This window comes from Zootoca vivipara, chromosome Z1, assembly GCF_965207765.1.
Source record: "Zootoca vivipara chromosome Z1, rZooViv2.hap1.1, whole genome shotgun sequence".
NCBI classification, from domain to species: domain Eukaryota; kingdom Metazoa; phylum Chordata; class Lepidosauria; order Squamata; family Lacertidae; genus Zootoca; species Zootoca vivipara.
The window spans coordinates 10,522,430-10,810,787 of record NC_142583.1 but is presented as its reverse complement, the minus strand read 5'-3'; the positions used below and the strand labels follow the sequence as shown (position 1 = coordinate 10,810,787).

General features: G+C 42.6%; 4 protein-coding genes and 2 pseudogenes across 10 annotated transcripts; 3 read left to right on the top strand and 3 right to left on the bottom strand.

Moving 5' to 3' along the window:
* Window positions 1-16,385: 16,385 nt before the first annotated feature.
* On the bottom strand, window positions 16,386-90,347 carry STIM2 (stromal interaction molecule 2). Of its 2 annotated transcripts, none has more exons than XM_088658593.1 (12): window positions 90,033-90,347; window positions 54,900-55,030; window positions 43,329-43,443; window positions 30,939-31,050; window positions 30,384-30,499; window positions 27,497-27,674; window positions 26,466-26,643; window positions 25,110-25,277; window positions 23,833-23,933; window positions 22,653-22,891; window positions 19,670-19,904; window positions 16,386-17,803 (listed from the first exon to the last, which is right to left on the bottom strand). In XM_088658593.1, exons 1-12 carry the CDS (start codon window positions 90,205-90,207, stop codon window positions 17,323-17,325), a joined length of 2,229 nt encoding a protein of 742 aa, XP_088514719.1. In that variant the 5' UTR covers window positions 90,208-90,347; the 3' UTR covers window positions 16,386-17,322. The 2 variants fall into 2 exon arrangements, with proteins under 2 accessions (XP_088514719.1, XP_034968011.2); XM_035112120.3 differs by lacking the exon at window positions 90,033-90,347 and adding an exon at window positions 88,779-89,329.
* LOC148687280 (uncharacterized) lies at window positions 38,599-39,281 on the top strand (annotated as a pseudogene).
* Window positions 90,348-97,260: 6,913 nt separating the features above from the next.
* Window positions 97,261-97,441, top strand: LOC118084582 (U2 spliceosomal RNA; annotated as a pseudogene).
* Window positions 97,442-104,021: 6,580 nt separating this feature from the next.
* Window positions 104,022-167,341, bottom strand: TBC1D19 (TBC1 domain family member 19). Of its 4 annotated transcripts, none has more exons than XM_035112914.3 (21): window positions 167,113-167,341; window positions 161,406-161,478; window positions 159,963-160,008; window positions 158,719-158,794; window positions 156,976-157,050; window positions 156,737-156,800; window positions 155,539-155,585; window positions 152,826-152,936; window positions 150,482-150,554; window positions 149,006-149,044; window positions 144,415-144,527; window positions 132,974-133,048; window positions 131,892-131,954; window positions 124,580-124,664; window positions 121,431-121,475; window positions 119,988-120,020; window positions 118,337-118,446; window positions 116,861-116,952; window positions 114,394-114,509; window positions 112,219-112,289; window positions 104,022-105,921 (listed from the first exon to the last, which is right to left on the bottom strand). In XM_035112914.3, the coding sequence occupies exons 1-21, from the start codon at window positions 167,209-167,211 to the stop codon at window positions 105,847-105,849; spliced, it is 1,581 nt and encodes a 526-aa protein (XP_034968805.2). In that variant the 5' UTR covers window positions 167,212-167,341; the 3' UTR covers window positions 104,022-105,846. The 4 variants fall into 4 exon arrangements, with proteins under 4 accessions (XP_034968805.2, XP_088514707.1, XP_088514705.1 ...); XM_088658581.1 differs by having other exon boundaries at window positions 161,406-161,473; window positions 167,113-167,276; XM_088658579.1 differs by lacking the exon at window positions 167,113-167,341 and adding an exon at window positions 166,883-167,013.
* A 26,325-nt stretch (window positions 167,342-193,666) lies between these two features.
* Window positions 193,667-220,968, top strand: CCKAR (cholecystokinin A receptor). The gene is made up of 5 exons (XM_035114040.3): window positions 193,667-194,056; window positions 196,414-196,662; window positions 208,237-208,498; window positions 212,819-212,946; window positions 220,165-220,968. The coding sequence occupies exons 1-5, from the start codon at window positions 193,948-193,950 to the stop codon at window positions 220,689-220,691; spliced, it is 1,275 nt and encodes a 424-aa protein (XP_034969931.2). The 5' UTR covers window positions 193,667-193,947; the 3' UTR covers window positions 220,692-220,968.
* Window positions 220,969-239,770: 18,802 nt separating this feature from the next.
* On the bottom strand, window positions 239,771-277,103 carry RBPJ (recombination signal binding protein for immunoglobulin kappa J region). Of its 3 annotated transcripts, XM_088658567.1 has the most exons (12): window positions 276,992-277,029; window positions 272,939-272,981; window positions 258,319-258,357; window positions 257,104-257,199; window positions 254,217-254,382; window positions 252,946-253,120; window positions 250,521-250,658; window positions 250,302-250,414; window positions 249,487-249,627; window positions 248,154-248,309; window positions 247,661-247,764; window positions 239,771-245,553 (listed from the first exon to the last, which is right to left on the bottom strand). In XM_088658567.1, the coding sequence occupies exons 4-12, from the start codon at window positions 257,190-257,192 to the stop codon at window positions 245,238-245,240; spliced, it is 1,398 nt and encodes a 465-aa protein (XP_088514693.1). In that variant the 5' UTR covers window positions 257,193-257,199; window positions 258,319-258,357; window positions 272,939-272,981; window positions 276,992-277,029; the 3' UTR covers window positions 239,771-245,237. The 3 variants fall into 3 exon arrangements, with proteins under 3 accessions (XP_088514693.1, XP_034968019.1, XP_088514695.1); XM_035112128.3 differs by lacking the exon at window positions 272,939-272,981 and having other exon boundaries at window positions 276,992-277,103; XM_088658569.1 differs by lacking the exons at window positions 272,939-272,981; window positions 276,992-277,029 and adding an exon at window positions 276,688-276,983.
* Window positions 277,104-288,358: the final 11,255 nt, after the last annotated feature.

Genomic DNA, 288,358 nt, shown 5'->3' with positions numbered 1-288,358 from the left:
GGATTAAAGTTTCAAGAATGCTAGGAAACAAACTTTGCTGTGAGGGATAGTGGACTGCTCCATACCATCCTATGAACCCACAGCACTGTCCCTGATATAAAAATGGCATCAGTAGACATGGAGCCATTACCTGGTCCTGAGAAGTGAAAACGAAACGAAGAGAGTGAAGCTTCATTTATTTGCTTGCCAAGCAGGAAGAAGAGGAAAAAGTACAGAAGGTTTGGTGCTTCTTGCCTCTCCTGCGAGACCTATGCCAGGCAACTTGGCATCTGGTGTGTACATGTGGAAGTCTTGCTTTGTGGGTGGGAGTTTGTCTGGAAACTGAAGGTGTTCAGAAAGCAGGAAGCAGCTTAGCTGCTGCTTCTTCTTCTTCTTCTTCTTTTTGAAAAACAAACAGATATCAGGCTAAGTGCTGGAATCTTTTGGAGTATTAGCAATTCATATATAGGTTGTCAAACTTAAATCAGAGCTCTAAATAATGTCCCCAGCAAGCAGTGTCTGCTTGTGTAATTCACTGTAGAGCTCCTTGCTTCCCACGGTCGTGGCATGCAGTGCTGAGCTTAAAGGAGCTGTGCAATTTGCCATCTTCTTTTCTAAGCTAATTCCCCAGATTCTAGTACACCAAAGGCCCAGGGTGATCCTGAGATGGAGAATAAAATCAAGCAGGTATCCCAAAAAGGAAATGATGTAGCAATGAGTAAATGTAGATTGGGTAATTGTGTGTTCCATACTCGTGTGTTCCAGATACCCTAAATCAGGCATGGCCAATCTTGGCCCTCCAGATGTTTTTGGGACTACAATTCCCATCATCCCTGACCATTGGTCCTGTTAGCTATGGATGATGGGAGTTGTAGTCCCAAAACATCTGGAGGGCCAAGTTTGGCCATGCCTGCCCTAAGTGATTGTGTCCCCCAGAGCAGTTGGTCATAGAGTGGACCAGAGGAGAAGCAAATCTCAACTTGATCTTAAGTGATGCCCAGGACTGGAACAAGACGCTAGTGAACAGATTGGCAACTCTGACCACAACACTATCAAGTTTAGACTAGATATACCCATCCTTCTAAAAGCCCAATTAGTAGTATTCTAAGTGTTGCAGAAGTGCAAATAAAGATTATGTAAACTGAGAAAAATCCTATGTTTGCTTCCAATACCTATTCATTTATTTCTTTGGCAATCACTTGTAGCTGAGTAAGATTGCCTTCCATGAATATGGTCTTAACGGTTTGTCTATAAGCAGCTCTTTTCTTTCTGGGGGGGACATAGACCCCTAAACATTTTGTGAATCTAAGTTTGGCCTCATTGGGGGGCAGTATCTCAATGTGAGTAGGATAATGAGAGTACCCCTAAACATTTTCTTTTTAGAAAAAAAGCACTGAGGTAAAGGTCCCCTAGAAGGTTAAGTCTAGTCAAAGGCGACTATGGGATTGTAGCGCTCATCTCGCTTTCAGGCCAAGAGAGCCGGCGTTTGTCCACAGACAGCTTACTGGGTCCTGTGGCCAGCATGACTGAACTGCTTCCAGCACAACAGAACACCGTGATGGAAATCAGAGCACACTGAAATGCCATATACCTTCCTGCCACTTGCACTGGTGTGCTTTCAAACTGCTAGGTTGGCAGGAGCTGGGACCGAGCAACGGGAGTTCACCCCGTCACGGGGATCCGAACCGCCGACCTTCTGGCAAGCCCAAGAGGCTCAGTGGTTTAGACCACAGCGCCACCCACGCCCCTCTTGCACCTGTATCAACATGGGTAGTGGTACAGTAAGAACTCTAAACGCCCACAACACAAAATATCTCTTTGAACAGGGCCCTGTTTATTTCTCCACATGGAGACAACACGTGGAAACTAGAAATTCACTTACTGTGGCCTTTTTCTACCAAGCGCAACACATTATTATACTTTGCAACTTGTAGCAAATCAAGCCATCATTTTTTTTCCACTTTATTTTACACAAGTTGTAATTTTCAGCCTTCTGCATTGTAGTACAAACACATTTCTGTGCCAAAGAGCAATTTGCAAGCAAAGCACAGGGTTTCAGCACATCACTATTCTATTACTTTTTTAAAAGGAAAAAAAAAAGAATTGGCAACTTTTCCAAAACTCACCCCAACTGCTAGATGTCACAGTGGCAAGAATTCTCCAGCACTTCACTTCTGCGAAGATGATTTCACAAAAGAAATCTTCCAAGGGAACATAAGGCTTCAGCAATTCTGTTTCATCGTTTATAATTAGCGCAATTAAAAAGTGACAAGGCGCGTGGTACAGGAAGAGCAAAATGATCTTTTGCAGACAGCACAAAAAGAAGAGACAAAAATGATAGCGGCGAGGAAAGGATTTTGGAATGGTCATTGCTTGCTGCTTATTCTCAAAGCCATCCTATGAGGGAAGCTGTATTGATTGAGAACTAATGAGCAACTTCTGTGGTTTGATTTTTATGACCCATCTACAGAGGCGTACCTGGGGGTTGTGGAAACCGGCGCACATTGGGTGGCACTACTGAGCCTCTTGGGCTTGCTGATCAGAAGGCCGACGGTTCAAATCCCCTTGATGGGGTGAGCTCCCATTGCTCTGTCCCATCTCCTGCCAACCTAGCAGTTCGAAAGCACACCAAATAGGCACCGCTGTGGCAGGAAGGTAAACAACATTTCTGTGTGCTCTGATTTCCGTCACGGTGCCCCGGAAGTATGGCACTCAAAACAGAAGTGTGCCACTCAAAACAGAAGTGTGCCACTCAAATCGGAAGTGTAACACTCAAAACGGAAGTGTGGCACTCAAAACAGAAGTGTTCCACTCAAAACAGAAGCGTAACACTCAAAACGGAGCACGTTTGGCTTCCGGGAAAAGTTCACAAACCAGAACATTTAGTTCCGGGTTTGCAATGTTTGGGTTCCATGTTGTTTGAGTGCCAAGGTGTTTGAGAACCAAGGTACAACTGTATTGTAGGAAATTAAAATGGGAGCTGCCCTCATGACCACTAAGGAAGCCTGTGGAGGCTTTCCGAGAGAGAAGGACTCCACTAGAGAGCACTCAGTGTCCTTTGAAGCAGCAGACACAGCCATGAAGCTTCAGCAAGCCCTTCTTATTGTACTCTTGAGAATCTGCTGGCTGCGGATCAGATAGTGACTAAGTCCTGCTACTGGAGGGAATTATAAGGACAGAACTATCGAAACTGTATAGAAATTTATTCATGTATGTTACCACAGCGGCAAGAATGTTACTCGCCCAAAAATGGAATGAAGAAGTACCAGCAAAGGAAGAATGGATACAAAATCTTATGGAATATGCAGAAATGGCGAAACTTACCGGAAGAACATGAAATCAAGATAACAAACTTTTTAATATAAAAGAATGGGAACAATTTATGGAATATTTACAGATAAATTGTAAACAGATAAGAATATTGGCAGGATGACTGTAATAACCTGCAGTTTTATAAGAGTATATATTTAAAGTAGATGAATAAATGAGTAAATTAAGTTAATTTGGATATGCAGAAGATCTGAAAAATAAATTTAAGGAACAGCAGAAAGAAGGGGAAGGAAGTCAAGTTTTGAAATGTTAAAATGATTGTAAAATTGTTGAAATGTATAAAACTGAAAATCGAGAGAGAGAGAGAGAGAGAGAGAGAGAGGCATTAAAAGTTTTTCTTTTAACGTGCATAAGTGCAAGTCAAAAATGTCAAATCAGCTTAACCACCTCGCAGAGCTGCAGTTATTTATTATTATCATTTATTGAATTTATATACCGCCCTATGCCTGGAGGTCTCAGGGCTGCTCACAAGGCTTCCCTGGGACTCTGTTAAATCCATTGACGTCTATAGCATAGATGTGCCTAAAGCTACAAATAGTGCCACTACTTTAAAAAAAGAAAAAATGCCAAGGAGTCTCTGCCTTCCATAGCTGCAGGAGAAGCAGAAAATCCACAAGGGCAGGTTTTTCATGGACTTCGTATCCTACTTTTCTTCCCTCGGGAAATTCAAGCTGCAGGCATTGTGGCTACTTCAGCCTGAGCTGTTCAAACAAAGCGAGGGCACCATGCATTAAGCATGCACAACCGTTCGCATAATTCAAAGGAAAGTTTAAAGTGAGGTATGCAAAACTTGTTGGAAGGTCAGACAAGTTTCCCTTTGAACCCTGATTGCTCTTTTCAGCTAATTGTTCTGTCAGCTTCTTTCAGACGGAGGACTACAAAGGGCTTTCTTCCCTCGCACGCCCTGTAGAAGCTGACAAACAGGCTACTGATGTTTTCATCTATGTAAATCTATAATTCAGAAAGTGATGTGGAAATGGGTAGATAATTAAGGCAACACGGTGCATTAAATTAATCTGACAGTGTCTGAACCGCTCGGAACGAGAGGAGCGAGCCAGCCTGTCAAAACAAACCGTAATCATCGGAGGTAAACCGGCGCCAATATCTCAGAGCAGATTCATGACTCAGCAGTTGCTTCGCTGCAAGGCTGGCAGGGAAGTTGAGCCGTTGCTTTCTGATCCTTTGGAAGTTTAAAAACTCAGCGGATATCTTCCCTTGGCACGTGGATACTGGAAGCATGGTGGGAAGGCAACGTCTGTCGAGGCAATTTTGTTTTTGTTACATGCACACAGCCTTTTTATTCCATTGTGGAACTCAAGGCAGGGTCAAAGTACAGGGGAACATGTCGTGCTACGGAGCGGGTTGCTGGGGGGCGGTGCTCCAGCAAGGATCCGGGCGCTGGAGCACCGCCCCCCGGCAACCCGCTCCGTAGCGCGACATGTGCTTCTTCCTACTCAGGCGAAATGACGCCATAATCAGGGGTTGGTTTTGCTCTCTGCATTTTTCTTGAAGCTGTCAAGCAGTGAAAATCATGTCCACTGTCCCCCTAGAAGGCCGAAAACCATTTTGGGATTCAGGAAGGGTCACCTCAGGTATTGTTACCAGACGGTTTGCTAAGATCCTTGCAAGAATTTTGCTGGCCGCAGCTAATAGAGAGATGCCTCGATACTTTCCACAATCAGTTCTGTCACCTTTATGAAAGAGATTGATATTTGCATTTTTGTTGTTGTTGTTTAGTCGTTTAGTCGTGTCCGACTCTTTGTGACCCCATGGACCATAGCACGCCAGGCACTCCTGTCTTGCACTGCCTCCCGCAGTTCGGTCAAACTCATGTTCGTAGCTTCGAGAACACTGTCCAACCATCTTGTCCTCTGTCGTCCCCTTCTCCTAGTGCCCTCAATCTTTCCCAACATCAGGGTCTTTTCCAAGGATTCTTCTCTTCTCATGAGGTGGCCAAAGTATTGGAGCCTCAGCTTCACGACCTGTCCTTCCAGTGAGCACTCAGGGCTGATTTCCTTCAGAATGGATAGGTTTGATCTTCTTGCAGCCCATGGGACTCTCAAGAGTCTCCTCCAGCACCATAATTCACCATAATTTGCATTTATAAACAGCAATTTAAAACAAAGCGACGACACTTTAAGCAACAGAACATAGTTATGATAACAAAAACATGTTGTGGTTTTTACCTGAGATTTCTTTGATGCAATGCGCTTCCATCTTACGGGTTTTAAGATTTTAAAAGCTTCTAATATCGCTGTTCACCCACAGAATAATCCAATGTACTTCAATGAAAATATTGCAATTATATGTTCCAGGGAGGAATTGTTCTCAAAGCACTGTCTAATTAACATGCCTCCGGCAATATTCATTGTCAGCTCAATATTTACAAGTTTTATATAATGATGCAGATAGAGAAGCCTTACATTTGCTTGGGCTTTCATTGTTTCTAATAATCCCCAAACCTGTTCGCTTGACACAGCAACTCTCATTTACACCTCTCATTTAAACAGCCTCCATTATGGGCTAGGCATTTTATTTTAAAAAATTGCAGACTGGGAGAATGTACTCTAAGCTGCTGTGAGGGTCCAAAAGATTTTGATACAAATAAAAGAAGTCAGAATACCAGAGAATCCTTGCTCTGAAGTTTCCTTTATAATAAAATAAAAAAATTCCTTCAGTAGCACCTTAAAGACCAACTAAGTTTTTATTTTGGTATGAGCTTTCGTGTGCATGCACACTTCTTCAGATACAGTGAAATGGAAGTTTCCAGGCACTTATGTAGGGAAGGGGTGGGGAGGGGTGGGGATGGGGAGGGGGGATCACTCAGAAGGGTGGTGGAAATGGGTGATTGACTGGCTGATAGCTGTTGATGACCGCAAACGACTGCAAATGGTTTTGCATGAAAAAGCAAGGGTTGAGATGGCTGAAGATCGCTTATCATGTATAATGAGATAAGAACCCGATATCTCTGTTCAAACCAGGTCCCTCCATGGTTTTGAGCTTGGTGATAAGTTGCAATTCAGCAACTTCTCTTTCCAGTCTATTTCTGAAATTCTTTTGTAGTAAGACAGCTACTTTGAGATCTTGTATAGAATGTCCTGGGAGATTGAAGTGTTCTCCTACTGGTTTTTCTGTCTTCTGGTTCCTGATGTCAGATTTATGTCCATTTATCCTTTGGCGTAGGGTTTGGCCTGTTTGTCCAATATAGAGAGCTGAAGGGCACTGTTGGCATTTGATGGCATACACAATGTTAGAGGATGAGCAATTAAATAGTCCTGAGATGGTATGTTGGATGTTGTTGGGGCCAGTAATGGTGTTGTCTGGGTGTATGTGGCAGCAAAGTTGGCATCTGGGTTTATTGCAGGCTCTGGTACCAGTGTCCATGTTAAGTCTGGTGGTTGTATTATTGTGGGTGAGGAGTTGTTTAAGATTGGGTGGCTGTCTGTAGGCAATGAAAGGTCTTCCTCCCAGAGCTTGAGAAAGGGAGCGGTCATTGTCCAGGAGAGGCTGTAGATCTCTGATGATGCGTTGTACTGTTTTAGCTTGGGAGCTGTATGTGATGACTAGTGGTGTTCTGTTATTTTCTTTTTGGGGTCTGTCTTGCAGCAGGTTCTCTCTAGGTATCTGTCTGACTCTGTTGATCTGTTGTTTAACTTCATCAGGTGGATATTTTAGTTCTAAAAAGGTTTGCTGTAGATCTCTTAGGTGAGATTCTCTGTCTGTAGAGTTGGAACAGATGCGGTTGTAACGTAAGGCCTGGCTGTATACGATGGATTGTTTGGTATGTTTGGGATGGTAGCTAGAAGCATGTAGATATGTTTGTCGGTCAGTTGGTTTTCTGTATAAGGTGGTGTCTATACGTCCATCCTGTATTTTTATAGTAGTGTCCAAAAATTGTATTTCTTGCATAGATTGGTTCATTGTTAGGTTGATGGTGGGGTGAAAGTCATTGAATGTCTGGTGGAAGGTTTCCAGGGTCTGTTGTCCATGTGTCCAGATAATAAAAATATCGTCAATGTATCGCAGGTACAGGAGAGGTTTGAGTGGGTAGGAGTTAAGGAAACGTTGTTCTAAATCTGCCATGAAGATGTTGGCATACTGTGGGGCCATGCGGGTGCCCATGGCTGTGCCGCTGATCTGGAGGAACAGGTCATCACCAAATTTGAAGTGGTTGTGGGTAAGGACAAAGTGGCAGAGTTTGGTAGCAAAGTCCGCTGTGGTTTTATCTGAAATGGTGTTCCTTATGGCTTGTAAACCATCATTGTGTGGGATGTTGGTATATAGAGATAATAATAAGTTTATAATAAGTTTTGTGTTCTTTATAATAATAAGTTTTAATAATAATAATATAATAATATATATTATTATTATTATTATTATTATTATATAATAATATAATAATATAATAATAATAATAATAATATAATAATATAATATAATAATAATATAATAATATAATAATATAATAAGTTTTGTGTTCTTTATAATAAGTTTTGTGTTCTTTCCCCTTCCCTAGTAATGGGTGTGGTGATTCAGCAGATGTTATCAGCTTATGTAGAAAATTAGGTCGTGTAAGCTTATAAGGCAAGTTTCCTTGCAATTTGCAACCTGATAACTCAGTTAAGAGCATGAGACTCTTGAATTCGGGGGGGGGGGGGTTGCCGGTTCAAGCCCCACGTTAGGCAATAGATTCCTGCGCTGCAAGATTCCTGCATTGATGAAGGTTGGCCTAGAGCTTCTTCCAAATCCACAATTCTATGATTCTAGTTGATGTGGGATGTAACATAAGCAGTCAAGTACAACACTTCCTGTTGGCCCAGAGTGGACACGCAGGGAGGGGGGTGTTGCTCCAAAGCCAGGAGGACTTCCTGTCACACCTGGTCTGGAGCATCCTCCCCCTTGTGTGTGACTAGGTAAGTGGGCATGACCCTGGGAGACCCTATAAAAGGGGCTGGTCATGCCACCACTTTTTTTCTCCTTGATGGATGTATTTTGCTGTCTGCTGGCTCTCAGCCACCAGGATATGGGCTCATTCCCATATGGCAGGCATGTCCAACTTGAAGCTGACTGTGACATACCTGCCAAGTTCCTGCCGGAAAAATAAGGGATGGGCAGACCGGAAGTAGCGCTGCCGCCATTTTGGAACTGGGTAGAGCAGCACCGGAAGTCGCTTCTGAGCATGCTCCGCCCAGTTCCAAAATGGCCGCCACGCCAGAAATCGCTTCTGCGCATGTCCAGAGACTCCAGACATGCGCAGAAGGAGCCTCCCCCGGCCGGTAAGTGAACCGGGGGGAAACAAAAAAAAATCCGTTTTTCCGGCTATCCGTATTTTCCGGCTAATCCGTATTTCCGCTTTATCCTATCCACAACATTTAAAGGGCATTTTACACTACAATGCCTTCTACACATTCCCTGGTCCCTTGGAAGTGAATGCAAGGGCATTTATTTGGACTTCAAATTCACAGTTGTGCTCCGAACATGCACACCAATAATTACTCAATTATTTCACTCTTCAATGCAGATACACACACACACACACACACACACACACACACACACAGTATTTTCCTCTCCCTGCATTTCAAAAGCAGGTGTCGAGGTCAAGCAGGCATTTGAACCTGAAGCACAGCAGCCTATTTTGTTCCAATACCCCAAGTTTCAAGGGATAGAGTGGTGCCTCGCCTTACGAATTTAATCCGTTCCAAAGGCACCTTCGTAGGTCGAAAAGAGCCATTGGAAACACGATTTCCCTTAGGAATGCATTGGAAACGGAAAAATTCGTAAGTTGAAGCAACCCCATCTAAAAATTCGCAAGTCGAAAAAACCCTATCTAAAACCGCCACGGTTTCCGTTAGGATGTCGAGTAATTCATAAGCACGCAGCCATTTGCCCCATTCGTAAATCAAAAAATTCGGTTGTCGAGTCGTTCCTAAGTCAAGGTACCACTGCATGTTTTGTTGCAAGCAAATTGAAGGCTGAACAGGCAAGTTCAATCATAGCTGATCAATTAAATAGTTGACAATTTGATTCATTTAATAATTCACATTGTGTCATGGTAGCGCCAACCCTGCTTAAATTTTTTGTTGTTATTTGCTTCTGTAGCTGCTGAAGTGCAAAAGAGAGAGAGAATTAAGTGCAGGGGCCCCAAACTAAGGCCCGGGGGCCGGATGCGGCCCAATCGCCTTCTCAATCCGGCCCGCAGACGGTCTGGGAATCAGCATGTTTTTACATGAGTAGAATGTGTCCTTTTATTTAAAATGCAACTCTGGGTTATTTGTGCGGCATAGGAATTTGTTCAATTTTTTTTTCTTCAAAATATAGTCCGGCCCCATACCAGGTCTGAGGGGCAGTGGACCTGCCCCCTGCTGAAAAAGTTTGCTGACCCCTGATTAAGAGCATGCATACCCATGAAGAGAAGACAAGCAGCTTGTCTTCTTACAAAGCCCATATTTTGTTCTGTCATCTGCAGGAGCTAACCAAGTCAAGCAATTCCAACAAGAATGAGAATTACCTCTTTTTAGTCCCTATCTTGCTTTTCCAACCTCTTGCTAATAAATCTGACACAGTCGCAGGAGGGAAATGTAAGCCAGGAATAGTCATATTAGCGGTTGGCTGGGGAAATATTTGGAATTTTGCAAGGCCTGGAGTCTTATAGACAGTGCGACTCTGCCACCCAGAGGACAAATGCATGAGGTAGCCTAAACTTTCCTAACCAGACACTTCCTTTTCCGCAGCTCAAATAAAATGAAGGTCTCTCTTGATAAAATGACAGTCTTGAATGTCAGGCAATTATAGCAGATCATATTACGCCTGTATTAATATTTCAGTCGCACTGCATAATTATTGAAAGAGTGTCTTCTATGTCAAGCAATTCCGATTTAGAATTGTCAGGACTTTTTGAATACAGGAAACAGTTGAAATTCCCAGCATAGAAATAATGTGTTCCCCATTTATTGAAATGAGAATTGTGATTTTGCAGCATTCTTTGTAGGTTTTCACAAGCAGAGCATGAGGGGGGTGCCAGTTCTCCTGGGAATATATTGATTTGAGAGCTAGTGCTTCTGACCATGAAGTTCAGTTTAGTTCCTACAGCTAATTGCCATTGACCCACCTCTGCTCCCATTCATTTATCTATTTTAATCCTACTTTAAATCTGTCTGTACTAGAAGAAGCAAGCAGCACGTGATACTAAACCTCATAACGTTCCTGTAGAGCAGAGATTCTCCAGCTGTGATTTGCGAACTCCATTCTGATGGCCAATGGTGCTGACCATTAAACCCTTTGGCACCATTGAGCCTCTTGAACTTGCCAATCAGGTTGGTGGTTCGAATCCCCGCGATGGACTGAGCTCCCAGCTCCTGCCAATCTAGCAGTTTGAAAGGACGCCAGGGCAAGTAGATAAATAGGTACCACTGCGGCGGGAAGGTAAACAGCATTTCCGTGCGCTCTGGTTTCTGCCACTGTGATCTGTTGTGCCAGTAGCGGTTTAGTCATGCTAGACACATGACGCAGAAAACTGTCTGTGGACAAACGCCGGTTCCCTCGGCCTGAAAGCGAGATGAGCGCTGCAACCCCATAGTCGCCTTTGACTGGACTTAACCATCCAGGGGTCCTTTACTTTACCCTTTACCTTCTACCTGAAGGAGCATCTCCACCCCCATCGTTCAGCCTGGACACTGAGGTCCAGCTCTGAGGGCCTTCTGACCATTCCCTCATTGCAAGAAGTGAGGTTGCAGGGAACCAGGCAGAGGGCCTTCTCGGAAGTGGCACCTGCCCTGTTGAATGCCCTCCCATCAGATATCAAGGAAATAAACAATTACAGTGGACGCTCAGGTTGCGAACGTGATCCGTGCGGGAGACATGTTCGCAACCCGCAGTGCCGCGTCTACGCACGTGTGTGTGATTTGGTGCTTCTGCGTATGCGCAAAGTACGATCTAGCATTTCTGTGCATGCGCGAGTGCCGAAACACGGAAGTAACCCGTTTGGGTACTTCCGGGTTTGGCGTGGGACGCAACCTGAAAAGACGCAACCCAAGGTATGACTCTATCTGGCTTTTAGAAGACATCTGAAGGCAGCCCTGTTTAGGGAAGCTTTTCATGTTTGATGTTTGATGTGTTTTTATTATGTTGGAAGCCACCCAGAGTGGCAGCGGAAACCAAGTGAGATGGGTGGAGTATTAATAAAATTATTAATATCACTGAAATATTTGAATTGTATACAGTGGTTATAGGCTCCCAGTAGACCTCCTCCCTTGCAAAGCTACTGTGGGCTCTGAACCATTGCAAATTTACACCTAACTAAATGGAAAAGAGTTGTGCTGTGGTTCAGAATAGGTCCCAGCTCTCAACACAGCGCTTGCACCAAATGTTGCAGGGGGCAATTTGCAGGTGTTTGGCGCCATTTTCGAGTGAATCGGACGACACTGGAATTTTGGCGAGAACCGTGCCCTGCTGGTCAGGGCGCTGAGGGCTCAATTTGGCCTACCTGGAAACACGGTGCTTGCACCATCAAACGTTGCAAGGGGCAATTTGGGGGCGGCGGGGGGTTTGGCTGCTTCATCTCCATATTCAGCAGCAGATGTAAAGCTAAAACTGGGCTCTCGGCATTGCAGCGGCACATTTAGATCTCCACTCCCAGCTCCCAAACAACCCACTAGATCCTCAGTCAGTCACTATCTGCCCCTTATAGTAGATCACCTGAGGCCTTCTTGTAGCCCCAAGCCTTTTTAGTTAAAAAAAAAAGGTAAAGGGTAAAGGGACCCCTGACAGTTAAGTCCAGTCGCGGATGACTCTGGGGTTGCGGTGCTCATCTCGCTTTACAGGCCGAGTGAGCCACCGTTTGTCCACTCTGCAGACAGTTTTTCCAGGTCATGTGGCCAGCCAGAGCAGCACACGGAAACGCCGTTTATGGGACCGAGCAACAGGAGCTCACCCCACCGCGGGGATTCGAACCACCGACCTTTTGATTGGCAAGCCCAAGGCTCAGTGGTTTAGACCACAGCACCACCCGCGTCCCTCTAAGCCATTTTAGAGCTTTACGTAAAAGGATGCGTTCTTGGAAGTCACATTTTATTTTCACATAGCTTAATAAAGGTAAAAAAGGTAAAGGACCCCTGGACAGTTAAGTCCAGTCAAAGGCGACTATGGGGTTGCAGTGCTCATCTCACTTTCAGGCCGAGGGAGCCGGCGTTTGTCCACAGACAGCCTTCTGGGTCATGTGGCCAGCAGGACTATACTGTTTCTGGCGCAACGGGACACTGTGATGGAAACCAGAGCGCAGTGGTACCTATTTATCAACTTGCACTTTTTGGCGTGCTTTCGAACTGCTAGGTTGGCAGGAGCTGGGACAAGGCAACGGGAGCTCACTCCGTCGTGGGGATTCGAACCGCCAACCTTCTGTGGTTTAGACCACAGCACTACCCATTTCCCAACTACAGCCTGCAGACACATACATGCATGTACACAGCCCTGTCACCAGCTTCCTTCCTCCCTTCTTCCTACTGCGACAGCATAAAGGTTTGCACAACGGTTGAAATGTTGGTGGTGGGTAAGATTGCAGGACTGGGAAAATAAAAAGGTTCAACTGCGTTGACTCCTGATCCCACAATAGATTTAAAGCTAAGGGGAGAAATCTCCACGTTGCAACACGTATCGTCTACTTATAGGGTAGCAATGGCAGGGACAAGACAACTAAAAGGGCTGGGGGAAGATTCGATTAGAAAGGCCTCTATCTTCCAGATTTTCCCACCTCCCTGAAAAGTTCTGTATAATGGCATTATAGCAGGAAAATAAATGCATATACTAAGCAAAGGCAAGCCCTTCATGAAAGGTTACCTACCAGCAAGATTGTTGAGCTGGAACGGATTCTGCTATGCAGTCATGCAAATGAATGCCAGTCAGCACTTCGACTCCTAATCTCTGGTGACCATTGAGACCATGTCCCATTGCCTCTGTGAAGAAATATGTGGATATTTCTTACAAATGTCTTTTGTACTTGCTAAGCAAAGAGGAATTGGGTAGAGTTCGCTTCCACAAAATTCTCAATCAGCTCTACACTCTTCAAGACTAAGAGACGCCGTTATTTGACCGATATAAAAATAGTGATGGCTTCGTACAACCTGCCACTATTTCACTATGAAAGCTTCCTTTGTTGCTGAACTGTAACTTCAAACAAAAAGATAAAAGCTTGCTGAACATAAAGATTGGCTGCTTTTATCTGAAAGCTTGCCTTCTAAATCTCACCTCAGTTTTAGATTCGAAGATCTTCGGCTGGTGGCCCAGCTGTGCCCCTATCTGGACAGGGATGGCCTAATTACTGTTGTCTATGCTCTGGTAACCTCAAGGTTAGATTACTGCAATGCGTTATACCTAGGGCTGCCTCTGAAGACAGTTCAGAAACTTCAGCTGGTGCAGAATTCAGCGGCCAGGTTGCTCACCGGAGCAAGATGGTTTGAGCATATTACACCCATCCTGGTCCGACTGCAGTGGCTACCAATTAGTTTCTGGGCCCAATTCAAAGTGCTGGTTTTGACCTTTAAAGCCTTAAATGGCTCAGGATTGCAATAACTCAAGGACCGCCTCTTTCCTTATGAACCTACCCAGACCCTGAGATCATCTTCTGAAGCCTCCTCCTCGAGAGGTCCGGAGGGTGGCAATAATAATAATAATAATAATAATAATAATAATAATAATAATAATAATAATAATTTATTATTTATACCCCGCCCATCTGGCCGGGTCCCCCCAGCCACTCTGGGCAGCTTCCAACAAACATTAAAATACAGAAATCCATCAAACACAAGAACACAAAAACAGGGCCTTCTCTGCAGCGGCTCCCCATCTGTGGAATGCTCTCCCCAGGGAGGTTCGCCTGACGCCTTCATTATACACCTTTAGGCACCTTTAGGCACCAGGCAAAAACGTTCCTTTTTAACCAGGCCTTTGGTTGATCTGATTTGCATACTTTGCCCTTTTAAAATGTGTTTTTTTCTGGGGGGGGGTACTTGGTTGTTTTTATTTTTATTAGGTATTTGATTTTATTCTGTGAACTGCCCTGAGACCCCCTGGGTATAGAGCAGTATATAAATAATATAATATAACATAATATAATATGACATCACACTGCAATATTGTTATTTTTAGTTAACACACAAAATTACATCTGGCCCTTAAAAATTACATTAAGCCAGCAGCATAAGATCATACAAATCTGACACATGCATAGAGAGGTGGATTACACGTGTATGTTCATCACTTCGCAGCAAAATCACCCATCACATCTGAAAGGGTTATTGTAATTATAACACCACATGTAGAACTTTCAAATGACTTGCAAACACAATGCTTTTTTTAATAATAGTCCATTCACACATCCAAGCTGCTAAGTCATTCACACATAGTTACTGATCACCAACTATTACACATACATGCAGATGTGGGTGGCGCTGTGGTCTAAACCACTGAGCCTCTTGCGCTTGCCGATTGGAAGGTTGGTGGTTCGAATCCCCGTGATGAGTGGGCTCCTGTTGCTCTGCCCCAGCTCCTGCCCACCTAGCAGCTCAAAAGCACGCCAGTGCAAGTAGATAAATAGGTACTGCTGCGGTGGGAAGGTAAACGGCATTTCCGTGTGCTCTGGTTTCCATCACGGTGTTCTGTTGTGCCAGAAGCGGCTTAGTCATGCTGGCCACATGACCAGGAAAGCTGCCTGCAGACAAACGCCAGTTCCCTCAGCCTGAAAGGGAGACGAGCGCCGCAAACCCATAGTCGCCTTTGACTGGACTTAACTGTCCAGGGGTCCTTTACCATTACACATACATGTGTGATCCCAACCTAGTTAAAGCAAATACGTAATATTTTATGCTAGAACCAAGGGGTGTAACAGGATAGGACTGCAGTTCTATACAGTCGCTTGGAAGGAAAACCCAGTGAACCTGGATGGCTGATTCCTACTTAATAGCAAACAACGATTTGGTGCTATGTGAATGACCTCAATGTTCATGTGTTCCCTCCAAATTGGGATTGTGAATCAGCTTCAAACTAACTTGGTCTCGAAAAGTGGAAGGTGCAAATGTTCTGCTGTAGCATTTGGTTTATGCTAAAAGAATAACAAATGAAATGAATCAATGGCAAACAAGAAGAGGGTAAACAAGAAGCCTACACAAGGGGGGGGGGGGGCTTGCTGTAAAAGTAAGCGTGCTCGACTGACAATTTGCTTCAAAACTGACTATGCCCAATAATAGGATTAAGTATTACGGTATTAATACTTATGCTCACTCCAATCTATATATATATATATATATATATATATATATATATATATATATATATATAAATTCTATATATATAAAAATGTAAACTGGCCATGTCCGTTAGTATCCATGTTTCACCAAAACCGCTTGACCGTTTGCGTTCAAATTTTGACACAATGCTGCATATATGAGAGCAAGCCCATACCGTTTTCAAAGACAGATGTCACACCTGTGGCACGTAAAAACCCCAAAACCTCATGTTTCAAAACACACCACTCAGGCGAAAATGCATTCTGGGAAAAGAACCAGGTTGCAAACCAGCGCCCTCTAGCGGCGGCTACACTGGTACTGCACCTATAAAACCTTCCCTCTCAACAGCACCTTGGCTCCCGTTTACATACTAGACCGAATGGAGGTACTGACTCGCTTGGGTGGGGGTTGGGGGGAGGAGGGGGTGGGATAGGTCAGGACCCGGTGGGGCCAGTCACAGGGATGAGCCAGGGGTGGGGGGAAGAGGGGACGTGATACGTCATGGGACAGGACAGGTTGGGGGGAATCACAGGGAAAACCCGGGGGTGGGCGGAGGGTGCAGGATACGTCATGGATCGACACAGGGCGGGGGCAGTCACAGGGATTAGCCACAGCAACGCGTGGCAGGGCCAGCTAGTAAAATATATAAAATGAAATACAGGCATCCACAATATAACGGCAAGTACCAGTCAGAGCACACCATTTCCTCTAACAAGCAATAATTGGGGGGTGGGGAGTGGGGCTGGGCTGGGCTGGGCAGGGCTAGCTTGGCCTGGATGAAATCAAAACAAGTCAATGCACAATAATATTTTCAATTTATTATCTTTGCCACAGTACAAATATTCACAAATCAAACATCCGTCGTCTGTCAAAGTATGTAAACAAGTGCCCACAGTTGTCCCTATCCCAGTTTTAAGGTTGTGAATGTCTTAAAAAGTCCTTCAAAATCAAGTTTTGAATTTTGTCATTTGAGAATGGAATCAGGAGCCTCTTCTTTTTATAATAAGTCTTTTTTAAAAAACCATTCAGCCTGTGCAATGCAGTAAAATCACAGTGAAAGCCCTGGATAAACATGATTTTTTTTACAACAGGACCCAACCCATTAGGTTAATAAATGCATTTAAAGAAGCAGTATGTTGACAAAACGAGGTTCCAGTTCCAGAAATCAATTGTTAGAAATGCTAGTCTCTACATTAAAAACAATTTTAAAAAATAACAATGAACCAACCCATCTCTTCCATCATTTTACAAGTCTAAACAGTTTCACTTGCAAAGATACTTTCCAGTCAGGAAAACAGTAGTGCAATTTAAGTAGTTTTACTTCATTAAAAGTTACTGATGTCCAGTAATGCAAATGCCATAGCTTCTGTGGAAAGATAAGAAGATGCTTCAGTAAACAAGAAAAAACTTTGGCAAGCCCAGACAGGCTTACTAGTCCGTTAAAGCTTGTGTTAAAGTGTTGTGGGTTTTTTTAATGGTTTTTTTATATATAAACTAAAAAAAAGCAGAAATAAATAGACAAAATGACTGTAAACTGTCTTGAAATTAAAAATTTTCATTGACAGCTGGCACAACTTTACCATAAAGTCATTTAGAACAGAAGAGGAATTGACCTAAGAGGTTTTCCTGCTGCGGCAACCAAGCCCAGAAGACAAAGAAAACTACATTCTGAATTTTAAAAAAAGAAAACAACAAGTCTAGCGATGCCACAATTGCGCTTTCCCCTCCAGCAGCCTCACTTTGACTTCTTCTTAAAGAGGCTTTTTATTTTGGAGGCCTTTTTGTTCCGCTCTCCGTTCTGGCAGAGGTCCTGTGGGGTGCTGCTTATCCGAGGGGCAGCCGAGGAGGTTTCATGACCCGTTTTGCTTTCGCTGCTGGTGGAGGAACAAGAGGTGTGGCGGGGCTTGGGGACGGGAGCACTGCTGGAGAGCTGGTTCATGCTGCACGACTTCTCCAGAATGCCATTGTACACCTTGTTTGCGGGACTGAAGATCATACTTTTAGTTTCCGTCATGCCAACACAGTCAGGGGAACCCCTGGAAATGTCGGCCGTCAGGGAAGAAGAGTCTCCAGTAGATGACTCTTCCAGTGAGAGTTCCTCCCGTGATATTTTTTGAGGTGACAAAGGTTGATATATTTCAAGGCTCGAAGGAGGAGATTGTTTCCTTCCAGAAGAATTTAAGGAGTCACATTCAGAAACTGTATCTTGTACTTCCCTGCAGCAAAGAGGAGAGAATTGTAAGGTGTCAGACTGTTCCATTTAAGGATCTGTCTGTCTGTCTATCTCTATCCCTCTGTCAATAATTAAATTACCTACTTCATTAAATCTTCCAAATCCTGAGTTTACACACACACACACACACACACACACACACACACACACACACACAACTTTTACTTGTCAGCAGTGGAAACAAAAACTGCAAATGGCAAGGCCAGGCATCCCCAAACTGCAGCCCTCCAGATGTTTTGGCCTACAACTCCCATGATCCCTAGCTAACAGGACCAGTGGTCAGGGATGATGGGATGATTTGTAGTCCAAAACATCTGGAGGGCTGAAGTTTGGGGATGCCTGGGCAAGGCCCATCATGAAGTCGGTTATTTCCCTTTGTCTCACACATAGGAGGGAATGCTTCTTTTAAAATGTTGCCCATGGGCCAGATCCAGGGGAAAGGGCACAAAAGAAGGCTGGTAGGAGCCAAATTCGCCGGAATCTCTCTCCCCGCCCATGTCAGCCCCACAGCCTCTTGCAAAGCCCCTCATGTGAATCAGTTGAATGGGTTGGGATGTGAGAAGCGGCACTGAATGGGAAATGGGTATTGCCAACATCAGGCAAAGGCACCTTCTGTACCTCCCAAAACTGGGTGGAGGTACAGAATGTGGCTCTGCTTGGCGCTAGGATATACCACTTCCCCTTCAGTGCCCCATTCCACAGCCCAAAGCCATTCAACCAGGTCCGTGACCCTCATAAGATGCTTTTGGCGGGGAAGGAGGAATGCTAGGAGGAAGAAGGGAAGTCAGGCTCTGCCATCAGTTTCTCATGCACTTTGCTGTCAATTCAACTCAACTATGCATCTTTCTTTAGAGTCATTTTTGTTCCACTTGCAAAAATTAAATGGAATAGATTCAACTTCTTCATTGGCAACTTGTACAATTCAATCAACTGAGATTTACAGTGACAGCCTTACTTTGAATAAATATGAATTCATTGCTCACACCCACCCACCCACCCCCTTTGCAATAAAAATGTAACACTTATACAGTGGTACCTCAGAAGTCGAACTGAATCCGTTCCGGAAGTCTGTTCAACTACCAAAATGTACAGAAACCAAGGCGTGGCTTCCAATTGGTTGTAGGAAACTCCTGCAGCCAATCGGAAGCCGCATCGGACGTTTTGGGTCCAAAGAGTGTTCGCAAACTGGAACACTCACTTCCAGGTTTGCAGAGTTTGGGAGCCAAAACATTTGACTCGCAAGGCATTCAGCTTCCAAGGTACAACTGTATGTGGAAACAATTCAATCTATTCCTTCTGCACTAAAATGATTTTTTAAAAGAGCCAACTCAATTCTTGTTTATCTGACCCTCCCCTGAATTCATAAAATTCTAAAATTGTGCACCTCCCATCTCTCTTCAAAACAAGGCATCAAGCAGTTCACTGCACAGAGACTCTGCTAGCCGAAGATGGCCCTGGCACCACAAGAAACACAGTGCTCAGAACAGTGTTTCTCCACTGGCTTCATTGTCAGCCATGACTTCATCACCTCAAGGTCAGATCTCTGTTAGCAGCTTTTATGTCGGGAATGCCCTTGTAGACCGTGCCAAGTGCAGCCGCCTGCCTGCTGTAACAGCCGAGTCTCTAAGGGCACATTAAATCTGCATTTCAAGCCCTGAATACCTTGCATCTTGCATACCATAGAGGGCACAGGGGAGTTAATAGTCTTATCGCAATCTTCCAGATCTAAACGGAAAAGATCCTTTGCAAATCCTTCTGGTGTGTCCAAGTCTGGACAGCAAGGGCACATAGACACTTCATGGAACTAGCTCTAACCGAAACCATCACGGTAGCGTCCCAATGCCCATACCATTGCTTGTCAGCAGTGAAGTAAATTGCCTCTTCCTCCTCTTCTGTACGGTAAGCAGCGGGGCAGCTGGACACGGAAAGGATGTCAGGATCTGCAGAGTGCAAAGTAGCTTGGGCATGTGGAGGATGCGGTGTTTGTGCTGTGTGTTGCGACTGCGGAGACGACGGCATGACGCTTCGCCGGGAGCGACACATGCTACTGCTCCTTGCTAAGGTGCTCGTTTTCACGACAGACCCTGAGAACGACAAAACAATGTTATTCAAAAATCAACCAGCTGCTCTAAGTTATCAACCGAGCCATTGCTCTGTTTCAGGCAGGGAGGATTTGCAACTAGTCCTATCTGCCCAAGCCCACAGACTAAGGATTTTGAGTAGAAGCAGCAGCAACAATAGACTTCATTTTAATCTTGAATAATATATCCTTCCTTCCTTCTTCCCTTCCTATTAATCCATACTTAAATATATCAGCAAAAGAGACAGGCAAGGGCAAGGCAGGTGTAAAACTGACCTCCACTTGACGGAATTTCACAGAAGGCTCGGTTATCATTTTGAAGTCTTACTGGAGAAGGTCACAAGGGAAGTCACAAACTTATGATGCTGACAGCAACACCTGACTCAAATATTTAACAGGAATCTGTAACATCTCACTGAATGTATTATGATCAATGGAGTGGATGGAGAGGAATTCTATGAACATCATCTATTAATTTTAAAGGTTTATTTATTAAAAGCTTTAGCAAGAGTGCCCACCAAGAAAAACTGTATCTGTGAAATGAGCCTTAGGTTACCTATGATATCTGAAACAGAGCCGTGGAAAATAGTAAAATGTGAACCAAAAAACAGCTTCCAAAATTGAATGACTGTCCAGTTGAAGAACATTCCTGATTAGATCTTGTTCAGACCCAGATCAACCTGATCACAGTTGTGCTATGCTCTGTGAGTGCAGCTTTCTCCCAATTGAAGTGCAGAGTGTTTGAGGACAGGGACAATCGCAGGTAAACCAAAATGCTTGCTTACAAAGCTACTGTACTACCAACTTTCCTGTACACTTGTGAAACATAGATCACATATAAACACAATCTCAAACTCCTTGAAAGATTCTATCAATGGTGTCTCCGAAAAATTTTACATATCACTTGGGAAGACAGGCGAACTAATGTCACTGTACTGGAAGAAGCAAAGATCACCAGTGTCTAAGCAATGGTTCTTCAACATCAACTTTGTTGGACTGGTCATGTTGTGGTGGATTCCCGATTATCGTTTTACAAAGCAACTACTCTATTCCCAACTTAAGAATGCTAAGTGTAATGTCTGTGGACAGCAAGAGAGGTTTAAAGACTCTCTCAAGGCAAATCTTTAAAAAATGTAGTATAAACACCGACAACTGGGAATCACTGGCCTGCGAGCACTCCAGTTGGAGAACAGCCTTTACCAAAGGTGTCATGGACTCTGAAGAAGCGCAAACTCAGGACAAAAGGGAGAAACGTGCTAAGAAGAAGGCACATTTGGCAAACCCTCACCGTGATCAACTCCTGCCTGGAAAACCTATGTCCCCACTTTGGAAGGACGTGTGGATCCAGAATTGGCCTCCACAGCCACTTATGGACAGATTGTTAAGACCACATTCATGGAAGACAATCTTACTTGGGTACAAGTGACTGCCAAAGAAGACGAAGATGTCACCCTCTGCAAATATCGGCACTTACATCAGATGTAAACCAAACCAAAATAATTTTCAACTACTACAGATCGGAAGCAGAGTGGGGTTTTATTTTATAAAGGCTTCATCAGTAAAATCACACAGCCCTCAGAATCTCAAAAGGTTAGAAGGGCAGTAGAGGGAAACAATTGTTTTGCCAGCCATAGAAGTGAAAAGTTTGGTGGGGGGAATGTCTTACAGGTTTTCAAGAAAAGATTTCTAGAATCAGCTGTGAAAATGAAGAACAGCATTAAAACTGCCCTCCTCTGCACAGCAGAACCCTAATAAGACTCTTAATCTCTGAGACACTCTCTCCTTTCAGGCTTCCCAGAAACAAGAGCACCCAACAAGCAGCTTTCTGTTGCAACTTCCAAATGAGAGCCCTTTCTTTTATTTCCTACAAAAGCAGGAAGGAGAAAGCTCCATCCACAAAGCCAGCATTTCAAGGCTGCCTACAAGAGAGAAAGCAGCTCTTTAAGCACCACACTCTGCACAAAGAAGCACAGTGCTAAAATTTGAAACCCTGAGTGTGTGGCTGTTCTTTTCTCCTTTTTCGGAAACAAGTGGCTGGGAGGGGAAAGCTTCCGGCACTTTCCAGGAAGCAAGCCTCCAGAGTCTCATTTCCCCTCCGCCTTTTAAATGGGAAGAGCTGGACTCAACTAAAAGAGCACACCTTCTGCTTCCTTCCTGGAAGAACATGTTTTGTTTTGTTTTCAAAAGATTCCCTCCCAGCTTATTTTTTATTCCCATAAATATAATGTGCCCTCAATTTCAAAGCTCTTATACTGTTCCATTATGTGGGATGTGACTGAATGTAAGTAAAACTTATCATTACTTTCTAAAAGAAGACTGTTATGTCATTATTGTTTTTAAAAGGGAACTAAAGGGGATTTACCAGGAACAGTCCAATCTGGACAAGCCAGACTGGATTGTTTAACTCAAACGGTTCTAACGAATCCATCAACTAGCTTCCTGCTATGTACAAGGGAATGTGCTCTCCTACAAGTTCACTAGCGTGAGTGAAGAAGGATAAAATTTAAACAATATATCCTCTTCTACTATCCTCAACATTCCCACACATTAAATAGCTGGGGTTCCATACGCCGACTGTTTCTGCTTTTCCATATTTCCCAGCATCTTTGCTCTGCTGACTCTTGCTAACCCCTCTGACCCTTTGCTTCATTTGGCATTTCAGTATGCCAATTCTTCTAATGGTTGTAGCTATTTGCCAAACTCCTGTGTATCTGCTGGCATTCAATGTCTTCTTAGATATACTACCACATACCATGAAACTGAGAAACGATGGGAGGAGTGTCTTCGTCAAGGTCATCTACACCCCCGGCAATTGGATACGGCGGGATGGAAACTCGCGGCATTACCACCCAACTATGATCAGAGTAAAGTGATGAAGTCAGACTCGGTAATCCTGAGTTATGTGCTATCTGGAAGCCACAGATCTTCTCAATCTGCTGCCATCGGTAGAGTCGCTCTCTCAAACAAGTGGTTAATTCAGAAAGTGCTTTCCTAAGAAACAACAGAAGTTTGGGTTTGTTTGTTTCTTTGTTTGTTTTCAAATTATGCATTTGGGGGTATTTATGACCAGCCATCATGGGTGGCACTGTGGTCTAAACCACAGAGCCTAGGGCTTGCCGATCAGAAGGTCGGCGGTTCGAATCCCCGTGACAGGGTGAGCTCCCGTTGCTCGGTCCCCTGCTCCTGCCAACCTAGCAGTTCGAAAGCACTTCAAAGTGCAAGTAGATAAATAGGAACTGCTCCAGCGGGAAGGTGGCCAGTAAAGTGAGATGAGCACCACAACCCCAAAGTCGTCTGCAACTGGACCTAATGGTCAGGGGTCCCTTTACCTTTACAATAATCCATATTAATGTATACAGTACTATCGTTCTTCAGGAGCTACAAACAGTTACATTATAGAATCTGATTTTCAATTTAAAATGCAACTCACATTAAAAGGTAAAAAAAAAAGGTAAAGGACCCCTGGACAGTTGAATCCAGTCAAAGGCAACTATAGGGTTGTGGCGCTCAGTTTGCTTTCAGGCCGAGGGAGCCGGCATTTGTCCATAGACAGCTTTCCAGATCATGTGGCCAGCATGACTAAACCGCTTCTGGCACAACGGGACACCGTGACGGAAACTAGAGCAGCGCACGGATATGCTGTTTACCTTCCTGCCGCAACAGTACCTATTTATCTACTTGCACTGGTGTGCTTTTGAACTGTTAGGTTGACAGGAGCTAGGACAGAGCAACGGGAGCTCACCCTGTCGTGGGGATTTGAACTGCCGACCTTCTGATCAGCAAGCCCAAGAGGCTCTGTAGTTTAGACCACAGCGCCACCCGCATCCCAATAAAAATAAATAAATCTTAACATTAAAATATTGAGCACTATAGTATCAACCAAGTTTATGCATTAAGCACAAGGGGCATCACCCACTAGGCAGGTCTCTTACTTTGCTTCCAGAATCTTGTGGTCCACTTCATCAAGAGAAGAGCTGTGTGCAACATGTAATGTCCCAAAGACGGTACTTCTCTTTTTCTTAATCTTTTCTGCCTATTATTAAAGGACAAATATGAAGCCAAATTTACATATACAATGCAATGGGTAAAGAGGAATATATACCTTTTTTATCTAGCCAATAGGATTTGGGAGATGTTACAAGGTTAAACTATAGTGACGCTCTCAAGGCAAATCTTTAAAAATGTAGTATAAACACCGGCAACTGGGAAACACTGGCCTGAGAGCGCTCCAGTTGGAGAACAGCCTTTACCAAAGCTTTGAAGATGCTCAAACTCAGAACGAAAGGGCGAAACACGCTAAGAGGAAGGCACACTTGGCAAACCCTCACCATGATGAACTCCCGCCTGGAAACCTATGTCCCCACTGTGGAAGGACACATGGATCCAGAATTGGCCTCCATAGTTTTTTAACAGTAAGTGTGTTTATGGAAGACAATCTTACTTGGCTACAAGTGATCACCAAAGAAGAGGAAGAGGAAGAAGAGGAGGAAGAAAAAGAAGAAGAAAACTATAGTGACCTGGGAATAGCATATCCAAAGAGACATGTTGTCCTATCACAATCTCTAAAATAGAACAAAAACTCCCTTAAGGTTTCCCATCTTTACATAAGCAAGAACAACTAGGGGCATAGTCAAAGGTATTCTCAACAGGTAACTCCACAACTATGCAACTCCCTGAAACCAGAGACACACCAAAAGTGTATTTTTAAAGGTGAGATTAGCATTCATTTATTTCTTTTATTAAAATGCCTTATGAACTGCTTTTAAATACAATTTGCGGGTATTGCGTTAAACTGAGTAACTTATGTTTCCTGCCTCAAAGGGTATCTCTCCTGGACTTTAAGCCAAAGCACAAAGTTATAAAATGTAAAACATTTAAAGCTGGGCTGAATTCAGAAGGCTGTGGGCAGGCTAGACTAGAGTAGCAGGAGCAGCAGCCTGGGGCACAGCTCTTAGGAGGGTAGTGATACAGTAGCAGGAACAAAATGAGACAAAAATGTGATGCCCCAGAATTGTAACTGCCCATTTTGCTCAAAACGTAAACTTGCAGGAAGCAAGGGTACACACACACACACACACACACACACACACACACACACACACACACACACTTCTAGCTGCAATCCCACAACCTGAATTGCATTAATTCGGTGACGAAATCAGAGACTACACACTGCTTTTGATTGCGAGGACTCAAAAGTGCACAATACCTCATCCTTGGCAATTGCCAATTGCATTTCTGCATTTTGTCTCTTAATGTTGTAGTACTGCACTTCCACTTCGTGCGTGAGCTGGAGCCATTTCTGCAACGCGTCAGGAACAGACCAATTGCTTCTCAGTTCAAACTCCTTCTCGGCCTTTTTTAAGGCCATGCGGACCTAGAAGCCAGAAGAGATATGCAAAGATGTTGAGACACCTAAGCCTGAAGGGAAATTGTGTTTATTTGGAAACGTGGGGAGCATTAAGATAAATTCAACAGTGTAAATAAGTTTTGATAGATTCAATAATGGAATACCGAATTGTTCAGTTTAAATAAAATATGCAGGGATTTATGTGATGCAAAATGAACCATGGAAAGAGAAGAGGGGAAGTCACTGATATTTTAAGGTTGTTTAAATGAATATTCTAAAATGTAAAACAGAAAATTCAATAAACTTATGAATATAAGCCCTATCAGTGTCCTTGAACAAATGCGCTGTTTCAATTTTCTTTCCCTACTATTTCTTTAGGCTGCATGTGGATGATCCGCAGCCTGCATGCAGCCCTTGGGCACCCACGGGTGTAGCCCCCAAGCCTCCAGCAGCCACACCCACTTTCCACACTGCTCAGTCATCAGCTGCACCGTGGGGAAGAGATTCCTGTTCCTGCCATGCTGAACAGCAAAGTGACAATTTCAGCTGCATCAGGATTGCAAGGTTAAGCCTTGGGACACCCTGGTGATGCTAATGCAACTGGGGGGGGGAGATTAAAGTCTGTCTCTCTCCCTCTCTCCCTCTCTCTCTCTGTGTGTGTGTGAAAGAGAGAGAGAAACAGAGAGAGAGAGAGTGGGGGAGCTGCGTGTGGAGCCAAGCTGTTACTCCAAAGTGTATAGTTAAAAAGAGGGCTACCAGAGGAACTTTTAAGTGTATAGATGCAAAGCTGCAAACTCAACTCCCCTTGGAATATGATATGGGGAACAATATTCCTGATGGTGTGGAAGAAAAAAGGGGGAAAGAGGGGGAGGGGGGCACGGTGAGTTGAGTGGGGTCGGGTGGCAATGCTTCTAATTCTTCTACTTAGTGTATGTGTGGGGTTTTGTGTCAGCGTCACCTGATGAAGCTAGGCAGCTACAATGTGCAGCTCAAAGGCTCCAGTTCTGGCTCTTTCCTTCTACTGATTGTTACACCCATTTCTCTACCAGTTTCAGCTTTGTATGTCTAAACTACCTTTCTGGAATTGATTTCAGTTTGCTTCTCTGGTTTACGATTCCATCATGCCCCTTGCTCCAATGCTACAGTGCCATTAAGTGGCTGGGAAAGGTACAACTCTGCGTGGGCTATGGTATACTGTATTTTATTTGCAAATACCTGCACCAGCTCCTCTTCTGCATATTTAAGCCTGCTGAGTTCACATTCAGCTCCTTCCCTCAACTCTCTCAGCCGACACGCTTCCCGTTTTGCGTCGCTGATTTCATCCATCATCTTGCGCTCCAGGTTTTGCTTTTCCACAGCGACAGTCCGATTTTCCTCCTGTGCTTTTTCAAGCCTTCAAAGTAGACATTTTTTTCCACAGGTTAATAGTGTTTGTTCAGTTCTGTTCATGCCTCAATTGATTGGACAAATAATTTAAGCTACTCTGTGGCATCGCCAAGCGACATGTCACTAAACCTCTCAATATGTGTGAAAAGAACACCAAAGGGTTACCCGTCTCTCTCAACAAACTTAGCTATGTTTACTGTCAAGTTACGGTGCTAAGGCTCAGGACCACAATACCTCAAGGGCTGCCTCTTTCCATATGAACCTTCCCAGACCCTGAGATCATCTTCTGAGGCACTCCTTTGTGTGCCTCCTCCTAGAGAGCTCCGGAGGGTGGCAACACGAGGACGGGCCTTTTCTGCAGTGGCTCCCCATCTGTGGAATGCTCTCCCCAAGGAAGTTTGCCTGGTGCCTTCATTATGCACCTTTAGGAAGCAGGCAAAAACGTTCCTTTTTATCCAGGCCTTTGGTTGATCCAATTTACATCCTATGCACTTTTTTAAATGTGGCCCTTTTTGGAGGGGGGTTGTTATTGGGTTGTTGTTTTCATTCTGATTATATATGTCGTGATCTTTTCTGTGAACTGCCCTGAGACCTCCGGGTATAGGGCAGTATATAAACTCAATAAATAACTGAGGACATTCAAATTTGTGAAGAACATCAAAACTCATACAATAACAGGAATGCTGGTGTAGCTTAGTGGCTAAATGTAAGTTGAGGAGTCTCCTCTTCATACATCACCTTAACCATGAATTCACTATGTGGAATAGACAAAGTCCTGCAATATTTTCACACTGAATGGCCTTTCAAGGCTGTCATAAGGACTTTGAACACCCTAAAGTATTGGTCTATTTTTCACGTACCTCTCTTGCAAATCGCACAGACTCTGTTCTGCTGTTTGAAGGCTTTCTAAATCTTTCATCATTTTTGTCATATGCTCTTTTGAAGTCTTGTTCTGAGTATATGCAAACCAGCAGCCCCCGACGCCGATCACTATAGAAATGGTGAGGATGAAATCTTTCATCCAGTTGTGAGGCGGTCCTGAAAAATGCAGTTGTACATGAGTTAAAGAGATAGATCATCTAACAAGATTAGGCTGATTTAGATACCATGCTAAACCAGGGTTTAGTGCGACACAAGCTGCAACAAGCCATGAGCCCTTACGCTCCCCACCAGCATGGCTCTGTGAGTTCAGAAACTTCCACTTCCATTTTAGGTCGACCAGTTTGTCAAAGTTTTTTTAAAAAAAATATTACAAACTGCAGTTAATCTTAAGTATGGTTAGTGCTCAGCACAATCCCCCCCTTTCTCCTGGCAACATGTCTGCACATGTGTCTTAAAGAAGAATCACTGTAATCCTGAAAGGGTCAAGCCAAGTTAAATTAAGCTGGCTTATTTTCAATAATCATGCCTAAGATTAACTGCAGCAGTAATAGAAAATAGCTGCACGTGGCGCCGAGAAAAATATGCGGTGTTATTTGGTGCAGCCAGTGATTTTTTTCTGACAAAACATTCCAGAAAGGAGTACCAGCATCTTCACTTGGGCTGCCACTGCTGCCAGCTAGCCTTTGCTTCCCCTGGGGCTTACTTAAAAAAAAAAAGTTCAAAGGGGGAGGGAGGAGCAATGAAGTTATCCTCATAAGCTTTGGCAGTGGCTGCCACTGCCTTCTTAAAGTAGCAAGTGCTTCATTCAACCCGTGCTAGCTGGAGATATGGTGGAAGTGGCTGGGTAAGAGCAGTGGGGATGTTCCTGCAAAGTCAGGCTGCCGCTGCCACTGCCTGCCAGCCAGCCAGCCACAAGTACCTCTTTCATTCTATGCTGGGTTTTGTTTTTGTTTTTTAAAGGTTAGGGGGGAGCAGTGGCGTCCTCACACACTCAGGCTGCTGTTGTCTACCATCGATGTGGAACTGGTGGCAGGTGCTTCCCCTGCCCGAGGGAAGGCCTTTGTCTGAAGGAGGGGCTTTGTGCAAGAGAGGAACATTTTGTGGCATTTGGTGGGAGGGAGAGATCTATACGTTGTCTGTGCACGAGAGAGAAAAGGAGGCATGCATGTGAGGTCTCCTAGGGAGAGAGGTAGGCCTGGACAGAGAGGAAGAGAGAAGGGGGAGCTATGTGTGCATATGTGGTGTGTGAGACGAAGAGAAGGAGTTATATCTGTGAAGTGCATGTTTGTGAGTCGCATAGGGAGATGTGCATTTGTCTGTGCTCTGAATACATGCATGTGCTCTGTGTGAAAAAAGAGAGGTAAAGGTAAAGGACCCCTAGACGGTAATGTCCAGTCAACGGTCATTATGGGGTTGTGGCGCTCATCTCGCTTTCGGGCCAAGGGAGTGGGCATTTGTCCACAGACAGCTTTCCAGGTCATGTGGCCAACATGACTAAACTGCTTCTGGCGCAACGGGACACCGTGACGGAAACCAGAGCGCACGAAAACACCATTTATCTTCCTGCTGCAGCGGTACCTATTTATCTACTTGCACAGGCGTGCTTTCGAACTGCTAGGTTGGCAGGAGATGGGACAGAGCAACGGGAGCTCACTCTGTTGTGGGGATTCAAACCGCTGACCTTCTGATTAGCAAGCCCAAGAAGCTCAGTTTTTTAGACCACAGCGCTACCCACTCACTGTGTGCTCTGTGTGCGCATAAGAGGTAAGAGGGAATGTGGCTGGCCACCTGGGGTCCCCGCCCCTCCCCCAGTAGTGAGGAATGTTGCCTGTTGTTATTAGATGACATCTCTCTCTCTCTCTCTCTCTCTCTCTCTCTCTCTCTCTCTCTCTCTCTCTCTCTCTCAGGGTTTGGGTTGGGTGTGGCGTGGTTGGTGTGTAAAATCAACATTGTGTGATTGCCACAAACAGGACCAGCAGAAGACTGCACTAACTTCCCATGGCAAGCATGAGATGGAGGAAAAGTCAAAGAGCAATTCTTCCAATGGCCTTGGCACCAATCGTGAAGTACTAAGTGTCATCCATAAAATGTCAAATTTCAATTAATGTTGATAATTAAATACAAAATAAAAATGTGTATCACAAATTCAATAGAGAGGGGAGATGGGCATAGAAAGAAGGGCTGGGTGGGATCTAGAAATTTTTCAGTTTATCAAGATATGAGTACCATTGTGTTGTTTTTATTTTTTATTAGGTATTTTGTGGTTTTATATCTTGATTTTATTCTGTGAACTGCCCTGAGACCCCCGGGTATATGGCGGTATATAAATTCATTAAATAATAATACTTTTTACACACACACACACACCCCAAAAAAGGCTAATTCAGAATATGACTGCCCAATTGCCATTTCCTTTCACTTAAAAACAAGCAAGTGAAATGATGGTTTGCTTTTACAGTTTGTCTGAAACAAGGCAGCTTCAAACCATGCAATGAAGCTGGTTTGTTTCAGCAAGCTATAATTAGATGACTCGTAGTTTAGGATTTAGATATACAGTAATGCTAAATTGTGGTTCATCTAAAGCAGAAGTGAAAGCTTCCTAACTCCTTATGACTGCACCAGATGATAAAATAGCACACAAATCCAAGACTTGCCTAGGCTTATTCCTGTCCTGATCAACCATGGTTTATTTTTACACTCAAAACACACCATCTGAAGGATACCCACAATAGTATCATTGGATATATCCCTCAGAGGAATTAGCTGCCCTAAATATTAACGTAAATCACAGTTCAACCGAACAATTCTTTCTGCTAGCAGTTTAAAGGTGATGGGGAGGAGGCAGAGAGAGGAAATAATACTAACGTGTGAGAGGTCCAAATAAGACAACATCCAAGGCCTTCAGTTGTAGTTTCTGCCGGTGGCTCCGATCAATTATTTTCAACTGAGAGATCATAAATGCGGCTTCATTAACTGCTATCCTGTACAGAATAAAGCAGGGATTTTATGTTCCTTGTCCTGAAAGCAACTGTCAGAGACACAACTAAAAATGCAGATTCTATTGTGTGCAGTAACTCAAAGTCAATGAGAAATGGATACTATGTTGTGCGGTTTATCACATTTCATGTACAACACTAAACCAGAGGTGGTAGATTTTAATGTACCAAACTAACATCAAGTTTGCCATTAACAGAATGTTCTTGTTTAAACTGATATAGCATGAAACTATACAGAACTGCATGACTATGTCAGTATAAGTGCAATAATGTACCATCAAAAAAGCAGATTTCTTAGGCTAACAATGTTTTAGATGTAAGAAATGTTTAATCTTAATGTTTAATATATTTCACTGAGCATGCTCTGCACAGAGAGCCCAAGACTGCAGGAATAGCCAAAACTTATCAGAGCTGAAAAATTCACCTCGGCAATGTTGTTCCTTTGACGTTATTTTCTCTGAAAGTCTTCTCATATTGAGGAAGTTCAACGAATTCTACCAGCCACTGAAGAGTCTCCTCCTGTGTCCAGTTGTGAACTATAACACAAACACAAATACTATTTTACACTGGCTGGATTATCAAGAATTAAAGCAACTGTACAAATAAAAAAGCAACAGCAAGTTATTGGCAGGTTTGCCGTCTTCATCATGTGCTCATCCAAGTCAAGATTACACAAAGATTATAAAGTAGTAATTCTTAAAAATATTTCATTATTAAAAATTCCATGGCCTGGTTGAAAAAGAAAAGGTCTTGTGACCAGTGGAGTGTACACATAGTTCTTGATCCTGTTATTCCTCAACTCATACTGTGGAATGAAGCGGATGAAAACAGGTTGTGTACCCACATAAGGGAAGATCTCTGGTCGAGTATGGTAGAACATCATGTGGGTCCATGATATTTTGGTGACAGAGAGAGCATGCTATTTGGGTTGGGTAATGAGAAAATGAAAGAATACAACATACAAACCCTAAAATACTACTGATATTTAAAACTTTAAAATACAGCACCATATAGACTGGTATCAATCTCAATTTCAACCATGTTGGTCCTTAAATAAGAATTTATTTTTTATACCCCAGTCACTCTGGATGGCTGCCAACAGAATATTAAAAACACTATAAAACATCAAACATAAAAAAAATTCCTAAACAGGGCGTCTTCAGGTGTCTTCTAAAAGACAGATTTTTGTTTCCTTGACATCTGATGGGAGGGTGGCACAGGGTGGGTGCCACCACCGAGAAGGCCCTCTGCCTGGTTCCCTGTAACCTCGCTTCTTGCAGTGACGGAACAGCCAGAAGGGCCTTGGCACTGGACCTCAGTGTATCCAAAACGAACAAAGAGGAGCAACCAGCAGGCTCAGAAGAACTCCAGAGTCTCAGAAGACGATACTTTGGAGTCCCATTCACCTGTCCAGCCAAACCCAACACTGACTGAGCATGCTCAGTGGGTAAGGGTAGAGAGAAAAGGGAAATGGCACAGGGTGGCTGCACAGACGAAGCCTCCACAGAAGCACTCCACACTGCAACCTTTTGCATCCGCTAATCACCTACATAACAAAACAATTAAAATACTCAAGTGTTCACCCAGCTAAAGGGTTTATCTTCATCTTCACATGCAATGGTTATTAACGTGAAAGCTAGTGGCTTGGCTAGGATAAGGCTCTCTATATTCAAGACCTTGCAGACAAGAAAGCACAATCGCTTAAATATAGAAGGAACCGTAACCTTGGCCTCAGCTGACAGCTTTGCATGATGCCATCACAACAAGCTAGTAACATTCTCACTGGAATACTAAGAGTGCTTTTAGCATGCCAAAGTGCTTGCTCCCACCCAGCGCAATCTATTCTTTTCTTTCTTTCAAAAAGCAGGGCATTCTTGTTTCATGATTCACGAACCCCCAGATGATAACCATCCGCATGGCAGAGGATACCAGAGTCAGCCTTAAAAATACCTAGGCTCAGAGCCATAGCTAGGTGATCTTGCACCCCTGGCAGAAACGTCCAGATTGCGCCCCCTAGCCATGGACAAATTAACTCTTCTTTCCACCTCTTCTCCAACCCCCCCCCACCCATTCAATTCTCCCTCTATTTAAAACCATTTATTATGAGGCAATAATCAATATTTATGTTTATGGATATATTTTTAGTAGATTTTGCACACACACCCCATTGGCTGCGCCCCTGGTGGGGGCCCACCTCACCACCCCCTAGCTACGGCCCTGCCTAGGCTAATAAACGAGATCAGTTTACACTGTCTGGCGAAGACAAAGGATGAGAGATCAGCTGAACTTCCTGCAGGGGAGAATTCCAGAACTGGGCTGCAGCCACTGAAAATACTCTCACATGTCCTGCCCAACTTAGCATCAATGCAGAGAAGGGGCATTCCTTCAGGTATCCCAGTCTGAAGCAATTTAGGGCATTATAAGCAATAATTAGCACTTTGATTTGTGCTGAGAAACAGATTGGAAACCAATGCAACTGTTCTAAAATGGGTAGAGCATGCTCCCACAAGCCATATTCTAGTAAGCATCTGGACCAGCTAAGGCTTCTAGAAACACTTCAGAGACAGTCTCATGTTGTTGTTGTTGTTGTTGTTGTTGTTGTTGTTGTTGTTGTGATACATACATACATGCATGCATGCATGCATGCATGCATACCCAGCCCATATGGCTGGGTTTCCCCAGCCACTCTGGGGGGCTCACAAAATAATAATAATAATAATAATTAATAATAATAATAATAATAATAATAATAATAATAATAATAATGTGATAAAAAACCAAACATTAAAAAACTTCCCGGTACAGGGCTGCCTTCAGATGTCTTCTAAAAGTCAGATAGTTGTTTATTTTCTTGACAACTGGTGAGAGGGCGTTCCACAGGGCAGGTGCCACTACCGAGAAGGCCCTCTGCCTGGTTCCCTGTACCCTCACTTCTCACAGTGAGAGAGCCACCAGAAGACCCTCAGAGCTGGACCTCAGTGTCCGGGCTGAATGATGGGGGTGGAGACGCTCCTTCAGGTATACTGGGCCAAGGCTGTTTAGGGCTTTAAAGGTCAGCACCAACACTTTGTATTGTGCTCGAAAACATACTGGGAGCTAATGTAGGTCTTTTAGGACAGGTGTTATATGGTCCTGGCGGCCACGCCCAGTCACCAGTCTAGCTGCCGCATTCTGGATTAGTTGCAGTTTCCGGGTCATTTTCAAAGGTAGCCCCACATACAGCACATTGCAGTAGTCCAAGTGGGAGATAACCAGAGCATGGACACATAATTGACCTGCACCTTCATGGACAGCTGTGAGTCCAAAATGACTCCCAGGCTCCGCACCTGGTCCTTCAGGGGCACAGTTACCCCATTCAGGACCAGGGAGTCCTCTGCATCGGCCTGTCCCCTGTCCCCCATGTCACAGCAGCCCTAATCTACTTGCTGATCCTGACCTTCTTAATCCAGTGCATTACTATGTGCCACATGAAATTAAAAGCTTATACCCTACCCTTGTCATCCTTTGAAATCCACTTCACCTCTCACTGTACTCCTCAAACATAATCTCTGGTCTACAGGCCTTTGGTACTTCTGAATCCTCCTAAATGCAGTCTTTGCTCCCCTAGACAAATGCCTGCTTGCCTACAAACTGTTCCTTCCAGACACTTTACTTAGCCTGTGTGACTGGGTTTTGTTTTAGACTTCAGTTTAGCAATACATAGTTCATGAACTGAATTTAAATTTGACTTGTTTGTTGTTGTTGTTGTTTAGCTCCTGTAGGCTGGCAACTTCTGATTTAGACAAACTCCAAGTCTTGTTGCTTTCACTATTAGAATTCTGGGGAAAGCAAGGGTGCATGGAGTTCAAAGAAAATCCGCGACGAATTAAAAGCATAAGTAGAGGCAGGCAACTTGGAGAAAGTCACAAAATGTCACAAAACAGGAGCTCATTATTTAGCTTAACAGTGAGGTTCTATTCACCGCAAAATTAATTTCCTGTGGAATCTGGTAGGAGATTTTGCAAGGATTAACATGTTGGTGTTGTTGAGATGCTAATCCCACTACGGCTCATTTCCAGAACTTGCTTTACCAAAGTCAGAGAGTTATCATTGGGAACACACACACACACACACACACACACACACACACACACACCTTCCTACAGAAAGCCCCAAGCTACATGCTTCCAGAGAAGATTTGGAACATGTAGCCTACCCAAATGACACCAGAGACAATGCCTTGTCATAACACGTAACACATATCAGATAAAAATATATATAAATGACCTAAAGCTTCAAAGCAAAACACAACTTGCCATAGGCACAAAGTGTGCCAAAGCAATGAAGCACACTATCATATCTTGATTATTTTGGACTATTCTTCCCTGCAATCTAGCATTGCACCAAACATACTACTAATCAGCAACAAAGTAGATTAACATTTTTTCCAAGTTGCCCCTCCTTCCTGGGAATATGATTTCTGCCAGTTGGGGATCATGCACCAAATGTGACTTTTGCGATGCTTGCCAAAAGAAGCAGAAATGTAACCTCTTATGTAAAGTATCCTATTTGTGTATGTAAGGCATATTGTTTGAGAGTTACACTCCCGACCAGGGAGATTCAGATAACCAAAGTTTTATTATTCAAAACATTATCATCAACACAGCAGAGGTCTTAACCTCCTACTACAATCACTCAAAGCTCTAATACACAGTGGTTTGATGTTGTTTTAAGAAAAAAAACGGTGCTGGCAATCACCATGAAGTTGTGACAGTAAGTATCACACTTCTAACATTTGGAAAAAAGGTGCTTGTACGGCATACTCTTGAGTACCCCAGGAAAAAAGCACTGCTAATATAGTATAACTTCCCCAGTTCCTCACTCTCCCCATCCTTTTCCAGAGTGCCACTTGGTTTCTTTTAAAGAGGCTCTAACACATATTAATAAGCAGCAACAAGAACATTTATGTTAGGCTAATTACATTTCACACGAAGCAGGCTTTTATTTAATTTTTTTTAATAAAAAAAACCTTGTACGTATCATTGTCTTCCTTTAGTATCACTTCTCTCCACTTTTCTAAGTTTGCAGTTTATACCTGAAACTTCACATCTAAAGCAATTCCAAGAACCCCAGATTTACTGTGAAACTCAAAATAGGAAAGAAACTCAAAATTGGAACAGCAAGCTTTAGACCTCTCCCCCCAATTTAATAGCTGTGTGCAGAAAAGCAATCACGGTTACGAGCTATACTGAATAAATAGCAGCTATTTACAGTTAGCAGTAATTTAAGAGAAACTTAAATTTGCCTTGGGCAGTTCTCCTTTCAGCATTAGTAAAGGGGCCAAGTTGTCCATCTCTGCTCAAACTGATGCCAAGATGTTACATAATGAAACAACAGTGACGTTTACTCTAAACTCACATTCAACCAACAATTTAACATTACAAGCATGCGCTTCCAAGAAAGGGGATCTGGAACTCCTGCACTGGCTTATTTGAAAAGGAATTTGAGGTTACATATTGCATCCCCAGTAGTGCTTGGCTTGCATTCATTTTCACTGTCTAGCTATTCAAAACCTGTGGCTGCCAATAATGAAGAATGTGCAATGCAACCATAACATTTCTAGATGGTATGCAACTTGTTCCCAGTTGCTGGAATAACATCTGCTGTGCACAGTGCCTTAGAAACATTATTTGAAGATTGTCACATGCTACCCACGCCCCATTTGTGTTGGCCTGTTTCTCCACTATTAGAGCTGTTCTTTGCACAAATGCAATTTCAACTGAATGAATTACGATACTGTGCCAGAAGGCTAACTCCCAAGTCATGCAGATTAACCAGTCAATAGCAGAGCATCTTCTCGCTACCTGAGGCACTCTGACAACTTCTAAAAAGGTAAAGGTAAAGGACCCCTGGACGGTTAAGTCCAGTCAAAGGTGACTCTGGGGTTGCGGCGTTCATCTTACTTTCAGGCCGAGGGAGCCAACGTTTGTCCACAGACAGCTTTCCAGATCGTGTGGCCTGCATGACTAAACCACTTCAGGCACAACGGAACACCGTGACGGAAAAAAGAGTGCACAGAAATGCCATTTACCTTCCCGTCACAGTGGTACTTATTTATCTACTTGCACTGGCAAGCTTTCGAACTGCTAGGTTGGCAGGAGCTGGGACAGACCAATGGGAGGTCGGTCCATTGCAGGGATTCGAACCGCCGACCTTCCGAACAGCAAGCCCAAGAGGCTCAGTGGTTAGTCCTCAATCCCTTCTGGATGAAACACTAGAATTTGTTCTGCTTCGGATTTGAGCAATTTGCTCCTATCCTGCTTTTTGTGTTGTAACAGACAAAGGAGCATTATGCCTTTGATCAAGGACAAGAAAGCAAGAGTATTCACTCTGAATGCCACCCTCCCCATGCTCTCACACAGCAACAGAAGTTATCTACGGGCTTTATATGTTTACATCAAGATATATGACCGCAGTGGGGAACCTTTCTGAGCGAAAAGGGCCACAATCCCTACTGAGCGGCTTTCTAAGGGTCACATGCCAGTGGTGAGTGGAGCCAGAGACAAAAGTGGGCAGATGTGACTCATGTTTGTACACTAGGCTACATTCCAGCCATGAAAAATACCAGACATTTCTACACATCTCTTCCTCTTCCACCCAAGCAAGCAAGAAGCATTATCACAGCCTGGAAAAAGCACCTGGGGAGAATTCTGAGAGCCAAATATAGAGGGTTGGAGGGTTGCCTTTGGCCCCTTGGCCCAAGGTTCCCCACCTCTGACATCCAAACACCAACAGTAATAGTTTCAAGCAAAAAGCATTTTGAACCATTTATCATTTGGGGTATAAAGAGGGGAGGGGATTTATGCATATGCACCTGTATAAATGAAACCTAGTAGCACACGTAAAAAAATTACCTGTTTTAAAGAAAGGAGAAGGACATTAATTCATAGCTGCCAAGTTTTCCCTTTTCTCGCGAGGAAGCCTATTCAGCATAAGGGAAAATTCCTTTAAAAAAGGGATAACTTGGCAGCTATGCATTAATTTATGAACACACATTTTGCAAGATGTGGCAATCAAAGCTATGAGTGGAACTTAATTCAGTGCTAAGGAAATTGCTCTGTCAGCTCAAGCATTTTTGCTTATCCAACTGATCTCCCCTCCTCTGTCCACTTTATGTTCTCCTGACCCACCAGAGGACTTGGCGGGGGGGGGGGTGGAGGAAGCACCACTGCCCTAGTGAGAGACCTTGCACTGGCTTCCACTAACAGAACAGGTTAGTTGAATCTTGCTGTGTATTTCTTTTGTTCCCTTTTGTAGTTTTATTTTATTTTTATTAAAGAATAAAGCAGAACATACAAATGAGAAAAATAACAGATATTAACAATAAAAAACAGATTTCTTCATTACAAGGAGCTTTTGATGATAAAGTCAAAAATCAGGAGCTATAGTTTTATAAATGGATTGTAAAAACACAGCAGAATGGGTTAGTTAAATATGGCCCTATATTTCTAGTTCATTTGATGGTGTGTAGGCAGCTTTGTTTCATTGTAAAGCCTGCAGAAAACATTTCAACCTCAAATTACCATTCTGCTACAAAGCTCAGCAGATATTGGACAAGTCTCCTTCAGCCTAACTCAGAGTTGTTGCACTGCTAATATGCTGGGAAGAAAATCAGGAAGGTGCCAGCAACAGGGGAAAGGAAGGAGGGGTACATCCAGGTGCACAATATTTTTTCATTTTTAACTGAGCCCAACACATTCTGAACAAAGTTCTTCCTCAGGGACACTTTTGAACAATAGATTTCAGCTTCGCACCTGTATACTGTGGCAGCTTATTTTTTCCTTGGGCACCTGGAGATCATCCTTTCTTTATGTTTCTTGTACAAAAGACAGGACACAAATATAGCACATAAAATACAGCTGTAATTATAGAAGAATGACCAGAACAGCTAAATACTTTAACAATCTCATCTTCTCACAAATAAACAGCTTTCGATGTGATGGGCGTAAAGCCTAATAAACATCTTTGCTTTGCTTTCGATACCATCGACCATGGTATCCTTGGAGTGGGTGGCACTGTTTTGTGGTGGCTCCAGTCCTACTTGGATGGTTGTTCCCAGAGGGCGTTGTTTGGGGAGTGCTTTTCAGCCCCGTGAAGCTTTCAATGTGGGGGCTGCAGGGCTCGATACGATCCCCTATGTTGGTCAACAAATACATGAAACTGCTGGGTGGTTTGGAGTACGTTGTCAGCAGCCTGCTGATGATACCCAGCTCTATTTCTCCTTTACATCTGCAGGTGAGGCAGTGGAAGTGCTGGACCAGTGTCTTGCCTCAATAATGGACTGGATGAGAGCCAACAAACTGAAACTCAAACCAGATAAGACCGAGGGACTTTTAGTGGGTGGTTCCCTAGACCGGATGGGTGGGAGATCGCCTGCTCTTGATAGGGTTACACCTCTTCTGAAGGAGCAGGTTCGTAGCTTGGGGGTACTCCTGGATCCTTTGGTGTCACTCGAGGCTCAGGTGGCCTCAGTGGCCCAGTGCACCTTCCATCAGCTTCAGCTGGTGGCCCAGCTACACCCCTATCTGGACAGGATAAGCCTAACTACTGTTGTCTATGCTCTGATAACCTCAAGGTTAGATTACTGCAATGCGTTATATGCAGGGCTGCCTCTGAAATGGTTTGGAAACTTCAGCTAGTGCAGAATTTAGAGCCCAGGTTGCTCACTCGAGCAAGACGGTCTGAGCACATTACACCAATCCTGGTCCGACTGCACTGGCTACTTTAACCAGGTCTTTGGTTGATTGACATCCTAGGTCCTTTTAAAAAAATTAAATGGGTTAATGGGTTGTTTTTGTTTTGATTATGTGTTTTGTGGTTTTATATTCTGATTTTATATTGTGAACCATCCTGAGACCTACGGGTATAGGGCAGTATATAAATTTAATAAATATTAATAATAATAAACTTATGAACAATCTGCAATGAAATGGTCTCACAATTTCATTATTTTTTTAAAAAAAGAATCTTAAATTGATGCTATGATACAACCTAATCCAGGCTTCCTCAACCTCGGCCCTCCAGATGTTTTGGCCTACAACTCCCATGATCCCTAGCTTGCAGGACCAGTGGTCAGGGATGATGGAAATTGTAGTCTCAAAACATCTGGAGGGCCAAGGTTGAGGAAGCCTGACCTAATCAAAGAACAGACACCTCATGATGCAGTATTTCTGGGTAGGGCTTACTTTGGTGCTTAATCGGCCATGATCAGTACTATTTATGGCCTGTGACTCTGACATACAAATACCTTTCAAGCAAGCTCAAGGAAGTTGATCGTTATTGACACCATCCTTTACACGGGCATCTTAAATCCATTTAATTCCATGCCAATAACTTACTTAACCTGCAGCAGTTAACCAAATGGTTGGGAAAGCAAAGCAAGCCACAATTTTAATTACAGCAAAATACCAAATTAAAGTTGCCATTAAGGACAAACATACATTACAGGGCAAGAGAGTTAAAAATTATGTTCTCTTTTCCACCATCCTATTTTTGCATGGCCTAAAGCAAAATGCAGACCTGTTTTGAAAACTAGAATATTGAATTTATGCAAATACAGCTGTCCAATTAGATTCATAATAGAAGGCTGACATGCTTTTAGCACCCCAGGGGAACTTGTTTACAGCTCCAGTTTGCAGATTAATACCTGAAATTTAAACCAGAGGTTAATTAAGTCCATCTGGTTGCAAATGACTTTGGAATGTTCATGGAACAAGAAGATCTCATTTAGAAAACCAAAATAAAATAAAATAAAATAATAAGCAATAAAACTGTTTGTTTACAATGTGGTAGAGATGTACTACGCATCATATTCATGGTACACCAATTACAATAATTTCTACAATTTACCATGTATTATGTAGTGGGGGACTTGTGTGAGACAAAACCTAATGATTAGTCTCAGGAAAAAAATATTCAAACAAGCAAGAAAAGTTTTATTAAACAAAAAAGTTTATGAAACAAAGTCAGTCAGGAAATGCGTTCTTTCAGGTAGAAGACTTGAGGAAATAGAACAACACCAACTTCACCCTCTCAGACAAAATGGTTATGACCAAAATGCTCACCCTCCCAAAATTAACCTATCTATTCAAAACTCTTCCAATCTGGATTCCCCCAACCCAACTCCACAAATGGCAGAAAAAAATTACACTCATTTATCACACAAAAATCCAAGAATAAACCCCAAATACCTACACCTCCCCTCCTCAGTAGGAGGGTGGGAAATCCCCAACACAGAACTATACTACATTGTCAACCAAATGCGCCACATAATCCCATACATTTTAGAAGACTAGACAAAACATTGGGCACACCTGGAGAGAGACATCATCAAAAATACTAGGGGACACCCCAATGCCCTGGCTAACACACCATCAATTACATGCCTTCTTAAACAATCCAGTAGTAAAATCAGCAGCAACTAGGCCCTTGACAACCTTCGAAAACCTCCTCATAACACGGCAAGGGGATAGTATCCACAATATTCAAAATAGTGCTCCAAAATCCCACAAACTCCCTCAATGTAATCAAAAAAAAAACAATGGAAGGACGACATAGGCTATGAGATTAACCCCACCCAATGGACTAGAATGTGGTCTAAACTTCCCTTTAAATCCATCTCAGATAAAAGAAAAGAACTGCAAACCTGCAAACCTGAGCTGAGCTGCTTTGGAGAGGGAAGCTTTGGTAGCTGCAGTACCAGTGGAGTCGTCGCTAGAGGGCAATGATTTGCAACCTCTCCTGTTCCTGTTTTTCCAAAAAAGCATGTTTTTACCTGTCTCTGGTGTGACATCTGTATAATATAAGTACCGTATATGCAAACACTCCCATATTCGCATGGACCGTTGTGTCAAAATTTCAATGCAATCGGTCAAACGGTTTTGGAGGTAGCTGGATGCGTAGAAATGGGGACCTTTTACATATATATATATATATACATGTGTGTGTGTGTGTGTGTGTGTGTGTGTGTGTGTGTAACATGTCCATGTTTGTGGCTGATGACTTTTCTCTGAAACCACTTGACCAATTGCATTCAAATTTGGACACAACGTTCCAGTCCAATATGCATAAACTTAGATTACACAGATGTGACACCTGTCACAGGTAAAAACATGATTTTGTGAAAATAATAATAGCGCCCTCCAGTGGAAGTCAAAGGAACAGATGCCATTTCTGTAGTATCACCCCATCCCTCCCACCCCCTCCTCCTACCTCAGCAGGCTGGACCTCGAAAACCAGGCCAGGCCCCCAAGTCACCTCTGCCAACTCCAGCGATGACAGGAGAGCCAGGCCGGGCCCCACCGCCGCTACCCCACCACCACCACAGTCTCCAGAGTCAGGCCGGCCCCGAACCCACCTCCGCCTCCTCCGATGCCACCTCAAAATCCAGGCCGGACCCTGAGAGCCAGGCCAGCCCCCAACCCACCTTCGCTGCCGTCCCTGCCACCTCAAGAGCCAGGCCAGACCTCGAGAGCCAGGCCAGGCCCCGAAGCCACCTCCAGCAACGGCACAAGAGGCAGGCCGGACCCCTCCGCCGCCATCCATGCTGCCTCAAGAGCCACGCCGAGCCTTGAGAGCCAGGCTCTTGCCCACCAGAATCCGCTGGGGGAACTTGACAGAACCTCCCTAGATGGTATGCGAAGAGGAGAGAGAGGGGGCTTGGGGTGGGGGGTGACGTCACATGAGGGGAATATGATGTCACTCGCCGGGGGAACAGGGGGAGGGCTGTCGTTACATCCTATGTCTGTCCGGATAAACAGGGACCCTGACAAAGCCACAGCAACGCGTGGCCAGGTACAGCTAGCAAAAATATAAAATAAACAAACAAACAGCAATACAAGGAATGACCAACTGACGCAAAATCGCACGCACACACACGGTGCCGAACCTGTAAATGACCCTAAAACGTCACTAAAAGGGCAAAACAGGGGAGGGGCAGAACGCTTTACACAGGGTCTGGATCGTATCCCCAGAGCAAAACGAGGATTCCCTGTAAGAAAAACTTCCTTAACTAAGGGAACAGGTAAAAGCATTAGAGGGGTCTGATGTTCAAAGACTCAAACTCCTACTTAAATAAAATAGTGCAAAACCCAAAGCAACAAAAACCCAAAAGCACAAAAACACAAAAAACCCAAAGCAACAAAAACAATACATAGCAAAATGTACTACACAATTTGCTAAATCTTTACACGAATTTCTGCAAGTAGGCACACAACAAACCGCAACTCTTAACATCACCAGCTTTCAGGCAGTAGAGCAGAGAGTTGCTGATGAGAGCTGATATAGCATAATGACTAAGAATGAACTGCGAACCAAGTGTTCCAAGACTGAAATCTAGCATCATTTGTGATCTAATTATGTACGAAGATTTCGCTTAGCCTTTCATCTGCAATATGGGAACAGCAACACTGTTATACCTTGCACAGTTGTTGTAAAGATTCCCAAAGAGCTTTACACATTATAACCTGCTATATAAATGCTACCTGTTGTTGTTTTTTATTGCTCCACAGACCACATTGACTCAGCTGCTTGTTAGCTCTGGCTTGCCTCTCTAAAACCAGACCTTTCTGCAACCTCCTGCTGACTCCAAATTGCCTAGAATACCCTGCTATGACAAGCTGCCAACAACTGAGCTCATGACCTTTGCCTGCAGGTCCCTTCTCCCCACGGCTTCCAGTCCTAGGTCAAGGCAGTAATTAAATATGGTCTGTTGTGTTCACTAATGAAAGCAGTAAAGATTGCAGAAAAGGGACCAGTACAGCTTTCAGTATCTTACCTTCAGATGTTTTCCAGCGTTTCCACAGATCTTCAACGGTGATGTGTTTGTCTTCCCGGTGTAGATGGTTATGCTTATTAGAAGCGTCTTTATATTTCATATCTTCTCTAATAAACTGGAAAAGAAAGAAAGTTAGGTCAGAGAGTTCTTGCAGCTAAGACACTAACAGTGGTGTGTTAAAGGTAAAGGTAAAGGTAAAGGGACCCCTGACCATTAGGTCCAGTCGTGACCGACTCTTGGGTTGCGGCGCTCATCTCGCTCTATTGGCCAAGGGAGCCGGCATACAGCTTCCGGGTCATGTGGTCAGCATGACAAACCACTTCTGGCGAACCAGAGCAGCGCACGGAAACGCTGCTTACCTTCCCACCGGAGCGGTACCTATTTATCTACTTGCACTTTGACGTGCTTTCGAACTGCTAGGTTGGCAGGAGCTCGGACCGAGCAACAGGAGCTCACCCCGTCGCGGGGATTCGAACCACCAACCTTCTGATCGGCAAGCCCTAGGCTCTGTGGTTTAACCCACAGCGCCACCCGCGTCCCCCAGTGGTGGGTTACAAACCCCCAAATTGGTGGAACTTAAAAGGAGCCACACGGTGCTTCATCACCAATTTCCCCTTACTTCCATTCACAATTCTCAATCCTTCATTTGTCATTAGATGCTCACTGTAATTCAGAGAACGCAATGTTTTAAGTACAGTTCAGTACAGTTCAGGCAGAATATTCACATCTGTGCTCCTGAAAAATGTAGAGTGACTTGCATTGCACAAGCACTGTATAATTAAGTGCTTTTGAAATGTTGTTTTAAAAACAGTAAAAGCATCAAACCCTTTCCTCATTGCTTTATGGCCATACCTTTATGTTCTCACACAGGTTCAACTTTTGATCAGAACTGTTGCTTCAACCAAATTATTATAGTCATGCCTCGTGTTGCGTCCGCTGCAGGTTGTGGTTTTTCGTGTTGCAAACGCGGCAGAACCGGAAGTGCTTACTTCCAGGTTTTGCCACACACGCATGCGCAGAAGTGTTCTGTGCGCTTCGAAGCGCATAAGTGTTCTATCACACTTTCGCGCATGCGCAAAAGCGCCACTCGGGTTACAGACCTTTTGGGGTGCAAATGGCACCCCGTAACGGATCGGGTCCACAACCCAGGGTACCACTGTACTGCTTATCCTAGTATTTTTGTCGCTTGGTATTTCAAGTTACTTTTAAATGCTGGTTTGCATTACACAACTGATGCAGGCTAGAGTTTCAAACTGAACATGAAAAGGGCCTCCCGTATGAATGCTTCTTATTCTGAGAACCGCCCTGAGACCTCTGGGTATAGGGTGGTATATAAATTCAATAAATAATAATTATAATAATAATACAGCAATGGACTAGATCAGGCATCCCCAAACTTGGCCCTCCAGCTGTTTTGGGACTACAACTCCCATCATCCCTAGCTAACAGGACCGGTGGTCAGGGATGATGGGAATTGTAGTCCCAAAACAGCTAGAGGGCCTAGTTTGGGGATGCCTGGACTAGATTCTGTTTATGTAATCCTTTAAATTGGGCTTTTTTTGCTTTGGTACTGGACTCAATTCATCATCATGTGTGTACAAGCACAGCACAGCAAGTTATTGACAGCACAAATCTGAAACCAGAGAGGGACCTAGAAGGATGTGGGCTGACCCTGAGGGAGGGAGGCTCCATTAACAACATTGATCCCCCAACCCCTTGTGGAAGCTGTGCTGCTCTCCTTTGCCTCTGAAAGGAGGATGCAACTCTCCCAGACACAGGGGAGAAGGAGCTGTTATTTCTCCCTAGGACTCCTTCATGGTGGATCTGGGATCTAGTGGGCTGCCTTTAAAAGTATGGGAAGCTGCTGGGGTGCAGCACTGTCAGAGGAATACATTTAGCTTGCTACTTTGGCAGGCCGCTTTGGCAAACAGGGAGGCTGCAAGGAAAGGCTGCTGCAGCAGCAGCATTTGAGACACTGAAGGAAAGGTCCTTGGCTGCATGAAAGAAGAGAGTTTGAAACCTGTTTAAGTAAACACATAAAACCTGTCAGGGATGTGGAGACTGCCTAAAACAATGGATTACAGTTCTGTTGAAACGGAAGCATTAAGTAAAGCTTACCAACTGAGATTGTGATGTAGATATGGACATTTAACTCTTTACGTAGCCTTGACCTTGATAGAAATAAGATTACTATTTGACAGCTTATTCGGGAAACATATTTGACATTACTCCTTGCAAGCATTACTCCTGCGCAACGTAACCTCTGTTTCTTCCAGGCCAAAACTGTACAGCGTACACCGATAAAATTGTCACTAAACACAGGAACTGTCACATTGAATCAATTAAACTAAACATATATAAATCAACTTGAGAGACTTTATAAACATTTTGGGCATGCACTGGCTGTGACTGTACAAGCTAGAGTTAGAAATTTCATCACCTTGGATTACATAGTTCTAGTCACAGGTAGGTAGCCATGTTGGTCTGACGTAGTTGAAACAAAATAAAAAAATTCCTTCCAGCAGCACCTTAAAGACCAACTAAGTTTTTTTATTTTGGTATGAACTTTCGTGTGCATGCACACTTCTTCTGAAGAAGTGCTCATACCAAAATAAAAAAATTGTTGGTCTTTAAGGTGCTGCTGGAAGGATTTTTTTATTTTTTTATTGGATTACATAGAGTAAGTTTTGATCTTACTTAAAACACATTGAACTGACTTAAATTGAAAGAAACATTAGTGACCAGATTTGGCAAAGAAACAGACCTTCTTGATTTCCTAGATTTTAAAGAACTGGATGAATATCCTCTATGAGTTATTTGATTTAAATATATTGATAGTATTCGTTACAGGTAGGTAGCCGTGTTGGTCTGGATCGAAGTAAAATAAAAAAAATTCCTTCAGTAGCACCTTAAAGACCAACTAAGTTTTTATTTTGGTATGAGCTTTCGTGTGCATGCACACTTTTGATAGTATTCATTATACTCTGCCAAATGAACTGAATTTAAAAAGACATATATGATTTCAGCTAAGAATGAATGAATATAACCTTATATAGAAGTGTAAGGTAAAGATAAAGGGTAAAGGACCCCTGGACGGTTAAGTCCAAAGCAGACTGTGGGGTTGTGACGCTCATCTCGCTTTCAGCTGAGGGAGCCAACGTTTGTCCACAGACAGCTTTCCAAGTCATGTGGCCAGCATGACTAAACCATTTCTGGCGCAATGGGACACCGTGACGGAAACCAGAGTGCACCGAAACGCCATTTACCTTCCCGCCCCAGCAGTACCTATTTATCTACTTGCACTGGCGTGCTTTCAAACTGCTAGGTTGGCAGGAGCTGGGATTGAGCAACGGGAGCTTACTCTGTTGCAGGGATTTGAACCACCAACCTTCTGATTGGCAAGCTCAAGAGGCTCAGTGGTTTAGACCATAGCGCCACCTGTGTCCTTATAGAAGTGTATTGGGTGTTAGGGAAGAGGGTAGTACCTCTGGTGGGGAACACATCATGCTCCTTCTGGGGCAGTCTGTCCACCTTTGGTCCCCACCCTGCACTAAACTGTGGCTCCTAGAAACTCTCAGTATGTCACAGCAGCCACACCCTGGGAAACTGCTTTGACTGCAGCCGCAGCAGGCCCCATTGAGCCCATCAGAAGGCGTGCAGGGTCCCATCAGGCCTCCTCCCACCATGTGACATCACAAATGCTGCACACGTGATGTCACGCACACAATGCACATGTGATGTCACATGCACGCACATCTCCCCCCAAAAAAACCGTTGAATGGAAACAGACACACCTTGGCATGGGAAACATTATATTCTTCCTGGTTCTAGTATTTTTTATTGGAACCTCTGAAGAAATAAATATTTATAATGAGGCTTGCATTCTTCTAAAATCTAAAGTTGCCAGTAAGTCTCACGAGAACAAGAATAGACTTGCAAAGTATGTATCAATTTTAGCAGTGCAGCTAATGTGCTCCAAATAATTTAGTTTTTTTCATCTCCAGCTTCTGAACAAGCAACATACATGCTGCCATTATAATTGTATAATCATTTCCTGACTGAATTTTTTAAGGCAGGAATACAAAGCAAGTTTTTAAATCCCAAGTTACACCAGAAAATCCTGGAGATCCTAATTACATCATTTTCAAACCTGGTTTGGTACTTTAGCAAGATTCAACTCTTTGGAATTGCAAAACTAGTAATAGGCACAGATTGAAACCTCCCTTTGATTTAAAAACAACAACTATCTGCAGACGGCTTTTTAAAAAAATGGGAATGTTTAAAAGGCTAATTCTCCCACCCACAATCTAAAATGGTAGAGTCCTCCTACCACCTCACTCTGCTCACAGGTAGAGCCAGCCAAAAATTCAGTTTTTTTTCCAATGAACCTCTAGGACATAAGTTTAGAAACTTATGTATATTAGAGTAGCAAGGAAAAATACGGGTAGCTTCCCTTTTTCTGCATGCCCAGACTGGTAGCAAAGATCAGGCACTCTCTAGTTTTAAAGATGTAATGGGGAAAGAACCTGATCTTTGCTACCAATTTGGACGGTGCTAGACAACAGCCTCCATAACTGAGCCAGTGGAAATAGTCTCCGATGTGATGTTGAGCAGCCTTTCACAGTAAGTGTGGGGGAAATATCCAAATGCTTTTGCTCTGTATTAGAAAACACCATGAATGCAGCCAAACATTCACAATACTCACAGTCATTCAACCACAGAAAAAGGATTGGGGAAGTTGGGTCTCCTGAAAACAAGGCTCATCACTTCTAGCATAAACAACCATCAAGGACACTTCCTTTTACGTAAAATGTTCTTACTTTCATTTGGCAAGCCTGGTCTTGTTCTAGCAAATAGTCTTTGTGAAAAGAAAAGAAATGGTATCCTCAAAAGCCCCCAAATTTAAAATGCAAACCAAAGTGTTCAATGCTGCTTGGAAATATTTGGGATCACACTCCTAAACTGGAATGTTGTCATATTGATACCAACATCTACATTCTTACTCTAGTCAATTTAGTTGCTGCAAAAGAAAAACACCTTTTGGGATCGTAGTCCCGAGGCATAAAAAAACAGCCTACCTGGCAAGTCAGCAATAACAGCAACCATTTATGAAAATGGGCTTTCCAAGAGACAAAGAGATCATTTAAATCGTCAGTTAAAACACATCAAGCTGAATGTAGAATGCCTCACAATTGTAACCAGCCTGCAAATGAAGCTTTGCCTCACTTTTTAAATTTTAAAATCCTCAATATTTGTGATGTAATTTCTCACTAGCACATTAAGTTGCTTTGGATTTAAGTCCAGGAACATTTCTAATGGTCCTAGAATGCAATACCAAAGGCAGCTCTTCTTCCACTCAGACTACTTTTCTTAGGCGGCTCGAAGAATGGCAAAATGCAGAGGGGATTAAATTTTTCAAAAAAAAGATTCATACTCCACCATACAATCAGCAGTCTCCAAGAAGCTTTTACATAAGACTAACACAAGTACAGCACAAGTACAAAATAAATCAAGCTCCAAACAGCATCAACCTAAATAGTAGCTTATACAATTCATTAACAACATAGTTATTTTATGTCACTCTAAGCCTAGAATAACAGAACAGTTTTCATCTACTGCCTGAAGGATAACAGAGTGGGTGGCAGGCAAGTTCACACAGATGGTTTCCTAACATCTCTGATGCAATTTCCTGTTGATATGGCAGGTGGTCCAGGTCAATCTGTATAATGCTTAAGTGATTCAGTCTGCAGAAACAATCACATCTAAAGTCACCTTTCCACTGGACAGAGTTCATTCCGCTTGTTGGCATCCCTAGCATCCATGAAACAATTGGAATGATGGCTTTACTGCAAATGGAAAACTCAGAACTGCCTGAGCACAAGCTAGAGTTCATTTCATAGCTGTCAAGTTCTCCCTTTTTTAAAGGAAAATTCCCTTATGCCGAATAGGCTTCCTTGCGAGAAAAGGGAAAACTTGACAGCTATGGTTCATTCTAGAGCCTAATCTGTGGAGGTGAATGCACAAGGACTTCCAGGGGACTAGTTTTGAAAACAGGTGCCCTACAGACTCGAGTGGATCAAGTAGAACCCTCAACACACCACCACAAATTCTTTCCAAAACCTCTTTCTACAGGTAACACTGCTTGCCTCAGATGCATTTTATTTTAGATGTTTGATGCAGTCCAAATACAGGGTGCTACAGGAGTAAATCAGGTTGCATTTGTTTGGAGGCTATAGCCAAGGTGTTCAAAGAGCTGTAGACTACAACCCCTGAAGTTTGGATTTAGACAACCGCAACAACTGCTGTGTTGCAATTCTCTCCTTCTGGGCCACAGTACTCAGCTGCATGTGGCCCAGGCATTTGTAGATGATGCTGATTACGTGGAACCCATTTCAATATGGCTTCCAGCTCAGATGTGGCACAGAAACTGCCGTGGTCATTCTGTGGGTGGCATGCAAAAGGATAAGGACAGGGGTGTGAATCTGCAGCTGCTTCTCAGTATGAAAGGTTTCTTTCGAGACCACCTCTCTGGGATGAGTATGTTTACTCTTTTCTGGTGGGTGTATTCAAGAAAGTGGTGCTGAGGAAAAGTAGTTCACTGCTATGTGTTCCCCATGCTTCTAGTCCAGTCCCTATCCTACTGAAAATGTTGGTGGAGTTGCTGGGTGAGATTTTTCTGAGATTTGGAGTAAGGGACCATTAGTATGCTATTTCTCCTTTTCATCTGAACAAGGAAAGGCAGTGGAAATGATGAACAGGTGCCAAGAATCAACAATGCCCTGGTCTAAGAAACTGAGGCTTAATCTAGATCAGGATGCTGTGGACATGACATCTGAGCTGTTCTGGATGGAGTTGCACTCACCCTTAAAGAGCAGGCAGCCTCAATGCATCTCCAGGATCCTATACGATCTAGCACTTTCACTAGATGCTCAAATCCAGTGAGGCGAGCACATTTACCAGCCAGGCGCTTCCTAGACAGATATATGTTTTATACATTTATTCAAACTAGATTACTAGTGTGGTAGAGGAGGTTGCCTTTGGAGACTGTCCGAAAACCTCTAGCTCTTCAGAACATAGCAACTAGATTATGAACTAGAATGTGCTAGCCTAAATATCCCATCCGTCTTCCAATCTCATCCAGGGCCGGCTCTAGGGGTAGTCTGGGTGGCACAGGGCGGCAGAGCCGCGCGGAAACCATGCTGCGTACTGCACCCCGCCCACCAGCCGCGGCAAGAAACAGAGCGGGGCGGGAGCGCCGGAGCGATCCCCGCACCACAGCGCCAGGGCGCCCGACATGCTTGAGACGGCCCTGATCTCATCAATGGCTTCCAATGTTACTCCAGGCACAATTAAAGAAGCTTTAATGCTCTAAACAGCTTGGTACAGAGGTAGTTGTGCCTACCCAGTTTTCTCCCTCCCTCATGGATTCTCCCTCCAGGTGGGCCAGGCTTTAGTGGTTAGAAGGGTGGCCATCAAAAACACAATCTTTACGGTGTTGGACCTTGTCTGTGGAATAACTTCCCAAGCAGATCTGTGAGGCACAAATATTGTCTTTTTAAGATGACAGGTTAAGGGATATTTCCAACTAAGTGCTACTCAGAGTAGACAAAAAAAACCTTAAGTTAGTCATGCCCGTTAATATTAATATTAATTAATATAATAGAAGCATCAAGTTGTAGAGTTGGAACAGGAGGGTCATCTAGTCCAACCCCCTGCAATGCAGGAATCTTTGCCCCCAATGAGGGGCTTGTCAATATGTCTACTCTGAGTAGGACTAGCATTGACTATAACCCTAAAACTTTTCATTTTAAATAATTATTTACAATTTTCTGCTTTCATTATTAATAATTAATAATAAACACAATTACGGTAAGTGGCATACACAGATTAAAATCAAGACATTCTCCATCTGCAGAGATGGAGAGGGAAAAGGAAAAAACAAACTTAGGCACCAGTTCTTAAACTTCTAATGAAATGTAAATAGTTCACAGAGAGAAGCCAACTAGAGCAGCCTTTCAGCTAAATCAATGGAATGGGCTCTACCCATCTCTTTGGCAGGGTTAGCCAGGTTGAATGAGTAATATATTTTTAATGCTGTATGGGGTTCTGCTTTGTCAATTTAATTTGTGCTTTTTAGTTGTTTTAGTTGGATGGCCGATAGAAAGCTGCTTAGGATTATTATTTTTATCTGCAACCCAAGTTCCATGAAAGTAGGAGAAATCTAGCAACATTAAGACATGCTATGAAAGCTGAAAACAATTTTTTAGTATGATTGGAGGACAAAATTCCAACACTCCTATGTAGGTTTTGCTAAATGTTTCCAACGGATTCTCTTCATTTGATATGTAATTCATAGAGCAGGGGTCGGCAGCCTAAGGCCCATGGGCCACAAGTGGCCCATGGGGGTCGTTTAACCGGCCCATGGACCCCCGCCCCCCGCTTGGTCAGCTCCAGTGCGCCATGCTAAACTGGCGCGGAGCAGAGCAGGGACCGCCTTCTGCGATGCTTGCCAGTTTCCAATTGGCTGTGCTTCCCATTGGCTGCAGGAAGCTCCTGCAGCCAATGGGAAGCTACACACACCTCCTCTGCACCAGAAATAGTGTTTGCACATGCCCACTGCAACATCTGCAGGACCGTGAACCGGCCCAAGCCACAAAAACTTTGCCGACCCCTGACATAGAGTTAGGTTTTCAAAAAATCTTAAATAAAAGGTTTAATACACAATTGTATTGAATTGGAGTAGTATTGTCACATGAGCACTATTGCCAGAAAAATCAATTGCAATGTGGCCATTTCCAAGCTCAATTTGGATCAATAAATGTTCATTGTAATAAGCATTAACTGTTTTTCCTTAATAGTCACACATTGAATGCAGCATTGAAATCTGTATATGAACCCATTTTATAGAGTCAGACTGTTGATTCTTCTTGGGAGACAGCTTTCCAGAGCCTCAGACATATGTTTCCCCAAATACCTTCTACCAACTACATACATAAGGGACATCCATTTGTGACTTGTTTTTATTATCCAATAAAAGCTGCTCAAATGCTCAGTAAACCCAGTTAGAAGAGCCTGCTGGAACAGATCAATGCCCCATCTAGTCTGTGTGGTCACAGTGGCCAACCAGATGCCTAGCAGTTGCAAGCAGGACCTGAACATAAGAGCAGTCTGCCTTCCTGCAGTTTCCAGGAATTGGTAGTGCTACCTCGGTTTACAAACTCAATCCGTTCCAGAAGTCTGTTCTTAAACCAAAGCCATTCTTAAACCGAGGCGCGCTTTCCCTAGTGAGGCCTCCCGCAGCTGGTGCCCTTCCACCATTCAGCTTCCCTTCGTAGACCGAGGTCAAGTTCAGTAACCGGAACACTACTTCCAGTTTTGCAGAGTTCTTATACCGAGTAGTTCATCAACAGGACTGTTCTTAAACTGAGGTACCACTGTGTCTTAAAATAGTCATTTATACTCTGTGGCACGAGTTGAAAACATACAGCATTTAAGTTCACCCCACTTTTTCTAGTCTGCTTTTGCATAAAGTCTGTCCATAGCATGGGAGAGAGGGAAGGACTCGAAATGCCTCTTCCTTACACCTCCAACCTTGTTATACAAGCTGCCCTAAATCAAGAGGAGCAGAAGCAGCTGAGCAATTCACACCTTCTACTGCCTTTCATAGTGACTGCTACACTGGAGGCCAGGACATGCTCAAGACCGAGGAGTAAGGGTCAAGTTCGTACCATCGGCAGCTTTCCTGTACCCTGCCCTACATTCTGTATTCCTAAATGTGCAACTTTGTTTCTGACAGCATTAAAATGAATGTGACCATTTCCCACTTCCCCATCTGGCACAGTGCTATTTTCCCCCACCAGAGTTATAGTAGCAACTGTGCTTGAAAATGCATGATATTCTCCCTGAATGTTTGTTAACATTCACAATCCTATCCTATAAAAAGTCCGTGTTTAGACTTCTGTGTTGTTTTCTCTGCACTACAGGTTACAACTGAACTTTCCACTTCCCCACCGGGCACAGTGCTATTCTTTTCCAGAGTTATAGTAACAATTGCACTTGAAAATGTGTAAGATTCTCCCCAAATGTTTACTAACATTCACAATCCCTATGCTATAAAAAGTCCATGTGTTATTTTCTCTGCAGGACTGGTTACCACTGAACTGCCAAACTTTTCACAGCCCTGTTTTTAATGCCAAATAGTTATCATCCAAAGTATGGCTAAATTTTGAAAATTTAACATGACTAAATTGTAGACATTAATTTGGTGTTTTTAAAGAAAGCATGTTCTTGGCCTGCTAACAAAACTTTTAAATAGACTAGAGATCCTTAAAGAGGCTCATGGATATAGAGTTTCCTATTAAGTGATATGATGCAAAATTATATATGAAAAAAGCAAACGGCTGTAGCAGGGTAAGAAAAGCAGTGACAGTAATACACTATGGACAGCTGTATAAGCTAAAGACTTGGCACTCCTACTCAAAACTTTTTAAAAGCTGTGCTTTGTTGAAGTAAGCACAGAAAATCCAGTAAGATTCTCTTCCATTTCCCTTGTCCTCTACTTCACTAATAATCTCCATACAGTTTACTAACAATAGAATTCGGTAACATTTTCTTATTGCAAAGTAAATCAAAATACTTAGTCTGCTAAAATATAGATTACTATTTAGTCTTAAAACTTGGCACTTATTTTGGCATAATACTTTACATCACTATGGTTGTGTAAAGATTGTTTACTCTCTCATAGTTTCTGCTTCTTTGGAGAAGCAACTATCATTATATTGGCAAGGCTCCCTCTGTGCAGTATGGTAGCTTTCAACTAAGAATCGTCAAAAGGACTGATATGTTTCATAGACAGCTGAATTGGTCTATTTCAATATATTTGACTATAAATGGTAAGCAAAATTTTCTTCTTTGCAAGTGCATTAGTAACAATGAACGGACGACAATTGTAAATACGAGGTTAGATGAGTATGGAAGTTTCAAAGTATCTAGTTTTGCTTACTAAAGGTAAAGGGACCCCTGACCATTAGGTCCAGTCATTACCGACTCTGGGGTTGCGCCGCTCATCTCGCATTATTGGCCGAGGGAGACGGCATACAGCTTCCAGGTCATGTGGCCAGCATGACAAAGCTGCTTCTGGCGAACCAGAGCAGCACACGGAAACGCCGTTTACCTTCCCGCTTGGAGCGGTACCTATTTATCTACTTGCACTTTGACGTGCTTTCGAACTGCTAGGTTAGCAAGAGCTGGGACCAAGCAACGGGAGCTCACCCCGTCGCAGGAATTCTAACCGCCGACCTTCTGACCAGCAAGCCCTAGGATCTGTGGTTTAACTCACAGTGTCACCCGCGTTGATTACTAAATACAGGTAAATTAGATCATTTGTAGAGTCTCAGCAAAATTTCTGGTTCAAACTTTTCCAGAAAAGCCACACCACTAATGTAAAGCATAAACTCCATAGCTGCAAGGGGTACAACAAAACAGTGGTAAGTCAATTGTTTATGTGCTCCCTTTCATACAAAATTCCATTTTTAAGGAAGATATTCGGAGTAATATATTTTCTTCACGTACCTCGTCACTTTCATCTACTTCAATGCCCCCATCTTTGTCATCATCCATTTGTTTATGAATTGTGCGAAGAGCTTCCAGGCTGTATTTATCTTCCTCAGTGAAACATGGTGGACTCAGTAAATGGCAAGGATCTAAAGAACAAAAATCAGAAACAATTCTTAAAAATTTGGGCTTTAAGAGGGAAATGGAGAAAATGAAAAGTTACTTACAAGTTTTTAGGACTTATAAATCTCAATTCATAATAGTAGGGCCTAAGTTCCATGCTACTAAACTATCATAGGCCCAGGTCCGCTTACCCTTTCGGTGTGGTGGCACTGCAGGACGGCAGAGGTCCACTGGGACCGCAACAAGGGAATCATGACATCAGTGCCCCTTCCTGAAAGGTTGCGGAGCCATAAGCGCCCACCGCCTATCAGAAGCTGGATCCTGGCTTGCATCCCGGTTTGGCAAATGGGGATGCAGGCTTGGACATGGGCTGGGTCAGGATGTGGAGCTGACGAAGCGGGAAGACTTCCCTCGGGTCTGCTCCCCAGCCATTTAAACATCCCTCACCTGGAGTCCTACCGGCTTTTCCTTCATATCGTTATTCCCCACCCTTGGTTCAAGCTCATAGTCAAGGACTTTGCTGTGGCTACGGTGGTTGCCATTTTATGGGGCCGGGTACGAATTTGTCGACCAGGCAAATTGGCTCTAGCCCGGTGGTTTTGCCTACCTCATAGCAATCATCACAACTGGGTTGGGCATTGGGGCAATCCTTTGTTTTGGATGGAGGGGAGGTTGTAGTCTCCACCTGCCCTTCCAAATGCTGGGGTATCCCATTAAAGGGATCCGGGGGGGGAGTGGACATGTCCGCATGCCCACCAGGGCCAGGGCTGAAGGCACTACCCAGATGGTGGTCCCTGTGGGGGTCACACTATTTGATGTAAGTCTTAGGACCCCCACCCCGCTTGGATTGACCTACGCGTCACTTCCGGTGGGCAGGCCGGAAGTATTTTGATTGCCCCATGCCCAAGCCAAACCTCTTGCATTTGTATTCAATAAAGTTGTGGCCTTTTTCGATCCAAACCAGTCTTAGTGGTCTTTTATTTATGTGGGGTGGGGATTGGTGAGCAAGATGCCAGGACCTGCAATTCACACTCTCCTGTATAGCATGGGAAATGCTTCACAACAATGCCACTACAGAGCGTACAAGAACATTGGACCACACAGGCTGAATAAGTTAACATAGGTTTTGCTCAACAAATCCCTGGCCTCTTCTTCAGCCACATGTTAATCAGGTAAGAATGACCCTCATGAGTGGCAATTCTTGTGTGTACACACACACACACGAGTGTGTGAATACTACTACTACTAATAATAAAGATAGAAAGCTTTAAACCAAACAGAGTCAAGCAGTTCTATCCTGTTTCCACTTGCTGTTTTTATTTAATCCACTCCATTTGGTTTATTTAAATCAAAGACTTGTACACTGACCACTAATAATAAATCATATGTTGTAGATATTATTGCAAATTTATTACGCTATTTTTGCGATGTACAAATAACTTCTTGGTCTTTTTATTTATACAGTTTATTATTCCTATGATCCTTGTTTATAAAATACAATAAAAGTTACTTCAAAAAGAAAAGGAAAAAATAATAATAAAGAGGGGTAACAAACTAAAAGGCAGCAAGTACAAAATAACTTATTACTGGGAAGCGGCTGTTAATAGCTTCTCTAACATGTGTGTTTTTCATACAAACATACAATAGTGTGTGGGGTGGGTGGGAAAGTCCACACAGAATGTGGAGTGCAAGGGTGTAGAACAAATTTGCTGGAAGCACCCATTACAATAGACTAGAAGCGGTCCAAGATTCTTCATCCTATAATACTATGTTTTGGGTGGGCAGAACAATTTAAGTGGAATCTCCCTGCAGAGAGCTGGGGACAAGAGGAGGTAGAAATGCCAGAAATGCAAATAAAGGAAGTAGAAGCTGCTGTGCAGTTAAAGAGGAAGTTGGGCAGCGGTGAGGTGGTACCAATGGGTCGCCAGCAGCTACCCGACTGTACTACTAGGTGCCACCAGTCCTTCTTAATTCTCCTCCACAAACAGAAATTGTGGGCTTCCCATAGGCATCTCTATAAGAACAGAATTTTGGATCCGAAAGGCCCTTGGTCTGATCCAGCAGAGGTCTTTGTATGTTCTTATGACAGCCTGTGCTGTTATGACCTGTCTGAATTTCCTTGCACAGCACAAAGCATTCTCCCCCACAAAAGATTCTGCAGAAAACCGGGGAAAGTAGAAGTATTTAAGCATTCTGAGTAAATTAGTTCTTGGAATCCGACAAGGCCATCAAACCTAAACATGCTTTCAATTTATTTTCCTGCAGGAAACATATTGTATACCACAGAGGAAAATCTAAGTTATTGCTATTAAATGACAGCTTATCCAGAACGGAAGCCCTATAATTAACTTTTAATTAACAGCTTTGGTCGCCCTGTATGATGACCTCTGTCAGGAGAGAGACAGGGGAAATGTCTTCATTTTCCTTGACCTCTCAGCATCTTGAAATCATGATAGCCTTCTGGAGCAGCTGTCCAAGTTATGGGTGGGTGGCACAGCTTTGTGGTGGTTTTGGTCCTACTTGGATGATCGTTTCCAGAGGGTGACGCTTGGGGTGTGCTCTTCAGCCCTGTGGTGCTCTCAATGTGGGTTCCTAAGGATTCAATTTTATCCCCCATGCTGTTTAACGTCAACATGAAACCACTGAGGGGGCTATCCAGAGTTTTGGAGGAAGTTTTCAGCAATACGCTGATGGCACATGGCCTTACTTCTGCTGGACCATTACTGTCTTTGGCAATGGACTGGATGAGAGCCAACAGACTGAAGCGCAATCCAAATAAGACTGAGGCACTGTTAGTAGGTGGTTCCCTAGACCAGTGGTCCTCAACCTTGGGCCTCCAGATGTTTTTGGCCTACAACTCCCATGATCCCTAGCTAGTAGGACCAGTGGTCAGGGATGATGGGAATTGTAGTCTCAAAACATCTGGAGGCCCAAGGTTGAGGACCACTGCCCTAGACCACATGGATGGAAGACTGCTTCCTCTTGATGGGGTTACACACCCTCTGAAAGAGCGGGTACACAGACTGAGGGTACTTCTGCATCCTTTGCTGTCGCTTGAGACTCAGTGGCCTCAAAAAGTTATTTCCACAGCGGGTTCTCTAGCTCTCCATTTGATTTTTCCTGCCGGTCACAGTAAAACCTGCTATGGAGGGAGTTTTTAAAGCCCTCCGCCTCACTTACTGGACTCTGGGAAGGTCATGTGAGGGCCCTGGAGCCTTGCCCATCCTTTGCAGTTCAGTAAGCAAGGTGTGGGGGGCAATGCCTGTTCCAGACAGGTAGGGATGGTCTTGCAGAGGGAAGGTTCTGGGTGTTCCTGGTTTTACATGATTTTGTGTTTACACAAAGACCCTCAGAAGCAAAGCCTCACGTAAGCTGCAAGTTACCAGTACTAAATTTCATATCTCTTCACAAACATACATTGAATTGTCCCATAAGTTGAATAATATTTCATCACAACAGAGGCTAAATCTTTGTGATGATGCAAAAATGGCAAAATGCTGCTTTTAATCAGTTTCACTGGGCACATCAGCTGCATCTCTTCTCTGGCTACAGATATCAATGTTCTGTTAGCATCCAGTGTTGACAACTACAACGTGTTGTAGATGAGGTTGTCTTTGAGAAGTATCCTCATTACTTGTTAAGCACCAAGCAGTTCTGTCTCAGGTACCTTTAATGGTTCTTAATGGTATTGGAGCCACAGCTATTTATCTTTTATCTGTTGTTCTTATTTTGGTCATAACTTCTGGCTTTATTGGTTTATGTTTACAGGTTTCTTTGTTGCTTTTATGGTTATTTGTGTCATTGCTTATTTTCTTATGTTTTTACTGTAAACTCCTTAAGACCACTTTGTGAAAGGTAGAGTAAATACACCCATAAATTAAACATGCAGGAGTACCACATTACAAATAAAATCTAGATTCTGTATGTCAAACCCTATTCTATTACACACACACACACACACACACACACACACACACACACACACAAATAATAATCAGGGGATCTGTATTGTAGCAGTGGGAGGAGGTGGTTCTCACTTGTACTCCAAACCAAAGTAAGTACCAACTATGGTCACATACATGAGCCATCTACTAAAGAGGGCTCATCACTTTGTAATTAAACGTTTATTCCTAATACACTGGACTTACTTTTTACACAACTTGGTCCTCATAACCCTCTTAATTTTATAATGGACAAATAAGTGCTTTTCTTCTCAAGAAAAACGTTATGTGCTTCTTCTTCTTTCTTTTTTTTAAAAAAAGGAAAACCTTGTCGGTTCCCTTGAGCATTGGTCAAAAGAACACTTGATACCCTTCACAGATCAAGTTCCTGAAGGCATTCAAGAGTGAAGAACATGAAGGGAAAACAGTGAACAGTTTGAAATTAAGAAACACGTCATTTTATGAAAAAAAAGCCAGTTTAATCATAGCTGGGGTGGGGATTGATCGAAGTTAAAAAATGTAATTCTTAACAACATACCTATGTTCTATTTTACTTAAGACTAAAATAATGCCTTTAGATTACCAATATTATTGTTGCTATTAAAAATTTTTACTCTGTTCTTCTGCCCATAGAACACCCAGCAGTTAAGATGAAGAAAAGTACAATATATTTATAAGCAAATAAAATAAACAGTTACAAAAAGGGAATGAAGAAAAAGCCATTTACAACAACGTAATCTGAAAAAGCAGCAATCATGTTAAAAATAATTTTTGAAAAGCAATTGAATTATACATTACTGCCAAGTAAAAGTGTTTTCTATTTGTGTCCTGAATGGACCAAAAGAGGGTGCCAGAGAGATCGCCACTGAAGATGAGCCATAGCACTGGCACCATCACTAAAACAGCAGCATCTCTTATGTTCACTCATTTAACAGCCCAAAATGGTGGTAAGGACTCCAAGGAAGTTATTAAAGCCTAGGCAGGTCTGCATGGCAGATCAATACCATTTAAAGACTTTCCAAAAAACAAGCTGAAACAAGATTGGAGTTAAACATGCCGATGATTAGCCAACACTCAAGAGTTCAGTTGCCACATTTTGGACTAACAGACATTTTAAAGACATTTTCAATATATCAGAATTTCAAAAGATAACCCCCATATACAGAACAGTGTAGTCATCTGATCTGGAAATAGCTGAAGTATGTATGCCAGGTTCATTTTCTCTAAGAGAACCAATTCTGAGACAAGCTTCACAGAATTTTGTTTATGGGCATCTTTGATATCATGATGACAGATGCAATGTGTCACTAACACAATCACACAAGTCAAGCAGCAGCAAGAGGAACAAGACAATGCTGAAAAGCAAGAAAACACCAAAAATATATGTGTCAAATATTGGTTTAAATAAAAGATGCTTTTCAAGAAATGTGAAAAAATGGTGCAAGGATCATAAATTTTTGTGAAAAGCGTAGTATGGTAAATAGAAGAGTAGAAATTTAAAGATTGAAAGACAAAGGGCAATCTAGGCCACAGCACACAGAGACATACAAATTGCAATACAATCACTGATGGTCAGTAATAAATGAGAAGAAAGCCCAATATTGGGGATGGGGGAGAGGGAGAAAGCACCTCCAGGTACACAGAAAAACCTTTGAGCCCAATGCAGAAGCCAATGCACTTCTGAAAACCTAAATCCACAGCAAAGCGATGTTTGTCTCTTAGCCTTCCTGATTAAGAGAACTCTTAAGAATCATGCAGAACATGCCTATAAAACAATCACATACTCCCATGCTAAGTACAGTGGTACCTTGGGTTAAGAACTTAATTCGTTCTGCAGGTCCGTTCTTAACCTGAGGTACCACTTTAGCTAATGGGGCCTCCCGCTGCTGCCGCCGCGCAAGTTCTGTTCTCATCCTGAAGGAAAGTTCTTAACCCGAGGTACTACTTCTGGGTTAGCGGAGTCTGTAACCTGAAGTGTCTGTAACCCAAGGTACCACTGTACTCCATGCACCATAAAGAAACAGAGGCCAATGAAACACATCTGGGGGAAGTTAAAGTTGTCTGGATGCATGGCAAGGGAACTGAATCTTTAGCTCCATGATTCCAAATGAGCAGCACACTAACACTGCCACCTCTGTGAAAACACCAGCAGGAAAAAGAGATCACAAAACAGCAAGAGAGTAAAAAGAGGGAATGTGGCAAGACCAGTACAATTAGGTCAGTTTCCACAAAGTCAATCTCTTCTTTGAACAGTCAACTCCAAAAGCCCCCTTTAAAAGAAGCTTCCCATCAAGTCACTGGTTCCATTGTTTTAAAATTAACACAGCTGTTCAAGGAGGTCATGCTAACATAGGAGAGTTTGTCCTTACATGTAACCAGAGCCAGTTCCATTAAGGGCTTTCAAGACGGAGACTGATACCCTGGATTTGCCCTGGTATTCGACAGGGAAGCTAGTAAATCAGTGCAATAACATGTTCTCTACAGCCGCAGCTTAGTAGCTGTTTTCTGAATCAATTTCATCTGTAAAGACACTTACTATAATTTATGCATCACAACTGAAGGATTTTTTATCTGACTTTTGGAATGTAGGCTGAAGAACAAAACAGTTTCTAAGGCTGCAGTCCTATACCCACTTACATGGAAATAAACCCCACTGACCACAATGAGACTTGTATCCGAGCAGACATGTACAGAATTGCACTCTAAGAGCTGTAAGGGGCTGGACAGACACAGCTGCCCTTAGCACAGAACTAGAGAAGATCCAGGTTCAAATCCCAACTCACCCATAAACCGATTTGGGTGCCTTTGGGCCAGTTTCTTTCTCAGCTTAAGTTGGAGTTGTAGGGAAAATTGGACATAAATGGAATAGAAATGTGTACATATATTTCTTTTGTCCTACTGTTATCTATAGGGACCCAGGTGGCGCTGTGGGTTAAACCACTGAGCCTAGGGCTTGCTGATCAGAAGGTCAGCGGTTCAAATCCCTGTGACGGGGTGAGCTCCCGTTGCTCGGTCCCAGCTCCTGCCAACCTAGCAGTTCGAAAGCACGTCAAAAATGCAAGTAGATAAATAGGAATCGCTACAGCGTGAAGGTAAACAGTGTTTCCGTGTGCTGCTCTGGTTCGCCAGAAGTGGCTTTGTCATGCTGGCCACATGACCTGGAAGCTATACGCCGGCTCCCTTGGCTAATAATGCGAGATGAGCACGCAACCCCAGAGTCGGTCACGACTGGACCTAATGGCCAAGGGTCCCTTTACCTTTCTGTTATCTATGAGCATACAATTTGTAAAAACACAACCAAAACCTAGCATGCTATTTGCTGTAGGCAATGAATAGTCAAGTATATACAGTATGGGCAATACTGTCATGACAACAAAATCATCTTCACAACTCTAAAAAAGTACCTTACTGTGACAAAATATATACTGTACAAGAGAGAGGACAAAGTCTGTCTCAGCTGTTTCTGTTTAAGTGCAGATTTCTAAATCTTATGTATAGCTGCGCTATGGGTCAGTTCACATATTAAAATCTTCTCTGCCATACCAATTTTTGTACATTGGTACATCAATGTGTAAAGGGAAGTATAAACCCTGGTACATAAAGGTAGCAGCTGCTATCTCCGGGATAGCAGAGGCTGGGGGGGGGGGGGATTCAGAGTTATGAGCCAACATGATGCAGGTGGTAAGTCCACCCTCTGATATGACAAGTGGCTAGCAGAGGGTTTCCTTTGAAGTGTAGTGATGAAAAGTCATAAACACCACACTTGTAAGACAAGTGAGTGGTAAATGAGGATCCCCATTACACACACTGTCCTCACCATCTGGTAATCATTTACCACCTAATATCTAGGCAACACAATTCAACAGAAATATGTTACCTCCTACTAAAGAGTTGAATGCACTAAATTTAAAATTAAACCTGTTCTACAGATGTACCCACCAATTTAGTTATGTAATTCTTCACTGTCAGTTTTCCAAGCACCAAATTATTAGTGGTGATGCTAATATTTGCATAATGCATTTTACAGAGAGAAGGTTGTATCAGTGACTTCATTAAAACCTCAAAGCCATCTGCTATGCAGGCACATAGGAATGGTGCAATTCGACTGTGACCAGTGTTCGAAACTCCCATTGTTCTAGCCGCATTTTGCAACAGGGAATTTCATTAGCGCGAGCAGCTTCTGAGCTCTGGGTGCAGTACTGTGCCTAAGATTTCAGATTAAAATGGCAGAGTGGAAGGAAAGGTGGACCTTTTCCTGCCTCCCCACTTCCAGCTACTCTCTGGAAGAGGAGAGGCTGGAAGGCTGGAGAGGAGATCATCTTAAGATTATTAGGGGGTGGGGCAGGGGAAGGGCAAGACCATGTGAAAAATGAACATAATGTTTTAGCTGCATTCATTCATTTTCAGCTTTGTAGTCTTGTTATATTAAAAAACGCAGCTAGACTTTCCGTTGCTGTGCCCATAACCTAGGCTTAAGGTGCCATTTAGCTCCTAGCTTTCATATCTCAGTTTCTAACACTGACCGTGACTCATATCATACCACCTTCCAATAGCAAAATGTGTGGCCGAAGACCAACTAGTACAGCAACGTGAAGGGGTCACCCAGAGAGAAGCAAGAAAATGAAAACAGATTGCTGTACAGGTAGGTGCCTACAACTTGTGGCTTTACAGTCTAGGAACTCATGGCAAGAAACTGATGAGAGAAGCACCATTAACTGCAGAAGCATTTCTCCTTCCGCCTTGCCTTGGAAGATCTTGAAGTGCTAGAAAGTTTTTCCCCTTGCAGCTTGAAGGGTCCTTTCAGGTTGTTTAATTCAGATCACACTGAAAAGCACTTCCAGCAATCTTAATTACACCCCCTTCAAGCTAATAAGTCTATTTAACAAGAGGGAAGCAATAGTTCCACTCCATTCTGCCTTGGTCACACCCCACGGCAAGTACTGTGTCCAGTTCTGGGCACCACAGTTTCAAGAAGATACTGACAAGTGAGAACGTCTGCAGAGGAGGCTGACCAAAATGATAAATGGATCTGGGAACCAAGGCTTATTAGGAACAGTTGGGGGAGTTATTTAAGTTTGCTATACAGGAGAGACGACTCAGAGGTGATATGATAGCCATCTTCAAATATTTGAAGGGCTGCCACATGGAAGATGGAGCAAGCTTTGTTTTTTGCTGGTCCAGAGGGTAGGACCCGAACCAACGGATTCAAATTACAAGAAAGGCAATTCCACCTAAACATTAGAAAGAACTTTCTGATGTAAGAGCTGTTCAACAATAGAATGGACTACCTTGTGCTCTCCTTCACTGGAAGTTTTTAAACAAAAGTTGGATGGTCATCAGTCAGGCATTAATTAGGTGTGATTCCTGCATTGCAGGGATGACCCATGAGGTCCCTTCCAACCCTACAATTCTGTGATTTCTAAGTTTGACATTTTGTAATACACATGCTCAAGTCAAGAATACTTCGGCTGCATTGTTCTGAAGTTTCTATCAGTATTCAACATATTCCCGGGTAAGAAAGAAATTGAAGTGGCTGAGCGAACTTCCTCTGTAAATGGTTCATCATAGCAACTGGAAATGGCTGCAGTGCCAAGCAAAGGAAACACAAACAGGGAGGCAATCTGTTCTTAGCTTCACAGTGTTTCCTCTATGCTGGTGAAAGGGAGATGGTAGCATCTTGACTGATATACAAAGGTTTTTTTGTTTTTGTTTTTAGTGGATGACTAGAAGTATTTGTCAAGGCAACGTGAACAGAGTTAGCAAGGGAGGAAAATGGCTGCAGCAAGGTCAAGGGCAAACTGCAAGCTTTAAAAACTACATGCATACAGCAAGAGGAATACCACAAAACCTCAAAGGTTTATCCTTTTGTTCCATCTGATTGTAACTATACAATTCCTACCATCCCAAATAAGTTCCACCTACAGCCCAGGTACACATCACCCTCTTCTCTTGCCAGAAAGTTTACCTGCTACCTTCAAAGTTAACACACCCATACAGCTTTCAAACAAAATACTGTGGTTTAGACTACATTTTTGCTGTCTTGTTTCACCACTACTATTGCATATAAAAGGATATGCAGTCTGATGACATTAAATAGAACTACAACTACTGGTATTATCAAAATTTCATACCGGTACATGGTTCTCCCTCTGTAATGAATAGGACACTTTGGTTCAGGGATCGCCAACCTGTAGTTCCTAAACTTCATACAGCTCTTTTGACACTTCCAGCTGCAGCTCTCGAGACCACATAAGGTGCCCATGCGTTTTATAATTTCCTGTATCCTTCCTAAGACACTGATGGAACAGCAATCCCTGTTCTATGCAACCACTTTGGTAGCAGATGCCATTCAGGACAAAGGAGTATCTGCCATGCGTAAGAGAGAAATAATTGGAGGCATGGTCAGCAAATCAGAAGACAAAAGGGGGCAGAGAAGCATGGGAGAGGAGAAGACAATAAGAAGCTATGTCAGATGATGGAAAAGAGAAGGCAGAGTTGCTGGCTATTGAAGAGGTGTGTAGAGTATGAAGAAGAGAGACAAGCAACGGACACACATAAGCCTGGGCTAGAGAGAAAAGAAAGGAGGTTTACTAGGCCTGAAGAATGGTATGAAATCAACCAGTGTTGCCCCTGGCCTCTTTGCAGAAGTAAGGTTCAGGCTATTGTTAATAATACCGGTAATAATAATAATAATAATAATAATAATAATAATAATAATAATAATATACCATCCTATACCCGGGGGCCTCACAGAATAAAATCAAGATATAAAACCACAAAATTAATACTACTACTACTAATAATAATAATAATAATACAAGCCAACAGCCCTCCCCCCCCCAACAAAAACACATTTTAAAAGGGCATAGGATGTAAATCTGACCAAAGGCCTGGTTAAAAAGGAATGTTTTTGCCTGCCTCCTAAAGGTGCATAATGAAGGCGCCAGGTGAACTTCCCTGGGGAGAGCATTCCACAGATGGGGAGCCACTGCAGAGAAGGCCTAGTCTCATGGTGCCACCCTCTAGACCTCTCGAGGAAGAGGCACATGAAGGAGGGCCTCAGAAGGTGATCTCAGGGTCCGGGTAGGTTCATATAGAAAGAGGCAGTCCTCTTTCCCCACTTCCACTTTCCCTTCCAGTCACTTTCTACAGGCTTTGCCTAGAAGGGTCAATCAATCTGCCTATGATCTGACTTTTAGTAGACATCTGAAGGCAGTCCTGTAGAGGGAAGTTTTTAATGTTTGATGTTTTACTGTAGTTTTATAATCTGTTGGAAACCACCCAGAGTGGCTGGGGCAACCGAGTCAGATGGGCAGCTTATAAATAACATTATTATTATTATTATTATTATTATTATTATTATTATTATTATTACTATTATTACTGCTGCAATTCAGAAACTGTCCAGCAGTGCACGTATGCAGTGTTCAAAAAGGATATTGTGCAATACATTTGTTCAGGCAATGATAGACATCTCACCATCTTGCAATAAACCCTTCCTAATCAGATGCTGGAGTTTGCTGTGGCATCTGATTTATATTCTGTGCATGCATGAAAGCATAACATAATCAAGTCATAAGAAATGCAAATATGGAGAAAATTGAAATTTTAAGTCAAAATGGGAGGAAGATTTTACATGCACCGTTAAATGAGACAATCCTCTTGGCTTTAACTGCAATGCATCAGTCACTCTAAACTTTAAAGTAAGCAACTTGAAATGCCACTCCTAAACAAATCAAGAGACATTTCATTTGAATACACACACAGCCCGCATTAGAATTAAGGAAAACATATTGCTTTCAGCATTCGCTAAAGCAGTCTTTCCCAAACTGGTGCCCTTCACAAGTTTTGGACTACAAAACTCGTCAGACCCAGGCAGCATGGCCAACTGTCAGCGATGATGTGAGCTGTAGTCCAAAACATCTAGTGGGCACCAGGTTGGGAAAGGCTAAATTAGAATTACACACAACTAACTACTAAAGACAGGACGTGGGTGGCACTGTGGTCTAAACCACAGAGCCTAGGGCTTGCCGATCAAAAGGTTGGCGGTTCGAATTCCCGCAACAGGGTGAACTCCCGTTACTCAGTCCCAGCTCCTGCCAACCTAGCAGTTCGAAAGCACACCAGTGCAAGTAGATAAATAGGTGCCGCTCCTGCGGTAAGGTAAACAGCATTTCCGTGCACTGCTCTGGTTCGCCAGAAGTGGCTTAGTCATGCTGGCCACATGACCCAGAAGCTGTCTGTGGCCAACGCTGGCTCCCTTGGCCAGTAAAGCAAGATGAGTGCCGCAACTCCAGAGTCGCCCACGACTGGACTTAACGGTCAGGGGTCCCTCTACCTTTACCCAACTACTAAAGACAGGATTCAATGTTACATGCACCCTCAAAATCTGCTCCAGAGTATCCCCCAACTCTCCAGAGCAGATTTTGAGGGTGCACAGGGGGTTGCAGGGGTGCGGAAAGGAAGATGAAGTCCCACTGCGTGATCTTAAGTCTGTTTCACTTCCACAGACAGCACTGGACACAACTCTAAGACTGGATAGCTAGAGAAGCTTGAGAAAACTGGAAAATGAAAACTTCTATGTAAACCCTACCATAATTCACACACTAAGTCTTCAGTTGCTTATGCTTGCACACACTGCTCACCGTGACTAAAACAGACCTCATGTAAATGGGTGCTATTCACAGGTAAACCGGGGGTTCCTATTCAGGAACGCATTAGAGTAAGGAGGGAACCTGTGGCCCTCAAAATGTTGCTCAATTTCATCTCTCATCAGCCATTAACATTGGCCAGGCAGAACTGGGCTGATGCGAGTTCGAATCCAACATAATCTGGAGAGTTCTATACAGATTTCTATACAGGTATCTGCTTTAAAAGTTTGTTAGGTCATCTGCAACAGTCATTAAAAGAAACTTACAAACTCAGAGCTTTCTCCTGCGTTTTGGAGTCCTGTTGGAGCTTAATGACGTAAGTTTCGATTAGCACTTTACCAAGTACAGAAATTGATACTTTATACATGTCTTTGCGGGATAACAAAAACTGCTGTGCATGCTAAAAACTGCCACCCTTTGGGTACCTTCCACATAGCAAATATACCACTACAGATACGTCCCTCCCTTTTGATATGTATCCTCTTCCTTTTACACCTTCTCAATTCTATTTTTATCACAGCAGATTAAAAATGCAGCTATCAGTTTTTCAGTAGAGTCTCCCACACACACACACACAAATGGATAGATCATAGCAAGCATGTGACAAATACTCCTGACAAAACTAGCAAGCATGTGGTAAACCAAGTTTCCGGCAATTTTGAAACAAGGAGGTAGAATAGGTGGCCCCTAAGATGTTGCTGCACAACCACTGTCATCATTCCTAATCAATGGCCCATAGCAGCAGGAGGTGATAGGAGCTGGAGTCCAACAGAATTTATTAACATTTAGGGAACTCTCCGACTGTAATCCTGTCCTCACTGACCTAGGAGGAAGTCACTTTGAACTCAATGAAACGAGAGGTAGAGCAGTGTTGTGAACTGCCCTGAAATCTACAGGTGTAGGGAAGTATAGAAATTTACTAAATAATAAATAAATGCGGTTTGCCTTTTCAAATAAACACACAAACCAGAACAAAACTCTCCTCTATGTGTCCTAAATTTTGAGATGTAGTTCTGCATAGCATGCAGAGAATTGCACTGCCAAGGACATATCGAAGTATGAGTTCATCTGCTTTGTCTTAGTCACTTTACTTTCTTATAGCATTTAATGGTCTAGTCTACATGCTCATCATTAAAGCACCTTTAACATAAACAGCGATACAAGCATCCTGTCGGTCATCTAATTATCAGCATCTGATCAGAGATTCTGCAATTAAAAACCAATTACAGTAAATTACAGATTCTTATTTTTAAGAACTAATTTATCACTTTGTGCTTTTGTCAATTGGATATTGTGTTTTATACATTTGGTACATATTCACAAGGGGAGAAACAATATAACAGGGCAGCATATTGAACACAGGAGGGAAGAAAGATGAGAAAATCAGAAGATAGAGTCAAGCCTTCATAACTGGTCGATGGCATAAAATATCAGTAAGAAAAAATATTGAGAAGGAACATGAGCTGATCAGTACTATCTGTAAACAGATTTTTTTTTGCAAGGCTTTCCCATAAAGCAACAACTACTCTATGAACTTTTAAAAATGGAAAACCTAGAAATATTACCTCAAAGTAACTCCCACTGAACACAGTAGAGCTTGCTTCTGAATAAACATTTCTAGTATTTGTACTCCAAGTACTAATAATTTAAACCCCAGAATTTCAGTAAAAGCTCGAAAATCCTCAATTTATACTTACCAAGAACTCCTAAGGCAAAAATGCCATCTAAATTATTCTGAACAAGGCATTACTAATTGACGGCAAGCTCAGACATTTAAGTAGTGTTTTGTTTAGTGATTTCATAATTTACTGTGCAGTAACATTTACTACAAATATGCAAAACAAACACAAGCCTTGAAAAACTCGTGAACTCAAAATCACAGGACTTAATCAGCTACCACACAATGTTACAGAAATGAAGATTTACCAACTACAGTACAAAAAGACTTTGTTGTTGTTTTTTTAATGCTCTAACTGCTCTCTTCCTGAAGAAAGATTTAAGAAAATGAAACGTAAGACATTGGCATCTAAATTCCTTTTTATAATCCAGAACACATGCCTTGATCTTTTGACTCTCTCCCAAAAGTATTCATTAGTAAGTTGCAGTCTGACCAGAAATTGTTTTCCCTTCCTAGACTAGTTCTTAAGTTCCTACCAAAGGAGAGAAATAAAAAATAAGTAAAATGATTTTTAAAATTTGAATCAGTTTTCATTCACATTTGAGTATATAGCTTTTCAAGTCTCACTGAATTTTTATCCTGATAGAATAGAAAGGTAGCAACATTTCAAGAATATAAAGAGCAAGCTTGCTATTTACTCATGGGCTTTATACAAAGCTTGAAAACATCTGCATTGCTGGAATAAGTTATCTGCAAAGCTAAGTTACACTTAGAAATAGACAGGCTTTCCTTAGCAAATATTATACATCTTCCAATTTGCTTATTTTGAAAGATCTCAGATCTTTTTTCCAAGCAAGTACAAGAATCCTTAAAATTACTCAAAACTCTCAGCCTTGAAATTACAAACTAGAATTCAAGTGCTACTAAAGCTCATCTGCCCTTTATGGGGATCTTTAATGAGCTCCTGGTGTTTTCACTACATCTTTAGTTACATCACATTTAACCAAACATTCAGTATATGCAAGGGAAGTGTTTGAAATATTTGATCTTTTTTGAGATTATTAACTAATGAATGATTCTTAAATTGAGGTTCATGGTTTACTTTCTAGGAAGCCCTCAATACTACAATAGAAATACCTTACCTCTCTCTCTGACCTTGTACCTTCCTTTACTCTTTGGGAGAAAAAAACTGAAACAGATTGAAATGGGTCCCGATAATCCAGTTCCTCCAAGCACGCCTGAAGTTGCCAAGCCATCAAGTACTTGAAGGAGTGCCTCTTCCATTATCTGCCAGACCATCCCTTAAGATCTGCTGGGAAGGCCTTCCATGTACAGTAGTACCTTGGAAGTCGAACGGAATCCGTTCCGGAAGTCCGTTCAACTTCCAAAACGTTCGGAAACCAAATAGCGGCTTCCGATTGTCTGTAGGAAGCTCTTCCTGCAGACTTCCGGGTTTGCGGTGTTCGGGAGCCAAAATGTCTGAGTTCCAGGATGTTCCGGATCCAAGGTACAACTGCACTCTCAATGCTAAGCATAGTACATAGTGTGGTGCCGTCTCAGTTGTGGCATCCTGTTTGTGAAACTACCTCCCCCTGGCCTAGAGGTACAGTTGGCTCCCTCCTTATTTTTGGTAGGGATAAATATATATATATATTATTTTTTAAAATGTGGTTTTAAAGTTTGTATTGATGTTGTTTTGCTACAGCTTATCATGATTTTGATTGCCAGACACTTTGAAAGGGCCTTGGTCCTGGAAAGCAGCATAAAAATCCTGTAAATAAATGGCAGGTTGGGCTGGTCTTTAAGAAAAACAAAAATACTTGAAGAACTATGTAGCAGTTCTAACCAAGTTCATACTCACAGCAGAATCACTGAAATAGTTATGCATGTCCAACATTTTCGATCAGTCTATGCTGCGTAACACTGAATATCACCCATAACCAAACATCTCAGGATATTTCAACCAGGCCTCAATACCTGCTTCCTACTAATGGTCCCTTTCCATTTTCCTTGCATGTTTATTCTTCTAAATACAACTGTTCTAGTGAGCAGAAGGTACTAAGTTTTCATTTGGAAACCTTTCAAGTCCCCTATTGTGTGATGGCCATAAAGTAAGAGGGTGTGGTGTCTCAGAAGGAACTGGCAAACCACCAGACTATGTTCCTCAGTACAACAGTGCTGAAAGAATTCTGGTCCACAGGGTTCAAAACATGATGAATTTTCAGGTACACCATCCCACTTTCTTGGTCCTTAGCCTTACTTAACCTTAGTCTACACACCTCTTTCCAGACGAATCAGTGTTAGCAACTGACATATGAAAGCAAGGAGCTAAATTGCGCCTAGGTTATGGGCACAACAACGGAATGTCTAGGTGCGCTTTTTTAAACAACAAGAATACAAAGCTGAAAATGAATGAACTGCAGCTAAAATATTACGTTCATTTTTCGCATGGTCTAGTCCTTCACCTGCCCCAACGCCCTAATATTCTTAAGAGGGTCTCTTCTCCAGTCTTCAGAGAGTAGCTAGAAATGGGGAGACAGGAAAAGGTCCTCCTTTCCTTCCACTCTACCATTTTAATCTGAAATCTTAGGCATAGTACTGCGCCCAGAGATCAGAAACTGCTCGCACTGATGAAATTCCCTGTCGCAAAATGCGCCTAGAACAATGGGAGTTTCAAACAATGAAAGGAATGTCAAGAAACAAAGATATTTATAATACACATGGCTAAAAAAAAGTGACAGTGCTCATAGCTCACCCCACTAAGTGCCTTAACTATGGCAGAGGATTCAAAGATTCCAGATCTGTCTATCTCTAGAACTGGGACTTCTGAGTGAACACAGGTGGTCAAGCTGAAGCAGAAATATAACCTCTTTTGAATGTCAATCACTATCCCACTGCAGCCTTTCTCTCAGGTATTTTAGGTACAGAGAATTTGTGTCCAATAAACAGTGAAGGGGGGGAGAGGCTACCTATTATTAACCCCTCAAAGAAAGTATAAAAGCAATCAGAAGTTTGAAGGTGTATCTATTTACAATAGAACTATCATTACAGAGTGTCAGCCTTTGGCTTCTTTTTACCCAGGTGGGCAGTCTGGCTAGCACTCTGTGAATGCTGCTAAACACCTTGGCTTCTTTAGCATTGCTCTACAGCAGGCACGTCCAACAGGTAGACTGTGATCTACCGGTAGATCACTGGATGTCTGTGGTAGATCACTGGTAATCTACTGGCTCCCCCCTAAGATGCTCAACAACTCTGGCTCCCCTAAAAAAGCTAAATGATTAAGAACAGTTTCAGGTTAAGAACGGACCTCCGGAACAAATTACATTCTTAACCAGAGGTACCACTGTACCAGCAAGTGCCTCCATTATGCCATCCTGGCATGAAAAAAGTGGCTTCCCCAACAAGAACTGCCTCCATTGGTAACATAAACAGCAATTGTTTGTATCTCAGAAAGTATCTTCCATCTCTATTTTGCACAGGAAAATCCATTGACAGCTCACTATTTTGCCCTCAAGGCCAAGAACAGTTTAGACTTCAGATACCAGACTTCAGCCCAGGCCCCAGAGTGGTCCATCGTTTTCACTTTAGGATACCCATCTTGGTCTAGAATTCCCATCTCAACCTAATTTATGGTACAGAACTCTACGGTGGTCTACAGTGGTCTAAACCACTGAGCCTCTTGAGCATGCTGATCAGAAGGTCGGCGGTTCGAATCTGCATGACAGGGTGAGCTCCCATTGCTCTGTCCCAGCTCCTGCCAACCTAGCAGTTCGAAAGTATGCCAGTGCAAGTAGATAAATAGATACCGCTGTGGCGGGAAGGTAAACGGCATTTCCGTCATGGTGTCCCGTTGTGCCAGAAGCAGTTTAGTCATGCTGGTCACATGACCCAGAAGCTGTTTTGGGACAAACACCGGTTCCCTCGGCATGAAAGCAAGATGAGCGCCGCACCCAATAGACACCTTTGACACCTTAACTGTCCAGGGGTCCTTTACCTTACCTTACCTTTTAGATCCCACATCATTGCCACTCTGTTGAAGAAACATTTCAGTGAATGCTTACTAAGTGGAATTCAGAAGGTGCATGTAGCCACAATGCATACCTTCGTTTTCAGTCCAATCCCTCAGTTCAAGAGCCTGTGAAACTCAGGAAAGCCACTCCTACTCTCTTTGGAACAGGTAACTATTGGTACCTCAACTATTTTATTTCCCTCTACTCCATTTCTCAGATCTCAATGCATTTTCTACCTTTGTGTGGTCCAAACACTAGCCATTTGCATCTGAGCTTCTCCTGGTACATCAGGGCCTTCAGTCTGATAGATCCATAGTGCCACATCCTGCTCCTTGCACAGCCACAGTAATATATTATATTATATTATATTATATTATATTATATTATATTATATTATATTATATTATATTATACTAGTGGATTTTAGCCCGTTTAAAAACGGGCGCTAGAGGAAGCGGCCTGCCGGGACTGGCTTGGCGGTGGCGGGTCTTCCCGCCACCGCCAAGCCAGTCCGCAGCGGGGGCTTTTCGCCGTTTGCCTTCCCCTGAGGGGGAGGCAAACGGCGAAAAACCCCGCCGCGCCGCAATTCGGCTCTGGGACTGGCTTGGCGGTGGCGGCTCTTCCCGCCACCGCCAAGCCAGTCCGCAGCGGGGGCTTTTCGCTGTTTGCCTCGGAGGCAAACGGCGAAAAACCTCGCCGCGCCGCAATTCGGCTCCGGGACTGGCTTGGCGGTGGCGGGATGTTCCCGCCACCGCCAAGCCAGTCCGCAGCGGGGGCTTTTCGCCGTTTGCCTTCCCCTGGGGGAGGCAAACGGCGAAAAACCCCGCCGCGCCGCAATTCGGCTTCGGGACTGGCTTGGCGGTGGCGGGTCTTCCCGCCACCGCCAAGCTAGTCCGCAGCGGGGGTTTTTCGCCGTTTGCCTTCCCCTGGGGGAGGCAAACAGCGAAAAACCCCGCCGCGCCGCAATTTGGCTCCGGGACTGGCTTGGCGGTGGCGGGATGTTCCCGCCACCGCCAAGCCAGTCCGCAGCGGGGGCTTTTCGCCGTTTGCCTTCCCCCGAGGGGGAGGCAAACGGCGAAAACCCCCGCCGCGCCGCAATTCGGCTCCGGGACTGGCTTGGCGGCGGCGGGAAAAAGGGGAGGAATTCCTCCCCTTCTTCCCGCCTCCGCCAAGCCAAAGCGGGCTTCCCTCCGCGCCCGCTGCCGCTTCGGCTTCCTCGGGTTCCCCGAGGAAGCGCCGTCCCATGCCGGAGGTGTGCGGCAAGGCTGCGGGGGGGGGAAGCGCTTCTCTCCCCCGCCGCCTCACCGCGCACCTCCAGCATGAGACTGGGCTTCGGAGCGGCGGTTGGCGGAGCGGCAGTTGGCTGTTCCCTGTGTCCCGAGAGCGCGGGTCCAATCCCTGTGTCCCTGGTTGTCCCTCCGTCCAATCCCTGTGTCTCTGGGGGACATGCGCAGTGACCCAGGGACACACGGGACAGCTTGGACGCAGGGACAACTTGCATATTATTATATAGGATTATATTACCTTCCTCTGTCTCCATCCCTATCCCAGAAACAGGCAAAGTGTCTGTTGTTGGTCCAGGCAGAATGGAGTTAGTGAAGCCCGATCATAATTTCTACGCCAACAAATTCACTCTCTGTATTTACTGAAGAAAGAAACATTACTTTCTTTCATGCCCTTAAACATGACTGCTAGATATTTCACAGTTATTACATATCATAAGCTTGTAAAGCATGAAGTTTTCTTTATGCATTTGTTTATATTAAAGACAAGAGAATATTTAAGAGCTTGAAACAAAGCTTTGAAAAGATAAATTTAAAAATGGATTCAAAGCAGCTCAGAGGAGGAATTCTTCTTCATGAGACACAGCAAAGAAGCAGCTTTTGAAATAAGCATGACAAATTAGCAAGATGCAAGTAGGTTTCCCATCCCAAACAATCACACCACTGTTAGACTTCCTACTCTCCTCTTTTCTAGGAAAACACAACGAAATATTAAAACATCCCACACAAACCAACATTAGCAATCCATTTATTGAATTACACTATTTAAAAATCCATAGTACATTTTAATAATAATAATAATAATAATAATAATAATAATTTATTATTTTTACCCCGCCCATCTGGCTGGGTTTCCCCAGCCACTCTGGGCGGCTTCCAACAGAAGAATAAAATAATCGATTTTCATATTATATGATGTTTTTATAATGTTCCAATACAAAATAAGCCAAAATACCTTTTGCATTACCAACCTATGAACCAATTGTAGAAGAGCAACAACCAAAGGGGAAAAAAACAATCTAAATGATCCTGAAGTATTCTGCACCCAAAAGCAGTTATTGCTCATGAAATCTCCTTACATAGCTCTTCCCAAGAAGCTTTGGATTATAAAAACCCAGGGTGCTCCTGGTCTTCTTGTGGAGTAACTAATCCCTTGCAGCAGAAGATTTCATTATATTTAAAGCCATGATTTCTTTAGAGAGTGAATATAAAGTCTCTCTTAGTATTTACAACTTAAGAGACTATTCAAAAGGAGTCCTGGTTAAAGTCTTCAATAAAAGATTTAGGTTCCAACCAGGAGGGAAAATCAAAGTATTTCTATAGGAGAAATAATAAACTATTTGCCCATAAATAAATTCAATATATGAAAAGAAATTATTATTCTAGTAGCAGTACATGCAAGTTCCTGTATTCCCATACTTAATATCATAAACTATTGTGAATACTAAGAAAGGAACTGTTCCACACTAAGCAGAGTATTATATTCTTTAAAAAAAGTCAAAATCAAGTTATCCAAAATCTATACAAAGCATACCCTCCTATATAGTGCAATCTAGTGTAACTAACAATGGTTATAATGGTCAGATTTACATCATTTTTATTGCCACAAAAACCCCAGTGTATGGCAGACTTTGAGTTTAGCAGAACAAATACCATGAGGCCAAGAACACAGGACAAGTGTTTTCTATGTAGTCTATCCGACTAGCAATTATTACTACCATTATTGTTAAGCATTTATGAGACACTTTCCTGCCACTTGGTAGCTCCCAAAGTGACTTAGTAAATAGAAACACACACGGAGTAAATAAAAACACATAACATTCTTCCACACTGCATTGCAATCAAATACATAAAAATAAAAAACTGAGTAACTAAACAATGATGTTTCCTACCCAAGTATTAAAGCAGAGCTTTCCAAACTGTGTGTTGTGACACATTGGTGTGTCGGCAGCAGTGAGGCTCTTACAAGGGATTAGCTTGACCTCCAGTTTGCTGGTAAAACTAAATTACTGTGTCACGAAATGAGGCATGTCTAAAAAGTGTGTCACCAACATGAAAAGTTTGGAAAACTCTGCATTGAAGCCTCCAGCCACAACAATAAAATAATTGAACAGCTCAGTTGGTTAGAGGCAATTGTGCTGATAATTTGTTGGAAGCCGCCCAGAGTGGCTGGGGAAACCCAGCCAGATGGGCAGGGAATAAATTATTATTATTATTATTACTAATGCCAAGGTTGCAGGGTCAATCCCCATATGGGACAGCTGCATATCCCTGCATTGCAGGGGTTGGGCTAAGTCATGGGTAGGCAAATTAAGGCGCGGGGGCCAGATCCGGCCCGTGCACAGTCGGGGAATCAGCATGTTTCTACATGAGTAGAATGTGTCCTTTTATTTAAAATGCATCCCTGGGTTGTTTGTGGGGAATAAGAATTCATTCATTTCCCCCCCCCCAAAAAAAAATAGTGCAGCCCCCCACAAGGTCTGAGGGACAGTGGGCCGGCCCCCTGCTGAAAAAGTCTGCTGACCCCTGCGCTAAATGATCCTTAGGATCCTTTCCAACTCTACAATTCTACGATTCTATGATTCTAACTGGAAAACCTATGAGTTGTTATTATCTGCCCCCCCCCCCCAATAATCAAATGTAAAGGTAAAAGGTAAAGGACCCCTGGACGGTTAAGTCCAGCCAAAGCCAACTATGGGGTTGCGGCGCTCATCTCGCTATCAGGCCGAGATAGCCGGCATTTGTCCACAGACAGCTTTCCGAGTCGTGTGGCCAGCATGACTAAACCGCTTCTGGCACAATGGGACACCGTGATGGAAACCAGAGCACACGGAAGCGCCGTTTACCTTCCCACCGCAGCAATACCAATTTATCTACTTGCACTGGCATGTTTGCAAACTGCTAGGTTGGCAGGAGGTGGGACAGAGCAACAGGAGCTCACCTCGTTGTGGGGATTCGAACCGCCGACCTTCTGATCAGCAAGCCCAAGAGGCTCAGTGGTTAGACCACAGTGCCATCCGCATCCTTATAATCAAGTGTAACACCAACCAAACAAGACTCCTGGTAGTACTTAAGTGCGTTGCTGTGTGGTACAGAGAGGGTCATTATCCCACATACAATAATGTCTCTAGCCAAATGCAAAGGAAGGGAGCTCAACTGAATCTGCAACTGGCTAACTTTGAAGTCAATCCAAATAACCACTCCACCCGATCCAATAGTCCACTCCTATTCTGTTATCTACCCGCTGTGAGAGACCATATTCTATATCCAGAATATTAATTCTATATTAATCAGATATATGAATAACACCCCCAAAGACAATGTTGGCATTTAATATATTCAGTAAGTCACCCTCCTACACATGTATGTTCCAGAGAGCAGTAAAATATAACCAAGATGATTGGCAGTAGACTGGAGGTGCTTATTTTTTAAAAAAACAAAAACAAAACCCCATATTGTAACATGCTGGTTTGCCCTCTTTTAATAGGTTTAGAAGCCCAGGCAAAACTTTGTTACTCAGCAAAGGCTTAACACATGGCACAAATGGAATGGAATCTTGGATTATAAATCATTGCATTATCTATTTGCATGAGGCTTTCCCACAAAATTGTGCCCAATGCAACTCATATCATATGAATAATAACAATTGTAAAAGATTAGAAACAATTAAAAGCAATCATAGGATCAATAAGTAAAAGCCAAACCAAAAAAATCAATCCATACAGCACTTTATTGAAATTATAAATATAAGCTAACTCAACTAACTCAACAGTTTAAACTGAACAACATTGTATAAAACAATAAAAATTAACTAACCTAATTCAATGGCTTGCATTTGATGAATACTTTTTGAAAGTAAGCAACACCCACATCTTTAGGCATTGAGAGAGGCTCTTCAGTATAAATGCTACTCAAGAAGGGTTGCAGCTTTTCCATGATGGTATGGGGAGGGTACATATATTGAGAATTTTTTCTGCCTCTCATGTAATTCTAGCTTCTCCAAGGTCACCCAATGAATCTGAGTGGCGGACTGTAGATTCAGGGTGGACAACAGTACACTTCTTCACAAAATATACAATTAATTTATGGACTCGAAAGCCACAAGATGTGCTGACGGGAGACTGGCTTAGCTAGCTTTAAAAGAGGATTAGGCTAATTGGGGACAGAGAAGGGAGATAGAGTTCTATTAGCCATGACAGCTAAATGGAACCTCCATGTGCAGAGGCAGCATCCCATTGAAAACCATTTGCTGGAGGGAAAACTATCCAGGAAGGAGTATTTCCTTCATGCCCAGCCATGGGTTTCCCAGGGTCATCTGGCTGACCATTATAGGAAAGTATAATAGATAAAACCTTGGACCAATTCAACAGTAATCCTCTTGCATTTTTAAAACTTTTGGCTTGAATGAATATGGTTCTTCTTCTATATATATTCTTTTAAATATGGCATATTTTGAAGTGTCAGTTCCACATTTGTTTGCATACAAACAAATATAGGAATGTGTTTTTGAAATACCAAAGAAAAATGTTCCTTCTAGAATAGTATGTACAGCATAGTAGGATGGAGTTTCCTTCTCTTCAGAAGAGATACTGCATTATCTTCTGACATGTAGCTGGGCCAGGAGGAACAGGGTGGCACCTAAGAGACGGAATGTCTATTGACAACACTGAACAGGAATGTTTCTGTTGTTGCAAGGATGCTTCTGTTATTGGGACCAGGTCACAATAACAATAACTACTGAACAAAAATATAAAACTATTGTTAAACAGAGCAAGAATTTCATTAGATAAATAAAACCAACCCTTTAGATGTAACTTTGGAAGAACAGTTTGCAGTGAGATAAATAAATTAGGAAAAGAGATCTTGCTAGCCAACGTTTTTGTTTGTACCACCTTACTGGAGCATTTCAGCTTACTACTAAGAGGAGACAGATAATCAAACATACTTGGAATTGCAACGATCAGACCACAAAGTAAAAAAATATTATATACATTCATTGTTAATTACAAAACACCATAATCTCAAATATGCCTGTAAGCACGATCATTTGCTTTAAAATGTTTATTTTAAGCCCTTTTTTGACAAAACTAATACAAGTGTGGATAAGTGGATAAGAAATAATAATGCTGACCTAGCAATTTAATACGTGTTTCACCCATAAATTGATACAGAAGACAATTTCAATCCATGAAGAGATGTGTAGGCAGCATGCCTTGTTTCTCTGAATTAAGCTGCACGGAAATCGACGGGATTTATGTTCACGCTCAAGTTTTTTTTAAAAAAAAACCAGGAGTGCTACTTAGAACAAGAGCTACTGAAAAATGAAGGTCCCTTGTGAATCCACAATTTCTGTCAAATAAAATACCAGAGAACAAAATGGAACTTGAAATATGTAGCGATTATGTCTCCATGTGTGAACCCCTTCCAGCATACAGATAAGTCTGCATACTGGGAGGAATTTCACCCAAGCAAGCCAAAGGCCTCTGCTAAAACCGACCCTGCATGCTTTGCTGGGTGAGGGATCTTAACTTTATAGAACTGACACATCATGCAACTCATAGCACTGAATGAAGAGGTCCAAGCTTTAGTTGTCCTAAGCTGGTTGAATAGCTAAGTAAAAAAATTCAAGAAAATTATTTTCCAACATTATCACCCGTGCAACAGGTTCGTGAAATCAATACATATTTTTGCTGATCTATAAGCCTGCAGTAATCAGAATTTCTAACCCTGCTCAACAATTCATGTTAAGAACGAACAGCGGTTGATCCCTTCAGAAAGTGTGATGACAAAAGAACACCAAATATAAGCAGGAACAACATGACCAACAGCCAGAGCACTAGAGTCAAATTGTGTCACAGAAAACAAATTAACTCTCTACCCCGCACTAAAAAGTACTAAAAAGCAAAGGAGGAAATTAAACCCATCCTCTCCAGGGAGAAAAGACAATGAAAACTTAAAGTCTGCCACTATACACCAATATTTTCAACAATGATCAGAGCCACTTCACACAATACAGCAATTACTTACTTACTTTTGTGTAACTGAACACATGCAAAAAGTAAGTTTTTAGGATTCTCAGCCATTCATGTGACTTCCAGGTGCACGATTCCAATGGTTTTTCAGAAACATGTTGCATAAGAATGAATGAATTTACTTTATTACGGTCACAGACCAGCATAAGCAAAACATCTAAATAAATAGCATAACAATATCTCTAAGCAGATAATTATTAAATTAATTGGGAACAAGAACCAAACATAGATTAAAACATATACTAGAATACTTGATTAAGCATAGGTAATGGATGAATAAAAACTGATAAGGAAAGTTTAAAGATCAGTTTTAAAAGAACAGCTGTATGGGGTGGGGCTTCAGAAGTACGGATCTAACAATATGGGCCTTCTATTTAGGACTGATTTGTAGCATAGACCATCCTTCGACAAATATCTATCATGGCAGCGCAAAATCTGGTGACCAAGTATGTGACTTCTGGGCTATTGTCCTGTAGTAATAGGGAGATGTAGTGTTGTTCTGAATGCCCAGGGAACTTATATAGGATGGGCTGGATAAACCTAGCTCCAATGTCTATGTAATACTGGCAATGAAGAAGGGCATGCTCAGTTGTTTCCTGCTGCCCAGAGCCACATGGGCATTTCCTCTCCTTATATGGTATCTTTCTATAACGGCCTTCCTGAACTGCTGAAGGGAAGGCCTGACAACGGGTCAAGGTGAAAGCCCTTCATTGTTTTGGTATTTCAAGATTAGCTACGTATGGCATTTGGGAAGTCATGTATCTTCTAGTTTCATTAATTAAAGATTTTGGGGACCTGGCTAGGTCTGCCTGTCGTTCTATGTCTACCACGCGCTGTTTAATGATGTTTTTTGCTTGCTCATTCCCCATGTTAAGTAAGAACTGTGGATTGAATCCTAGAGTTCTTATTATATTATCCACTGCTCATTTCCATATCGATTGGAAATCGTCTTTTAATAGTCAAGGAAGCAAGACTGCTGGGAAGAGAGGCTAGTCTCGGCCAATAATTGCCTAAGAGACATTACCAAAGATGGGTGTGTGGGAAGTAGCCCTCATTTAGCATTGTTTATCTAAAATCAACTCTTTGCATATAAAAAATGTGGTAACTTTTTGCAAACCTAACCAATACAAATGCATACAGGAAGCTGAAAGTTAAATTTCTACTGTGCACTGCATCCTTTCTGAAGTTCCATTTACGATGGAAATGATGTCCGCAATAAAAGTAGCCAATAATATTCCTAATTAAAAACTATCTGTTATTAACACTATAGTCTGAAACACATATTTGTGTGTGATATACAATATTTTTAATTTTTTGGCATATCAGTACTACATATATATAGCATTCACTGCTTGTGATTAGTACAAATGCAAGATTACTGTAATTAGTGCAATATAAAAGTATATAACTATTACACTATATAATGAATTTGCTTTAACTACTGTGGGTATCACATAGCTTGGTTTCCACAGCAACCAACACTGCAGAATGATAACTGTATCTAAAAAGAATGAAAGACAGGTCATTATATAACTTTCACCAGCAGTGCAAGATACTTCATAGATAGTTAATCACCAACTTTCAGTTTGGGAAACATAAGAGTTCCCAGGCAACAGACTTTTTTTTACTTCATCCACAGTTTTATGAAAAAAATAATACACACAAAAATGACCACTTCAAATTCAATTTTGGTTTTCTTAATTAATCATTTAAAAAAACCCAGCTATACTGCACATTCATTCTACTTTGCTATACTGCACAGTCATTCTACTATTTTTGAAATCTTGTATCATCACATTGTGAAAAACTATTTAATAAGCAAAATCCAGCTTGGACCAAAAATATACTCAGTAGACTAATGTTGCAGACCAGATCCAAGTGCTCTTGAAGAAAACTGATTTTCTAGATCCATTCAAATAAATAAATAAATAAATATTATTTATACCCCACTCATCTGGCTGGGTTTCCCCAGCCACTCTGGGTGACTTTCAACAGAGTATTAAAATACAATAATCTATTAAACATTAAAAGCTTCCCTAAACAGGGCTGCCTTCAGATGTCTTCTAAAAGTCTGGTACAGTAGTTCTTTTTCTCTTTGACATCTGGTGGGAGGGCATTCCACAGGGCGGGTGCCACTACCGAGAAGGCCCTCAGAGCTGGACCTCAGTGTCCAGGCTGAACAATGGGGGTGGAGACGCTCCTTCAGGTATACTGGGCCAAGGCCCTTTAGGGCTTTAAAGGTCAGCACCAACATTTTGAATTGCACTTGGAAACTTACTGGGAATCAATGTTGGGGTTTATATGTCCTTTGTTAACTTTGCAGTGGTTCCAGTCCTACTTGAATGAACATTTCCAGAGGGTGCTACTTGGGAGAGTGCTCTTCAGCCCCATGGAGCCTTCTATGTGTGGTTCCTTAGAGTTCGATTTTACCCCCTATGCTATTTAACATCTGTATGAAACAGCTGAGTGGAGTCATCCAGACTTTGGTAGTTACGCTGTCAGTAAAACATAAATGATACACAGCTCTACCTCTCCTTTACATCTGGCAAGCTTGGCAATGAATGTGCTGGTATGTTGTCTTGTTTTGGTAACTGGATGAGAGCCAATAAACTGAAGCCCAATCCAGGTAAAACTGAGGCACTGTCAGTGGGAAGTGGTCTACTCTACTGGAAAGTAGAAGAGAAGCTAGGATTTCAACCATTGGAATTTCATGGAGCCCACTTTAGCTATTTGCTTATATTTTGATTTAGGCTAGTAAATGTTGTGAGCTCTTGGAATCGAAAACTATAAAAATTCAGAGAGACAGAAATAGCTTCCCTTCCCACCCAAACCCCCCCAAAACAATCCAGAGTAAGGTATTGCAGAATAATTTGCTAAACAAATGATTGTTGTTGACAATGTTTGCTGAATAAGATGTTTTGCATGCAATGACATCTTCAGCCATAGTAATATGAAGAAGAATTTGATTCCAATTTCCATTCCCAGCCTCAAAGCTGAAAGGCTCCTCACATGAACCCACGTGAAGTCCTACATCTATATTAGGCACTCCATATCGAACCATGGCAATTTACCACAACCTATCCCAAACTTAGATTATATGCAACATATCATCATTTGTCAAGTAGGATTGTTCTCATTTATCAGTGTAAACATGCAGCTGTACTTCAGAATCACTATTTAGAAAGTTGAGATAAAAGCAGCATAGAGCAATAGATACAGTATCAATCTACAGGAAGGCTTCAGAAAAAGAAAGATTAACTAGAAGAAACTGATAAGGGAAAAACATACCCACAGTAGACAGGAAATATGCTGAGAACTTGGAATACAGGTAAGAATCCCTCAAATCCCGAGATGTTGATACACTGTAAGTCAAAGTGAATTGTATGTTGTATATTGTTTATGTGAGATGCCTAGAGAACTTTGCTGATCAGTGGTTTATAAATGTAATTATTATTAACTTATAAACCACTGATCAGCAAAGTTCTCTGGGCAGCTTACATAAACAATATACAAAATACAATTCCCAACACAAAAAAACACAAAAAAGTAAAACTCTGCAAAACGTGACTAAAATCAGCATAAACCCCAGCAGCAACAATACTTGAAACCAGCAAAAACAAAAAACAAAAAAACATCAACAGGAAACTTGGTGCAAGAACTAAAACAATACACAAGATTGTAAATAAAAGGTCTGGGAGAACAGGAACTGGTCTTCACTTGGCACCTAAAAGATCACAGTATACATACCAGGGGAGTGCCCATTTGCCAAAACTTCTTTTAGACCAAAGAAGAAAAATAGAGCTGAGAAACTGTTTTTATACAAAAGAGAGGGAGAAAGCAAGGGTAAAGGATTCACTGCACACTATGTCTCTGATACTAAAAAACAGAACAGAGAAACCTCATTTAAAGTCATGCTATTCTGGAAATACCACAGACCCTTAAGCTATTTATCCAGAAAAAATTTAGTGTGCTTTTCAGCACACTTTTCAGATTTATTACAGTATAAATTATGGTTTAGGTCCTAAATTGCCACCACTCCCCTCAATATCCCATAGGCCAACCAATTCACAGGAGCAAGGTTTCAGGGGGCTGCAGAGGAAAAGGGGGCAGGAAAGCCCTGTTCCATGAACATGGATCCAAGCCAAAGTATTTAAAATAGAAAACAGGGCCACTCCCATGCTAACAGGATAAAATAGAATCACACACTCAATTCAGTTATCTGAAAACACTAGTCAAATCCCCAACATTATTCCATCATTTACTACTGCAGAATGCTCCACAATCCCCCATTCATGCCCACTGCCGCCGCCCCCCCCCCAAGCAGCAGCCATACTTGGTACCTAGCCATACTTGGTACCTCCCAGCATCACCACTCTGGCTGGGAGAAATTGCTAAAACTACCCTGAGTCAGGAACCCACAAATACAGGACACATTTTCACTGGCTCTTCAGCTGTTCCTGATTCCTGGCTGTGTATATTACTTCTCCCAGTTAAAGTAGCAAAGCCAAGCAAGTTTTGGACCTTAAGAATATCCACGAGGACAAGAGAGTTCCCTGCAGCATTCTACAATGTGCTGAAGCAGCCATTAGAACAGGACTTGAGTTCAAATACATATTTATTAAAAAAAAAAGCCCTCACTGACAGCCCACAGGCAAGTCACCAGCTCTCAGCCTAACTCAGCGTTTCTCAACCGTGTGCCGCGAGACGCTGGCTGGTGTGCCGCGACGTGCGGGCGACGAGAAGGGCGATTTGCATTGTCACGTGCCTGGCGGCCGCCAATAAGTAACACTGACCCGCCGGAAAGGAAGCCAGCCGGGTCACGACGCGGGGCGAGCGCAGCTCTCAACAGCCACCACCACAGGAGGGTGGTTTTAGACAAACTTAAAGAAGCTGGCTGGATGAGCTCAACCTGAAACTTGCTGAGCAAAGGATTGTGCTAGCAGAGAAATCAGCGGCTTGTGAAGCCTTATTACAGGAGATTGCAACCAACACAGCAATTGGCAAGTGTTTCTTACAGTCATAATTATATAGTCAATATAGGGCGGCACAGAGTTAATTTTTTTAACTTTTTTAATGGTGGTGTGCCTTGTGATTTTTTTCATGGAACAAGTGTGCCTTGGCCCAAAAAAGGTTGAGAAACACTGGCCTAACTAACATACCTCGCAACATTGTTTGGAAAACTTGATACTACCATCCACATACCATTCTGGGCACGCTAACAGAAAGATAGGGCACAAATGTAACAAATAAAGAAAATTCCGCAAAGTCTGTAATAACCCACACTTCAAATGACCTGATATATGCTCCCCCCCCCCCCCACGGATGCTTCTTTCCCACAGAAGCACACTTGTCTTTTTTGCCATCATTCACAGAAGCTGCATCCCTCTGAAAACACTTTCATGTTTTGTTGTTTTTAAATTTGCTTTTAAATAGTGTCTGCAATATGGTCAATTCATTTCCAAAATGGTTACTTTTCCCCCCAGGAAAGTGATTCACTGCTAAGGTGCTCACTGAACACACTTTTGAAGATGTCAAAGTACAGGGTCACAGGACAATGTCAAAGTTTCAGTTCCATCTATCACATCCATGAAACTTCCTCCAGAACAATCTACATTCCATCTTCTCATTTTCAACAGTATGATGGCGAGTTTATTTCCTGGGAATTAATTCAGCCGCCTCTGAGCAAGTCTTCCTGCTGATAATATATTATCAACACTTCATAGGACTGTTTATTTCACTCCCAACTTCCTTCACTCTGCTTCAGATTCCACTATCGTGCAAACAGCGTGTTTTGCCCTCTGCACAGCGCAAGACCCAGACGCAAGAAAAATGGTTAGAACAGTTGCTATATTCCGGTTACACACAACTATAAAACATGCAGACAATAGGATGACAAATATTAAACAGCACCCTCCTACGAAGATTTTTTTTAAAGCCTCTGGAGCACTTTTATAGTAACTTCCTTGTGGGTTAATGTCGAGTTAGAAGTCTGGGATTGCCGGGAAAGCTTCATGCACTTGCCTCAGTTCCGCATTGCTGCTTCTGCTCCTTTTGACTAGTAATTCAAACACAGAGAGAAAAAGAGAGAGGACCACAGTTGCCTGCCGACACATCTGGTTCTTCTGCAGGAATAACTGGATGAGCAATGACAAAGCCAAGAGAACTGCATTGACAGCCTTTACAAGCCATTTAAGACATGTAAAAAAAAAACCACATTGTAAATGGGTAAGATAAATGAGGAGTTGGCCCAAGGAGGGCTTTGAAACTGAAACTGAAATCCTAAGCTGCTCTTCATTAATGCTCCACTCAAAGACATTAATTGAAAGGGTATAACACCGGCTACATTTCAGTGTAGATACAGCAAGGGTGTTCAGAAGGCTTCATAAACAGTGTGGTTTAACAGTTAGAGCATTGAACTATGACTTGGGAGACCAGAGTTCGAATCCCCACTCAACCATGAAGAGCACTGGATGATCTTGGGCCAGTAGCCATCCCTACCTCACAGGGTTGTTATGAGGATGAACTGGGGGGGAGGAGAACCATGCACACAGCCTCAAGCTCCTTAGGAGAAAAAAATGGTGTATAAATATAATTAACAATAATAATAATAATAACCAAACCTGCAAAGAACTGAAGAATGGAGGACAGTAATTAATTATCCCAGCACACCGGGACTGAAACAACAATGTATATGAAGGACTACACATGTGAAATGGATTTTATATTTATATAAGATGTAACACAGGCACTATTTGTAAGGAGGAAAAAATGTCTCTGATCTTATGAAAATGTATTAAATTGAAGTAATTTGGTTGATTTTGTAATAATTTGGAAAATTAGTAAAATAATTGGGGGGGGAACTACCAATGACCAAACTCTGTCAAGTGTTCCCTATTATGCAGCACTTAGGGTAAAACGCCACTACTTCTCCCACCTACACATCCATAGGTACGTCATATCCTAAGTTCAGTGATAAGGTAAAGGTACCCCTGACCGTTAGGTGCAGTCGCTGACGACTCTGGGGTTCTGGTGCTCATCTCGCTCTATAGGCCAAGGGAGCCGGCGTTTGTCATGTGGCCAGCATGACTAAGCATGGCAAACCAGAGCAGCGCACAGAAACGCGTTAACCTTCCTGCCGGAGTGGTACCTATTTATCTACTTGCACTTTGATGTGCTTTCAAACTGCTAGGTGAGCAGGAGCTGGGACCGAGCAACAGGAATTCACCCCTCACACCATCGTGGGGATTCGGCAAGCCCAAGAGGCTCTGTGGTTTAGAGCACAGCAACACCCGCGTCCCAAGTCCAGCGATAACTAGCACTAAAAGCCTTTCCAGTTTTCATCCTGCACACACCTCACCACAAGCCAGAACCCCGAGTGTTACCTGAGGCCATCTAGACTAAACTTGGGTCCTCGGATGTTGTGGGACTACAACTCCTATCCTGGCAGCTGGGGGGGGTGTTGTTGGATTATTGTTTTTGTTTTGATTTTATATACAGTATTGTGATCTTTTCTGTAAACATCCCTGAGATCCCCGGGTATAGGGTGGTATATAAATTCAATGAATCAACAATAAACAAAGAACATCTGAGGACCCAAGTTTGAGAAAGGCTGGTTTTAGGCAACTTTCTTCCCTTTCCCTGATCCCCACCACCCTCAAGATTCCCCCCCCCCAAAAAAAAGCTCCATCCTTGGAGATACCAGCAGCTCCCCCTACCTTGGCTTCTCCCTCCCCAACTGAGGACCACTTACATGCCTCACACCCCAACAAGAGCTCGCTGTCGCGAAACACGCGTCCCCCGCTCCACACGTGACCCCGACACCCCCCCCCTTTCCGGAGCAAGAGGCGAGACCCGAGGGATCCGTTTCGTGCCCTGCATTTAATGGTCATATACTCCTTTTGGCTCCCTCACGAGCAGAAGAAGCCGGTGCCGAAGATCCGCATCCCCGCCCCCGCGCCGCCAACTCAGGGCCAACTCAGCGAGATCGCGCGGGCGAAATGAGCGAGACACGCGTCTGCCGTTCTACACGTGACGTCAACGCGTACCCGGCGGGAGTCGTTCCTGTGAGCCTTTGAGCAACCGCAACGAAGATTCCCGTTCCTTTTCCCTCCCTCAGCGCTGAGGGAGCCTCCGCCTCCGCCTCCGCCCGCGGCTCCCCCGTTTCCTCCTCCGGCAGCGGCGGCGGCGGCGGCGGCGGAGATGCTCCAACTTCCCTCGCCCATAAACTGCTGCTTCTCACCTGTCCCCAGGGCCGGGCTGTCGGAGGCAGCCGCAGAAGCCGCTCCACCCGCTCCGCCACCGCTTCCCCTTCTGCTGCCGCCGCCGCCGGCCACGTCCGCCGCCGCCTCCGCCTCGCAGCGCCCTGGGGCCGGCGAGGAGGCGGCGGGCGAAGGCGAAGCAGCAGCGCGGGCGGCGGCGGCGGCATCCGCCTTCGGCAACAGCGGCAGCAGCAGGAGCAGGAGCAGGATCCCTCCCGGCCGCGCGGCTCTCCTCACGGCGGCGGGGCAGCAGCGGCGTCGGCTCATCGGCGCGGCGGCTCGGCTAGGCTCAGGCGACGGGCTCCTTCGTCGTCGCCTCAGCTCGCGAGGAGGATGCCTCCCGCGCCGCTGCCGAAGCCCCGCCCCCCACGGGGGGGCCTCACGCTCCGCTGACGAAAGCAGCCGATGCGGCGGTTGCTCCCCGCTCGCGCCGCCGAGGCCGCTACTCCGCATGCGCGCCGCCACGCAGGCGGTGGGACGTGCGCAGTAGCGGCGTGCGAAGCCGCGCCTGCCCTTACGGCTTGCCCGCCCGCGCCTTGATGGGTCTCTCTCTCTCTCTCTCGCAAGGGAAAGGAGCGGGGTGCAGGGGAGCTGGGAAAGAGATGGCGTTGTTGTTTTGACGGGGGGGGGGTGAGCACGCTCAGGGGCATCCCTTTGAATGGGAATATGCCACGTGGGGGTGCGCATGCTCAGTAGCAGCGCTGTCTTATTGACTCCTGCCACGTGGGCCGAGCATACTTAGGGCCATCCCTTCTTATTTATTTATTTTGAAATAATTTTTATTTCGTTTAACAAATATAAAATCATAACAATATGAACATATATATCCATATTTAAAGATTCCTCCGAATCTCTGGACTTCCCACCTTCCCCTCCATGAGTCTATTACTCAATTTAATAGTATTATTATTATTTGCACACATACACACATACTGAGTAATATGCAGTTTAAAATGCAATATATATGCAGTCATACCTCGGGTTACGAACGTGATCCATGCCGTAGGGACGTTCACAACCTGCAACGTTGGTAACCCACAGCACTGCGTCTGCGCACGTGCATGACGCGATTCTGTGCTTCTGTGCATGCGCATGACATCATTCCGGTACTTCCAGGTTCGCGCAACCCAAGCATACAAAACATACCGTATACATTTTAAAGAAAGATGCCTTCTGCTGAGTACACAACACATTGATCTTTTAAATCAATCTTGCAATCAGACTTAAAATCTCACCTGTAGTGGTCACGAGGTGGCCAAAGTATTGGAGCCTCAGCTTCAGGATCTGTCCTTCCAGTGAGCACTCAGGGCTGATTTCCTTCAGAATGGATAGGTTTGATCTTCTCGCAGTCCATGGGACTCTCAAGAGTCTCCTCCAGCACCATACAGTCAAACCTCGTTTTAAGTACATTTCGGTTTGAGTACTTTCAGTTTAAGTACTTCGCGCATGTGCAGAAGGGATCTGCACGCTTCGCGCGCTTGCGCTATCGCCGCTCAGATTAAGTACTTTTTAGGGTGCGAATGGCACCCCGGAACCAATTACCGTAAGTAATTAACCCGAGGTACCACTGTAATAATTTTATTTTTAATCATCTATAATACTGTCCTATTTATTTTATAGTACAGTACATTGATTACTGCCTTCATTTTATGGATCAATTGTCTCATTAGACAGTAAAATTCGTGTTAAATTGCTGTTTTAGGGGGTGTTTTTCATCGTCTGGAACGGATCAATCCACTTTCCATTACTTTCAATGGGAAAGTTTGCTTCGGTTTAAGTACACTTCCGTTTAAGTACGGACTTCCTGAACCAATTAAGTACTTAACCCGAGGTACCACTGTAATTCAAAAGCATCAATTCTTCGGCGATCAGCCGTCTTTATGGTCCAGCTCTCACTTCCATACATCACTACTGGGAAAACCATAGCTTTAACTATACGGACCTTTGTTGGCAAGGTGATGTCTTTGCTTTTTAAGATGCTGTCTAGGTTTGTCATCGCTTTTCTCCCAAGAAGCATGCGTCTTTTAATTTCGTGACTGCTGTCACCATCTGCAGTGATCATGGAACCCAAGAAAGTAAAATCTCTCACTGCCTCCATTTCTTACCCTTCTATTTGCCAGGAGGTAATGGGCCCAGTGGCCATGATCTTAGTTTTTTTTAATGTTGAGCTTCAGACCATGTTTTGTGCTCTGCTCTATCACCCTCATTAAGAGGTTCTTTAATTCCTCCTCACTTCCTGCCATCAAAGTTGTGTCATCTGCATATCTTGAGATTGTTGATATTTCTTCCGGCAATCTTAATTTCACTGGTTCATCCAGTCCAGCCTTTCGCATGATGAATTCTGCATATAATGATCTAAATGCGGCAAAAAGGTGTATAAATCAAAGGCTGGATGATGCAGAGCTATACAAAAATTTCTTAGCTGGTGGTGGAGTCTACTCGACGCTAAATTTCGGCAAAACCCCTATTTACCGTGCTCCGTCCTATTTAACATCGCTTGCGGCCACGTCTCACCGATATGCCTTCATTAAAGCTAGGTTCAATGTTTTTCCAACAAACGTGCTGAGACATAGATTTACTAAGGGCCAAGTCTCTTCAATGTGTGCTTGTGAAATTAAAACATCTGAATCTCTACATCATGTTGTGTTTATCTCCCCTATGTACAGTTCGGCTCGTGCTAGTATACTAAACTCCATAATCCAGCCTATGGCTGACAAACCAGTTGACCTTCAGCTTGCCTGGGTTCTTCAAGATGTGGATCCTTATATTACTCTACAGGTTGCTAAATTCCTAACAGCCGTCCTCTCGTACAAGAGACGGAATGGAATGTTAGCTGATTATTTATAGTTAAAAGAATTTTCTATAATGACATCAGATATTGATTTTAGCGTAGTGCCTAAATTTTTAATCATAATCTTAAACTTTTCTTTTTGAATTGTTAATATTTGTCCTTGTGAACTGTGAATTGTGTTATATTATTTATGGCTTGTACGAGTCCGCTATTTTATTTGATTTATTTTGTTGTGTTGTGTTTCATGATGGGCGTAAAGCCGAATAAACATCCTTGTTGTTGTTGTTGTTGTTGTTGCTGCTGTTGTTGTTGTTGTTGCATATAAGTTAAATAAGCAGGGAGACAATATACATCCTTGTCATACCCCTTTCCCAATTTTGAACCAATCAGTTGTTCCATATCCAGTTCTAACTGTAGCTTCTTGTCCCACATAGATGATAGAAAACACTTTTAAATGATATTTCCCACAGCCTGATAGATATCTGATCACCCTGATTAAACTTCCATCCTGTGAGCAAAGTGAAATCAACTGTCCAAATCACATCGGAATTTTTATCCCTTGACCAATTCTATATCATTCAACAAACTGTATAGGGAATGGGATTCGTCGGAACAATCTGCAACTCCATGATAGTTAAAGTAAACACTGCTAATCCCCAAACATCTGCCTGGGGCTTCCTGCTTCAGTTTTCCTGTAATCCATTTACATTGTGAGCTCCTATGGGAAATTTTATTATTTGATTTAGGCCAGGCAACCTATAAAGGAGGCCTAGAATTTTTTGCAAGCAGGGAAGAATTCCCACTTCAAAACATATAAAACCCACATCAGGGGAAGATGGGAAGCTGTTATTTTCAAATATGATATCTAAATCAACATGTTCTCTAGAAATAGGAAGAGGGTGCATGTATCTTAAAGAAGAAAATATTTGGAAATGTATAGAGATACCTAAAATGTATAGAAACTTATTCATGTACAGCAGGAAGAATGTGACTTGCCCCACAATGGAAAGAAGCAGAAGTCCCAGCAAAGGAAGAATGGATACAAAAACTTATGGGATATACAGAAATGGCGAAACTTACCGGAAGTATAAGAAACCAAACTTTTTTATAAAAGAATGGAAATGGTTTATTGAATATTTGCAGATAAACAGATAAAAACATTGGGAGGATTATCGTAATAACCCGCCCTTTTATAAGAGCATATATTTAAAGAAGATGACTCAATGAACAAATTAAGTTAATTTGCATATGCAGAAGATATTAAAAACAAATTTAAGGAACTGCAGAAAGTGGGGGAAGGGAGTCAAGTTTTGAAATGTCTAGCTGAATGTAAAATCAGTGAAATGCATACATTTGAAACTATATATATATATATATATATATATATATATATATATATATGAGAACTGCTTTCTGTTAGAATGTCATGGCTTGACCAACATCTCAGATGCAGTTGAGGGATAGGGTCAAACCAGACAAATCTGTAGAAAAACGATGTGGAGAATTGATACCCAGCAAAACAGTAAGCAATTTCTAGCAGTTTTCAGTGTCCAAATGCTTTAAAACCGGGGCCAGTCCACTGTCCCTCAGACCTTGTGGGGGGGCTGGACTATATGGGGGGGGAATGAACAAATTCCTGTGCCCCACAAATAACCCAGAGGCGCATTTTAAATAAAAGGGCACATTCTACTCATATAAAAACACGCTGATTCCTGGACTGTCTGCGGGCCAGATTTAGAAATAGAAACGTGTTTGAAATAGTACAGGATAGCAATCCTGAAGCAATTTTGACTCTTCCAAACCATTTTGACTCTCCCAAATTGACCTCAAATGTTTCTCTGTGAGGGGGAAGGAAATGAGAAAGCCTCTCCATTGTCTTTTGCTTACCTGTCTTAAGGGCGTATTTGTGTATGAATAGGGTGAGCCTGTGGCCTGGATTCAGGAACTAAAGTATTTACCATCACAAAAGAATAGCCAGGCTGCCCAGGTAAAGCAATCAGTGCCTATTATCAGGTATTCTGGCAAACAGGATTTCTGCTGCAGACCGCCTCCTGTGATGCACTTCTGCTGTGGACATACATCATACTTCTGTGATGTATGTATGATGTTTTGGGGTGATGTGGTCTTGAGCTACAGGGTGGGTAATTTCAAAAGTCTATATAAGGGCTTGCACACCATTGTTCTGGGTTCCTCCTCCCTCCTGCATGTGGTGAATGAGGACCCTGTTGAAACAGTCTAGTAAAGATCAGACTTACAAGCTGCTTTGCTTCTCAGTATTCTCTGGTTGGCCTCTGTTATTTTCTCCTACCAATAGTGAAACCACTTAAGAACTCTATATGGGCTCTTGGGTACCCTATAAGGGAAAAGGAGCAGGTTTTTTTCTATAGCAATGATGAGCTAAAAAACCAGAGAAGTTTGGGTGCTAGAAAGGGAGCCTTTCTCAGTGGCCAAAGTCAATGCTGTTTGGGCACAAACATAACCGGTATATAGTTACAGGTAGGTAGCCGTGTTGGTCTGATGTAGTCAAAACAAAACAAAACAAAAAAATTCCTTCCAGTAGCACCTTAGAGACCAACTAAGTTTGTCATAGGTATGAGCTTTCGTGTGCATGCACACAGTCGTCAACAGGTTTGCCACTCCTATCAGCCAATCACCCATTCCCACCACGCTTCTGAGTAATACCCCTCCCCACCTTCTGACTATACATAAGGGTCTGGTGACTTCTGTTTCAGTGTATCTGAAGAAGTGTGCATGGTTTCTGTGTGCTGCTGTGGTTCGCCAGAAGCGGCTTTGTCATGCTGGCCACATGACCTGGAAGCTGTACGTCGGCTCCCTCGGCCAATAACACGAGATGAGCACCGCAGCCCCAGAGTCGGTCACAACTGGACCTAATGGTCAGGGGTCCCTTTACCTTTACCTTTACATTGTTTATTGATTTCGTTTTATGCATCATTGGTCTTGTTAGATAGTAAAATTCATGTTAAACTGCTGTTTTAGGGGTTGTTTTTAAAACGTCTGGAACGGATTAATCCGTTTTGCATTACTTTCAATGAGAAAGCGTGCCTTGGTGTTGGAACACTTTGGTTTTGGAACGGACTTCCAGAACGGGTTAAGAACCAAGGTACCACTGTATTGGCATGTGTGCTTCTCCTCTCCATCGGTTCCTCAAAAGAAGATTGCATAACCTTCTGCAACACAATGGAATGGTCGATCCCATTTAACGCCCAAATACCCACTGTCTTGTATCACAGGGAACTTGGGGGTATTCCCCGTTGACATTATTGCGGCATGAATTCTCAGAGAATTCTATGGAGGCAAAAGAACTGCTGTTGTCTTGTTTCACATTCTTTCTTGTTTTTAGTTTTGTAGGACAGGCACCCCGAAACTGTAGCCCTCGAAATGTTTTGGCCTACAACTCCCATGATCCCTAGCTAAGAGGACCAGTGGGCAGGGATGATGGAAATTGTAGTCCAAAACATCTGGAGGGTCAAAGTTTGGGGATGCCTGATGTAGGAGTTAGGAAGTGCCTGGCACTAATAAACTTATCACCCTCTTACATTAGGTACCTGTGAAATTATTCTGATTTTTACGTTGTTGTTGTTGTTGTTGTTTAGTCGTGTCTGACTCTTCATGACCCCATGGACCATAGCACGCCAGGCACTCCTGTCTTGCACTGCCTCCCGCAGTTTGGTCAAACTCATGTTCGTAGCTTCGAGAACACTTTCCAACTATCTCATCCTCTGTCGTCCCCTTCTCCTTGTGCCCTCTTTCTTTCCCAACATCAGGGTCTTTTCCAGGGAGTCTTCTCTTCTCATGAGGTGGCAAAAGTATTGGAGCCTCAGCTTCAGGATCTGTCCTTCCAGTGAGCACTCAGGGCTGATTTCCTTCAGAATGGATAGGTTTGATCTTCTAGCAGTCCATGGGACTCTCAAGAGTCTCCTCCAGCACCATAATTCAAAAGCATCAATTCTTCAGCGATCAGCCTTCTTTATGGTCCAGCTCTCACTTCCATACATCACTACTGGGAAAACCATAGCTATACGAACCTTTGTCGGCAAGGTGATGTCTCTGGTTTTTAAGATGCTGTCTAGGTTTGTCATTGCTTTTCTCCCAAGAAGCAGGCGGCTTTTAATTTCATGACTGCTGTCACCATCTGCAGTGATCAAGGAGCCCAAGAAAGTAAAATCTCTCACTGCCTCCATTTCTTCCCCTTCTATTTGCCAGGAGGTGATGGGACCAGTGGCCATGATCTTGGTTTTTTTGATGTTGAGCTTCAGACCATATTTTGCGCTCTCCTCTTTCACCCTCATTAAAAGGTTCTTTAATTCCTCCTCACTTTCTGCCATCAAGGTTGTGTCATCTGCATATCTGAGGTTGTTGATATTTCTTCCGGCAATCTTAATTCCGTCTTGGGATTCATCTAGTCCAGCCTTTCGCATGATGAATTCTGCATATAAGTTAAATAAGCAGGGAGACAATTACTTTGTTATAAGCATGTCTATTGCTTTTCTTATTTTATCCAGTACCGGGATGAACAATAAAAACCAGAATAGAGAACAAACGGAATAATGCAACATCTTATGCATGTGCCTTCTTAGAGTTCTTAATTTTTTTAGCCCTCCACAATTTCACAAAGACTATAACTTATAGCTGGACAGCAAACACCATTAAAACTGCCAGAAGTATTGCCAAATGTGCCACGCCTGAAGTGCAGGATGTTTCAGATATGCAAGTCATGACATACCATAAGGTCAAAAAAGATTGCCAAATCATATAAAAAGAGTCTGCTGTGTCTTGACATTGACAAAGCTTCAGCTGATGAGTGAGCTTTTCTATGAAAGTTATATTTCATTTAAATTAATATGAACACTGCAGTGAAAGGTCCTTAGGAGTTTTCCATAACTAATGAATCTACCAGCGCCATACATCATTGTTCTCGTCTTCAGACATATTTAGCTACGACAGTTGTGGACAAAATATGTGTTGTTCCATATAAACCATTTCTCGGAACTTTTCCACTTTTCGTAAATATTGGTGGCCCAGAAGAAAACACTTTGGATAGCTAAACTGGAGTCTGATACCATTTGTGAATCAACTTCAGTGAATTTCCTCTCATGTTGTCAGAGACCTGAATTTTCAGTTTGCATATCTGCTTCCCATGTTTTTTGTGTATTTTTTTTTAAGAATAGTGGTGGAACTCATTCACATCCAGCAAGATAGAGAGCAATTTTTATTTTATTTTTTTAAAAAATTATTTCTACTTTTCAAATTACATTGCATCAATTTTTACGGTATAATCATTTTAACATTTCAAGGTTAGACTTGTTTCCCCCTCTTTCTGTGGTTCCTTAAATTTATCTTTTAATATCCTCTGCATATCCAAATTCATATAATCTGCCTATTTAATTATCTACTTTAAATATATACTCTTATGAAACTGCAGGTTATTGCAGTAATCCTGCTGGTGTTTTAATCTGTTTGCAATTTATCTGTAAATATTTGACAAAACATTTCCACTCTTTTATAAAAAGTTTGTTATTTTGATTTCTTATTCCTCCGGTAAGTTTCACCATTTCTGCATATTTCTGCATATTCCATATTCCATAAGTTTTTTGATCCATTCTTCCTTTGCTGGGACTTCTGCTTCTTTCCATTTTGGAACGAGCAACATTCTCGCTTCTCGGCCTTTTGGCTAAGATCAAGTGCCATATCTCTTCTTATCAGATAGAGGGCAATTTTTAGACTAAGCCTCTCTCTCTCCTTTTTGCATAATGATTAGTAAATGTCCAAAGGTAACAATGGCCACAAGTCTTGCATTTTAGTACAATTGTCGGTAATGAAACTGTAAATAATTCTGATTTTTCTCTCTGCAAATATTCTGCTGGTTGGATCTGAAGGGGCACAACAGCAGTTTGAGTCAGAACCAACTAATACTGATTTTGTCCCTTCCTTCTCTCTACTGAGTTCAGCTAAGAGGATCTTGAGAGGGAGTATGTTGTAAGAAGGCAGATGGATGAGAGGCTGTCTGAGAGCAGAAGGAGGTTGGTGGTGTGGGAATGTTCAGGGTAGCAGGAGAGGATATATTGTTTATTACTGTCCTTCCTAACTTGTGCTAGCAAGTTCCTTTACTTAGCAGGGTTTACATTCCCCTTTTTACATGCACAGCAGATAGCTGGTTGCAGGCTTGTATAAGCCTCTCACTGTTGTACAATTCAGTCTGTCTGAGATTGACTTGTACATTCCTGGCAAGTTCCCTTGAATTCCTCTTAAAAGAATAAAGACGCCACAATCTTATTCAAAGTCAATAAATGAAGTTTACTTACATCAGTTCACAGTTGGATCCCTGAAGGCAGATTTAGTTACAAATTTGTACATGTAGATCTACCTCATATTTGGGGGAGGGGAAATCCCAGTGCTTCTGCTAGCTGAAAGGTAGCAGAGCAGTCCTAGCTAAAAGCAGGTCAAACGAAGAAGAAAGTGAGACAGTGCTGCGTGACTCATCCTTTTGTTACCTGGAGAGGTTAGGTCACACCCACCTTTAGTCACATGCAAAAGGAAGGATGCTCCAGCCAGGAGGAACAGGAAGTTTCAACTGGCTGGACCAAACATTCCTTCGCATGTCTTCTCTAGCATTACAAGGAATGTTGTATTTGACTGCCTCTCATGGATCACATCCCACAGGTGGAGCATTGAACCTGCTCCTTCAGAGGAAGTGTAACCCCTTTCGCTTGGTGGGAGATTACGGAAGAAAGGTAATTGTCTGCCGCATGGGATGAGAACCAGCAATAATGCTGGGCATTAGACTCCTCTGGGTGAGAGCTGGTAGCAATGTCTGTGTTCTAGGTGAGAAATGAAGCCTGGTTCTTGGATGTTGAGAGATTTGAGTCTCTGATCTATACGACTGAATGATCTGGAAACATGTTGTTTTGTATACTACTGCGCTTTTATTGTGTTTGTTTGTTGGTATTACTTTCTCTTCTGTTTCATTTAAGCTACGAAACTAAGTTAGTTTATATGTACCCTTTTGAACAATGTTGTATGGATTGATTTTTTTTTTTGGTAGTCACTTACTGATATTATTTCTATTTGTTTTGAATAAGTTATTTTCATTGCTGTTGTTGGTTGGATATATTGCGAACCACATCAGTCACAATTTTGTGCAAAAGTGATCTAAAAATAAGCAAGGTGGAAAGCATATCTTTCTCCCAATGTCTTTTGGCTATAAACATTCTGATGAGCAAGGGATCCAATGTCATTTAGGAATGGTGAAACTTACCGGAAGAATAAGAAATTAAGATAACAAACTTTTTTTAAATAAAAGAATGGAAATGGTTTATTGAATATTTACAGATAAATTGTAAACGGGCAAGAACATTGGCAGGATTATTGTAATAACCTGCAGTTTCATAAGAGTACCGTATATATTTAAAGAAGATGAATAAATGAGCAAATTAAGTTAATTTAGAAATGCAGAAGATATTAAAAATAAATTTAGGGAACTGCAGAAAGAGGGGGAAGGAAGTCAAGTTTTGAAATGTTAAAATGATTGCAAAATTAGTGTATAAACCTGAAAAGCATAATATTATTTTTTAATGTCATTTAGGAATGACAGCAGGATCAGCCAGGCCCCGGCCCATTATCCTAGATTATATGCAGTTATGTCTCACAAGGAAGTGTATCTCTGGTATCTTGCCAGATGGAATGGCAATTATTTCATATTAACTGGGCCTCTGCTTCCATAAAAGAGGGTGTTCTGTTTGCCCCGTGTCAACATTGTTATAGTTCTTATGGAGTAAAATACCTGTTGTTGTTGTTGTTTAGTCGTTTAGTCATGTCCGACTCTTCGTGACCCCATGGACCACAGCACGCCAGGCACTCCTGTCTTCCACTGCCTCCCGCAGTTTGGTCAAACTCATGTTGGTAGCTTCGAGAACACTGTCCAACCATCTTGTCCTCTGTCGTCCCCTTCTCCTAGTGCCCTCAATCTTTCCCAACATCAGGGTCTTTTCCAAGGATTCTTCTCTTCTCATGAGGTGGCCAAAGTATTGGAGCCTCAGCTTCACGATCTGTCCTTCCAGGGAGCACTCAGGGCTGATTTCCTTAAGAATGGATAGGTTTGATCTTCTTGCAGTCCATGGGACTCTCAAGAGTCTCCTCCAGCACCACAATTCAAAAGCATCAATTCTTCGGCGATCAGCCTTCTTTATGGTCCAGCTCTCACTTCCATACATCACTACTGGGAAAACCATAGCTTTAACTATACGGACCTTTGTCGGCAAGGTGATGTCTCTGCTTTTTAAGATGCTGTCTAGGTTTGTCATTGCTTTTCTCCCAAGAAGCAGGCTTCTTTTAATTTCGTGACTGCTGTCACCATCTGCAGTGATCAAGGAGCCCAAGAAGGTGAAATCTCTCACTGCCTCCATTTCTTCCCCTTCTATTTGCCAGGAGGTGATGGGACCAGTAAAATACCTACAACTTCTTTTAAAATACCTTCCTTCCCCCCTTTTTGCAGTTTAATCTTTAAGGTGCCCAGCTGGGCCCTGCTGCTAATTTGTACCTCAAAATAGTATGCAACTGTACACACACACACACAAAAACACACACACACATGTGGTCTCTACCTGAAATTTGGAATGAAAATAAGGAGTTCCATTTCATCATGCAATCTTTAGGCACTTAACAGCTACAGGAATTCCATTGCCGCTTGAGATGGGAGGGGGCGGTTATTGGGTTGTTTTTATTTTGATGATGTAGTTTGTGGTTTTATATTTTGATTTTATATTTTGATTTTATATTTTGATTTTATTCTGAGACCTCTGGGTATAAGGTGGTATATAAATTGAAATAATAATAATAATAATAAGAAGAAGAAGAAGAAGAAGAAGAAGAAGATTGATGATGATGATGATGATTCTGTACTTGATTTAGCCTGGCAGAGGGAAAGAGACTCTGTAGTTAGTACATACATGAACACACACATAATTTTATTAGTATGCCACTTTTTCAAACCATGCTCAAGGCGGTTTACAACATGAAAAAAAATACTTAACTGCAACGTGACAAAATCAGTCATAAACAATAAATTTTAAAATACACAACCAAATGGAACAATTTCCACATACTTCACAAGATCTAGCATAAAAATCCAAAAAACAACAACAGCCACAACCCCCTCCCAAACAAAACAAAACAACCCTCAAACACTCCAACCCAATTGTAGCATCTAGGAATTTGCATCTATGCTTACAGAAGCTTTATTCATACCTATATATGTACCATCTGTGAATGTTAGCCTTGCTGCACTTAAAAAATAACTTTCTAAACCGACTGAATGGTATCATTATATTCAAATTGCATGGTGGGACACCAGCAAAAACACAGGAAGCCGAACAAAGGTTTTCTTAATGGAAATCACTTCCTTAAACCTTTCCCAATCGACCATAACACCTCATGGACAAATTATGGGATGGCCACCAGCCGCCATCCCGAGGATGTCCATTTTAGCTTTGCTCAAAGTCCGTGGGATTCTTAATTATTTTCCTCTGAGCAGAAACCATCCCTTCTCTACGCCACATACACACCCATTGCCTGAAGCCCCTTTTGGGGCATGCCAGAAGGAAATATCTGAATTTTGCCCTTGACTCATGATGCAAATAAAACAGGAACGAAAAGCATCCTTAACTGCTTCTTTCAGAGAAAACTAGTCTGAAGCTTTCTGACGGTAAAATGACTGAATTTGTGCCATCAGTGGTTGCGCAGAAGGAATTTAGCAAGGGCAGCTTTTCTCTTCCACACCTCCATTCAAAGTACAGGAGAAATGCTCCCCTTAGACTGTGTTATAAGAAAAACCGATCCCTTTCCCTTAAAGGATATTCCGATGCCCGTATAGAGTCCTTAAGTGGGTTCCCTATCGGTAGGAGAAATAACAGAGGCCAACAAAAGTAAATTGAGAAGCAAAGCGGCTAGAGCCTGATCTTTATTCAAGGAAAACTGTTGTAACAGGGTCCCCACTCAACATAGGCAGGAGGGAGAACCCTGAACAATGGTGTGAAAGCCCATACTGTATATGGACTCTTGAAATTACCCACCCTGTAGCCCTCCCATCAGGGACGCGGGTGGCGCTGTGGGTTAAACCACAGAGCCTAGGGCTTGCCGATCCAAAGGTCGGCGGTTCGAATCCCCACGACGGGGTGAGCTCCCGTTGTTCAGTCCCAGCTCCTGGCAACTTAGCAGTTCGAAAGCGCGTCAAAGTGCAATTAGATAAATACGGCAGGTAGCGCTTCGGCAGGTTGGTAAACGGTGTTTCCTTGTGCTGCTCTGGTTTGCCAGAAGTGGCTTAGTCATGCTGGCCACATGACCTGGAAGCTATACGCCGGCTCCCTTGGCCAATAACGCGAGATGAGTGCTGCAACCCCAGAGTTGGTCACAACTGGACCTAATGGTCAGGGATCCCTTTACCTTTACCTAGCCCTCCCATCAGATGTCAAGGAATAAACAATTATCTGACTTTTACAAGACACCTGAAGGCAGTCATGTATAGGGAAATTTTTAACATCTAAATTTTTTACAATTTTTAAATGTGCTGTAAGCCGAGCAGAGTGGCTGGGGAAATAATAATAATAATAATAAGCCACTTAGATTTTTTTATTAAGCAGTATACAATTCATGATAGCTTGCTTGTGTGAATGAGTCTTCACGGGTCAAACATTTATAACATCTCACAAAGCTTTTGCAGCTCACACATTTATCTTTGAGACATCAAATGATGAGAAACCAAGTGATGTTATCTGAATGCGTGGCTGTATCTCTAGCCCCCAACTTCCAAACGAAGATAGTATGTGTGGCTGACAAAACAGAGACAGGGCTCAAAATGGTTTGGAAATTTCTGCTTGCACCTGTGTCAGTAGCACCATTAGGTTTCAAACCAGAGACCTGGATCCAAGATGCTTGATCCAAGAAGGTGGGGTGGGGTGGATAGAATGCTTGGGAACTTGACTAGTGTAGAGGACTTTTTCTAGGGCAGGAGTTATGACGTCAGCTGCCAGGGGGACTGACAGACCATCCATGTTTTGGCAAGTGAATGAGGCGATTACAAGGTTTTCGAGTTTGCTCATGGAAGATTAGCGCAAATAAAGAGAAAACAAACTAATTAGGAGAAGGCTGGGTACTTCTTTCCTTTTCTTTGTCGGAGTTCCTACTTCAAGCTGGCGGTTTAAACGGTAACACCTCTTTTCAAGATATTTTGCATTCATCATTAAAACCAAACATTTGTGTTTGGGGTGGCTGAAGTTCTTTCATAAACAAGGTGTTAACTTTTTAAAGGGTGGTTTATTTATGACACTCTGGCCTTAGGACCTCAAGCCAACAACAAAGAAGAACGTAAAAGCTTGCTGTCACCAGTCTAGCTGCTGCATACTGGATTAATTGTAGTTTCTTGGTCCCCTTCAAAGGTAGCCCCACGTAGAGCGCATTGCAGTAATCCAAGAATTGCAGTCATGGTGCTCCTCATCTCTGGACTCTCCTTTGGGGTCTGGAGGCTGTTGTGATGAGCTCTTGGACTTCAAACTTTGCCACTGCACCATTGGTGACACTGGCTAAAAAAAAGTACTATGTGGGATATACACTTTTGGGACTGACTGCATTCTAACAGGATTTAAAGCAATGGTGTGGAACTTGTGCTTGTGTGGATTCCAACTCCCATCAGCCTTTGCTAGCCTGGCCAATGGTTAGGGATGATGGAAGAAGAAGAAGAAGAAGAAGAAGAAGAAGAAGAAGAAGAAGAAGAAGAAGAAGAAGAAGAAGAAGAAGAAGAAGAAGAAGAAGAAGAAGAAGAAGAAGAAGAAGAGGAGGAGGAGGAGGAGGAGGAGGAGGAGGAGGAGGAGTTTGGATTTGATATCCCGCTTTATCACTACCCGAAGGAGTCTCAAAGCGGCTAACAATCTCCTTTCCCCTCCTCCCCCACAACAGACACCCTGTGAGGTGAGTGGGGCTGAGAGACTTCAGAGAAGTGTGACTAGCTCAAGGTCACCCAGCAGCTGCATGTGGAGGAGCGGAGACGCGAACCCGGTTCCCCAGATTACAAGTCTACTGCTCTTAACCACTATACCACACTGGCTCTCCAAACTTCGCCCCTCCAGATGTTTTGGACTACAATTCCCATCACCCCTGACCACTGGTCCTGCTAGCTAGGGATCATGGGAGTTGTAGGCCAAAACATCTGGAGAGCCGCAGTTTGGGGATGCCTGCTGTAGTACAACAACATCCCAATTTAAAACCTGGTTGTATGCAGAATTGTTTAGTTGTAGAGAGAGGAGAGAGATGTATTTCCACCTCACAAACGAGGTTTTATCTATGCTAGGTGTAAAATTGGGGAATGCTTCACAGTGGTCTATAAGTATCCCAAAACCAAACAACAGATTCTGCAGCCAGCATATATATTACGAAAGAAAACACCATTTTTATTATTTCAGTTAACAAAAGGAGGAAATAAGCTCCAAGGTCAATGCAATGGAAGCTTCACAACAACAGAAAAGGCTGTGCACAGTACAATAAATAAAATACTTTTAAATTATTCAAATCAACCTTTAAAATACACTTTTGGAAAATGGGCAAATATCAGTGTAGGTTGCCACCATCTTACATTTTTCCAGCTCAAAATCTGGATGATGAGAGTGCCACGTGTATCAGGTGGACAAGTGACTCTCAAATCCCTGGTGCAAGTTTCTCTGCAGTAAGGTCTATGCTGGGGGGGGGGGGCACATTTTGTGGATCTGCTCAAAAGGCATGCCGTTCTCTTTTCTACACAGATTTTAATACTGCAAATGACAGACAACAACATGGAGCCGAGGAACATTCATAAAACTTCCTTTAGATGGGGGGGGGAGTATTACAAGTTATGTCTTTACGCCTCTGGGAACTGCAAGGGCGAAGTGGACCTCGCAAAACAAATTGGCCAAAAGTAACACAGCATATCAATGATACAGCTTTACTGTGAACGAGGTCTCGACATCCAATCTTGGCCAACAGCTGTATGTGGTTAAATTAGAACAACCTGGTAATCAATTAGGATTTTAGGGAGGCTTACTGGAATCCCTGGAGAAAAGGGAGGTGGGTGGGCAACGAATCATAATCAGTAAAAGATTGTCTGTCCCGACGGCAGCACGACTCAAGTCACGCAGCAATACGAGCTTAGACTCAGCGAGTTGATACACAAGTTCCTGGACCAGCAGGGGCTAGGGAAATGGCAGATGCAGCACATTCAGCTCCTAAAGAGGAGGTGGGAGCTAGGGGGGGAGAAAACTATTGACGTCATTCACAAGCAACTGCTTTGGCTCACGTTCAGAAAGGCTTTGATAGGTTCTGAAGAAAGCTGTGCTGAGGCATTTTTATCTGCAAATATAAAGCTTTGCAAAGCAGAATCACCCCGGACCAAAGATAAAGGGTTGAGAATAAGTTGGTAAGGGCTGGAGGAGAAAGATTAGTTTCTTTCACGGCATGGAAGGTTCTATGATAAGGGCAACTGTTGCCGATCGGTCCTGCTGTCAGCTCCAAAACGAACAGATTTTGGGGAGTGTTTCAAAATCTGACAAAACCTGTTGGTCCAAAGGGAACAGCAGGGAAAAGGGAGTACGTCACAGAAAAAGGATGCCTCCATCATACCACCTTCAACTCTAAAATCGTCCTCGGCCTCCAGCCAAGAACAATAAAACAAGATGCTTCTTCCATCAGGAATGATATAGAAAGGTTGCAAAGAGAGGTATTGCTGTGATTCCTCAAAGGAAGTGTTATTATTACACTTTTAAAGTTAAATACTTTAAAGAAATACTTTTTTCAAGTATTGCAGGACTTTTAAGGTGACGGATGGTGTGACTGGATAATAGATTATAACTGAAGACATCCTTTCTCCACCTTACAGCGTCAGAAAGGCAGAACTGAACTCTAGAATGATTATACGTTATTTCCTACCTGGTGCATTTAATTGTACATGCATTTGGGGGTTATCACGTAGGTGGATTGGCTGTTATGTGAATTGCATTACATCCAGGTACTGCAGTTTGGCTAAAATTCAGCAGCATGCAGCAACGCTAAGTTGATATGCAAAAAGCTTTGGGGGGGTGTTTCCAGGTGAGAAGTGCAGTTTTAACTCTTGCAGAATTCCACCCATTAACATTTGAGCTTGATTTTAATGAAAGTGTTGCATAGTTTATTATTAGCGTCTGATGAAATCTAGCAATGTAGCATAGCAGCTCTGACGAACATCAAGTACCGGTGGCGAACAGAAAAATCTGAAGAAGAGGCATAACTTTCAGAGTCGAAAGATCAGCAAGTACAGCCTGGAATAAAAGGGGGAAATGTCACATTATGTTTATAATTAAGAAATAATTGTCACTTTTTAAAAAAATTGCAACATTAACTAATGACATCTCCTTGATTTACCTGCTTCTGCTTTTATCTACAGAAATTCTTTTTATTCTGAACCATACTATGAGAGTCCTATACACAGTGGGATCAAGTACACTGAATCCTTATTTTAGGATTTAGGCCTCATTCAAATATATGTGGTATCATGGGTGCAGAAGACGGTCTAACATTTCACCTTGTATCTAAAAATAATTGTACATTAGGAACCCTTATCCTGCTTGTCTGGAGTAGTACTTGCGAAATAAGTCTTGATTTGTAAGAATGCTTCACAGTGAGCCTTCTCAGTGAGAGCGACGTTTATTTCTTAAAATCTTATTTTAAAGTAAGAGTGCTTAGCATAATCATGTACAGATGGCCCACTTTCATAAAGGCAGCAAAATGCAAAGACCACTCTCCCCAGTCCAAATATTTTGAGGGACATTTTGTCCAGACAGAAATGATGCCTGGACAGAAAAGGTTATACCATGCAATCTACAAAATATCATGAAACTGTTAAGAAGTGCATGGGTGTGGTGGTGGGGATAAGGGATAAATGGAAGGATCATTTATGGAAACATAATAAATCATGCAGTTCATCTTCTCATGGCAACAAAGGTGTCAATCTTTAAAGCTTTAGAGCCCAAGTCTTGGATATTTAAGTAACCGTATCCTCTGACATTTGTCTCCACATTTTTTTAGTTTTGGAATATGGCCTTTCGGCAGGTGGTATCACCATCTGAAATAGAGATGATCACTACTGATATTAGGGACTTTTTCTGTGGTGGCTCCATGGTAATGATATTTCCTTCCATTAGAAATATATGAGATCTGTACAGTGGTAGCTCGGGTTAAGAACTTAATCCGTTCCGGAGGTCCGTTCTTAACCTGAAACTGTTCTTAACCTGAGGTACCACTTTAGCTAATAGGGCCTCCCGCTGCCGACACAGGATTTCTGTTCTCATCCTGAAGCAAAGTTCTTAACCCGAGGTACTGTTTCTGGGTTAGCGGAGTCTGTAACCTGAAGGAGTCTGTAACCAGAGGTACCAGTGGATAGCCAAAGGTTGTAGGGTCACCGTGTATCCCCCACAGCAGAACTTTAGATTTTCTGCCTTAGATAAGGATTTTCTGTTTCTGTATTGATACCATGCCTATTTTTTTAGGACAACAGTTTTTTCTAATCATAAAGTAAATAAAAAAACCATGCTGTTTTTTTAAAAAATGTTCTAATAAATCTAATCAAATGTGGGCCACTTGGGGACTAAAAAGGCATAAAAATGTATTAGTAACAACAACAACAAAAAGCAATAGTACAAAACTAGCAAGGGGAGTGGGGAGGAAGAACCAAATACCATGAGCATCTGTGGTTTCTGAAAATATATGACGGTGCAAATACTAGAAAGTGTACTCATCAGCTCAAAGTTTTAAATTGCATAAGGGCACGACTTATGTCCTGCAGAATGACTATGGATGAACCTTTTAAATATAGCTCCCTTAATTGAGTTAGGCAAATAGCGGATGTGTGGATAACTCTTGAAGTGTTGAACACAGAAAGAAGGTGATTGGTAATGAACTGGTTTTGCATTTTCTTTAATATTACCTTGCTCTCTCTCTCTCTCTCTCTCTCTCTCTCTCTCTCTCTCTCTCTCTCACACACACACACACACACACACACACACACACAGAGAGAGAGAGAGAGAGAGAGAGAGAGAGAGAGAGAGAGAGAGAGAGAGAGAGAGAAGTTTTCTGGCTTATCATTGTTAACTGAGAACAAGAGCGTTCTAGTGTACAGCCTGATCACTCCCATTTCATTCCCCCTCACCTCTGAATATGAGTGGGATAAACCAGGGGATCTTTCCAAAGCACATATTGTGGGTTTTTTTGTTTTTTGTTTGTTTTTGCTCCTTAATAAGTCATGAACAGCAAGCCAACAAAAAACCACGCCTGTAGCTTGGCAAGAAATTGTTGCCTGTTACGAGAGCCAAGCGTGATCCCTGGCTCAGAGATATCAGAAAGCCAAGGTTTGTCTTGTTCTTACCAGGGGAGGAGCGAAGTGAGAGCTACCTGGCAGCCCATGTAAACACAGAACTGGTTCTTGAAAAACCACAGTAAGTTAGAAATCTGCCTTGTTATGTGTGAATGGGGCCGTACCTTGGAAATCGTACCTTGGAAGTCGAATGGAATCCATTCCAGAAGTCCATTCAACTTCCAAAATGTTCAGAAACCAAAGTGCGGCTTCTGATTGGCAGCAGGAAGCTCCTGCAGCCAATCGGAAGCTGCAGAATCCCCGTCGGACGTTTGGCTTCCAAAAATAGTTCACAAACCGGATCACTTCCAGGTTTGCAGCATTTGGGAACCAAAACGTCCAAGTACCAACGTGTTTGGGATCCAAGGTACGACTGTATATGAAAATTTTCTAACTGTGATTGCTCATCAGTTCATACCTCAAGTTATATTTATTTGTTTGTAATATCACAGCCCAAAGGCAAAATGTCAAGAAGGCGGCAAAGAGTCGGGCAAGATAAGCAGCTGTGCACATATAAATTAAGCACAACCTACATTAAAGTTAAACCAGGGTTAGAACAGATTTAAGAACAAAGCCCCAAGAAGATAATCCTGCAGCAATTTACCATTTTTTACCTCTACTCTAGCAATTAAGACAGATTAACCACAGATAAGCCTTGGAAAGAGTAAAGCTAGCATATTTGAAGTGAAAAGCTCCAAGTACAGATTTAGTTTAGCAGTAGAATATAGTTTAGCTGAATTCCTGGGAGATTTTTAAAAAACTGAAAACTAAACTGTAAGTTTAAAGGTAAAGGGACCCCTGGCCATTAGGTCCAGCCGTGACTGGGGTTGTGGCGCTCATCTCACGTTATTGGCCAAGGGAGCCGGCGTACAGCTTCCAGGTCATGTGGCCAGCATGACCAAGTAGCTTTTGGCGAACCAGAGCAGTGCACAGAAACGCTGTTTTCCTTCCCACTTGGAGCAGCACCTATTTATCTACTTGCACTTTGACGTGCTTTCAAACTGCTAGGTGCGCAGGACCTGGGGCCGAGCAACGGGAGCTCACCCCGTCACAGGGATTCAAACCGCCGACCTTCTGATCGGCAAGCCCTAGGCTCAGTGGTTTAACCCACAGCGCCACCCGTGTCCCAAACTGTAAGTTTAGCAGAGGTGAAAGAGAGCCATGCTTCTGGGCTCCAACATGGGTGCAGTATAAGCCTATGTATGTCTACTCTTAAGTCATAATCAGTCATTTGATTGCATGTAGCCAAAGGCATTCACAATAAATCTGACCTACTCTTCCATGGGACTGAATGTGTTTAGATATGACCTTAACCATCTTTAGCTGTAATCTTTAGCTGAGATTCATGTTCCATAGCAACCAAGACACCTGAATTGCTTTGGAGCTGCAAACTAGCCAAACACACCCTTTTTTTGAAGGCCAGCCATTTTACATAACTGGGGGAAAGCTAGCCATATTGAGTAAAAATCTGGAGAGAGCTCTGCAGATGAGCTGGAGCCCTAGACATGAAGCACTGAATTAAGGAGTTGGGAAAGTTAGGAACTTTTGCGAGTTTGCCAACACAATGGGGCCAGGAAACTAACAATCATTCCCTTCCCCAACTAGAGGAAGCTTTTCAAAAAACCTCACCAAACCTCACAGCACTGGATTTAGCTTAAAAAAAAATCCCCAAAAGGAAAATCCCAAATGAGAATGTCATCCAGAATGCCACCTGTACACCTATCTGCCTGCTGGGTACAACTTGTGTCGACATGATGCAATAACTGAAAAACTAGCTCTTCAGGACAAAGTTCATTCCTTTGAAAGCAAGGTGACTAATACAGTGGTACCTCAGGTTACAGACGCTTCAGGTTACAGGCGCTTCAGGTTACAGACTCCGCAAACCCAGAAATAGTACCTCAGGTTCAGAACTTTGCTTCAGGATGAGAACAGAAATCGTGCAGCGGCGGCGCAGTGGCAGTGGTATCTCAGGTTAATGACGGTTTCAGGCTAAGAACGGACCTCCGGAACGAATTAAGTTCTTAACCTGAGGTACCACTGTACAGGTAAAATGAGAGAAACGAAAAGGGAGACCTTTAATGATACAGAAAGGAAATACCAGTTTCCTGTTGGTAGTTCTGCTGCTCTTAGGTTTGGACAAATGGGAAATAAAATGGGCAAATATGATTCAGTGCAAGTATGTATAAAGTACATTGGGGCAAAATATCCTAACTTCATTATAAACCTTAAGGCGCTGCCTTTTTAACCAGGCCTTTGTTTGATTTGATTGATATCCTATGCCCTTTTAAAATGTGGGGTTGGGGGGGATGTTATTGGGTTGCTGCTTTTAATTCTGATTATATATTTTGTGGTTTTATATTTGGATTTTGTTCTGAGAACCACCCAGAGACCTCCAGGTATAGGGTGGTATATAAATTCAATAAATAATAATACAGTGGTACCTCGACATCCAAATGACACGACTTCCGAAGGTTTCGACTTATGAAGTCAGCAAACCCGGAAGTCTTTTAGACGCGTGCACGTTCTGCGCCTGCGCAGAAGTGGTGCGCGCGGTCAACGCATGCGCAGAAGCGCAAAATAGCGCTTCGTGCATGCGCAAAATGGACACTTTGACAACTGAAGGATTCCACATACGAAGAGCACAGTGGAACTGATCGCCTTTGTAAGTCGAGGTACCACTGTAATATACCATGAGATCTTGGGGTCATGGCTAATAGTTAGGTGAAAAAGGCCACACAGTATTGCAGCAGCTATGAAGAATGTAGAATCTATACTATGGATCATTAGGGAAGCAGAAGAAAACAATGGTGTGATTAAACTCATAGTAACTATCATCGGGATACTGGAGACATGGAAACTGGCAACTGAAATGCTAAGGAAGCTGGAAAACTCCCCTATGAGAAGAGGTTACAACATTTGCAGCCATTTTGTTTAGGAAAACAAATGTGAGTAAAGCAAAGGCACAATAGTGATGTGTAAAATTATGCACAGCCAATTCTGTCTCCAGGGCAGCCATCTACCAGCTCCAACTGGTACACAGGCTGAGACCCTACCTGCCCACAAACTGTCTTGCCAGAGTGGTGCATGTTCTGGTTATCTCCCGCTTGGATACTGCAATTTGTTCTACGTGGGGCTACCTTTGAAGGGGACCCGGAAACTGCAACTAATGCACAATGCGGCAGCTAGACTGGTGACTGGGAGTGGCCACCAGGACCATATAACACCGGTCCTGAGTACGTTTCCGAGCACAATTCAAAGTGTTGGTGCTGACCTTTGAAGCCCTAAACGGCCTCGGCCCAGTATACCTGAAGGAGCATATCTACCCCCATCATTCAGCCCAGACACTAAGGTCCAGCTCCAAGGGCCTTCTGGCGGTTCCCTCACTACGAGAAGTGAGGTTACTTCTGAGTAGATGTTTAGAACTGCACTGTGAGAGTGTAACGGTATATTGTCTTTTGAAAACCTACACATAGTGGAAGTGATTCATAGAAAACATATTTTCCCCCAAAAAAGTTAAAAAGTAGCCATGTTGGTCCGGGAAAAGGGTTCCAAAATCCATTATTAGGGCAGTATCATTTATTAAGGCAACTAACATGTCCCAAAATAGCCTTTATCAGGCTACATGGCAAAACAAAGCAACGAGGGAGAAAGCCTCATTTGAATACTTGCTACTTCCTCCAATATTCTGGAAGACTCTTAGCAGATGAAGATTCAAAGCTTCACCAGCAGCCAATTTCTATCCCCTCCATTTGCCTTGTTTGGCCTCTACCCTGACTGAAGTTCAGCAGGACTCAAAGATTTGCACGCTTTGGTTGGCCTAATAAAAGTATTGCCCTAAAGTATATTTAGGAATTTCTCTCTCTTTATCTAGATATTCTATCATTCTTCTCAGAACAGTGGTGCACACTTTAAAGAACGTACACTCAAAGTACATATATGAAAGGTCCTAAGTGGAATTGAAAAAATAATAATTCAATTATTTCATAGTGTTTATAACCCAGTTTAAACGTTCTTCTTTGTATGTGTCATAAGAGTATCATGAGCTTCATCCATATATTTTCATAACTTCCTTTGAATATTTAGCCGAGATAAGAATTTCAGCAGAGAGCCTCACATTGCATGCTATGTGCACACGGAGCTTAAATTACTGTGGTTGGCAAAATGTCACAAACTATTTCCATTTTCTCCCACTGAAACTTATCCTTACTTCAGCTGCGGCCAGTGATGTCACCTCCATTAGATTCACAGCTCGGAAAGCAAACACAGCAGCTGCCAGGACTGAAAAAGAATGCACAATATTTAGACTGGCGGCCTATTAATTAGTTGCTACAGATATTTTGGTCTAGCTATTCTTTACGTTCAATTCAGTAATCACTTAGTTTGGGAAATATTATATAGCCAGCTTAAATGCGCCATTCTAGTGACAGTTTCATTTTAAAGAAAAGCCGTACGAGAAAATCAAGTGCACAACAGAATAAATATATTAAGAATTTCTTATGTTAAATGTGACTTTTGCCTTACTTGTAGTTCTATAAATCATCTGTCACCATGAATAGAAGTTATTAATATTGCAGCTGTTGTATAAGGGATTATTATTTTGACCAGAATATAATTGAAATTAATAAGCTTCTGGAACGCAGAAATAAAGAAAATCATCAAACCATCAAATCTAGCACACGGGGGACACCTAAATTATATAATTTGGTATTTGAATTATTGGTATTAGTATTTGTATTATAATTTTGTATTGTTATAATGAGGCTATTATTGGACTGTAATTGAAAATAAATAACAATTATTATCAAAAAAAAGAGAAAAAAGTTAAATGTGATTTTTCTCTGGTTCACTCACAAACCAACACTTTTCTCAGGCAGAATACAGTATCTGCGCACAGACCCCATTCGCAAGATATGTCCTCTCCTTTCGGAGGAAAGCTGCTTGCATGGAGGGGGCAAAGGTCTATATGGGCATATCGTGATGGGCTCTGAGCCAGCCCAGTATCCACACCTGTGGCTGTAACACTGGCACACACTTTCTGTGTGTAAGTGCAATAGTACCACCAGCTCAACTTTGAGGATAACAAGCATGCAGATTGTGTCTACAAGTACCGGATATAATATTGGAACGCTAGGTAGATCAGGAACGGGGTGTGGCAGTGTTGGCAGCTGTGATCCAATAAGGTTATGCACCAGGAGTTTTGTATGAACCAACTCCTTTCATACACACACACACAATTTTTATAAAGTTTTTCTATTTTACATTTTGGAGTATTCATTTAAACAACCTTAAATCAATGACTTCCCTTCTTCTCTTTCCATGGTTCAATTTAACATACGATAAATCCCTGTATACTTTACATAAACTAAACCATTCAATATTCCATTATTACATCCATCAAAACTTATCTACACTGTTGAATTTAGCTTAATGCTGCCAGCGTTTTTAAATGTATACAGTTTTCACCCATATATTCAATAAACATTTTCCAAACTTCTTTAAAAGTATGTTCTTCTTGTTCTCTTATTCCATATGTTAAATCTCCAAGCTACGCATATTCCATCAGTTTAAGTTGCCATTCTTTGGTTGGGATCTCGCTCGTTTTTCCATTTTTTAGGCTGATGAAACACAGGCCGCAGTAGTAGCATAGCATAAATAGTCTTTTTTGACACCTGGGAATTTCCATCTGATTTATCCCCAACAAAAAAGATTCTGTTTTTTTGGGAAAGGTACTTTTAAACATTTTTTTTCAGTTCATTATAAATTATTTCCCAATACTCTTTTACCCTTTGACAACTCCACCACATATGGTAAAACATGCCCTCAGCCTCATTGTATCTCCAGCACTTATCCGATTCACACTTACGGTATACATTTTAGCAACTCTATTCAGAGTTAGATACCCTCTGTAAATCATTTTCAGATAGTTCTCCTTCAAAGAATAACATGCTGAACCATTTCCTTTCCTAATTTGGGTGCAACCCATCCATGTCGACGCACTATCCTTAGTATCCCTGGGAGCGATAAACTTCTAATTAAATCAATGGGAACTCAAAGGATTATAACTGAAGAGATTGTTCCTCGTATACCAGCAAGAAATTAATGCCAATAGTTTATGCATAAATTTGGGTGAATATCTTTCTTGACTCTTTAATCTTAGCTAAGCCAGTTCTCGGAACAGCAGAAGTGAGTGACCAGGACAAAGTCCCAGCCACTCTCAGTTTCCAAAATTCTAAGTTTTAAGACACTGAGTTGGAGGTCACACCATGAATAGCTACTGAAACCATGCAATTGCACACGAGGAAACTGAAGCCTCTTGTGTTGATATCATTCTTCTTTAAAAAGGGAGAATGTCAATACCATCAACAAAATATGTTTTCATTACCAGCAAGAATTTCCAGAGAGTTGTATCCCAGGACTCTGTCCCACAAAAGCAGAAGCTGATCCGTAGCTAAGTAGCCGGAGAATGCTCGCACCATCCATTTAAATGATATCCTTAGACTACGAGTAGGAAAAAAAAAACTATTATATTTCCCCATACAATCACAGTGGATTTGCCTTTTGACTTAGATGTGCTTATCTGCTTTCTGAGCCTTAAACGGAAAAGAGCGCAGCTAAAGCCAAAGCCAGCTAAAGAAAGTAATTCTTCTTAATGCTAAATCTGGCATGATACACTCAGTTCACTAATTCAGAATCTATTTGCTATCTGGTTCTTGATCGTAACAGTATTTCAATACTCAAAATCAAAAAAGAAAGTACTGTTTAGCATCAATTGTAAATGCATTCTCCTTAGGGTAACAGCAAATGTTATGTGTCTCCACGCAGGTAAGCAAAGATGTCAACCTTGACTTTTGATTGTACCTTGAAGCAGGAGTCTTTAACTTTTTCAGACCTGAAAAAACATTTCTAACCTAAAAAACATGTTTCGGAACCCGCTTCTTAATTTTTTAGCTTTTTTTGAATTGTGATATTTCTGGTGTTCCTACCCTCATTATACTCTGATCCATTAGTGGATCCCAACAAGTTAGACACCGCTGGGAGGAATGATATACTGTACTTTTCCGTGTATACAATTAGGTTTTGTTTACTAAAAAATAATGTTAAAAAGAGGGGGTAGTCTTATACATGTGGGCAATCTTCCCCCAATTTCTTAATTTTGAGTCCCCCAAAATAGGGGGTGTCTTATACACAGGGGTGTGTTATACACGGAAAAATATGGTAAATCGTTTTTATTTGATTTTACAAGTGTAAAGTAAAGTTACAACAATACCAAATACATATCCATATAAAGAGATTTCTCTGAATCTCGAGACTTCCCACCATCCCCTCCCTGGCTCCTATTGTCAACGTTTTCAACTGCGTATTATTTCACAATATATATATTTTGTATCTGTTCATAGTGTTTGTTACATTTCAAGTGTTATTAGAATCCTGCTAATGTTTTCACCTGCTTACAGTGGTCTCCTAAATAAGGGAGGAATGATCATTTTTAGGATATTCCGAATACAGTCAAACCTCGGTTGTCGAACGTAATCTGTTTGGCTTCTGAAATGTTTGACAACCGAGGCATGGCTTCCGATTGGTTGCAGGAGCTTCCTGCACTCAAGCAAAAGCGTCGGATGTTGGGCTTCTGAAAAACGTTCAAAAACCGGAGCATTTACTTCTGGGTTTTTGGCATTCGGGATCTGAGGTTTGATCTCAGCTAAATTGCTACAGGAGTATAAAGTCACTAAATGAGAGTTTTCCCATGTTGGTGTCAGAATATAAAGTATTTACTTTTATGGACGTTTAAAATTTCAATATGTCTCACGACCATCCATGAGTCCTGGGAGAGCATGCAAGCCTTTTCCCACCTGGCCTGAACAGACTCTTGGGCTGGGATATTGTTTAGGCAGTTTTCTTGGGGACTTTTCTTGCTACTATTTTTTCATCTTTATAACTTTTTATGATTGACGTGGAAATTGTTCAGTTTGGTTTTGTACTTTTTATGTGTTTTATTTATTGTTTATGACTACTTATGTGATACAGTGGTACCTCGGTTTTCGAACAGCTTAGTCAGTGTTCCGGTTTGCAAACTTTGCTTCGAAAGTCGAATGTGCCCCGTTTTGAGTCCTAAGCTTCTGTTTCTACTCTTGCACTGCTAATTTGTGTCCTCCATTGGAATTGAAACCTTCCGTTTCCGTTTTTAACTGTTGCACTGTAATTTGTGTCCCCCCATTTTAATTGAAGCCTTCTGTTTCCGATTGCAGTGTTGTGAGGTGATATTTGGAGCTTATATTTAGTGCTTTTGTTTTTGCTATTTATTTTGCGTTTTTTGTTTCTGAGGCTTTCGGTTAATTTGTTTTGGTGACTGTGTGGAACCCAGTTCAGCTACTGATTGATTGATAGTGTGACTGCGGAAATGGATAAAAGTCCCCCATCCAAACAATAACTATCATCAGTGCAGGTAAGAAAATAATAATAATTTTAATTTTTATCATCTATAATACTGTCTTATTTATTTTATAGTACAGCACATTGATTATTGCTTTCATTTTATGGATCAATGGTCTCATTAGTAAAATTCATGTTAAACTGATGTTTTAGGGGTTGTTTTTAAAAGTCTGGAACGGATTAATCCATTTTGCATTATTTTCTATGGGAAAGTGCACCTTGGTTTTGGAACGTTTTGGTTTTGGAACGGACTTCTGGAACGGATTAAGTTTGAGAACCAAGGTACCACTGTTTTCATAATTTAGTAAACCTTTTCATGTTGTACTCTGCCTTGAGCATGGTTTTAGCTACAGAAATGTGGCATGCAAATACAATGATGACGATGGTGTCAGTTTTTACATATAAAGGAAAATACTTACGGTTGTGCTCCAATTTCTCGGAGGTGATAAAACAGCTGTGGTAGATGGGTTTGGAGAAGGGTTTCAAACAGCAAACATAATGATACAATGCCCTTTAAAAAAGAAAGAGTACAATAATTCCCTTTTTTTAAAAAGCACAACTATACAACAAGTGTACCTCTTACTACTAGTGAGTTTTAAATGTAAATAGTGAAAAAATATCCAATGTAGTTCATGCATAGATTGAAAACATATACAGTAGTATATGTAGTATAGTAAAGTAGTATAGTAAGATTTGATAAAGTGAGGTTGTGGACTTTTTCACATTAAAACATTGTTGGTTGCAGACATAGACAACAGTTTCTTTCCTGGATACATGTAATGAAGGGCAACAAACTGGAATTTAAGGCCGACAACAACAATAATAATAATAATAATAATAATAATAATAATAAGTGAGGAGGCCAGGGGAGAGTGAGCTGTGGGGTCCCAGAGTGGATAATCTTCATAAAAAGGGGAGGGGGGAAGTGAAGGGGTTATAAAAGATCAGGCTAAATTTAAATTGAAGGCCAGGAGGAATAGCTCTGTCTTACAGGCCCTGCGGAAGGAGGTTAAATCCTGTAGGGCCCTGGTCTCAGGGGATAGAGCATTCCACCAGGTCGGAGCCATCACTGAAAAGGCCCTGGGCCTGGAGGAGGATAGTCTGACTTCCTTAGGGTCCGGGACCTCTAAACTATGGTTATTCATGGACCCGAGGTACCACTGTATTTTAATATTCTGCTGGAAGCCGCCCAGAGTGGCTGGGGAAACCCAGCCAGATGGGCGGGGTATAAATAATAAATTGTTGTTGTTGTTGTTGTTTATGATGATGATTATTATTATTATTAAAACGTTCCACGTACAAACTCCAGATCTCTAGTTAAAGAATCTCAGCAGGATTGAAAAAGACATCCAGCTGAGGCTTTAGATCAGGCATCCCCAAACTTCGGCCCTCCAGATGTTTTGGACTACAATTCCCACCTTCCCCGACCACTGGTCCTATTAGCTAGGGATCATGAGAGTTGTATGCCAAAACATCTGGAGGGCCGCAGTTTGGGGATGCCTTCTTTAAATTGTTGCTTCTGTAGCTCAGTTGGATAGAGCGTGGTTTTCACCAAGGTTGCAGGTTCGATCCCTAAAAGGGACACCTGCAGGTTCCTTCATTGCAGGGAGCTGGACTAGATGATTCTCAGGGCCCCTTCCAATTCTATGATCCCTATGAAACAGGCCAATAATCTGACAGTATAAAGCTGTCTAGTATGTTCTTGTATATGAAATACGCAAGATAGTTTATCAACGCAGAGGTCTACATTTTAAAATATTTTTGTACAAGTCAAACAAATCGAAGGTTTGCATAGACAGCAGTCCTGAGTTTTTGGAACAGGCACGGTAAAAAGAGACAGGCATATTTTAGTTTGTTGCATTTTGCATGTTCAGATTTGTTCAAAGCAAACTTACGGACGGGTGAGAAGAGATGGAATGAAGTCGGAAGAAATAGCGCACGTATATTTCGCGAAACATCTGGTACAGCTTGGAAGGTTCGTTATACAGGAAACAAAGCGGAGCAACTGAAAGGATAAAAGACATTTGTTATCTCACCACCACTACTTGTTAAAATAACAAGATGCATGTCAAACAAAATCTGCATATTATGAATGAACACCAGTTCTTGGTGGAGGTAGAAATTAGAACAATACGTATGTTAATGCAGCCGTAGCTATGGAATAATTGTGTCGTTTTCTCTCTCTCTTCCTTAACAGTCATTCAAATATTGCTTTTTTATTGACAAGTGGAGTAACAACGAGCCACTTTAAACATGTGATTACTTTGGGAATGCCAGTCTGACAGCTGAGACAGATTTGCTTGAAGGACCAACGCATGGGTTGCACATTCAAAGTTTGTATTTTAATTTTTGTAAACTGCTAGCCTGTGAAGAAACTGCAGTAGCCACATAAATACCGGTACTATCCATGGATGGGGACTTCCATGCAACCCCAGGCTGGTTGCAAAATATGAACCACCCCAGGCCCTGTGATCATCACCTGAGGCCCTTCTTTGTGTGCTCCCTTCCATGAAAGATCCTGAGGGTGGCAACACAAGAATGGCCTTTTCTGCGGTGGCTCCGTTTGTGGACTGTTCTCTCCAGGGAGGCTCGCCTGGCACCGTCATAAGATCTCTGTACGCACCAGACACAAACTTTCCTCTACAACTAGGACTTTGGCCTCTAACTTGTTGTTGTTTAGTCGTTTAGTCGTGTCCGACTCTTCATGACCCCATGGACCAGAGCATGCCAGGCACTCCTGTCTTCCACTGCCTCCCGCAGTTTGGTCAAACTCATGTTCGTAGCTTCGAGAACACTGTCCAACCATCTCGTCCTCTGCCATCCCCTTCTCCTTGTGCCCTCCATCTTTCCCAACATCAGGGTCTTTTCCAGGGAGTCTTCTCTTCTCATGAGGTGGCCAAAGTCTTGGAGCCTCAGCTTCAGGATCTGTCCTTCCAGTGAGCACTCAGGGCTGATTTCCTTCAGAATGGATAGGTTTGATCTTCTTGCTGTCCATGGGACTCTCAAGAGTCTCCTCCAGCACCATAATTCAAAAGCATCAATTCTTTGGCGATCAGCCTTCTTTATGGTCCAGCTCTCACTTCCATACATCACTACTGGGAAAACCATAGCTTTAACTATACGAACCTTTGCCAGCAAGGTGATGTCTCTGCTTTTTAAGATGCTGTCTAGGTTTGTCATATCTGTGGCCTTTTAGAAGTGGGTGGGGTGTTTTTAGTGTATTTTTTTAACCTTAGTTTAAATGTATCTATGTGGGGGGGGGTGTTTGGTTGGTTACTTGGTTGGTTGTAGGTTGCTTTGAGTTATCCTGGGCAAAATAAAGTGATTAACATTTAATTAATAATAACAAGAACAGCAGCAATAGAAAAAATAATTAAAAATCATAATTAGCCTCCAGGGCAGGGGCAGAATGTGGAAGAAGACTCTTTTTCCTGTGTGTGATAAGCACAGACAGATATTATATTGCAACAATATAAACTGACTTACTTATTCAATTAAACAAACTTCCATTTGTAGCTCCAGTGCTAGTATTGAAGAATCACTTACCGTACATCGAAAAGCCATGGAAAGGGATTACACCTGCAAAACAGAGATGTTCCAGTTTACTGTGAGGATTGTTCATCGTTCCACAGTTCTTTATGCTTTGTAGGGGGGAAATCCCCAGACAAAAGTACCGGTATACCCAGGGAGAATTCCACAAAATATTTCAGAACTTGATTCTTTTCATATGCATAAGCACATCTTTAACTCTAGAGACTGAACTAATAACTGCTCTGCTGGAAACTGGAGATCAGGATCACCCAGCAAGCAGAATGCAGTCCACCTCTGATTTATGATTGCTAACCAGTGGGTCAATAAAATCCCCTTCTTCAAATGCCAAAAACAGAAGGTGTAACAAGCCCAACTGATGGTAGGTGAGCTACGTTCAGTGTAAGGGTCAGAAATTCTGCAGGCTTCATTTAGTTCAGAGTTGATGGCTCTTTTTTTTTTTGAGCCCACGGCCAAATGCAAAGTTAGCCACCCCTCTAAGACCTGCATGCCAACAATGTGCACACATTCATTGTACATATATGTTCACCGCACACACTTGCTGCACATGCAGACACACAGTGTTCTCTCTTTGTCTTGCACTTCCCACTGTGATTGGGAGGAATAATAATAACAATAATACTGTAATAATAATTTTATTGTTTATACTCCGCCCATCTGTCTGGGTTTCCCCAGCCACTCTGGGCGGCTTCCAGCAAAATATAAAAAATAATAAAATGTCAGACATTAGAAACTTCTCTGAACAGGGTTGCCTTCAGATGTATTCTAGAAGTGGTGTAATTCTTTATCTGCCTCACATCTTATGGGAGGGCATTCCACAGGGAGGGCGCTACTGCCGAGAAAGCCCTCTGCCTGGTTCCCTACCAAAACCTCAGAAGTGGAGCCACTCATGACAGTTCAACTGTGAAGGAGTTCTAAGGAAGTGTTGGTGCTATTTGTCTTGGATTGCATTATACTGTCTTGCAAAGACACCTCTTCTCCCTCTGGTGCAGCACCATCGCTAGAAGGTCTTAGCGCAGAGCTGCCATATTCCAGTCCCTCAAATACGGGTGGCCCTGTTTGCAAACTGTGCAACTGACCTGCTACTAATGCAAATTGCATGGGGAGTTGGGAAATGGTTAAGCAAGCCCACTTCCACAGACTTCCAACTCCAGACCATGAGCCAGTGGCAGAAAGGCCAGCTCGTGCTGTAAAAATTGTACTACAGCATATGCAAAATATGCTCAGCCAAAGACAACGGTGGGATTAAGCATGCCCAAACAGTGGCCAAGAACATGATAAAACATTGTCAACTCTCTAAGAAAAGAGGGAAACCCCTTCCTGTCAAACCCTGTTGCGTCTGTTGTTGTCTGTTACATAATTCAGGAGAATTCGTGGTCTTAGAAATTACTGCAGTTTCTCCTTTCCCCACTAGAGGAGGCAACAGTATAACTGCTTTACCGTTTGGTGGATAAAAGACAGCATATTCTTCCATGCCAAGTTTCCCTGTGAAAAGAACAGTCAATGGAAAAGAGTAAGTAACAGACATACAGGAAGAGAACACAGACTTTTCCAAACTGAAAATGTAGATCTGATACAGTTAAGAAAGTGAAACGGCAGTGGGAGGTTAGGAATGATTATGGTATAATGCTACAGAGCTGTAAAACAGACCAATCTACAAAACAATCTTCTAAAAGAACAATGAATGAGATCTATGCAAATATGTGAAACATGTCTTACTCAAATTTGTAATAGCCACCTATTGGATTTCTTAATATGAATTTTGGGGGAACAATCCTGCTCTCCATTTCTGACTTCACACGCAGACAAGCAAGTTGGACAGGATTGATTGATTGATTGATTGATTTTATATACCGCCCTATACCTGGAGGTCTCAGGGCAGCTCACAGAACAAGTGAGTGAATGGGTTTCTCACGTCACTTGCCATTTAGCAACAACAGTTCAAATACTGAGCACCAAAGCAGATGTGATCGATGGTTCGGTTCTCTCATAGGTAGGTAAAAGGTAAAGGGACCCCTGACCATTAGGTCCAGTTGTGACCGACTCTGGGGTTGCGGTACTCATCTCGCGTTATTGGCCAAGGGAGCCGGCATGCAGCTTCCAGGTCATGTGGCCAGCATGACAAAGCCGCTTCTGGCGAACCAGAGCAGCACACGGAAACGCCGTTTACCTTCCCGCCAGAGCGGTAACTATTTATCTACTTGCACTTTGACATGGTTTCGAACTGCTAGATTGGCAGGAGCTGGGACTGAGCAACAGGAGCTCAACCCATTGCAGGGATTCGAACCGCCAACCTTCTGATCGGCAAGCCCTAGGCTCAGTGGTTTAACCCACAGCGCCACCTGTGTCCCACAATAGGTAGGTAGATTTAATTTAAAACAGTCGTGTGAGACTGGTAGTTTGACTGGCAAACTATCACTGGGTGCTTAACCCTTTCTTTCTATGTCATTTCCCTGCTGTAATTATCCTACTTCATATCTATTTCGGAGATGGGAAAGGAGTTAAACCTCCCTCCCACTATCTCAGTTAAATTAGCAGCTGATGCAACAACTTTGGAGTAAAAATGTCTCTGGGAAATCCTAATCACGGATCTTTCCCATCACATTTCCTTTGCAGCTCAGGATTTGAACCTGCCGTTGCTCATCGTCAAGTGAAGGGACAATCTGACTCCTTCTGGCATGCTCTCTCCTGGGCGGCGCGGAGATACGGGACCCAAACCTGCCTCCATTCCCCTCTTCGCCCAAATGAGCTTCTGAAGGAAAAGGCCATATATCAGGGCTAAGAAGAAAAGAACTAAGCCCTCTCTGCAACGCCACTTCCCTGGTCAAATTAAAGTTCCATGCAGCTGTTATGACAGGGAAAGGAAGTGTGAGGTCCTGATCATTTATGCCCTGGGTCACATCAGGCAGAGGAAAGGAAGGGAGTAAAAAGTGGTGAAAACTCTGCTGCCCATTCAGTTAAAGGGCCACCACTTTTCCTCTCAGGGCATCAAGGGGAACAGAGCACACCATGCTTAAGGGGGGGGGGGAGGATAAGCTGAGACCTTCTACTGGAAGGAGAAGAGGATCTTAGGCTGTTCTACCCAACACAATACAAAACTGCCTTCCTGCCTTCACTTTCTGTGAAGACAGACAGATTTCCATGACAAAGTAAAGCGTCATTCCCTCCCCCCCCACCCCCCTTCTGCCTGGTATCAGTAAGGCTTAAAAGAAATTAGCAGGACTTAAAAAGTGCTTTGCTTTGAGAGGATCAAACCCATTATTTAAACCTAGAGAGCAGAAATATTATTTGAGTGAAACTGCTGTTTTAGCATATGACTACATGAATTGCACGTCAAAGTGCAAGTAGATAAATAGGTACCGCTACAGCGAGAAGGTAAACGGTGTTTCCCGTGTGCTGCTCTGGTTTGCCAGAAGCGGCTTAGTCATGCTGGCCACATGACTTGGAAGCTGTATGCTGGCTCCCTCGGCCAATAACGCGAGATGAGCGCTGCAACCCCAGAGTCGGTCATGACTGGACCTAATGGTCCTTTTACCTTTACATGAATTTTAAAATAGGGTCATTTTCTTTATCTGAAGTTAAGCAGGGACACATGATGTGATCTAGAGAGAATGTAAAGGACAACAGTCATGGTTGGTTTTAGAGCCTTAGGTTTTATGGTAGACGAAAATGCTCTCTAGTTCTGCTTTTGATCTCTTTTCATCTTTTCTGTGAACTGCCCCAAGACATCCGGGTATAGGGCAGTATATAAATTCAATCAATCAATCTTTCATAAATACTGTTCATGTGCAGAATGTTTAGCAGTGAAAATCCAATACGCAACATTGAATCCTGTAGGAATTTTTTTTAAGCTGCATTATAAAACATAATTAGCATTTTTAAAATGCAGGAACAGTTGGGCACAAAGTCACAAGCCTTCTGTTGGCCAGGAAATATACATTTGTAGACTTCCTACTTTGATGGCGGGGAGAGAAATCCTATTACAGTATACAGTACAGCTGTTTAAAGTATTGAACTGCCTCACATATAGGCAACTGAAAAGAAAGCACAAACACACAGCCAGCTGCCTTTACAATCACCCTCAAAAAAAGTATGAGTACATGTTATTTTTTCCTCCGCAGGGATAACAGTATCAGTGGGTGAGATCGTCAGGAGAAAAGCACTGCAAGAGGGAAAGATTAGAATGACCCTCTTCCCCTGGTCTTCAGCTTCAAATTGCAGCCTCAGTATATAGAAGGAGGGAAAACCCGAAAAAAGAAACACAGAACTACACATAACGTCTAGTTCTGCTCTTTGTCAGACTCTCCACCCCGAATGTAGCCCACCGGCTACATTTTGTACACTGCCAAGTGCTCAACCCCCGCAACAAAAAAGCCAATTAAAAAAAATCCACCTGTTTTTGCAGGAAGCACAAAAGTAGGTTATTTGTTGTGAACCACAAATACAGTTTGCATTGTAGTCTTAAGACCTGGACCAGAGAAATCGGGTTTTGAATCCTGCTCAGCTGTGACGATCACCAGCGGAAATCAAAGGCTGGTCACCAACAATAATCTTTTACAATTACCATCAATAAATATTTGTTTCTTTACCTCGAACGTATGACTTGGGTGGAGTAGCGCTATTGTACGCAAAGTGTTCCAACACTGAAGTGTCTCGTGAAAAACAAAGTAATACCTGTAAAAGCAACAAAAGGAATATCAGAAACTGTTCAATGAATAAAATCACCTTGAAGTTTGACATTAAACTGCCATTTCCTGCAAAATAAAAATAGAGGCAAATAAATTCACTAGCTTAGCCTCTTCATCCTCTCAGGTTGAGAAAGGTGAGTTAAATCCTTGAGTTTCTCTATAACATGCAAATTGTCTCGTCAATTCAGAACAATTCAGACAATAGATTTGTCTTTACTTTTACAGCAAAATTAAATGTAATGCAAGCGATCCATGATCAGATCGCCCAGTTTCCTGGTTTTCTTAAAAGCAGCTAACAGGGAACCTCAGATTGCAGAAGAAGGATTAATATTTTCCATCCACACCATCTCTCTCTCTCTCTCTCTCTCTCTCTCTCTCTCTCTCACACACACACACACACACACACACACACCTGCTATTAGTCCAGCTGGGGAAAACACAGGGGAAAACAGAATTACATTTCCAGGACTGCTTCCATCTCTTCAAAATCTAAACAAAAGAACTGGTCTTTTAGACAACTAATGCAAGTTTGAGGAGGAAACAGTTTATCTTGCCTTCATTCTGAACAACAGCCAGAACTTCACTTTTCCCTTTGTATTCACCCCAGTTGTTATGAATTAGCTTTTAATTTTTCCTATTTATTAGTACTTTGTTGGGTGTACTATGTTTTGACAGTTTAGATAGGATCAAAAGCTGGTAATGAATAGTGTTGGTTGTGAACTAGTGTGTGTTTAAGATAAAGGCCCTTTGTCATCTGAAAAAATGTTAATCTGCAAAATAGCAAGCTGCTCAAGGAGGTAAAAGCCAGAAAATTATTATGTCCTCTGTCAGAAGTGCAGACATTTTCGCAAGACATTTTTGCTTTTGACAAATATAATTATCAAAAGGCTGTGTTTACAAAAATATTAAACAAAAAGGAGTGGATGATGTACAGTGAAATATTGCCATGGCATTCTAGGTAGAATGAAGGCAAGATAAACTGTGTTTCCTCCTCAAAATTGCATTAGTTGTCTAAAAGACCAGTTCTTTTGTTTAGATTTTGAAGAGATGGAAGCACTCATGGAAATGTAATTCTGTTTCACCTGTGTTTTCCCCAGCTGGACAAATAACAGATTTGGGGGGGAGGGAGAGGGAGAGACAGACAGACAGACAGAGACATGGATGGAAAATATTTTAAAAAAACCTTCTGCAATTTGAGGTTCCTTGTTAGCTGCTTTTAAGAAAACCAGGAAACTGGGAAATCTGATCATGGATCTCTTGCATTACATTTAATTTTGCAAAAGTGTATGGATCTGGATTCTACCTAGAATGCTTTCAATGCCATGGCAATCTCTCACTGTGCATCATCCACTCAGACAGCTCCTTTCTGTTCAATATTTTTGTAAATGCAGCCTTTCGAAAATTACATTTGTCAAAGGTAAAAATGTCTTAGGAAAATGTCTGCACTTCTGACAGAGGACATAATAATTTTCTGGTTTTTACCTCCTTGAGCTGCTTACTATTTTGCAGATTAACATTTTTCCAGATGACAAAGGGCCTTTATCTTAAACACACACTTCACAACCAACACTATTCATTACCAGCTTTTGATCCTATCTAAACTGTCAAAACATAGTACACTCAACAAAGTACTAATAAATGGAAAAAATTAAAAGATAATTTATAACAACTGGGGTGAATACAAAGAGAAAAGTGAAGTTCTGGCTGTTGTTCAGAATGCAGATCCACACACTTTTGCTTCCTGTCCTGTTTCCTGCCATTTACATTCTCAGCCTTCCCTAAGAACAGCGAAAGCCTTATATTTCTAGCAATAAGCAAAGCTGAGATGACCCATCCCTGGGCAGAAAAGGCCTGGGCAAGCAACAAAGACCTGCCAATTCAATAACAGCTCTTTAGCAAGAACACTGTAACTCTTTAAACAAGAATATTCAGGCTTTACGTCACTTTATTTATGTTTTGTGTAAATTTCATTTTATGTTAGCACTTGTTCAGATAGGGACCCATCAGAGAATACTGCAGTTCACCAAGGAAATTCAAAATGTGAAGTTTGTGTTTAATTTGGGTTTGTGTCCATTGCTATTGGCTGTTAGGTTTTACATTGATATATAACTCCCTTGCTTTGTGATAGCCTGATGGCCCCTATAAATAAATAAATGAATGAATCTGAACAACAGTCAGCAGTGCAAGGCTACCCCCCTCCTGGCTAAGCAATGACTTAGTTTTAAAGAAGCTGGGGAGGATATGACTTGATCAGTCCAGACGTCACATGCAATCCATTCTCCCCATTCTCATCACTGCATTTGCTTGTATGAGACACAGAGAAACATCTGTAATGAGACATTAAGAAAACTGGGGGTGCTTCCTTTGCGGCTAAAACACGCACACACTTCATTATATTTGTATAGTTATCAAGGTGTTCGTGCTGAATCAAACCTAATGCCATAGTACCACAAATGTCTGTATTTAGCCAAAATGAGATGGGGAAAACAAGTCTCTTCATTCTCCCCAAAGGTGTTGCTCCCAACAGAACTTATACATTAAACACGTGTCCTCTGAGGGTTAAGGTGAATGTGGGAAACAGATTTGCAAAGGAGAATCATGTAGGTAGGAGGAAGGTACATTCGTACCTTGGTTCTTGAGCGGAATCCGTCCCGGAAGTCCGTTTGACTTCGGAAAACGTTCGAAAACCAAATCACGGGTTCTGATTGGCTGCAGGAGCTTCCTGCACTCAATCGGAAGCCGCGTAGGACTTTCAGGTTCCAAAGAACGTTCACAAACTGAACACTCACTACCGGGTTTGCGGTGTTCGGGAGCCAAAACGTTCGAGTCACAAGGCGTTCGAGAACCAAGGTACGACTGTACTTGCTGTGCCAGCCATTAGTTCCCTGAAAATTCCACTAGGACGTTACAAAAAAGAGTAAAAAACAACATGTCTCCAAGGATAGAGTAACATTTCCAGGGGAATTTGGGTGGGGGAGAAGCATTCAGCAACCTCTCCCACCAAATGACTCTCTATCCTAAGTGCCCACAAGGCATATGCAGTTAGAGCCCCAGTTTTCTAATATGAGTTTTTACTCTTAGACAGCTGCCTGCTATAAGGTATAGGAATGACACCTACAAGAAAGTTTAATTCTGTTCATTTCCTGTCCATTCATTTGTTCTCTGCACTGGTCAGTGTTTTCGTTGATTAATTAGATGAACAGGGACACACACCATTTTTGTAAAATGATAACTTAGTACTGCCCGACAGAGAGCAATTTACGGGTAAGTGACTTATCTATATTTATCCCCAGGACTTTGAATGACATCAGATTTACTCTGACAGAGATGAGTTCACACTGTCGTTAGCATTTCAGAGCTAACTGATTCAGAAAGTGGCGTTTGAGACTCCCATCCGTCAAAACTGTCAAGTGACCACTGACTGGAAAATATTTTTCATTATACCTGCTGCCAGTCCGGAAGCTCCTTTTGATTATGAAACAGATTTTTGGATTAATTTTGTCTGCCCAGGACTGGGCCGCACTTCCCCTGAAATAGCAGGTCCAGAGTATGGGGGTACTTCTGGGTCCACCTTTGTCACTGGGGGCATAGCCAGCCTCACTGGCTTGAAGTGCCTTTTACCAGCTGCACTGGGTACAACCGCTACAAACCAGGATAACTTGACCACAGCAGTTTAGGCATTGCTGACTTCAAGATTGGATTACTGCCATGCACTCTGTGCTGGGCTTCCCTTCCACTTGACCCGGAAACTGCATTTTTTTTTGCAGAATACAGGTGCTGACGGCTGTTGGATTCTGTCACCATGTATCACCTCTGTTCATAGATATTCACTGGTTGCCAGTTTGCTACCAAGCCAAGTTCCAGTTAAAAAAAAGGTAAAGGACTCCTGGACGGTGAAGTCCAGTCAAAGGAGACTGCGGTTGCAGCGCTCATCTCGCTTTCAGGCCGAGGGAGCCAGCATTTGTCCACAGACAGCTTTCCGGGACATGTGCCAGCATGACTAAGCTGTTTCTGGCGCAACAGAACCAGAACACCTTGACGGAAACCAGAGTGCACGGAAATGCCATTTACCTTCCTGCTGCAGTGGTACCTATTTATCTACTTGCACTGGCGTGCTTTCGAACTGCTAGGTTGGCAGGAGCTGGGACAGAGCAACGGGAGCTCACCCCGTCGTGGGGATTCGAACCGCTGACCTTCCTATCGGCAAGCCCAAGAGGCTCAGTGGTTTGGACCACAGCACCACCCACATACCAACAGTAACGTTACTGTAGGTATATAAAACTGGTAACAGCTTGGGACCTGTTGAAATCAGTCTTTTAGTGTTGTGGTACCTGCACTTTGATACTCCCTGTTAATAGACATTTAGAGAAGTGCTTTTGCTGTATTTTTTTGGCACATGATCAAAACATCTATATGGGGACATACTGGGCTATTTTTGAGATTCTTCCCCACATTAAGGTTGTTTTTAACTAACTTTTTTTGTACTTCTGCAAACTGCAGGCTTCCCCTGAACCTGCTAATACTTGATATAGGTGCTGCTGCTTTGACTAGATAAGGACTCGTGCTCAAATCGTGAGCTTTCAATTAGTACATTAGTATTACTAGGAAAGATGGATAGGGAGGTATAAATTCTGCTGTACATTTTTAATACTGTATTTAAAAAAACAGCACCGTACATATCACACAAAAAAACAGGAGCCCTAATTTTTGTTAATTTCTTGCATTCAGAGGACTAAACAAATCAGTCTGTCCTCTAAGGAGGGATATATTCAGCCACCAGTAGATTTCAGATTGTTTTATGTAGCTATAATCGACAAAATGACAAGCCCACCCTAACAGCTGTGACTAATTGAGTTGAAAGTGCCACGAAAATGTGAAGCTTCCCCCATGACATTTATGTAGACACTGCAATCAAATACACATTAGGAAATTTGCAAATGTAATAAGCTTCCATTTAAGTAGACTGAAAAGAAGCAATATATGCAATTCCATACAAGTTAGTTGGCTCTCCTTTACTAGAAGCAAAGGTAATAAATTACAGGTGCTTGTTTACTTCAGACTAGCACTTCCTCATCCTAAGCGTTCAAGGTCGGAAACAGTATTGTATAAATATAAGAATACAACATTTCCTGTGCAGAGCTTTAGGACAAGAAACTGCTTAATACTATTACCGGTATATTTAAGTGGTATTTACCTGTTAAACTAGCATTTCTTTCTGGGAGCTGCTCCCAAAACTCTTATCTCACACTTTCCTCAAAACTCACCTTTTCTTTGCCTTTTAATCTTCATCTCCAGTTGAAACATGGCTTTAGCACATCTAACTGGATTTGATCACTTTTTTTTTTTTACCCTCCCATTTCCGCTCCCTCTTTCTGTTTATTCTGCCATCAGTGAAAAATCTAGGCTGCAAGGTCCTTGGGGGAGTGTACTCCCCCTTTTTTCTCATGTCATTCTGTGAAGCACCACATATATCTGTAGATCTCTATATAAATCATGATCAACAATACTACTTCTCCTGCAAGTCCCATAGGACTCCAATGAGTACATGCTTCCAGCATGCAGAATGTAGCCCCAATATCTTTCAATATCTCTCCGCAGTTGCTCTTAATAGGCTAGCTAGCTGTTCTTTTTATTATATGTCATGGTTTTCTAGTAAGGTTAAGGCTTACTGGGAAATTATATATAATGAAATGAAAAGGATGTTTAAAATAACCTTTGTTAAAAAAAACCAGAAGCTTTTCTTTTGGGAATTATAGGAACAGAACTACCTAAACTGCATAGAAACTTGTTCATGTATGTGACTACAGTGGCAAGAATGTCACTTGCCCCAAAATGGAAAGAAGCAGAAGTCCCAGCAAAGGAAGAGTGGATACAAAAAGTTATGGAATATGCAGAAATGGCGAAACTTACAGGAGGAATAAGAAATCAAGATAACAAACTTTTTATAAAAGAATGGAAATGGTTTATTGAATGTTTACAGATAAATTGTAAACACATAAGAACATTGGCAGGATTGTTGTAATAACCTGCAGTTTCATAAGAGTATATATTTAAAGAAGATGAATAAATGAGCAAATTAAGTTAATTTGGATATGCAGAAGATATTAAAAATAAATTTAAGGAAGAGCAGAAAGAGGGGGAAAGAAGTCAATTTTTGAAATGTCAAAATGATTGTAAAACCAGTGAAATGTATAAACCTGAAATGTATGTATCATCCATACTGTTGTTTAACATGGATAGCAAGTTTCCCGTACCACCATTGATTCTCAGTTGTACACGTCTTATTCTCTTACAGATTACTGCCTTTCCACTTTTCCCTCCCTCAATCTGGCTTTCCTTACCAGGGATACTCCAAAAAGGAGAAGGTATGAGAAAATTTACATTAAGGGAGGAGAAAGCATGTCATGACAGTGTTTTGGAAGAGTATGCTGTATGACCAACGGAAAATCAACAGAGGTCCAGAATTACTGCTATAAGTATTCGCCAGTAAACACCAATGGAAAGTACAGTAGTACCTCCGGTTACGAACTTAACATGAGGCACCTCCTGCTGCTGTGATGCTGGAGCGCGACTTCTGCTCGCATCCCGGGGCAAAGGTCGCAACAAGGGGCATCTACTTCCGGGTTAGTGGTGCGTGTAACCTGCAGCATTCATAAGGGGGGGCGGTACGTAACATGAGGTACCACTGTACAGAAAAATCTAGCATCTCAAAGTGTAACCCTTTCCAGGGGATTCAATTTTCAGACAGTCCTAGATCCTCAATTTTCAGACAGTCCTAGATCCTTATAAGCTTAGTGAAACTTAGTGAAACCGAGCATCGAAACATTGTGGCTACACAAAACGACAATTTGATTAGGAGTCTGATTTAGCCTGCTCGTTATCTTTAACTTTGCTGGCTGAAGGTTGTTTATGGTCAAAGTTAGCCATGCACAGGCATAGCTGAGTGATTCTGGACAGTGACTGATAGATCCATTTAACTGTGGCACTAAGTCATCCAGGCTGCAATCGTATACATACTTGAACGAAACCCCCACGAAACATAGTAGAACTTCTGAGTAGGCATGCATAGGATTACACTGCTGGTCAGCTTAGTGCAACTGTAATTCATTACCAGTTTCACTGGGCTTAAAAGATACCTGGAACAAAATTGTACCTACTTTGCATGTCACTTTTTTTCCACTGACAGGCTGCTGCAACAACAGTAATTACTTACCTGATATAAATAATCCTCAAACACGAAGTAGTAGTCATCATTGCTGGCTGTCAGCTTCACATCCTGCAAATGAAAAACCGTAACAATTTGAAGCTGAGAAGTATATTTTACAGCTGGGAAGCTCCTGTGGTGCATAAGCATAACAAGATATTATTGTTAACAAAGTTAATAACAATTCACTCCACCTGTTGTCAACTTCACATTTCCCGCACAAAGAAAAATTATATTAGTATCATTATAACACTAGGCACTGATATCCACATGCTGTATTTGATCATGTCACTTCTAATTAGTTTTCTTCAATGGGAGTTTCCCCACTCTTTCAATGGGAGAGGGAATGCAAATTATCTCACAATTAACATTTTAACTGCATTCCATAGTCATCAAAGCACTGAAAAACTAATCATGCACCCCTTAAGAGAGTTCTAGGTTTGTATTTCTCAGACAATAAGCTTTCCTTTGCCATGGCACGTGGCAATCTCTCTGAGAACTGAGGAATGGTTTTGAAGAAGTTTGTGACAATGCATGGAATCATAGAATTTTAGAGTTGGAAGGGACCCGAGGGTCATCCAGTCCAGCCCCCTGCAATGCCATACCAAAAATGCTTGTGGATCCCAGCTGAAAAACAGCAGTAATAATATGCATTTCTAAAACAACTTTCTTCTTTACTCCAGCCTTATTATTATTATTATTATTAAGATTATTATTATTATTCCCCGCTCATCTGGCTGGGTTTCCCCAGCCACTCTGGGCGGCTTCCAACAAAAGATTAAAAATACATTAAAACATCAGTCATTAAAAACTTCCCTAAACAGGGCTGCTTTCAGATGTCTTCTAAACGTCAAATAGTTGTTAATTTCTTTGACATCTGATGGGAGGGCGTTCCACAGGGCGGGCGCCACTACCAAGAACGCCTTCTGCCTGATTCCCTGTAACTTCGCTTCTTACAGTGAGGGAACCACCAGAAGGCCCTTGGCGCTGAACGATGGGGTGGAGACTCTCCTTCAGCTATACTGGGCTGAGGCGAAAAACACCAACAACCCTGCCTGAATATATAAATGATATAAATTAGAAATACTCACTTTATAAATCAAACTGTCCACCAAAAGGTCATGCTGAATCACATTAGACTTCAGTTGTTCATAGTACAAAACATCCTAGAATGAAATAATGCTAAATATTAATCGTTGTGTGAGACAAAACAAATGACACACTTTTGCTTATTTTAATACCATATGATGTTAATGGAGTAAACAGCTTAAAAAGAAGGATATCAGGTCACAATCTGAAAGATACTGTTGAGTATACCCATTAAAATAAATGGGATATACTTTGCGCATAAGTTGATCAAAAACCAAAATCTTTTTCAAACGTCCGAATATGATACTTCCTCAAGTAGTTTTCTTCCACAAAACCAGGCAATGAAAACTATTAAGTCTTCATGAAGTGTGGTAAGTCTAGTAACTACCGGTAATTCCTCCTATCGCCCTTATGAATTCAGCAGTTAAGACTGAATTAACTGAGATAACTGAATTTGGATCCAACTGTTTTAGGTACTGTAATTTCTTGAACAGGATACTGGAAGAGGGTTAGGCCTCATAACTCCTGACAGTCTTAGTTGACTGATTATTTCAATAACTAACCTCATATAGCCAATATTTTAAAGTCTAGTTAATGCATTAAGGGGTTAATACCCAAGAGTAAACTGTCCTGCCAGGCTTAGCCAAGTCCACTTCCCCTTACCTTTGGAGGAAATGGGTAATGAAGCTATTGCTCCCCCCCCCCCCAGTCTATGTGAGAAGAAAAATGTCTGAAGAGGTTTGAGCTGGTTGCTTCAGCTCAGACTGGATGGCTCTTTGTCAGCCATTCTTGAATCCTATCCCAATAACTTAGGAACTTTCACTACTTTGGAACTAAACTAAATTTTGCTGCCTGTGCACCCATGAACCTGACCTTTGGAGCACTTGTAAGTAAACCATTTTAAACTTACTAAACATGTGGTCTTTTCCTATGCTGGGGGAAAAGGGGAATATTTTGGAACTCACTTGGAAAAATATATTTTAAAGGTCTAATGTTCAGCCTATATTTCCATGTTTACTTTGGTGTATATTTTGTGATTTAAAATCTCTGTTGGGGCACTCTCACCGAAGAGTATTTGCCCCAAACTTGGATCTTGGCATGCAGGAATTCTTTTATACCCGTAACCCCCCCCCAATAAACATTATGGTGTTGGGAGTTGTTTTAGAGCCAAAGGACAATACAAAATCGCTTTACAAATAAAAAAAATATGGCTCCATCTTTGAAAGTTTTTAAATGGATCTTTAAAAGCATTTTTATTTCAAGATGCATTTAATTAGGATGCTACGTGTTAAGCTCTATATTGTTTTCATGTGCTATTGATAGTTTTGGATCTTTATTGTGGTTTTATATATTTTCTAAATATTCTCAGTTGAATGAATGAATGAATCTTTATTGCTAAAAGCTATAAGCCATCACAATAGGTCACAATGTGTAAGATACAAATAATAGATTTAAAACTGAACAACGACAGCAACAACAAAGCAAACATACAAAAATCACTCTTGCGTAAGTTAAGCACTCCACATCTCACACTTCCCCTTATGATACTTGTCTTGGTGCCTAGCTCTCAACTTACTTACAGCCAAGGCAAATTTTGCAACCTGTGTAGTAATAAATACATTATTGCCAGCCAGCAAAATAGAGATTTTCTAAATAACTAATTTTTATTTTATTTTTATGTGAGCCACCCTGGAGGGCTTTGCTCTGGAAGTCAGCATACATTGGGATACCAATCAATCAACCAATAATATTATAAGTATACAACAGAAGAGGGTGATTCTTAAAGGGCCCATAAAACAAAACTGCAGGGGAAAAGGAATTCTGCTAAATCCCCGAGGCAAGAAACTGGATGGCAACAGTTAACAATTTTTCCCGAGAATGCCGGTGGTATTCCTCTAAATAATTTATGCAAAGCTATAACCTCTTCACAAACATAGCTAGCCAGAAGCAGACTCTAGCCAAGCAAAACCTAGAAGCAGAGATACAGCCATAAACACCGCTCGGATGGATCCTATCAGGGAGACAGAAGCCACAGCTGGAAGAATATAATTAATGACTTGGAATACAAATGTCATGATGGGTAACATAGTTTTGGAGGTGGTCGCTGCAAGCATTTTCGTATAAAGGGAGGGGGGGAAGAGAAAGATAAGAGTAATTTGGTTCTCCTTTTAAGGCAGCATATGAAAACATAATAGTTGTAAAATATACACATCACAACTGTGTTTATTGTATTCAGTTATCTGCTTTTTCCATAAACACATTTTGTTCTATTTTAGGATTTTGAAGTTGATGATAGGCAATTGCACATCATTCCACAGATGGAAGAAGATGTAAAAAAATTCAACAGTGCAAAGGACAAGACTTAACAATGAAAAGGAATGTGAACTAGACATGTTCAGAATATATATAAATAATCCACTTTTCAGGTGTACAAGCCTTTCTCCCAAACACAGTATCCTGTCTATAGAATGGGGTTTTTTTTATAAGTAGAATACAAGTCACATAAGTTGCACTATGAAGAACTGATCTCCCACTCTGGAAATTTAAAAAGTTCTCACATGAATGTGAAAGTGGATTTGTTATTTATATAGCATACTAGCTGGCCCTGCCACGCGTTGCTGTGGGTCCACAGTTCCGTTCCCCGCAAACCTCAGCTATCCCATCCCCGTCCTGCCCCCACCTGCAATGCAGGCGAGTCCCCAGCTCCGTTCCCTGCAAACCTAAGCTGACGTGTTTGGGGACGTAGGTGGCATGGGGCAGGATCGCAGCGTGGCCCTTTGTGGAGGAATGGCCATTCTGGCAGTTATAGCATATTGGCTGCTGAGACGCAGGTTCGGCCTTCTATTTCCCAGGATGCACTCTGTCCAGCCCTTGGAGATGCAGCTTCTGGGTTTTATTTCCCAGCATGCCTGGCAGTGTCTGCTGTCTGAGTTTTGAGGTCCTTGCGCACACAGATGACACTTTTACCTTGCGCTGGAGTGTCATCTGTGTACACAAATGGTATGTGGACACTCGGTTATTCGCATGTGACGTTGTGTCCAAATTTCATTGGCATTGGTCAAGCAGTTTTGGTGAGAGGTGGAGACCAACACACAAGTCCATTTTACATTTTTATATACATAGAATACGTATATAAAATATATAGATTACGTGAATAAGCAACACTATGTTGGTGCCCTCTAAACATGGTTTTAATTTACCAGTTAAATAAAATAAAGTTCCAAGAATGGGTGGTGGTGAGTCGTTGGGTGTTACGGCAACCCTGCATTAACGGGAAAGAGCCAACTTCATAATTAAGAACAATAAATACATACTACATTGGTAGGAATGTAGCGCGCCCCCCCCCCAAGCATCTTTGTGGCAAGTTCTACCTCTCTCAGCATAGCGTCTAGAACTAGGGGCATTTATTCTGTGCACTGGGGGGCTATTACACCGAAAGCTTCTGAGGCCCTATTCCATGACACATATTTGGTTTGCAAAGTCCACTTTGCTTATTAGAAACCCCAAACCCACCAACTGGAGTCAGGTGCAGAATAGTGGCTGGGTGGAGGCAAAGCAAAATGCTAAGTATTGGGTTAGGGGGCAGAACCAGTTATATAAATATTTATTATCTGCTTATCACATGAAGGACAGCTTTTATTATTAATTTCAAACTGAAGAAGCACAGCAAACACAATTATAAATAAATTACGGTATAGATAACAAGCCAAAGAAGTCCTTCATGGTGACTAGTCAGTCTATAGTACGGTAGAAATACAAATCTCATCTCATCAGGTTTCCAGAAACTAAATTTGAATTATTCATTACCATGACAAATATCTTGTTATGCTGTGTTTTTTTTCAATAATTTAAAGCTCCAGGAAATTCAATTATAGCAGATCCATAGCTCCTTTGCTTGAATTCTACTTTTCACTGAAACTAAAATAAAAATAGCGGCATCCTCTCAGAAAATAAAATATATAATCTTAATGAAAACACATGTAATGATATTACCATTGCTCAACAACTTCCCTGACTGGGCTGGCCAAGGTATCCCAAATGTGGTAATGGAGGTATCCTTAACTGTGGGTGATTTCAACATCCATGCCAAGCTGAGGCTGCTGTTGGATTAGCTCGGGATTTCATGGCTCCATTGCAACCATAGGACCGTCTCAGATTGTTCTCGGCTGAATGCACAGAGCCCGACATACTGATGATTTGGTCTTGGCTCCAAGTGAGGAGGGAGGTAGTCTGGAAATAGAGGGGTCTCTGCGGCTCCACTGTCATGGTCAGACCACTCCTGGCTACAGAGGTCATGTGGGCCTCTGGTGACAGAGGCAGATCGAGGAGGATGCCAGACTGTGTAGTAGCTGCCCTTTGGAGAGTGCAGCTCCTTCCAGAACAGGCAGTTGACCTATCTCCCAGACACAGGAACCACATACCCGCAAGGCCATTGCCTCTACACCATTGCTATTTCTCTTCTGAAAACAAGACGAACTTATCTTTTTAACTAACTAGGATCTATTGATATTTTTAATTAGGTGTAATGGCTATTTATGGGCTGATACAGTGGTAACCTCAGGTTACAAATGCTTCGGGTTACAAACACTTCGGGTTACAAACTCCGCTAACCCGGAAGCAGTACCTCGGGTTGAGAAAGTTGCCCCAGGATGAGAATGGAAATCGTGCGCCAGCAGCGTGGCGGCAGCAGGAAGCCTCATTAGCGAAAGCGCACCTCAGGTTAAGAACGGTTTCAGGTTAAGAACAGACCTCCAGGATGAATTATGTTCATAACCCGATACACTTGGTGTGTGGCTTATAAATATTTATAAAATAGATACATCTGGGAAATTTGGCAAAGGGTATGATTGGATAAACGGTTGCTTCCGACAAATAAATCATCCTGACTATTGTACAATATTGTACATATCCTGACTATTGTACAAAAATGATATATACGGCAATGAATTGAAAAGGATGTTTAAAATAACGTTTGAAAAAACAAAAAAAAGAAGCTTTTCTTTTGGGAATTATAGGAACAGAACTACCTAAACTGTATAGAAACTTATTCATGTATGCAACTACAGTGGCAAGAATGTGACTCACTCCAAAATGGAAAGAAGCAGAAGTCCCAGCAAAGGAAGAATGGATACAAAAACTTATGGAATACGCAGAAATGGCGACACTTACAGGAAGAATAAAAAGACAAGATAACAAACTTTTTTAAAAAAGGAATGGAAATGGTTTATTGAATATTTACAGATAAACTGTAAACTGATAAGAACATTGGCAGGATTATTGTAATAACCTGCAGTTTTATAAGAATATATATTTAATGTAGATGAATAAATGAACAAATTAAGTTAATTAGGATATGCAGAAGATATTAAAAATAAATTTAAGGAACTGCAGAAAGAGGGGGAAGGAAGTCAATTTTTGAAATGTTCAAAATGATTGTTAAATTAGTGAAATGTATACCGTAAATCTGAAAAGCATAAATAAAATAAAATGTGTATATTTTAACAACACACAATTTGTTGTGGTTTTTCTTATCTCATGATAGCCACAGGAGGGGAGAGTGATTTCAACCACCCTGCCTCAAAGCTGCCCTAGTAAGCATCAATTCTTTGAGAGACAGTAAGACCTGAAATCCGAAAGGAACAAACCGGAGAGTGCTCCTTATTCTAGGCATTCATTCATACCTAACAACATAATATGCACTTTTAGTGTTTTCCTACCAGGATAAGACTTGCAATACTGCCAGCAGGTGTACATGCACAAACTCCCTGAAATGCTATAATTCTTTGAGAACAATACATCTGGCACTTTCAGTGTTCTGTTGTTAATTTCAGTGACAAATTGACTGGTTCAACTGAATATTCAGCTTCTTGGAATGTGGATACATTTTCTATTATTAGACATAGAGGAAAACCCTAATAGATTCTAGAGTTCCATGTGATTTTAATATATGTACGGTACTTCCTGCCTTTCAAATACATCCTCAATGTGTCCTATGAACTTGTGTTCATATATCCAAAGAAGTCTGTAGCATGAGTAAGTTAGCCTTTTGCTTATTTTATATTTGTGCTCCTGTAAACAACCTATTTATATAATGTTGTTCTAAACTGCAAACTGGCAGCTGTACCTAAACTTCGTGGAACACAAATCGGTTCAAATTAGATGTTCTCCTCTGAAATGAGTGTATTTGAATGCTCACACACTTCTCCCAAAAAGCTTCTGCTGTACCTTTCAGTGTCTTAACAAAATCTATTTCTCTAAATAAGATTTAGGTTCAAAAAGTCTTCAGTTTGTACAGTAAATACAGAGAAGGAAAAATGGAAAATGACATACGGTACATTAACAAAGAAAAAGTAGCTGAGCCATTAAGTCAGTTGCAATTGGCACAAGGGAAAATATTAGTAATAAAACTTAACAGCACGGCTGAATTAGAAAGACATACTTTCTGATTTAACTGCTTCTAAAAATTACATTATAAATATATGTTTTTAATTGTTGTGCAATAAATATACATATCTATGACAGTCAAAATTATCATACTAAAATATACTCGATATCCATAGCTAGTGTGATTTGATTTTTTTAGGATGGGGAGGGGAGATGAGTAAGTGAAAGAGTTTTGTAAAATTATGCAAGGAGTGACTCATCCTTTCTCATAATACTAGAATCCAGGGCAGTCAATAAAGTGGAATGGTGGAAGATTCAGGACAGATTAAACAAAATATTTCTTCCTCTGGCTCCCTCAAGATGTGGTTGACACAGTTTAGGAGGATTTCAAGGGGCATTAGAAAAAGTTATGGAGGATAAGTCGATCAATGTCATGGTGGCTATATGCTTCTGCCAGGATCACAGATCCTCTGATTGCCAATTGCTGGAAAACACATGCAGGAGTCTACTGCTACCCTCATGTCTTGATTTTGAGGTTCCCATTGGCTTCTGGTTTCTCCTGTGAGAAACAGACTAATGGGATTAGAAAGGGCTTTGGTTTTAATCCAAATATTCTTTTTGTGTTATCACATTAGCCATGCCAGAAGTTCTCAAACTATGGACCACTGGAGGTATGCAAGTTCCATTCAGTAGTCTGTGAAAAGGCTTCACAGTACAGTTGTACCTTGGAAGTCGAACGGAATCTGTTCCAGAAGTCCATTCAACTTCCAAAACATTCATAAACCAAAGGCGGCTTCTGATTGGCTGCAGGAAGATCCTGCAGCCAATCGGAAGCCGTGGAAGCCCCATCGGATGTTCGGCTTCCAAAAATAGTTCACAAACCGGAACAGTCACTTCTGGGTTCGCGGCATTCATGAGCCAAAACTTTTGAGAACTAAGCTGTTCGAAAACCTAGGTATGACTGTAGTTGAGAATATCTTCATCCCATCTGACACAATTTATTTTTTCCATTTTTTAAAATCAGAGCCAGATTAACAAACAGGCTAAGGCGACTTTAGTCTTGGGGCAATGATCTTCATAATATAAATGCTGGAGCAGTCGACTTATTTCCCCTAAAAGACTATGGTAACCTAGATGGGTACTTTTTAATACGTTCAACAAAGAAAAAAAAATTACATGGCCTGAGACACTGGCAATTTTCACTTAGCCCACAGAAAAAACAGTTTGCGAGCTGATATATTAGGTTTAGGGTGTTTCAAATTGACTTACAATGACTTCACCATAACCGTTAGTTCTCCACCCCGTAACATTCTTGCTACGGGCAAGGTTTATACTTGGTTGCTTGTCTGCACAACACTGTAAACAGCTTCTAGCTATGATTGGCAAGATTAAGGACCATCATCTGATAAGACAGAACTGCATGGCAGTGAGCTAGTACACAGGGCACTGTTGGAGCAGTTTCAAGTAGTTGCTGAGTGGCAGCCTGAACTGACCATTTCTTTAAATATTTTACTTGACAAATTAAGACAAAAATACATATGGTACCACTACAGTCATACCTCGGGTTACGGCTGCTTCAGGTTGCGCGTTTTCGGGTTATGGGTTACTTCTGGGTTTTGGCGCTCACGCATGTGCAAAACCACTAAATCGCGCTTTGCGCATGCACAGAAGTGCTGAATCGCGACCTGCGCATGCACAGATGCGGCGCTGCGGGTTGCAAACTCTGCCTCCTGCACGTTTGCAACCCAAGTGTCCACTATACTGTGGTATGTAGTGAAGTCAGCCAATTACAATTAATCTCTCTCATCCGTTCACTATTAGAAGAGAGGAAATAAGCAAGGCTTTAACTGTCAGAATAATTTGGAACAATTCAGAGTTAATTAGCCATCACAACATTGGTACAATGCTTTTCGTTATTACAAAAGCAGTGTTTTCTCTTTCAACAACATATAATCCACTACTTCTTGGATTATTTCTTCTTGATGGACTGATTTAAGTATATGCACCAAAAAATTCCCCTGGCTTAGCAAAATCTTTTACAATAGTGCTTTTAAAATACTGAAATCTGTTTTCACCATTAGTTACAGCTATCATCTTATTGTCAATCCACTCCCAATCATGTATAACGAGTTACAAGTAGGTAGCCGTGTTGGTCTGCCGTAGTCGAAACAAAATAAAACAAATTCTTCCAGTAAGCACCTTAGAGACCAACTAAGTTTGTCATTGGTATGAGCTATCGTGTGCATGCACACTTCAGATATCTGAAGAAGTGTGCATGCACACAATAGCTCATACCAATGACAAACCTAGTTGGTCTCTAAGGTGCTACTGGAAGGAATTTTTTTTATTATGCATAACAAGGAATAATATAAATTCTTTCTCTCTCTCATGCACCCATGCATGCCACTTATTCGTCATCTGTCCATCCCTTACAGTACTCCTAATTTCAATTAACTGAAAATAATATCTTCATATCGACAGTATCAAGCATGTAGCACGATACTCTGTCTGTATTAAAAGGAAGACTAATAAAGTCATGATCTCTTTAGCTAGGCTGTGTTAGGCATTTTAAAGAAAAATTAAGGCAACGTTTACTGCAGCAGAGAGGTAGAGCAGCACATCAACCAAATAGTAAACATAAAGCAAAATGAGCAAATATAAAGTAAAATGAGCAAACCAATTAAATATATGGTCATGTTGTGTGGATGCCTGATTATCGTCTTCCAAAGCAACTACTCTATTCCGAACTTAAAAATGGAAAGTGTAATGCTGGTGGTCAACAAAAGAGATTTAAAGACTCTCTCCAGCCAAATCTTACAAACTGTAGTATAAACACTGCCAACTGGGAAACACTGGCCTGGGAGTGCTCCAATCGGAGAACAGCCTTTACCAAAGGTGTCATGGGTTTTGAAGACACTTGAACTCAGGATGAAAGGGAGAAACGTGCTAAGAGGAAGGCACGCTTGGCAAATCCACACCGTGATCAACTCCTGCCCGGAAACCTCTGTCCCCACTGTGGAAGGACGTGTGGATCCAGAACTGGCCTCCACAGTCACTTACAGACTCATTGTTAAAACCGTGTTTATGGAAGACAATCTTATTCGGCTACGAGCGATCGCCGAAGAAGATAGATACACACACACACACACAGGAAACAGAATACTGTATGCAAGAAGGGGAGTTGTGTAGCTTATCAGTAATGATGTCACAGGCCTGATAGCTGAATGTGATATGCCACTGCCTAATCTGTGTAGGGAGGCCGCATGAGTACAGGAACATATGAGGAAGACCTGCACATATTCAAAAGCAGAAGGAAGCAGCTACCCCACAGGGCTGTAGAAAGAAAGGAAAGAAGACCTATGGAGAAGCCCGTTTCAGGAAGAAGGCGTGACGTGGCAAGAAGCCTCGGGATATTATCTGGAGCAGTAGAGGAAGAAAGCAAGACAAATGAATAGAAGCACAGGCTAGGTGGCATGTTCAGAAAAAATACTGAAGCAAAAAGTTGGGCAGCAGAGACAAGAACAGAAGCCAAAAAAGTATTGGGGAGGCAAGAGAAGTAGTGTTACTCCAGAGGGGAGGTCATTTATGTCATTCCATGGCATGCTATTACTAGCCAATTTTTCACAGCAAGGAATAGGTTTCTCTTATTTGAAAGGTTCAACTTACACAGTTCTACATACATACGGACATAATTTCATTTGTATGGTGCCTTTCCACAGTTCAAACTATGCTGAAGACAGCATACAACAACATAAAAACAATACATAAAAACAATACAACAAAAGTAGTCATAAACACTAAATTAAACATTAAAAAAATACAAAACCAAACTGAATAATTTCTATGTGATCGCAACAAAATCTAAAATCAATATACAAAAAAACCAAACTGCAGCAAGTTCTCTGACATTTGTAGAGACAGTACACACACAGAAAGCTTAACACAGCAGCCATTGCCTATGAGGAGGGAGGCATGGGGGCAGCGAAAGCAGCCTCAGCATCCTTGCAGAGCCTCTGCACTTGTGAGGATGGGAATGAGGCAGGGCAAAGTCATGGGAGCTCTAGGAAGGCAGCTTCACAAGTGGACGAGCACCTGCAGGGCTGCCACTCCAACTTAACAGTACAGTAATATGTGATCCAAACTTCTTCCGTGCTTGCAATGGCGGGGTGCCCTTAAACCTTCCACACTGAACTACGCGGTGGTAAAAATAGACCCAGCCGTCCGCTCTGCGATCATACGTCTTGGCGGCCAAGTGGTTCACCATGAGGACATCAAACCCAGCAGGGTAGAATTATTCAGATCTGACGGGGTTCACCTGACCACCTACGGGAATGAACTCTGTGTTGGACAATATCAGCCATTGCCTGCAGGATTGGTTCTCAGGATGCTGAGGGGTTTTTCAGCTGTAGGTTGTCTTGGCGGTGAGACCGCAATTTTGCGGTTTTAGGCGTTAGGTGGAATCCTTTAGTCTATCATTCCTAAAGGGGTGTGTGAAGTGGACTCACCCCCCCCCTTTGGTGGCATTTCAGGGTTCCCTGTTAAAGGGGGTTGTGAGAAGGGAGTCACTGGCAATACGCTGATAGGTTGTCAGTAAACCAGTTCTGCGGAGGGAGGGGGGATTGCTGTGTAAAGATGCATTTTGCAGTGCCTCCTCTGATCCGATTAACCCTGCTGTGCCTCAGTCCCCCGGGCTGGGGGTCTGAGAGGGATACAAGCCCAATGCCTAAGCCAAGGTTTCCTGCATCTGAAACTGATAATAAAGTTGTGGCCATTTTAAACCCCAAAACACGTTCTCATATGTGTTTAATTGCTCTCAGGCTGTCTCTTGGGGGGGGGGGTCCTCCACCTGAGCATGCAAAATAAACTAGGGAAAGGGAGGTTCAGATACAAAAAGTTGGAAAAACACTGTTAAATAAACAGAAACACCCTTGTATGACCTTGCACAATAAACCAAAACTAGCATCACGCTTAATAACGCAGCCGCACGTTGTTTATAATTTAGCTATTGGATATATAGCTGCTGGCAAGTCTACATTTTTACTACACTTTTGCTACTTACCTCGGGTTGACTGGAAACGTTCAGAATCAGTGCCCACAACTCAGCTCGTAGCAAATTTGGACATCCCTGCCGGACATATTGTTGAGCTGCTGCACTATCCTGCTGCATTAAAACTACAAGAAATGCAGGTGTTAGTAATAACCACATAAAAACATAAAAGCACATTTCTGTTTTATATTTTATTAGCATTTCACTTAAGTGTTCCTCCAAGACAATTTAAAATTTGGGGGGGGGGGGAGACCTATCTTTTTTTTGGCTATTCCACACAGATCTATGTAGAATATGAAGCCTGTGCAGAATTGGAGGCTGAATCACACAAAGTAAGTTTTCAAAATTACTGTAAGGGGATTTTAAAGCTAAGTACTTGGTTAGAAGTCACATTTACAGCATGGTTCGAAACGCATCTACTGAGAAGTAAATCACACTGAATATTGGGAGGCTTACTATGGTTAATATGTAGAACTGTACTCTCAGTTAATGTAACGATAATAATTGTCTTGAATCACCAAGCTTATTGCCATAGGTTAGTAATATTAGTTTCAGACACTACTGTATTTACTATTTCAAAAAATATATTCTGTGTGTTCTCTTCACTTCAGGCACATTCACACTATTCCTCAAACCTTTTCCAACAATGGCACTACAACTATAGAACCTGTTGCCAACTGTGGTTCATAATGCCTCATTACTGCTCGCCTTCAGAAAATGCTTTAAAACCTATTTGGGGGCTGTAGAACTGAATTTGATTTAGTTTTATTTATCTATTGGCATCTGCTATTTTACTGGGCCGAATGCTTTTTAGTATTACGGCTGGTTCTATTATTGTTTATTTTAGTGCTATGTTTTACTGTTTTGAGGTTTTTGTTACTTCCACCCTGCAAAGAGACCTCTAAATATTTCAAATTAAATGCTACTCTTATCCATTTGTTTTGTACAAACATTCCATTGTGTGAATGGCGGGTATTTCTGCAGTTCACCAATTCTCTACCATCTGCAAGTCCCTGAAGCCTCTGAAAAGTCACTTTCAAGAATCTCCAAATCTTCCATATCCATAGTGTTTGAGGTGTGTTAGGCTGCAGATGGTATGTGTGAAAAACTGGCAAGGCAACTGATTGTGCAATTTAGGATTCAAGCCATTGATCATAAGATTTCTGAAATACCTATTGGGTCTGGTGGGCTAATTAAAGGGAGCCTTTTCAGTTTGGAAGCCCTTTTGTCCTTTATGTTAGGCCAAAGTAGTTTTAAGTAGAGGAGTGGTGTTTTATTAATGCCACCTTTCAATACCATGTGCCATATACACCAAAACAGATGAGCATGGAGTCATCACATGTATGCCAAGTTTGCATATTATCTCCTAAACTGAGGGGCTCAGCTCACTTGTAAGTGGCTGAAATGAATAGCAGATGTGATTGCCCGTAAAGTGGTACATCTGGTTGCGAATGGGATCCGTTCCAGAGGCCCATTTGCAACCTGAAAAGGTTGCATCCAGAAGCACCGTGTCTGCACAGGCGCGTGACATAATTCAGCGCTCCTGCGCATGCACAAAGCACAATTTAGCGCTTCTGCGCATGCGCACACACTGAACCCGGAAGTAACCTGTTCCGGGACTTCTGGGTTCGGTGTGTCCGTATCCTGAAAAGATGCATCCTGAAGCAGACGTAACATGAGGTATGACTGTATTCAAGAAATATATATTAGCATGAACACAGTACAAGCTTTTTTTGATGTGTTCTTTTCACACCTCAAAACATCCTTAGAATCAAGGATGAAGAGTATTTGTTCTCAATGTATTTGTTCTCTAATGGGGATGCGGGTGGCGCTGTCGTCTAAACCACTGAGCCTTGGGCTTGCCGATCGGAAGGTTGGCGGTTCGAATCCCTGCAATGGGGTAAGCTCCCCTTGCTCGGTCCCAGCTCCTGCCAACCTAGCAGTTTGAAAGCACATCAAAGTGCAAGTAGATAAACAGGTACCGCTCCGGTGGGAAGGTAAACAGCGTTTCTGTGCGCTGCTCTGGTTCGCCAGAAGCGGCTTAGTCATGCTGGCCATATGACCCGGAAAAACTGTCTGCGGACAAACGTCAGCTGCAACCCCAGAGTCGTTTGTGACTGGACTTAACTGCCAGGGGTCCTTTACCTTTTTAATGAAGCACCTTAGCCATTATGGCAACAGATTATTGCTCATAAATCTTCCTCACATTTTACAAAGGAGATTTTAAAGTATTTAGTTAGGAAGAACACATTTAATAATTAAGTATCAGCAGATAGTTCACAGTGAAGAAAGAGGAAAAGAACCGCATTTCTGATCTTTGCCCAGATGAAGTTGAGAAATATTTGGCAAAGAGAGAAGCTGGGTGAGACGAAGAATCCATAGTTTAAGGTTGGTGTACAGTATGCCAGAGAACTGACGTTTATACAAAGAGAAAAGCTGTTGACAGTAATCAGTTGACAAGGGAAATTATTAATTTATACCCAGAACAACAAGAGCAGACTGTGGGTTCTGGGAGCAAACTGCTGTCGCTTAAGGTCAAAAAGGTGACAGAGCAGCTTTAAAATTTCTTTCTAGGGGGAAGACAAAAGGAACTGAGGGCCATCCAATTCAATGTGCTCAAAGTCCGCTAAATGGGAATAGAGCAGCACTTGACAACAAGCTTACAGCAGGACATGACAGGCAATTAAAGAAACCAAGGGCATAAAGGAAATTGCCCATGGCTAAAGGACTTTGGGGAAAGTGCTGCAATTCAGTGGCTGAGAATGTCCTGTCTGAAACATTAGATAGTCACTGCAAGTTGTGGCAGACAATACTGAGCTACATAGACCAAAGATATAACTCAATATAAGACAGATTGTTACAAAAGGTATGCAACATACTGATGCTTATATGATTTAGTTTGGATTTGCAGATCTCTACTTTGGAAGGTACCTTTGAGCCACTTAACTTGTTTCTTCCTAACATCTGAATTGCAAAAGAGAGTATTGACCCACAAAGGAAAAGTTTGAAAAGGACATTGCTACACCTGGCAGTAGAGAGGGATAGCACTGGTGGTACAAAGGCTAACATGGGTATGTTTATGCTTTTCTGCTTCTTGGCAAGGTATGCACAAGCCAGAAATAAATTCCTGAGGCTGTCGGCCAAGATAATACATGGCATTTCCTGGCTAAGCAAGTGGCACGAATATTAAGGCTACTCAATTAGCAGGAAGTCAAAGATAACTCAATACGGTAGTAACAGATGCCTTGTTTAAAGGCTATCCAGGACCATGGAAGAGCTTCTGTTCAGTATGAACTTTGATGCCAGCCCCCAGTAATCAGGACACTGCTGGAAAAACAAAACAAAACAAAACAAAATAGAAGGCCTGCTTGAAAAGCATACAAGTGATGATTAACACCTTTGATGACTAGTTTGGTCAAGTTCACAGTGCATGAGTCACACAGTGAGATTATGACTCAACACAAATCACACTTCCTATTTTTCTGCTGCCCACCTATTTGTAACTTACCAGGTACCTCCTGCACCCACACATTTCATTCTATTCCCCTTCCTTTTTTCCATTTAATATTCAGTGAAAAGTGATTATCCAATATTTGTACTGTATAATGTCCAAATTCAGTTTTTTGAGGAATTGAAACAAACCATTTTTTTAAATGGCTTTGTATAGATCTGAAATGATGCTATTAAATCAAGGAGGTCACGGATGTCTAGGTTACTTTTATCATCATCATGATCATCATCTACCGGTATTATTTATACCCCGCCCAGCTGGCTGGGTTTCCCCAGACACTATGGGCGGTTCCCAACATAATATTAATAATATTCTATTAATTTAAGTGGTTGCCCAATCAGAAGCATGTCATTTTGGGTTTTCTCCGCCCCCCCCCCATTTTTTATCATAGTTGTCATGCTGTCTTTTAATATAATTTAGAAGAGGAGAATGTGACACATGGCCTAATTCCTTTCACAGCCACTCTTGTGAAAGGAAAGCCAGAGAAAAATAATTTGTTCCGTGGGAGTTTTTTTTTTTTTTAATTAAGGCGTGGGGTTGATTTCCTTTCAACTGGTAGAATAATGACCTTATTTGAAAGGGCATAACCATTCAGCAAGCTGACTTAGTGCTACGTGTTTAATTAGGTTTTGCACTAGCAACTAACCACCTGGAAGAATTAAAGTTATATTCTTATCTGATGCATGAACATAAACTCCATTAACACTAATGAGAGTTCTTTGTGCACAGAAGCAACTCTGGTGATTTTAAAATAAAATTCAAACCAGGAATTCAGCAATTTGGAATAAAGCTGTCACACACACACACATTTCATTTTTAATCTGCCAGCTGTGACACTCCTTATCTAGAACCCATAAATCTCTAGCAGTTCCATCACGTTAAAAAGGTACAAGTTACATTTTATTTTACATCATTTACAGTGCAATTCTATGGAGGTTTACTCTGAAGGAAATCCCAATGCATCCAGTGGAACTTAATTTCTAGTATTTAGGATTGCAGTCTTATTATGCTTCATACCAGACAAAACAAAGAAAACCCACAGAGAAACTTAAAACACTTGCAATTTGTTTACAGCCAGTATCCAATTCTTACCTTTCTGACCAATACGTACATGTTCATTTTCAAAGAGTTCTAAAACAGTAAAGCAAGAAAAGAGTGCAAAGAGTTCAAAACTATTTAAACTTTACAGAGGGACGTTTGATTTAACTATCAAAACATCTTATCTGAAAGCATAGCAGCATACATGCACCAGAATTCCAAGGAGCATGCATTCATAATCCACATGAGCAACATTTCTCTCCAAAAAATTGGCACCCATTTGCCTCCAAACTACTTTTTAAACCCTTACCCTTTTAGTTCAAAATGTAATTTGAAGCAAGAGTTTGGTTTTTGGTTTTTTAAGGAAAACACTGCTGGTTCCCTCTCTCTACTCTAAAAGGATTGAAGGGCAGTTTGAGGATACGGTTATCAGAACACTATATGAGATGGAAATTCAGAAGATGGGTTTGTGCATGTTCTTATCTTAGCTTCCCTGTATAGCCTGTTAGTGTGCTATTTTAAAGTACTGTATCGTTATATTCATTCTCTCCTTTTGTAAGCCACCTTAGGGGGGGGGGAATTAAGGTCCAAAAAAATACGTCTAAAAAACACAATGTTCTTAAAATGTGCTATTTCTCATTCATGAGAAAGATGCTTCAACTATAGTTATAGAACATCAGCAGTGTTATTAATTTCCACCTATTTAAATTTTGATGGCTATCTGCTTATTCCCATCATGAGACAGGTAGGTATTATATCCAAGTGGTGAATGCATTACAAGCAAGGAGAGCTTCCTGTAATTTAGAGATGGATGCTAATCTAGTTAGATAATAAATAGAACACAAAAAGATGCCTTGAGGCTCTAACTACTTTGCTGTAGCACAAGTTTTGTCCTTCATCAGTTGAATAAAGATAAATCAAGATAATGTTAAGTATACAAAGTATTCTATACACACTATGAATGCCGCTGGAGATAAAAGCCCATGCCGCAATAACATTGTTTATCTCTAAACTAAGCATTGCAACACTTTTCCTCTTGCTATTCTGGATTAATCTGCAGTTCTAAACTACTAGAACAATTCTGCCTGACAGCTGGTTTTCAATAGGTAGGTACTTGGTCCGAAGAAATTCCTAGTCATGTGATCCAGCACCTGCACTCTGAAGTGCAGACCAAGGCTTACTACCTCAGTGACAATTAGTCCTATTTTTTTGGACTAAAAGATTTACATTCAGTCTAGGATCTGCTATTTTCCAAATCAGGCTTCTCACATTTGCTTAAATAAAAGCAGTGTTTTAAATTTTGCCAGATTCTGACCAAGAGAGGGCTCCAGGAATGAAGATACTGTACTCAGTAAGTTTTGGCTTTTCCTGCTATCATTACCATACAAGTTATACTTGCCAAATCTCTTTCCACCACAGTGCAAATAAAGACACAAGAATTGTCATTGAAATAGACTTTAGCATCTGTATCTCACACGAATCCTTGTAAGAACCAAGAACAATTTTACTACTTTAAACAAAGGCACTAACCTGGAGGTACATGTGCAGAATCATCAATATCCAGCTGGCCTGTGTTCAAGTCTAGCTCATTGAAATATTCTTTCTTGAGAAAAAAATGTACAAAAAGCCCACAAATATTTTATCAACAGAGGATATTTCTTTAAATTTTAATTAGTTGTCAACAAAACTCCAAATTGCTATCAATTAGAAATATGATTTATACTACAATTGTCATTTAGCCCAGTCCTCTGACTTAGGAATGAGGCAATGATTAAAAGCAGAGGTGTGGGTTCCCTGTTAAGATTTCTTATGAGCAGTATAGTCATACCTTGGGTGCGTCTGCTGGGGGTTGCGTTTTTTCAGGATGTGAACGCGGCGCCCCCGGAAGTGTTTACTTCTGGGTTCCACCATGCGCGCATGCGCACAAGTGTTCTGCACGCTTTGCACATGCGCAGAAGTGCTCTATCGTGCAGCTTGGGTTGTGGACTTTTTGGGGTGTGAACGGCACCCCGGAACAGATCAGGTCTGCAACCCAAGGTACCACTGTACTGGGGTGGGCACAGCATGTTGTGAACAAGACTCCCACTTCGATTTGAGCCACATCCCAAGCAGTATGTCACCTAATATTCTCTAGAGCAGTGGTTGCCAATTAGGGGTAATATCACTAATGTTATGGTCTGTTTTAGTGCTGTGCAATTTTTCAATATATCGGCCAAAATCAGTTTTGAAATCACATCACAATAACGATTCTAACCCAGTATCAGGCTTCGGGGAATTAGCAGAACAAAGGAAAATGAGTCTTCTTACCAGTTAGAAATTTTAATAATCACAGCAAGAGAACAAAGAACAAATATCCTAGTAATGACGGTGCTCCCAATTAAAGAACCCACCCTCTTCGGTTCCTATGAACCTATGTTACTTCTACGACTCATAATCTGAGCTTATCCCCTCTGTGCTTTCTGTTCTGCCACTTTCTGAGCCCTTCTTGACTTTGGGGAGGGTGGTGGAGGAATGCTATCTAGAGACTGTGAATCGGTTAACCCAACTTCTGCCTTCTGAACTAGTATGTCCCTCTGCAAACCACTGTTCCAAATCTATATTGTCCTCCTGCTGCTGGGGAGATTCAGGATCTGGGTCAGGAGCAGGGGGAGGGGAAGGCTCCCACCATTCCTCCTCAGTGCAGCCCTCCGCAGCACAGTCCCTGACACCCAGCAATACGCAGCAGTATGTAGCTCCTTGCGCGAGGGGAGAGCAGGGCAGCCAATTTCAAGGCACCAGCGATGATCTCAGCCGATGCTGCTGCTGATCTGACCTGCCTTCCCTCACACTGAAGGAGACCAGGGTAGCCAATTGCGAGGCGCTGCCTTCCCCTCATGCTGATGGAGACCAGGGCAGCTGATCGTCCTCAATTCAAGGCATTGTGGCACTAACTTCCCCTGGCACTGCGGCAGATCAGCTCTTCTCAGTCAGCAGGAAAGCAGCGGCAGCGGACATGCTCTTTGCTGGCTGCCCCCGACGGTGGATAGATGCACCCCCCTATCCCAATCCCCTCCCACTCAAACCATGCAGTGAGGTGACTCCACTTCCTCTCCTCCCCCCCAACCATCTAATCTTTGTAGCTTCCCCATCTCTTATCCCCACGCCTGAGCTGTACGTACCCCACCCGCCCGATCTCCGTGACTGCTCCTTCCCTCATCCCCACGCCTGATCTCCCATTTCAGACATCGTGATATATCGGAATATCGTGATGTTTAGCTACTGATATATCACGATGCTGAAAATCAGATTTCGCCCAGCTCAGCCCTAGTCTGTTTTTTAGCATACCTAAAATCCTTTGCATATTTTGGGTTATCCCACATTTTGTTCAAAAAATTGCTTTGCAGAGGTAACAACCATAAAGTTATCAACATTTGAAAAATAGGGGGTCCTCGGTAATTAGTATTATTGGGAACCACTGCTGTAGGGCATTATTTAAACATATAAAGTAGTGGGGAAATTCCCACCAGAAAACTCACGTTTCCCCTGGATGTAAATTGCTCATTCTGCTTCTTCCTTCAACACAAGGACTTGGGTCCTTTGCTCGACCAGAGCTCAGTAAACTCAAATTCTTCCCCCACCCTCCAAGTGTCCTTTCCACATTCTCGCCTCCAAAATGTTGTTCAGAGCACTACGCAGGCAGTGGTCATAATAAAGCAAATGACAAGAACACCCACTGAAAACAATGCAACCTATCTGAAGGCCCAAACAGAAACTATGAATGTTTCAGGATCTCACAGTTAAGAAAATCTAGCTCTTTTGTTCATATATACTCATTTCTACTATTTTAGAAATGCTTTTGAATGAATGAATGATATTTAAAGATAATTATTATTACCAGTTCAGGGATGTCCTTCACTTTCAGTGGCACCTGAATTAATCCCAGGTGGTTTCTAAAACTAGGCTGCTCACTGTTTTCATAATTCGGATTGCGAAGGTTCATCAATACCTTTAAGAAAAGCAATACAAGTTAGTGTTTTCTATTGGCCTGATCAAGACTGTTCTTATGTTCTCATGTTAATTCATCACAGTAAGCCACTGTCAAATATTTCTGATTTCTGCATGCTATGATCCTAGGAAGTTTAGTGTTCATGCATCTCTGGACTTGTGCTGTTTAAAGACAAGGTTAAAGAGACAGGAAGAGTCTGCTGTAGGTTTTTCATGTGGTCTCTTTTGTTTATATGAAACACTCCAGCTTGTACATGAATAATTTCTCCAAGTTAATACAGGATTATGGGCTGGATATAATTTTGTAGATGCAGGCCAAGCACTAAAAGGTTAACATTCAAAGAATGTCAAGAGATGTCAAGGAACAATAGAAAACACAAGAGACATAACAAAACACTGTTTACTTATGCAAAGTGTTTTCATAAGATTAAACTGAGACAGGTTTAATTAGCCATAATTGCAGATAAATGCTATAGTTACATTATAATTCAAACCATCAGCAAAAAAAAAAAACAACAACCAAGAACATTTAAAGTTCAATAGTTCAGGCTTGCAACGTAAGCCTTCTATCTACATTTGCATGTGAGAATGTTCATTAATATATGCATATTAAGCTATGATAGAGTTAACCAAACTAATGGCATTTGCAATGCTAAAGTGGAAAGAAATTCCTATTTACACAAGGGAATTTTTCAAACTTGAGACTTTCATTTACCTTCACAAACTGCATATCCATATGCTTGCTTTCTGTCCTGTTGTTTTTACTAAGCAAGCTAATACAGATTTATACTGCCATATGGAAATAGTTGTTGGAAAATAAGATACCATACTGTTTTCATGTTCAAAAGCTCTATCAATCAATTTTGTAGCCACTGGTTCAGGTTTCTTCTGCTCATACTTTTCATTTTGGATTTTAGTAGTTGTTTCCTTCTCTTCCCATTAAAAATACGTTGCTTTCTTCCTTGTACAACTGGATTTAGACCTCTCTCACTTCTGAAGCCACACGGTGAAACAAGCACGTATGACCTTAAATATGGGGGCAGGGCAAACACATCGGAGGGGGCTCCCCCCCAAAGGGACACTCTGTGTTGTCCTCTAGCTAGACCAAAAGATTGAGGGACATGGATTGTCAAACTGTTCTGGGAGCCATGAAAGTCCCTTGGAAACTTTGAGCTAACCACTAAGAAGATTTGAAATGACAGTGAAGCTTTGAAAAGTATTTCCCCATCGCTATTGATCTTCTCCCTGCAGTGTGTAGCTACAATGTACAACAATGCAATATATGCAGTGTTATGGGGGGGGGCAGAAAGCTTGGCCACTGCTATGCATGAACTAAATGTTGTTTGGGAATTTGCCTTGGCAATATGAATGGGGTTTAATAAACAGAGGAAGTGTGAAACTGCTGACTTAGGATACAATGAAGTAACACAAGTAAGAACAGGGATACAAGACACAATGGGTGGGATCCAGTGGTGACTGTCCTCTGACAGAAAGGAATCCATTGGGCTTACAGGGGGGAAATCACCCATATTCCATCTCAATCTGCTTCAGGGGTTTGGGGAAGATTTGGGGGGTGTTGCAAAGGGGGTTCAGGGTACTGCAGGGGCAAGGTGGATAATCAAAAATGGCCTATGTCCATGTTCTGTGGACAACTTTTGCATCTGATGAAAGCGGTCCTTATACAGTGGTACCTCTGGTTATGAACTTATTTTGTTCCGGAGGTCCATTCTTAACCTGAAACCGTTCTTAACCTGAGATACCACTTTAGCTAATGGGGGCTCCCGCTGCCGCCGGCGTGCAATTTCTGTTCTCATCCTGGAGCAAAGTTCTTAACCCGAGGTGCTACTTCCGGGTTAGCCGAGTCTGTAACCCGAAGTGTTTGTAACCCGAGGTACCACTGTATTGACAGACTACTGTGCAACAGACTCTTAAATTGCGATTCTTACAGTTGAGCAGAATTTGAACACCGGCACACAAGCTGACTGAATTGCTAAACGTTTATTTCATTTCTTTAGTCTGTGCCCAAATTATGAGTTAAAGCTTACTGGGTGGAAGTCTACTTTGCACTAATTTGATTGTTCCAGCAGTGCAAGCATTTCTCCCCTCTCCCCCCACCCACTGGCCCATCCACAGCAGATCTAGCAGAGCTATTTTTGGTGGAGCGGGGAAGGAGAAGGGGAGGAGTAAGCCCACTGCACTAGTAGGAAGCCTTGCACTATTTTCCGCTAGCATGTCAGGTTAGCTGAATCCAGCCCAGTTTATGGAATTTATGGCAAAAACACTCAAGGAGGGTATGAAACAGGGCTGGTGAAAGAAGCGGCCTGGTGAGAATGCTGAGGCCCAGTCAGAGAGGAAATTCAGCCCCCAAGCCTGTTTTTCCCTACACCTGCCATAGAGGAACACCACAAAACATTTAGGCTTTTAGATATTTCCCATTCCTTGTTTCCCCATTTTACTTCCATAACCATGCCTGTAGTTTAAGCTGTCGCTTTGAACTGGCAAAGTCTATATTATCTTCATAACTCCAATAAGACCCTTCATATTTTATTGTATAAAGATCTATAAATACATAATTGAAGATCTAACCTTTATTTTTTTATTACCTCAAGAAAATCTTTGGGTGCGTAAACGGGCCTGAAGAGACTTAGATCTGAAATTAATAAGATGTATAAAGTTATTTGATTAAAAAGAATTAACAGATTCTTTCTCATTCACGCCGTCTGGTAGTTCTTTATCTATACCAGAGGTTCTTAATGTGTGGCCCATGGAACCCTCTGTGCCCTCTGCCTTTGAGCTCTTTGCTCTCCTACTTTCAAGGCCCGTCGGGTTCTGGGACGCTTTCTAAAGACACTGAGTCTGCCAGCTATTGCCCCCCCCCCCGCTGCTGCTGCTTCTTCCTCCTCCCCTCCCATTATTTCCCAGCTTTTCCCCTCATCTGCCTCTGAGCTGTGACCTCCCTCAAACCCTCGAAGTAATTCTGAACTGTCTTCTTCTCTAGAAGGGTCAGGCTGGAGAGGCGGTCCACACCATTCCTCCTCTGACAGAAGGCTTTGTGAACTGGTGGAGGCTTCCATGAGCAGAAATGGGAAAGGTGGAGGAATTTTCACTTTCCCCTTCCCTCTGCACCCCATCGGCTACAAAGGGAATGCAGGGGGATGCAGGGGGAAAGGGAGGAATTTGTGTTTCCCCTCCCTTTCTACTTACAGAAGCCTCCGTCGTCTCTGCCACTTATGTTATGGAGCCAGGGCAGGTCCCTGGGTTTCTCAGAGAACAGGAAAGGAAGGGCAGATGATAACTAGAATGCAGGCAGTGGAAATCTTACAGTGATTATGACAGAGTGTGGGTGGAAGCACATGATCGCGCCTACCAGATGGCAGCGGCAGAGGCAAAGAAAGCTCGAGCTGCACTTTCTAGGGGGCTGGTTGGTTCCAACCTTTCTTCAGGGTCAATGGAATCCTAAGGCCAACCACAATAGATTCAGAGGAGATCAATCCAGTTATGTTAGATAATTACCTTTCTACTCTGGCCTTCAGGTCTTCTTGAAATCGCTGGTAAACCAGACACAGGGAACCTTTCTAGGAATGTTTTATCTTGCTGCTGATTTAACATTGCAATGATTTTTATATTTTAATTTTGTTACGTGGTACTGTGTATTTTATATTATTACTTGTGAACCACTCTGGCATTTTCTAAATTAAGAGTGTTATGTAAATGGATCAGATAAATAATATAAAAGCCTCTGTATAGGCAGTGGGGCACAACTAGATAAAGTTAAATTTGCATAAAGTAGGATTCACATACCTGGCTCATCTGTTCCCATTTCATTCCATTTACTTAGAAGTTCCTTTTGCTCATTGATTGATCTCTGTAAATCATTTTTAAAAAATGCCTTTTGAAATAAGTCAACCAAGAACAGAAAGCAAAAGTTTCTGTTAGTTAGTATTTAATAACATGGATTAAAAATCCACCCCCACCCCATTAAATTTGGACTGGCTTTGCCTAAGTGCTGCATTCACAGTAAAAGAAATTAACAAAGCTACCTTTTGTGCTAATGGAATGCCGAGTTCTGTACACATACTATTTAGGCTCTTCAGAATGCGTTTTTCCCAGTTTCCCTGCAACAGATGACAAAAATCAATATAACCTTTCCATCTTTCCATCTATTTGAAATTTTTAATTGGTGTTTTGCTTTTTAGCTTAACTGTTTAATAAATTTAAAAAATGACAATAATAATTTCATTTATTTGACATTTTATACAAAAAAAAGACAGGTGGTGCTGTGAGTTAAACCACAGAGCCTACGGCTTGCCGATCAGAAGGTCGGTGGTTCGAATCCCCGCAACGGGGTAAGCTCCCGTTGCTCGGTCCCAGCTCCTGCCAACCTAGCAGTTCGAAAGCACCTCAAAGTGCAAGTAGATAAATAGGTAATACCGCTACAGCGGGAAGGTAAACGGCGTTTCCGTGTGCTGCTCTGGTTCGCCAGAAGCGGCTTTGTCATGCTGGCCACATGACCTGGAAGCTGTACGCTGGCTCCCTCGGCCAAAAATGCGAGCTGAGTGCCGCAACCCCAGAGTCGGTCACGACTGGACCTAATGGTCAGGGGTCCCTTTACCTTTACCTTTTTTACAAAAAAAAGTGCACTGCCTTACAGCACCATGAAATATGAAACATTTACGAGTCACCAAATACCAAAAAAAACCTAAATATATGGTATGATATATGCCGAACTTCCTCAAACAAGCAATGCACCCACTAAATAGCTGCCACCAAACTGTCTTGTAGGGGGAACACACAGGCTGACAGCAAGTTGGCTTGGCCTAGTTACTGTTCCCAACTGCCACTGATATGGTTTACCATGCTGTTCACCAAATCCACTGAGTAATTTGTGGAGGAGATTGGAATTTTTCTCTACATAAACAGTACCTTTAAAAAAAGCCATAGCTTAGATCAGGGGGATTAAGAAGTCTATAGCCTTGATCAGAGCAGGAGATCTATCAAAGTTACAGTCTTCTAAAAACTTCTAAAAACATCCATGCAGCTGCATGTTACATATAGTTTCAGCCCCAGAACCATCACTTTAAAATAGAGAGGTGCAATCTTGCTAGCTTGGCAGCACTACTCTGGCGATTTTTCCTCTAAAAATCCTGAACTGGAGTACTCCATATTGCAATATTTTGCTATAGGCACCACTTGTATTAAGCACTGTGAGGAAATATAGCAGAGGTGGGCAACCGATGGCGCTCCAACTTCCATCAGGTCCAGCCACCTTGGCCAATGCTCAGTAGTGATGGAAGCTGCAATCCACAGGTTTCCCACCCCTGACATACAGAGACACTTCCATTAAAAAGGTAAAGGTAAAGGTAAATGACCCCTGGACATGATGTGGGGTGACTATGGGGTTGCAGTGCTTATCTCACTTTCAGGCCGAGAGAGCTGGCATTTGTCCACAGTGGCCAAAATGACTAAACCGCTTCTGGCACAACAGGAAACTGTGGCGGAAACCAGAGCACACGGAAACACTGTTTACCTTTCTGTTGCAGTAGTACCTATTTATCTACTTGCACTGGTGTGTTTTCAAACTGCTAGTTTGGCAGGAGCTGGGACCGAGCAACGGGAGCTCACCCCATCTCGGGGATTCGAACCGCCGACCTTCTGATTGGCAAACCCAAGAGGCTCAGTGGTTTTAGACCACAGTGCCACCCACGTCCCTATTAAAAATGTATACAAATACAGTATGTATGACAATACTTCAATACAAATAGTAAAATTAAATCACAGCAAACCTGGGCTTTCCTCATGTAAGCCAAAGATTCTTTGGTGTGTTCAGGAGGAGCTGATGGGTGGCATGGTAAAGGGAACCTTGAGGAGGAAAGCAACAACAGGGTTTTCTTGTACTCCATTTATTACTTTGATTCTCTCTTCAGAGTTAATGCTAAAAGATTGAGTGCATCACCACCACAATCATTTTCAGAGATACTAATGAGATAACAAGCAATCATCCTCAATTCATGGCCACCAGCCTTGTGAAACATTACTATATCCCATTACTTAACTCTACGTTGAACAAAATATAATAATTTGCTGGAAAAACAAACCCACGATGGGCCACTCAGACACATGCACAGTCATAATACCAGATAATTTCAGCCTTTTGGGGGGATTGCATATCCATTTTAAAAAACTTAAAACAGCAAAACATATTTGAGAGGGGAGGCAGGGAATGAATTCATTTCTTATTCCATCACTAAAAAATTCTCCTGATACTCTGTCAGAATTATGTTCAAACAAAGCAAGTTTAATACCATGGTTCAAGTCATGATTATTCACTATATATATTTCCTAACACATCAAGCCATAGTACCAGGCTACTAGACATCCGAGATTGCCAGGTTGTTCAACTTGGGAAACATACCCTCCTCCATAGCTAAGATGCTAGGGTGCCATTGTCCTCTTCTCCCCACAACAACTGTAACATAACACCCCACTCTTGGCTAGCCCACCCCTCCATCCAGGCTGAAAAACTCTTCCAGCATTAAGTGAAAGATAACTCCAAAACCTCTGAGGTACCCACTCACTTAGTACTGAGAGCATTTCAAGCTTCAGAGCGAACCTTGTGGTGCTATAATTGGTCTACAGAAATAAAAGCTATAAAGAAAATAGGAGCCATTTAATAGGGAATAAATTGCCTAAACAAAGTCTGATTGCACACTACTATTAAAGCCAGACTTCATCAAAATACACTGAATTAGAGATCAACCTTTCATCCACCAGCAAAACCATCTCTACTTTTATTAAGATGATTAAAACAAAAAAAGCAGTATGTCTCTTTTGTGCCATTTCCCTATTCATTTCTGCAGCATTCTCTACACAAAGCAAAAATTATAATCCATTGCAGATTGAAAAAGTATCTGACGGGGCCTTCTTTGATGTACACATTAAGTGATATTACAAATAATGCATGCAGGTAGGAAGACAAGAAAGGAAGACTATGCCCCATCTCTAAAAATGCAGACAAAAACAAACTCACACACTGAGTTCACTATAAACAGCATTTTGCAGCTTCTTTTCCCATCCTGGTAAAATAAGAGGTTAGAAAATGAAGGTTAGAGGAACTCATAATATAAAAAATACCATCAAACTTCTATGATTACTTGGGAGTAAAAATCACTGAAGTAAAGTAAGCATACAGAGTTTCCACTACCAAAAGCACTCTAAAAGCACAAGCCCCCCTGCTCATTTATTCAAAAATTGTTTAACACTACTACCCCATAGTATTAGTTTTATAGATTGCAGACTAAAGCCACAATCCTAAACACATTTGCTCAGCAGATAAGTTCCCTTGCACCCACAGCATTTACTTCTAATTAAATACATGGGCAGGGCCATCTTTAGCAGATGCGGCACCAGGGTGCAAATATCCACACAGCGTCCCCAAATTACCAAGAATAGTGGGGGGGGGAGCTGCGCACTGCCAGCCATGGGGGTGTGTGTAACTCTCCCCCATGCTGCTGTGGGAGAGCAATCCCCCAGCGCCCCCAAATTACCACGGATAGTGGGGGGGGGGAAGCTTCGCACTGCCAGCCATCCGGGGGGGCATAACTCTCCCCCATGCTGCTGCGGGAGTGCAATCCCCACAGAGGCTTGGGAGGGAAGCTGCGCCCTGTCAACCATATGGCTGGCAGGTACGCAGCTTCCCTCCCAAGCCTCCTTGGGAGGAGAGCGATCACCGCAGAGGCTTGGGAGGGAAACTGTACGCCCGCCAGCCATATGGTTGGCGGGGCGCAGCTGGTGGGAGTGCAGGGAAAGGGGAGGTTGTCGGCAAAACCGTGCAGCTCCCCCACTCACTGGGGCGCCCCCGAGAGGCCGGGGCCCTGGCGCGATGCACCACTAAGCCCTATGCTATGGGAAAGGCGGCTCTGTGCATGGGATTGCAACTGAAGGTTGTGGCCCTAACTGCACATGACATCAGCGCATACTGCTAGCATGCAAACCATCTGCCTCAGCACATGACTACATGGCTAGAAGACTGTACAAGCGAACAGGCAGGCAGAGGAGCTCCAGAGGCGGATTTAGGGGAGAGTGACTCGTTCGGTCGCACTGGGCATGTAGCCTTGAGGGCGCCAAGCTATTAAGCAGACTGGAAGATGAAAGGCTGCCACTAAAATTTGACACCCCAAGGTCCACCACTAGCAGCTTGGAAACTGGAAAAGAACTGGCCATTTGTTTTCCCTTTCAGGTGATTACTCTTGCTATAAGTGATTAGTCAAAATCTGTGTGCCAGTAACACTGGCAAATTTATTTACAATACAGGGGTAGAGCAAGCTTCAAGTATGTGGGTGCTGCCCCGATATTCAGCAGTGAGGCAGGCTAAATTATCATTATCATTATCATTATCATTATCATTTATACCCCACCCCTCTGGCTGGGTTTCCTGAAAAGACTTTAAAATGTAACAAACTAAAGAACAAACCTGATGTCTTCAGAAATTCCTTAATATCTTCCTTCAAGGATTCTAGCTTAATTTCTGGATTGTGTAGACTGAGCTAACATAAAAGAATAAAAAAAAAAGTCAGAAGCACAAGCATTCTTTAGAAAAATAAGATCAATTGAAAGGTGTGAAGGGGAACCGGCAATGAAAGGCTCCTATGAAATTATGGCCATAACTTTTTCTGTCTGTATCTTTGTGAACATTTGAAATTAAATGATCAAATGTCTGAAATATCTAAACAGTTTCCTTTCCCGGACTTTTCCTTTTCATTTTGCAATCCACCATTTTTTACCAAACAAAATGGTTTTCAAGTAAGTAAGCTACCAAAACAGGCTAGTGAATGTTGTGAACCATCACAAGGATATACCGTGTTTCTCCTAAAATAAGACGTGCCTCTAAAATAAGCCATGGCACGATCTTTTAAAGGCAAAAATATATAAGACATCCCCCAAAAATAAGACATGTTGGGGGTACCGGTACCTACCCGACCCAGCGGGAGCCGGCAAACGCAGCAGCGCGCGCCAAGCCCCAGCCCAGCGGGAGCCCCAGCACAGAGACGCGCCGAGCTCCGACTGAACGGGCCCCAGGACCCGGCGGGCGGCGCGCGAAGTGGCAGGAGCCGGCAGGAGCCGGCAGCAGCCCCAGCCACGACGCGCCGCACCGCCCGAAGCCCAGGGACCCGGCAGCGGGCTCAGCGGGCGGCGCGCGAAGTGGCAGGAGCCGGCAGGAGCCGGCAGCAGCCCCAGCCACGACGCGCTGCACTGCCCGAAGCCCAGGGACCCGGAAGCGGGCTCAGCGGGCGGCGCGCGAAGTGGCAGTAGCCAGCAGGAGCCGGCAGCAGCCCCAGCCACGACGCGCCGCACCGCCCAAAGCCCAGGGACCCGGCAGCGGGCTCAGCGGGCGGCGCGCGAAGTGGCAGTAGCCAGCAGGAGCCGGCAGCAGCCCCAGCCACGACGCGCCGCACCGCCCAAAGCCCAGGGACCCGGCAGCGGGCTCAGCGGGCGGCGCGCGAAGTGGCAGGAGCCGGCAGGAGCCGGCAGCAGCCCCAGCCACGACGCGCCGCACGAAGCCCAGGGACCCGGCAGCGGGCTCAGCGGGCGGCGCACGAAGTGGCAGGAGCCGGCAGGAGCCGGCAGCAGCCCCAGCCACGACGCGCCGCACGAAGCCCAGGGACCCGGCAGCGGGCTCCGCGCGAAGTGGAAGGAGCCGGCAGCAGCCGGCAGCAGCCCCAGCAACGATGCGCCGCACGAAGCCCAGGGACCCGGCAGCGGGCTCAGCGGGCGGCGCGCGAAGTGGCAGGAGCCGGCAGCAGCCCTAGCCACGACGCGCCGCACCACACGAAGCCCAGGGACCCGGCAGCGGGCTCAGCGGGCGGCGCGCGAAGTGGCAGGAGCCGGCAGGAGCTGGCAGCAGCCCCAGCCACGACGCGCCGCACCGCACGAAGCCCAGGGACCCAGCAGCGGGCTCAGCGGGCGGCGCAAGAAAGCCCCGTACCATGCTCAATAAAAAAAATAAGACATCCCCCGAAAATAAGCCGCAATGTGTTTTTTTAGAGAAAAAATAAATATAAGACGTGTCTTATTTTGGGAGAAACACGGTATTAGATATTATTAGATATTATAAAGGTTTTAATGTCCTGGACATCTGCTTTGACTTGTCAATTAAATTATACATCCTAGCTGTGGAAAGAATGATGTGGCAGAAGGAAGCACTTTTCATGTTTAAGAAAAACATGCAAGTTGATGAAATGGAAAATAACTATTAAAAAAAATTAAAAGCTAGCTCTCTCACTCATACATAAATAATTTTGAGTATCAAAAAATTGAAATAACGTCAAAGATTGGTTGAAGTGTCTAGAGTCCTTCATGTTGCTAGCTATCAATAAGGAAACAAATATATAAAGTATTTCACATATATATTACTAACAGCCATCTCTTATACATACTTTTGAAGCACCACAAATTGGTACTCAACTTAATGTTACTCGTTTTGTGCTGTAAACATATAACATCTATCAGCTGGCAACTAACTAATAAAGACAACAATTTTACTTTATTTCTTAATTTATCACGTATTATGCTTCAGGATGTGTTATTTGCTATAAATTTCAACATAAAGGTGTATGGTAAATATGATCATTTTCTACACCGCAGATTTCTTCTGAGGAAAATATTATTATTTTAACAGGAGGTGCTTCAGGAGACATGAGGGAGAGCAGGGAATGACTGTAAATGGTTAATGCTGTAGTAATGGAAAGCAATAACAGGTATTTATTGCAACTCATGTAAATAAATACCCCCTGACTTAAAATTGGTAGCAGGCAGCACTCTAAACTAAAAGGAGGAAGTAGTGAACTATAGCAAACAAAACTGCAGGGATATCAGCAAAAGGTTTACCATCTGTAGGTTACAATGTTTATGAAATGAGATCCAGCGCCGAGGGCCTTCTGGCGGTTCCCTCTCTACGAGAAGCCAAGTTACAGGGAACCAGGCAGAGGGCCTTCTCGGTAGTGGCGCCCACCCTGTGGAATGCCCTCCCACCAGAGGTCAAAGAGAATAACAATTACCAGACCTTTAGAAGGCATCTTAAGGCAGCCCTGTTTAGGGAAGCTTTTAATGTTTGATGGATTTCTGTATTTTAGTATTTTGTTGGAAGCCGCCCAGAGTGGCTGGGGGAACCCGGCCAGATGGGCGGGGTATAAATAATAAATTATTATTATTATTAATAACAAGTAAATTAAGAACAAACACATCAAAGAAAGAATTGGGTCCAGTTACTTTAACTAGACAAATTCTTCAGTAAGAACAGAATATCCTAATTTTAACATAAGGGGAAATAATCACAAATAAATCAATGGCTTTAATCGCAGGAAGAATATATAACATGTATAAAACAGAATACAGTATATAACATATATAAAACAGGTAAGAAAATCCATTGGAGGTACCACTGGCAGATGAAGGTTCATTACTCTGGGATAATCCAGTAATGTCCACCTTCTTGGGGGGGGGGAACTGCTTGTGCAAAGGGACTTATCGTTTCTCGTCTTCTTGCTCCAGCCCGTGTACCTCCTGAATCTGCTTGAGGGGCCCCGCAGCCCTTCCCAGCAGATTTTAGGGGTGCACAGGGGACTGCAGGATGGTGGAGAGTCCCACTGCATGAGTAGAAGCCCACTCAAACTACATTAGATCTCAACCTTCATAATTTTATTAGGTTGCTTAGATTCATCCGTGACATCGCTGACAAGTGATAATGTTCCCAAACATATTCTCTCACTTTCAAAAAGGTTACCCCATATTTACGAGTCTCAGATTAAAAAAAGAAAAAGAAACCCTATGACTATAAAGCTGAATACAAAGGCAAAGAAAACCTGTTGTTATTTTTTGCTTGAGGCATCCAAGAACAAATATCAAGCAAAATTGACTTTTAAGGCTTCTCCATCCGTATTTGTTTACAACAATTTCTTGGACCAAAGATATATACCATATTGGCCTGAATATAAGCCTCTCCCCTAAAATTCTGCAGGCACTCACACCCGTTCCATTTTACCGTATGCCTGTTTCAGCAGCAATATAGTAAAAGCCAGTTTTTGTAAGGTCGCGGATTTAAGCCACACTTTAATTTTTCACAGTCGGAAATTGGGGGGGGGGGAGTGAGGCTTATATTCAGGCCAATATGGTACTAGACTGGGAGCCTAAAGCTTTGTGAGGATCTGCTGGCATTGCTTGATGCCCTTTTCCCATTCCTAATGATTTGCATGAATGCACTGACATGGCATTGTCAAGTGGCAAGATTACGTTTCATTATCTCCTGTATTCCTTAATCCACACATTCATATTAGTTAGTTAATTAATATCCCACCCAATATGCTTGGAAATCCTCTAGCCAGGTAGCATAGAACTGGGGCCTAAAGCCAGCAGGTACAAAATCCATCAATATCGCAATAAGCTTACCTAGAAAACTTATTTACAATAGGGATAGCAAGCAATATTCTGCAGCTCTAAATCCAAAATGCCCAATAGAAAAACCAAGCTTTCATAGCTTTTCTATTATAATTGAAGATCAAATCAGGCATGGCATTGAGCAGTATTCAGCTAACTTGTCCTGTCAGTTGAGAGGGAGCAACATGTTATCCAAAGCCTCTCAAGCTATTAACACTGGGGTGTTAAGAGTTGTGCTCTTATTGTGAGGATAACATAAGAAGATAGGATTTTGGATATAATTTCCAGGAGAATCACTGTGACTTACTTCTGCATAAACATTGTTAGGATTAGTATACAGGCAACTCTCAACTTAGGTTCCAGGGATAGTCCATAAAGCCAAAATCGTGTATGGGCAAAACACATTGGGTTCAATGGCAGGCGAGATTGCCTTTTCTCACCTTTTCCCCTGGACGCCTCCCCCCCCCTTCTTTGTTTTAAAAAAGCCAAGCGTGTAAAGTTGAATGTATGCAAGTTAAGCGTGTATAATTTTCAAGTTACCTGTACAGTACTGAAAGAATCTTTGCACATTAAAAGGAATTATTACTATCCTGCACAGCAAAAATAGTTAAGTTTTATATTTTTTCAGCACTAACCAGCTAGATTTTTTCTGAAGAACTTACAAACAATAACCCTGTTCACTTCTTTGTTCCCAAAATCTGCTGTTCAGACATACACTGCCTCTGACAATGGAACATCCATGCTATTTTATTTTCCAGCATTCTATCTGGAAAATTTACAGTATTTAAAGCAAATTCCATCACTATATCTTTCATTTAAACAGAAACAACACCTTTATGTCAAAGTTTTTTAAAAAATAGCAAAATGAACTTCAGTTGGGAGGGAGGGATTGCATAAATTTGAGGGGCCAAACTAAAGTGTTATTTTTTCTAATTTTCCTTATCAACAAAAGTAACATGAAATAAATGATGCCAAAAGGTGATAAAATAAATTTGGGGAGGAGAAATGAATTGCTGTATCCTTGCAAAAGAAAAAAAGACATGGTAATTACACAAAAACACAAAACAGAATCTTCTTTTGGCACCATGAGCTTGTCAAAGAAGGCTGTTAACAGTTCTACATAGTGGGGAGGAGGGAGAGTGGGGGGGGAGAGATTGGGCATCAAGTTAGGGGGGGGGAAAGGCAAGAGGCAAGACAAAGAAAGGAAGGGCAAAGAAAACTAATGTCATCTACACCTATGGGGTAAACCAGGGACCTCCTAGAATTCAGGCATCCCCAAACTCGGCCCTCCAGATGTTTTGGGACTACAACTCCCACCATCCCTAGCTAACAGGACCAGTGGTCAGGGATGATGGGAATTGTAGTCCCAAAACATCTGGAGGGCCGAGTTTGGGGGTCACACCTGTCAAGTTTTCCCTTTTCTCGCGAGGAAGCCTATTCAGCATAAGGGAATTTCCCTTTTAAAAAGGGAAAACTTGACAGCTATGTTGGGGATGCCTGTCCTAGATCAAACCTCACCTCTGTGCCGAGACAGTTCTCTATCACCCTCAGTCCACCAACTCCGATATTTTATTTTCTTCTCACTTTTATTTTGTTTAATAGAGAATTGAAATTACAAAAAAAAGCTAAAGGGGAGGAACAGGAGAAGAGCGAGGAAAGGGCAGGGCGTGAAGGGACCGAGGAGGCCGGAAGGATGCTGAGAGAGAAGAAAGGAGGGCCTGCGCGGGGCCGGGAGGGTGCCAGCTCACCCGGGCCTGTCGCTCCAGCTGGGCGTGGAGTCCGGAGCCCTTCAGCTTCTGCACGACCTGGGCAATGGTCAGCGAGAGGCCGCCGTCCTGGCCGAGCATGGTTCCCCTTCCCGGGCGCCGGGGACGGGGACGCCGCTCTCTTCGACGCCCCTCGAGCCGCCGCAGGTGGGGTTGGCGCAGCGGGCGGACGGATTTCAGCGACGCACACAACGCCTCGCCCCATCTCAAGCCCAGGCGTTGCCGGGCAACGGAGGAGAGCCGGGGGCGCTGGCGAAAAGAGGTTCCGTGGGAAACGCCGCCTCCCGAAAGAAGCGTTCCGCCGGCAAAAGTCCTTGGAAGCAAAAGTCACTGGTCTTTTGCCTTCTTGTGATATACTGTACCGTATATATAATCCGCAAGGGAAGGAACGGAGTAAATATGTGAAAAAGGAAAAAGCATACATATATATATATATATATATATATATATATATATATATATATATATATATATGACCTGTCCTTGTAAAATGTTTTATGGAGGAACAGGGTATGTGTATAAAGGTAAAGGTAAAGGGACCCCTGACCATTAGGTCCAGTCGTGACCGACTCTGGGGTTGCGCGCTCATCTCGCATTATTGGCCAAGGGAGCCGGCGTATAGCTTCCAGGTCATGTGGCCAGCATGACAAAGCCGCTTCTGGCAAACCAGAGCAGCACATGGAAACGCCGTTTACCTTCCCGCTGTAGCGGTTCCTATTTATCTACTTGCATTTTGACATGCTTTCGAACTGCTAGGTTGGCAGGAGCTGGGACCAAGCAACGGGAGCTCACCCCGTCACAGGGATTCGAACTGCCGACCTTCTGATCAGCAAGCCCTAGGCTCAGTGGTTTAACCACAGCGCCAACAATATTTTTAAAGCTACTATAGCCAATACTCATTGATATATACATTCTCCATAGATCATTCATCTAAAACTTTTTTAAAGATAGCTAATGACTGGTGAGCTTTGCAGTTATCAATTTTAAAGCTTTTATGTGATGTATGAATAAGCACTTTCTTTATTATATATCCTGCATCTGATGCTAGCATTTTATTGGATGGCCCCGAGTCTTAATATGAGAATGGAAAATTAGTCTCTATTCCTTTCTATTAATTCCCTCCAGTTTATTACTTTATAAGCCTCTATCACACCCTTCTGTTTGTAGCCATATATATATATATATATATATATATATATATATATATATATATATATATTCTTTTTTCTCATATTTACTCTGTTCCTCCCTTGCGGATTAACTGCATGAGATTTAAAGTGCACCGCAGTTAAAGTGCACCGCATGTAATTGCACTTTTAGCCTTTTATGACTCTGTTATGCTTTAGTTGAGATTCCTTGCATTGCAAGGGGGTGGACTAGATGACCCTCTGTCTCCCAACTCGACAATTCTATGATTCTACGATTTGATTATTAGAACTGCATGGCTTTTCACTATGTCATATTTCCTCTTATTGATCTGATTGATCACGATGAAAGATGGCTGCAGTCTATCTAGGAAAGCACATTATGGCATGTAAGCAATATATAAATTAAACCATAATAATTGCCGGTCTCAATTTCATCTTAGATCCACCAAAAGCAATAGATTTAAGCTGCAATACCTGCAACTAAATAGGACTGACTTCTGAGTAGACGGGATTAGGATTGTGCTGTAAATTCATCATGGCTTCCTTCTCCATTGGTTCTAATGGGGTTAAGTCAGAAGTAACTTTAGCAGGTTTACAAGCATGAAATCAAGTATAAAATCCATTCGTAATTAAAATGCACAATAAACCAAATACCATCAGAACATTAAAAACACCCATACTTAAAATATATAGTAAAACAAGCACATGAAAAAGCATCACTGTTCTAAGACAGAAAATAGCTTAGCTCCTGAGTTTACGCCAATAAAACTCAGAAACGTGAGGAGTTAGGAGTCCAATGTTGTTTATTGCAAAGCAATAGGTTACAGTTGGATCGTTCCGCAAAACTGCAACCCCGCCCAGTGGTCGAGGCAGTGGTATTTATAAAATTTCAAACAAAGCATTTCAATTTCCACCAATCATATACTGTACATCATTACCTCATTTCATGTTTAAAACACATGCGCAATAAGCACTGGCATTTTCTGCTGATTAAGTTCTGATTCCCACCATGTTCTGTTACATTGTGTTAGTGTGGTTGGGAACCTGTGTTACGTGTAGCCATTTGCACCATGTAGCAACTTACATTCTAGCTTTGAGCTGTATCTTTGTGATTCACAAATTACAGTAGCTGGATTTCTGCCCCAATGAGGGACAGCAACTTGCAAAATCATCAGTTTCATAAAGTAACAGCCTACCATAACTTCTCTATTAGAAGCACACTCAAGGATTTACAGGAGTACACATTATCCCATTTATTGTGGCCCTTTGAGCCAGTGCCACATCACAACCAAACAGTTTTTAAAAGGTAATTTAAACAATTGGGCATGGGTAGGCAACCTAAGGCCCATGGGCCAGATGCGGCCCAATCGCCTTCTCAATCCGGCCCACAGACGGTCAAGGAATCAGCGTGTTTTGACATGAGTAGAATGTGTTCTTTTATTTAAAATGCATCTCTGGGTTATTTGTGGGGCATAGGAATTTGTTCATCCCCCCCCGGGGGGGGAATAGTCCGGCCCACCACATGGTCTGAGGGACAGTGGACCAGCCCATGGCTGAAAAAGGTTGCTGACCCCTGCAATTGGGTCAAGATCAGTTACACCTCCCATCTCTACACTTTGGCAAATAGCAGTTGTAAGGTGGAAGAATGACATGGGTTAGGAGAACCTGGGGCTGGGTAGGACACTTAATCCTGTTTTCCAGATATAAATTGCCCTCCCCAAAGTTGCTGTTTTTCATATTAGAGAAAGTGTTCAGTGAATTGAAGCCTTCACCAGGAAGATACTGGGAAATGATGCTAATATTTATTTACAACAACTTTCTGCTCAAGCACCTTGATTTTGGGTGATTTCTCCTCCTCCTGCAATCCCTTCCATGTAACATCCCGTGAGTTTTCTGGGGTCCCCAAAAACCTCATAGAGGCTTTTCTGGGGCCATAAGGGGCTACATTGGGGAGAAAGGAACTGTAAAGCAACTTTGTGCAAGCAGACCTGTTGACACAACATTAGATATTGCTACCGGATCTGTTCAGGCCCCAGTGGTACCTCGGTTTATGAACTTAATCCGTTCCGGAAGTCCATTCTTAAACCAAAACCGTTCTTAAACAGAGGTGTGCTTTCTCTAATAAGGCCTTCCTCTGCCGGTGCCCTTCCGCCGTTAAGATTCTGTTCTTAGACCGAGGTAAAGTTTGCAAACTGGGACGCTACTTCTGGTTTTGCGGAGTTCGTAAACCAAATCGTTCGTAAACAGGACTGTTCTTAAACCGAGGTACCACTGTAGTCCTATAAACATTGATTTAGAGGGAATTAGCAATACTATTGTACTCTTGAGATCTTGATTGGTGATGACTTTAGCCACAATCCATAAAAGCCAATGTGACCACGGTTTGATTCAGGAAGTTAGCAATAATAACACCATTGTTAGAATATTTATTCACAAAATGACTTTAAAGGGAATAAAACTCCGTAGCTTCAACTGTGAATACAGAACCGGAGAAGAGTACAATTAAAGGTAGCATGGGCTATTATATTACTATTGCGGAGACAGAAAGTAGAGTCTATATAGATACTTAGTACGGTACTGGAATACGAGGCACGGTATTGAAGGCCAACCTTAGCAATGGAGAAATAAAACCAGAGTTCACGTTTCCGAGCACAATTCAAAGTGTTGGTGTTGACCTTTAAAGCCCTAAACGGCCTCGGTCCGGTATACCTGAAGGAGCGTCTCCACCCCCATCGTTCTGCCTGGACACTGAGGTCCAGCTCCGAGGGCCTTCTGGCGGTTCCCTCATTACGAGAAGCCAAGTTACAGGGAACCAGGCAGAGGGCCTTCTCGGTAGTGGCACCCACCCTGTGGAATGCCCTCCCACTAGAGGTCAAAGAGAACAATTACCAGACCTTTAGAAGGCATCTCAAGGCAGCCCTGTTTAGGGAAGCTTTTAATGTTTGATGGATTTCTGTATTTTAGAATTTCTGTTTTTTTTGGAAGCCGCCCAGAGTGGCTGGGGGAACCCGGCCAGATGGGCGGGGTATAAATAATAAATTATTATTATTATTATTATCCAAAACACTAGATTTAGGATTTGCAACCAAGGACCTTTCTTTTGACCTATATGAACACTCACATGATGAATTGCCTAATTCCAACCAAGTGTGCTTTTATTTGGAAGAAATATTGAATATATTTGGCCCTTTGTCTCCTCCTTGTGTCCTTCAAACTTTCCTTTCTTTTCCTCTTTTCTGTTCTGTTCTGTCTCACTCACTAGTATTAGTGGTTGGTTCCCTTGCAGTACTTTTGATTCTTAATGATTTTGCATTCTATGTTTCTGTACGGTTGTTTTTGTGTGTGAATGCCTTTTTGTACATAGTGTATGTTATACGAATAAAATAGACTTAAAAAGGTCTGCAAGCAGACAAGATCCATTAAACAAGAAAGGCAGAGAGATGTAAAGGTAAAGGGACCCCTGACCATTAGGTCCAGTCGCGGACGACTCTGGGGTTGTGGCGCTCATCTCGTTTTGTTGGCCAAGGGGAGCTGGCGTACAGCTTCCAGGTCATGTGGCTAGCATGACTAAGCCGCTTCTGGTGAACCAGAGCAGCGCACAGAAACTCCATTTACCTTCCCGCTGGAGGTATTTATCTATTTATCTACTTGCACTTTGAGGTGCTTTCGAACTGCTAGGTGGGCAGGTGCTGGGACCGAACAACAGGAGCTCACCCTGTCACAGGGATTCAAACCACTGACCTTCTGATCAGCAAGCCCTAGGCTTTGTGGTTTAACCCACAGCGTCACCCGCATCCCGCAGAGAGATGTAGAAATGTTAAAACAGGAGAAGATGTTGACGAATTATGTACCAATACTAAGGAATCTAGCTTATCATAACAAAGCAGTTTGTGCAACTACGCTATTCCGAACCTAAAAATGGAAAGTGTAATGCTGGTGGTCAACAAAAGATGTTTAAAGACTGTCTCAAGGCAAATCTAAAAAAATGTAGTATAAACACTGACAACTGGGAAACACTGGCCTGCGAATGCTCCAGTTAGAGAAGAGCCTTTACCAAAGGTGTCATGGGCTTTGAAGACACTCGAACTCGGGACGCAAGGGAGAAATGTGCTAAGAGGAAGGCATGCTTGGCAAATCCACAACTCCCGCCTGGAAACCAATGTACCAACTGTGGAAGACCGTGTGGATCCAGAATTGGCCTCCACACAGTCACTTATGGACTCATTGTTAAAACTGTGTTTATGGAAGACAATCTTACTCAGCTATGAGTGGAAGAAGAAGAAGAAGAAGAAGAAGAAGAAGAAGAAGAAGAAGAAGAAGAAGAAGAAGAAGAAGAAGAAGAAGAAGAAGAAGAAGAAGAAGAAGAAGTTTGTGCTCCAACATTGGAAAGGCAGAACAGCACCACCAATTATGCTGGGCTGCAAGTCTTAATGAGTTAGCAGCATTTGAGAAAGTGGCCTGTTACAAGCTTCATCAATAGGAAGACAAATATTTAGACATCTGGACTCTGTATATGGGCTTGTTTACATGATGTGCCGCTTGGAGTATGGACTGCAATGGTGGCAGCTTTTTCCTTTTTCTTTTAAGGACTAGCGGGTTCTAGGTCTTCAGTCTCATCTTGTACCCCCCCAGATATTTCCTTGCTGAAAGAGGGGGACTTATATTTTTCAAGAAAGACAGAAGAGTGAATTTGATTTAATCAAGGCATGATATGCTTGCTGGAGGAAATCCACTGGCTCAAAAAGGAATGAATAGTTCCTGGATTGTAATCATTGTCTGAATCAGATATGGTACTGGGTTTAAGGGATTCAGTAAGGCCAGAGGATCCCAACTGTTGCAGGCACATTCAGAAAATTCAGAAAAGCGTTGTGCTGGCAGTCAACAAAAGAGGTTTAAAGACTCTCTCAAGGTAAATCTTAAAAAATGTAGTATAAATACCAACAACTGGGAAACACTGGCCTGTGAGTGCTCCAGTGGCCAAAGGTGCCATAGGCTTTGAAGATGCTGGAACTCAGGATGCAAGGGAGGAAGGAACTAAGAGGAAGGCATGCTTGGCAAACCCTCACCATGATCAACTCCCGACCAGAAACCTCTGTCCCCACTGTGGAAGGATGTGTGGATCCAGACTTGGCCTCCACAGTCACTTACGGACTCACTGTTAAAACCTTGTTTATGGAAGACAATCTTACTCGGTTACAAGTGATCGCCAAAGAAGAAGATTCACAGAATAGCTGCTGTGGTGGGTGCGGCCAACAAAGCATACATTTCACAGAAAGGAAACCGCTGTGCCTCAGATACATCAAACTTGGCCAAAAAACTAAATGCAAGATAGCCAGGGAGGAATGTTGTCCCAATGCAAAATATGTGTTTGACCCTCCAGTTTTCTGCCCCAACAACCTCTAGAGATGCATGTGAAAACAATGGGCTCCTTTAATAAGGATTAAAGGAGAAGGGGTAGAGTTATGAGGCCGAGACCAACACAACCAAGAAGAAAATGTCATTTCCCCCCCTGCGCACAGGGCTGGCCTAGCACATTCCACACCCCAGTTCAGTTTGCATTGTGCTACAACCTTTATTTATATCCACAAGCCAGTAAATTACTACTAGTGTTACACCAGTTCAGTGTATAATGGAAATCACCCTGCACCGAGGCAATCATTAGAGCCTTAAACTTCACATCAGGCTGACAACTGCAGCCCTAATCTTATTTGTCACTGCAAAGCTTTATTGATTTGTTTGTACAGAGCCACAGACATGCCCTATAATATCTATGTATCTCTTTGTGGAAAGCACAGCATCTTCTCTCTCCCTAAATTTCAATACCTTCTTTATAAAAAATAACCAGTTCACGGGTATCAACATAATGAGATTTTTATCCCTGTGCTACAGACGTAATCTTCAGAGTATAGTTGGGGATGGATAATGCATGTTGACATATCACAGAAGAAAATATATGCCATTGCTGGTATTTCTTTGTGAAGAGAGCACCATATTTTATTAATCAATGAATGAATCTGTAGACTAAATTTCACTCTCAAAGCTTTCAAAACTCAGCACTTGTATTCATAGAATTATATGGCTTTAATTATAGATTTTAGTGATATTATTGTATTAATTTCATATTTGAAATAGGATAAGGATTTGTCTTTCTGACAGAAGTAATCTCGTGACTGCAGCTGTCAATCTGCTTACTTGCTCAAAAAAACGTAATATGGACTTCAATTGGATTACACAGGTTGCAGATCAGATAGGTTAGATATTGTGCACCATGTGTCATCGAATGGAGTCAGGATGGAGATGGCCCAACTGCATTCCTAGGTTCAAATTCCCACTAAGCCATGAAGCTCACTGAGTTAGCTTGAGCCAGTCACAATCTCTCAGCCTAATCTAGCCTTGCAGAGTTGCTGGGAGGATAAGTGGCAGGGCGGAGGAAGGAGAAAACAATGCCCACCACCAAGCTACTTGGAGGAAAAGTGGAACTTAAATAAATTTTGGATCCTTTCAGGGCCGGCTCTAGGTAGAGTCCCAGTGGTGTGGGGTGCTGGGGTGCTGGGCCGGTAGGCAGGGCGCTGTGCGGCAAGGCCGCGTGGAAGCCATGCTGTGCCCGGCGCGGGCGCGGGAGCGATCTCCGCCCCTCAGTGCCAGGGCGCGCGACCTGCTCGAGACTGCCCTGGATCCTTTATTCTATCAATATTATTGCATGCCATTAAACAGTCTACTCTACATTATGTTTTCAAATGTTCTACTAAATAATAAACATTAGAATAATCATCATTTTCTCATGTCCCTGATTTAGTTGTTATCGTAATGTTACCACAATTTAAGCAAATGTTTAAATGGTAGGTACTTGTTTATTAGAGGGACCCAGGTGGCGCTAGGGTTAAACCACTGAGCCTAGGGCATGCTGATCAGAAGATCAGCGGTTCGAATCCCTGTGACGGGGTGAGCTCCCGTTGCTTGGTCCCAGCTCCTGCCAACCTAGCAGTTCGAAAGCACGTCAAAATGCAAGTAGATAAATAGGAACCGCTACAGCAGGAAGGTAAACGGCGTTTCCATGTGCTGCTCTGGTTCACCAGAAGCGGCTTTGTCATGCTGGCCACATAACCTGGAAGCTATACGCCGGCTCCCTCGGCCAATAATGCGAGATGAGCGCGCAACCCCAGAGTTGGTCACGACTGGACCTAATGGTCAGGGGTCCCTTTACCTTTACCTTTTTACTTGTTTATTACAACTGTTAAGTTTTCGCATCATAAAATATGGGGCTGGCTTGGGGGCATGATATTTGCCCCAGGTGCCAAAATGACTAGTTCTGGCCCGCAATGATAGCTTAGCTCCTGTTTACAACTCGTAGGCTAAGAATATGACTAGGACAAATTTCAATGGATTCTAGTCATTTAATGTCAAATTATAATTAAATGCAGGAGCTAGAAGAAACACGGGAAAACATTCTTAATTGCCTAATTGCGTAGCCTAGCAACCGGTTGTTGGATTTTCTCACGTAGAAATTTTTATCTGAAGAATTCAGCTTTGAGCTTTAAGAGACTATCTTTCTTTTGGATACATATTGAATACAGTTGTGTCCAATAGGGTAACTCGGAGATACAAGTTGACAGTTGGGAGAGACACAATTTGACAGATTGATACTTTGGCAGAGTAGAAAGCAAAAGACTTTTGCATGAAAGAGCTTTGGAAACAAAGGCTTTAAAACTCCAAACCCTGGAACTTGGAGGCTAAGCAGGAGAACTCGCTATTTATATTGCTGGAGGAATTCCCCAGAAAGAAAAGAGAACCTGGAATGGATGGAGTTGGATTGGATTATAAATGCTTACTGTCACTTAAGACCAGGAAACCTTGTTGCAACACTACCTGCCAGGAAGTAATTTTTAAATATTTTCTGACATCTTTGGAAGCATATCTCTTAAAGTCTTTTAAAGTTTAAAAATTGAGGACTTGGACTATAAGATATTGGGTTACAAATCCAAAGTACTGGATGATAACATATTGGATTACAATTAAAAAGTTGGCTACCTTCCATTCATCGCCTGCCGAAGGAACTGACGAAGAGAAGTATATACTGTACCGGTAATTCTGTACTGAATGCTTGTTCTGGTTTTACTTACTTTTTGGCTGTATTCTACGGTACGTCTGAACTGTCCTGTTTGATATTAGGTTTGTCATTTTGATAAGTATGAATTGGCTGCGCTATCTAATTGGCTGATAGGAGCAGTAAACCTGTTGACAACTGTTAATAACTGTTAACGACTGCAATTGGTCTTGCAGGAAAAAGCAAGGGGTGAGATGGCTAAAGGTTTACCACTCCTATCAGCCAATCACCCATTCCCACCACCCTTCTGAGTAATGCCCCTCCCCACCATCTCACTATATATAAGGGTCTGGTGACTTCTGTTTCAGTGTATCTGAAGAAGTTTGCATGCACACGAAAGCTCATACCAATGACAAACTTAGTTGGTCTCTAAGGTGCTACTGGAAGGAATTTTTTATTTATTTTTTGTTTCAATATAATAGATAAGGTAATGACATGTACAATTTTATAACATGCAGAGAATAATGTGTATAAACAAATTAGAGAGGGGAGCTGAGGGAAATCTTTGGAGGGTGGGAAAGGGATGGATGGATGGGAGGGAATAAGGGGGGGGAAGCAATTGGTTATATTGATTGACAATATGTTTTGTTTAAAAAAGGAATCTATTGAATAAATTATTATTATTATTATTATTATTATTATTATTATTATTATTAAAAACAATTCAGTACTGTTTCCCTCATGAGCTGTTCAGATGTGAGAGCAACTTTGGCATTCACTTCCAGGTCCCTGCCTTGATATTTTGGGATCTGGAGGAACGGAAAATGCTAGCTCACCCACAACCACCAGCCCCCTTGGTGCTTAATTTCACCTCCCTGCCCCCTCCCTGGCTACTGTACTAAATAACCAGAGTGACAATGTTCCAGTAATATGTTCTATAACTAAAAAGGTAATGCGTGGTACGAGGGCAGCAGACCAAAGTTAGCAATGTGTTGGGTATCTAGCCTGCTAAACATATTTCTTAACGGACTACCTACTGACACTAATATCTGCAAAGCCAGCCAGCAGAGCATTCCAGACTCACACAAAGGCATGCCACTATTCATTTCAGTTTTCCCCCCTTCACTGTGTTAACAGATGCTTGAATTTGAACCATTGCGCATACATAGGTCCATAAATTTCGACCAGTAGGGGAAAGCATCCAGCCTCTAGGCAGGAAAAGAAGTCTGCTGATCTTGATTAGCAATTAACAAGTTATATCGGTGAACGGTGAAAGTTGATTTTGATTTGGAAAGGAAAGGAAAGGTATGGTCTTCCCTAAAAGAAAGAGGTGGGGAAATGTCCAGGAAAGGGGATCGTGTGACAGTACACCAGGTACCTCTTTAACGTTAGTACAAAATGGTTACTGATCTTGGGGTTGTTGTTGTTTAGTTGTTTAGTCGTGTCCGACTCTTCGTGACCCCATGGACCATAGCACGCCAGGCACTCCTGTCTTGCACTGCCTCCCGCAGTTTGGTGAAACTCATGTTCGTAGCTTTGAGAACACTGTCCAACCATCTCGTCCTCTGTCGTCCCCTTCTCCTAGTGCCCTCAATCTTTCCCAACATCAGGGTCTTTTCCAGGGAGTCTTCTCTTCTCATGAGGTGGCCAAAGTATTGGAGCCTCAGCTTCACGATCTGTCCTTCCAGTGAGCACTCAGGGAGGGCTGATTTCCTTAAGAATGGATAGGTTTGATCTTCTTGCAGTCCATGGGACTCTCAAGAGTCTCCTCCAGCACCAGATCCTGGGGTTACCATTTACTATCTGAACAGGCATTGTATGGAAAACTTCCAGTTTTTTTGAAACTCCCCTGCAAGGTTTGCAGGTGGATAAAGCATGTTTTATCATATCCCCCCCCCAAAGCCCTCAGTACTTTAATCCATGGAAAAACATTTTTTTGAAAAAAACCCTAATATCTCAAAAACTGAGGGATTTGATAACTAAATGTGCATGCTAAGTGCTATAAACTAAATATAAGTGATTCATCAGCTACACATTTATTGCAACCTTACTTAGCGCAGAAGCTGAGTGCCAGGTTATGGCAAAAATAGTTCAATTTTGGATGCAGGGAGGAAATTGTATAGCCTAATCTCTCCCACTTATTTAGAACACAGATGTTTAATTTAATAGGAGACTCACTTGCCAAAGTTAATATAACCTCTACAGGTACATTGTCTGATATCGCAATTGGCTCGGTCTCACACAAAAAAACTCCAGCAGAATAGCACTGAAAGAAACAGAAATAATGTCACTGTGACATAGACTTGAAATGCAATTACTATCAGGTGTCATCTTATTATGCCTCCACGCAGAACTGCTTTGGACTCATTCCACAAGACCGGTGCCTGCAGCAAGTGACTGGAATCACTTGTTATTTGAAATATTTCTATCAAACCACTCTACCTTCACTTTCAAGGTAGCTTTCGACAAAATTAAAAACATCTATAAAATAAGTAAAACCATGTTTCTGTATCCGCGGGAAGTTGCCCAGAGTTGCTGGGGAAACTCAGTCAGATGGGTGGGGTACAAGTAATAAAAGTATCATCCTTGTTGTTATCGGTGCTTTTTTCCTGGGGGGATGCAGGGAGACACATACCCCTAAACATTTTGTGAATCTTTGTACTTTGGTCCATTTACTGTACTTATTTTTCCTGATTCGAACAAGAAAATGGTGATTTTCTTGAGTCCAAATGAGAGTACCCCTAAACATTCTTTTAGGGGAAAAAGCACTGGGTGTTATTATTATTATTATTATTATTATTATTATTATTATTATTGCTAAACTACTCTAAATAAGGGACCCAGGTGGCGCTGTGGGTTAAACCACTGAGCCTAGGGCTTGCTGATCAGAAGGTCGGCGGTTCAAATCCCTGTGACGGGGTGAGCTCCCGTTGTTTGGTCCCAGCTCCTGCCAACCTAGCAGTTCGAAAGCACGTCAAAATGCAAGTAGATAAATAGGAACCGCTACAGCGGGAAGGTAAACGGTGTTTCCATGTGCTGCTCTGGTTTGCCAGAAGCGGCTTTGTCATGCTGGCCACATGACCTGGAAGCTGTACACCGGCTCCCTCGGCCCTAATGTGAGATGAGCGCGCAACCCCAGAGTCGGTCACGACTGGACCTAATGGTCAGGGGCCCCTTTACCTTTTACTCTAAATAATAACAAAACAAAACCAGAAGCTGCATACTTCAAAACCTTAAGATGCATCAAATCCTGTAAGTGAATGCCTAAAAGACCTCGGATTCTTTAAAAGCTTAAATAAACTATGGATTTAACTGTTGCAGAAAGACTATGAAGTGCTGAATGAATGGGGCAGAGGGAGGATGCTCCTCAGTTATGGTGCCCCAACCAAAAAGGCCCTGACTTCTGTTGCTACTTGGCTGCCAGACCTCCATTCTGACCCCATGTTTCCTGCCCTACTCCAGGTGCCAGGTAGAAGGCTTGCATGTTTAAGCAAGTTAGAGGCATTACAAAATAAAAATTTCATTAAGAAGACAGTGCATGCAACTTGCAAGCTTCGGCCAAGCAGGAACAATTAAGCCCTTCTGGCTGGAAGAAAGTTGGCTAAGCAGGTGAGAAGGAAGCACTGTTTTTATTTATTATTATTTTTTGCAACCTCCTGGCCATAGAGCATCACAGGCCAAATAAACAGCTTATTTATATCTTTTAAAAATGTTTTTCTGTCCTTTTAATACCATATCAATTGGATTTACTTACATGAATTCAAATTGCCCTTTTTATTATAATCCAGTAGCTTCGGTCCTCTCTTACTAAGTCCACCCAAGCCCACTTTTGTAAACATGTCACTAGAATATTTGACAAAGAATCAAGGTGTGTTTGTGTGTGTGTGTGTGTGTGTGTGTGTGTGTGTGTGTGTGTGTGAGTTTTCCAAATTTTAACAAATTCATCCAAATTATTTAAATTTAATACATTTTTTTAAAAGGGCTTCCCACTCCTGTTACAAGCATATTTCCATTACATTCCTGATGTTAAAGCTTCATTCTTCTTTAATCACCTTCTCAACCTTCTACTAATTTTAATCAATTTTCATAGCCAGCCGATCTTCTTACCTCGCAATCAGCACCATTGTTGTTTCCAAAACATATAAAAAATAATCAAGGTTTTAATAAGGTAAATTCCAGCTACCTGTTTAAATCCTGCAGTGATGGCAGCTAATTGAATTTTGTTTGCAGGTTCTGTGACAGCTCAGAAAACCACTGACAAATTAAGCAGGAAGTTAGAGGAATAACCATGCTCCCTGCTCCCCAAGTTTATCACACACAAACACTGATTTTTAGTTCCGAAATCTTCTCTGACCAAGCAGGGCTTTCAAAGTATCGCAGAAACTGTAACAGAATAAGTGTTGGGTCTCCTTTTAAGACGATTAGCAGAATCTTTTTCACAAAAATAAATGTGCTGTCACAATAATAGAATCAGAGTGTGAAAAATGGTCAGGTTTTTAAATTTCCAAATAACATCAGCTCAAAGGCAACTTTGGCTATGGTGCTTCCTCCCTCATGAGACCCAGTTGCCACCAGAGTTGGCCATCTTTCAATGCCAATTAAAAACACTGTTATTCCCCCCAGGCTTTTTCTGCAGATTGATTTGTTACAAGCTTTAAACCCTGGCTGCAGTTTTGGTCGGAGACGGACTGATGTTGAATGATTGAACTGGTTGCTTTTATTGGATTCTCTCTCACACACACCCCGCACACCACCACCATTTTAATTCCCGTTGTTTTATGCACCTTACCATTTTGCAACCCAACCGATCACAGGCAGGGTAATAAATAATAAATAAATTAAATAATTAATAAATTAATATCAGAATAGAGAGGGGGAAATGTGATCCTTTCCTTCCTGGCTGCAGTTCTGAGGAACATCCCTTCTCTGAAGCTGCTGTTTGTTTTGGGGAGAAATTCCCCATCGGCATCAATAATAGCAGGGGAGGAAAGAGTTAAATTACCCCTTTGCCTCTCCTGCAGCTAAAGCTACTTGCATTTTTTAAAAACAACACTGAATAAAAATCTACCAAAATATTTGCGTATTCAGACCCAGAGACCTCCCCCCTAAATAAAAACACATTTGACTCAAATTTTAGGTTTGTTTTTGGCAGAATGTAGGCCACAATTTTATTGATTACAGAAAAGTGAGTGGTTGCATAGGCTCTGGTTCAACTAGCTCCCTGCAGCATTGAGGTAGCGCTGACCCAGATCTCCATCATAGGTCAGCCAAGGGTAAACACCTGAGGGAGGTGAAAAGCCTGGGGACAGACTCTGTTCACTCCCCAGATACTCCCCTGGACTCAGGCACAGGCACAACCCCTTCTCGGAGGTTGACCAAACCAAGTTGAGTCCCTGGATTCCTTTAATGGAATACCCTTCACATAGGGATGGCGAGACCATTCTCCCATCTCTATCAGTGCCTATCTCCCACACGAGCACTCGCGCTCGCCGCCAATCACTCTCTCCTGCAACCAATCCCTTAACCCTGCTGACACTGCGGACAGCCACAAATCATTCCCGATCACAGACAGATGAACTCCATCAAGCCTGTAAAGGGAAGCATTGCAGAAGGTAATGCCTGGGTGACAAATCACCGCCCTGCCCAAGGCCAGAACCTTCTTGGCAATTGCACTCTGGACGCACTTCCTGGCCCTCTCGGTGGCAGCTGGGCACTGGCCACCTCGCCACACACATTGCTGCAGCAGCTGCGACCAGAAAATTTTGAGTCCAGGAAGAGCTGCCTTCAACTCTTCCAAGGACTCCTGCTCCCCACATGCAGTGCCAATTGCAGCGGGGTACAAATACAAATAATAAATTATTATTATTATTATTATTATTATTATTATTATTATTAACAAGCATCTCAATCCCTTCCTTACCAGGTGGGGTGGGTATTAAATTAGCACTCCCTGGGACTCTAAGGTGCTCTCGTCAAAACAAAATGGCGCTGCACCTCTCCCAATACCAAAGGGAAACCAAAATGGCGGCTGAGCCGACAAAAAAGGGGGCTGGGTTCCCACCCTTAGAAAATCCCCGCCAGCCTACTGCAAATGAATAGACAGAAATCAGCGCTTTAAGGGGCGGGCACTCTCATAGATTGGTGAACCAATAGATTGGCACTCTCATAGATTGGTGAACCACCGAAAGCAGCGATGATCTCCCAAGGCTGCATTAAGGCTATAGCCCAAAGTTGCAGCCACTGCTAAAATTAAGTCGAATAGAAACCACTGTAAAATTGAGCCCCGTGGGCATAAACAGAAGTGGCAATCTCCCTTGACCGGGAGCGCTCAGGGGCTGGCTCACAGCCCCGCGGGGTGAAAGCCCCTCCGAAGTGAAGGAGTAGGGGACGGGATTGACTTAAAATGGGGAGATATTAAAACTAAACAATTAAATTAAACGGGGGGGGGGGGAGGAAGGGATAACAAGAAAGATATCACCAAAAGACGATCGTCAAAGGCGAGTCTGTCGGCTGCACACAGGACACGCTGTTCGCTGTTCCGATGCACAAGCCGAAAGAGGAAGCTCTGGGACACGTGCATAGGTATATATAGGTCCCTCGGTCCGTTTAGATTGCACGCATTGGCCAGATTAAACCCAGCAACGAGGGACCTACCAATCGGGCGTTGTGGCTATCCAATAGACCCACCCACAAGCAGGAGGTCAGTCTCCAGGTCTCACCGCAACACGTGCCCTCTTTTAGGGAGGACACAATTTGCCAAGCACTTGATTTCTAATGCTCCTTTGGTGGACAAGAAAGGAACTTTGATTGAGTCTCTAGGTAGTTCCAATTTCCACCCTGCAGTTTGGAGAATGACCAGCTCCCATAAATCTCTGAAAGGTCGTGTAACGCTGACAAAAACAGAAATAAAAATTGTCCCTGCAATCAAGATTTCCCAGACATTCTCTGCTGTAAATCTAGGGCTACACCCGATCTTTTAAAGGGGAATTAGGATTGCTTCAAAGGTAAAACTTAAAAATAGAAATATAATTAAATAGAGTAGTACTCCATGAAGGTGCTCTCCTTCCCTTATTGGGGAAAATGCTTCAGTGCTGTGCAACAAATGCAGTAACTCATCACTGAGGCAAGCCAGTGAGCTGTTCGGCTTGTTTTGGAGGCTGCTCTAGCTTGCCTCCTGCACAGATGAGAACATTAGGAAGAAAAGGGGGAAAGAGGTGGAGGGGGGAATGGTGAGGGGGTGGGGGTGGGGTCAGGTGGCAATGTTTCTATTTTACTTAATGTATGTGTGGGGCTTTTTGTTAGTCCTACCAGCTCAAGACATTTTGCTGCCTGAGGCAAAGGAACGATGGAGCCTTCCCACCTACAGAAGCCAATTTGACTGGTTTGAACGGAACATTACTCCAGTACTGGTGAAAGGGCAATGTCTTCAACTGCACTTGAGGGCAGCAGGCTAGCAAAGAGGAGGAGGAGGAGGAGGAGGAGTTTGGATTTGATATCCTGCTTTATCACTACTGTCAGGGTTTGTTGTGACTACTCTTGAGTAACGACCGTCCACATGCTTGTCTTTCAGACGTTTTTATTGGTGCACATTATTTACAGTGTAACGGATTGCTCATTTCAAGTCTACCCGGTCGAGTCAGATTCCTGCACTAAACTCTTCCATGTTTTTGACCAGCATAAAAGCCTTGGAACGGGGAAGCGCCTCCCTTTCCTTCTCTTTCTCAGTTCCGGCGTCGGAGGTACTGGTCTTCTGTCTGCCCTACTCCTGTCCACTCTTTCCGCCTCTCTCTCTTCCTGCCTATGGAGCAGGGGCTCTCTGGTGCTGCCAGAGCCCTGGCACTCCTTCTCCGCTTCCTGACTCACCTCTTCAGGCCCCTCGCTCTCATGACTGCTTGGAGACGGGCTGCTTCTGATGAAGGGGGGGGGTTCTCTGTAATCCCTCCCCCTTACAACTACCCAAAGGAGTCTCACAGCAGCTAAAAATCTCCTTCCCTTCCTCCCCCACAACAAACACTCTGTGAGGTGAGTGAGGCTGAGAGACTTCAGAGATGTGTGACTAGCCCAAGGTCACTCTGCAGCTGCATGTGGAGGAGCGGGGAAGCGAACCTGGTTCACCAGATTATGAGTCTACTGCAAATATACATGAAATATACTCGGAGTTGAGAGTGAATTTCATGCTCTTTATTCAGCTTGTAGTAGCAAAGGAGAAGAAGAGAAGAATGGCTCTTTCCCCAAAACGTCTGCTTATATACATTATTTACACAATGGGCCTTGCATGATTGGCTACTTCAGGGCTGCACCTGTAGGCCAATCAGGTTGCGGATTCACTTCTGCCAGCAGCCTGATTGGCTGCTCCTGCAGGCCAATCAGGTTGCGGATTCACTTCCACCTGGAGCTGGATTGGGTGGCTCCTGCAGACCAATCAGACTGCTGCATTCTGGATCCTATTGTTCTAGGATTCAGCTCAGTACATAACAATATAACATAAAAACAAGATTCCAGGGAATCTCCTGGCCTCCCCCCCCCCCGCCCCTTGTAGGCCCTATTGTTAATCATTTCCTCCTGCATCTTTTATGATAATCCAAATCTTTTACCTCCCCATTGTGTCCAAAATTCACCATTAAACTACAAGTGTTATTCCAATCCTACTAATGATTTTAGTCATTTACAATGGTTTTTAAGATAAATTATAAATTCCCCCCCTTCCTTATTAAAACTTTGGTCTTCCTGATTTCTGATTCTTCCGGTTATTTGAGCCATTTCGGCATAATCCACCAACTTGATCTGCCATTCTTCTCTGGTAGGGACTTTATCTTCTTTCCATCTCTGGGCCAATAACATCCGCACAGCCATGATCATACATAAACAGTCTTTTCTGCTCCCTTGGGATTTCAGCACCTAGAATTCCTGAAAGGAAGGCTTCGGGTGTTGTTGTTGTTTTTGGAAAAGTTATTTTAAACATTTTTTTCAACTCATGATATATCATGTTCCAAAATTCTTTTATTGCGCGTCGAGGTCCCCAGGACACCCACCCCAATAAATCACACTTCACACATAAATTAAGTTTAAGGTTTTGGGCATAATTTTGGCCACAACTTTATTTAAATACAAAAAATGTGAGTGGTTGCTTAGGCATTGGTTCCATACATACATACATACATACATACATACATACATACATACATACATACACACACATACATACACCTGTCTCTAAGACAGAACTAACTGACTTCTCCGCTTCCTGAAGTCAGTGCGGGGAAAGCATTTTGGGGAGAGAACGGAGCCGGAAGGCTGGCCCTTTGCCTCTCCGCCAAATGCTCCCATGGGCTCTTGCGTGGCCCTAGCCCCTTGTCGGGGTACGGACTAAAGCATGTTGAGCCCCTAGATTCCTTTAACGGAATTCACCCTTGCAGCAGCAGCATTGGAGAGGCCGGCACAACCAACAACCAATTCTGCATTGGAGGGACCGGCACAACCAATCGTGATCCCTCCACCAACCAATTTATGAACCAATGCCTAACCGCAACCCTACAAGTTGTGACGAATTGCTATGCAGTAGGCGAAAACCAAGTGGCATCAGCCAATCAGCCAAATGGAAAAATTCCTACCAACAGCCTAATTAAAGAGGAGGGTGGGCGGGTGATTCGAAGCTTTCAGCAAAGAGAAAGAGAAAGCCCAGGCTGCGAGCAAGGAATATAAAACCTGTCCCCAAATTGCAACATCCAAATCTACCCCACGACAAGAATCCACCAATTGCAGCCCTGGTCTTCTAGTCAACCGCACCCAACAGAAAGGGAGGGTGTCCTGTTAGCCCCTACCGCAACCCAGGCTCTCCATGAAGGAGAACCTGCTTTACCTTACATTTTCACCACGTATGATAAAAGGTGCATTACTTAAGCATCTTTTCCGCCTGAGGCAGCTGCCTCCCTCTGCCTTATCATAGAGCCGGTATTGACAAACCCTAATAGGTACCAGCCACACCCCGTTCCTGGAGCGTCTTACCTCACAAGATTCACTGCTTTTCACTGCCTGGTCGATACCTTTATCCCAGCAAGGTAGCTCAGTCAATAGAGCATGAAGCTCTTAATCTCAGCATCATGAGTTCGAGCCCCACATTGGGCAAAAAGATTCCTGGATCGCAGAGGGTCAGATTGAGCATCCTCGTGGCTGCTTCCGACTCTACAATTCTGTGTAGCATTTGGCCCGCCAGACTGATAATTTTCAGATGATTAACTCTCAAACTAAAAAGGATGTTCTCTTCTCAGCCTGTCTTCATTTTCAAACACTCATGGTTGTTTTGTTTTATTGTGTTTAGTTGTTCAATATAGGAAAAGAAAAGAAAGAATTGCGGCTGGCGGCACCATGCAGTAATCTTCCGGGAGCGCCCAGATACAGCCAGAATCATGCGGAGGCACCAACTGTATGAACCAATGCCCTCCAAGGGATGAAACAGACATGCAGTTGGCGTGATTTATAGTTTTGTGGCCGACTCTTCTTTATTTAGTGACATAATTTATTTCCCACACCTTCAACATCAATTTAGGTTTCCAGCACTGCTAACCAAGTATTAAGAAACAATAAGAGCACAATTTAAACAAAAACAACAACAACAACAGAAAATGATAATGCAAGGCATAAGAAGTAAAACTAAAACAGCAATTCCATTCAGCTACAGAGTAAAACCAGGTTTGAAAAAAAAACTAAAGTTAGCAGCTCTAAACAGCCTGGGGAAACAGATATGTTTTTGTCGGCAGCAATAAGGGTGCAACCAGCTGGACCTCCTGGGAAGGAACCACCTTCAAGAAGGGTATCTCTCTCTCCCCCTGGATTCCACTTCTCATAGCAGGGCACCCAGAAGTTCCTGAGCTTTCCAGACAGTTTTGCCATTTCTGCAGAACTGCCTTATTCTCTTGTCCTGCCCTGTTATCTCCTCTCTCTCCCTAAGTCATGGGTTGCTAACTTGCCATTTGACCTTCTCCTTGACCTCTACATAGACCTTGTTTTCAGGCTGCTTTGCTGCCGATGTCCCTGGAAGGTCTCTACCATGGCTAGCGTTCCATACAAAGACCTAGATACTTCTGGCAAGTCAATAAAGAGTCAAATCCTGCAAGACTAATTAATGGAAGATCCGTTTATAACAATCCTTTGGGTCGTCCCCTGCAGAATGTCTACTTTGTTCTTAAGCCCTGCTTTTTTTTTTGTCACTGACCGATGTGCATCTCTCTCCGGCTGCTTTTTTAAAAATTCCAAAACGTAAATGAAGGCTTGCTAATGGGAACAAATATAACATTTACATCCTCCCAGTCCTACTTATTGCCTGCACAATATAATACTATATAAACACAGAACACAGTCCAGATTACCTAGGGCTGCATCTTCTTAAGAATAATATAGACAAAAGCATTACTGTGGAGGCTGATAGTGTAATCTACAAAATTAATCCATGGCGAGACTCTGGAAACTTTTGTTCTTGACAGCTGGTGGATCAGATTCTATTATGATGTTACGTGAAAATAATTTAGCCTGATTTATTTTATTTCTCTCCCCACCCCACCCCCACCCCAATCCATGGGAACATGCATTGTTATAGGGCGACCGAGGTGGCCTGGAAATAGTGAAAAATTCCATCCTGAATATCTAGCCGTGAAGTTAAGACTGAAGCTGAGGGGGCAGGTAAACATTCGCCCCAACCTCAGCTAACTTTACCACACATCCCTCCCCCCACAGCCCCTATTACCTCCCATTTTCTTTTCACTCTCTCCTTCCTATGTCCCATCACCATGGCGAGTGCATTAAGAAGTCGGTAATGATGTAATGAGGTAGAGGGTACGTTTTATCATATGTGGTAAAAGAGTATTGGGAAATGATATATAATGAACTGAAAAAATGTTTCCAAAACAAAACAAAACAAAAAAACCAGAGTCCTTTTTGTTGGGGATAATTCAGAGGGAAATTCCAAGGTGTCAAAAAAGATTATTTATGTATGCTACTACTGTGGCCCGTGTTTTGCTAGCCCAACAATGGAAAACAAGCAAGGTCCCAACCAAAGAATAATGGCAACTTAAACTGATGGAATAGGCACAGCTTGCAGATTTAACATATAGAACAAGAGAGCAGGAAGAATATATATTTAAGAAGACTGGAAAATGTTTACGGATTATTTGGGTGAAAATTGTGTAGATTTAAAAATGCTGGTAGCATTAAGATAAATTCAACAGTGTAAATAAGTTTTGATGGATATAATAATGGAACACTGAATGGTTTAGTTCATGTAAAATACGCAGGGATGTATGGTATGCAAAATGAACCACAGAAAGAGAAGAAAGGAAGTCATTGATTTAAGGTTGTCCAAATGAATATCTTGGAATGTAAATCAGAAAAAATATAAAAACTATTAAAAAAACTTCTTGGTGACATTCGTTACAGAAGACAGAACTCTGAGTGAAACCAAAAAACGGACAAGAAGAGACCTTAAAACCGACTATCAATAAATTGTCATGTAAATTTGTGTCCTCATTTGTCCTGTTTTCTGGCAGCATGTAGTGACTGTTAATACATTTCTAAGGTTGTCCCAAAGTCTTTTAGTTGATTAGTCATCTGAATGAATTAAATTTAAATGTCCTTGCATGTTGCCAAATCTTTGATCCAAGCGCTTTTTATGGACACTGAAGAATATGGGTGATAATATTTTACATCACGAACAAAGACCTGTATCTCCTTGTTAGAAGCAAACACTGCCTGGTATTTTCTGTTAAAGCAAAATTAACATTTGACATAACGAACAAAGACCTGTATCTCCTTGTCAAATGCAAACACTGTCTAGCATTTTCTTTTAGAGCAAAATGAAGCATCTAGTTTTTTTCCTCCAGTCTCAGCCACCCTAATTGCAATCTGCCTCCATGAAAGTTTTACAAGATTAACCCACCAATTAAATTGATTAAAGCATTTACAGCTTTGATCCAGTACAGACTTTACAGTTTTCTGCTCAGATGGAGATGGAGAAACCACTCGCTGACTTAAACACTTGCCTTACATATATTCAGATGATTTCAAATGAATGGTTTGGGGGTTATTATTACAAAAGAATAATAATCCTTATACACATAGCTCCCACTATTTGAACACAATGTGTTCTCAGGGAATCATTCATTAGGAGTTGACGAATTTCATTGATTCCTATAGGGAGATTCTAATGCATTCCTGACCATGAAATTTTGACCTGCAAATGACACACACACACACACACACACACACACACACACACATACACAGAGGAAGAAGCAAGAAGACCTACTAAAGTCTAAAACCTTACAAAAGGCAACGAGGAAAGGAAAACTACTCTTATTTGCCCAGTCTCTCTCACTACTACACACAGGTCTTGCAGTCTGGATATCGGAATTGGTGGCGCTGTGGGTTAAACCACTGAGCCTAGGGCTTGCTGATCAGAAGGTCGGCGGTTCGAATCCCTGTGACGGGGTGAGCTCCCATTGCTTGGTCCCAGCTCCTGCCAACATAGCAGTTCGAAAGCACATCAAAATGCAAGTAGATAAATAGGAACCGCTACAGCGGGAAGGTAAACGGCATTTCCATGTGCTGCTCTGGTTTGCCAGAAGCGGCTTTGTCATGCTGGCCACATGACCTGGAAGCTATACGCCGGCTCCCTAAGCCAATAATGCGAGATGAGAGCGCAACTCCAGAGTCGGTCACGACTGGACCTAATGGTCAGGGGTCCCTTTACCCTTTACCCCTTTATAACAATGTTTGGATAATAATTCCTCATGTTTGGATAAGTGACTATTTCGTATGCCAAAAGTGTTAGGATAGTGGTACTGACATGTATGCGGTAAATTAATACACCCAGCAGAAAGACTGCATGCGGTTCAGTATCTCATAAAGAAAACATTCTACATGTGACAACATACAAACATGTAATCAACATGTGACAACATACAAACATATGATCAGTGGGGGTACACGGGGTACACATACCCCCTAGACATTTTGTGAATCTTTGTACTTTTCTCCATTTACTGTATTTATTTCTCCCGATTTGAACTATAAAATGGTGATTGTCTTGAGTCAAAATGAGAGTACCCCTAAACATATTTTTTAGAAAAAAAGCACTCTATATGATCAACCTGTAATCTGAAGTGACACAGTCCAATACTGTACATCAGTTTTCCACCTGAGTTCTGTGTGTATTGTGAAGAGCAGTTCTAAGGGTCAACTTGGTTATAATGCAGCAACAGTCCCTCCCTCCCTCCCTCCCTCTGAAAAGCAGGTAAAAAGGTGGGATAACTTCAGCAGGTGGGAGGGAGGGACCACTTAATCCTATTTCATAAAAATTCAAATGTTCCTTTGCTTTCTGCAGCAGACAAATGATAGGGACCCCCTATACTTCCCCCTACGGACGAGGAAGTGGTGATTTTGAGCCAAAAACGACAGGAAAGGAGAGAATACGCTAGGAGCTTGTTAATGTGTATGATCCATAACATTTACTTTGGCGCTATGTCTCCATGGGATCAGAGCGAATCCTGAGGATGAAAACTGTGAGACTTAATGTACCTAGCACTCTCAGCCAGATTCCAACAGAGTATTAGGTGTTCCTAGGCTCTGTGTTTTAAAATTCTGGATTTAAACTGCCTCCGTAGACTTTTCCCTAACCTCCTATCGAAGAGAAACACGGAAGTTATATGTAATTTAATAAGGGACTATACTTTTTTAAAAAAAGATTTATACTTTTCAAGATTACACATTTCACTAATTTTATGCATTTCACTAATTGTACAATCATTTTGATATTTCAAAACTTGATTTCCTCCCCCTCTTTAGGCAGTTCCTTAATTTAATTTTTAATATATTCTGCATATCCAAATTACCGGTAACTTAATTTGCTCATTTATTCATCTTCTTTAAATATATACTCTTATGAAACTGCAGGTTATTACAATCCTTCCGATGTTTTTATCTGTTTACACTTTACCTGTAAATATTCAATAAACCATTTCCATTCTTTTATAAAAAGTTTGTTTTCTTGATTTCTTATTCTTCTGGTAAGTTTTGCCATTTCTGCATATTCTTTTGTTGTTGTTGTTGTATCCATTCTTCCTTTGCTGGGACTTCTGCTTCTTTCCATTTTGGGGCGAGGAACATTCTTGCCCCTGTAGTCGCATACATAAATAAGTTTCTATACAGTTTAGGTAGTTCTATCCCTATCATTCCCAAAAGAAAAGTTTCTGGGTTGTTGTTTTTTACTAAGGATGTTTTAAACATCCTTTTCATTTCATTATATATCGTTTCCCAGTAAGCTGTAACCTTACTACAAGAGCGCCTCCTCCTCCTCCTCCTCCTCCTTCTTCTTTGACAATCACTTGTAGCTGAGTAAGATTGTCTTCCATTAACATGGTTTTAACAATGAGTCTGTAAGTGACTGTGGAATATGGATGAGAATAGGCTGAAATACAAAGACATTTTGATGGAGGTGGAAAACCAATTTAAATTAAGGCCGTATGAACAATTGAAGGATAGGTTAAGTGATTGGTTTCAGTATGTGCAGATAAATGAAGCATTCAAGATAGATTAAAAAATAGGATTTCAATCAGAAAAATCGAAACTAGAAACAGAGTTAATAGAGGCAGACAGCAAGAATTTGTCCAGAATGTATAATTTATTGTTAGAATGGCATCTGAAAGATGAGCAAACAAAATCGGTTATGATTGATTGGGCCAAGGATTTGGGTCATAATGTAATGATGTCGGACTGGGAAAAATTGTGGAAGAAGGGTATGAAATTTACGGCATGCACGGTGCTGAAAGAGAATTTAATGAAAATGATGTATAGATGGTATTTGACTCCGGTAAAATTAGCGAAAATGTATCATAAAGGTGATAATAAATGCTGGAAATGTAAAGAAGAAGTTGGTTCATTCTATCATATGTGGTGGACATGCCCCAAGATAAAAGGCTTCTGGGAAATGATTTATAATGAAATGAAAAAGATATATAAAAATACGTTTTTGAAAAAACCAGAGGCCTTTTTACTTGGAATAGTAGGGGAAGAAATCCCAAAAAAAGATGTCAATCTGTTTATGTATGCCACCACAGCTGCGAGGATTTTAATTGCAAAATATTGGAAAAAAAGAGGAATTGCCCTCTTTACAGGAATGGCAAATGAAAATGCTGGACTTTATGGAACTGGCAGAGCTGACAGGAAGACTCCGAGATCAAGCAGGGGAAAGAGTGGAGGAAGACTGGAGAAAGTTTAAAATATATATAGGGAACTACTTTTGAAAGTTGAAAATCTGAATATCTAGGGAAATACAGAAGTTAAGGCAATAGGGAGATAAGAGGAGTTTATAAGGTTGAAAAATTGATATGCAAATATAAATATGAGATTAAGAGGAATTAAGGAGATTATAGTATGAAGAAAGTAAAAGAGATGAAATAGAAACTGCTACAGTGATATTCAAAATGAAAATCAGATAGTGGGGAGTTGGGGAAGCCAAAAAGACAATGATTTAAAAAGTTGATTAAAGATGATATGTTTATGTTTCTGTTTGTATTGATGTGTTTTTTTTTGTTTTTTTGTTGTTGTAATGATGTGCTTTGTATTTTTGGTATTCTATGTATTTTTTTGTTTGTTATAAAATGTTTAATAAAAAAAATTAATAATTGTAAGTGACTGTGGAGGCCAATTCTGAATCCAGACGTCCTTCCACAGTGGGGACATTGGTTTCCGGGCGGGAGTTGATCACGGTGAGGGTTTGCCAAGCATGCCTTCCTCTTAGCACATTTCTCCCTTGTGTCCTAGTTCAAGCATCTTCAAAGCCCATGACACCTTTGGTAAAAGCTGTTCTCCAATTGGAGCGCTCGCAGGCTGGTGTTTCCCAATTGTCGGTGTTTATACTACATTTTTTAAGATTTGATTTGAGACAGTCTTTAAACCACCAGCATTACGCTTTCCATTCTTAAGTTTGGAATAGAGGAGTTGCTTTGGAAGACGATCATCAGGCACCCACACAAAGAACCCTCTTTCTCTTTACATTTCCAACACTTGGGACTGTACTTTTTTTAACTACCTGTAAAGCATTGTGCCCTTAGGCTGCCATCCTGTGCACAGTTTGGCGCAAGTCCCATTGAACTCGGTGGATCTATGCTTGAGCAAACGTGCATAAGATAAGGCTGTGCAAATATCATGTATTGACTCAATTTTATAAATACTGTAACTGTGACCGGAGAAATCTTGAGCATCTGCTGGCTAAGAGCAATTGTGCAAGGGGTTAACTTTGCAATCATTCCCCGGCATGGTTATATCCCAAAGCCACCTCCGTCCGTAAAAGAAAGGGGTGGATCCAGAATAGAGGAATCAGAGTGTTTGTGTGCATTCCTGCATTTCTCTCTGCGGCATTTAAGCTGCCTCACGCCGTCCTCGAAACAAGCGTCCCCAAGCTTCTTTGAATTGCACGGACTAAGCATTCCCGATGGGTGGCTGAGAAAGAGAAACTCTGGACAGCGACTCTTGTCAAAGCCCACCGCTGCAGGTTTCTTTTAGGCCTGAAATAATGGACTGATAGTCCCCAAACTATGCTTGCTGCCTTAGAAACTAAACTCTGAAGAGTGAAGGATGGATATAAGTAATTACAGCCTACTTGACACCAATATTTCTGCTTTCCTGTGTGAGCTTGGCTTGGAAAATTACACCATTTTCTGCACGAATCACTCTCAGCCTAAAGGTAGGGTACAATTTATTTATATATCTATATCGATACATATGCATTTTTAATACCATCAGCTTTACCTGCAACTAGTTTAGGGTAAGCAATTGATAAAGGGTTTTAAAGCAAAGCTCTGTGCTGATAATAATTAGATAATAACATACCACATTTCACTTCCAAATGAATACCAAGGTGGCTCACTAGGCAGTAAGGCAACAGCAAAATACAACAATTAAAACCATATCCACGTAACGAGAATAAAGCGTCAGTATCAAATACATCACCCGGAACCTCCAAAAGCTGCTAATAATGGCCAGGTGTTGTTTTTTTAAAAAAACGAGAGTGGAAAGTCAAAATAAATGGTTTTACTTTCTGATTGTAACAAAGCAACATATATGTTTGCTGGAAAATTGAACAAGTGCAACACAGGGCAGGAAAGGCAAAGAGTGAGCTGAAACACTGGTGCAATTTAAAAAGTTTTATTATTATTATTATTATTTTATTTTATTATGAATTGCATATAGAAGGACTTAGTGTGTGTGTGTGTGTGATACCAAAGGTGTCAAAACAGAGTCATAAATTACTCTACTTGTTGTCTGATATATTCCTAAGTGGGTAGAAATAGGGATTTGCAAGCTGCATAATTTAGAGGGGGGTTATCTTGTAAGAAGTACCAGATGTTGAATATGCTATGCCTTTTGAGAGAAGGCATGAGATGTGTTCCGGATAGACCAGAACTGAGCTGCTTAGAGCTAAGCTTGAGAGCGCAGAAGGAACGAGACCAAACACAACCAGATCTCAGGTTTACACCAGCCTATCTAGAAGGGCTGGTTGCCACCCTTTTCACTAGCACTGCTTCACATTTTTATTTACAGCTTCCTTCACGTTTTAGGGCAGAACTACATGTCTCTCGGCAGCTGATACAGAATTCCAGCCCCATCTCCGTCTCTGATGTGCAAATCGGAGGCAGGGGAGGTATTTGCAGGGGAGAAGCAACAGGCAGCAATTGTCTCCGCACAGTTGCTTTCCCCCTATATAACTTTCCTGTATGTACCTGTCCTGCTCTCGCTGCGTTGACAGGCAAGCATAGTCTCAGGACTCCGGCTGGGGGAGAGCAAGCAGAGATAGGACTTGCTAGGGAGGCATAGACCCCTTGCACCCTATCCCCCCTCCTGCCTGAGACTTGTCCCTTGCAAACGCCTACTACACAAACACACACACACGCACGCACACACACACACCCCTTTGCATATCTGGGTGAACAGCTTCAAAGAAGGACAGGGCTCTTGGGCCTGCAACCGTCGTTTAGAAGAGGGCATTTGGGAACTGCGCCGAGATGGCAGCAGAAAATAAGAGCAAGGTCTGAAAAAATGCCAGCCCTCCAAGTTACCCTAGGGGTCTGGCAGGCTTCAAGGGTCAAGGATGAGAGAGCTGTCGCCTGCTAAAATAACCTCTTTCCTGCAACTAGGAAGGGTACAGAATCCCAGTCCATCTTCCAGCCCCATCTCACCGTGCATTGAAAGCAACATCATTCCATCATTTCCCCAAATAATCCTGGGAACTGTAGTCTCTTAAGAGTGCTGAGGGTAGTTAGGAGACCCTCTGCTCCCCTCACAGAACTACATTTCCCAGACGGGTTTAACAACCAATCCCTCTTCCCAGGGAACTCTGGAAATGGTAGCTCTGGGAGGGGAACCATGGTGTCCTAACAACTCTCAGCATCCTTAGCAAACTACAGTTCCCAGGGTTCTTTGGGGGAAGCCGGGACTGTTCAATGTGGCATAAGACTGCTTTAAATGTCATTTTAGCCATTTCTGCATAGTCCATTAACTTTGCTAAAATGACCGAAAGAGTCAGAAATTTTAATAAGGAATGGGGGAAATTTATAACTTCATTGTAAACAGTTAAAATTGTTAGTGGGATTGGAATATCACTTGCAGTTTAAGGTTGAATTCCTGGACATAATGGAAGAGGTAAAGAGTCTGGATTATCATAAAAGATGCAGGAGGAATTGATTAATAATAGGACCTACAAAGGGGAGGGTGGAAGTCCAGGAGATTCCGTGGAATCTTGTTTTTATGTTGTACATTGGGTATGTGATTGCAAAATTTTAAGTTGAAAAACCAAATAAATAATTTTTTAAAAAGACTGCTTTAAATGTTTAGGGCAGATAACAACAACAACAACAACAACAACAACAACAACAACAGGGCCTTAATCTCCAAGCTCAATGGAGGGGTAGGCAAATACAAACTATCAGTATAATGCAGACAGAAAATAAGTTCTGTACAATTTAGTGTGGCTGCGCAGCCGATGATCTTCTCACTGGCCTCTTCCAATTATGACGACAATGTGTTTTTTGCTTTTTGCTATAGACCAACAAACAGTTCGGATTCTTCTCTATTCTCTGATATTTCTGCTCAGTGTCTTGGGCAACACGCTGGTGATCGTCGTGCTGATCCGGAACAAGAGGATGAGAACGGTGACCAATATATTCCTGCTATCGTTGGCCATCAGTGATCTCATGCTGTGCTTCTTTTGCATGCCCTTCACGCTCATTCCCAACCTCCTGGAAGATTTCATTTTCGGCAGTGCTTTCTGCAAACTTACCAGCTACTTCATGGGTGAGTCGATGAACATGCACAGTTTTGACTACATAGGCCAAGTCGTTTTCAAACCCTCCGCTTTCAGGGACCACATCTTCCATACCACTTGGAGGTTGACCATCCTCACAGCTATTCAACAGACTAGAAATACTATATCGTTGCTGCATAGGCTGGGATCAGTCCCGTTTTAGAGCCACGGATCTCTGGTTTATTTCAGACCTGTTGCCTGCTCCCTACTCCTCACCCACCTATTTATTCTCAATAAAGTTTCACACCTTGTCCACTGATGCATGGGCATAGCAAAGGCAGCTGCCCCCCCAATCAATAAAAATAAATAAAAATACATACCTAACTGAGGTTCTGTCCCCCCCAGCAAAAGTGCTTAGATGTCTTCTAAGAGTCAGATAGTTGTCTTTTTCCTTGACATCTGGTGGTAGGGCGTTCCACAGGGCAGGTGTCACTACCGAAAAGGCCCTCTGCCTGGTTTGTGGCACAACAGGCGCAGATGTCTAGAGCAGAGGCAGTTTGGTGCAGTGGCTGGAGGGGGAGGGGTGAAAGCAAGTTACTTATTCTCTCTTTCTCCCTCTAGCCCAACTCTCAGAGTTGTGCCAAGGCCGCAATGATATTCGGAGTTCCTCGGAGGAAAGGCACAATACAAATGTAACAAATAAACACCGGCCGGGCATGCTGTTAGGTGCTTGAGAGACAAATGAGCCTTAAGGGATATAATTTGCTTTGATACCTGCCTGCCAACAATCAAGGCTGACTGAAAAGCCTTGCAGATGTGGGAAATTGCTTAGTTAGAAATAGTAGCGACAAGCTATGTTCAGCCCAAGTAGAACAGATTCTTCCATTTTCTCAATTACTAACCAAAGTCAACGGACTGCTTTGCAGGGGGTTGGACTAGATGCCCTTGGGGTGCCTTCCAACTCTGCAATTCTGTGATTCTATTATTCCAGACTTAAGTCTCAAGCAAACCTAACAAGTGGTGCATTTTAATGTTTCCTCCAGTTTTGCCCTAAATGAATGAAATAGAGTTTTCATCGACTTTTATATTGCTATGTAACTTCTAACTAAATATGCTAAGGGTTACAACTGAACAACTAGGGCTATAAAGCTAACCCCACTTACCTGGAAGTAATGCCCATTTAATTCAACAGGATTTACTACTTAGTAGACAGGGTTAGGACTGTGCTGTTGTCATAGCTGCCAAGTTTTCCCTTTTCTCGCGAGGAAGCCTATTCAGCATTGGGACAGGGGCATGGCAGGAATTTTCCCCACTTGGCTGATTGGCTGGTGCCATTTGGGTTTTTACCTGCCGCGTAGCAAATCGTCACAACTTGTAAGGTTGCGGATAGGCTCTGGGTTCAGGTGATAGGGGAGGAATGAGCCCTTACCACCCTATCCCTGGGTATTCCTCTTAAAGGAATCCACGGACTCATGGTTGTGCCCTGAGCCTGAGTCTAGGGGACATCTGGGGCTCCGCCTAGCAGACCCCCCTGCTTGCCGTCTGTCGCAGGTGTTCACCCGAGGCTGACTTATGGTTGGTGCCCAGGGCCAGCGCTGCCTGCAAGGGTGCAGGGAGCTAGTCGAACCAGAGCCTATACAACCACTCACTTGATTTTAATCAATCAAGTTGTGGCCTAAATTCTGCCAAAAACCAAACTAAAATTTGAGTCTTGTCTGAATTTATTTCTGGGTGTGATTAAAAGGTCTCCACAAGAAAAGAAATAAAGCATTTCATCATATCAGACAGTATAAAGTTGAGACCAGAGTTACTGAAACTTCAATGAGAACTTGGCCAACTGAACATTCTCAGGGGTCAGAGTTGAGTAGGGACATCTTAAAAGAAATGTTCAATTTTCTGTCATTTTTCCCTAGAGAAAAGGCAGGAAAATACTATTGTAGCCTATTATCTAGGCTTTAGATACTTGTTTTCATATGATATAGCTGACCCCTTTCTTTATCATGTTGTTGTTGTTGTTGTTGTTGTTGTTGTTGTTGTTGTTGTTGTTGTTGTAATAGTAGTAGTAGTAGTAATAATAATAATAATAATACTTTTATTATTTATACCCCAGCCACTCTGGGCAGCTTTCAGCATATACAGAAGCATAATAAAACATCAAACATTAAAAACTTCCCTATCTATGCTCAAATAGTTACCGTGTGTATGTGTGTTTTTAAGGAAAGAATAGTCTGGTTGGACTTTGAAATGGAAGTGACTCTGAAATCAGTAGGACTTCCTACTTCTAATTAATGTGCTTCTGATCAGGATATGGGTTTGACACAAAACTGTGCATTTTGTACAGATCACAAAGCATTTCTAGGGCTGTCGAAAAGGATTAACTCAAATTTTACTAATATCCACAAACACAAGCATGTATGTAATGAGAAACAGGACATGGGTATCTTTCTCTAGTAGAATTGCTAATTGTTTGGTTTTCAGTTGTTAGCATAGGAAAAAAATTGTCTCAAGTCGCAATAATATACATTTACCTGCGAGAAAGTCTGATGAACTCAGTGGGATTTTTTCTGAGTAAGAAGGTGAAGGATTGTGAAGTCAAAACAAAATGTTCCTCAGATAAGAGAATCTGCTGTCTTGGGCAGCCTATGTCCAAAAAACCTCCGCAACTCCCCCCCCCCCAAAAATTAAAAACCTATAATAAAAATAAGAGACAAAGTTCATTTTTAAGAAACTGGAAACACTTTTGATTAGACGATCAATAAAACAGTGAAACATAAAACAATGGCAGTCAACAAGTTAGAGTTAATTGCCGATATAAAATCTGAGGCATGGAAGCTTGCCCTTTTTCTCGGTAATTACCGCCATAAAGACATTTCAGGGGAATACATCACTACGACATTTACAACAGTATCAATATATAGCCCTTTGGGAATTTATTATGTAAGAGATACCTTACACTTGCTAAAAGCTATAGTCACACACAGTATATTTTTGACTTCAACACTTTGCTTATTATAGATACATTTTATGTCTTAAGATATAGGATGCCTTTTCTCAGATAAGTTTTACATTTGGCACCCAAACTTTACATTAGTGAAATTGCAGGGTTTTTTATAAAAAAAATCAAAGGTATTGCAACGTTAAAATCAAGAGCCATGCTTTTGCTTGTTTATCAGTGTTGCCCAGGCACCCCCAAACTTCGGCCCTCCAGATGTTTTCGACTACAATTCCCATCTCCCCCGACCACTGGTCCTGTTAGCTAGGGATCATGGGAGTTGTAGGCCAAAACACCTGGAGGGCCGCAGTTTGGGGATGCCTGGTGTTGCCGAATAAGTGGGAGATGTTTTTCTTTGAGCCAAAGCAGTGGTAAAGGCAGTGGTTTTCAGCTTGTGTTCTTGGAAGCTTAACAGGAGAGGAAAATCAATAACCGTAGACAATCTCCCCTAAAAGACCAGTTGCCACTATTATTTAAAATACATAGCCATAGGAGGCTATTGGGTGTTTTCCCAGGTGCCCTTTCAGTTTATGTGGCGATACATTGAGACCCACCTGGCTGTGGGAGCCCCCTAAGTTGCGTGCCAAGGCGTCCCGAGCCACAAAGTTCCCAGGAGACCAATAAAACATATTGACATGGAGTATTGTGGTTTATGGGTTCAAATAGGCCGCAACTTTATTGATTACCGATGTGAGCGGTATGGCTTAGGCATTGGGGTAAAGCCAGGCTATATCTTGACTTGACTATATCTTGAGTCCATGGAAGGGTAAACCACCGATAGGGGGTGCCCACTGACTTACATCAGATAGTGGCACCCCGAGGGGTCCCCGTAGGGGCTGTGGCACAGCCCTAGCCCATGTCTGGGCTTTGGATAGAATCCACACCCCCAGGAGAAGGCAGCAACCACCCCTCCAACCAAAGAAAGGCTTACTCAATGCCTAACCTCACAAAAGTTGTGACGATTGCTACTAGGTAAGCAGAAACCAAATGGCCGGTGCCAATTTGCCAAGTGGAAAAATTCCTACCTAGCCCAAACAATATGTTGTTGTCGTTTAGTCGTGTCCGACTCTTCGTGACCCCATGGACCATAGCACGCCAGGCACTCCTGTCTTCCACTGCCTCCCGCAGTTTGGTCAAACTCATGTTCGTAGCTTCGAGAACACTGTCCAACCATCTTGTCCTCTGTCGTCCCCTTCTCCTAGTGCCCTCAATCCTTCCCAACATCAGGGTCTTTTCCAAGGATTCTTCTCTTCTCATGAGGTGGCCAAAGTATTGGAGCCTCAGCTTCATGATCTGTCCTTCCAGTGAGCACTCAGGGCTGATTTCCTTCAAAATGGATAGGTTTGATCTTCTTGCAGTCCATGGGACTCTCAAGAGTCTCCTCCAGCACCATAATTCAAAAGCATCAATTCTTCGGCAATCAGCCTTCTTTATGGTCCAGCTCTCACTTCCATACATCACTACTGGGAAAACCATAGCTTTAACTATACGGACCTTTGTAGGCAAGGTGATGTCTTTGCTTTTTAAGATGCTGTCTAGGTTTGTCATTGCTTTTCTCCCAAGAAGCAGGCGTCTTTTAATTTCGTGACTGCTGTCACCATCTGCAGTGATCAAGGAGCCCAAGAAAGTAAAATCTCCATGAAGGGGCCCAACAATATGGCAACCGACAATTGCCATAGCAAGGTCATATCAGAGCAAAGCATGAGAAGAGGCAGGGTGGGTTGGGTGATCCGACGAAGAGGCAAGAAGGGGGTGCAGGCCGGCCATGCCGCAATTAAATTGCCTGCGGCCACACCCACCCTGGCAGCAGATTGGCTGGGGCTGTCCCCAGCACAGATGAGCGGTAGGTTGTGATGTGTGTGGGGGGGGGGGAGGCAGCATACCTCCACCCCCACGCTGGAAAACTGTTGAGGCTCGGCTGACTGGCCGCAATGCTGCCCACCAGATAAAAGATGAGTGGTCTTATTTTCCATTGAGCATTGCAGGGCCTTGGACTAGATCAGGCATGGCCAAACTTGGCCCTCCAGCTGTTTTAGGACTACAGCTCCCATCATCCCTAGCTAACAGGACCAGTGGTCAGGGATGATGGGAATTGTAGTCCCAAAACAGCTGGACAGCTGAGTTTGGCCATGCCTGGACTAGATGATCATTGGGATCCCTTCCATCTCTGCCATTGTATTATTCTACGCAGTGATTCCATGGCTAACCCTAGCCCCCTTTGTGTGAACAGGGTGAGGGCATGCGTTGAAAAGGCAGCAGGATTGCACCGCTGGCTCTGCCCGCAACATCTCACCACTTCCCTGGTGGTGTTAATGCAAGTGCAGCTTTCTCCAGATTGAAGTGCAGAGCATTTGAGGACTGGGACATTTGCTGGGAAACCAAAATGCTTGTTTACAAAGCTATTGTACTACCAACCTTACTGTATGCTTGTACATGGAGCACTTATAAATGTAATCTCCAGCTCGTCGAAAGATTCCATCAACAGTGTCTCCGATAAATTTGACACATCATTTGGGAAGACAGTCAAACTAATGCCAGTGTACTGGAAGAAGCAAAGATCACCGGTGTTGAAGAAATGATTCTTCAACATCAACTTCGTTGGACTAGTCATGTTGTGCAGATGCCCGATTATCATCTTCCAAAGCAACTACTCTATTCTGAACTTTAAAATGGAAAGCGCAGTGCTGGTGGTCAACAAAAGAGGTTTAAAGACTCTTCCAAGGCAAATCTAAAAAAAAAAAGTAGTATAAACACCAACAACTGGGAAACACTGGCCTGCGAGCGCTCCAATTGGTCCAAAGTCATGGACTTTGAAGACGCTCGAACTCAGGATGCAAGGGAGAAACGTGCTAAGAGGAAGGCACGCTTGGCAAACCCTCACCATGATCAACTCCTGACCGGAAACCTATGTCCCCACCGTGGAAGGACATGTGGATCCAGAATTGGCCTCCACAGTCACTTATGGACTGTGTTAAGCATAGCTGCCAACTTTCGGATTTGAAAATAAGGGATCAGCAGCAGCCTCACCTGTCCCGGGGACAGTCTGCGGTATATCTAACAATCCAGGATAGCAGCGGGGAAACGGCGCTGGAATAAGGGAGTTTCCTGCAAAAAAAAGGGAGGGTTGACACCTATGCTGTTAAGACCGTGACATGGAAGACAATCTTACTCGCTATGAGGGATCACAGAAGAAGAAGAAGAAGAAGAAGAAGAAGAAGAAGAAGAAGAAGAAGAAGAAGAAGAAGAAGAAGAAGAAGAAGGAGGAGGAGGAGGAGGAGGAGGAGGAGGAGGAGGAGGAGGAGGAGGAGGAGGAGGAGGAGGAGGAGGAGGAGAAGAAGAAGAAGAAGAAGAAGAAGAAGAAGAAGAAGAAGAAGAAGAAGAAGAAGAAGAAGAAGAAGAAGAAGAAGAAGAAGAAGAAGAAGAAGAAAGGTGCCTATGCAATGCATGGACCTGTTTTGTAGGAGTATTGCAAGAAGGGGGCCCAGAGATGCTCTGTGGCAGAGTGCTTCTCCGTCACCATTTTGCAAACCACTGGGCCTTCTAAAGAAATGCATTGAGTTCCGTGTAAGTGACCTTTTCCGTTTCAGTGAGGCTTCCTCACTGCAGACCTGGAGCAACAGGGAAGAGTGCAAGGTTGCATCTTTGACTGATAATCTAATTTCCTGCTCTGTTAGATACAGATTGTAGCCAAATTATACAGCCACGCATCGAGAGTTACAGTTTTAAATCAGGCCAGCTGTCAGAACTATATTGACTTCTTCCCTATAAATAAGACGGGAAAGTTCATTTTCATGTTGAAGGCCATTTGCTGCCTTTTCCTGAGTGTCAATGTGTGGAGTGTCAAAGGGCTATTCCTTCCAAGAATCAGGAACAAGGCCTTATCCTTCCTTAATTAATTAGATACTCATAAAACCACAGGAACAAGTTACTAGTTCCAAATGCTATATTAAAAAGGTCTAAACGGCAAATGTGACTACAGATGGCATCTTTACTATTTGCTACATTGGTTTCATCAAACTTTGTTCTCGGTTTCTGAGAAGCCACCGCAAATCTTGCCAGTCTGCCCATAAAATATTTCTCCCGATTGGGCTGCAGATAAACAATGGTCCAGCTGTCTGCATTGGCTAGACTCACAGTTTCTCTATATGTTCATCTCTTTAATTCAGCTTATATTATACATTGAAGTACATCATATCACACAGTGCTTGAAGTGGGTCGGGGATGCAGTAGGGCCCTGCCCGCCTCCTTTTGAGTCAGATCTATAACCATCCTATAGCTTTTCAGGTAAATAGAACTGAATCTGGCCTAACCACCCATGAGTCAAGATGGTGAAGAAGTGAAGGGTTGGCCACTTCTGGATCTGCTTCTCTGGCTTGATCCGGTTCCCCAATCGTGCTCCCTAATCCTGCATTGGTGGCTTTGATAAAATGAATATTATATTGTTGGGGAAGGGGCATAGCTCAGTGGTAAAGGTAAAGGTCAGGGTATCCAGAATGCGGCAGCTAGACTGGTGACTCGGAGCAGCCACTGAGACTACATAACACCGGTCTTGAAAGACCTGCATTGGCTCCCAGTGCGTTTCCGAGCACAATTCAAAGTGTTGGTGCTGACCTTTAAAGCCCTAAACGGCCTGAAGGAGCGTCTCCACCTCCATTGCTCTGCCCGGACACTGAGGTCCAGTGCCGAGGGCCTTCTGGCGGTTCCCTCGCTGCGAGAAGTCAAGTTGCAGGGAACCAGGCAGAGGGCCTTCTCGGTAGTGGCACCCGCCCTGTGGAACACCCTCCCATCAGATGTCAAAAAGAAAAAACAACTACCAGACTTTTAGAGGACATCTGAAGGCAGCTTTTAATCTTTAAGAAGCTTTTAATCTTTAAGAAATTAGTGTATTTTAATATTTCTGTTGGAAACTGCCCAGAGTGGCTGGGGAAACCCAGCCAGATGGGCGGGGTATAAATAAATTATTATTATTATTATTATTATTATTATTATTATTATTATTATTACTACTACTACTACTACTACCCTGGATGACTCTTGGGTTGCAGCACTCATCTCACTTTCAGGCTGAGGGAACCGGTATTTGTCCACAGACAGCTTTCCGGGCATGTGGCCAGCATGACTATACCACTTCTGGTGCAATGGGACACCATGACGGAACCAGAGTGCACGGAAATGCCGTTTACCTTCCCGCCACAGTGGTACCTATTTATCTACTTGCACTGGCGTGCTTTCAAATTGCTAGGTTGGCACAAGCTGCGACAGAGCAATGGGAGCTCACTCCATTGAGGGGATTCAAACTGCTGACCTTCCGATCAGCAAGCCCAAGAGGCTCAGTGGTTTAGACCACAGCGCCACCCGCATCCCGAGCAATGCATGTAAAGGATTTGAGGCAAACAGTACCTGCCATATTCAGGTAAGACTGGGAGGGACTCTTTCCTGAAACCCTGGGTAGGATTTAAAAATAAGGGGGACCCTCCTAAGGGGTGCTGAGGAGGCACACCAGCTCAGGATGTGCTGAGACGGACACCTCTCATCTCAGGTTACCAGAAGAATGCCAATCTCATAGTGTTCACCGCATGGGTTTTTATACATTGGGATTCTGCGGCAGGCATGCCAGGTGGCTGTATCAGGCTTCAGATCAGAAGTCTTATGTGTTTATGGCTCCTGACCCAATTCCATGCCAAACCTGCTTACTTCAGTATATAGGCAATAAAAACTTCTCTGTTTTTAGCCACAGCTGGGTCTTGAGCATTATTTATCCTCTATCTAGAAAGGGAGGGATCAAGGTGGTACTGTGGGTTAAACCACAGAGTCTAGGACTTGCTGATCAGAAGGTCGGCGGTGCGAATCCCTGCAACGGGGTGAGCTCCCATTGCTCGGTCCCTGCTCCTGCCCACCTAGCAGTTCGAAAGCACATCAAAGTGCAAGTAGATAAATAGGGACCGCTCCGGTGGGAAGGTAAACGGTGTTTCCGTGTGCTGCTCTGGTTCGCCAGAAGCAGCTTTGTCATGCTGGCCACATGACCCGGAAGCTGTCTGTGGACAAACGCCGGCTCCCTCGGCCTATAGAGCGAGATGAGCGCTGCAACCCCAGAGTCGGACAAGACTGGACCTGATGGTCAGGGGCCCCTTAACCTTTTATCTAGAAAGGGGGATGGGGGAAGCACAATGCGCTTGCCACGAACTTGTTCAGTAATCTGCTCATCAAATGGCCATTTATCATTGTAAATGGAGCAGTTTCTCAGTTTAGTTTCAGCAAAGTTGACATTTAGAAGTTCTGATATATAGTACCATAGAATCATAGAGTTGGAAGAGACCACAAGGGTCATCCAGTCCAACCCCCTACCAAGCAGGAAACACCATCAAAGCATTCTTAACATATGTACCGTCCCATAACTTCTCAGTAGCCAGTGGAGAACTATTAGAGCGCAGCAGAACAGTATCATCGGTGTAGAATTGCGTGTTTACTTTGCACGGAATTTTTTTTGGTGTATTTGCTTTGTAAGGCAAAACTCTTATGGGAAGATAAGTAGCGTTTTGTAATTCTGGAACCGAGTTGTTAAATAGAAAGAAGTGGCCTTCAGTTCTGCATTTAATTATTGGGTCTGTATGGAGTTTTCCAATCAAGGCAAACAGTCATCTATCTACTTTTGTGCTACTTTTGTGCTACTTTTGTGTTGGCCACAGTTAATCCTCTGAGGTGGTATTATTTGAAAAGTTTAGAGGAGATTTCTTTTGTCTGTCTTGAATTTCACTGGGACACCTCTGGTATTAAGAGAGATAGTGAAAAGCATCTCTCTATCCATTTTTTCTACACCGCACACAATTGTTTTAGACCTTTTTTGTACATAGAAGACGTTGGAATATTCTAGAAGAAACTTGTAAATGGCCTTGAGCAAGTTGCTAGGCAATGGAAAACTTCCCTGGCAACAGGTGTCCTTATCAGGGCATGCAATCAACTAAGTCAGGGGTCAGTCTAAATGAGTATGTGAACGAGGAAGCATTAGGTCTCTGGCCGGATGGCTAAAAAGAGAAAATGATTATGTTTCTTTGTGTGTTTTTTTTCCTTTATTAATGTCCAGGTGTAAAGTTTGGTTAATAGTAAAGACTCTTTATTCCTGAAATGGGGATTTCACTAACAGATAGCTGGAATGCTACTGCTGCTGGTGCTGTTGTAAAGACGTAAAAGATGCAGGAAAACCTTTCTGTAAAAAGAACTCTGCTGCAGAAAGAAACGAAAACTCAATTGACTGGAAAATGCCCCGAGACAGTGTTTCAGTATAACTTTTAATAATAATAATTTTTATTTATACCCCGCCCTTCCCGTCAAGACCGGGCTCAGGGCGGCTAACAACAAATAATATCAACACAAGTATAAAAGAAACAATTCAGTTAAAACGCAGATTAATACAATGTTAAAATTCAATTTTAAAATAAAAAATCTATGAATAAGATAAAACCATTATGAAATAAAACCTTAGGGGAGGGTAACCGTGGGGTCAGACTGCGTCAGTCCGAAGGCCAAACGGAACAGCTCTGTCTTGCAGGCCACACGAAAAGATGACAAATCACGCAGGGCCCTAGTCTCCTGGGACAGAGCATTCCACCAGGTCGGGGCCAGTACCGAGAAGGCCCTGGCCCTGGTTGAGGCCAGCCTAAATGATTTGAAGTTCCACTGTCAGTAGCAATATTTCAAATAACTGATCAATCAATACTTTTTTTATTGCTTTTAAAAATCCACATATATCCACATATATATCAGGTTGGCTTTATTGATCCAAATGGAACATCATCCACAGGTCTCTTAGGAACTGCTGAGTCCAGCCATAGAGGCTTGGAGATTGAATGGTTCTGTGAAGTTAAATGGTTCTTCTGGCTGCTGGCAGATAGGTTATTGCTATGCTGCCACTGGCGGAGGAAGAGGGGGGCAGGGGGAGCGCACCGCCCCGGCACCACAATCCTGGTGGGGGCCCATCGTGGCTGCCCCCCCTCCCGTGCTGGGCGCCATGCCCCAAGACGTGCGCCCACCAAGCCTCCGTCTGCTCTCCGCCCCCAGTGCTAGAGCATGAAGCTCTGTCACTGTCTTACCTTCCAAGTCCCAGACTGCAGAATCCGTGTGACACCGGAAGTTGCGTCGACGTAATTTCTGGTGTCGCTTTGCCCTTCTATGGGCACCAAAAATGGCTGCCGCCGACACCGGAGGTCGCTTGTACGCATGTCAGGAAGTGCGTCGACGCAACTTCCGGTGTCGCTCCGCCCATCTATGAACACCAAAAATGGCCGCCGCCGACACCGGAAGTCATGTCTATGCACTTCCGGACATACGTAGATGCGACTTTTGAAGCCGCCGGTGGCCGTTTTGGGTGCCCATAGAAGGGCAAATCGGAAAGAAAAAAATGGCTGCCGGCAGGAGAAAATAACGGAGAAAAACGGGAGACGAAGTGATACGGGGGACCACCAGGAAAAGGTAAGTAAAATCGGGGTTTTCCCGGAGAAAACGGGATACTTGGCAGCTATGGTCACTGTATGCTGCTGGTTATTACTGGTCTGATTCCCACTGCTTGCCAAGAGAAACAAGAGACAACCTTTTACTCTCTCCGCTCTCCTTTTCCTCCCCCTCCTCATGCGCTTAGGTGTCTCAGTCAGCGTTTCGACCTTCAGCCTGGTCGCAATATCCTTGGAGAGATACGGCGCTATTTGCAAGCCCCTGCAGTCTCGGGTTTGGCAGACAAAAACGCACGCTATGAAGGTGATCGCCGCAACCTGGTGCCTCTCCTTTGCCATCATGACGCCGTATCCGATTTACAGCAAGCTGAGACCTTTTGTAAAAATCTACAACACCACAGCGAACATGTGTCGCCTGGACTGGCCAAGCGACGTGGTAGAGCAATCTTGGTAAGAACAGATCTAAATACAGTATATATCCATCCCATATATATATACATGGATATGGCAATTCTTGGGAGATGGTATTAGATGGTATTATTGCAGGTACAATTTAATAGGTTAAATTATGGACAGCCAGTCCTACAGCCTGTTAGTGGAAAAAAATAAGTGCAACATGAGGCATTCACTGCATCCTATTACAGTCATACCTCGGTTTAAGTACGCCTCGGTTTGAGTATTTTCAGTTTAAGTACTCCGCGGACCAGTCTGGAACGGATTAAGCCACTTTCCATTACTTTCAATGGGAAAGTTCACTTCAGGTTAAGTACGCTTCAGTTTAAGTACTCCATGGACCGTCTGGAATGGATTAATCCACTTTCTATTACTTTCAATGGGAAGGTTCGCTTCAGGTTAAGTACGCTTCAGTTTAAGTACTCCGCGGACCAGTCTGGAACGGATTAATCCACTTTCCATTACTTTCAATGGGAAAGTTCGCTTCAGGTTAAGTACGCTTCAGGTTAAGTACAGACTTCCGGAACCAATTGTGTTTGTAAACTGAGGTACCACTGTATAAACAGGGTGATTGCATCGGCCAGTTTGTCCGCTGCCTTGTGGGACATCTTCAGGAGAAGAAAAGGCTCAGGATTAAACCCTACACAAATCCAGATTGGAGTCCCTAAGATGGTTGGATGGCGCCTTGTACGCCTCCTTCCGGCAACTCCTACAGCCAAGCTGGTGCCAAATGTATTGCTCTGCTTTCTATATTCCATCAGTGAGGCCTAGTGGGAGGGTCTTGCCATCTGGGCAGCCCAGGACCTCCCTACGCACTGCCCAGACTCACTCCGGAGAGGTCACTTCGGTGCTGCTAATGCAGCAGAAACAACATGGGAGGCAGCTGTTACGAGCTCCAGTGGTTTGCTAATGGGGTGGAGACGCTCCTTCAGGTATACTGGGCTGAGGCCGTTTAGGGCTTTAAAAGTCAGCACCAACACTTTGAATTGTGCTTGGAAACGTACTGGGAGCCAATGTAGATCTCTCAGGACTGGTGTTATGTGGTCCCGGCAGCCACTCCCAGTCACCAGTCTAGCTGCCGCATTCTGAATTAATTCCAGTTTCCAGGTCACTTTCAAAGGTAGCCCCACATAGAGCGCATTGCAGTAGTCCAAGGGGAGATAACTAGAGCATGCACCACTCTGGTGAGACAGTTCGCGGGCAGGTAGGGTCTCAGCCTGCGTACCAGATGAAGCTGGTAGACAGCCGCCCTGGACACAGAATTAACCTGCACCTCCACGGACAGCTGTGAGTCCAAAATGACTCCCAGGCTGTGCTCCTGCTCCTTCAGGGGCACAGTTACCCCATTCAGGACCAGGGAGTCCCCAACACCCGCCCTCCCCGTCCCCCCAAAACAGTACTTCTGTCTTGTCAGGATTCAACCTCAATCTGTTAGCCGCCATCCATCCTCCAACCGCCTCCTGGCACTCACACAGGACCTTCACCGCCTTCACTGGTTCTGATTTAAAAGAGAGGTAGAGCTGGGTGTCATCTGCATCTGCTTCTCCTCTGGAGGCGCACTCCATTGTCTCGGGGGACGGACGGATGCCCACAACCAACTTCCACTAACCATTGGCCATGTTAAATTAATTCCACTCTCTGGGGCATTTTATTATTTCAAATATTTTCTAACCTTCCTCCCATGGATTCCAGGCAGTTTACTGTAAACACCTTCCAGCCGAGGTCTCAAAAGTTGCACATGTAGGAGAGATTCCATACAGGGGTCAACCGAGCTCTTCTCCCTCCCTGCCTCTTCCCACTGGGCTAGCGCATGCACACCGCAACACACCAGCCATTATATCCCTCCCCAATGATCCTCTCCTCCCCAGGACCGAGTAGGCAGACTAATGGTCTGGCCACAGGTTGCCTCCATGTGCAGCTCTGTGAAGGAGGAGGCTCCCAGAAGTACGTATAGGAGATGTGCACAGACCGTCTGTGGCAGATAATGATGATGTGGTTTTGCCAGGGCTGTGGGTGAGGGTGGAGGTAGATGGTAAATTGTAGGGCAATCCCCTTCCACACCAGCTCTTAAAGGAGTTAATTGGGGGTGTGGATCTCATGCCCATAGTTGTTTTGCACCTATTAACAGGGGCGCTATATCAATTTCCCATGGAGCGGTGCAAAATTCAGAGCACGTTTCAAAGGCCAGGAGGGGACAGGAGTTTCATCACGCAGCCTCTCCAAACAGTGTCCTGATTATGAGACGCGGTGCTGGAAAACAAGCCAGTCGTGTAATTGCCGCTACAGCCCTTTCCCATTCACTTTGGGATTTTCAGAATTCAGACAATCATCAGAGTGATAATAAATTCCACAGAGGCAGCTGTGCTCATTTGTTTCAGGAAAGACACAGATTAGTGACATCTCAAAGGCAAACCAATTCATTGTGGCTTAAGCATTCTCCCACCTCCCCTATAATTTTTTTACTAGAGTATCTGTTAACAATTTTATTGGATTTTCTGTTTTACATTAATTCAAACAACCTTAAAATATCTTTTTTTATTAAATTTTATTCACTTTTCTTTTTCTATCATTATATACATCTCATATCAATAACATTTATATTACATCACTTCTCCCCCCCCCCGCCTCCGCCTCCTGGTTTGTTTCCCTCTTGTTACAAACTGATGTTTATTTAAGAGTCTACTACTGTGTTTCTCCGAAAATAAGACACCGTCCTTTATTTATTTTTCCTCAAAAAAAAAACAACTATGGCTTATTTTCAGGGGGTGTCTTATTTTTTCCCTCCTCCTCCTCCTGCCGGCATTGCTGCTGCGCCTATCACAATGTCTTATTTTCGGGGTATGGCTTATATTCCTTGAATGCTTAAAAATACTGCTGTGGCTTATTTTATGACTACGTCTTAAAATAGGGGAAACAGGGTATATCATTTCTTTTATCATTTTAAATGTTCTTTGTTAATAAAGGTGTGAGTGTTTATTTAAATCCTGCCATCAAGTCAATAGTCTTTTTCTACTCGCTTAAAAGGGGCAATATGAGCAGAAAGAGGCTGTGGGCTGTACTTCTACGCCCTGTTAAGTCGTGAGTGTGATTTCAGCTCTTTGTGAAGTCAGCTCAGAATAGTGATTCAGCATACTAGCAAGGAACTGCTAGGAGTCAAGTATAACAGGAACAGTCTTCTTTATTGCAGTAGGAATCTTGACTGAACTGGAGGGAAAGGGTGAGCTCCTTTTATACTCTCAGGGGTTGGGGAAAGGATACATTTAGATTTTGGCGGGAACCTATCAGAGTGAGGATCCAAATTGTGCTAACAAGTTAACCAATAGCAACTGTCATCGCACCCATTTGAATTGCCCTGGAGCGGGAAAGGTAGTTACAGGACTAGCAGAGAAACTCATGTACACAAATTAAACCAATACATAACACGCCCTTTATCCCTTACCCCAAAGATCCATGATGTTACAGAGATGTCTCATGTAGGGAAGCCTATGAATGCCAACCTCTATGTGCCTGGACTTCCTTGGATCATGGAACCTTGGAGTGGGATCCAGGAGTCATTTGAGTAGCCTTTCCTTCCTTAGATGTTGTCGCACCTTGTCTGAAGCCAGGCCCCACAGCTGTTTCTACCCAAATTGCCATGTGTGAAAGGCGATTATGTGTACACCTATTTTCAAACATAAATTAGTACTCAGAGCATCCGACATGTTACATTTTCAGTGGCACATCCAAGATGCAAACTGTCTGAGGGGGAGAGTGAGCGAATGTAGGACCATTGTGTTGGGAAATTTCATTGTTCCTGGAAGGGGACAATGACAATAAAGATTTATTCTATTCTACTTTTTTTTTTTTTTTTTTTTTTACAAAACTATCACTTGTCTCCCGCATCACTGAGTTGGGGGAAGTTTTTAATGTTTGATGTTTTATCATATTTTAATATTCTGTTGGGAGACGCCCAGAGTGGCTGAGGAAACCCAGCCAGAGGGGCGGGGTATAAGTAATAAATTATTATAATACTATTATTAAATTGACCTGAGCAACTAAAAGTGGTGGAATTCAGACAACCTAATGAAAGTACAGTTATGCCCCTCCCCCTTTCCATGTTTCTGAACAAATACTGTGGGGTATCTTTTGTGAACTCTGACAAGTCATACTACCAACATCACATCCTTTTCAATTGTGGGCTATAATAATTACACTCGGTTTTAAAACAAAAGGAGGCAGTGCACCCAGAATCAGCTCTAGCCCATTCCAGAGATGCGAAAGAAGATGGTAAGAATATTTTAACTTTTTCTCTGCTGGTCTCTCTTCCGGTTTCTGCAGGTACATTTTCCAGCTCCTCATCCTTTTCCTTATCCCAGGGATTGTAATGATCATTGCGTATGGCTTAATCTCCTTGGAGCTCTACCGAGGGATCAAATTTGATGTCAGTCAGAGGAAGTATTCACGAGGTAATCTTCATGACCAATCCCATTCTCCTTCCACTCAGATGTGAAAATGTGACCAGGAGACATTTTTTTCCTGGCAAAAAAAAAATCTGCAACAGAGCAGATTTTTTTGAGCGGTCTTGCAAATGTCTCTGAGTTACGAATCATAGCCAGGATTTTTAAAAAAGCATTAATTATTCCATGTGTGTGTGTGTGTGTGACTGTTTGGATTTGTGATATCTGTGCAATTGCGTTCCTTCCCCTCTGGTATTTTCATTCACTCATTTCATTCATTTCATTTCATTTAACAAGAATAGATACAACTGTATCCCAAGACAACCAATATAGAACTAACCATAAAAATATTACAAAGAAAGCTGCCTTGTGCAAAGTTAACCCATTGCTCCATTTAGCCTAATATTGTTTGTGTAATATTTTTTATTAGTTTTCAATTACAATAACCCAATAAAAGCCTCATTGTCACAATACCAAATTATAATACAATTAATAATGCCAATAGTTTGGATGCCAATTTTTATTATTTTGTTGGCCCCCAGCATGCTAGAATTGATGATTTGATAATTTAGTTTAACTCTTCATTCCAAAAGCCTAATATTGTTGACACTGATTGACAGCAGCTCTACAGCAGTGATCTCTCGGCAAGAACCCTCTCCTGCCTCTTTACAATAAATCTACGATCCATACACAAACAGTATTCCAATCTGGAAAACCAGAGGCAACAAGAAATGGAGGCAGTGAGAGATTTTACTTTCTTCGGCTCCTTGATCACTACAGATGGTGACAGCAGTCACGAAATTAAAAGACGCCTGCTTCTTGGGAGAAAAGCAATGACAAACCTAGACAGCATCTTAAAAAGCAGAGACATCACCTTGCCGACAAAGGACCGTATAATTAAAGCTATGGTTTTCCCAGTAGTGATGTATAGAAGTGAGAGCTGGACCATAAAGAAGGCAGATCACCGAAGAATTGATGTTTTTGAATTATGGTGCTGGAGGAGACTCTTGAGAGTCCCATGGACTGCAAGAAGATCAAACCTATCCATTCTGAAGGAAATCAGCCCCGAGTGCTCACTGGAAGGACAGATCCTGAAGCTGAGGCTCCAATACTTTGGCCACCTCATGAGAAGAGAAGACTCCCTGGAAAAGACCCTGATGTTGGGAAAGATGGAGGGCACAAGGAGAAAAGGGGACGACAGAGGATGAGATGGTTGGACAGTGTTCTCGAAGCTACGAACATGAGTTTGACCAAACTGCGGGAGGCAGTGGAAGACAGGAGTGCCTGGCGTGCTATGGTCCATGGGATCATGAAGAGTCGGACACGACTAAATGACTAAACAACAACAATTATGTTTCAAAACATCCTAATAACAGAGACCAGAGATATCCTAGTTTACCCCAGCAATAATGAGAATGCATTGGGGATGGGGGGGCACTTACAGTAAAGGATCTATTTCTGGGGAGGTGCCTAAACTGTCCCATGCCCCCCTGTGCTCTTCAGCGTATTTCCACCTCAGCCAAGGCTCCTTCCAGTTTTAGGATCCCTCTTGGTGGGGCTGGTGTGTGTGTGTGGGGGGTCACTTAGAAATGTCTGCAGAGCTCATACAGAGGGGAAATCAGCAGGTGGGGAAGGGTTAAGAAATTCTGCCTGTCTACTGATTCCCCCCCCCCTTTAGAATCAATAGCACCCACACGTTAATGTAATAAATAAGAGAAAGACACACACATGGGTGTAGCCAGGGAGGCAGAGGGGGACAGTTGCCCCCCCAATCAATAAAGATCAATAAAAAGAAACAAAAATACTTAACTAGCTGAGGTTCTGCCGCCCCCCCCCAACATAAAGCCTGCCTCCCTCACATAAATCCTGGCTACAACCATGGAAATACAGGGCTAAGATCTTCTTTTATTTATGTAATAAATTGTGTTGTTGTTATTATTATTATTATTCGTTCATAACATCTGGTCCCACCCAAAGTGTTTGAGATCACTCAGTTGACTCTGTGTACCTCCAAGAGATTGACATTTCCAGTCTCAAAATCAAAAATGATTATTTGCCACTACTGCTTCTAAAAAATAAAAAGCGCCGTGTTGGGACTCAGTTCCATACTAACCAGACATTAACTATCAATAGCAAGGATTAAATAGAAAGAGCACCCCCTGGCTACAATCACAAATCAGTTTTTTGTTTTTTGGTTGGGGTTTCAGAGCTATTCGATAACTTGTGATATCAAAGCTTTACAAGAAGCAAATCCAGCGCCGTGGCGCAAAGGTCCCTCTGGGTGCCCCCTCTCTTTCTGCAAGCTGCTCTCTCTCGCCCTGGCTCAGGGTCCCCAGCGCCAGTAGCGTCTTAAGGGCGCCCACCCACTCTTTTTTTTTTTTAAAAAAAGGAAAGCTCCGCTGCAGAGCGGAACAGGGTCCTAGTGCCCCTGCTCCGCTCGTTTACCTCTCTCCTCTGAGCGGCACGGCTGGCGGGCATCCAGGAGGAGGGAAAGGGAGGCCACCGCGCAGCTCCCCCACTTGCTGGGGCGCCCCTCTGCGCCCCTCGCCACTAGGGCCAATGGGCGAGCCACCCCTGCCCAGCGCCACCAGCCCAGGCTTCCCGCCGTCCCCTCACCTGCTGTGTGGTGTCCAGCCCAGGTCACGCCACCGACCCCTCTCTGCCCGAGCCAGGGCGCAGGCAGCTCCCCAACTCCCGCCACCTCCCTTGCCCGGAGGCCGCGTGGTCCAGCGGCCGCCATCCGCACCGGAGGAAACAAGTGTGAGCAGTGAATTCCGAGCCCCGCAGTGTGCTGCTTGTTCTGCGGCCAGTTGACCGGTCCACCGCTGCCTCCGCCTGCGCTCTCTCACTGCGCTCCCAGCGGCCCGAGGAGCAGGAGGCGGTTGCCACGCTGCCGCCTGTACCCTGGGAGTGGTGGTGGGGCGGCGGGCACCAGATGTGGAGGAGGCCCCTCGGGATCCGCTCCCGCCCCTGCCGCTCCCACAGGCGGCAGCGGCTCAGCGGGCAGCGGTTGAGGGGATTCCCGCGGGGCGAAGGAGAGGAGGCGGTGGCAGAGCCATAGGGCCCAGACATCAGCTGTCTGGCGGGCGCAGCAGCGCCCCTGGTGGCCAGGCGCCCTGGCGCATTGCGCCACCCAGCCCAGGCCTAGAGACGGCCCTGACCACATCTCTCCAGCTGCAGGTGAAATTGTCTCCTAACTAATCTCACCAGAATCCCAGAGGCTCTGGAAAAAAAGATTTTCGATCAGAGGGGAAAGTGCTTTTGTTTTTTAACATAGTCTATGACAAAACAGGAGGCCTTCCGAAGAAGGAAATATTTACTAGTAAGCTAAATGAGTGTAGGTGGCTCAAAATTGCACTGACATCGGGTCAAAAGGTGCCAGCTAGTCAATGGGCCTAGTAGGGTACTATAATCATTATAAGCGTGTTTTTTCTTAGACTAGATGGTGTTATTATGCAATTAATCCTGATGGAAACGGAGAACTCTGTAACAGAACATTTTGTACAAAAAAAGTGACTTTCAGCGAATGATCAACTGCTATTATGCCATTAATTGCACCAAAATACCATGAGACCACCAGGCAATACCCTGAGATCCAAATAAATATGTGTCCGGACACCCATAATTCCCGAAGTTAGCAAAAGTTAGAATTAATAAAGGTGATAGGCTAAAATGGGGCCAAACATTGCTGGATTGAGTTTAGGATAACAAACTGTGCCAGCATGACATGGCTTGCTAGGTAGGGAGAAGCCATTAGCGGACAAAGGCTTGAAATGGCCAGTCATTAGCCCAACAATGGGAGCCATGGCAAGAAAAGAAGACTCTGCAGGACAGAGAGGGAGAAGTTGCCAGGGTTACAGTGGGCAATGTTAACAGGAAAGGGGGGTTGTGTTTGGCAAGGATTCTTAGGGGGAGAAGGAGAAAGAGAAGGAGAAGAGGCTGTACCCAGAGACCAGGGAGCTGTTGCTCTAGACCAGGGCTGGCCAACTCCCAAGAGACTGCGATCTACTCACAGAGTTAAAAACTGGCAGTGATCCAGTTCGGGTCAAAGTTGTTGAGCTTTTTTTTAAGGAAGGAAAGCCCTGTTTTTGGTGGTTCAGGTCATTTTAGGGGTGCACAGCAAAGTTGTTGAACTTTTTTTAGGGGAGCCAAAGTTTTTTAGCTTCTTTGGGGGGAGCCACTGATCTTCGGTGATCTACCACAGACGTCCAGTGATCTACTGGTAGAAACACAAGACCTCTGGAATCTCAGGGGCGACCTGTAACAATATTGTATGTACTTTGAAGACTTTTCAGCTCACTTTGTCTGACTGATTGATTGATTATTTGGTTTGGAATATTTCTTCCCTAACAACCAACCAATTAGACATTAAGCTATTATCGAGGCAATAATAATAATAATAATAATAATAATAATAATAATAATAATAATAATTTTATTTATACCCCGCCCATCTGGCTGGGTTTCCCCAGCCACTCTGGGCGGCTTATAGCACATTAAAAAATGTAAAACATTGGACATAAAAAAATTTCTGACACAGGGTTGACTTTAGAAGACAGATGTGTTCTAAAAGTCAGATAATTGTTTATTTCCTTGACATCTGATGGGAGGGCGTTCCACAGGGTGGGTGCCACTGCCAAGAAGGCCCTCTGCCTGGTTCCCTGTAACCTCACTTCTCGCAGTGAGGGAACCGCCAGAAGGCCCTCAGAGCTGGACCTCAGTGTCCAGGCTGAACAATGGGGGTGGAGGTGCTACCTATTGATATGATCAATAGGTAATAATTACCAGGAAGGAGAAAAGGTATACAGGTGGTGACCATTATATGTGGGGGCTCGGTTCCTGGCCCCAACAAAGCGTGCACAAGCCTCTTACGCCCTGTCCCACCCTGCTGTCATTCTGCCCCCTCTTCCACTCCCATTCCGTCCCCCATTCTGCCCTCTTCTGAGTCCAAAAGGACCCATGTTTCAATGGTCACGTGTCAATTGGATGTGTGCAAAATGGTTGCTGCCTCTATATTACCGGTAAGTTCCCGTGCACCATACCCCCCGCCCCAGTCCTCAGATGTTCCAGCTGCCACACTGTTTCTGAATCGCCCTGAGTCAGGGGGGAAAGTACCGTGTTTCCCCTTTTTTAAGACGTAGTCATTATATAAGCCATAGCAGGATTTCTAAGCAATTGCGCGATACAAGCCATACCCCGAAAATAAGACATACTGATAGACCCTTCACCCACTAGCAATAACCCCCCTCCTGCCAGCCAACTCCCCCCTTAAAAATCTCTCCCCATTTTGCTGTCGCTCCACAGACACGTATTTCCTTTAAAAGCTTGTAAAAATGCACCGAACAGCCGTAGCTGCTGGCTGCCGAAGCCTTGTGATTTCCCTTCCCCGTTTCTGAGAGCATTTTTTTAGCCAAGCTGTGTAAGCTCTACTTGGTGAAGGGGAGAAAAGTGGGGTGGGGAGGAGATGAAGGCACGAGGAAGAAAAGAGGGGCGATTGAAGAATGCAAAGGCTGTTTTCCCTTTTAGGGAGAGACCTCCGTGCGCGCGTCTGTCTCTCTCCCCCCCCCCTGCGTCTCTCTCTCTCTCTCTCTCTCTCTCTCTCTCTCTCTCTCTCTCTCTCTCTCTCTCTCACACACACACACACACACACACAGCCCACCTCTCGCTTCCCCCCACCTTTCCCTAAATTCCCTTCCATTCAATGCACGTTGATTTCCTCTTAACGGGAATCTCCCGTGTCTGATTGTTGTCTCATTGCTTTTACCGGGCATAAAGCAGCCTTTTAAAAATCCTGCTGCAGTTTTCTTTCTACCTTATGCTGCTTGGTTGTCTGTGGAGCTGCCCCTTTAAGGATTTGTAAGTAGTCTGGATCGCAGTCCTTGCCTTGGGGACTTTTATTTATTTATTAAGGACTTTTTCCTTCGCTGTTTGCGAGCTGCTAAAAGGAGCTGCTAAACGCTGCTTTACACAAAAGTTAAACTGCCGGTCCTAACAACACGTGCTTCCTCACCTCGCTGGCTCAATTGCTTCTCAATTGCTACCATTTACCAAGTCAGCAATCTTAATTGCTGCTTAGCTGGCTTCTTTGTTCTCAGCAGGTAGCTTCTTTGCTATCAGTGATAGCACTGCAAAGTGCTATGTTGTTGGAACTTCAGACAGTCTTGCAGTCTTGGGCAGCTGGCTGGTAGAGATCCTTACTTGCTTTAGGTATAGGCTACTGCTAGGACTGTATCACACAGATAGATTCCATTATACTGGTTTAGATTTAAGAAGCTCCAGTGTAGCAGATTGCTATTAAGTGAGTCCCCACCTTGGAGGAGAGAGAGAGCAGCCCTTCGCGAACATCCCAGGGCCGGGGAGAGAGGGCTGCACCAGGGACGCACACACCTCCCTTCCCTCAGACTCGTAATAAAAATACCGGTACCAGTAAGACATCCCACCAAAAATAAGCCACCCTGTGGTTTTTTGAGAAAAAAAAGTAATAAGACGGTGTCTTAAAAAGGGGGAAACACGGTAGGGTATAAATAAATATAGCACCATCACCTTCTGGTCCATATCAAGTCGCAGAGGAAATTACTTCAGTCCAGATATGGCTCAGACAGTACAGTCATACCTCAGTTTAAGTACACCTCAGTTTGAGTACTTTCAGTTTAAGTACTCCGTGGACCCGTCTGGAACGGATTAATCCACTTTCCATTACTTTCAATGGAAAAGTTCGCTTCAGGTTAAGTACGCTTCAGGTTCAGTACGGACTTCCAGAACCAATTACACTCATACTTCGGGTTAAGAACGCTTCAGTTTAAGTACCCCACGGACCGTCTGGAACGGATTAATCCACTTTCCATTACTTTCAATGGGAAGGTTCGCTTCAGGTTAAGTACAGACTTCCAGAACCAATTGTGTACTTAAACCGAGGTACTGTACCACTGTATACCAGAAGGCTGGGGCCTGTCATTTGAAGGTGGGCAATTCTCACTCTTACACAACCCTTCTTCTGGATGCAAAGACTGAAGCATGCCTCTAATTTCAGTGGCCCAAAGTGTGTGTGAAAAACACACACACACCCCACACACCTGATCTCACACACTGGCCTTTCAAAGATATTTATTTGCACATTTTGATGTGTATCTTTTGCCAGCCGTGGGGGGGGGAGGGGTTGTGTCCTCGCATGTTGGAAAAGCTTTGTGCGCTCTTGATAACGCAATCGCATTTGCTCTTCCCATACAGAAAGGAAAGCCAGCACCAGCAGCAGATTTGAAGATGACGATGGATGCTATCTGCAGAAAAGCAAGAAGAAGAGAAAGGTGCCCCTTCAACAGTTTCCGTCAAATAGGAGCATCGCCAAAATTGACCGGCCTCGGAGCAATTGCTCCACCGCTAACTTGATGGCCAAGAAGCTGGTCATCCGAATGCTGATAGTGATAGTGATCTTGTTTTTCATTTGCTGGATGCCGGTGTTCAGCGTCAACACCTGGCGTGCATTTGACCGTGCGTCGGCGCATCTGCTTCTCACGGGAGCCCCCATCTCCTTCATACACTTACTCTCTTACACCTCCGCTTGTGTGAATCCCATTATCTACTGCTTCATGAACAAACGCTTCCGCCTGGGTTTTCTAGCGACGTTTACCTGCTGTGCCAAGCAAAAGCTTCCAGTGGCCAGAGCAGAGATGGCAGAAGAGGAGGAAGGCAGAACCACAGGAGCAACACTTTCCAGGTATTCTTACACCCACATGAATACATCTGCTCCTCCGTAAACATGCCCAAGGGGGGGAAATCGGTTATTTTATCTCCTTCTGTGGTCTTGACTTGTTTTTTAAACCATCTGCCATGCCTTTGTACGAACCTGCTTCAGTAAAGTGTAGGAGAAGAATAATTTGTGAAAGGTCTCCCAACACTTTTCGGCTTTGGGTCTCAAAAATAGATACCGTAGAAGTTACCTCAGGTAGAAAGGGTCAGTGACGATAGCCCTAGGGGCACATTGGAGAGGCTGAGAAACTGTCATGGGCACCACCATAAAACAACTCTCAGGCCAAAATAAAAAATAAAAAATGGCTGCCAGTGAGGCTGAGAAACTGTCATGGGAACCACCATAAAACAACTCTCAGGCCAAAATAAAAAAATGGCTGCCACTGGGGACCTGCCTTGTCAGAAATGAAACGGAGGACAAGACAGAAGTTGGGTTTGAGGCCAAACACTAAACCACCTATTTGCCCCCACCGAGCATAAGAAAACATTCCATTTCAGAGATGGAAAACTGGTGCTGTGCAGCAAAACGTCCACCCACAAAAGGAGGGGGAAAATGGGTGGCAAATGTCACCCATCCCCCTAAAGCAACATACTTTGACAATAGGTTTTGACATCACATTTTTACTCCAGGCACTTCCACAAGGCATCAGCGTTATTTTATCTGTGACAATTTCACACAATAGCTAGAGGTACACACCAGATCTGGAAGAATCCCAAACCAACTAAATGAAGCCTTGATCTGATCTAGCAGAGTGCTTATTATGTTCCTAATTGGTGGGAATAACCATAAAACGAAGCAAAAAGCAATCCCTTGCTCTGTCAATGTTTTGAACTGCAGCTTTTAGAGGGTTGCACTGACCTCAAGATTTGGTTCAGACGCCAATTCATTACTTCAGAAAACAACTTGATTTGGATCGAATCCCAATTTAGAAAAATAAAGCTACGGTCATTCCCCATTTAGATTACAGTGGTACCTCTACTTACGAATAACTCTACTTACGAATGTTTCTAGTTACGAATAGAGCTCTGTCCGCCATCTTGGATGTGGTTTAGATAGGATTTTTTCTACTTACGAATTTTTAGATAGGGTTGCTTCTACTTACGAATTTTTTCTCCCAATGCATTCCTATGGGATTCGACTTACAATTTTTTCGACTTACAAATGTGCGTTCGGAACGCATTAAATTTGTAAGTAGAGGTACCACTGTATAGGGAAATGGGGGGCGGGGGTGCTAGCTGTTTTTTCTTTTGATAGAAATGGATGAAATTTGCAGGCAAAGTAGCAACTCCTGAGTGAATAAACCCTGCCAAATTACTAGGTCCGGGGGTTTTTTGTACTAGGCCCCGTCAATCTGAATTGGGGAGAGGAGCAAAGCAGAGTTAAGGTTTTGTGGGGAACTGTTTCATTATGAAAATGGCGTACACTGTAAAGTTACTCTGACCTGCATCATTTCAGAGTGTTGTAGCTAGGCTAACCCAGCAATGAGCACTTTGACCAAGCCAAGTCTCTACTTGTCTCACACCTGACATCAGGTGTGGCATCAGATGTGAGGTAGATGGCATGGATTGGGGTGGGAAATGGCCTGGTGGGCCAAATAGACAGGCAAGAAGTTCCCTACCCCAGTAGAGAGAGTTATGATGAATTGGGGGCGGGGGCCTTCAGATTTCTGCCCAATTGGGACCAAAGTTTGCGAATCACAGAAGCTAAGTGCAAAGCTCATTCAACAATGGCACAGAGGGAGAAGGACTTAAATGTCCAGCATTTTTTCCAAGCAAGTACCACTAGCTAGGAGCGGAGGACAGCTAAAAACAAGGCATTATGTTGCTGCAACATTGCTTTCCCAAAGTACTGTGATTGGCGAACCCTGCTTTAAAAAAACCCTGATTTTTAAGATTTTCCAAGGATTCCCTGTTGTGGTCCTTCCACAACCTGTCACTTAGTGACAAGGTGGGTGGGGGCCTTTTTGGCGATACCAGCCATGCCATCCTCTGGAAAGCCCTCCCCCGGGTAATTTGTTAGGCAGAGAGAGAGAAATAACCTCTAAACACCTCTTTAAAACATGTATTTGTTACCTTTCCTGGACTCCATTTTTTTTGCTTTGTACATTGCTCAGTTTTACTTGTGATTATACAATCGTGTTTTGTTTTTTATCTAATTTTAATCTAGTTTTTAGGGCAAAATGATTGAACGTTGTGTTCTCACTGTTCTTACGTAGACTGCTTAGAGATTTTTTGTTATATTAAATGGTACACAAATGTTATAAATAAATAAAGTAAAATATAAAAATGGTACTAAGAACTAACTCGCTGTTTAGATAGGTCATTTCCTGGTCACACTGAAAACCTTTTCTTTTCTTTTACGGTAATATCCCTGGGATGCAACTGTGGGCTGCCCATAAAAATCAGTAGAGAAATCCAAGGTATGGTAGCTGGAATTAGCCATTGGTGATACTCCAATCCTTGCTTGATAGCAACAAAGAGGACAGCTCCACGCTGTTTCCTACCTTGTTCTTAAATAAACATCCTGCTAATTAAAGTTGCAAAGCAAAATTCAGTTCTTTGCTCCTGAAAGGAGCTGTGGCTGGAAGAGCAGAGCTCTATGCGGTGCCGCCTTCTTCAGCGATAACTTATAACCATGTAAGATTGTCTTCCACGAACACGGTCTTATCAGTGAGTCCATAAGTGACTGTGGAGGCCAATTCTGGATCCACACGTCCTTCCACAGTGGGGACATTGGTTTCCGGGCGGGAGTTGATCATGGTGAGGGTTTGCCAAGTGTGCCTTCCTCTTAGCACGTTTCTCCCTTGTGTCCTGAGTTTGAGTGTCTTCAAAGGCCATGACACCTTTGGTAAAGGCTGTTCTCCGATTGGAGTGCTCTCAGGCCAGTGTTCCCCAGTTGTTGGTGTTTATAGTACATTTTAAAATATTTGCTTTGAGAGAGTCTTTAAACCTCTTTTGTTGACCACCAGCATTACGCTTTCCATTTTTAAGTTCGGAATAGAGTAGCTGCTTTGGAAGACGATCATCAGGCATCCGCACAACATGACCAGTCCAACGAAGTTGATGTTGAAGAATCAATGGCTTCGACACTGGTGATCTTTGCTTCTTCCAGTACACTGGCATTAGTTCTTTCCAAGTAATGAGTAAAAGTTTTCGGAGACACCGTTGATGGAATCTTTCAAGGAGTTGGAGATGGCATTTATAAGTGGTCCATGTTTCACAAGCATATAGTAAGGTTGGTAGTACAATAGCTTTGAAAACAAGCACTTTGGTTTCCCTGTGAATGTCCCGGTCATCAAACACTCTGCGCTTCAATTGGGAGAAAGCTGCGCTCGCAGAGCTCAGGCCATGATGGATTTTGGCATCAATGTCAGCCCTTGTGGAAAGATAACTGTCCAGGTAGGAGTGTAGTTCATTCTGTATACTGTTGATTAGGCTCCGACTGATGTATAACAACCCTGCAGTGCTGCCCTGATGTATTAGACTCCTCTTACAGGTAAGGTGCTGGGCTGAAACTGACAGAGTAGCTTACAGTCAGGGCTTTTTTTCCCAGTCAGAACTCACCAGAACTCAGGTATCTTTGATGCTGGCATTAATTTATTCAACCCCCCCCCCCCCGGAAGCCATAGGATCAGGTAAACAAGTATACACAGCAACGCTTTGTGGTCTGAGGAATAAGAACTGTGCAAGCAAATGCATGCAAGTGTAGTGGTGATTTAGATAATAGAACCGTAGAGTTGGAAGGGACCCAAGGGTCATCTAGTCCGACCCCTTGCAATGCAGGAATCTTTCGCCCAATGTAGGGCTCGAACTCACAACCCTGGGATTAAGAGTCTCATGCTCTACCAACTCAGCTATCCAGCTTTTGATTTATGCTCAACAACGAATTTAGCCAGGAGTGTGATGGAGCAATGCAGAGCAAGAAGAATGAACGGCTGCCGAATAGATCTGGTAAGAAGCCGAACTTGAGAAAAGATTTGTTTTTAATTGTGTGCCAAGGAAGAACTCCAGAGCGGAATTTTAATGGCGGAGACTGGACATGTACTCTGTGAGTTACTTGTGGCCGCAGCCCATGGTTGGTAAACAGCGGAAGGAATGGAATGTGACATTGTCTCATCCAGATAAACACTGTAAAGAACTGAGCAATGGAAGACAGTAATTAATTCTCCCAGCACATGAGGTCTGAAACAACAGTGCACATGTATGATGGATTTTATACTGATAAGATGTAACAGAGGCTCTGCTTGTAAGGAGGTGCTGTTTGCAAGAATGATGTAACAAAGATTGACGGATGACAACTGAACACTAAATAAGAAATGGTGCAGAATGATTGACATATGTTTGCAACAGGAGCAGGATACCTGATTTTAAGAAATTGTATTAAATTAAAGTAATTTAGTTGGATTTGTAATAATTTGGAAAATTAATAAAAAGTAATTGGAGAGAGTCTCATGCTCTAGCGACTAAGCTACCCAGCCTTGTGTCATGTGTACAAGGCCAATTCCTTATTAAGATTGGCTAACAGGGTTCTTATCACCGATGTTAGGAAGGGCAATCATGCAAACTTTGGACAACAGGAAGGTAAGTCTGCCAATCCCTTCCGTAAGGGAAGTATTCAGGATAGAATAATTCCATCCAGGCATGCCAATCCTGTGTGCCTCTACATCCCACCAATTTCATTTGTGTGATACTTGGTTTCCTATAGATTTGTCTGTTACTTTCAGGGTGATTTCTGCGCAGCATAACTTCCTGGATACCACATGTAGCCTGGGTTTCATTTAGATGCAAAGGTACACTTGAAATTGTTTTATGGTAGGGTTGTCATATGTCCTCTTTTTCCAGGGCACGTCCTCTTTTTCATGGGTCGTCACAGCGATCCATAGTTAAAAGGAGATGTCAGCAAATGTGTCCTCTTTTTTGTTCTTCAAAATATGGCAACCCTAATTTATGGGCAATGTCTGCTGAGATCTTAGCGGTGGGGTGGAAGGTAGTAGGAAACTGGATGAATAATAGCTTTAAAGCAGGCACCCCCAAACTTCGGCCCACCAGATGTTTGGACTACAGTTCCTGTTATGTACTGAGCTGAATCCTAGAACAATAGGATTCAGAATCAGCAGGAGCTATCCAATCCAACTCCAGGTGGAAGTGAATCCGCAACCTGATTGGCCTGCAGGAGCAGCCAATCAGGCGGCTGGCAGAAGTGAATCTGCAACCTGATTGGCCTGTAGGAGCAGCCAATCAGGCTGCAGGCAGAAGTCAATCCACAGCCTGATTGGCCCACAGGTGTAGGCCCTGAAGTAGCCAATCACGCAAGGCCCATTGTGTAAATAATGTATATAAGCAGATGGTTTGGGGGAAAGAGCCATTCTTCTCTTCTTCTCCTTGATGACTATGAGCTGAATAAATTGGATTGGATAGCTCCTGCTGATTCTGAATCCTATTGTTCTAGGATTCAGCTCAGTACATAACAGTTCCCATCTTCCCCAACCACTGGTCCTGTTAGCTAGGGATCATGGGAGTTGTAGGCCAAAACATCTGGAGGGCCACAGTTTGGGGATGCCTGCTTTAAAATAACTGAAGGGTTCCGATGCCCTTTCGAGTTCCTTGCCTGCAGCCCGGCAGAAATCCCAGGCCCAGCACTCAAAATGGAAGATCATGCAAAAATGCAATATGCCAGTGTGCTCAGTTTACATATATAAGCCCCAAAATTCAGCATTTAAACTACATTTAGAATTTATTTATTTTTTAAATAGTTTGGAATACACAGACCTTCAATTACATGAAAAGGCAAAATGCAATAGAAGTCATAAGCCATTTCTATGAGAGGTTTGGAATGCCCTGAATATACATACAGGCTATAAAAATGTTTCCTGTTCTAGTTTACCGCATTGATGATTGATGTATGTATATCTGTGTAAGTAACTTTACAGCTGAATCATGTAACTTCTCTTTGTGTTTTCCTAAGTGCTTATTTTAATCTGTCTTGATTATACTGTTTGGATGTGCTGGTTAGCTGCAGGCCAAATTCTTCACTCTCCAGAACAAGAGACAAAACGGGCATTACACGATTTATACTCAGTGTACGTATTTTCTTTTGTGGAAGCTCGTTCTGAACATCCACATAGAAAGCTATGCAATTTTAACACGCTGACTTTCATGCTAACATGACTACATGGAGGGGGTCAGATTATGCTTTGGGGGTGTATTTCTGCTAAGGGGGCAGGACACCTTCACCGCATCGAAGGGACGATGAACGGGACCATGTACCGTCAAATCTTGGGTGTGCACCTCCTTCCCTCAGCCAGGGCATTGAAAATGGGCCGAGGATGGGTATTCCAGCATGACAATGACCCAAAATACACTGCCAAGGAAACAAAGGAGTGGCTCAAGAAAAAGCACATCAAGGTCCTGGAGTGGCCTAGCTAGTCTCCAGACCTTAATCCCATCGAAAATTTGTGGAGGGAGCTGAAGGTTCGAGTAGCGACACATCAGCCTCAAAATCAGGCATCCCCAAACTGTGGCCCTCCAGATGTTTTGGCCTACAACTCCCATGATCCCTAGCTAACAGGGCCAGTGGTCAGGGATGATGGGAATTGTAGTCCAAAACATCTGGAGGGCTGAAGTTTGGGGATGCCTGCTCAAAATCTTACTGACTTGGAGAGGATCTGCAAAGAGGAGTGGGACAAAATACCTCCTGAGATGTGTGCAAACCTGTTGGCCACCTACAAGAAACGTCTGACCTCTGTAATTGTCAACAAGGGTTTTGCCACCAAGCACTAAGTCATCTTTTGCAAAGGGATCAAATACTTATTTCACTCATTATAATGCACATCAATCTCTGACTTTTGTCTTCTGGGCTTCTGGGGTTTTTCCTGTTGCTATTCTGTCTCTCACAGCTACAATAAACCCACCATTGAAATTATGGACTGGTCATTTCTTCGTCAGAGGACAAACGGGCAAATTTAGCAGGTGATCAAATACTCCCCCCCCCCTCACTGTACTTGCCTGTGCACTCGTGTGGTCGATGTGATACTGTACTTGCTACGATATTTGTTGTAGTGGGGGCACATATGAAAAACACCAGATTCAATGCTAGACATACTAAGAAAAATATTGTTCCACTAGTACATTTGGGGTCTGTAGCAGCAGAATGGAGGGAAGGAAAACAAAATAAGCTTCCATTTGGTAGACAAAGGAGAAGTTCATGTTCACCTTAAACTGTACCAGCAACAAACATGCTTTTTAAATATTAAAAAAAAGGAGAAGAGGAAGTTCCTGCAGAAGGATGAGAAAGGGAAACAGCGGAGGGTTGAGCTGACAAACACCACATAATTATCCTGAAAACTGAATTCACCTGCTCCTGCCAACAAAAGGGCTGCCAAGGATGATAATGATGAGGATAGATTTATTAAATGTATTAAATTTATACACTGCATTCATCTCTGTCTTGGGGATATTCTGTCCCTTTAATGTGAGGTGCAGGTTACAGTAGGTAGTTGTGGCTATTCTCAAAATGCTCAGAGACTTGGAAGATAAAAAAACTATTGCCTCCAATAGGAGACTTTTTCCAAGCTCTTTCCCAGCTCCTGCCAACCTGGCAGTTTGAAAGCACACTAGTGCAAGTAGATAAATAGGTACCGCTGCGGCAGGAAGGTAAACTTTCCATGCACTCTGGTCAGGGCTGGATTTAGGTTTGATGAGGCCCTAAGCTACTGAAGGTAATGGGGCCCTTTATATGTCCAGCTGTCTTTTGTCAACAACAAATTGTTGCTGTTTTTGTGTGTGTTGAGTACAGTGGTACCTCGGTATATGAACACAATTGGTTCTGGAAGTCTGTTCATAAACTGAAGCGTTCATAAACTGAAGCAAACATCCCCATTGAAAGTAATGGAAAGTGGATTAATCTGTTCCAGACGGTCCGCGGAGTACTTAAACTGAAGCGTTCATAAACTGAAGTGAACTTTCCCATTGAAAGTAATGGAAAGTGGATTAATCCGTTCCAGACGGGTCCGCGGAATACTCAACCTGAAGCGTACTTAACCCGAAGCATGGGTGTAATTGGTTACGGAAGTCTGTTCATAAACTGAAGCGTTCATAAACTGAAGCGAATTTTCCCACTGAAAGTAATGGAAAGTGGATTAATCTGTTCCAGACGGTCCGCGGAGTACTTAAACTGAAGCGTTCATAAACTGAAGCGAACTTTTCCATTGAAAGTAATGGAAAGTGGATTAATGTGTTCCAGACGGGTCTGCGGAGTACTCAACCTGAAGAGTACTTAACCCAAAGCATGGGTGTAATTGGTTCCGGAATTGGTTCCGGAAGCCTGGTGATTATACCTGTGACGGCACCGAGAACTGCCCGCTCCAGGAAAAAAGCTTACTGGGAAATGATTTACAATGAGTTTTGAAAAAATGTTTAAAATAACTTTTGTTAAAAAAACAAAACCAGAAGCCTTTTTATTAGGAATTATAGGTGCAAAGATACCAAGGGAACAGAAAAGACTCTTCATGTACGCAACAATGGCAGCCAGGATACTCCTAGCCCGGAGATGGAAGGAAGACAAGATTCCTACAAGAGAAGAGTGGACAATTCAATTGATCGACTATGCTGAGGTGGCCAAATTGACTGGGAAAATCAGGAACCAGGGTGAGGAAATCTTCAAAAAGGACTGGGAAAAATTTGTAACTTACTTGGGAGAACATTGTAAGCAGATAAACACATTGGCAGGAATACAATAAGACTTGCAATGTGAAATGAACTATGGAGATAACTGGAGTTTTATGGACAAATAGAGAATGTTATGATATGCAGTGAAAAAGGACTGTCAATGGAAGGAATGAAGGAAGTCCGGAAATTTGGAGAATTCTTTATGTTTTGATTTTATTTTTTGTATGGATGTAGAAGGAAATTCATTTAAAAAAGAAAATAAAACTGCCTGCTCCAGGAGACACATAATCCTACATCCCAAATAAAAGAAACTCATTTGCTGATTCTAACCAAGAAAAATTGCAGCTCAGTATCCTTCTTTTAAAAGCTGAATCAAAAATGGTGCAGGCATCAGGCATGCCTTAGCAGGAGGATGGAATCCATGCAAGAGCTTGTATTCCCAAGACAATGACTTGCTAATTCCATTCTTAGCTTGTGCATCCTGTCTGTGCATTCCTGCAAAAGGCTATTGGCGGTTTGGAAATAGGACAAAAACGCCTATGAGATTACGCTTGTTATGTTTCACATTTGATTGTTTGCTGCTGCACACTGGGCTTCCAGCAGAAAAACAGAACAGAAGAGGGTTTTTTTTTTCTGGTCTAGCAAAGATAACCGTTGAATGAGGCTGACTTGTTGGTGAAGCAAATTCCTGCTGGGATAAGCTCTTTTTCTCGATCTTTTGTCTCCAGAGTTCATTTACTTCACGAACAATTTCCTTCTGCTTCCAAAACACATTGGGGGCAGGAAGCACAATTCAAAGACACCACCTTGCTATATTTCAATGGATGTGGGTTCCGTAAATAAGGTTTACCTGAAATAAACAAGTCCGTAACTGTGTAATTGAATGTGTCCCTGAACAGGGGGTCACTTTCCTCAAAGACACCCCACCAGTTTTGTGGGAGCAGCTAGAGTTTTAAAAGAAGCCCCGAAACATTCACTGAGCTACCATTTCCCAGGATTAAGTTGGGGGAAGTTGCAATAGCTGAACTGATATATATATATGTGATAACTTTATAACACTGATATGCCCTGCAAGTTCAACAAGATAATTGAACAACCTGCCCAGCAGTTTTATTGACATTTACTACAGAGTTTCACTTCACCTGGTACTAACATCCTCCAGATCCTATCAATAATCATTTCACATACATGCAGCTGTCAGGACTGCATTGCAATCTCACCATTTCTCCTAACAAATATAATTTTGGCCTAATGGTAGTGGCAAATTAACTCTGCTCTTGGAATAACACTGGAAAGCTCACCCAGCCGGGACACAGAAAGGATTGACAGCGCTTTCTTGATTCTGTGGGTAGCCATTCTTAGCTAGCGGAGCGATTTGTCTGGATACCGGTAATTCCGATAACGAACGGTACTCTGGCATGCTAACTAGTTATGCGACCCCTGAGCGTTCCTTTTTAACCAGACCTTTGGTTGATTTGATTGACATCCTATGCCCTTTTAAAATATGGTTCTTTTGGGGGGGAGGAGAATTATTGTTGGGTTTTTGTTTTGATCATACAGTGATACCTTGGTTCTCAAACATAATCCGTTCTGGAAGTCCATTCGACTTCCGAAACGTTCGAAAACCAAGGCGTGGCTTCCAATTGGCGCAGGTGCCCTGGAAACAATAGTCGACAACCGTATCGGACGTTCAGCTTCTGAAAAACGTTCGGAAACTGGAAGACTTACTTCCAGGTTTTCGGCATTTGGGAGCTGAAATGTTTGAGTACCAAGGTTTTTGAGAACCAAGGTTCCACTGTATGTATTGTAGTTTTATATTTTGATTTTGTTCTGTGAACGGCCCTGAGACCTTTGGGTATAGGGCAATATATAAATTCAATTAATAATAATTATAATTATAATTATAATTATAACCAGAACCCATACTTCATTAATCCGCATGCTTGCATTAGTTTTGTCTAAGCTCTTGCCATAAAGGAAAAGCAGTATTAATACACACCAGGGATAAAATGTTGCATTTGCACAGCTTCTTTGGCCAAAGGCTTCTGTCGGTTTCCTTCTAGCATCTGATTTCGAGCCAAAAATCTGCCCTGTTTGCTTTTGGTCGACCTTGGCATCTGGCACAACAACAAATGCATTGCGGTACTTTTTCAAAGCCCCTCCAGTAGCTGTGAGATTCTCCCCACCTGTGTGCACCTTTTATCTTTGATAGCGGCGAATACTTTGAAGGAGGTAGCAGGTTGGTCGAGACGGTGCCTTTCTTCATCTTCTCTGTGGCAACACTTGTTTTCAAGTCACATGGTGAAACCCATTTCTACTCTTTCTCTCCAAGCGCTTTACCATGCCTTGAAAACAGTTCAAAGTTTCCGGATGTTTCCAACTTTACCCTGGATCACCCCCCATTAGAGTCTCAAACTCGTACATTATTATTTATTGCAGTGGTACCTCAGTTTACAAACACAATTGGTTCTGGAAGTCTGTACTTAACCTGAAGCGTACTTAACCTGAAGCGAACTTTCCCATTGAAAGTAATGGAAAGTGGATTAATCCGTTCCAGACGGTCCGTGGAGTACTTAACCGGAAGCGTACTTAACCTGAAGCGAACTTTCCCATTGAAAGTAATGGAAAGTGGATTAATCCGTTCCAGACGGTCCGTGGAGTACTTAAACTGAAGCGTACTTAACCTGAAGCGAACTTTCCCATTGAAAGTAATGGAAAGTGGATTAATCCATTCCAGACGGTCCGTGGAGTACTTAAACTGAAAATACTCAAACCGAGGCGTACTTAAACCGAGGTATGACTGTACATTTATAGAGCATGCTTTCCTCAGAGGAGCTATCATTCCATCATTCACACTAATTATCATCTCCATCCTGTTCTTTCTTAAGTCACCGGCCAGGAATATAACCATTTACTTAATTCTAACATACCTTCCAATAGTGATTCCCTGTTAGGGAAAAAGAATGCAAGGTATAAAGAAATATATCACAACAATAACAACCAGTGCTGTTTTTGTAGAAAAAGAGGTTTTAGGACTCACCATGAATGCCTCTCCTGTTCACTTTGAATGGCAATGGCGCCCACCTGAGGTTCTGGCAAGTTCTGGCTGAAAAAAAGCTCTGACAGCAACAACAACAACAGCACTCGTCCTGTACCAACTTAAAATAAAAAAATGGTACTATTTTGATTATATGACAAACTATTAAAACACACACACACACACACACAATTTCCATATATATTATCAATATTTCAAATTATTCACATCAGCTGCTGTATGAAGAATGGCAGGCCGGGTGCTCCACTGTGACTTATTTGCATTTATTTATTTATACTTTTCAAGTTTATACATTTTATTAATTTTAAACATTTCACTAATTTTACAGTCATTTTGACTATCCAAAACTTGACTTCCTTCTCTCCCTTTCTGCGGTTCCTTAAATTTGTTTTTAACTTAATTTAACTTAACTTAATTTGCTCATTTATTAATCTTCTTTAAATATACACTCTTATAAAACTGCAGGTTATTACAAAAATCCTGCCAATGTTCTTATCTGTTTATAATTTATCTGTAAATATTCAATAATCCATTTGCATTCTCATTTTATATACATATATACATATATATATATATATATATATATATATATATATATATATCTTGATTTCTAATTCTTCCAGTAAGTTTCGCCATTTCTGCTTATTCCATAAGTTTTGGTATCCATTCTTCCTTTGCTGGGACTCCTGCTTCTTTTCATTTTGGGGCAAGTCATATTCTTGCAGCTGTATGAATAAGTTTCTTTAAGCTTCTGGCTTCTTTTACAGAAGTTACCGTATTTAAAACATCCTTTTCATTTCATTCTATATAATTTCCCAGTAAGCTTTAACCTTGCTACAAGACCGCCCCACGGTGACTTATTTGGGCAGCTAAACAGACACTTGAAGTTTTCGCACAGTGAAGATGGTCTTTTCCAGAAACTGACGAGGAATGGAGAAGTCTTATTGTTGAGTTCGTTCCAGAGTCTCAGAACAACAACTAAGAACATGATTGCTCTTCCAATGATGAGACCATCTTGAAAGTAGTGCCCATGGGATAGAGCAGTATAAGCATCCATTCTTCTCTGTTTTGGGGGGACAGGAAGTGGGCAGGTGTGGAGGATTCCCTGGTCCTGAATGGGGCAACTGTGCCCCTGAAGGACCAGGTGTGCAGCCTGGGAGTCATTTTGGACTCACAGCTGTCCATGAAGGCACAGGTCAATTCTGTTTCCAGGGCAGCTGTCTACCAGCTCCATCTGGTACACAGGCTGGGACCCTACCTGCCCGCAGACTGTCTCGCCAGAGTGGTGCATGCTCTGGTTATCTCCCACTTGGACTACTGCAATGTGCTGTACATGGGGCTACCTTTGAAGGTGACCCAGAAACTACAATTAATCCAGAATGCGGCAGCTAGAGTCGTGACTGGGAGCGGCCGCCGAGACCACATAACACCAGTCTTGAAAGACCTACATTGGCTCCCAGTACATTGCTGAGCACAATTCAAAGTGTTGGTACTGACCTTTAAAGCCCTAAACGGCCTCGGCTTAGTATACCTGAAGGAGCATCTCAACCCACATTGTTCCGCCCGGACACTGAGGTCCAGCTCCGAGGGCTTTCTGGCAGTTCCCTCCCTGTGAGAAGTGAGGTTACAGGGAACCAGGCAGAGGGCCTTCTTGATAGTGGCGCCCACCCTGTGGAATGCCCTCCCATCAGATGTCAAGGACTACCTGACTTTTAGAAGACATCTGAAGGCAGCCCTGCTTAGGGAAGTTTTTAATGTTTGATGTTTATTATTATTATTATCATTCTGTTGGGAGCCGCTCAGAGTGGCTGGGGAAACCCAGCCAGTTGGGCAGGGTATAAATAATAAATGTTGTTGTTGTTGTTGTTGTTGTTGTTGTTGTTGTTGTTGTTACAGCTGGCTTTCGGTGCTATCCCGTCACTGCAGTTTGACTGTAAGCTGAACACAGAATTGCAACCAACTTTCTACCTACAAATGTGAGGGTGTGGGTCTGGGTAGATGGATGGGTCTGGGCACTTGTGTGTCTCCCCATTCTTTCCATGCAAAGAGGTGTAACGTAGTTGCAAGCCACGAAACAAAAAGCACCTAAAACAAAACAGAGCCAGGGCAGTCGGGAGCAGGTCGGGAGCCCTCGCAGCGCCCCGCCCACCTCCCGGCCCAGGGCCCTGGCGCACCGCGCCACCGGGACCTTACCTAGAGCCGGCCCTGAACAGAGCCAAGCATTTCTATCCTGTTTCCACTTGCTGTTTTTATTTATGGTAACCCACGCCACTTGATTTATTTAAGCCAATGACTTGTACACTGACCACTAATAATGAATCAAATGTTGTAGATATTACTGCAATTTTGTTATGCTATTTTTGCGATGTACAAATGACTTTAGAAGACTTTGTTTTTCATTTATTTATAACGTTTAATATTCCTACAATCCTTGTTTAGAAAAAGTTACTTTAAAAGAAAAGCACCTAAAACTGTCATCAACGCCGACAGCAGATTGCGTCACCGTTCCATTTTCTTCCAAAACAACTCTGATTCTATGAACTCTCAAAAGGAAAGCAGCACAAAGACGAGAGGACGATGATGAAAAGCGGCAATTCCAGACTAAACCCCTTGTGTGGAGGCACCCGGTTTAAAAGGCGAACTTACAACCGTGAAGCAGACGGGGTAGTTGCAGAAATAAAACAGGGGAAGCATATTCAAGGTTGCCCAGTCGGAGGTCTGGGGGAGAAGCAGGCAGCGTGCTTGTCCAGCACAAGCTTGGGATGGAAAATATCCTAACTTAAATCCTACACCTGAAAAGGTAGTAAATAATAATAATAATAATAATAATAATAATAATAATAATAATAATACCCCGCCCATCTGGCTGGGATTCCCCAGCCACTCTAGGCGGCTTCCAACAGAAGAATAAAATAATTGATTAAAGATTAAAAGCCTCCCTAAACAGGGCTGCCTTCAGATGTCTTCTAAATATCTGGTAGCTGTTTTTCTCTTTGACATCTGATGGGAGGGCGTTCCACAGGGCGGGTGCCACTACGGAGAAGGCCCTCTGCCTGGTTTCCTGCAACTTGGTTTCTCGCAATGAGGGAACCGCCAGAAGGCCCTCGGCACTGGACCTCAGTGTCCGGGCAGAACGATGGGGGTGGAGACCCTCCTTCAGGTATACTGGACCGAGGCCGTTTAGGGCTTTAAAGGTCAGCACCAACACTTTGAATTGTGCTCGGAAACGTACTGGGAGCCAATGCAGGTCTTTCAAGACCGGTGTTATGTAGTTTCAGTGGCTGCTCCCACTCACCAGTCTAGCTGCCACATTCTGGATATCCTTACCTTTACCTTTACCACTGAGCTATGCCCCTTCCCCAACAATATAATATTCATTTTATCAAAGCCACCAATGCAGGATTAGGGAGCACGATTGGGGAACCGGATCAAGCCAGAGAAGCACATCCAGAAGTGGCCAACCCTTCACTTCTTCACCATCTTGACTCATGGGTGGTTAGGCCAGATTCAGTTCTATTTACCTGAAAAGCTATAGGATGGTTATAGATCTGACTCAAAAGGAGGCGGGCAGGGCCCTACTGCATCCCCGACCCACTTCAAGCACTGCGTGATATGATGTACTTCAATGTATATGCCAGAAAACCAGAGGCTACAAAAAAGCTACAGGCAGAGGAGACAATACTAAACTAGGCAGACTTAAGAGAAGATCACTTTTCGCCTCCAAAATGAGTGGCTCCTCTGTCCCATGGCACTTTAGTATTGTAACAACAACTTATTTGTACCCCGCCCATCCTCCTCAGCCACTCTGGGTGGCTTCCAACACAGATTAAAATACATTAAAATGTCACACATTAAAAACTTCACTAAACAGGGCTGCCTTCAGATGTTTTCTAAATGTCAGGTAGTTATTTATTTCTTTGACATCTGGTGGGAGGGCGTTCCACAGGGTGGGTGCCACAACCAAGAAGGCCCTCTGCCTGGTTCCCTGTAGCTTTGCTTCTCACAGTGAGGGAACCGCCAGAAGGCCCTCGGCGCTGGATCTCAATGTCCGGGCTGAACGATGGGAGTGGAGATGCTCCTTCAGGTATACTGGGCCAATGCCATTTAGGGCTTTAAAGGTCAGCACCAACACTTTGAATTGTGCTCGGAAACGTGTTCACCAACAGCTCGTTTCTTATTTTGCTTTTTCAGACGGACGTGATCTAGCTTTAAAAAAAAGGTAAAGGACCCCTGGACAGGTAAGTCAAAGGCTACTATGGGGTTGCGGCACTCATCTTGCTTTCAGGCCAAGGGAGCCAGTGTTTGTCCACAGACAGGTTTCCGGACCATGTGGCCAGTATGAATAAACCGCTTCTGGCGCAACGGGACACCGTGAGGGAAACCAGAGCACACGGAAACGCCGCTTACCTTCCCGTCACCTATCTACTTGCACTGGCGTGCTTTCAAACTGCTAGGTTGGCAGGAGCTGGGACAGAGCAATGGGAGCTCACTCCATCGCGAGGATTCAAACCGCCAACCTTCCAATCGGCAAGCCCAAGAGGTTCAGTGGTTTAGACCACAGCGCCACCTTCGTCTAGCTTACATTGTATATAGACTATATGGGTCAGTCACTGTCTCAGCCCCATCTACTACACAGAAATGTTGAGTGTAAAGTGATTTGGGAGAACCACGTGCAGAGCTACGAAACTCTTGGAGGTATGGGCAAATATAATGCAGTAAAGGCTTAGGTTTTATTTTTTTTAATGGCCATGTATCAGGTGACATACTCTTTGACAGGGGGGCTGGGTGGATGGAGAGAAAAGGGTGTTAAAAGCAACTGCGAAGCCATTGCTTGCAACATGAGGCTGCATCTCAGCTAATAAAGCCAGTAATATCGTGTGGTTACCTCGCAATAAGCCCATTATCACCATTTTATTCATTAACAATAATGGAAGCCTGCCATTCACGACCAAAATCGAGTTTCTCCCGCGTAGCAGGGAAGGGAATAAATTATGAAATGAAAATAAAAGCAGTAACAATTACCCCAGACTACTTTCATGCACTTTGCACAAAACCTTGGTGTTTTGTTAAGTGTAACGGGGAAATAGCATGTTAAGATAGTTAATATTTGAGAAAGGCTACACTTCAGTTTCACAGAATTTTTAAAGCATAAAAGCCAGGATGATTTATGCAGCCGAACCAGGATAAATACGCCTACCCACCTCCACGTTCCATAAAAATGTCAGGTGCATTATTTTTTAGCATGAAAATGGCTTGCCGTATTAGAGCTGCTATAGTCTAGGGAGCATTTCGGGCTAGGAATTCTCCCCGTTTGCTCCAGGATAAAACAAGCCACTCTTGAAAACTAACGTGAGGATAATACCGGCCTATATTTAAAGGTTATTAATAGGATTACTAGGGGGAAAATATGTATGAAGTGCTTGGATCACTTTAAATTAGTGGTACCTCTATACTTATGAATAACTCTACTTACGAATGGAGCTCCGTCCGCCATCTTGGATGCGGTTTAGATAGGATTTTTTTCTACTTACGAATTTTTAGATAGGGTTGCTTCGACTTACGAATTTTTTCTCCCAATGCATTCCTATGGGATTCGACTTACAATTTTTTTTGACTTACGAATGTGCTTTCGGAACGCATTAAATTTGTAAGTTGAGGTACCACTGTACTCCATAAATGTGTGTTATTCTAACATCACATTCACTGACTTCTCTGACCCTCCTTAGGAATATGAACACAGCGCTTTAAGGTGCTGTTTAAAACATGTGTGTAACCAAGAAAACTTAAAGTGTAACCATAGTGTAGCAAGAATCCATGATTACAATCACAGGCTGCTGGTGCCTATGTACTCTGTTGGCAAGACTATTACAAATGTGGCTTTGAACACATGGAATCCCCACTTGCTTTGAAATGTTTAAACCAGAAGAGAAACCCCACTGTTTGACCATTGATGGTTCTAGCAAGAAAAGACCAAAACATTAGCAATGGCCAATGTTCCTCATAGTTGTCATTTGCAGATGGAATTTGAATCATAAACTCTATTTAAACATTTAAAAATGCTTAAAATAACTTATTCTTTAAAAAAAAACACCGTAGCCTTTCTTTTAGGAATTTTAGGCGCCGAAATCACAATGGAGCAGAAAAGACTATTTATGAATGTGACAACAGCTACGCGGGTGTTATTGGCCCAGAGATGTAAAGAAGACAATGTCGCAACCGGAGAAGAATGGCAGATTAAATTGATGGATTATGCCAAAATAGCAAAAATGTCGGGAAGAATTTCAATTCTTATTAAATTTTAATAAGGAATGGGTTTTTTATATATATAATTTACCTTGAAAACCATTGTAAACAGTTCAAATTGTTATTAGGATTAGAATAACACTTGTAGAATTTTTGATATAATGGAGATGTAAAAGATTGGATTAGTATAAAAGATGCAGGAGGAAATGACTAACAATAGGACCCACAAAGGGGAGGAGGTAAGGCCAGGAGATTCTATGGAAGCTTGTTTTCATGTTGTATGTGTGCTTGTAAAATTCTAATTTGAAACAGCCAACAAACAAACACTCGCCTAGAAAAAAACGTGTGTGTGTCGGGGTGCTGATGGCTCAATTCCATCTTCAAGCAATCAAGTCTGACTGATAGGGAGCAAAGTGGAATCAGGACCGACAGATTTCTGTATTATGTACCCAAGTAATTCTGTATAAAACACCAGAGGTCCCACAGTTCCTTTTCTAATAACAGATCTTCATGCTGCATTATTTACAAATATGGACCCCCCCCCTCAAAAAAATAAAAAAATAAAAAGCCAACCTTTTGAGAACATGTTTCTGGGGTTTTAAAATGCCCCACTGTATGCAGAGACACAGCTGTTTGTATCCCAGCCACATGTTCAGAAAAAAAATAGTTCCTTCAGGTTAATCATTGTACAGTGGTACCTCTAGGTTACGAACTTAATTTGTTCTGGAGGTCCGTTCTTAACCTGGAACTGTTCTTAACCAGAGGCATGCTTTCGCTAATGGGGCCTCTTGCTGCCACTGTGCCACCGGCACATAATTTCCGTTCTCATCCTGGGGCAAAGTTCTCAACTCGAGGTAACTCTTCCAGGTTAGCGGAGTTTGTACCCTGAAGCGTTTGTAACTCGAGGTACCACTGTATTCATTTTATAAACTACATTCCAAGGAGTTGATTAATTTCCCTTTCTGCGTTATATCCGAACCAGAATTTCAAATGCAGGTTTGTTTGTTTGTTTTAAAAAAGTTACCATCTAAACCCAAACCAGAATTAAACCCAAGTTTTCAATGTTTCAACTCTCTAAAGCCAACTTAAATAGCTATTAATTTAAATGAAATTAAACAGTTTGTTTTTTCCTTATTTAATAAATAATATCAAAAAGTGAACTAGTTCATATTTACAGTATTTGAATAAAAAAACAGTCTTGTCTAACTTCTGCAATTTTTACAAGCTGTATGAAGAGAGATTCCATATCCAGTTTGCGTGGAGTCCAGAGTGCAGTTCCTCACAGAGTTGACTTCTTGCATTGGGTACGTTCCGCTCTTCTGGGTTACACAGGTGACTTCACCGTCAACCGATCCCTTGTGTGCAGAAGGGCACTCAAATCTTAACAAGTTTGCCACCATCTCAGTGTCATACAATTTTTTTGATTAATTAGTCACAGGAAGAGTAACAGAACATTAAATTTAATCTTGACACAGTTGAAACGTTTTAAAATCGAATATTGAACCAGCTAATTACACACTCTGTACATGTGACAACATGACAACATGTTGTGGCTTACATTTCACTTTTATTTATTCCTGGAAACTGCTGATTATTTGCAGGCTTTCAGTTTAACTGGTGAATTATAAAATCTGAGCAGATTCGTTTTCCTACAAAAGGTATAGCAAAGACTTGATCAGCCTTCTACTGTATCTTATTGCTACCGAGTTTTACAGGTGCACAGTTTGCAAAACAAAACCCTTTTGAGGACTGAATGGGCACGTACACACATAACAGATACACATCACCACAAGGGGGCTGCAACCAATGTTTCGTCTCATGAATTCCCCATTCCCTCAATCATATGCAACTTTACTCAGAAGTATTATCAACAGGGGCTTTGCTACCGATGCGTGCTTGCAGCCCAAACTGCTTACTTTAACACTGCATTCCCCATATAGGGAAAACTGTGCTCTTCCTGTCGACTGATGTATCTGGTCCTCAGCCATACAAAAACTCTTAACAGCAGCTAACATCAAGAGATTGCTGCCAGAACAAATGGCTTCTTAGCAGAGAGCCACAAACAAGCACCAGAGAAGTTCTGACATTCCACACATAAGTTGAAAGAACACGAAGGGCATTGTGGGGAATGCACCGATGCCTTCAGCCAATGGATGGAGGAGTTTGACACATGGAGTGTTTGGCTGCAGTGCATGTCAGTAGGAAGCTGGGAGAGCCTGCAGAGCTCCCCCCCACACTTTTTCATTTTTTTCAACACAGGGAGGGGGTTATCCAAGGGGCTTTGACTGAGGAAGGGTGCACAAAGTGGCAATTTCATGCACAGCAAGAAGAAACTGCCAACTCACTTCCAAATGCACACATGTATAAACAGACTTCCAAGTAGACATGAGCTGGGACCAAATCTCTCTCCTTCCAGGATGCTGAATGTCCTGTTTGTGGTGATGCTCTAATTCCAAAAGCACAATACAACGTAAGAAGAGTATCATATAAAGCTCCACAAAACAGAACAGAATATTGGGGGGGGGGGAGACCCACACACATTCACCATGTTGGAGTAGCTGCTCAGTATTGCAGTTTCCACGGAGAGAGAAATACTTCAGTCCCAAAAGCATTTAGGGAAACCCAAATTTGCTTATAACACCAAGCTGCCACCCAATCCCACATTTACTGTACAGTGTTGGAAAAACAAAGTTAAAACACCCGGCACAGGAAAAGTACAGACGTTCTACACTCACATAAACCAGTTTTCTAAAGAAAAAACAAATGGCATGATTAATAAGTTAAGTGTCTTGTTTCAGAATGGAAGCCGCTATGAAGCTATTTGGTCTGAAATGGGTTGCACTAGTGCCAGAGGTGCATCAAACACACTCTACTTAAGAGATCTGTACTGAGAGATTTGCAGACGACTTGTACAACCCCTCGAGACTGACCTGTTGAAAATACGTTCTGGGAGGTTTAACGGTGACCTAACGTGTAACAGCAGCACTCAGCATCGAGCTGCTTTTTCCATACAAAAGAGAGCATGCTGCTTGCTCTCTCACATTGTTAGGAAAGCAATTTATAAAGTGGTCTGAATCAACTCAAAAATGTTACTTATCCTCCCCAATGATGCAAGAATAAGGACCAGGTTAGAAAACCAAGTCATAAAAGTTGTTTCTGCGATGTTCCACTACAAGAGGGAGGGGACTGCATGTCCGAATGCTGCCACAGAGGGTGGAGAACTCCTTGAATGTAGAAATCTAGTATGAGCATGGGGAAAGGCTGATTTTATAGGGACTGAAGGTATTTAAAAGTCAAAACAGTCCCTTCCACCTATAGTAGTGCAGTCTCAGTAAAACCTCTATTCTAGTGATTGTATAACATGACCCTAGACAGGGTGCAAAGGCTATAGCATAACACTCTTATGCCGGCTATGATCATTGTGACTGGTTATTCTGAGATAGCCCTGTTTGGGCCAGTGACCTTATTCCGAAAGCATTTTGTAGACCGCAGTTTCATCCCCCCCCCCCCCGGGAAATACTGCACATTAGCAGAGGGCAGCAAAATCAGCAGGCAAATTTAGCTCACTACGGAAGTTGAACAGCCAAACCCATTTATGAAAAAAATAAGGATCCATCCATCAGCTAAAGAGATTTAGAAAATAAAACTTACTCAGAGCAATGAAAGCTTCTTTCTAATTTTAGTCTGGAAGACTATTTCCAATATACCGATTTTCCTACCTGAAGATAACAGGACAGCTAGTCCAGACAAAAAGGTTACAAAAGCCAAGTGTCCTAAGGTTACAAGGTACTGCTTAAAAGGGAATTTATCTCCCCCCCAAAACACTCTCTCACTATCCTGTAGTGTAGAGAAAGGCAAAAAGTAGATATAATTCCTTCTGTTCAACACCTTAAGAGATACAAATATTGGATATATGCCATTTGGGCAACACAGGGCAAAGAGATTAAAAAGGATGAGATGCAGCTATATGCAAAAATGACGATACCCGGGGTACTGTGAAAGCTGATAAGCTTGTAACAGTTATCAACTGTGCATGCAATTATTAGTTTTGATTTTTCTGAAAACCTCAGACACGAGCACTTGTTGATCCCGAACACATTCAACGAAAAGCCCTGCATAATAGTCAATACCTCTTCAGTACACACCGTGAAGCATTTTGCACACTACGTTACAACCAGGAGAAAATTAAGAACAGACAACGTATACAGGCTTGCAAGTAAATGCCAGTAAAAAGCCAGAGATAAGGCCACAGTGAATCCTGCCCTTGGTCACTAAAAAGAGAGAGAGAGAGAGATGAGGAGAGGCAGTGACTGGCTAAGTATTAAGAACCAGCAGCTCGCGACAATATTGTTGGCGGCAAGTTACACAGTATGAAAATACAACACAGCGCATTTCAAGACAGCAGCACTGATTTAACTGGATGGGTTTAGAAGCTACAGCCTTGATGCGAAAAAAAATCTACTCAAAATAAGTAACAGTGCTGATTAAACTTGAGTATGTGGAAGTCGGTAATGTTGCTTACTTGTGCAGCCAAGCGCTTCCCTTGTGTTTATGGAAGAACACAGTATTTCTCCACTGGGTAAGAGGGAGGATGAGAAATGCACGCCGGGACTACGTCCTGGGAAGTGTAAAGGTACTTCTTCTGTGCGTGCAACAAATCAAGAGAGATATCACTTCAACTCAACTGTCAAAAGTATGGGTGGGGTAGAGAGATAAGAAACGACAACTTCCAAATTTAAGTACCACCAATATCCAACTAGTGCAACTCAAGATCAACCACTTCTCCTCTCCCACTAGTGGGGCTTGGAAACCCTAGCCATGGACCCTTGTGACTGGGTCTACTATGTATTGGGTCTTCTTCGCCACCTCAGTCCAACAAACCCTCATCCAATAAACCTCAATCACAAGGATTCCCAGGCATATGATGGCAGGGGAAAACCCTGTGGCCATATAAGCCTGGGGCTTTTCGTGCCCTCCTTCCCTGAGCAACTTTTGGTCCTCTCAAAAGCTGCTCCTAAAGGTTAGGACAGGCTCTGATGATACTGCACAGGCACACTTTCCAGAGTGGTAGCCAGGTTAGCCTATCTCAGCAAAGACAAGGAACCCTGTGTAACTCCAGCTCCTGTTGCTTTCAACACATGAACAGGCATTTAAGATCCCTAGGGAGCATTCCACAAGAAGCTTTGGAAAAGGACTTTGGAGAGAAGGAAGCAGTAGTGTAAATTGGCCCTCAATTAACATGCAATTGGGGAAAGATATGAACCTTGCAGTAGATTATTGGCAACGGAGAAAAGGAGGGAGAAGTGTAATCCAAATCAGTGCTTTTGCAATTAGCCATTTCTAAGTACTATCATTTAACTGTACAATGACTTCACACCCAAAGAAAGTAATATCATACAAAAGAATAAGCTCATTAGGTTGGCCTAACATCTGAGGATATAGCCATCTTGGTTTGTGATGGCTCCCAACTCACAAAGAAGAGATGCACCGAACAATCCTGTTTGTGGCTAATGCTTCAAGGGGGGGGGGGAATGTTGCCATATGCCAACGAGACAGAAAAAACATGCTGCCAAATGAAGTTATTGGGAACAGTTCACTTAAAAATAATAATCACGCACACATTTAACTTACACTTAATAGCAAATTATGTACAAGATTAGCAAAAAATAAAAAAGCCAACCTGAATGCATGTATTGACCATGAAAGGAAGGGAAGAACCCTCTGAAACACCAACAGATGCCAGTAGCATGAGCAGTTAAGAAAAACTGCAGGAGGCCACATTTGTAATGTAAAAAACCTCATGAATCAACACTATAAATACATAACAAAGGAACACATATAGAAAGAGCTGTCCACAATGGCTGAAAGAGGAGCTCTAAAGTTAACATACATTGCATGTATTGCAGGCAAGGCAGAGGCATTTTTAAAGCTTTTGCACAAACTTCATATCATCTTAAAAAAAATATGCTGGCCTTTACAAGGTTCTACTTGGTGAAAAAAAAAATCAGTTCATAAAAAGTCACAAGACTTCAGTTTAAAAAAATGCAAGTTCCAGCCACAGACCAAAAATATATATACTTTTTTTTAAAAAACTGGAAGAGTATGGTGATTATACAAGAATGGTCAGGCTTGGAACCTGAGTATACTTCAGAGCAAACGCTCAGAGGAAAAAATAATAATATATAAACTATTTGGTAACAAAAGCATACTATATGTTGTGATACAAAAAGGTATGGTGAAAATGTACCTTTTATACTAAAGCGATTCCTTGGTCCATAAAAACTATGTTATGTCCATGTTTTCTAGTTCAACTTGTATCCCAGCCACTTTTATTTTTTTTAGTTTCGAGCCCATTTTTAAAAGAGACAACTAAAAATAGATTTTGAGTATGAATAGAAATGGGACTTTCCTCCCCGCGATTTTTTTTAGTTGTGGCTTCTACTGAGATCAGCACTTGTAGGTGAAAGAAGTTCAAAAAGCAGTGAAGAGGTTTTTCCACCCCACCGTGAAACCACAAAAGTTGTTCAGTTTCATTGTTCGAAGCACTTAGTTTTTTTTTTAGAAGTTCCACATAAAAGAGCAGTGGTTAGGAAACTACTGTTGCCGTCGATGATGTGACATTGGTTGGATTTGTGCTGACGTTTGTGTAGCTTCCCTCGCTGTTTGTGTTTGTTTCGTTGGATGCCAGGAGACTTGAGTTGGCTCTGAGGATCGCTCCAGCGGCACTACAGTGGGGTCGGGGTCCTGGCTCTGGCGTGTAGGTAAATGTAAGGCTGGTAGAGTAGATTATGCCATCATTGCGGACCAATGTGACTGGAACTTGGACTGGCTGGCGGACCCACCTCCAGCCTTCCCGGAATGCAGAAATGTCAGGGACGACACACAGCATGCTCTCTGCACACCTAGGGAAGAGGCAAGGGACGGCATTAGCTGTCGGAATATGCCGAACAGGCAAATTCAACTATGGAAATTAGGAATCAAGGAGAGGCAGCCTTTAAGGAGGATTGGAAACCTTTTGTAGAATATTCAAAGAGTGATTGTAAACATGTGAAAATGCAAGTGGGATTTGAATGAAAAACAAGCAGGAACTATGCACCTGAGAATAAGCAGAAAGGATAGGGCATATGTGATGAGTGTGAGGTGGTTACTCACGAGTAATGACGCTGGATTCTGACCTGGCTTTTTACAGGTTTATTGTGCATACTATGTACAGTGCAGAGCTAACCAAAACACGTCCATTTCAGTCACTTCCAGAATCCGGGAGTGCCCCCTTCCTGCTCCTCCCCCAGCATAAGAACTTGGAGACCCCCAAGCGCTGCCTACCCTCTTTGCGCTTGACCCCCCCTGTGTGGATAGGGTGCCAGAAGCAACGTCTCCCCTTCTGAAACCTCCTGTTGTGGGCAGTGCAAGGGCTCTCTGCTACCACCTCTGAGCCCTCTCTCCACTCTTGTGACCATCCCTCCTTCCTCCCCATTGGACGACTTGCTACTATCCCGGCTGGAAGAGATGGGGCTGGAGAGGAGGGGCTGGGGATCCCTGTAACCCAATCTGACCTCCCTCTCCTCTCGCGAACCCTCTGGGAGTTCCCTGACAGCCTAGAATAATCAAAATATGCAACAGAATCAGAAATTATGGGGAAACCGTGGAGGGTAAGTCAAATGGTAACTGAATATTAATAGGGAAGTGTGTATTTTGTATTAAATTTATAATAATTGTTATTTTATTATTTATACCCCACCCATCTGGATGGGTTTCCCCAGCCACTTTTAAAATTTATAAATAAATATTAAGAGAGAGAGTGTGTGCATTAGCTGACAAACAACTTTTATTGCCAAGAAAGAACTATGCAAAGTTGTGGATACTCCATACAAAGTAAATAAAAATCTGAACCCAGGCAATCAAAATTCTCCAGCAGGAAAAAATTGATTCTGCAATCGCCATACATTATACATAGCAAAACCAACCTTTTTTTTATTTCACTCTCTGTAAGAGAAATTGCAGCGGGAAAAAATTTCTTAATTTGTTCTGGCTTTGCTTGTACTGTGGACCAGGGGACTGGAGTTAACCCCCCCCCAAAAAAAAACCTTAAAATAAAAATTCCAGCAGTTGTTTCTCCAAAGAAAAGTTATTCACCACTAACAAAGCCCTATGAGTCCAGAAAGTATCAGTTTGTTTAACTCAGGCATCCCCAAACTGCGGCCCTCCAGATATTTTGGCCTACAACTCCCATGATCCCTAGCTAACAGGACCAGTGGTCGGGGAAGATGGGAATTGTAGTCCCAAAACATCTGGAGGGCTGAAGTTTGGGGATGCATGGTTTAACTGATATAAAGGTAAAGGTAAAGGGACTCCTGACCATTAGGTCCAGTCGTGACCGACTCTGGGGGCACACGGAAACACACTTTGATGTGCTTTCGAACTGCTAGGTTGGCAGGAGCTGATATACCTTCCCCCAAACTGACTTAATTAATTAATTAAGTTTGGGGAAAACTTTGGTGAGTTGGCATGGCAGCACAGATTACCAGTATACATGGAAAAGGATGATCACTGAGGACCAATGTAAATCATCTGTAAATCATCAGGAACAACACCATTCTTGCTATGAATATGAAGCTAACTTGTCTTTTTTAAAGGCCTTGAAAGGACCTTGTCCAGAAAGGTGGTATAAAAGTATTTCAAATAGATAAACAATGATTTGGGCAAAATTTTAAGTGGCATGATGAAAGATAAAAGCATTTTTGGTTCCCTGTTTGCTATTGTAATGGGAAATGGAAAGGAATGTTGCAAAGATGGCCTTCTAAATTGTAATTTACTTCAAAAGCAGGCATCTATATTGAAGTTTTGGTAATATGCAAGTTAATTTAAAATTGATATATTATTCAAGGCTAAGTGGTTAATTAACTCTCACACTTACCTAAATGGATCACAGGCCTATCTTTAGAGTCCACAAAAACCCCAACATTCTGAACTTGATGTGTGAAAAGAAATATTGTAAGTGTTATACCGCACCTGTACATTGTTTCTGCTTCCACATCTCCAAACCAGACGCGTAAATTTGGAGTGAAGTTCTGTCCAGTAAGTTCCAACATTGCTACATCCCCTCCTCCATTCAACTAGGGGGTGGGGTGGGAAAATAAGATGTAAACTTATCAGATACTTGTGAGAAGTGCACGAATCACTCGAGAAATGCACAAAATGCAGCTATGTGTAATAAAAGGCAACGTTTTTGAGACTAAGGAGGAGGTTAGCTGAAGTACCAATTACACTCGTTAGAGTAATGCAATAAAGAAGCAAAATAGTTGGGCAATATCCAGTGGTGGCAGCCAAATTGTGCTAACCACCTTTCTTTTCTGCAGTCTCTGGCACAACTATTCTTGCTATACTTTCCAAGCTACTCGTGTTATACCAGTCGCAGAAGGCCAACTCTTTAACTAAGCATGCTAATGTCAGGTGGCACCTATGTGAACTAAATCCCAAGATGAGCGCAGGGATGTCCACTCACCTGGAGACTTTCTACAACAGGCACAGGTGTCACTGGAGCGTGGACAGGTCCCATTCCCTCATAAAAGGTGTACTCTGCTTTATCTGTGCTAATGATTGTCCATGAAGCTCCATCATTAATCATCTCTTTATTTGGTTCTTTTGGACATGGAGTGGCCTTTTAAAAAAACAGAGAAGTAATTAGGTGGCCAAGAATGCTTCATGTTAAAACAACAACAAAAACTGAGAATGAATCAACTGTAAAACATCAACCCACCTTTGTCTGGGGAGAGGGGCTTTCCCCCACCCCCTATTGCAAAGCATCATTCACATACTAGTTGTGCTCACTTGCAGAATTTGCAAGCTAGGATCCTCAGGGAATCCCCCTCTGCTGTAGTTCCCAATTGTTTAAATTAGGCTGCTTAGCATTGCACTGTACTGAAGCCTACGTTCAGTATAATGAATGTCATATTTACAATAATAATAATTTATTTTTTATACCCTGCCCATCTGACATCTCCCAACAGAATATTAAAAAAACAATAGAACATCAAACATAAAATTTTTCCCTAAACAGAGTTGCCTTCAGATGTCTTCTAAAAGTCCTGAAGATATTTGTTTATTTCCTGGATGGGAGGGTATTCCACAGGGCGGGCGCCACTACCGAGAAGACCCTCTGCCTGGTTCCCTGTAACCTCACTTCTCGCAGGGAGGGAACTGCCAGAAACCCCTTGGAGCTGGACCCTATTAGGCCAGATATACAGATGCTGCAGATAGCAAGTCTCTGGCCATCTAGATATTATTGGACTCCATCCACTGCAACCAGTATGGCCCAGTGGTCAGGGGTGGTAGCTGTTGTCGTAGAGCAATATTTGGAGAGTCACAGTTATCCCACCAAAGAAATCCATCTTCTCTTCAGTCCTTGCTTCTTTCTGCAAAGTTTTGCCCAGCCCTTTGCCTCTCCCCGCCCCCTTCCAAGGGCCTAGCAGTTAGCTACATCCATTTCAAGGCAGCTCTCCATCACACACTAAGCTCCTAACATCTGCCATGCTATGCATCAATCTGCAGCTCTACAGCTAGTTCTAAAATACTTCGCAAGATGAGGCAAGCTTCTGAAACTTCAGCTAAACCTCAAAGGAAAGGTCTGATCTGCAACAAAGGTGGGCAGTGCTACATACAATCTTTCCCGCTAGCAGCAAACCTGATCCAGGAATTGCTGAGCCCTGCCACCCCACTCCTTTCAACAGCTCCAGACCAGCAGATGGAACTTTGTGTACTCTGTTCCCTTGGATTGGCACTGCTGCAGTGTGAGATTATGTTGACGTGTAATATTACCCGTTTGTCAAATAACTCACTTGAAATTGGATAATTCGCTCCTGGGAAAGGCACAAGTACATTCGTTCGGTATCTTTAAGGTAGAACGCACACTTATGGAGCTGTGACACTGGATCGTCTGCATCTAGCAATGCCGTCTGTTTGTCCACTTTTCGAATTATCTGTAGATAAAAAAGTACACATAAGACACACTGGGAATTCAAATGCAACTTGTTTCTTGGCAGTGAACTTGTATATGAATATATTTGGTATCAAAAGAGTGCTTGAGGGATTCATCAAGTATCAGGAGCCAGTTAAACACATCATCTGTGTTCATATGAAGCTTCTATAGTTCATCAAACCTAGCAAACTACAGGAGGCACTTTAATTTAAGCACTAAGCATATTGTAGTAAATCGACAATATGGATTTGGACTTTGAAACAGTGCCTTATACTGTTCTACACTGGTATACCCTGCACACAACCAAATGTATATAAAAACCTAGAATAGTTTACAACCTTCAACAGCTATGTATAACCAGCCTGGTAGCTTTTGAAGATTGATTACCAGTTAAAAACTGTATTCTCAGTTCTCTATTCTGTAACAAGTATACACATATGTTTTAAAGTTATCAAAGGAGTAGAGATCCAGTGTGGCATAGTGGTTAGTGTGTTGGCCCAGGATCCGAGACCAGGATGAAGCTCCCTGGGTGACCAGCCACTGTCTTAGCCTAAACTACCTCTTGGAGCTTTGTTGAGAGGACGAAATGGAGAGAGGGAAAATCATGTACCTCTCTTTGGAAGTAAGGTGGGATATAAATATAATACTAGATCTAAAATTTAAATATATATATACCAGTCTTGGGAGTGCCATGCCAGTGACAGAACAAACAAGTTTAACTGTCTGCCCATAATGAATGTAGCCATCTCGAACTGTGAATTCTTCACCTTCCGATTCATCATCATCCACTGCAGAAGAAAAGAAAAGGTTTTAGAATGCAAGGAGATCAATAGATTCCAAAAGCAATCACACAGCACAGACAAGTATGGGTTTCCAATCGCAAGCTTTACTTACAGAGGTGAATGTAAAATGCTCCCCACTGTTGTGAGCTGGCATGGAAGTTTCCTCCCTCCACGTGCAAGTATCTCGTGCTAACTGTTTGCGACCGAAGTCTATTGAATAGTGCCACTTTTGTCCCCGATGCAATGCACACTGCAAAAACAAACCAACAAGCCAGATATTTAAATAAGTCAGTCTTTAGAACAGACTGTTAAGCTCTAAAGATTTGATTGAAAAGCCCATGTATGCAAAATTAATCTAGGCAGCAACTCTAATAATCTATTGCTACATATTCCTTCCAAAAGTACTTAATGTTTTTGGATGCAAAACTAAAATCCAGAGAATGTAAGAAAGTGCATTCCTGATGGCAACCTACTTCAGAAATTTGGAATGTATGCTATATATATATCTATATATCTATATATCTATACATCTATACATCTATACACACACACACACACACACACACACACACACACACTTAAAATTCCTTAAATGTGGCCATAGTAACAAATTCACAAGCCAATTGCAACCAACTGTTTTTCTCCAAAGAGGCAAAAACAAAGCATTTACTTCTAATTTGTGTTTGAAATTAATAGGCCAGGTATCCCTTTCAACCATCCGCTGTAGGCCTTATTCCAAATCTTGGCACTGTTTCCCCTCTTCCTCCAAACACTAAAATTGTAAAATCAAGTGGCTTCTTTGTGTGCAGCTTTGCCTAGCCGTTTTCTCAGAGTGTCTGGAACCAACCAAAGTAGAGGTTAACATGGCCAATATTCTGCACCATGCCACCCTTCTAACACATCTGAGCACTAGCTTAGAAGTTACTACATTTAGTGGGAAGCAGAAGGGAAGTGACTGACACTCCTGCACTACCCACTTGGGCTGCAATTTATGATGTAGGATAACAGATCTGATCATTTGCAAACGTTACGAGCTCCAGATCTGCATTTTATAGGAGTAGCAGGAAAGGCAGCAATATTAGCTATAAGACAGCAACACCCTATCCATCTGCCTGGCTGAAATGAAGTGCCACTTGGCACTTACACCTCTTAAGAGGGTTTCCTACAGGGACTATTTCACCCGGTAATTATGTAACACTACAGGTAAAATTACATGCTGCCTTACAGGGGATCTTCAGGAGAAGAAAAGGCTAAGGAGTAAACGCTACACAAATCCAGAACGGAGTCCCTAAGATAGTTGGGTGGCGTTTTGTACGCCTCCTTCTGGCAACTCCTGCAGGCAAGCTGGTGCCAAAGAGGGGGGTATTGTCATCTGGGCAGCCCAGGATCTCCATACGCATTGCCCAGGCTTGTGCCCCAGAGGTCACTTTGGCGCTGCTAATGCACCAAAAGCAACACAGGAGGCAGCAGTTACAAGTAACTGGCTTCTGCAGCTACAGCAGTTTGGCTTCACTCCCGGGAAGTGCACTCCATTGTCCCATGAGAAGGATGGATTCTCATTGTCCCATGAGAAGGATGGATTCCAACAGATGGACCCAGGCATCCACCAGTAGAATGGACACCATGTAGAATGGACACCATTGGTTGAATGGATTTCCCCACCCACTCACACACACACACACACACACACACACACACCCTCGCCAATCTGCTTGAGGGCAAGGTGATCTGCTCAAAGGCTGGGTGTGTGGAAGGATACTGGGGGTATGGGAATAACAGAAAAAGAAAACCTGTTATGTAAGCAGTCATTCACTCACACAGCACTGGATATCACCCTTTGAAAGTGCTGAGTCTCTTAATTTGCTTTTTAAAAAGTTCATTCCATTCTAAAATTTCAAAGACTGTAAACCATTTTTTGGAAACAGATAAAGTACTTTGAGTATTTTTTTTGGGGGGGGGAAAGCTAGCTTACCAACTTATCCATGTAGTTTTGTATACACAGGGAGTATATTATGTGGGGCAACATTCTCACATTTGACCCTCCCTATAGTCTGAATTGGGTCCTGCCGAGCAAACAATGCACTGCATGTTCTAGAATACTGTAGTGGCAAGTTGAAGAAATCATCTTTTCAAAAGTTAAAGGGTGTCATTGATGTGTACAGCTCAGTTGGGACACGAGTGTCACTGTGGTCTAAACCATTTTCTTAACCTTATTTATAGCTCAGTTGGTTAGAGTACGGTACTGATAGTGCCAAGGTTTCAAGTTTGATCCTCATATGGGACAGCTGCATATTCCTGCATTGCAGGGGGTCCTCAGGGTCCTTTTCAATTCTACAATTCGATTATTCTATGATGCATTTGTTATAAAGGTTCATGCCCTTCTAAATTGCTAGATCAAGTTATCTTACGGCAGCATTGCTGTTCCTACATACACACCCAATGCAAGATTAAAGGGTTTTCTCGTTTGAACCAATTATGACATACAAATAAAGGTGGCATTGTGCTGTACAAAGCAGCTTGCAAAAACCAATACTTACAATCTGCATTCTTCAGTGACTGTTTCTTTTTAGATGGTTTGGAAATTACTTTGATTCGTTTACTGAGGAACACACCAATATCATCGCTATTGCCATAGAACATTTTTACTGATAACATGAAGTGCTTTCGCTTGTCGGAGTCAGATATGTACAAGGTTTTAGCTGTGCAATAGTTCTGTGGATAAGAACAGGAATCAAATCATTAGAAGTTTTAAGTAGCAACAGAAGGACAAATTCAAATCATTACATGCTAAGGCAATTTGTCAACTGATTTGTTCAGAGTTCTGACCAGGCATTGTGCTCTTCTGAGTGGCTTGTACAAGACTGGGAGGACTGACTCCAAATGTCACGAGGTTTGTGGAGTGGAGGAAATGGTCAATCATGTTCTATGGGATTGTTTGAAGCATATAGTACATATAGGTGGCAGTAACAGGGCAGAAACAGTAAGAGAACTGGGCTGTGGTACCCATGATTAAAGGAAAGCATGGACGAGACTCATACTGGACTGAGGCATCTCCCTATAATGCAATGAATTAACAAATCCTAAGAAACAGGCAACTAACTACCTATAGGCACAGAACTCTGTTCAACCTTTTCTTCTCTCTGGTTGGTGAGGCAGTGAAATGCTCCTTCATAGCTAGGACTACGATACTACAAGAGACTTCAATTAATTCCCCTTGACATCTAGGGGTGTAAGCAATTTCCCCAACATCCCAGGTTGCTGAAAATATACCAACATTATTATGAACTATCTTCAAAAGGTCTACGCATGCTGCTTCAAAAAGCATACGAGGCTTTTCAAACACTTCAGGGAGCTGTATACTTCCTTAGCGAGCATCACACATGTGTGGCTACTGAATTATGAGTCATCCAGTTTTTATGGACCCAAGTACAGCATGCTTGGCGGCATTTTTGTTTGCACCAATAGCATTAGAAATGCTCATATGTGGCATCTTAATTTTAAACAGATCAGGTCTATAGACGTTCAAATTCTGAAATGTGTCCCCGATTCAAACAGGCTAGTGCCCCCTACTCCAGGCAATTCTTACAAGTTTACACATAGGATGAATTCTTACAGTCAGTATCTACTCATTTTCCTGAGAATGAAAACAGTGACCCAATCAATGACTTACTCCCAAGGAGCTCTACATTCTCTGTTTTATCTTCTTAAGCTGGTTTTTTGCCATAAAACACATATTGAAAAATGACTCAGAAGGCCTTCAATACATCAGTGAGCTAGCATATAAAATACAGATTTGTACTCATCCTACCTTTCCTTCCAGATTTAACTGCTGCATTTCTTGGTCACTATTACCAATCCCAATAAAGGCGCATGGTTGAGACTCTTGTTCAGAGCAGCCATCCCGTTCCATCTGTTCTTTTTTTTTCTTCCACCCACTACCCATAAGATAGACACAGGGAGGGGGGCAAAAGAACCTGAAGATGAAAAACAGAGTGTTGGGTCGAGCTCAATGCATTTGGTTAATGCTGTGTGCATTCTGTACAAAATAAATACAATTCTAAACAAAATCTGAAGCAAGAGAAACTGGGTTCTGTGGCGTACTTGTAAAAGTGTAAGAGTATTGGAAAATGATCCATAATGAATTGAAAAAATGATTAAAAGTACCTTCCAAAAAACAACAACAACAGAGTCCTTTCTGCTGGGGATAATTCAGACTGAAATTCCCAGGTGTTAAAAAAGGTTATTTATGTATGTCACTACGGTCCATGTTTTGTTAGCCCCAAAATGGAAAATGAACGAGGTCCCAAACAAAGAAATAGGGCAACTTAAGTTAACAGAATATGCACAACTTGCAGACTTAACATATAGAATAAGAGAACAAGAAGAACATATGTTTAGAGAAGATCGGGAAACGTTTATTGAATATATGGATAATAATTGTGTTCAGCTGAAAACACTGGCAGCATTAAGATAAATTCAACAGTGTAAATAAGTTTTGATGGGTGCAATAATGGAATACTGAATGGTATAGTAAAGGGACCCCTGACCATTAGGTCCAGTCATGACCGACTCTGGGGTTGTGGCACTCATCTCGCATTATTGGCCGAGGGAGCCGGCGTACAGCTTCCGGGTCATGTGGCCAGCATGACAAAGCCGCTTCTGGTGAACCAGAGCAGCACACGGAAACACCGTTTACCTTCCTGCTGTAGCAGTACCTATTTATCTACTTGCAGTTTGACATGCTTTTGAAGTGCTAGGTTGGCAGGAACTGGGACCGAGCAGCAGGAGCTCACCCCGTCGCGGGGATTTGAACCGCCGACCTTCTGATCAGCAAGCCCTAGGCTCTGTGGTTTAACCCACAGCACCACCCGTGTCCATAGCTGCCAAGTTATCCCTTTATGTAAAATGAACCATGGAAAGAGAAGAAGGGAAATCATTGATATCTTAAGGATGTAAAACGAGAATTTTAAATTGTTAAACAGAAAATTTAATAAAAGAGAGAGAGAGAGAGAAACTGGGTTCTGTGGCCTACATAAATGATATGGCTCGCAGAGATTTATTAACTGTGCATAGTTTTATTTTGCTCCTGCTTAGCCATAAGGAACTAACTATGCAGGACACTAAAACTCAATTTCTACTTTGCAAGGATTTATCACATATCTCACATTTTTCAACCCATATACTATGCCAGCTGATCGTTATAAGAATAACTATTCAATAATCAATGTTCTGAGTTTGATTCCCCCCCCCCCATCACCACTTTCTCCCTGTCCGTTTTCCCTTGTGTGTCTTTTATATTATTGTTGTAAGCCTGACTGGAAAGAAGCCACTCTGGGGACACTTTTGGCTTAAGAGATCTAAACGCTTTAAATAATGATGATAATACTTTTTCAAAGAGCAATCGCCACAGTTTTAGGATGAAGAAACACACTATTTTAAAAACGAAAACTGAAATTCCTGGATACTCTGTTTTCAGAATCAATAGGAGGCAACTGTGGAATTACAGAGCAACACAGCCTTGGCTCCATAACAATATAAAAGGTATCTGCACTACTGCTTATTGCACACTTCTAAGCCTGACTGATTTCTATTAGAGAGATCAAATGTTCTGAAATTTCCCATTGAAGAAAGACAAAGGTAAGACAGGAGTGAGGAATCTTTGCCATCCCCAGAACTGCATTTTCTTGGGGGAAATCGGTCAGGGGCAGCAGGTCAATAGGGGGCAGACCAATGTCAAAAGTGGATCACTCCTCCCTAACATCCCCACTCCCACCAAAACCATATTACCTTGGAAGGTGGCGGACTCTCTTTCACTGGAGGATTTTAAGCAGAGTCTGGATGACCACCTATCAGGATGCTGTGGTAGTGCTTTTCTAGCACTGGCAGGAAAAATATGAGCTTTGATGTCCTTTCCAATTCTTATGATTCTATGATTCATTCATTCCATTCCAGTCTCTCTCTTCCCCTTTTCACTTTATCACCTTCTCTCTCTTTCTCTCCTCTCCTTGTCTCCCTGTGCAGCAAATTTATGCTTTAAAAAAACAGCTTCCATTGGGAATAATGCAAGCTGTTTAATTGATGCAAGGATGGAGGGTGGGGAGAGGTGGGATCACAGCATAGAGTTGTAACACCTCCAATAATAATTTTTTAAAAAATCACCCCCAAAATCACAAAAAACACCTGCTTTTATTCTGTTTTGTTAGCACAGTGCAAGCCATTTTTGAGCCTAATTGCTGACTTTTAAAGCTATAGGAACAAGGGGGAAACTGGAAAAAAATGCAGAAAAGTTAAGATTCTATCTCCACCCCAATTTTTCACTCCAGTATACTGAAAACATTGTTGTAAAAAAAACTAATATAGGTTTCATTAACATTCCTCATTTGGCCAGTTGAAGAATGTCTAAACACCAAGCCAGCCTTTATGTGTACACTAGGTGGAGCTCCACCCAAAGCAAATTTCAGGATTTCAAAGAACCAAGGGCCCAAACTTACACTGTACACATATAACAATTTTAAACAACCTGGAACCAAGCTTACACTGTATAACAGAGCTTTTTGAAATGGCACTACCGAAATCTGGAGAAAAGATACTGTGGATGCCTGAAGTTCTTCTAGGGCAGCAAAAGATTGTTTTATGAATGACATTTCCCATAATGTTTCAAAATGGCACAACAGAGCACACAGCACAACACTAACCTCTTTTCATTTCCATACGATTTCTGTGCAACCTTTGCGTGAAGGATTAGGACTGTTTGATCGCCACGCTCCTTTAAATAGTTTCTCATTGCTTCCCTGAGAATTAAAAAGGCACAATAAAATTAACAGAAATACTCTTCATAAATAGGGACCCAGGTGGCGCTGTGGTTAAACCACTGAGCCTAGGGCTTGCTGATTAGAAGGTCGGCGGTTCAAATCCCTGTGACGGGGTGAGCTCCCGCTGCTTGGTCCCAGCTCCTGCTAACCCAGCAGTTTGAAAGCACGTCAAAATGCAAGTAGATAAATAGGAACCGCTACAGCGAGAAGGTAAACGGCGTTTCCATGTGCTGCTCTGGTTTGCCAGAAGCGGCTTGTCATGCTGGCCACATGACCTGGAAGCTATACGCCGGCTCCCTCGGCCAATAATGCGAGATGAGCGCGCAACCCCAGAGTCGGTCACGACTGGACCTAATGGTCAGGGGTCCCTTTACCTTTTTACTCTTCATAAAAAAACAAGCTGTATGGCAAAGGTAGTCTCCAGGCGTTGCAGCTGCCATTGTCCCTGACCAGTGGCTATGCTAGCCGGGCTGATGGGAGTTAGGAGTCCAAAAACTTAAGGGGGGCACCATGTTGGCTTTATGTTTTGATATTTAAAATCAACCAGAGCAGCACACAGAAACGCCGTTTACCTTCCCGCTGTAGCGGTACCTATTTATCTACTTGCACTTTGACGTGCTTTCGAACTGCTAGGTTGGCAGGAGCTGGGTTGGCGGGAGCTTACCCCGTCACAGGGTTTCGAACCGCCGACCTTCTGATTGGCAAGCCCTAGGCTCTGTGGTTTAACCTACAGCGCCACCTGCGTCCCTCTTTTTACAATATATTGCCATAAAATTTGTATTTTCAAGGTGGGACAAGAAAGGATAACAGATAGTAAAACTGTTATTATAGTGTATCACTTCAAATGACAGGTAGGAATAGAGTTACATGGTCAAATGTAATTTCTCCAGGGAGGAAACATACATGCAGAAACAAATTTAGCATATTGGGGAAAAGCTAAGCTACAACCCTTTTTTATGACAACTAGATCTTCATACATAGTTTTTAAAAACCTATTAATTAACAGTGAACCATGCAATAGCCTGCCCAAAGTCTGAAGGAACTAAGGAACTAATTGCATAAACTAGGCTCTCGCAAACACAAATAATTATGTCTTACCTGGTGAGCCGTTTAGGTTGAGGTCGCTCACCAAATTTCCTGTAAGCAAAACAAACAAACAAACAGTCATTTGTAGCATTTCTTACTCAGAGGTATGGCCCACTGTGTTGAGTATATCTTACTCCAAGGTATGTAAGTACAGGATTGCAGTTTCATTCTGTCCAGCTAACAGAGTACAGTATATGAAGTGTTAACTCAATCTGCAAGCCTAACAGAGCAGCACAATCCTGCTAAAGAAGTGTTTAAAATATGCAGTTCTTATCTACCCTTTCCTGGATCTCTCCAAACTTTAAAGCCCTATTAAAAATGGCAGCTCTCATTTTTTTCCAGTTAAACCATTCATTCTAGCATGGATGTGCTATGCACCATAAGTTTTTTTTAAAGACATATGAAAATTCAGTTATTTATTTATTTTTACATTGTGCTTTTTGATGAATAAAAGAATTAAAATTTTTATGCCTGTTAACATCAGTTAGCAGTTCAAAAAACAGTAACTGCAGTAAAAGAAAACCTAAAACTCAGCTACATTAGTCAAAAAACAGTTATTTGAATGCATTATAAACCTGCAACACTAGATGGCACCAAAGAGCACAAAACCTTTCTATAGTATTTTTACATAGGTTTTTTTGTTTTGTTTTTTGTTTGTTATAACAATTTAATTTCTGACTTATTTATAGTGGGGGTTTCCCCCCTGTGTGTAGAACCACCTCCAGATGCATGACTATTATCACACTATGGCAACAGAACAAACAAACCCCCAACTCCAAATTTATCCGCAAAATTATTGGGAAAACCTATTTTCAATACACAGAATAAATATGATTTACAGAAATTCCTTTGCATTAACAAATCCATATCAGAAAAGTAAAGAGTGTGAGAAACAAAAAGGAGAATATTTGTTTCACTCCGTAAGCAAGCATCCTATTCCCCACAAATTCAAATGTGTGGAACTGCCACTCCTTCCTTCGCATGAGCAGGCAAGTAAGTCAGAAAGCTTTCCACTACGTCCAAACCAGGAAAATGTGGTTAATGGCTGCCAAACATGGAGGCCCTGGCTCTTTTTATTTATAACCAGCATTAGAAACTAAGGGTATATAAGCTAGGTGCAAAATTGCTCCTTAAAACAGGGTTACAGTCACCAAAACAGATTGCTTAGTTGCCATTTTTTGATCAGATGGCCGAAACATCGTATTTTACAATACAAATTTTGGGTTTCTGAAATTCATTCTGATTGTACAGATAAAACATAACAGGATTCTACAGGATGTGTTGCTAGTGTGTGGAAATAGTTAAGATTCAAGAATCCCCAGGCATGCACCTCCAAATGGTGGAGACTTCAGGTGCTATCCTGGCACCCGGGCATCTTCACTTGGTCGCAAGTGTCTGAAAGCCAGGTGCAAAATGCACCTGTCACCTTTTGAACACTGTTTATAACTATTGTAACTATGAACCAAGTTAACCAACTTTGGCTAACAGAGGTTCCTGGCTTATTTGCTAGCTTGAGTGAAGGAAGATGGTAAACAGGTGTGTGGTGTTGCAACCTGTTTATATCTTGGCTTCAAATATAAGATTTGATTGTCTGAATGCAGCCAATTATAGCCTCTATTATTAGGGTGTTTATTCGTCCTTATTCACTGACTGCTGCTGCAGCCTGGGCTCTGTCAGTCTTCATATCCATGAACTAATTCCTCTATGTCAGCTATAATCCATTCTTTCTTAAGAAAAGCCTGTAACTGAACAAAAAAAAAAGAGATTATGGGGGATATTAAACACTAGTCCTACTCAGAGCAGACCCACTGAAGTTAATGGACATGACTTCGATTTATTAATTTCAATCTGTCTATTCTACATAAGACTTAATACAATCCTATGCCTCGAACATTTAATTCTCAATCTCACTGAATTTTCAGAGAGCAAGTGTTCAGAAAGAGTTCTGGTGTAGATCTGGATAGATATGATGATTTCTTTCTCATAAAGGTTCATAGTTAAGAAAGCTGTAGTACCTTATGACTTATTTTTACTTAAACTGAAACCCAACATTTAAATATTAAGTATTTATTTCAGTATTTCAGTAATCAAACTGAAACCCAACATTTAAATATTAAATATTAAGTGCATTCTACAACTATAGTTTTAGAATCCAAGTTTTAAGTATCCTATAAAAGGTGGTGGTCTTCGTCTGGGATTCTTGTTCATTTTAAGATATATCCTGTCTCAAAATGTATTTTCTTTTCCTTTCATTCATCTTCTATAGTAGCATAGTCTTCATTCTTCAATCAGCTTTCTCTCTCCTTTCACTCAAGCAGTCTACCTTTGAGGCTGAAGACTGTGTTCAGCTTTTAATAGTTTATTTCCTAGTCCTAAATTTACTCAGATGGAAAGTTTTATTTTCTAATTCTCTCCCTTTCATCCAATTTCATTTGCTGCCTCCTTTCTCTTACACATAACTATTCTTCCACACCTTTTCTCTTTCTTCAACATCTCCTAAGGGGCTCTGGCCTTGGAAGCTTTTAATTTAATACTAATAAAATTATACTCTGTTGAAAGTTTTTCCTTGATGATCCTCTTAGGCTGCAATTTCTGCCTTTTGGGTCATATTTCAATCACCTATTTGTCTCTGAGCTTTATATAGACATTGTTAATTCTAATAAATCAGTTCATAATTCAGATTTTTGACAACCTAGACAAATAATGAAGGTCTAATCAACTACATGAATTAAAACTAGAACTCTATTAAATTAGCGATTTTAATGACTCCTCCATTTCATACATAATGAACTGATCAATTTCCTCACATTTTCTTAACCAAGTAACTGATTTATCATTGAGAAAATAAAATGTAAATTCCATTATCTTTATATAAATAAGATGTATCCTACCAATTAATCTGTTACTAGATTCCTATGTACTTAAACACCACGAAACTCCAAAAATGATCTGTGGTGAAATAATCTATATATGCATACAACACAGAGAAACACACCAGCTCAACATATTGACAGACCTTACTTCTACAACTTGCAGCCCGGTGTGCTAGAGACCACCTATGTTAAAACGTACTTCTATAACGTTTGTATTTTTGATAATTTCTTGTAAACAGTTCTGACTGACTGAGTTAAAAATCGGTCCAAATATTTTGACTACCTCACCTACTCATTGTGACAAACAGATGACCTATTCAAAAAACATTTTCAGTTCACACTGAAAATACACAAGTAATCTGGAATACACAAGTAATCTGGAAAGTATCTCTCTCATCTCTAAACAGTGTACAAAAAAGAATAAACAACAGACAATTTAAGAAAACATTATAAGAAAACAGTTACATATTTAAAAAGTTACATTAATAAAATGTTGCCAATATATAAAAATCAGTATCAATTCATTTTCCTTCTGATACACCCATCCTCCCAGTTTTTACCCAGGGTCTACTCTAAACAAACTTTCAGCTCACCCACAAAAGTTTCACAATGAGAAGAGTTCCTGGAAACAGCAGACATCACCCTAGTCTCTCACTCTAGACTTGCTTTTTACAAGCAGGCCGAAGGTGGATGACACTTCCACAGACTGCCCACAACTGTGCCCCATTCAGCTGCACCCAGTTCTAGGTGCAGAAGGTTTGCTGAGATTCCCAGGGGGTCCAAAGGATGGAGAAAGGGGCCCTCTCCACTCACAGCTCTTTCTTCACCCTCTGCCCTTGCCTCCTCCTTTAGCTGCTTTATGAAAAATAAGTGGATGTATTTTGTATTTTGATGAACACCAGCGCCTTTGGTTTTTTTGGATATTAAAAGCCAACACCAGGAAATTACACCCTTTGAATGGAAAGCTGCAAAACCTAGACAGCAAAATAATGACTACATTGGAAAGATTCTCAGTAAAAAGATTCCAAAAATTATTGATTGATACTGTTTGCATATTCCACCGCAAGTCACTTCAAACAGAGCACTGCAATGATACATAGGACTGATTCACACAACCATACTTAAATGGTAACTGTATTATGCTCATTACCATGTCACATTTCATATAGAGAGCATATTGGCTCCCAGTACGTTTCCGAGCACAGTTCAAAGTGTTGGTGCTGACCTTTAAAGCCCTAAATCGCCTTGGTCCAGTATAACTGAAGGAGCGTCTCCACTCCCATTGTTTTGCCTGAACCAAGGGCCTTCTGGCGGTTCCCTCGTTGCGAGAAGCCAAGTTGCAGGGAACCAGGCAGAGGGCCTTCTTGGTAGTGGCACCCGCCCTGTGTAACGCCCTCCCATCAGATGTCAAAGAGAAAAACAGCTACCAGATTTTTAGAAGACATCTGAAGGCAGCCCTGTTTAGGGAGGCTTTTAATGTTTAATAGATTATTTTATTTTATTTTTCTGTTGGAAGCCGCCCAGAGTGGCTGGGGAAACCGAGCCAGATGGGCAGGATATAAATAATAAATTATTATTATTATTATTATTATTATTATTATTATTATTATTATTAGTGTGGTAATGAGTTCAGATATCATGTAAATGCCTCCTGCACGTATAACATCACATGTGGTGTGAGACAGGCATTTGCAAATACATACCAATGACAAAATATATTATTACAGGCAAGGTGCATATAACCAAAGTTTTACATCATGTTTGACATTCAGTGGGCAAGCAAGAACAACCTGGACCTCATTTTTCACAGTATTTTAAAAACTTAAAACTGACATTGTTTCTGCATCTCAGGGAAATTGCAGGAATATTTCCATTCCCCTGTTCAGTTCCAGTTGGGAACTATCCCTTCTTCCCCAGCTCGAAGCTTCCCAAAATTTGTTGACCTCTTCAGAAGTTTCATATCCCACCCATACATATATTTTACATTTTATCTACAAGAATCAGGCCTGAACAATACGTGTAAGCTAACCCGATCTTCTGCCACTGCTATTTCAGCCCCAGAAAACAAAAGGTTTATTTAACAGTTGCATACATAGACAGTTATGTTCAGTTCTGTGGGTCGAACATGTATATCCGAGATAAAAATTTACAAGAAGAATTCCAGGACTAGAAGAATATAACATCTAGACTGGTTATTAGGAAATCTTCTGGAAATTGTTGATACAATGCAACTAATCAGTTGAAATTAATATCCATAAACAGTTTTTTAAAAAAGAAGAAAGGAAGCTTAAATAGAAAATCTGGACAACCTTGAAGAAACAAATCAAGAAGAAATAAATCAAGACAAAGTATTTCAGAAATCTTTCTCTAAGCTGCATCCTTATTTTCAATATTCCAGGCTAGCTGACTTTATCATAAGATTACTCTTTTCTGTGTAAACACTGCAGTATAGTGGGCAATTTTTAATGTTTTTGATGTAGGAATATCTGGATTCAAATCTCTGCTCAGCCATGAAGTTCACTGGTGGCCTTGAGCGAATTATTCCTCAATACCTCATAGAAATGATGTAGGATAAAATGGGAAAGGGGATTGTGAACCCACTTAAACGCCTTGGGGAAATGATAGCAAGGCATATCTAATCAAATAACATTGTGTTCATCCACCTGCTTTACTTAACTGATACTTAAAATCAGGGGTGTATGGGGCATAAGGGGAAGAGTGGGTAGTTTGGTCCCCACTCTGCACTCAGCTCTCACCTGTGGCTCCTAGAAGTTCTCAGTATGTGAGAGTAGCTACACCCCAGGAAACGGCTCCAACTGACCAGCTAAGCCAGGTGAGGGTAACCAATGGGTCTCAAACCCTCAGATACGATCTTTCCCTGCATGTAAAGACAGGCTCTGGTGAACTGACCAGACAAGACTGAACAGTGGGTCCAATGGTCAAGAAGGCATTTTTGAACGTGCTGTAGAGGGAAGTGAGGGGCAGATGGGGCTTGCCAGACTGGGAAGCTAGCCCATCTAGGAGATGGAAAACTCTGATCCTAAACTTCCACTGCCTTGTAGGATATATTTGGGGAAAGAAAAGGATGATGATGATGATGATATTTGTAAACCCATCACTAATCTGGAGAAGAGTCTACAAGATGGCTGGATGGCATCTTGTAGCCCTATTTTTGGCAACTACAGAGCCAAGTTGGTGCCAAACGTATTGATCTTCTTTGCTTTGGACCACATTAGTGTGGCCAGGACCTCCATACATAGCCCCACTGCCCAGGCTTGCACCCTGTGGAGGTCACTTCAGTGCTATTAACATAGCAATTTGACTTCACCCCTGAAGGCACACTCCATTGCCTCTTGAGACAGAAGGATGCCAAGAATTTAAAATTCATTTTTGCATTTTAAATTTCCACCCCTTATTTCATTTTCCATGTGTAAATCAAATAACCATAGAATGAATATGGCAGTTTGAACATTGTTAATATGAGAAAGCAAGAGAGTGATGATCAACAGTAAGGTGTTTATTTCAAAAGGCATTTTTGTGCATGACTTGTAAAGATGTCTTTTCATCATTTCTTTGTGGTTTTAAGTGAAAGTCAAGAGTTCACTGTTGTGTGATATTAATCAAATACTACACATACTGAGAGAGAAAGCTCTCTGTCTCATTTAAACAAACAAAAAATTAAAAAAATTGGACTACATGCCCATGTCTCTATCATAAGATCCACTACCATTTCTATTAAACTGCACTAACCTTTCTATGACCATGTCACCTCAGTCATTTTTGAAGTTCATGGACAGGCAAAATGTCACATCACAGCACTATGTAAAGACAAAAGGACAACAACCGCCATGCCCCAGCAAACTTTTACTCTTACTACAAACAAGTTGAAAAGTCCAAGGCTCCATTTACGTAAATGGCTGCTGTTTTGCTGGAGAACATCAATGCAATAGTAGTGTGCTTTTCACCTTTATTTACGATGGTGTGTTTATTTTTCCTCCCATGCTCCAATTTATTTCTAATGCTACATATTCAAAGGCATTCACTTGTCCTTTAAGAGAAGTCACTTATTCCTCTGCCTAGCATTTAGAAATTTGCCAAAGAGTTCACAACATGTGGTGGTAATGTCTAAAGTGCCGCAATGGAATTGATTGCGCACCTGTGATCTTCTACAAAACTTAAATACTATGCAGCAGGCATGGCAAAATGGGAAAAGGTTAATCAAATGCAGAATAGTTTTTAAATTACTGCAAAAAGGAAAGGAAAGATTAGCAATTGTCTTTTTGTCTCAACAAAAGATAATTAAAAATTCAAAATATAAAGTATTATACATGCTTCCCTGTCTCAAAAAGGTGTATTACTTGAGGTTTTAGTAATATGCAGCGTACGCTTGAGCCGAAATGCCCCCCAAATTTTGAAGTCCCATTCAGTAGTGGTGAAATGGAGAAGCATTCCCCCAGGTTTTAAGAGATACAGCAAAGTAACCGCCAATGTGAGAGGTGTTTTTTTTACCTGTAACAGCTGCAGCAACTTTGTTGTTGTTTACATTATTTTACCACTGGCAGAGGTTGCTGGAAGAACCTAGCTCCAATCTCACTGTCTTAACCACAGTTGTATTTTGCCCACTATACCCTGGACCACATTCACATCTGTATGCCTTACCAAATTGAAAGTTACCCAATAAAACTGAACTAGTTGGCCTAGATAACTGAGTTGATTGATCTGCAATAATATTGGCATCAATGATGTAATGAATGTAATTTTGTCCTCAAAGTGCCTAGCAAACATGATGCAATGTGCCTCCAAGGGATGTCCAGGTTGCAAAGGGCCCCAAAATACTTGGAAGGGCTTCACTAGTGGTGGACAAAAACTGCTTCTTCCCTTCCATCATGACACAGAATAGGCAGATAGACAGATAATGTGCTCTTGTTTTTGTTTGATTCAACTTATTAGTCCTTCTCCATCTGCATTCTTGCTGTCTCCCAAACTGCTTCCCTGCCCTCAGCTTAGGTGTTTACTAAGGAGCTTAATGGGCTCTGCTCCTTGCAAAAGGGCACTTGGGAGCGATTATTCTAACTGCCCAGGTACTCCATCTATATTCCAGAAAGTAATCAGGACTCTGACAAAAATACCAGCCACACTAGCTGAAAATCCCTTTAAAAAATCCCTCAGAGTCTCTGGGATTGACTATTCCAATAGGTTCCTCCAACCATGGAAGGAATAAAGCCACAAGCTCCACAGAATGTGGTCCAGCCATAACAAGCGAGTCAATATAAAATCTACCTTCAGACCACTATCCTTCTGTCCAGGATGTGTTAGTTGATAACATGCTGCAACAGCCCCACGACTGTCACGGCACTCATGAATTTTTCAGCCACTACAGACAAGGCACTCAGCATGGGTGTTGAGGTCTCCCAGGGCAATCATCCCAGCAGTCCTCAACCCCAAATCTGAGGCTATGACTCCCAGCTCAGCTAAAGAGACTGGTGAGCAGTGGGGTGGATGATACTCTAATAGGACCCTAATGTTTCCCGAGTATGTAACATAATATACGAACACTCGAAACTGGCACTCAAAGCAACAGGAAGACTGGAGAGGCAGAATTCTTGCAGAAGACAGCAACTGCTTCTCCCCCAACCCTCAAATCTATGCTGATTCTGAAGCAAGCACCCAGAAGACCAGAAATAGGAGAGAGCAACCCCATTCAATTCACTCACCCATATCTTGGTAAAACAGCAACAAAATCCAGCAGATGAAAAAAGGAATTTAATCCTAGACATACCACACAGTGAATCACTCCAATAACTACTTCAATTTTTTTTAAGTGGCAGTAGGAGTTCCAGTGAACTCCAAAAGCTTTGCCACCTCATTCATGCTACAATTCAGCCCAAGGCAGAGAGTGCACACTGCTCCAACCAGAAACAATTACATTTTTTTCAAGACAAAGCACCAAGTTAATCTACACTCAAGTCATGACCCAAAAAAGTAAATGAATGTGTGAGTGAAATAATTAAAATTGGTCTGAACAAGTGGTAGTACTTGTACAAGCAAACCAATATATCCAATAATAATTTCATGAATTTCTAATCCATGTTTTTCAACCAGATAAATATTTTTACATGCCAGAAATGTTTAAAATGACAAAATTTTACTTATTTATTTTCCCATATTCAACTTTTGCTGTAGGTAACAGCCTTCAGCACATAAAGGTAAATGGACCAATAATGACATGCCATGTGCGGTAATTCTAAATTCATTCAAAATATTGTGTAAAACAGTGGCAATATCAGAGCTCTTCTCTTTAGCTTCCCCACCACCACCACCTGTCAACACACTACCCTCAACTTTCCTGAATGCAGTATCATTCTAGGAATTTCAGGGGGTGGGGGAGAGACAAGACAGGAGTGCCTGGCGTGCTCTGGTCCATGGGGTCACGAAGAGTCGGACACGACTAAATGACTAAACAACAACAACAATGCATCCAGGACTTTCTGAAGAAGGAAACTAGCAGCCACCACCTGCCAGCTACTGAGAGGAGCTCCACTTGCAGCAACTTGTAGCTGCAAAGTTTTTTTTTTAAGCTAAAGAAAAGGATCCACAGCAGCTGAAATGTTTCCACAAAATTCACCATTTTCTATGGAGAAGAGAATTGGGGTGGCACTTGTCCTCAACCCTACCCTTCCCTCCCTGGGTGCAGTACACCATTCTGATCAGCTGTTAATCACCTGCTTCCTACACCTTGTTGCTGTACCCAGCTGACTGGAAACCCAGGAATTGCACAGCAACATGCAGTCACTAAGTACAGCTGGAACAGAACAGGACATGTCTCTATCTGAATGAGGGGGTAATGTCAACTCAGACAGACAGGAAGGGGATTCTTGTCTAAAAACAAACTGCCAGCTGTCCAGGGATGTCTTAACACATGTTGCTGGCTGAAATGAACTGGAAATTAAGGAATCATACAATCGTAGAGTTGGAAGGGATCCTGAGGGTCATCTAGTCCAACCCCCTGCAATGCAGTAATATACAGCTGCCCCATACAGGGATAAAACCTGCAACCTTGGCATTACAGTATCAGTACCACGCTTTAACCAACTGAGCTATCCAGGCACAGGCCCCATTCTAGGACCAATACTTTAAACAAAAAATTCTGAACCAGGCAGACAGACACTAACTCCTGACTTCATCAACCTGCAACCTCCCCAATACCACCCGAAGCAGGTCACTTCACCTTGCTGCAGGACTAATCCATCATTGGAGCAGCTCGTCCTCTCATCTGAATCCAAATATTACACTAAGCTCTTAAAAGTGCTTGGAAACCTAACAGGTTTCCTGTGGTGGTGCAGCAATGTAATGTTATAGAAAAGCATTTGCTACCAACCACTGTCAGATGCAGAAAGCCAAGAAAAGTGCAATGTGTTGCCAGATGGGGGAGCTTAGACACCAAAAAAAGAATATCAGGAAAAGCAAGCTCCTTATAAAAGGATGGTTTTAAAAACCAAAAATTATTTTAACCTACGGTAAGCCTGTTTAATTTATTGTTCAAGATCTCACTACAGAAATGATTATACAGTGGTACCTCACAAGACGAATGCCTCGCACAATGAAAAACTCGCAAGCCGAAAGCGTTTTGCGATGTTTTTTGGCGCTTCGCAAGCCGAAGTTTTCTATGGCTGCGCTTTGCAAGACAAAGTTTTCTATGGCTGCGCTTTGCAAGGCAAAGTTTTCTATGGCTGCGCTTCGCAAGGCAAAGTTTTCTATGGCTGCGCTTTGCAAGACAAAGTTTTCCGGCGGTTTTTTTTTGTTGTTGTTCTTTTGCCGCGGCAAAACGCACTTCGCAAGACGGAAATATTGCAAGACGAAGTGACTCGCAGAACGAATTACTTTCGTCTTGCGAGGCACCACTGTAAATATTTTCCTAGCACTTTCAGAATAGTATTTTTTTAAAAAACTTGTTAGCCACTCCAAGGCCTCTTAAGGCATGAACACAGTAGCAATTTGAAAAAATTAAGCCCATTATGGCAAATAAAAGCCACCCAGGAACAACTTGACAGTGGGTACAAGGAGTGTTTGATTCTCTATGATTAAGAGGGTGCAGCCAATTGCTCTGGAGATGGCGACACTCCTTCTCAGGAGGTCCTACATGGATATGGTGATAATAGGTAACTACCACACAGTCAAAAATGTCCCTTATGGGAGCAAGATGATTGAGAAGGTAGTGACTAGTCAGTCCCAGGTGTGTCTAGATGAAGCAGATTATCTAGACCCATTTCATTCTGGCTTCAGGCCTAGGTTCAGTATGGAAATGGCCCCGGTCACCCCGATTGGTGATCTTTTTAGCAGGAGAGTGAGACCATGCTAGTTCTCCTTGACTTCTCACCAGCTTTTGAAAGAACCAACCATAATATTGACTGACATGAGTTCTGCGGATTAGGAGCTGGAGGCACCACATTACAGGGCTCTACTCTTCTTATCTGCAGGATCAGTACTGCAGGCTCAGCTCCCCAGCACTTGTGCTGTGGGGTTCCATGGGGTACTATTTTGTCCCCAATACTTTTTAAAGTTTGTTTTCCTGGGATCTGAAGTACTATGTCATCAGTAAAAAGATAAAGGTAAAGGACCCCTGGATGGTTAAGTCCAGTCAAAGGTGACTATGGGGTTGTGGCGCTCATCTCGCTTTCAGGCTGAGGGAACAGGCGTTTGTCCACAGAGAGCTTTCCAGGTTATGTGGCCAGCAGGCCAGAGCTTCTGGTGCAACCAAACACTGTGACGGAAACCAAAGCGCATTAAAATGCTTTTTACCTTCCCACTGCAGCGGTACCTATTTATCTACTTGCACTAGCGTGCTTTCGAACTGCTGGGTTGGCAGGAGCTGGGACAGAGCAATGGGAGCTCACCCCATCACAGGGATTCAAACTGCCAACCTTCTGATCAGCAATTCCAAGAGCCTCAGTGGTTTAGACCACAGTGCCACCCACATCCCAAGACACCCAAGACGTTTGTCCATTCAATCTAAATCAGGAGACATCATTCATGTGCTGGATTGGTGTGTGGAAACAACAATGTGCTGGATGAGGGCCAATAAACTGAAGCTGAATCCTGATAAGACAGAGGTAATGTCTGCTGGTGAACAGTTCCCAGGTCTGGAGTTGGGTAGAGTGCCCTTTTGGACTGAGTTGTACTCACCCTGAAGCAGCAGGTAAATAGCTCTTGGCAAAACACTGCTATCACTTGAAGCCCAGATAGCATCAAGGACTGCATATGTCCTTGAAGCCCAGATGGCAAGGACTGTATATGTCCAGCTCTGACTTGTTCACCAGCTACAGTTGTTCCTGGACTTTGATAGCTCAACTATGTTAATACATGCTCTGGTAACCTCTTAATTAAGCTACTGCAATGTGCTCTTTGTGAGACTTTCCTTGAAGTCTGTCCAGAAGCTGCAGGTGGTGCAGAAGTGGCTGCTGACTGCCTATTTGCTACCTGAACTATTTGCTACCTGAACTGTCTGCCTATTTGCTAAGGTTGCATTTGCTATGTTGCTATGTTGCAGTTAATGTGCTAACATTTGTCTATAAAATTCTATACAGCTCCCCTAGTACCTACCAACCAATGGCTTAAGATCTGGAAGAGACCCTACCCAATAGTTCTATTTACAGCTATCTTCTGCAGTGTAGTTATGAAGAGCAGGGCTTAACTGTTGTAGCACTAAAGGTATGGAATTCCTTCTCCATGGGGATAAGATTGTTCCTTATGCTAGCTGATTTTAGGCATCATTTTGTGATGCATTAGTATTCTTAGGCTTACAGAAATGATTACTCAAAGACACACACCAGACACATTTTAAAGTGATGGTTTAAAATCAAAAAGTTCTAAATAGCTTGTGCACTTTATACCAGTATAAGCATACTTCTTGCCCCAGTGTCTTAGAGTGATCACTACTTCAACATGGCACAAGGCAATACAGAAGAGTAATTTTTTTAAGGATTGCTTCACAATGGGGAATACATTTATTAGTACAAATTCTGATCAGTAAATTAGAGAGAGCATGTTTCCTGCCGGTTTTATGTGGTGTAACCTGCCTGAGCATTCCAGAAGGTATTTAAGTCAAATGCTGAAGAGCTTTCCATAGCAAGTTACAAAACCTACCGGTAGTCTCCAGTCACCAACTAAGATTACCAACCCAAAGAAGAATACAAAAGAAATAATACCATAGTTCATAATGACAACACCTGCCAATCTAAACCACCAATGACAACAATAACTAGAAGCAGCAGAACAGGCAAGATGATGTAAATTGTGTTTATGAATTACCAATCCACTTTTAAATGCCCAAGATGATGTGCAACAATACACAAGAATGTATATCACTTTTCAAAAACTTTGTTCCAACAGTTGCCACCTTGCTTCTCAGATGCCAATGAAAGGCAGAAATGCCTGCTCCATTCATACTCCTCTCTTTAATCAGGTAATCTAACAGTCTGTTCTGTTCTCTATTTCCTCAGGAAAGCTTTTCTTATAACACTTCCTAGTTTTTACAGCATTTAAGAATATGGTAGCCAGTGTTCGAAACTCCCATTGTTCTAGGCGCATTTTGCGACAAGGAATTTCATTAGCATGAGCAGTTTCTAAGCTTTGGATGCAGTACTGCACCTAGGATTTCAGATTAAAACTGCAAGTAGAAGGAAAGGAGGACCTTTTTCTGCCTCCCCACTTCCAGTCACTCTCTGAAGACTGGAGAAGAGACTCTCTTAAGAATATTAGGGGGGTGGACAGGGGAAGCATGACTTCCGTTTTGCAGCCATCAGATGAGGACTAGAGCATGTGAAAAATGAATATTAAGATTTTAGCTGTTCATTCAGTTTCAGCTTTGTATTCTTGTTGTAAAAGTAGTGTGCCTAGACATTCCATTGTTGCACCCATAACCTAGGTTTAAGGTGCCATTTAGCTCCTAGCTTTCATATCTCAGTTTCTAACACTGATGATAACCTATAAGATGCATATAAAAGTTAGCCAGCTTCAGTGGGGAACTGAACCTACTTCATTTGACAATAGTTCAGTTATTGCCTCACTAGATCAGCCACAAACCTATTCCCCCGCTTTTGCTAATTACTCCCCATTCTGTACTGTTTAATAGGAAGTGGGGAGGGAAGCCTATACTGTACCAAATTAACTCTAAAAGCAATGGCTCATGACTTGCGGTATGCTACTGGGAAGATTATTTAAGGTCAGAATTTCAAAGGATTGTGTAAATATATTTTTGTTCACAAGGTTTTGTTCCAAATGCAGAAGCAAACAGGTACTACTATCATATTTTTCAATGATAAAAATTATCTACATTTGAAGACAGAAATGGTAATAAGTTTGGTAGTAGGGTTATACTGTGGATCCCGCAACTACTGCTGCTATCAAATCCACTCTCTTTAGCACATCATCTTATTTCATTCATTTCTTTTTTTATTATTATATTCAGGAATATATTCAATTTCTGTATGGTGCCTAACGCAGTAAGATACCAAGTAAGCAACACTTGTAGTACAGCCAATTTCCTAACAATTCCCTTCAAATAAAAAACAGAGGTGCTTATTTGTTTATTCACATTTTTAGCATGACCAACTACAAATCTCAGTGGGTAGCCAAACTTAATTCTCAGTTAATTTAACTTGTAATGGGGTTTTATAACAGAAAGAAAATACATGCAAATAAGCTCTGTGCTACCTAACCTCAACTATCAAACAGCAGACACAATAATGATGAAGACTTACTTAGTATTTCTGAAAAATCCTCAGTTTAGGCTCCAATAAATGTCTAGGAAGAAGAGATTCCTAGTTATGAGTCAAGCAATGAAACTCTTTATAAAAACCCTGATTCCACGGCACAAAATTAATTCAGTCAGTAAAATACTCTTGATAAATCTTGGTGTGCAAGACAGAACATAAGGAAGGAGGACATTTCTTAGATACACTGGACACAAACCATTATATGCCCTGATAAAGGCTTGCAAACAACCCCACAAGAATTACAAGCCTACCTGCTTGCCTCCACATGGCAGTATAAGTAATCTGTGATGTATCAACAGCCTGAGAAATCACAGAACTACTGATCCAGATTATAGAAGCCTTCTTACCTCTTCACACAAAGGAAATTCATATTTGCCATGTAAGACTTTTTACAAATGTACCGTAGGTCAATACTTAAAAGGCCACAAAGCACTACCTACTCTACAAACTTGGCAAACTACGAGACATTTTTGTATGAGTTTCATATAGACGTGTAAAGGATCAAGTGGCCTATAAATTAGTTAAATAAATAAGAAGAAACCAATGCCTTTTTTTTAAAAAAAGTGAACCAAGTCAAGATTTATTTGGGGGGGGAGTAAACCAATTTAGTACAGTATTCTGATCAGAGAGGCAACTTTTACAAGCAACACATCACAAGTTTACAGCTATAATTTTTTGTTCTAAGCAGTCTCTTATAAGCTTACCAGTATAAAACTTCTGTCACTTGGGACATTTAGAAATCTGGTTAACTCGCCAAGCACAGTTGACAGAGTCCAGTGCCCTTCACCTGTGTGTGCTGTCACCCCCTCTGCCTGTACAAAAAGTTGTACTTTTATTTGGGGCAGGTAGTCAACTTGCATGATGACAGATACACGCAAGGAGAAGTACTGTAATACTTGCACTCTCATATTATTTCTTTGCTTCCAAATCCCCTTCCACCAAGGAAACTGTTTCTTTGCTGATGAATGACTGGTGGGTCACTAGAAAAGGAACACAGAAGAGTCCATCCTCAAATATACCATGTCTTCAAATACTTTAGCGCAGGGGTGGATAGACTTCAGGTTTGTTGGGTTTCCTTTGTTCTCTATTAGCACCACAAGATGTACTCAAGAGAGCTAGGTGCAAGAGAGATATAGGGTTGTTGTTGTTGTTTTTAAAAAGTGGGCATGCTTCTGAGCACATTCTAAACCTAGGAATTGTTTTTTGGTCCAAAACAAAACTGATCTTTTAACCCTTTCCTGCAAAAATACATTCCTGGTTACTTTTATTTATTTCAGCAGTCTTAATTTAGCAGAGAAACTAATTTTTGCTGGTACTGTTTAACAACTGAAAGTACAAAACCCTGACAATCAGTCTAAGATCTACCAGTAGATCTTGATCTACTTTCAGCCCACCCTTGCTTTATAGGGTACAGTTGAACGGTTGCCCTAGGAATATTTTGCCCTAGGAACTTCACATTGCAAAGCAGTTTTCTAAGCTTCCAAATGTCCCTCTTGTTTCTGCAACCTGTCCAAGGTCTTCACTGTTGTTTCCACAAGATTACAGAGGGTACAGTATTCAAACAAACACTGATTAGAAAAATGTGGTATCACCCCAATTAAATCCTTGCATATGAATGCATGCTGTTCATCATATAAAAGCATGGCAATGACTCCCACCCCCCAATATTCCTGCTGGTGTCCATCCTCCCCCTCTTAAGTGTGTATCTGCCATGCATTATTTTTCACCGGATAGAATTTCTCCTTAGGTTTCAAAGTAAATTTCAAAGCCTCCCATCAAATCAAATTTTCTCCAAATATGCTGCACTGCTGCTTAAGAAAATGATACCTATGTCTCTAGTAATGGTCTCAGCATAGCATCTGCACAATCAAAGTGTTACATAAAATATTAAATTATGTATGACAAAGTGCCCAATAATATGTAAGTTATTTTTACAGTGATAAAAGCAGCAACTAAGATCCAGCCAGAAGAGGCCCAAGGTGTGAAGAGCAGGGTGGGAAAGGAGTTAAATTCTGTTTGCACAAAACAATAGTTCTCAATTACCAAGGTACTACAAAATTGTAACTCCTCTTTTTACGACTTTTCAATGTACTGACAGAATAACATATTCCACAAGATTTTTGATGTTAACTTTGTGTCAGAAATAGATTAATGAATGTTAACATCATAATAATGAACTGTTCAGTGCAATACTTGATACTTATTCAAGCAGAGAACTAGATCCTGAGGAATACATTTATCTTGCCTTTACTTACAAGCAATTTGAATTTGTAACAATCTAAAGCTAGAAGGAACTACTTTTCAGTTCAGAATGTTAGCAGCAATTTATACTCAACAGTAAAAAAGCATACCCTGAATCAAGGACCAGAATAAAAAGAATCTATAAAACACAGACAAGCTGAATCAAATAGTCCAAGCCTACTTTCATCTTGACACCCCGACTTTAAAACCTTAAATAATTTGAAATTTGTAAGAAACAATTCCTGCTTTCTTTGGAGAGGAAGGGAGCAACATATTAGTTGCATATTGTGATACTAAAGCCTATCAGAAAGTGACTTTATTGAAGGACCTTTCTGATATTTTCAACCAAGCGATCAGTGCACTAATCTTAAAGACACTTTGTAGAAGTAAATTCCATAATTAATAGAGGTGGCATACTTTCACGTCTCATATTATAGCATAAGACTGCAGACACATTCGGAGTTTGGAACAGGAGATTGTTTCTGTAATGTCTGAACATCAGAAATCTCTATACAACAAATTCCTACCCAATCACCAAAAAAAATTGCTTTCAATGAAATCATGTGACCTAAATCACACCGGCTACCTTGAAGGCGAACTCTAAGCCCCAATGAACTGATGCTGTTGCCGGAAGACAACCCATAACTTAAGTCAAGCACAACTGTGATATGCAGCAGCAACCTTTAATGACGACTGGAGGGCGTCATGAAGCAACACAAAAAAGGCACCATCAACTGCTGAGACAGAATCACTGAGTTGGAAGGGACCCAGAGGGTCATTTAGTCCAACCCCCTGCAATGCAGGAACCTTTTGCCCACTGTAGGGCTCAAAACCACAACCCTGAGAGTAAGAGTTAGGGCCCCTTCAAGGAAAACTGGAACATGCTCAGTATGTCACTAAGACCCTAAAGCTGAACTCATCTAGGGGGATGTTCCCATTAACCGCACAACACAAAGCAAAGATACGGAAGCATTTGCTTTTAATCCAACCAGCTTCATGCGACAACCTCAAGCACTGCAAGGAAGCTGGGGAAGTTAGTTATGCAATGTAACACAAAGAGTACAGCTTAACCATGCAGGGCGGGGGGGGGGCTTAAAGTGACAGCTCTCACTTGAGAGGGGGGCTGTGCCTCATTACAGGCACCACCAACACGAGCACCATGCAAGTGTCAAGGCAACCCGATAGAATTCCTCCTTGCATTTCCTCTTAAGTCAGAAAGGCAGATGGTAAGATGCACCGAGCTACCCACCCCCAAAATAAAAGCAGTCAAGAGCACGCAGACGTGCCAAGTTCCTCTGAGCCCCTGAAGTGACTTTTACTCCAGAGCGCTTCCCCCCCTTTTCCTTTTTTTTGGGGGGGGGGTTAACACCGTTGAGCCGAAGAGACGCAAGACCAGGCCGTTTTCATGTGGGGGTGTGTTTTGCCTCTTCTCCCCACAGAAGCCCCACGCTTCTCCCCAAAACTACGAGCTCCGCGCGTCAAGAAGCGCTTACCCCACAGCGCCGAGGCTCCAGGCGGGACTTTACCGCCACCCGGACCCCCAGCCCTTCGAGGGCCCAGGCGACTCGGCCTCCCCACCAACACCACCACCACCACCGACCAACCACCAGCACCGTTCCGGTTCCCCCGCAACCGGAGAAGCGGCAGCGGCCGCGAGGAGAAAGAAGACCCCACCCGAATCCGGAGCTCGAGGAACGGGCAGCGGAGGGGCGAGAGCCGGGCCGGCCGGCTGAGGGACGGGAAGGAAACGGGCCCCTGAGGAACTATGTCGAGAGAGCCACCCCCCCCCGCACTCACCCTGTCACAACAGGCGCCATCTTCCACAAACTCTCGCTAAAACTCCTACTCTCGCGAGAAGGGAGCCGACGTAGCCGTCGCACGCACGCACGCGCGCCTCCCCGCGGAACCAGCAGCGCGTACGCGCGCGCGGGAGAGGACAAGCTTACCGCAACCGCAAAGGAGCGAAAGGGGGCGGGGACGTGCGGGAACCCCGCCCACTCGCCCACGTCACTTACACACACACACACCGACGGCTCTCCTGTCTCAGAACTCAGACACAACAGGCGTGGGAACTTGGTCCAAAGACTCGCGAGATCACTTCGAGGGAAGTGGAGAAAGGATATCGCGAGAAGAGCCGTCATAGGAAGGAGGAGGGGCAGGTGGGGGATTCCCTTTCTGCCTGCCCGTGCGAGCGCAGAGGCTTCAGCGTGGGAGAGAACGGACCGAACCATTCGCGTAGGGCTGCGGGCGAGACCATTTCATTCATTCATTCATTCTTAAAAAAATTATTTATACTTTTTAGGTTTATAACATTTTACTGATTTATTATTTATACTGTTTAGGTTTATAACATTTTACTGATTTTACAATCATTTTGACATTTCAAAACTTGACTTCCTTCCCCCTCTTTCTGCTGTTCCTTAAATTTGTTTTTAATATCTTCTGCATATTCCAAATTAACTTAATTTATTCATTTATTTATCTTTAAATATATACTCTTATGAAACTGCATGTTATTACAACAATCCTGCCAATGTTCTTATCTGTTTACAATTTATCTGTAAATATTCCATAAACCATTTCTATTCCTTTATAAAAAGTTTGTTATCGTGATTTCTTATTCTTCTGGTAAATTTCGCCATTTCTGCATATTCCATAATATACATAATATACATAATATGTACATATGTACATAATATACATAGTAAGTTTTTGTATCCATTCTTTGCTGGGACTTCTGCTTCTTTCCATTTTGGGGTGAGTAGCATTCTTGACGCTGTAGTTGCATACATGAATAAGTTTTTATACAATTTTTGGTAGTTCTGTCCCTATAATTTCCAAAAGAAAGGCTTCTGGGTTTGTTTGTTTGTTTGTTTACAAACGTTATTTTAAACATCCTTTTCATTTCATTATATATCATTTCCCAGTAAGCTTTAACCTTACTACAAGACCACCGCATATGACAAAAAGAACCTTCTTTCTCTTTACATTTCCAACACTTGTTCGATTTAGATTTATACATTTTTGCCAGTTTACTCGGTGTTAGATACCATCAATGTATCGTTTTCATATAATTTTCTCTTAGACCATAACATGCTGTAAATTTTATATCCATGTTCCACAATCGTTCCCATGCTTCCATGTCTATATCGAACGGGACCATTTCAGACAGCATGAAGGGGGGTGGGAACGAATGGACTTTGAATTGCGGGCATGGAGGCAGCGATGCAAGGTGTTTTAGGAGAGAGGAGGAAACCAACAATGAATGAGAAGGAGCTTAAATAAACAAAAGGCTCCTTTGTGTGTGTTTCTTAAATGTGCATTTTGCATCCCTTCCCTCAGGGTTACCACTGAGTCTACCCCAGTGCATCATTTGGGTCACTGATTAATTGCCTCTAAGTCAGCCTTGTTGGTTGCAATAGGGAGAGTGAGCTCAGTTGGGCGTGGGCAGCGATCTTCAACATCTTCTTTGGCAATCACTTGTAGCTGAGTAAGATTGTCTTCCATGAACACGGTCTTAACAGTGTTAAGATTTAGATTTGCCTTGAGAGAGTCTTTAAACCTCTTTTGTTGACCACCAGCATTACGCTTTCCATTTTTAAGTTCGGAATAGAGTAGTTGCTTTGGAAGACGATAATCGGGCACCCACACAACATGACCAGTCCAACAAAGTTGATGTTGAAGAACCATTGCTTCTTCCAAAAACCCACCTGAAACCCAAACCCCAAATTCACTCGCTGGATCATCACCTTGTTGTGATGAGTGGGTTTGCATGTTCCTATGACCCTTGTGAGCGAAGCCCTTGGGAGTCTCGTACTCCCAGCAGGGTCACCCAAGGCAGTAAGCTCAAAGGGGAGGAGCTAGACAAAGAATGATCCAATAAGTCCTCAATGGCAGAACAGGCGGAAGATAACAAGTGGTATACAGTGGTACCTCTACTTACGAATTTAATGCGTTCCGAACGCACATTTGTAAGTCGAAAAATTTGTAAGTCGAATCCCATAGGAATGCATTGGGAGAAAAAAATTGTAAGTCGAAGCAACCCTATCTAAAAATTCGTAAGTAGAAAAAATCCTATCTAAACCGCATCCAAGATGGCGGACGGAGCTCCGTTCGTAAGTAGAGTTATTCGTAAGTAGAGGTACCACTGTATTACAATGGCTGGTAAGGCAGATGAAGGCTACAGCAGATAAGAATCTACTAGCTGTCATGATACTCATGCCATCGGACCAGAGAGCAGGCTCCACTTAAGGCAGAAGGACTTGACTTTCACTTTACTTTGCTTTGCTATTACTATTATTTTTAGATTTGTTTACTGCCCTTCATTTGAATACCCTGGGGCGGTTCACAACAGAAAAATACAAAATGAGAACACAGGACACGTCATAAAACAAAAACAAACCAATAAGTTCCACAAACACATTAAAAAGGCCATGAATGTTCATCAGGCGAACGTCTGGTTGAAGGGAAACGTTTTAGCCTGGCACCTGAAGATACATAACAAAGGCACCAGGTGAGCCTCTCTGGGGAGAACCAGGCTTAAGAGCAGCAGAAAATAACTTTTAATACTATTAACCGAGGAGAAAGTGAAAGATGTGTGGGTTTGTGCTTAAATACATTAAAAAATGGGGGGGGGTTGCATTCAAGTCTACTATCAATACACCTGTGTGGTTTTTTTAAAAAAGACACGCTAATTTGTGTAATGTCTGTGAAAAAAACGTGTACAGTATTTTTCCTATATATGTGAACTGTGCTAAAACCAATCCTATTTATGGCATTAAGTCAAGCTAACCAACCTTGATTTTCTCTCTATTTTAAGGGTGAGGTGTAAATATATAAAAATAAGTTTTTCTCGCTCTTTGTCATATCTGCATTACTGAAGTTGGTTCCATTAAAGGAACATTCCCTGCATTCAATGTGCTTTTGCAAATCCTCTATTTAAAGTTCATGAAACAATCCATAATCTTTTGTAAGTTCTCTTTTTGAAAATACATATCCCTCCCTCTGGGGTCATGCTGCTTCAGTTCAGCTATGAATGGCTTCTGGATTTTTGCCATAAACTGTCTCTAGGTGATAATTTTAAGGGGCCTTTAATTTATGTGCCTTAAATCCAACTGGGAGGAAAACGGGATTAAAAAAATAGGTCAGCCTGTAAAGCGCTTTATATCATATAATATAAAGCGAATTGTGGTAGGGCTGTTAGGAAATTTAGCTTAGGGTTTGGTTTGTGTAAGGCCACAGCTTATGCTGAGTAATGGGGGTGTGGTATGCAAATTCCTTGGATCTGATTGGTTGTTGGGGCCCCTCTTAAAGCTCCGTCCACCATTTTCTAGTCACATTTTTGCCTGGCTTTTGAACCCCTCCCACCCGCCCTTTCTTTCTTGCAGGTTAGCACGACATTGCTATTGCCTTCGGGGCCGCCTGTATTCAGGGGTGAGTAGGAATTTTTCCAATTGGCTGATTGGCTTTGCCTCTTGGTTTTCGCCTACTGCGCTAGCAAATTGTCACAACTTGTTAGGTTGGCGGTTAGGCTTTTGGTTGGTTAATCGGTTGGTAGAGGGGGTGGCACACAGATGCCTACCCTGACCTCCGTTTGCTCCATATAGAAGTATTCCGTTAAAGGAATCTCAGGGCTTACACCCTTGTCCTTACCATCCCGCCATTGGCGGGAATGGTGGGCCCAATTTTAAGAGCAAGAGCCTTGAGGAACATTCTTGGTGAAGGTGAGGAGGGAATGACTGGGCGCAGCCACCTCCTCACTCCCAGGTATGTTTACTTGACTTCCATTCGGAAGTCGGAGCAGGAACTGTCCAAGCGGACAGTGGTGAGTCCTGTCCTATGGTGACAGCTGGTGTGAGTCCTGCCACGAGGGGCAGATGAGGTGAGTCCTGTCCTAAGGGGACAGCTGATTGAGTCCTGTCCTAGATGGACAGATGGGGATAGTCCTTCTTTAGGAAGGATGAGTGAATAACCAAAAGCCTAAGCCAACACTCGGATTAAAATTGTGTATTTAATAAAGTTGTGGCCCTAAATTATTTGCCAAAAACCAAACCATAATTCTGTTGTCAGTTGTGAATTATTTAAGGTAATTTCTGGGAAGCCTCGACACACAATACATTTCAAACATTACCCACCAACACCACACACACACACACACTGCTAGCATTTATTCATTTGAAGGTTTGCTTGTTATTGAAAAAAGCATTTGCCCTGGAAGAATTTCACAAACTGAATCTTTGTCTACCAAGGAAAGTTCCTTCTACAGGATTCATTGCTCTTAACTCTTTGAATTAGCCTCAATGGAAAAAGCAGGTAGTTACGCTGGGTGTAATTGGATTGTTCATTCACTCTCAGAGCAGGTGTGCAACCTGGTTACTTGCTTGAAGGTAAGGAATGCAGGTGGCGCTGTGGTCTAAACCACTGAGCCTCTTGCGCTTGCCAATTGGAAGGTCGGTGATTTGAATCCCTGCGACAGGGTGAGTTCCAGTTGCTCTGTCCCATCTCCTGCCAACCTGGCAGTTCGAAACCATGCCAGTGCAAGTAGATCAGTGGTCCCCAGACTACGGCTGGGGGGCCGGATGCAGCCCAATTGGCCTCCAAATCCGGCCCGCGACGACCCCCGCCGCCCGCTGCTGCCGCCCGCTCTTCCGGCGCGCTGCGCGGCGGCGCACTTCCAGATCTGAAAAAAATCGCCGAAAATCATTCCTGCGCATGCGTATGGGCCTCTCCCGACCCAGAAGAGGTCATTTCCGGTGCACTTCCGGGTTGGGGGAGGTGCACTTCCGGGTTGGGGGAGGCCCATACGCATGCACACAAACAATTTTCGGCGATTTTTCCGGCCTGGAAGCGCGCCACCGCGCCAGTAAATGGGTGTGCGCATGCGCACTGGCGCGCACTCCCCCACCCTCCGGCCCACTGCGCACGCACTCCCCCGCCCTCCGGCCCGTCGCGCGATCGGCGCGGCGGGCACCGGCCCGACGGCGGGTAAGTCTGGGGACCCCTGAAGTAGATAAATAGGTACCACTGCAGCGGGAAGGTAAACATCTTTTCTGTGCACTCTGGTTTAGGTCGTGGTGTTTTCGTTGTGCCAGACGCGGTTTAGTCATTTTGGCCACATGACCCAGAAAGCTTCCTGTGGACAAACGGCCGCTCCCTTGGCCTGAAAGCAAGATGAGCACCGCACTCCATAGTTGCCTTTGACTGGACTTAACCATCCATGAGTCCTTTTAAAATACACATTTTACATCCTTAAGATATCAATGACTTCCCTTCTCTTTCCATGGTTCATTTTACATATCACAAACCCCTGCATGTTTTACAAAAAACTATACCATTCAGTATTCCATTATTACATCCATCAAAATTTATTTACACTGTTAAATTTATCTTAATGCTGCCAGCGTTTTCAGCTGTGCTTGGTTATTTCCCATATATTCAATAAACGTTTCCCAATCTTCTTTAAATGTATCTTCTTCTTGTTCTCTTATTCTATATGTTAAGTCTGCTAGTTGTGCATATTTTGTCAACTTAAGTTGCTGTTCTTCTTTGGTTGGGACCTTGCTCGTTTTCCATTTTTTGGGCTGACAAAAGACGGGCCGCAGGAGTAACATATATAATAACCTTTTTGGACACCTGGGAATTTCAGTCTGAATTATCCCCAACAGGAAGCACTCTGGTTTTTTTGGGGAAGGTACTTTTAAACTTTTCCTCCAATTTATTATGGATCATTTCCCAATACTCTTTTACCCTTTTACTAGTCCACCACATATCAAAGGATGTTCTGGTGGGTCTCAAACTTTTAGTGAGTTGGGGACTTCCCTGCAAGACACGCTCCAGTGGATTGAGTGGACGAGTGGGTCCAACAGTCAAGAAGACGGTTTCTGCATGTGCTGTAGAGGGAAGTGAGTGGCAGATGGGGCTCATAACCTGGAAAGGTCACTCATCTTGGAGAAGGAAAACTAAACCTCTATGTGCTTTAATTGTGACTCAACTATTTCTTAAACCCTGCTGAGGGTTATGTGTACAGTGGTACCTCTACTTACGAATAACTCTACTTACGAATGTTTCTACTTACGAATCTAGCTCCGTCCGCCATCTTGGATGCAGTTTAGATAGGATTTTTTCGACTTACAATTTTTTTCTCCCAATGCATTCCTATGGGATTCGACTTACAATTTTTTTCGACTTACAAATGTGCATTCGGAACGCATTAAATTCGTAAGTAGAGGTACCACTGTATATATTTTAATTCAACTGATGTTTAATTGTTTTTTGGTTATTGCTTTTTAAATATATGTTTTCAGCTGTTTCTATTTTAGTTGTAAGACGCCTTGAGTCCTGCCGGGAAGTAAGGTGGGGAAACAACAACAAAAACAACAAAAACAACAGCAACAGCAACAACAACTGAAGTGAGATACATATTGCTTTTCAAGAGAATCCTTCGTTTTGCTTTTCGGCAGGACAGTAATGGATTCAGTGCCTCAGGCTTTTCAAAATAACTTTCCAAAGAGAAAGGGCACAGCTAATGCTGAAACAGTTTATTGTGGTCTTCTAGAGCTGTGGAGAAATATTATGCAGGAAAGGGGAATGTGTGTGGTGGTTTTCATTTCTTTCTCCTTTTAACACCCGTCGGTTTGGACCTGAGTTGGGAAGTGATTTCCAGCCTCTTACCCCTGCCCTGCCCCAGCTCACGGTATGAAGAACCAGGCAAAGCACCCCCATCAAATTTGCTCGGACGAGATTTTGACTGTCCAGGAGTTATCCTTAATGGCAGCGAAGACACCCCTGAAGTGACAGTTAGCATTTTGCCAGCTTTTGCCATGTATACAGCTGTTGTCACAAAAAGGAGGGCAACGCGCAGCCCGGCTTCTTTTCAGAAACAAAAAGAGAAACAGCGCAGGCTATTAGTTCCAGATCGATGGAGACCCTGTGCCACCATCTGCTGGGGGTCTGAGCAGTTGTCCAGGTCAGCATCAGTCAGGCACAAACTCGAAGGCTTCCGCTGAGCTGCACCCAGCAGTACAGATCTGCAAGAACAATAAAGCAAACCTGCTCCTGGGACACACGCGGCATGTCTCCAACAAAGGAAACATAACCCAAAGTTAATATGCATCACAAAGGAGGTGCTTGAAGCAGGGGAGGTAATTGTGGCCTGAACATTTAAGGCCCTAATGGGATGGAGAGGGGAGCAAAGTGTCAAGGTAGGGACAGAAAAGGAGGAAATGTTCCTCAGCTAGAAATTGGTGGTCGCAACCATTTATATATAGGGCTGTTGTGAGAGATGTCTTAGCCTATCCTATATAATGAAGTCCAAGTGTCTCTGCATCGAGTCCCTATGTCCCTGGGTTTGCACTACTGCACATGTGCCCCACGGACACAGGGACTGGACGCAGAGACTGGACGCACACACACGCTCCCCCCTTGCCTCCCGTTTCCCTGCGGCCGCCAACCGCCACTTCCGGCCAGACAGCGCCTCACTGCGCTTGTGCTAAAGTGCGAGGAGGAGGAGGCTGCTTTTTCCCCTTCCCCCCTACGCTTCCCCCCCCCGGTGCCGCTTCCAGCCAAGCCAGGCCAGGGCGGGGAAGGAGCCTCTCCTCCCCGGCGTAGCGCCTCGGCGCCGGCTGAGGGAGGCAGGGCGCGTTGGGGAAGCGAGGGTGGAGGCCGGCGGAGGTGAATGGGGAGGAGGAAGGGCGCCTTTGAGCAGCGCCTCCCTCTGTCCCTCCTTGGGGTGAGGCGGCACGTCTGACTCAACAGGGGAGGGCGAAGGCGAATGAAAGTTTCTCCCCAGCCTCTGGCGGTGCCTGCCCTGCCTCTCTTCGCCACCTGTGGGCCGGTGGGCAGCCAGGGAAGGCCACCCTGCCCTCCTCTCCTCCCTCTCTCCATGGAAACTTCTCAGCCGAAAAGTGCCAATCTGGGCTTCAATCCCACGAGCACGCGGGTTGTGAGAGAAATTTGGGAGTGGGGCCTTTTAAATTCCGCCACCCAGTAGTTGGAAGTCGCCGCTGTAGTTCTAGCACCCGTTAATTTAACGGGCTTCATGATACTAGTCTAATAATAAGGCTAGCTCTGCCCCCCCCCCAAAAAAAGGGCTGGTTCTGCGGACACCCAGATTAGATGCCACTGGGAATGCAGCCCCAATTCCAGCATATGAAGTTAACCCAGGCAGACGCAACTGAAACTGCAAATATTCGAATGGCTGTTGTTTCATGAGGCTCTACAGTGGTACCTCTGGTTAAGAACTTAATTCGTTCCAGAGGTCCGTTCTTAACCTGAAACTGTTCTTAACCTGAGGTTCCACTTTAGCTAATGGGGCCTCCCACTGCTACCGTGGGATTTCTGTTCTCATCCTGAAGCAAGGTTCTCAACCTGAGGTACTATTTCTGGGTTAGCGGAGTTTGTAACCTGAAGCGTTTGTAAGCTGAAGCGTTTGTAAGCCAAGGAACCACTGTATTGGGTTCTCTATACATTGCTGTTTAAATTCTCTTGCAGCTATCATGCACCTAATACTGTGTTTCCTTTTTTGTGTGTAAAAATTGTTACCGGTATGTGCTTTTACAAGTGTAGAGTTATAACAATACAAAATACATATCGATATTTAGAGTTTTCCAAAATCTCCGGACTTCCAACCATCACCTCCATGGGTCCTTTTGTCAACCTTTTCAACTGCATATTATTTCATAATCCATGTTTTATATCTCTCCGTATCGTCCATGATAATTGCTACGCTACAAGTTACAAACATCACTGCTAATATTTTCATCTGCTTACAGTGGTCTCCTTAATAAATTATATTTCCCCCCCCCCATTCTTTCTTGAAGTTTTGGTCTTCTTGGTTCCTGAGCTTTCCAATCAGTTTTGCCATTCCATAGTCCAACAGCTTAGTATGCCATTCTTCTCTGATAGGGACTTTGTATTTTTTTTCCATCTCTGGGCTAGTAGCATCCGTGTGGCTGTTGTCGCATACATAAAAAGTCTTTTCTGCTCCTTTTGGAATAACAGTACCTATAATTCCTAATAAAAATGCTTCTGGTTTTTTAAAAAAATGAATGTTATTTTAAACATTTTTAAAATTCATTATATATCATTTCCCAAAATGCTTTTATTACCTTACACGTCCACCACATACAGTATGGTAAAAGGTAAAAGGTAAAGGTAAAGGGACCCCTGACCATTAGGTCCAGTCGTGACCAACTCTGGGGTTGCGCGCTCATCTCGCATTATTGGCCGAGGGAGCCGGCGTATAGCTTCCAGGTCATGTGGCCAGCATGACAAAGCCGCTTCTGGCGAACCTGAGCAGCACATGGAAACGCTGTTTACCTTCCCGCTGTAGCGGTTCCTATTTATCTACTTGCACTTTGACGTGCTTTCGAACTGCTAGGTTAGCAGGAGCTGGGACCAAGCAACGGGAGCTCACCCCGTCACCGGGATTCGAACCGCCGACCTTCTGATCAGCAAGCCCTAGGCTCAGTGGTTTAACCCACAGCGCCACCTGGGTAAAAGGTACCTTCTTTCTATTTACATTTCCTTTAAAAATTTTTTTATTATTATTATTTTGTAACAAAGAGAAAAAAAATACACAAAATACAAAAAATACAGAATACAAAAAGATACAGAATACCAAAATACAAAAAGACAAAGATAGAAAAACAAAAATTCTAAAACTTCAACTTATATCAATTCTAGTGACTGTGACTTCCTCATGTCCCTTCCAACTGCGTTACATTGTAAATCCTCTGTAGTAATTTCTAAATCTTATTCTTATACCTTGTTTACCTTATAACTATTCTTTTCTAATCTTATCTTATATCATAACACCAAATCTCACACATACTGCTCTATTTACCTTTCCAGCAGGTATTTGTATTCCTAATACTGTGTTTCCTTGCATCTACCCAGTATGTGTTGCCTTGGTAAAGAGCATCTGCCCAGTTTTCAAGTTCATTTGTTGCTCTTGCCGAGGCTGCTGCCAATTGCATAAATTATATTACCGATCGACTGTAATGATTTTCTCTGTCCAGGACCACCTGGCCACTTGGAAAGACTCTGAGAGAACAATGAGCCCTACCTCAGAGGCTACTGAACAGACAGAAGATGGTAATGACTTTCAGCCGCTGTGCATTCTGGCCACATTAAGATTAGTGACCTAGAGGTGAAAGGCCTTTTAGCCTCTTACCAATCCCCAGAGAGATTCCGTCTGCAAGGCTACCCCCCCCTCCCTGCTCCTGTTCAAAAGGAACTATCTAATTCCTTAATTTCCATTCAGAGCATCAGGCTATGCTGGGTAAAAATATATGAGCACTTTTTAAAAAAATATTTGATTTTACAAGTATAAAATTATAACAAGACAACCATAAACATCCGAATCTCTGGACTTCCCACCTTCCCCTCCATGGGTCCTATTATTAAACATTTTCTACTGCATCTTTTTCAGTTGTCCATGTTTTATATAACTCCATTATCCCCATGTAAGGGACCCAGGTGGCGCTGCGGTTAAACTACTGAGCCTAGGGCTTTCTGATCAGAAGGTTGGCGGTTTGAATCCCTGTGACGGGGTGAGCTCCCGTTGCTTGGTCCCAGCTCCTGCCAACCTAGCAGTTCGAAAGCACGTCAAAGTGCAAGTAGATAAATAGGTACCGCTCCAAGTGGGAAGGTAAACAGCGTTTCCATGTGCTGCTCTGGTTCGCCAAAAGCGGCTTAGTCATGCTGGCCACATGACCTGGAAGCTGTACACCGGCTCCCTCGGCCAATAATGCGAGATGAGCGTGCAACCCCAGAGTCGGTCACGCTTGGACCTAATGGTCAGGGGTCCCTTTACCTTTACCTTTATTATCCCCATACTGTTTACTACATTGCAAGTGTTATTGCAGTCCTGCTAATGTTTTCATCTGCTTACAGTAGTCTCCAAGGTAAATTATAAAATTTCCCCATTCTTTGTTAAAGTTTTGGTCTTCTTGGTCCCTGAGCTTTCCAGTCAGTTTTGCCATCTCAGCATAGTCAAACAGTTTAATTTGCCATTCTTCTCTGGTAGGGAATTTATATTCTTTCCACCTCTGGGCTAATAGCATCCATGCACTGTCATTGCATACATAAAAAGTATTTTCTGCTCCCTTGGAATATCACCACCTAGAATTTCTAATAGAAAAGCCTCTGGTGTTTTTAAAATAA

What these genes read in the sequence shown, in the direction of transcription:
- STIM2 (XM_035112120.3), bottom strand. Translation starts at nt 89,250, where the DNA reads ATGCGGAGTAGCGGCCTCGGCGGCGCGAGCGGGGAGCAACCGCCGCAT. An exon ending in CACAAGATTCTGGAAGCAAA is followed by an intron (nt 22,892 to 23,832) that starts GTAAGAGACCTG and finishes GTTGTTTCTTAG; the next exon opens with GAAAGCACTTTCTGAATTAA. An exon ending in CATCGTTTCTCAGTTTCATG is followed by an intron (nt 19,905 to 22,652) that starts GTATGTGGTAGT and finishes TGTCGTTCTCAG; the next exon opens with GGTCTGTCGTGAAAACGAGC.
- TBC1D19 (XM_035112914.3), bottom strand. Translation starts at nt 167,211, where the DNA reads ATGCTCGGCCAGGACGGCGGCCTCTCGCTGACCATTGCCCAGGTCGTG. An exon ending in GTTTATAGTGAACTCAGTGT is followed by an intron (nt 158,795 to 159,962) that starts GTGAGTTTGTTT and finishes TTCCTCCTCAAG; the next exon opens with GTTCCCTTTACCATGCCACC. An exon ending in CCATCTCTTCTCACCCGTCC is followed by an intron (nt 116,953 to 118,336) that starts GTAAGTTTGCTT and finishes TCTTTTTTAAAG; the next exon opens with GGCATTGTATCATTATGTTT.
- CCKAR (XM_035114040.3), top strand. Translation starts at nt 193,948, where the DNA reads ATGGATATAAGTAATTACAGCCTACTTGACACCAATATTTCTGCTTTC. An exon ending in GAATCACTCTCAGCCTAAAG is followed by an intron (nt 194,057 to 196,413) that starts GTAGGGTACAAT and finishes TTTTTGCTATAG; the next exon opens with ACCAACAAACAGTTCGGATT. An exon ending in ACTTACCAGCTACTTCATGG is followed by an intron (nt 196,663 to 208,236) that starts GTGAGTCGATGA and finishes TCATGCGCTTAG; the next exon opens with GTGTCTCAGTCAGCGTTTCG.
- RBPJ (XM_035112128.3), bottom strand. Translation starts at nt 277,011, where the DNA reads ATGGCGCCTGTTGTGACAGG. An exon ending in CAACCTAAACGGCTCACCAG is followed by an intron (nt 257,200 to 258,318) that starts GTAAGACATAAT and finishes TTTAATTCTCAG; the next exon opens with GGAAGCAATGAGAAACTATT. An exon ending in AGCATTTTACATTCACCTCT is followed by an intron (nt 250,415 to 250,520) that starts GTAAGTAAAGCT and finishes TTTCTTCTGCAG; the next exon opens with TGGATGATGATGAATCGGAA.